The following is a 288358-nucleotide window of genomic DNA, read 5'->3' on the forward strand; positions in this document are numbered from 1 at the left end:
CTGTCTCCCACAGTATTCTTGTCAGCAAGTTAAAGAAGTACAGGCTGGATGAATGCACTATAAGGTGGGTAGAAAGTTGGCTAGATTGTCGGGCTCAACGGGTAGTGATCAATGGCTCCATGTCTACTTGGCAGCCGGTGTCAAGTGGAGTGCCCCAAGGGTCGGTTCTGGGGCCGGTTTTGTTCAATATCTTCATAAATGATCTGGAGGATGGTGTGGATTGCACTCTCAGCAAATTTGCGGATGATACTAAACTGGGAGAAGTGGTAGATACGCTGGAGGGCAGGGATAGGATACAGAGGGACCTAGACAAACTGGAGGATTGGGCCAAAAGAAATCTGATGAGGTTCAATAAGGATAAGTGCAGGGTCCTGCACTTAGGTCGGAAGAACCCAATGCACAGCTACAGACAAGGGACTGAATGGCTAGGCAGCAGTTCTGTGGAAAAGGACCTAGGGGTGACAGTGGACGAGAAGCTGGATATGAGTCAGCAGTGTGCCCTTGTTGCCAAGAAGGCCAATGGCATTTTGGGATGTATAAGTAGGGGCATAGCAAGCAGATCGAGGGACAGATCGTCCCCCTCTATTCGTCATTGGTGAGGCCTCATCTGGAGTACTGTGTCCAGTTTTGGGCCCCACACTACAAGAAGGATGTGGATAAATTGGAAAGAGTCCAGCAAGGGCAACAAAAATGATTAGGGGTCTGGAACACATGACTTATGAGGAGAGGCTGAGGGAACTGGAATTGTTTAGTCTGCAGAAGAGAAGAATGAGAGGGGATTTGATAGCTACTTTCAACTACCTGAGAGGTGGTTCCAGAGAGGATGGTTCTAGACTATTCTCAGTGGTAGAAGAGGACAGGACAAGGAGTAATGGTCTCAAGTTGCAGTGGGGGAGGTTTAGGTTGGATATTAGGAAAAACTTTTTCACTAAGAGGGTGGTGAAACACTGGAATGCATTGCCTAGGGAGGTGGTGGAATCTCCTTCCTTAGACGTTTTTAAGGTCAGGCTTGACAAAGCCCTGGCTGGGATGATTTAATTGGGGATTGGTCCTGCTTTTGAGCAGGGGGTTGGACTAGATAACCTCCTGAGGTCCCTTCCAACCCTGATATTCTATGATTCTATGATTCTATAAAGGGAAGGGTAAACCCCCCTTTAAAATCCCTCCTAGCCAGAGGAAAAATCCTCTCACCTGTAAAGGGTTAAGAAGCTAAAGGTAACCTCACTGGCACCTGACCAAAATGACCAATGAGGAGACAAGATACTTTCAAAAGCTGGGAGGAGGGAGAGAAACAAAGGGTCTGTGTCTGTTGGTATGCTGCTTTGCCAGGGATAGAACAGGAATGGAGTCTTAGAACTTTTAATAAGTAATCTAGCTAGGTATGCATTAGATTATGATTTCTTTAAATGGCTGAGAAAAGAATTGTGCTGAATAGAATGACTATTTCTGTCTGTGTGTCTTTTTTGTAACTTAAGGTTTTGCCTAGAGGGATTCTCTATGTTTTGAATCTAATTACCCTGTAAGGTACCTACCATCCTGATTTTACAGGGGTGATTCCTTTACTCCTATTTACTTCTATTTCTATTAAAAGTCTTCTTGTAAGAAAACTGAATGCTTTTTCATTGTTCTCAGATCCAAGGGTTTGGGTCTGTGGTCACCTATGCAAATTTGTGAGGATTTTTTACCAAACCTTTCCCAGGAAGTGGGGTGCAAGGGTTGGGAGGATTTTGGGGGGAAAGACGTGTCCAAACTACGTTTCCCAGTAAACCCAGTTAGAGTTTGGTGGTGGCAGTGGTTATTCCAAGGACAAAAATAAAATTAATTTGTACCTTGGGGAAGTTTTAACCTAAGCTGGTAAAAGTAGGCTTAGGAGGTTTTCATGCAGGTCCCCACATCTGTATCCTGGAGTTCAGAGTGGGGGAGGAACCTTGACAGCTCTGTACATGGCTCACAGAACAGCAAACTCCCTTGCCTGAGTTTCCCCATCCTTCCTCCTGTATTTTTGAAGTATAAACCCTCAGTTTATAATATAAGACCAAGAATTCTGGCTGTTCCAATGCAGGGGAAAGGGTCCACAGAGCAGCTTTCCCTCTTCTGCTCCTGAGCAGGAGGCAGCTACTGCTGCAGCTACTACTTCCAGAGTACCAGGTTCGGGGGAAGGAAGGCACATTGGAGTTACCATGAGTGCTGAACACCTCAGAATGGAGGAAGGAGAAGCGATTGTCATGGCCCTGAGCCCTCTACACCCCCTGGCAGGCTGCGCCAGGGTGAACCTTTCTAACAGCTTACCAGAGGTAAGTATGGTGAGTATGCTACAACTCCCAGTGTCCCCAGAGAGACATAGGCCGGTGCCTTCTCTGTGCAAACGTAATGATTTCAGCCACTGTTGCTCAGGTGGGGAACTTCCTCTCTCTTCCCCCACTGCCACCAGGCAGGTCTCCACAGTGTTCCACAGTCAGTGGGGACTGCCTGAAAGAAAGAGCCTTATCTCTTGAGAACATTTGGTCTTCATCCATTCAGAGGAACAAGAAATATTTTCAAATGAACAATGTAGAGTATGTCATTTAAAGGTAGATTTTTTAGATGGTACAAGGACTCTTCTCCTGTTTGTTTATACAGCAAGTACCTGACAAAATGGGGCCTTGGTCTTGATTGAGGACTTTCGGCATAATTGTAATACAAATAAACAATAATGAAAGATGTGACATTTTAGGAAAGATGGTCAGTGCCGTGGTTTTCAACCAGGGGTACACATACCCCTAGGTGTATGGAGAGGTCTTCATGGAGGTACTCAACTCATCTAGATAATTGCATAGTTTTACAACAGGCTACATAAAAAGCACTAGCAAAGTCAGTACAAACTAAAATTTCATGCAGACAGTGACTTGTTTATACTGTTTTACATACTACACACTGAAATATAAGTACAATATTTATATTCCAATTAACTAATTTTATAATTATATGGCAAAAATGAGAAAGTAAGCAATTTTTCAGTAATATTGTGCTATGACACTTTTGTATTTTTATGTCTGATTTTGTAAGCAAGTAGTTTTAAAGTGAGGTGAAACTTGGGATTACGCAAGACAAATTGGACTCCTGAAAGGGGTACAGTAGTCTGGAAAGGTTGAGAACCACTGGTCCAGTGGTTAGATTAGCCTAGGACTCTAGAGACCTAGCTTGAAGTCCCTTCCCTGCCATAGACCTTTATCTGACCTTGGGCAAGTCACTTAGCCTCTCTGGGTATGTCTACACTGCAATAAAACACCTGTGGCTGGCCCCTGTCAGCTGATTCAGGCTTACAGGGCTCAGGCAGCAAGGCTATAAAATTGCAATGTAGACATCTGGGCTTGGGCTGGAGGCTGGGCTCTAGAGCCCGTGAGGCGGGAAAGTCCCAGCGCCAGGGATCCAGCCCGAGCCCAGATATCAACAGTGCAATTTTATAGCTCAGCAGCCCAAGCCCTGTGAGCTTGAGTCTGCTGACACAGGCCAGCTGCGGATGTTTTGTTGCAGTGCGGACATACCCTCCGTGCCTCTTTTCTCCATCTGCAGAATGGGGATAATTTCCTCTCACAGGGGTGTTGTTAGGACAAATACGTTCTATACTGTAAGACACTGATAACAGAGTAATGGGAGCCATTTAAGTACCTTACATAGATTTTCATTCTTCTTTTTCCACAGCTTCCTCACCTCTGAACTTTTCCTCATGAAAACATATTCTCAGCAAAACTGAGGAGGCAAGGGGAGAATTAACAATGGTTTGTTCATTTTAAGGTATGTTACTGAAAACCACAAGTGGTAAGGACTAAAACCCCCTTACTTCACTAACGTTTTTCTCTAGCTTTTAGTGAATTTCAGAGTGGCCAGTTATTTGCAATAAACTTTTTTTGTAGTGTAGCACTGTACTATTTTCAGCAATTTTTGCATTTTATAGGAGAAGGAGGAGTACTTTTGCTGACTCCATTGCTAATCTTTATTTGGCCTGCTGCTCATAGACTAAGAACTGATATTGGTGTTCTTCCAGCAGTCCTCTTCCCAGTCTGGCAGTTATTATTAGTGTAACAGTCCAGGACCCCAGTCATGGATTAGGACCCCATTGTGCTAGGTGCTGTACAAATAAAGGAAAGACAATCCCTTCCCCAAAGAATCTATAGTGTTCTTTGTAGTAGAGAGAAGACAGGTGTGATGGATAGGACACCCCACGCCCCCCTGGATGTCACCTGATGTACCGGGGTTTCACTGAGCCCTCATGCTCCACTAGCCTGGGCTCCCTCTCCTTGTTTTACTGAATCAGACTCTCTGGCAGAACACACACACACAAGTAGGGACGCACCAGCTGTAGAATCACATGGAGTCTGAAAGCAGCTCTCTATGGGAAGATTCAGCTAGGAAGTTACCCAGCACACAGGTGCACACCTCCTTTGTCTTGCACTTGCAAGCTCATAAAAATGCGCCCTCTCCCTCAATGTGGAGAGAGATATGCACAGCTTCTTGCCCCCCACCAGCTATGAATTGCACAAACTGGGTTATGCTATAAACAAGAAATAAGTTGATTAACTATAAAAGGTAAATTTAAGTGATTGTAAGAGACAGCAAACAGAGCAAAGCAGATTTCTAAGCAGATAAAACAAAACACTCATATTAAGCTTAAGATCTTAAAGAGACTGGTTTCAAGAAGTAATTTCTCATCCTAAATGTTGATTTTGGGCAGGTTACATAAATTCTTGAAGTGCAGCTAAATCTTGCGTGCAGCTTAAATCTTCAGGTATCTTATTCACAGACCAGATCCCTTTTCCAGCCTGGGTTCACTACTCCTCCCCCTTTCCCTTTGTTCTTGTTCCTTTGGTGTTTCCAGCAGTCATCCTGAGTGGGGATTCAGTGAAGAGTGAACCAAGATCAGCTTACTCCCCAGCCTTAAATAGAATTTATATAAGGTGGGAACCTTTTGTTTCCCAGTCTTGACCTCCTTTTAGTGGAAAATCACTGGAAGTCCAGGATGGTGGTTAGTACCAGATGACCTGACCACCTGACCTTGTAGTGTCAAAGCAACATCCCAGGATGCTTCTCAGGAAGGAGAGAGATTAGTATTTTCAAAGTCTTATTGTTTCTTCCTAATGGCCCATCCAGGCTGATGGCCTGTTGTCTCGTGGGTGTTTCCCAAGTACACACCCCCAGTTATAATTGTTACATAGCCAATATTCCTAACTTTAGATATAGAAATGATACATGCTTACAAATTGGATAATCACATTTAGTAAATCAGAACCTTTCCAATGATATCTCACATGACCTGTCTTGCATAAAACATATCTTAGTTATGCCATATTCATATCATAACAATATTTCAATGAAGAATATGGAGTGCAATGCCACAACAGGATTCAGCTGGAATGTATATAAAGAGGATTCTTTATTAAACCCACTTGAGACAGACAAGAACTTGTAGTTCCCCCTGGCTGTCTGGCTGCCAGACTGGCTATACACGGTATGTGCTGCCTTGGGTCACACTAACACTACAAGAAAATCCCAGTTCCCATTGGCTGGGAAATTCTACAATTTCAAAATTTTGTTTCATTCTAAATCAGAATGAAAATGAAGAATTTCATAAATTTATGCGAAATGACATTTCTGAAAAAACAAATTGTTTTCAGTCAATTGAAACTTCTTGTTTCAATAAAATTTGAATATTTCATTTTGATTTTGACATTAAAAATATAACAAAGTCAAAGACATTTCAAAATGAAAATATTTTTAAAACAAGAGAAAATAAAATGTTCCATTCCAAAAATGTCAAACTGGAATGTTTCATCGACACACTTCTTTAGGATTTTTTTTTTTAAACAAAATTTAATCAAAGCAGTTTTAGTGATTCTGTATTTTCTGACAGAAAAATGTTCCATTGGAAAATTTTCAACTAGCTCTACTCATCACACGCTGTCCTAAGGTCGGGTTTAGACTAAGTAGTCATGAAAAGAGCTGCTGGCTCCACTACATCTTTTCTCACTTGTACCCTGATTTTCACATGTTGACTTCCCTCCATATTGTGCCATATGCTGAGAATTTAGGATCCTCAACTCCTTTTTGGGGGGCCTGTGGTTTTCCCCTGCAGCACCTTTTCCTTATTTTGGTGCCCTATTGTAGGCATCCCAGTTGTAAAATTCTATCCTAAGTACTCATAAATAAAAATATTTATTCTGAGTATAAATATAGGAATAAAACCAAACCAACATTTTAAGAGCTAATCAGGACTTAGCCTCCAAAAACTCTGGCATGTTTTACTATTTACTACATGAGGCTAATAGCAAGGTTAAAAATGAAAATATCCCATGTTGGTTCAGTCACATTGAAAAGAGAGTTTAAAAGTTACAAATCTGGGAGGTGATACAGAGGTTGAGCAGGTAGTTAAAATGCTGCTCCTGTCTCTAGCAAGAAGCCTGACTACATACAGGTACGAGCACTATTTTCTTCCCAGGCCTTACTAGAGCTGTGATGAATGCATATTCTGGAGATATTTCTGCTTATGTGAAAGGCCTGAATATCATTAAAATTATTAGTAATGCAATGTATTTACCACCACGCTTTATTTCAAAGAGGAGAGGAAAGACACAGGCTAGTGCTCTGATCCTGTTTTAAGTCAGAAAACCGACAAAATGTTCCTTACTCTTAGCATGAATTACACATTTCAGAAGCATTTTTCTTCTTTGCAAGAAAGTGGCCTTTGCACAGAATGTTAAAAATATATTGGGATATTATATTTGAGTTGTATTTGTATCCTTGTGTATTGACTCAAAGCAAAATGCATTTCTTCACTTCAGTGTATTGTGTTGTCTAAATAATGTGTTAGGGCACTCAAGGATACAGTATTTTTCATCTCAAGTGTTTTGAGATGATATTCATTCAAACAACATTCCGTAAAAAAATTGCCTAAGTCTGAACAGGCAAAATATATATCGCTGACCACATATTTATCATTTGTAGGTAAGGCCGGGACGTTGTAATCTTTTAGATTAGCTTCCTGTACCTATTATTTGGGAGCTTTTTTTGTTTTCAGCATCCAGATTTCATATCAGTAAGAGGTAATTACCTCGCACAGAAAATTCTCTCTGTTCCTGATTGAGGTCATGTCAGTGCAGCAGCAATGTTACTCAGCAACCACTAGGCATCCTCGGCGGTGACATCTGTTTAGTTGTCTGTTGAGGGCTCAAGTCCCATAGGTGTGGAGAAGTTTTGGCTTCCTGACAGAAGGTTGGAATAGCCAAAGCAATGGTTTAAAAATCGGCCTGTTTGTTTCTAGCACCAGTGAAAACATCCTGATGGCTGCAGCCCAACATTCTTGGCAGTAATGTACGAACTAGGAAAAATTCTTTGTGTGAAGAATATAAGTGCAGAAAAGAATCACACTCTGCAAAACAATTTACCTTTCCCACTTGTGACTCAGAAAATGACTAACTCACTGTGGCTTCATTATTATTGAGTTCTATCTCTTATCTTTTCTAGAGTTGCTAAATGGATTACAATATTGCCTAGGACTTAGAGAAAGATAAGACAGAGCCACAGTGCTTGAGATTCCATTGTTCTCAGATGGTATATAAAAGGTGAGGATCAAAATGCTAAAAAACAAGAGGAACAAGGATTCAGCAACACTAACTCATGGGAGCAATGCTATTGACATCCAGGAGACAACTCACATGAGTAAGGGAGGATGAGTCAAGCTTTAAGAAAATTTGGGTCAACCTAACTAGGCATATTAGGAAAACAAAAAGGCATGCTGCTGTCTCTTCTTCCACACACAACTTCTTTGCATAGAAACTCATGAGAAAATAATGCTTCCTAAAAATATAGGGGAACCATAATAACAGCAAAAAGAAAAGGAGGACTTGTGGCACCTTAGAGATTAACCGATTTATTTGAGCATAAGCTTTCGTGAGCTACAGCTCACTTCATCGGATGCATACAGCTCACTTCATCGGATGCAGTGAGCTGTAGTTCACAAAAGCTTATGCTCAAATAAATTGGTTAGTCTCTAAGGTGCCACAAGTCCTCCTTTTCTTTTTGCGGATACAGACTAACATGGCTGCTACTCTGAAACCTGTCATAACAACAGCATGTCAAAAAAGATCAGAATGTGACAGAGATCAGCCAAAAAGCAGATTCATATTTAATTCCACGTAACACTTGCAAGTGATTATGATGGGGATTAAAGAAAAGGCATAGCCGTTCACGTGAGGTATGTGTGATGTTTGCCCAAACACAAGTTGCAAAATAGATCATTCAACCTAAATGACTTCTATTTTAGGTTATGGAAAATAGCACAGAGAACCAACCTGGAGCCTGATTCTCCTTTTGCTCACATCAGTTTTACACCAGTGTAACTCCACTGACCTCTGTGGAGGTACCTATTGTTTACATCAGGGCAAGCAAGAGGAAAACTAGACGGAGAGAAGGCACAGTGATACCCTCTGCAACATTGTAATACTGAGCTGAAATCCAAAATGGCAGCTGCCCTACAGCTGTCCTTGCAGTACGTATGGAGGGATACTCCTCTACATGTAAAGGTGCAGGGCACAGAAGAGTGAATGACCACATTTACTATGGATTGCTTAGCTACACACACCATTGCAAGAAATATCTATAGGAAAATAAACCTTGTAGTATATTGCTCAATAGTCGATGATCAAAAACATGAACATTATTTAATAAAATATAAGTAGAGTAGCATTTTAGTAAAACTGTTTTGCTAAATTCTGCAGCACAATCTGCTTACGCAAATGGAAATTTGCTAGCAAATATCACAGTAACTGCAGAAAGTGTATATTTTGTCAACAGCAAGATACACCTACTTTGGGCCAAATTTTGTCAGTTCCACCTGTGCCCTTCTATTGATTTCAGTGGGAGTGAGTAAAGAATTGCCTAATGAGCGAGTAAAGAATTACTGTAGAAATGGCACTCATCTACTGTGGTGTCCAGCTATTATAGCGACTGGACCTGAGATACTACAGTGATATTCACCATAGAAATACCAAACCTAAGACAGACAGCAGAAATGGCATGTTTAGAGCTGAACACATTTAGGACCTATTAGGATCCCTTTGAAGATCTGGAATATTCAGAGGTCTGTAGGAATGGCTGATATTTTCTTACTTGCCTGTCTTTAGGAATAACATGCACACTACCTTGTCTTTTCATTCCATCTCTGGAAGCACAGCCCATAAAAATACTATCATACTTCAGGGAACCAGAAAGACTGATTAACTGGTCCTTTAATGCCATTTCTGGAGGTATTTCTGGCTAAGGCAGTATATATTATCAGATGGAAATATCATTGAATGGCCGTAGACATTACAGGAACTTTGAATTTGCGGTATGTCATTGTACACTGGTGTACCTGGCATGACAAGCAAGCTGATTTTTATGTGACACTATTAGGAGTTTGTATTTTGATGCCCTTTGGTTTTGTCCTTTCAGTGTTCATCTAAAAAATATTTCAGGGAAGCTGAGATTCATTATTTCCTTGGGCCTTTGTTTGTTAACTATTTACCAAGTCATTCCCCCTACTTGTAAGCCCTCTCCCACAATCAATCTTTGGTTCATTTATCATTTTGGCCTGTTAATTTTTGAAATAATGCAACTTCTCTGATGACATATTTCCTTAGTGTAGATTACTTCTTGGATTCCTTTCTCATTTTTTGTAGTGTTAATTCATGATCATGTTATCTCTGAGGTCTTTTGAGACTGTGATAGAAACCAGCTGCACTATGTTGCTTGAGACTATCTTTATTTTTCCTTTTGTTATGGGCATTTTCTATTTGCCTCTTTTTTTTCATGTACATTTTAGGATTGCTATTTTGGGTAGCATCAGAGTCAATTATACAGCAGGAGTATGATTATAAAAAATGACAGGTTCGCTAGCCCATACCTTACAAAGAGAATTTGCCAAGGTGAGAGATGAGTTAAGTGACGTTGGTAAATAAGATGTAAGTCACTGTACAGTGGGGTAACCCTCATACTGAAGAAATGAATCCAACAAGAGGAATTGAGAAGATATATGAAATATGTGAAATCGCCATTCTGAATAACTTGAGTATGTTTGGTTAAATGTCTTATTCTGCACATAACCAAGAGAGATCCTTTTTTGCATCCCAGGATGTCTGCCTGATGCACTTGGACTTATCTGATATGCACATTTCACTATAAATCTGGTCCTGTAGAGCTTCTACATATGGAAATACCCTTTGTTTGCTGCTGCTCTCTCCTTTCCAGCTTCAGAGAATTTTTGAAACCCTCTCTCCCTCCATGATTCTGGTGTAGATTATAGAATGAGAGGATTTGGTATTGCAAAAGCAAAGTCATTGCTTGCCTGTGCTATAGTGAACGTTGCTGTGTGAAACATGACTGCCATACCTGATGATAGCTTTATCTAAAGCACAGTGTTTTTATGTTGTTTAATTCTAGTGGCTTTATTGATTATAAAATTAGAAGCTAATACTAGCTAAATGGAGAGTGCTTAATAAACCAATGTCACTTGCTTCTACCTGGATGTTTATGAATCAAAAGGTACTTGAGTTATTGGGCGTGATTCTTCTCTCTCTGACATTTGTGCAGATCAGGAGTAACTCCAGTGAAGTCAGTGAAATTAATATACACCCAATCTCTCTCCATATATATTGTCAGTTCTTCCTGCCTCTTTGAATTCAGTTCATCACTACCAGTTTGAGGCAACCCTATTCTAGAATGACCACCACTAACAGGGAGAAGCGCGCTCTCTCTGTCTCTTTCAGACATTTCATCCTAGGAAAAATTCTGTGAAGTGCAGCGTAAACGAGAGAGGATGGTCTCAGGGCACACAATATTTGGGTTCTATTCCCAGCTCGGCCACAATCTTCCCATGTGACCTCGGGCAAGTTACTTTAATCATTCTGTTCTGTAGGGACTGAGTTTTGAGGATTAATGCCCTGGAGCTGCTTTCCTCAGCATTCTCTCCACCAAGGGTTCTCCAAAATTGCCTTGCTGTGAACAATATGATTTTAATAGAGTTTCTCTTTGGTCACTTCCTGTCCTCTTCGTGATCATATTCATAGTAACCGTCTCCTGTAGCATATCTTTAATGTCCCCCTATCATAGAATATCAGGGTTGGAAGGGACCTCAGGAGGTCAGCTAGTCCAATCCCCTGCTCAAAGAAGGACCCCTTGTCCTCTTGCCCCCTTCCCCCTGCTCCCCTTCACATGGTTCCATGTCTCCTGCTTTTCTGGACACTTCAACACCTGGAATCATGTGATTTATGTGAGAATCTCAACTTTTCCCTTTTTTTTTTTTTTTTAAATTTCTAGTCCTCATGGTTGCAGAAAAAAGCTGGAAAACATGACTCTAAAATTTCAAAAGCCAGAAGGCAAATAAAAAGAATCTAAAATTTATTATTTTAAAAAATCGCATAATTTTAAGCCAGTCTCATGATATTTTGGGCTTGATTCATGATTTTTGAATGGTTGGGGTTGGCAAAACTGTAATATATCCTCTGAACCCATCTCAACTGAGCGTCAACATTGAAGGATTTCTTAGTACAGTAGTCTTTTACTCCCCCTCAGTGGGACAATCTAACTCTAAATTTTCCCCATCTGTAAAGAGGGGTGAATATTTGTTTACTTCACAAGCATCTTCTGAGCTTTAATTCATCAATATTTGAACAGTGGTTTAAGATTCTAAGACTGAAAATGCCTTCATAAGTGCAAAGGTGATATTATCATGATTAGGTTTTGCTTTTTATCTTTCAGCTACAAAGCATAATATTTCTTTTTTTTTAAATATAGAAATCTGGAGAGCATTTCCACCAGATTAGCACAATGATAAAGTAGGTCAGGTTTGGGGTTTAAATGGTTTGCCACTGTCCCTTTTGGTTTCAGTAATAATTTGTCTGTGGGATTGCAGAGATGTTTATAGGTTGCTGTTATTTTTTCCATAGTGAGATAGCTTCCAAGATGCCATACAGTTTTCCATTTTAGTGATATGTTGGAAGAATGAGTTCTACAACTGCTAAAGCTATTGTTTTCCTGGATGTGGATTTACATTTCTTTTGCTGTCTGTAAGAAAGCAGGCACGTAAGGAGATATCATCACTCAATGCGTATGAGTGGCTAGTTTTAACCATGAAATCAGTGCTTATCACTAGAACAGTTTGTTATAGTTCTTAAGTAGATAAATACTTAATAGGATTGTCAGCTATCCTTTCAAATTCCACAAATGAAAAATATCTGCTTATTATCTCCTTTCATGAATCTGGCCCTTTGTATTACATTCTTGAACCAGCAACACAGTGTTCAAGAGAGGTAATTGTATACTTCTCAAGTTTAATAATGTTCTTCTCCTTGATTGTACAAGTGTTTTTATTTTGTTCCAGATTTCACCGAGACCAATATATGTATATAGAGAGAAAGGAAGTTGTCAGTCTGCAGAGAGGTATCTCCGCAGACGTAGGCAGGAGGGTATGCTATTTATATGGGTATTTGGAGCATGATATGAGATAATTGCTGGGTGATATTGAAATTTTATTTCTAGTCCTCTTTATTTCACAGTTTTGCTGAAGTGGTTTAATTAGCAGCTATTAGAGGTGATAATTCATGCATCAAATCTGAAGATCACTTATGGAAAAAAAAGAGTCTCAGTGTGCCATCAAGGCTAGAAAGAAATATTTTACTTGCTATTTGTATTTCTTAAACATGTTTTACCATGGCCAATAAGTCATTTTGTAATGCCACATCCTCCACCCCAACCCCGTTGTTATGCTATGTTATTTTCTGTGGCCTGGGCTGTGGTTACAATATATGGTGCTGCAAGTGGACCTGCAGTGGCAGACAGTGTCATGGCTGCTGGGGGCTTTGGTGACTCAGGTCTGTCACCTAGCCTGTGGGTGTGTGGGCACTAGAGCATTCCTCAGGGTACAAGGCAGCATGAGGATTGTGGTGTTGAGGCCTTTGATGAGGGAACATTGACAAGACTTTCAGAGACTCTGAGGCAACACACTACTGATTAAAAAAATGTAGACAGAGCAGCTGGAGGGTGTTGCCACTAGCATTGCCCTCAGACCCTGCCAAGGATGAAGTGCACCAGCATCTGAAGAAGTTCACATTGCTCCAAAGAGTTTCACCATGATCAGGAGCACGTAGGCTGTCCAGCTGCAGCTGTGGGGGTATTGCTGAGACTCATCCAAGGATCATTTGTCCCCTAGTGGACTGGGAAAACATTTTGGGGACAACAAGCCCTAGTGAAAGTCCCTTTCCCAGGCCATATGGGCAGGGGGAGGAAGAGCTGAGCTTTTGGGGTAGCTTTAACTTATTCTCCAAGTCCATTCAGCCACCATGGAGGTATACTACTTAGCTATGGAACCTGCTGCTTGTGATCCTTCATAACGGTATCATTCATGTGCTGTCAGATTGTGGGTTTGTAGATGTTCCTTCCAGTGTGCTGACCAGAGCTCTGATGTGGAAGCATGCGAAGACAGTTTTCATTGGCTTCTTGCAGCGTGTGGCGTGTCACTGTTCTCCCATGTGGTATGCACATCTCCATGTGTGACTATGCATTCTGCCATCAATGTGGTCTTGATCTCCTACTTTTTCTCTTGTTGGCTTGCATCTACGAGCATGGAGACATGTCCTGGGATTATGACCTGATTACATTCTGCTCCACCCTTGACTGTATGTCCTTTTCTATCTGTGCTTCTTAGCATTTTGTTTCCATGTTACCAAAGTGTTACAGGGTAGCTCGCGTCTTAAGAGCAAAAGGGCTAGGGCTAGCCAACCTTGATTATGGAAAGAAATCAGGGTGATTGCCCTATAAAGAGCAGCAGAAGGGAAGGAGAGGTAATATCTGGTGCTGTCAAGAAAGCTGAGGTGTTTAATACCTGTTTTGCTTCAGTATTCACTAAAAAGGTTAATGGTGACCAGTTGGAAGCGATAGAAGAGAAGAAAGACTTGGGTAAGTTGGTTGATCACAGGATGACTATGAGTCACCAATGTGATGTGGCCGTGAAAAAGGCTAATACAGTCCGAGGATGCATCAGGCGAGGTGTTTCCAGTAGAGATAGGGAAGTGTTAGTATCATTAAACAAGGTACTGGTGAGACCTCCTCTGGAATACTGTGTGCAATTCTGCCTTCCCACGTTTAAGAAAGATGAATTCAAGTGCAACAAGTGGAACAAGTGCAGAGAAGGTCTCCTAGACTGATCAGAGGAACGGAAAACCTACCTTATGAGAGGAGTCTCAAAGAGCTTGGCTTGTTTAGACTAACCGAATGAAGGCTGAGGGGAGATACAGTTGCTCTCTATGAACACATCAGAGGAATAAATAGCTGGGAAGGAGAGGAGTTATTTAAGTTAAGTACCCAGGTGGGCACAAGAACAGATGGATATAAACTGTCCATCAACAAGTGTAGGCTTGAAATTAGACAGAGGTTTCTAACCATCAGAGGAGTGAAGTCCTGGAACAGCCTTCCAAGGGGAGCAGTGGGGGTAAAAAACCTAACTGGTTTCAAGACTGAGCTTGATAAGTTTATGAAGGGGGTGGTATGATGAATATACCAACAATGGCATGTAGCTGATCTGCAACTGCCAGCAGCAAATATCTCCAATAGTCGATGATGGGACACTAGATGGGGAGGGCTCTGAGTTACTACAGAGAATTCTTTCCCGGGTATCTGCCTGGTGGATCTTGCCCACATGCTCAGGGTCTACCTACTAGCCATATTTGGGGTTGGGAAGGAATTTTCCCCCAAGTCAGATTGGCAGAGACTGGGGGGGGGCGAGGGGGTTTGCCTTCCTCTGCAGCATGGGACGTGGGTCACTTGCAGGTTTAAACTAGTGTAATTGGTGGAGTCTCTGTAATTTACAGTCTTTAAATCATGATGTGAGGACTTCAGTAACTCAGCCAGAGGTTAGGGGTCTATTACAGGAGTGGGTGGGTGAGGTTCTGTGACCTGCAATCTGCAGGAGGTCAGACTAGATGATCATGATGGTCCCTTCTGGCCTTAAAGTCTATGAAATGCTCTACAAAATTAATATTAACAACAAGGGAGAAGAAATACAAGCCAAAATAGGAAAAGAGCCGGTTAAAGACTATTTAGATAAGCTACATGTATTCAAGTCTGCAAGACCTGATGAAATCTATCCTAGGATACTTAAGGAACTAGCTGAAGCAATCTTGGAACCGTTAACATTATCTTTGAGAACTCTTGGACCAAGGTCCCAAAAAACTGGAGAAGGGCAGCACCAATCTTTAAAAAGGAGAACAAAGAGCACCCAATGAATTATAGACCAGTCAGCCTAATGTTGATACCTGGAAAGACACTGGAACAAATTATTGAACACTCAGTTTGTAAGCACCTGGAGGATAATAGGATTATAAGGAATAGCCAGCACGGATTTGTCAAGGACAAATCATATCAAACCAACCTAATTTCCTTCTTTGACAGGGTTACTGGCCTACTGGATAGAGGAGAAGCATTAAATGTGACATATCTTGATTATAATAAGGCTTTTGACACAGTCACACATAATATTCTCATAAGAAAATTAGGGAAATATGGTCTAGATGAAATAACAATAAGATGGGTGCAAATCTGGTTGAATGTCCGTACTTAGAGTACTTATCAGTGGTTTGCTGTCAAACTGGGAGGATGTATCTAGTGTCTCTCAGGAGTGGTGAGTGTATTTATAAAATTTTCAGATGACGCCAAGCTGGGCGGTGTTGCAGGCACTTTCAAGGACAGGTCAAAATGACCTTGACAAATTGGAGAATTGGTTTGAATTCAGCAAGATGAAATTTAAAAAGACAAGTGCAAAGTACTACACTTAGGAAGGAAAAATCAAATGTACAGCTACAAAATGGAGAAAAACTGTCTTGGTGGTAGTAAACTGAAAAGGATCTGGGATTATAGCGGATCATAAATTGCATATGAGTCAACAATGTGATGCAGCTGTGAAGAAGGCTAATATTATTGTGGGCATGTTTAGTGTTGAGAAAAGACGACTGATGGGGCACCTAATAACAGTTTTCAAAATATGTTAAGGGCCATTACAATGAGGACTGTGATCAATTGTTCTCCATGTCAACTAATGGTAGGACAAGTAGTAATGGTCTTAATCTGCGGCAAGGAAGATTTACATTAGAGATGAGTAAAACTTTCTAACTATAGGGGTAGTTAACCTCTGGAATAGGCTTCCAAGGGACATTGTGGAATCCTCATAGAATCAAAGAAGTCTAGGACTGTAAGGGACCTCGAGAGGTCATCTAGTCCAGTCCCCTGCCCTCAAGGCAGGACTATGTAATAGCTAGACCATCCTGATTGGTGTTTCTCTAACCTGTTGTTAAAAACCTCCCTAAGCAATTTGTCCCAGTGCTTAACTACCCTGACAGTTAGGAAGATTTTCCTAATATCCTGACTAAACCTACCTTGCTGCAATTTAGGCCCATTGCTTCTTGTCCTATCCTGGGAAGTTAACAAGAACAATTTTCTCCATCCTCCTTCTAACAACCTTTTATGTACTGGGAAACTGTTATCATGTCACCTCTCAGTCTTCTCTTCTCCAGACTAAACAAAGCCAGTTTTTTCAATCTTCCCTCGTAGGTCATGTTTTCTGGACCTTTAATAATTTTTGTTGTTCTCCTTTGGACTTTCTCCAGTTTGTCCACATCTTTCCTGAAATGTGGCTTCCAGAACTGGACACAATACTCCAGTTGAGGCCTTATCAGCATGGAGTAGAGTGGAAGAATTACTTCTCGTATCTTGCTTGCAACACTCATAGAATCATAGAATATCAGGGTTGGAAGGGACCTCAGGAGGTCATCTAGTCCAACCCCCTGCTCAAAGCAGGACCAATCCCCAACTAAATCATCTCAGCCAGGGCTTTGGCAAGCCTGACCTTAAAAACTTCTAAAAAAGGAGATTCCACCACCTCCCTAGGTAACGCATTCCAGTGTTTCACCACCCTCCTAGTGAAAAAGTTTTTCCTAATATCCAACCTAAACCTGCCCCACTGCAACTTGAGACCATTACTCCTCGTTCTGTCATCTGCTACCACTGAGAACAGTCTAGATCCATCCTCCTTGGAACCCCCTTTCAGGTAGTTGAAAGCAGCTATCAAATCCCCCCTCATTCTTCTCTTCTGCAGACTAAACAATCCCAGTTCCCCCAGCCTCTCCTCATAAGTCATGTGTTCCAGACCCCTAATCATTTTTGTTGCCCTTCGCTGGACTCTCTCCAATTTTTCCACATCCTTCTTATAGTGTGGGGCCCAAAACTGGACACAGTACTCCAGATGAGGCCTCACCAATGTTGAATAGAGGGGAACGAACACGTCCCTCGATCTGCTGGCTATGCCCCTACTTATACATCCCAAAATGCCATTGGCCTTCTTGGCAACAAGGGCACACTGTTGACTTATATCCAGCTTCTCATCCACTGTAACCCCTAGGTCCTTTTCTGCAGAAATACTGCTGAGCCATTCGGTCCCTAGTCTGTAGCAGTGCATGGGATTCTTCCTTCCTAAGTGCAGGACTCTGTACTTGTCCTTGTTGAACCTCATCAGATTTCTTTTGGCCCAATCCTCTAATTTGTCTAGGTCCCTCTGTATCCTATCCCTAACCTCCAGTGTATCTACCTCTCCTCCCAGTTCAGTGTCATCTGCAAACTTGCTGAGGGTGCAATCCACACCATCCTCCAGATCATTTATGAAGATATTGAACAAAACCGGCCCGAGGACCGACCCTTGGGGCACTCCACTTGATACCGGCTTCCAATTAGACATGGAGCCATTGATCACTACCCGTTGAGCCCAACAATCTAGCCAGCTTTCTATCCACCTTATAGTCCATTCATCCAGCCCATACTTCTTTAACTTGCTGGCAAGAATACTGTGGGAGACCGTGTCAAAAGCTTTGCTAAAGTCAAGGAACAACACGTCCACTGCTTTCCTCTCATCCACAAAGCCCGTTATCTTGTCATAGAAGGCAATTAGATTAGTCAGGCATGACTTTCCCTTGGTGAATCCATGCTGACTGTTCCTGATCACTTTCTTCTCCCCTAAGTGCTTCAGAATTGATTCCTTGAGGACCTGCTCCATGATTTTTCCAGGGACTGAGATGAGGCTAACTGGCCTGTAGTTCCCAGGATACTCCTTCTTCCCTTTTTTAAAGATGGGCACTACATTAGTCTCTTTCCAGTCATCCAGGACCTCCCCTGATCGCCATGAGTTTTCAGTGATAATGGCCAATGGCTGTGCAATCACATCCGCCAACTCCTTTAGCACTCTTGGATGCAGCGTATCCGGCCCCATGGACTTGTGCTCGTCCAGCTTTTCTAAATAGTCCTGAACCACTTCTTTCTCCACAGAAGGCTAGTCACCTCCTCCCCATGCTGTGCTGCCCAGTGCAGTAGTGTGGGAGCTGACCTTGTTTGTGAAGACTTTCTTCTTGTTGCTAACACACCTGCTAATATATCCTAGAACAGTGGTCTTTTTACACCCAAGATCACTTTTTGAATTTAAGGGCAACCCAGGATCTACCCCTTCCTCGAGGCCCTCACTCACTCACTCCATCCCCCTCCCACCCTCACTCACTTTCACCAGGCTGAGGCAGGGGTTTGGGAGGGGGTGAGGGGTACTGGCTCTGGGAGGGAATTTGGGTGCAGCAGGGAGCTCCACGCTGGGGCAGAGTGTTGGGGGGCAGGAGGGGGTATGGGGTGCTGGCTCTGGGAGCAAGTTTGGGTGCAGGAGAGGGCTCTAGGCTGGGGCAGAGTGTTGGGGTGCAGGAGGGGATATGGGGTGCTGGCTCTGGGATGGGGGTTGGGGTGCGGGCTCCCACTGGGCAGCACTTATCTTGGGTGGCTCCCGGTCAGGGGTGCAGCAGGGCTAAGGCAGGCTCCCTGGCTGCCCCAGCCCCACGTCACTCCCAGAAAGGGCCAACGCATCCCTGTGATCCCTGGCGGAGGGCAGGTGGCTCTGCATGCTGCCCCTCTCTGCAGGCACCGCCCCCACAGCTCCCAATGGCCACAGTTACCCGTTTCCATCCAGTGGCAGTGCTTGCAGGCAGGAGCAGTGCGCGGAGACCCCTGGGCCACTTCCAGGAGTGGTTTGGGCCCGGGGCAGGCAGGGAGCATGCCTTAGCGGCAGCCCTGCTGCACCACTGCAGATTATGATTGACTGGGAGGGTCTCCAGGATCGACCAGTCGATCGCAATCAACCGATTGGTGACCACTGTCCTAGAACGATTTTCCCTTCTTTTTGCAACAGTGTTACACTGACTCATATTTAGCTTGCAATCTGCTATAACCCCCAGATCTCCTTCCGCAGTTTTCCTTCCTAGTGAGTCATTTCCCATTTTTTATGTATGCAACTGATTTTATGTGTGCAACTTCCTAAGTGGAGTACTTTGCATTTGTCGTTATGGAATTTCATCCTGTTTACTTCAGACCATTTCTCCAGTTTGTCATTTTGAATTTTAATCCTATCCTCCAAAGCACCTGTAACTCCTCCCATCATTTCAGGTGTTAAAGAAGAGGTTGGACAACCATCTGTGAGAGATGGTCTAGGTTTACTTGGTCCTGCCCAGTACAGGAGGCTGGACTTGATGACTTCTCAAGGTCCCTTCCAGTCCTACAGTTATGTGATTCTGTGGAGGGGGGAAATGCTCAGGGATTAGAGACTGCTAGGAGTGAGAAGGCTCTGAAGAGTGTCCTGGAACTTAGAACCGAGACTCCAGCCAGATGTATCCTGCCAACACAGGAAAGGCCCCAGGCAGAAAGGTCTGGGAAGATGAAGAAAAACCTGTATTTGTGTGGACTTCTGGGAGGACTTAGAAACTTTATTTTGAATATTTGTTGATTTAATTAAGTTCAGCCTGAGAAGGGATGGCACAATAATGTTTTTTAAATTTCATGAACAGTCCACTAGAAGGAAACTGAGGCAAGCTGCTTATAGCATGACTCTAGGGCATGAGGGGGTACATGGATGCAGCCAGCCCAGCTACACAAAGGACGTAGGAATTTGGGCTTGGGAGTTAACACAGGGCACAGTCTTTGTGGATTTTAATTCTTATCATTGTCATAAATATAAAGGGAAGGGTAACAACCCTTATGTATGCAGTAACATAAAAATCCTCCTGGCCAGAGGTACAGAATCACTTGCCTGTAAGGGATTAATCAGTTCAATTAACCAAGTTGGCACCTGACCAGAAGGACCAATGGGAAAAGAAGATACTTTCAAATCTGGGGGTGGGAGAGGTTTTGTTTGTGCTCTTTTTGTTTGTTCCCTCTTGGGACAGAGAGAGAGACCAAGCAGGTAAACCAGCTCCTAAAAAGATACCTGAAATGTTATAGCTAAAATTACAAAAACTGTAAGTAAAGGCAAGGAAATGCGTTAGATTATCTTTTGTTTTAGCTTGTGAATTTTCCCTGCTGAGAGGTAGTTTTATTCCTGTTTTTTTTAACTGGGAAGTTGAATCCAGAGTGGAGTCCTCTGTGCTTTAAATCTTCTATTACTCTGTAAAGTTACCTTCCATCCTGATTTTGCAGGTGTGATTCTTTTACTTTTTTCTTTACAATAAAGTTCTTCTTTAAATAACCTGATTGATTTTTAGTGTCCTAAAATCCCAAGGGTTTGGTCTTTGCTCACTTTGTTAACCTATTGGTTAGTATATTATTCTCAAGCCTCCCCAGGAAAGGAGGTGAAGGGGCTTGGCGGATATTTTGGGGAAATAGGGACTCAAAGTGGTCTTTTTCCTGAATCTTTGTCTAAATCACTTGGTGGTGGCAGCAATACCGTCCAAGGACAAGGAAAGGAATTTGTGCCTTGGGGAAGTTTTTAACCTAAGCTGGTACTTATAAGATTAGGGGGTCTTTCATGTGGGTCCCCACATCTGTACCCCAGAGTTCAGAGTGGGGAGGAACCCTGACAATCATCAAAATATTTTCTTAGTTTTTTATGATTATATCATACTTAGGATACAATAGAGCACAGACACCTCAGTGAAGGTCTTGGACACATTGTACTTAGTGTTGTGCAAACATATGCAATAGTCCCTGCCCTAAAGAGAAGTCCAGGTATTGATATTGTTTTACTGTCTTAAAAATTCTTACTACAAGCTAAGACTTTAAAAAAAAAATCAATCCTCCCAAATAGAACTCATTTTAAGATGGCAGAAATAGAGGAAAAACAAAGCAAAGGGGAGACTAAAGAAGAGAGCTACAGATTTAATTATGGAAAAGTGTCAAATACTCAGAAAAATAAGAATTGAAATAGAAAAGAATGGTACAGGGAAAAAAATATATTGTGACTTTGTGGGGATCACCCAGATTGATAAGGGGTGCTGTCATCACCTGCCTTGTAATGTTGGGTACCTTACTGCTGTACTGTCATGGCTCAGAGCCCTGACACCAGTAGCTGGCCCACAAACATAAAGGTGTCAGCCTGGCTTCCACCAATCTAATTACTCCTTGCAGGGTGACCTCAATAACACTTCTATCCCAAATCTCCCCAAATCTGTCTACCCCAAGTTCTTAACTACCAGACACTCTGACTTTTCCCATCTGGTTCCTCACCCCCAAGGTGTGAAAACTGCTCCTGGTTATCAATTCACTTTGGCACACATACTCCACACAGTTTGTACACCAGAGACCTACTTGGGGTAAAATTAAACAAAATGTTTATTTAACAGAAAAACCACAGATTCAAAGATGAAATAGTAAGGAAAAGCAAACACATCCAAACTACACAGAAAATAAACATAAAGATTCCACCTCAGGCTTTACACTTCTATATTAGCTAAATTCCCTTTTCTAATACAAGTTACCTGTTGCCTTTGAATAATTTCCCAGAGTTCCCTGTGTCCTAGTGACTTCAAGACTGTCCCTAAATTCTGAATGCTCTCCAGTTCAAACTCCTTCAATTTTTAATGTTTTTCCCCCTCAAGCACTATAGATTCAAAGCGGAGAAATTCCCTTCTTTCTTAAAAAAAGGAGTACTTGTGGCACCTTAGAGACTAACAAATTTATTTGAGCATAAGCTTTCGTGAGCTACAGCTCACTTCATTGGATGCATGCAGTGGAAAATACAATAGGGGGATTTTATATACACAGAGAACATAAAACAATGGGTGTTACAATACACACTGTAACAAGAGTGATCAGGTAAGGTAAGCTATTACCAGAAGGAGATGAAAAAACCCAAACCCTTTTGTAGTGATAATCAAGGTGAGCCATTTCCAGCAGTTGACAAGAATGTGTGAGGAACAGTACCCGGAATGTACATGGTATGTACATGGTAGAGGGGCACTGCTGGCACATGATGGCATAGTTATCACATTGGTAGATGTGCAGGTGAACGAGCCTCTGATAGTGTGGCTGATGTGATTAGGCCCTGTGATGGTGTCCCCTGAATAGATATGTGGACACAGTTGGCAACGGGCTTTATTGCAAGGATATTCCAATGCCCCTCTGCCATGTACATTGGCCAAACCGGACAGTCTCTACATAAAACAATATATGGACACAACTCAGACGTCAAGAATCATAACATTCAAAAACCAGTCGGAGAACACTTCAATCTCTCTGGTCACTCGATTACAGACCTAAAAGTGGCAATATTGCAACAAAAAAACTTCAACGGCAGACTCCAACAAGAGACTGCTGAATTGGAATTAATTTGCAAACTGGACACCATTAAATTAGGCGTGAATAACGACTGGGAGTGGATGTGTCATTACACAAAGTAAAACTATTTCACCATGTTTATTTTTCCCCTCTACTGTTCCTTACACATTCTTGTCAACTACTGGAAATGGCCCACCTTGATTATCACTACAAAAGGTTGTTTTTTTTTCTCTCTCCTGCTGGCAAAATAGGTCACCTTACCTGATCACTCTCGTTACAGTGTGTATGGTAACACCCATTGTTTCATGTTCTCTGTGTATATAAAATCCCCTTACTGTATTTTCCACTGCATGTATCCGATGAAGTAAGCTGTAGCTCACGAAAGCTTATGCTCAAATATATGTGTTAGTTTCTAAAGTGCCACAAGTACTCCTTTTCTTTTTGCGGATATAGACTAACACGGCTGCTGCTCTGAATCCTTCTTTCTTAGTTTTCAGTGACTGGGCTTTCTTTTCAGTTTCAAGTTGTTTCAGTGTTTTTCCATTAAATTTAATGGTCCACCATTTATTTGTCTTTACCTGGGTTGTACAATGCTAGGTGGTTGGAGCTAGTCGGTCTGGATGGAGAGGCAATGCCTCCTTCCCCAGCTGCCCACTGCCCCGCTGCGAGGTGGAGCTGAATGTGGCAGCACAAATTATGAGCCCAGCTTTATTACTACACACATACATGAATCATAACCACAGTCTATATACTTGTCTCATAATGATCATCAAGTTCAGACCATCATAAGCTTTCAGAAAAGACCCTACTCAACGTATAAAGAAAAGGAGGACTCGTGGCACCTTAGAGACTAACCAATTTATTTGAGCATAAGCTTTCGTGAGCTACACCTCACTTCATCAGATGCATAAAGTGGAAAATGCAGTGAGGATGTTTTATACACACAGACCATGAAAAAATGGGTGTTTATCACTTCTAAAGGTTTTTTCTCCCCCCACCCCACTCTCCTGCTGGTAATAGCTTATCTAAAGTGATCACTCTCCTTACAATGTGTATGATAATCAAGGTGAGCCATTTCCAGCACAAATCCAGGGTTTAACAAGAACGTCTAAGGAACAGTGGGGGGGGGGGTAGGAAAAAACAAGGGGAAATAGGTTACCTTGCATAATGACTTAGCCACTCCAGTCTCTATTCAAGCCTAAGTTAATTGTATCCAATTTGCAAATGAATTCCAATTCAGCAGTATTTTTACAACACAGTAGCATTGCATAGAGTCAGTTGATCCAACTGCTTATTATTTGGGGTTCAACCTGTTTTCCCCTTGGGCTGTCTGGATCCTAATTATCACAGAGATCAAGAGATCTCAGAAAAAGTTACCTGATACAGAATGAAGAAAGTAAAAAAAGGAAGGATAAGAGAAAAAAGTAGACAATACAGAATCATTCCAAGGATACATAAAAAAGGAAGGATAAAAAATAAAAGTGAGGGGAGAAAGAGAGAGACTACTATGTATATAAAAATAGTATCAAGGAAGACATTACGAGTAGACAAGAAAGAAAGACCACATGACTTTAATTCCAGCCTTTCCAATGCTGCATGTCTAGAGTTACCATCTAGTTAGAAAATTATATGTTTTAAAAACTAAAGTCCTCGTTCCTGTTTTTTCTTTTACTTCTTCAATGGCAAAATTATTTTTTGAGGGGGGAAAGCCTCAGCACCTGTGGTTTTCATCTGGATCATTCACAAAATTAAATGTATGTTTAACCAGGGATGGCTGTTTTACTCGCATTTAAAGAAAAAGACCCTATTTCTTGGTTTCCAGGGACATGATGGATAGCGTTACTGTCATGTTTATGTACATACTGTTCACACACTATCCCTCAAAACAGAACGGGTCAAATTTATGTTGACCCTAGTGTCGTTCCATTGAGGTCATTTGGCTCAGTGGGTTGTGGAAACCACAACAATACTTTCCTCCTGTGGCCTGATATAGCAAAGCACTATGATTGACTTTAAACATGTGAGTAGTCCCCCTGAACCAATGAGACCATTTAAGTGCTGTGCTGGACTGGGACCTTCATTTGTATCTCTGAGTGTTGAATTGGTTTAAATTCCTGAGCCAATGAAGACTCCAGGGCTGTGCCAGATCAGGGCAGGCTTGAGCATTTCAGGGAGGGTTACTGAGGGCTAGTCTACACTGGCAACGCTAAAGCGCTGTCACGGCAGCTCTCCCAGCACTCTAAAAAATCCACCTCCACGAGGGGTGTAGCTCCCAGCGCTGGGTGCACTGTCTACACTGGCGTTTTACAGCGCTGAAACTTGCTTGTGCTCAGCAGAGTGTTTTTTCACACCCCTGAGTGAGAAAGTTACAGCTCTGTAAATTGCCAGTGTAGACAAGCCCTAAGATGGCTGTGTGAAAAACACTCAGCTTAGTTGACTCATTTTGTATCAAGAGGGTGCTTTGGGAGGAGCTTTAGATGCCTTGCTGCAACAAAAGTAGATCCCAGCTGCTTGGTCCTTTTAGCCCTAACTGGAGGCAGGGATAGCTCAGTGGTTTGAGCATTGGCCTTCTAAACTCAGGGTTGTGAGTTCAATCCTTGAGGGGACTGTTTAGGGATCTGGGTCAAAAATTGGGGATTGTTCCTGCTTTGAGCAGGGGGTTGGACTAGATGACCTCCTGAGGTCCCTTCCAACCCTGATATTCTATGATAATTCTAACAACCTGCTTCCATCATGTTAAAACGGTTTACATGCCCAAGGCTATCATCACAAGTAAAAAGGCTGATAACTTCCTTTCTTAAGAAATGAAAGCTGAGAATCTCCTTTACATGTTTAATTCCCCTCAAACTGGAACGTCTGTGAGGTTCATGGGGCTCACCAGCCAGCCCTGCTAATATAGAGGTGGCCAAAATGTGACCCTGGGCCACATCCATCTCATACAGTTTACAAAGTAGCCCAGAATCCCCCTCATACAGAGATGTGGTGCATGGGTTCTACAGGTCCCCACAAGCAGAAGTCCACTCAATTAAAAACGGAGGATAGGATCTGTGCATCTCTTTGGGCTGCACCTCTGTATTAAAGATGGAGTCAGTGGAAGCTATGTGTTGCATATATGAAGAGCTATTTAATGCTAAGTACTCTGAAAAATCAGGTCCTAGGGTCTGAAATTGGGCACACAAAATTAGTGGATTCTAGGAATTTTGTTGAGGTTGGGGCGTTTTTCATAGTTAATGAAATTTTTTTCATGGTTTTCATGGTGCTAAATGGCACCCTTAGTGCTTTCATGTGGGGAAGGAGATGTTTTATAAATAAGTTATTTTATTATTATTTTAAATTTGATCTCTTCCTGCCTCAGTTCCCATCTGTAAAATAGGGATAATACCACCCTTTCTCCTTACAAGGGTTTTGTGAAAAAAAGTTAATGTTTGTGAGATGAGAGGATACTTGTTAAGGAGCTAGAGCTGCAGCCAGAATAAAAACATTAGATTAGGTGGAGGTATTGGGAAGGAAAGGGATGTAAAGATGAGTGCATCTTGAATTCTGCATTTGGTGGGGGAGCATGCACCAGCCACTGGTGTCAGCTCAACACCTAATCAATGTAGGGTGTTAAATGATGAGGCAAGTGTGATGAGGAAGAAGAGGACAAGATGCAGGGGGCACCATTATCTTCCACAGGTGATCTGTGAACCAAAATCTTGAACTCACCAAGGTACAGAAAATCCAATGGTACAGTTTCACGATGGAAACCATCATGCACCTATGTGAGAAGCTGAGCCACACCCTCTCAGTCTCTGTCAGGGTCACTGTTGTTCTGGGTGTACTAACCACACTGTCCATCTAGAGGACCATTAGGAACAGCACAGGGAATAGGCAATCTGCTAACCCCTAGACCCTGGAAGACTTCCTAAACACCATGGTAAAGATTCCATAGTTCTCATCATGGACAGAAGCAGACAGCACTAGATAGTGTAGGAATTCTGTGAGACTGTCAACTTTCCTTCAGTGCTAGGTGTAGTAGAGAGTAATACAAAAGTGTCTTCTACTGTAGATGTAATTTATTATTTATTTCTGTTGCACCTAACAGCTTCTATCATGTACCAGGGCCTCATTAGGCTAGGCACTTTAAAGACACAGAACAAAAGGACAAAGCTGTCTACAGCAACAGGAAACACACACTGCTTAATGAGCATGGTGCGTTTGTGTGTGTGTGTATGTGTGTGTGAGATCATCAGTTGTAGCTTAGGGTGCAGGCATAATATAAGCAATATGATGGATTGTCCCTCCTCATCAGAGCAGTACTTGCATGTCTGATGTTTTGGGCATTTCCTGGATCTGTATGACTTCTCTGCAGCCCACTGGTAACCACACAGATGCTGCCCATTCAGTGCTTGAGCTGTAGAGCAGTGGAGAGGCACTTCCATTTAGCAACAGGTGGGCACAGCAGTAGCTGGATACCATTAATTACGGAGGTGGCTACTTTTTGAAAATTCCAGTGACTGAGTACTTAGTTGCGTCAGGGCAACGTAGGTGTCCATCTCAAGGGCCCACATTCACAACTCCTGCACCACACAACTGCAGCTTTGATAATTACCCTGAATTCCACAGCATCCAAAACTCAGGTTTCACATTCCTTATTGCACATACAAATAGCCCTGTTTGAAAGCTCCCCTGTGCGCATCATTGTTCTTCCATTTCTGCATCTGCACCTACCCTTGTCAAGTGCTTTGAGATCCATGACTGAAAAGTACTGTTCAAATGGTAAGTATTATTAATAGTGTGAATTACGAGAGGTTCTTTATTTTCATAGAAGGGAAAATGTGCAAAAAATGTGTTGTAAAAACATTACAGAAAATCGAAAAATGGGCAGAGTGGGAAAATGTATATTTCTAGAATTGTGCGACTGTGATTACTTAAAGCTGCGGCGCTGCAAAACAGAACTGAAATTGCCATAAATATGTATCTATTGGTGAGAGTGTACTGGTAGCATTTTAAAGCATAGAATAAGGTATCTATACTTGGAATCTTGGGGGATATTGTGGTTTGGGAGCTAAGTATTTTCTACCATACCTTTCATTTGATATGTTATTAAATTGACTTTAACATTTATTTGCTTGGAAGACACAAAAATTCTCCCCAGGGCAGCTGAGTTTAAACAAACAATTTTCTACAGGCCCCCAAAGTGGCAATCTGTGGAGCCAGGGAATGGCAATATAACATTTGCAGTTTCTACTTAAAATAGAAAATTACTGTTATCCTGAAGCACAGTTCTCTAAGGTTCTCATTGCTTATTATGCTTAAATAGTAAATTATTGTAACTCATCCCCTCCCTACAAAAGACAAAACCCACTGAAATATAAGCTCTGGGTGGAGTTCTGGGGGTAGAGTGTACAGTTTGGAAAAGCACATTGCTGGCCCTGAAATCTATCAATCTTTTGGATAAGAAATAAAGTGTCATCTTGCTCTAATTTAATCTTAATTTTCCTCAAATTTTTAACATTTATTATTTATTACAACTCCCTGTTGAAAAGACAAGGGTTGTTCCAATTGTGACAGGGCAGTGCCTCTAATCATTACACTCAACTGTCCCTGTGGATCTTCAACAGCCCTGACTGCTTCACCAGTTGACCACCTCAGTGGTGCGTATCATGATAGCTTTTTATGTTAATATGCTAGTCTTGAAAAGCAACATCAGTTTGCTATATAGAGGATAACTGAGACTTCAGTGTCTCTTAGACCCTCTTTGTATGGCTCTTACATTATTCCAGTGACTTCATCTGTCTTCAACCACTGGAGATCTCAGCTCTCTTGGGATTGCAAGAAGATACATTTGAAGGTTCAGTTTGTCCTTGCTTCCAATAGTAATAAAATATGGGGATTAGATCCTGCTTTGAGCAGGGGGTGGGACTAGATGACCTCCTGAGGTCCCTTCCAACCCTGATAGTGTATGATTCTATAGCACAGTAGACATAAAAGAAATACATATATTAAGAAACATTTCACATAATTTTCCCCTTGCAGAGAAAAGAGAGAACCACCTGGGGCAAATGCAGTGAAAGTCTTTTGTTTGTGTTAAAAAGGCCACTGGTTCATGTTCAATCTAGAACACATGGGTGGCTGATTGAATGTGAAGTCAAAATACATTTACTGGACTATAGGATCTAATGATTAAGGCTGTGTTTTAGTCATGGCTATTTTTAGTGAAAGTCATGGACAGGTCACAGGCAGTAAACAAAAATCCATGGCCAGTGACCTGTCCATGACTTTTACTATATATCTTGACTAAAACTAGGGTAAGGGCCATGGGTGCTCTGGGGGCACTACGGGTGCTGGGGGAGTTGGCCTGGGCAGCAGCATGTGGCCCAGGACCCTTGCTGGTGCTCTGGGTGGAGAGTTGGTGAGGCTGGCAGAGGCTCCCTACCCGGCTCCACGTGTCTCTGCAGCTCCTAGGCAGCAGAGGGGCCAGGGGGCTCTGCACACTGCTCCCGCCACAAGCCCCAGCTGTGCAGCTCCCATTGGCCAGGAACTGCAGCCAGTGGGAACTGTGGGGGTCAGCCCTGCGGTGCAGGCAACATGTGGAGCCCCTCGTCCCCTCCTCCACCTAGGAGCTGCAGGGCTATGCCAGTGGGAGCCGGGGAGCCCCCCACCCCGAGGTAAGCGCCCCCTGAACCCCCCAACCCCCTGCCCCTAGCCCTGAGCCCCCTCCCACACATGCAAACTGCTGCTGCTGGCCCAGCTGGGCAGCCCCTGAGCCAGCACCAGCCGCTGGAGAATTATGGAGGTCATGGAAATCATGGAATCCGTGACCTCCATGACAGACTTGCAGCCTTACTAATGATCATACATTTAAAGGAAAACATAACTTGAAGATATGTGATGATGCCTTAGTGCTCTCCCTGGAGATATTCGGACTCTGTGGTGTTTAGCTGCTGACAAAAACAACAAGAACCCACCAAAACCACAAGTGTTGACTATTTTACTTAAAACTCCTGGGGTTAAATTGATCCATGGACTGCACAAGGTTTACGTCAGGAATGAACATACTCCCAGAATAAAAAGCAAATTGTGCTATGGAAAGAATCATAGAATTATAGAACTGGAAGGGACCTTGAGAGGTCATCTAGTCCAGTCCCTTGTACTCATGGCAGGACTAAGCATTATTTAGGTGATCCCTGACAGGTGTTTGTCTAGCCCCCTCTTAAAAATCTCCAATGATGGAGATTCCACAACTGCCTAAGCAATTTATTCCAGTGCTTAACCACCCTGACAGTTAGGAAGTTTTTCCAAATGTCCAACCTGAACAGCCCTTGCTGCAATTTAAGTCTATTGCTGCTTGTCCTATCCTCAGAGATTAAGGAGAACAATTTACCTCCTCCTTCCTTGTAACAACCTTTTATGTACTGGAAAACTGTTATTATGTCCCCCCACACACCAGACTTCTCTTCTCCAAACTAAACAAACCCAATTTTTTCCATCTTCCCTCATAGGTCATGTTTTCTACACCTTCAGTCATTTTTGAAAGAAGTGATATTTAAACATTCTTAGGGCCTGATTTTGCTACCCTTATTCATGTAAGAGAGGTGGACTTAGTACCTAAAAAGAGAAGAGCTCATTTAAACACAGCGAGTTACATTACAGGCTCCTTGACTCGGAAAGCCTGCACCACCCCCTAGATGGAGGAACAGAACTCCTCTCTAACTGAATCTGAAGAGAGTCCTGGTTGGGCAAGTATCCAAGTTTAGCATCAGAGGGTGTCCCTGGCTCCTTGGTAGGAAATCACTAAGAGAGTGGTCAACATGCACTTGGTGTAGTTTCTGCTTCTTTAACCCCTGGAGCACTGGCCTGCTCTATTCTGCTGAATCATTGTATTCCATTTCCCTGCCAACCAGAGACTACTAAAATGGCACCGAAGCACTGGACAGCCCTGTTGAGGGAACAGAGACTTACTCTAGTGTTTTTCTGGATCATGAGACTAGGCGAATCTTGCAGATTCTTTCTGCATAACATCTCAAAGGGCTGGGCTACACTAAAGTTTTAAGTCAACCTAAGTTATACTAGTTCAGTTACGTAAGTTACGTAACTGAAGTTGACGTAACTTCGGTCGACTTACGCATTGTCTACACTGCGCTATGTCGATGGGAGATGCTCTCCAGCCAACTTATCTTCCACCTCTCGGGGTGGTGGAGTGTGCTCTGCCGTCAACTTAGCAGGTCTTCACCAGACCTGCTAAATCGACAGTGCTGCATCTATCTCAGCAGTGCTGATTTAGCTGGAAGGATAGACAAGCCCTAAGATACAGCCTTTTGTATCCATCCATACAGCTAAAACTCTCTTCCAAGCTCAGTTATTGCAACATCCTTTTCTCTTGCTTTGACAAATGCAGTCTTGCCCCATTCATATCCATTCAGAATGCTGCTGCAAAGTTCATTCTCCTAGCTCCCCACTTAGACTATGTCACCCTCTCTTTGCATCCCTTCACTGGCTCCACCTTCTCTATCACATTAAACATAAGCTGTTTGTCTTCTCTTTCAAGACCTTTCAGGGCCTATCCCCATCCTACCTATTATCTTGTATTCACTATTGTATTCCCATCCATGATCAGCCCATGATGCTACCCTCCATTGCAAACTTGTTACATTTTCAAACAAGCACCATTGTGCTTTCTTCCACGCTGCTCCTCACACTTCAGAGGAGGGCCCCATAAACATCTGCAAAGCTGCCTAATTATCCTCCATCTGTTTATTCTGGGTTTATAGAGCTCTTGGCACTATGTGGTTCTGGTTCACGTCTAGGACTCGTAGGTGCTACAGTCGTACAAATAATAAATATTATCATTTTTCTTTCTGCAGGGACACTGACCCTAAATGGGCCTTTCTTTATCCTTCAGCTGATGTAGCATTCAGCTGTTCTGAAGTAAGGCCAACTTAAATGCTGCCTAGTCTGGCATGCTTCTAGGTGCCTTTAATAAGCAATACATTTTTACACAAGTTTTAAAATAAAATAAAAAAATCTTGTGATAAATAGAAGAGGACAAAATTCACATAGGCGATTCTAGTCTGTGTAAAATTAAGCCCACAGCTTTTGCTGTGATTTCAAAGACATTTGGCATTTTCACCAAGACTAATTCTTTCTTTCCCCCAAAATTTACCATGGTAAAATTACATGCCTGGTTCTTTGAGTTGAAAACCATCCATAGCTAAACCTTTCACATATGCTGTCAGGCAGCTGCTTGTTTTTCATGTCAGAAAGGTCATGCCAGAATGGTCAGAATATAGAACAGAATAGATAGAAAAGAAATGCCATACAGCTATGCACAGGCCACCCTTTTCAGGTTTTGTGCATGAAATTACAATATCCATGGACATCCATGTATAAAACAGGATAAGACCATACGCAGACATTTTAACCTCACTTCCCTAGCAACCCAAAAGTGTATCACACACAGTAATTATCTTCTCTATGTAAGGCTTAAGGACTTTTTTTTTCACAATGCACAGTGCTTTTGCTGTTTCTCTGCTGGTTTTGTCACTCTCCCGCAGAGTGATTTAAGAGGAATCCCACATCAAGTTCGTGTCTAAATTTAACCTATCAAAGCTGGTAAACAACAAGAATAAGATTTAACCTCTTAAGTGTCCATGACGTAATGCCACCAATAATTAGTGTTCATACAAAGTTATTTGGCTCAACGAGCCTCTTTCTTATCCAAGCAAGATCAAAAGCATTTTTCTGGACATTTATATGACTATTCCATTTAGCATGTACTCCCAGTTCTTTTCGAGAAGGCTAATGTGTAGAAATAAATGAGTGTTCTCAGGCAGATTAGATCACCTTCTTTACTACACCCACTTCCAATCAGACCATGGAGCTAAGATTTGAGGAAGTTCTTTGTTTTACTTAGCAACAGGCTTAAACCAAAACTCCAGCTCCAACCACTCTTGAAAGGTGGAAAAGTTTGGATTCAAACTTCATGGTTCTTCATCCTTTTTAGCTTTTTATACTGATATTCTCTTGATTAGGTTAAATTGAAATGGTAAAAAGAGAATAAAAGAATCAGGCCCTAGTAATTGTGAAGTAAAGGTCAAATCCTGCCCTGGCTGGCACAGCAACAGAGATACAGCTGATGTGCCCTCTGCCATAGGGATTCTGCTGGTCCAGAACACAAATGTAGGCGAAGGGCTGGGACACCATATGGGATGCACTTTGCTCCACATTGAGGAAGAGCAGCATGCTCATGCATTCTCTGCTGACTAGTCATTGCTACTGATAGGGCATATGCATTAGCTTCCTTGGTATGTTGGCTACCCCGCATAACTGGGAAACCATGGCTCTTTCAGAACATGCTGCAGTGAATGATTCATTAGCCTGGCTCACCTGATCTTGTAATTTATGGAAGGATTCTGCCCTGTTTGTGTGGGAGGAAAGGAAATGTATGCTTCCTCTTCCCCCACCCCAACTCTCTTTCCATATCAGCACAACAGAAGTCATAACGGAGCCCAAGCACTTTCTAAACTCTCAGTAATATTTTACATATCTCCAGAAATAGGGCCAAATCTGGGTCCCTTTGCAGTTCATTGCAAAAGTCAATTTGACTTTAGTGGGACTTGAATTTTGTCTAAATTCCTTAATATATATTATTTCATTTGATAATCCCTAGTGCTTGACAAATAAACAACTCACACTGTTGGGACTGGATTTAGATAGTCCCAAAGCAGGTAAGGGAAGAAGCTTGGCGAGTAAAGAAAATACTGCTTTACCATAGTGCTGACAGCCCACACAAGAGCGAAACAGGAAAGCTGAACTGGGCACTTCTTTCAAAAGGAGGCGGTGGGGGAATCTTACCATCAAGTCTGGCAGGTTTCAGAACACTGCAAGGGAGGGTGGAGCATTCCCTCTGATATTGGTACGTATAGTAATTTAACCAACAAACTTGTAAACTTTGCTTCCTTCAGAGTAGGGCTGGCGAAAACACAATATTCCTTTTCACAAAAGGTGTCAAAATTTGTTTTCATTCTGCATCAATATGAAAATGAAACCTTTCAAAAATGTTCACGAAAAATGGGAGAGAGACCGACAGACAGAGCAGACTAATCGATAACCTGGTATTAGGGCATACACTTGAGATGTGGGAAGTCTCAAGGTTCAAGTCTCTGTCTGACCCTCCTTCACTGATCTTGGTTTTGACCAAAAATTCCATTCTGAACCTCAGAAACCTTTCCAGTGATTTTTTTTCCCCAAAACTGATACATTTCCATGAAACATTTCAGTTTTGATGGAAAAAAAAGTTTTATTGAAACATTTTATCAGATCAGTGAAAGCATTCAAGACCTTATGTTCAATTGGGCTTTACAGTGAAATATATATGTCATAGTTCAGTTTGCTTTGTTTTCTTTCCTGATTATCTGTTTCTAAATACTTAAATCTTTTTGTGTTGTGTTTAATTTGTTCCGCAGAACATGTAACTATTTATTTGGCCAAACCACTTAATCAAATTGACTAGCAGGTCTGTGTAGGTCCAATTCCACAGTCTGGCTTGCTTTTCCAAACAGGTCTGGGCCTGGTTAATATTTGAATGAAAGACTACCAAGAAAAACTCAGGAGCCTCAGGAAGTGGTATTGGTGTTTCAGAAGATGGAACTATGATTTCAGTATCTATCTGTGCATTTTTAATACACTAAGCACCATGATAGGTACCAAATGTAGACAAAGGCTCCTGCCTTCCTACACACTTTGATTCAATTACTGTAAATGAGAAGGTTTTGTTTTGTTGCTGCTCATCACAACTCTCTGGAATCTGTCAAAGGAATGAGTGATACCAGCTTATTGCTGTATCATCCCTCTTTTTCCATCCTGTATGTGATTCAGCAGCACCTTAGGATCAACAATGTTGAAGCAGATCAGTGAGAGCAGAGGTGATTGTCTTTTATCCAGGGCCATAGTGAGTTCACCCACCCATGCCATCTCCATGCTATACACCACTTAGAGACTAGACCCTTACAAAGGGTTTGGGATGTTGGCAGAAATCACGTATTGCTTTAGTTTGCTCACCACTTTCTATTCCACTATGAAAGGGAACTTGGAGATTGGGCAGTAGTGAGGTCACTGGATTCTAGAGAAGTGGTCAGACTATCATATGCTTTTGTGTGATTGGTAGAATGCTTTCTCTGAAGGAGTCATTAATGATCTTGTTCATTAGTGGGCCTAGGCACTCTTCACTTTCACCAACACAGAGAGACAGAGATTTATCTATTCTATGTTATATAGATTCTTGTACTGTACTCATCATTGAGCACCTTCCAGTGGTGCATTAAGTGACATGACTAATATCTGTCATGTGTTGTTTGTTCTTACAAACTGCTCATACAAAATGATGGGGTCTAAGTTAGTTGTTACCACTCAAGGAAGAGATCTTGGAGTTGTTGTGGATATTCTCTGAAAACATCTGCTCACTGTGTAGCAGCAGTCAAAAAAGCTAACAATGTTAGGAACAGGATAGATAATAACACAGTAAATGTCATAATGTCACTATATAAAGCCATGATATGCCCACATCTTGAATACTATGTGCAGTTCAGGTCATACCATCTAAAAAAAATTAAAATTGGAAAAGGTAAAGAGAAAGGCAAAAAATGATTAGGGGTATGGAACAGCTTCCATATGGGGAGAGATTAAAAAGAGGGGGACTGTTCATCTTAGAAAAGTGACAACTAAGGGGGGAATGACAGAGGTCTATAAAATCATGAATGGTGTGGAGAAAGTGAATAAGAAAGTGTCATTTACCCCCTTCACATAACACAAGAACCAGGGGCCACCCAATGAAACTAGTAGGCAGCAGGTTTAAAACAAAACTACTTCTTCACACAACACATAGGCAACCTGTGGAACTCGTTGCTAGGGGATTTTGTGAAGGCCAAAATTACAATTGGATTAAAAAAAGAATTAAGTTCCTGGAGGATAGGTCCATCAATGTCTATTTTCCAAGATGGTCAGGGATGCAACCCTATGTTCTGGGTGTCCCTAAGCCTCTGACTGCCAGATGCTGGGACTGGATGGCAAGGGATGGATCACTTGATAATTGCCCTGTTATGTTCATTCCTTCTGAAGCACCCAGCATTAGCCACTTCCTTCAGGGTACTGGGCTAGATGGACCATTCGTCTGACCCAGAATTGCCATTCTTATGTTATATTCTTATGAACTCTAATCCTCCCTCCAGAGAGAGAATTGTATGTGCAGTGGAGTGGAGTGGAGTGTTTTGCTAGAGGGTTTTTTGTTTGCTTTTAATGTGCAAACTCTTCTATATTTTCATGAGTCAAGACAAGGTCAAAGAAGTGTGCCTTGGACTTGGAGTAGAAGCTGGTGAGGTTTTTGATGGTTCATTCTTACCATGGGAGTTCATTCTAAATTTGGACCAGTCCCTGAGAAAACTCTAGTCCTGCATAGATGAGTTTTACTATTGTGAGAGAAAGTTCCATTGTGCCAAAGGAGCAGGGTTGTTGACCAGTTTTCATCCCAGAGCTTTAGGTGATAATATCCTGGGCCCATGTCATTGAGCATCTTGAAGATAAGGACTGAGACCTTGAACTTGACTTGCTATTCTATGTAAAGCCAGTGTAGAGAGAGAACAGGTGAACTCAGTATCCCCAGTAGTGATTCTGTGTGTGATTGAGCGACACTCCAAAAAGAAGATGGAATAATAGCTATTCTCTGCTCTGATATAGCTTACTCTGTCCCAGCAAGACCATCTCCCTTTGGTCTATCTTTTCATCAAGTAGGATGAGATGTCCTTGCAGCAGCTGTGTCTGTTGTTGAGTGAAGGCTGTCAGGGTTTATTAGCTATGTAAGCAGGGTGAGAATGAGCTCTCTTCTGCCCTCTATTGGTAATTTGGAGGGAAAGACCTCAGAAGCAGACCATATTTCCATAGACACACCTATTTTGTCTAGACAGCAGAGAGACCTGCTTTGTCAAAGTGATCAGCTTTGGCTGTTTTTGGTTAAAATTCACTTTAGTCTTGGATGCAGGGGTAATGAAACATTAGCCTTATTGTATGACCAAAGGGGAATAGAACTGAACTTAATATGCCCTAACTGAGGGTGTCACCCTAACTATAATCTAACTCACTGAGCGGGGGAGTGGTGATACCAAATCCAGTCACAATGGGTGGACGCAGGTATTCCTACCTAGTTGTGTAGATTCATTAAGGAGTCCTTGATTCTATTTGACTGTTGTTTTTAAAAACAGAGCTGATTAGACTCAACTGAGAGTCCTCATGTCTGCTCTGTGATCACTATATCAGGTCTAGGGGATCTGTTGTGGTGATAGTGGTGTGGTGAAAGACAATGCAAGCAGCCGTGAGGTTCCCTACTACCTAGTGAAACTGCTAAGAGCTGAAATCACTAAGAACTGGGCCAAGTGATGGAACCTCAGAGCATGGCAGCGGTAAGCATCAGCAAAGGTAGCAGAGACAATAGTGGCAGCAGCCAAGGATTATGGTTTGCATACTTTTGAGTCATTGCAGTGTTTTCACAAAGTGATGCTGAGTTCCCTCTCCCTTTAAATAGAAGTTTTCTTTGTTATATACAGACTTAGTGCCTGTGAGTGGGGAAGTATTGGCTCTTCAGGGCGTCCAGGGGTGGTATTTAGTTTTCCCAGTTTGCTGGGTGGGGCTCAAGCCAGTTCTGTTCTGTGATGGGAACTTCTTATTTTCCCATATTTATTTATTTATATTATAGATATTTATCCCAGCATTGGTGATGCTGACACCACCTGACAGAAGGGGTACAGCTATTTAGCTGTTCTGAATAATTCCAGGGTTTTAAAAATAAAATTATTACGTGGGGTGCAATGTAAGGAGCATCTCTCTAGGTGCTTTTTTGAATGAATTTTCAGTGGTGAGATGGGGAGATTTACTGGCAGTAGTAACGGATTAATGTAGTCCTGGTTATTTGAACACCCTATGAGCAAGTGTTTATGTTAGTATTTTTATTGAATTTGAGATGCCCAGAAATCATGGCAATAAAACAAAGGGCTGGATGTAATAGAATTTGGTTTATAGGGATATTACATTGTGAAGAGAACAATTAAAATGTCCCTATTAACAAAGCATTCCTAATCACATAACCGGGCTAAGGGATTTTTTTACTTTACATTGTTAATTTTATTCTGCATTGGTTTTGGACCTGCTCATAGTAATGTTACAACAAGTGTTTATCTTGCCTGTGGGACCAAGAGCGGTTAAAATGATATTATTGAACCATGCTGCAATTCTGTAAATTTGGTACCCCAAACTATGTAGTGCACTCAGGTCCTAATACAATCTAGTAGAAACATTAGAATAACTTATTCTAATGTTATCAAATGATCACATTCTTTCCATTCCACTGGTATTTCAGGAGGATGTTAAACAGCAGTTAGAGAAGTTAGACATTTTTAAATCAGCAGGTCCAATAACTTGGATCCAAGAGATTTTAAAGAGTTGGTGAGGAGCTCACTGAACTGTTAATGTTGATTTTCATTAAATCTTGGAGAACTGGGGAAGCTATAGAAGACTGGAAGAAAGCTAATGTGTCAATATTTAAAAAGTGTAAATAGAATTACCTGGGTCATCATAACCTTGTCAATGTCTCACTGATCCTGGGCAAGATAATCGAGCAGCTAATACAGGACTCAATTAATAAAGAAAGAAGGCTAATATAATTAAAGCCAATCACCATGGGTTTATGGAAAATAGATTCTGTCAAACTCACTTTCTTTGTTTGACGAGATTACAAGTTTGGTTCATAAAGGTAATAGTGTTGATGTAATGTACTTAGCCTTCTGTAAGGCATTTGACTTGGTATCACAAGACATTTTGATTAAAAAACAAGAGAGAGATCAAATTACCATAGCATACATTAAATGAATTAAAAGTTGGTTTTACTGATAGGTCTAAAAATGTAATTGTAAATGGGGAATTATCATTGAATGGGTGTGTTCTGCCGGAGTCCCGTGGGGATCCATTCTTTTTTTATTAATGACCTGGAAGAAAACATAAAATCTGATAACGTTTGCAGATGGCACAAAAACTGGGGGAGTGGTAAATAATAAAGAGGACATGTCACTGATACTGAGCAATCTGAATTGCTTGGTAAGCCTGGTGAAAACAGTATGAGTTTTAATAAAACATAAGCATCTAGGAACAAAGAACTTAGGCCATATTTACAGGATGGGAGACTTTATCCTGGGAAACAGTGACTCCGAAAAAGATGCGGGGGGTGAGTAACCAGTCGAACATGAGCTCCCAGTGCAACACTGTGGCCAAAAGGGTTAATGCAATCCTTGGATGCATAAAAAGTGGAATCTCAAGTAGGAACAGAGAGGTTAACGAACACTGCTGGAATACTGCGTCCAGATCTGTTGACCACAATTCAAGAAGAACATGAGAACGGCTATACTGGGTCAGACACATCTACCCCAGTATCCTGTCTTCCGACAGTGGCCAATGCCAGGTGCCCTAGAGGGAATGAACAGAACAGGTAATCATCAAGTGATCCATCCCGTCGCCCATTCCCAGCTTCTGGCAAACAGAGGCTATGGACACCATCCCTGCCCATCCTGGCTAATAGAAGGATGTTGATAAATTGGAGAGGGTTCAGAGAAGAGCCATAGGAATGATTAAAGCATTAGAAAACTTGCTAATAATGATTGAGCTCCTTGACTCTGTTTAGTTTAATAAAGGGAAGGTTAAGAGGTGAGTTAATTAGTCTATAAGCACCTACATGGGGAACAAATATTTGTTAATGTGCTCTTCACTCTAACAGAGAAATGTATTACTTTCGATTCGCTGGAAGTTGAAGTTAGACAAATCTGACTGGTAATAACTTGTAAATTTTTAACAGTGAGAGTAATTAACCACTGGACCAACTTACCAAGGGTCATGGTGGATTTTCCGTCACTGACCATTTAAAAAATTTAATGTATTTTTAAAATATATACTCTCGGAATTATTTTGGGGATGTTCTGTGGACTATGTTATACAGGAGGTCAGACTAGATGATCACAATGATCCCTTCTGGCCGAGGAATCTACGAAAAAAACCATTCCTTCCCCAGCTGTTTCGTACTTTTCTATGCAGCGAATATTGATTTTTGTTTGTTTGTCTTGTTTGCTCTGTTTCACAAGGAGCAGAGCCCTGAGAATATGCTTCGTTTACTTCCTCGTTTACGTTATTGGCGACATTCTTTACTAAACGCCCTCCCACATCCTACTTAGCAGGAACATTCAGCAGAAAAATCAGCACATGCCTCATTTTTTATTTATGTTTTGCTATTTACCTTCAACCTCAACAGGAGGAATCCAGCCCTCTCGGATGCTCAGCATCTCCTGAGAAGTGCTGAGTATGCTCTTCTCCCACTGAAGCCAAGATAGGACCCTAAATTAACATATTAATTTTTGTTCTATTTTGTGCACTGTAATTCATACAGTCGAGACATTTTAAATTCACACGTACAGTAGTCACACTGCTGAAGTGTGAATTAATACACAATTCACACCCATCTTGTCTTATATTGATTAAATAACACTGCACTCGTCAGATGCTTACTATTGCAATATTATTGCTTACTTCTCCAAGTTGAAGTCAATGGGACAATATGTGTGAATAACTGCTCACCATTGGGAGTAAGGAGTTCACAGTCCGGTCTTTGTTTTTTAAGATGGCTCGATCTGAGCGGACTGAGTATATTGCTGATGAGAGAAGGTCATTTTTTGGATCTTATGATTTAATAAACACTGTCCATTCTGTGGCCTTTGTAAAAATTTCAAGTTAGTGTGATTACACATCTCTGAATATAGGGATTTGTAGGGCAAAATGGCAGAGAATTGACAGTAATGGTGCTGATAATAAAGTAACTACTTTAAATGTGCAGTTCTCAGAAAGCTCCTGCAGCTCCCTGTTTGGGCTAAATCTCACACAATGAACAAGTTCCCTCCTCTTGTAGAGGAGAGGTTGTGCATCATGGGAATACCTGGCCATAGTGCATTGTGGGAGATGTAGTCTGGTTGGGGAGCATGGCTCACAGAGGAGAATGGGGACATCGCACAATTGAACTGCAAATCCAATGAGGCACCATGGCAACCTTTCCAAATTGAAATATTTTGGTATTTGGCCATTTAATGAAAAATTATATTGCTCCATGGAAAACAAACACTTTTTGCGAAAACTTTTTAGTTGAAAACCCAATTTTCCATTGAAAAACAGTTTTGTAGGAAAACTTTCAAACATCCCTACTGATTAGTATGAAAATTCCAAAGCCAACACTCAAAAAAGCCCAAACCCTTGTCAAATAACGTCCACTCCTAACTCCTCCCATAGAAATCCTGTTCAGAAGATGGGTTTAGACACTCAGTTATGTATCTCCCCAGACCAAAATTTGGCCAGGGCACTGTGACTAGCACCTTTACTTTTATGAACAATGCTATGAAATCTTTAATAGTCACAATATGGACTTCAGTTTTAAATCTCATCCAAAAGATGTCATTGGAAACAGCACATTTTGTCCTGTGTGGCACTGTCTCAGTGCTAACAGAGTGGGAAGATTATCTGCTACCCTTATCACCTAGGCTTTCTGCGTAGTTTCTTATTATCCAAGGACTAACCCTACTTAGGTTATCAAAGCTTATGAACTCAGACACAGCCTAACGTACTGCAGCATGGCTACAGAGTGAAAGGAGGGTTAATAAAGACTGTGGTGTGAGACTGATATATTTTAATAGCATAGCAGGTTCCAGTTTTAAAGCGTATTTCTACTTTATTTTTATACCTGTTATTTTCTATAGTATGAAATCACGGTCCTTGCAAGGACAATGTTAGATTGGCAATGTGTGGAATTGCCAGTAGAAGGAATTTTTGATGTAAAACCAGACATATTTGTGTGGTTCATCTGTATGAAACATCTCCAGGATTCCTCATTTTGTAATCTTCGGTTTCAGAGTAACAGCCGTGTTAGTCTGTGTTCACAAAAAAGAAAAGGAGTACTTGTGGCACCTTAGAGACTAACCAATTTATTTGAGCATGAGCTTTCGTGAGCTACAGCTCACTTCATCGGATGCATACCGTGGAAACTGCAGAAGACATTATATACACACAGAGACCATGAAACAATACCTCCTCCCACCCACTGTCCTGCTGGTAATAGCTTATCTAAAGTGATCATCAAGTTGGGCCATTTCCAGCACAAATCCAGGTTTTCCCACCCTCTGCCCCCCCCCCCCCCACACACACACACAAACTCACTCTCCTGCTGGTAATAGCCCATCCAAAGTGACCATTCTCTTCACAATGTGTATGATAATCAAGGTGGGCCATTTCCTGCACAAATCCAGGTTCTCTCACTCCCTCACCCCCCTCCAAAAACCACACACACAAACCCACTCTCCTGCTGGTAATAGCTTATCCAAAGTGACCACTCTCCCTACAATGTGCATGATAATCAAGGTGGGCCATTTCCGGCACAAATCCAGGTTTTCTCACCCCCTCACCCCCCTCCAAAAACCACACACACAAACCCACTCTCCTGCTGGTAATAGCTTATCCAAAGTGACCACTCTCCCTACAATGTGCATGATAATCAAGGTGGGCCATTTCCAGCACAAATCCAGGTTTTCTCACCCCCCCACCCCCATACACACACAAACTCACTCTCATGCTGGTAATAGTTCATCCAAAGTGACCACTCTCCCTACAATGTGCATGGTAATCAAGGTGGGCCATTTCCAGCACAAATCCAGGCTTTCTCACCGCCCCCACTCCCCGGAAACACACACACACACACAAACTCACTCTCCTGCTGGCAATAGCTCATCCAAACTGACCACTCTCCAAGTTTAAATCCAAGTTTAACCAGAACGTCTGGGGGGGGGTAGGAAAAAACAAGGGGAAATAGGCTACCTTGCATAATGACTTAGCCACTCCCAGTCTCTATTTAAGCCTAAATTAATAGTATCCAATTTGCAAATGAATTCCAATTCAGCAGTTTCTCGCTGGAGTCTGGATTTGAAGTTTTTTTGTTGTAAGATAGCGACCTTCATGTCTGTGATTGCGTGACCAGAGAGATTGAAGTGTTCTCCGACTGGTTTATGAATGTTATAATTCTTGACATCTGATTTGTGTCCATTTATTCTTTTACGTAGAGACTGTCCAGTTTGACCAATGTAAATGGCAGAGGGGCATTGCTGGCACATGATGGCATATATCACATTGGTGGATGTGCAGGTGAACGAGCCTCTGATAGTGTGGCTGATGTTTTTAGGCCCTTTGATGGTGTCCCCTGAATAGATATGTGGGCACAGTTGGCAACGGGCTTTGTTGCAAGGATAGGTTCCTGGGTTAGTGGTTCTGTTGTGTGGTATGTGGTTGTTGGTGAGTATTTGCTTCAGGTTGCGGGGCTGTCTGTAGGCAAGGACTGGCCTGAGAGTGAGTTTGTGGGGTGGGGGAGGGTGGGAAAACCTGGATTTGTGCTGGAAATGGCCCAACTTGATGATCACTTTAGATAAGCTATTACCAGCAGGACAGTGGGGTGGGAGGAGGTATTGTTTCATGGTCTCTGTGTGTATATAATGTCTTCTGCAGTTTCCACGGTATGCATCCGATGAAGTGAGCTGTAGCTCACGAAAGCTCATGCTCAAATAAATTGGTTAGTCTCTAAGGTGCCACAAGTACTCCTTTTCTTTTTGTAATCTTCATCGCACATGGTTATAATGTTTTGATGGCAATGTAACCAAGATGCCATGCAGACAATGAATGGTTGGATCTTAATTTCTGAAAGATATTCAGATACTCAGTGCCAGTTTTCTTATAGTTTGACTCCGTAATGAATCCTGATAACTGTGTAGGCAGTGCTTACTGCTAAGTATTGGTGAGATTTTATAATACGTTGATTAATGGTTTTGGACTTGAAATGGTTTTTACAATAGCTGTACCTTGCGGTTGCAGGTGATTCATCTGGAGCTGGTGCAAACCATTCAAAGAATTCACTGGCAGAGAATACAGACGTTGCAACTGAGCAGTATAATGAAAACTTAAGCCAGTGGTACTGGTGGAACTTAAGTTTCCTCGTTACAATAATCTGATTTAGCAGAGAACAAGACTCACTTTGTGATAGCCAGCCAGGTTAGCAGTCATATCAGACATCCAGGTTCTCAGGCTTTGCAGTGATGAGTGCCATAGAAATACTTAATCATAATAATAAAAAACTCACATTACAAATGGATAACTAGGCTTTGGATGAAAAATCAAGGTAATCTTTTCAATGATCTCATTCGTTTCCCCTTACAGCAGAGGTGCCCAAACTTTGCCCAACTGAGGGATGAACTGGCAATTTAACTGTATAAATATAATCAAACTTGGCAGAACCTTTGAGGACTACACCTAACTTCTGTAAAATGAATTAGATTGCTGCTGTCCTCACTCTTCATATGGTGATTTATCTCTTAGAGACTGTGGTCTCATCCAAAACCCATTGCTGTCAATGAGAGTCTTTCCATTAACTTCAGTTGGTTTTGCATTAGGTTCTATAAACTCAGTATGCAATGATCCACCTAGATCTGCAGCCTGAGCCTATGTATTAAAAATGGTGACAGTCACAGGACATATTGTAGAATTCCATGTACTGACTACTGTCCACATCTGCTATATTGATTCTCGTGAAGGACCGATATTATTACTGGTATTTGTTTCAGGAGCAGAAGAGAGTGATAAGGGAAGATGTGGTAAGATAGATAATATAGTATCTGATAGACTTGTAAATGATGAGTCAATGTCATAACAATCTCCCATATTAGATGTAGAAAGTTGCATAAAAGTCAGCCAGTGATTCTTCTCCATGTATACAACCTACACATAATGAAGGATACGTACAGAGCTGTGCAAAATACTTATATTCAACTTTGCATATAGCTTGGATTTAAGGTTTGGTATGTCTTGTGAACATTGTAATGGGTGAAGGATATTTGCATAGCTATAAAACATTCTGACCTTCCATGAACCACTCATTTTCCAAACAGCCTTCCTTTCGCCACGTCCCAACTGACTGAGCGTAGCTCTTAGAGTTTGAGTTCCAGTGCTAATACAGTACTTAGGTTTATAAATTTAGAATTTGCTTTCCATTAGTAGTCCCTTTGCTTACAATTAATTTTTCCTTGGAATTGTCTACTAATAACCTCGTTCACTAGAGTATTCATGGAAACCAAACACAAAAGAAGTGTGAACACAGAGGCAAATAACATTATTAAAAGTGACTATTTTTTTCATTGAAAACTTTTTTATTACATTCTCTAATCTGTACACATGCATAACTAATCAATTTCAAAGTTGTTCTGGCCTGAGATTTACTGGATCTTTCTCATTACTTGTTCCCAAGGAATATTAATCATGAAAAATGATTTTTGTTTTAATAAAAGCTACTGGACCAAATTCTGATCTTATTTACACTGGTACAAATCCAGAGTAACTCCATCCAGGCCAAATTGCACTACTATTCCTGAGATTGGAATCTGATTTATTTACTGATTATTTGAGAGCTTGACAGTGCTTATTTGGGAATTATTGGGATTTTTACTAACTTCAGTGGTAGCAGACTTAGATTCTTTATGTTGTTTAGATTAATTTTTCAAATGAAGAAATACCCCATTTTTTGTCTGCTTTATTATTATTTTAAAATATGCACCACCATTCCCTTTTCCTTTGACTTTCTTGGGTTATTCACAGTAACATCCACTGAAGATAACACTGGTTGTGGACTTCCTTCATGACACAAATCTATCAAATATTGCTAACTTGTTTCTAGAGCCTTTGTGCTGACTATATCTTTATTTGGCATGAACCTCATTTTACTTTCTGTCTTTCTTTTTTTCCTTTTAGCCTCATGGCCTTCACTTTTCATTTTCATGAGGACACAACCATACAGTTTTACATCAGCACATTAATTCCCAGATATTAGCCCTCTTTTCTTTCCAAAGGCGGATTATATAGCTCCTAAAAAAAAACACCTTTAATTTCTGCTCCTCTTCACCACATTTTAAAAGAATAGAACAAATAAATATATTTATCACAGGTTTAAAAGCCTACGTCTTTTACAGTAATAGGATAAGCAACAATTTTCTCCAAATACAAGACATGTGTGACTTGTATATTTAGATTTTAATGATATTTGGATTTGGTGAGGATGGGTGAAAATTGAGAACAGAATCTAGAGATGGAAAATATCTGTTGAGTCATGTAATCTATTACCAGCCTAGACAGGATTGTTTCTTTTGCACACTAACTAATATTTAATCCAGTCTAGCTTGAAATGTGTGATCTTAGTTTTTAAATAACTGAATTCATATTTTGATGTCTTTGTATCTAATAGGACTTACATATGAACTGTGATGGGCAAGATGCTGAGGTCACCATCATGCTAAGAGCTTCAGAAAAAAAGGGGGAGAACAGAGGTTTTTTTTTCATTTGTAAATATCATGAATGTCTATATCCTTTGTTTCAGAGTAGCAGCCGTGTTAGTCTGTATCCGCAAAAAGAAAAGGAGGACTTGTGGCACCTTAGAGACTAACACATTTATTTGAGCATAAGCTTTTGTGAACTACAGCTCACTTCATCAGATGCATACAGTGGAAAATACAGAGGGGAGATTTTATATACACAGAGAACATGAAACAATGGGTGTTACCACACACACTGTAACGAGAATGATCAGATAAGGTGAGCTATTACCAGCAGGAGAGAAAAAAACCTTTTGTAGTAATAATCAAGATGGGCCATTTCCAGCAGTTGAAAAGAACATGTGAGGAACAGTGGGGGGGAGTGAGGGGGGAATAAACATGGGGAAATAGTTTTACTTTGTGTAATGACACATCCACTCCCAGTCTTTATTCAAGCCTAATTTAAGTCCAGTTTGCAAATTAATTCCAATTCAGCAGTCTCTCGTTGGAGTCTGTTTTTGAAGTTTTTCTGTTGAAGAATTGCCACTTTTAGGTCCGTAATCGAGTGACCAGAGAGATTGAAGTGTTCTCCAACTTGTTTTTGAATGTTATAATTCTTGACATCTGATTTGTGTTTCATGTTCTCTGTGTATATAAAATCTCCCCTCTGTATTTTCCACTGCATGCATCCGATGAAGTGAGCTGTAGCTCATGAAAGCTTATACTCAGATAAATGAGTTAGTCTCTAAGGTGCCACGAGTACTCCTTTTCTTATATCCTTTGTGAGAGAGGGACAGAACACAGCAGCACAAGGTTGGCATTGGCTAGTACAATAGAAGCCCTTTTAAAAAAAAATCAACATTTGCCATTTGTGGCTATAGGTATATCTGGGGAGAATTCGTACTATCTCAGATATCACTGTATCATAACTGTGGGCAAATACTCTATATTTGGGCTGATCTGTATTGGTGGATTGGCAGCTGGAATTCCACATACAAGATAGCAGCAGCAATAGTGAGTTATTAAACTTCTGTTATTTGTTTAGGTTCTTACAATGGCACCCATCACTCCAGTATCTCAGCACCTGCTAGGCTGTTCATTTTGGGGGGATTCTGCTGCTGCTTTTCTCTTCAGGAAGTGAAGGGCTATTATGTCTTTGGCTCATGTGTGAGTGCACAGGGAAGAAGAGGGGAGAGCACAAGGAGGCTCCCTCATGCCCTTGTGCATTGTAGCTGTGTCCCTGGTGGGAGTTCAGGGGCTGCTCCTTCAGTGCAACTAGGGGTGAAAATCACCTGAAAAGGGACGGAGAGGAGCTAGGCCAAGCTCCTCCCCCTGCCTCAGGTCACAAACAGCACAATCTGCATGAACTTCCCCATACACCCAGGAGCTCAGGGAATTTCTGAGACGCAATTCCTGAGTTCTCCCTGAGGCTGTGTGGCTGCACACCATCCCCAATACAAGGTTGTAATTAAATGGCCCAACCTAGTTCTCAAGAAATTCTTAATGATGTAAAGAAAATAGTGCTCTGCTTAGCAAGTCATATCTTGCGGAGCCCTTTCCTTGTTGTGGGGAGGATCCAAACATGGGGAAAGACCATGTCTGAAAGATCCTAAAAAGCTATCAACTCGTCTCCGTTACCCTCAGGAAAACTCAGTTTAGGGGAATTTGGTCATCAGAGATCATGCAGGCACTGAGTCTGGTTAGGTTGTAGCTGTTCTTTGGCACTTTGTACTTCCCGCTGCTATGACTGAAATTTTTCAGATTATGAAAACCATAGCTCTCTGGAGCTAGATGTAATAATAGCCTCTCTAGATTTAGAGTACTCAAAATAAATTCAAAACTAAGCTTGCACAGCAGTCACTGTAGAGGCAGGAAGCTGAGTTTTGGGACTTTGACTGACTAAGAACATCCAGTGGTCAACACTGTCCAGACTGACATACTGAGTGCATTAAATAACCTTGTGGTTTTCCATTATCTCTATTTTTGCTTCTGCCTAAACCTGTCTGTTAGTCCTCATACTACAGTACTGCAAAGACAGACAGCCCTCGGCATGCTCTCCTACATCCCTGCACAACTCCCTATAATGAAACCAGATGTCTACTGAGGGAGTTTCCAGTTGTTATAATGAGTTAGGACTGTATTTAGGAGGACTGCACAGCTTTCCCCACAGACAGCAAGAGTGGTTTTCAGTGAAGGCAGCAACAGCAGACTGTTTCCACTTTCTGCTAGTATCTAAAACAGAGTTGGGAAATGAATACTGTAACAGGACGGTCTGCCCCTTTGTGAGCTGGGGAGCAGTTCACCAGGTTCTGGAGAGGAGTCCAGCAGGCAGGTGCCGGGAATCATCTGATCCAGCTGAACAGCATTTAGTGATTGTGTTGGATGATTCCCAGCTGGAGCATATAAAGGAGGCTCCAGCTCAGTGTGGTTGCTTGGGACCAGGAGGGGGTTGGGAGTTCACTCTTTTGTGGCTGCAGCAGAAGGCTGTGAGAGGGCAAGCTAGCCCTGCAGACCTCCCTAGGCTGGGGATGGTCCAGTCCATTAAACTGCTAGAGAGCCCCGCAATCTCAGTCAAGAGGAGGACTGTTGTTTTTTGTTATTATTCCACTAAAGAATAAACAGAGCTCTGAGGAATCATAGAATCATAGAATCATAGAATATCAGGGTTGGAAGGGACCTCAGGAGGTCATCTAGTCCAACCCCCTGCTCAAAGCAGGACTGATCCCCAATTAAATCATCCCAGCCAGGGCTTTGTCAAGCCTGACCTTAAAAACTTCTAAGGAAGGAGATTCCACCACCTCCCTAGGCAACACATTCCAGTGTTTCACCACCCTCTTAGTGAAAAAGTTTTTCCTAATATCCAACCTAAACCTCCCCCACTGCAACTTGAGACCATTACTCCTTGTCCTGTCATCTTCTACCACTGAGAATAGTCTAGAACCATCCTCTTTGGAACCACCTCTCAGGTAGTTGAAAGCAGCTATCAAATCCCGCCTCATTCTTCTCTTCTGTAGACTAAACAATCCCAGTTCCCTCAACCTCTCCTCATAAGTCATGTGTTCCAGACCCCTAATCATTTTTGTTGCCCTTCACTGGACTCTATCCAATTTTTCCATATCCGTCTTATAGTGTGGGGCCCAAAACTGGACACAGTACTCCAGATGAGGCCTCACCAATGTTGAATAGAGGGGAACGAACACGTCCCTTGATCTGCTGGCTATGCCCCTACTTATACATCCCAAAATGCCATTGGCCTTCTTGGCAACAAGGGCACACTGTTGACTCATATCCAGCTTCTCGTCCACTGTCACCCCTAGGTCCTTTTCTGCAGAACTGCTGCCTAGCCATTCGGTCCCTAGTCTGTAGCGGTGCATTGGATTCTTCCGTCCTAAGTGCAGGACCCTGCACTTATCCTTGTTGAACCTCATCAGATTTCTTTTGGCCCAATCCTCCAATTTATCTAGGTCCCTCTGTATCCTATCCCTACCTGCCACCGTATCTACCACTCCTCCTAGTTTAGTATCATCCGTAAATTTGCTGAGAGTGCAATCCACACCATCCTCCAGATCATTTATGAAGATATTGAACAAAACCGGCCCCAGGACCGACCCTTGGGGCACTCCACTTGATACCGGCTGCCATCTAGACATGGAGCCATTGATCACTACCCGTTGAGCCCGACAATCTAGCCAACTTTCTACCCACAGAAAGCGCTACCAACTGAACTGGGCATAACTGATTGTTTGTCCCAGATGGGTGACAACCCACAAGTACAAAATGGCTGACTCAGGTACAGGGGGTCACTAATTTTGTCTGGGATAACACCTTAGTGTTCATAGTATTCCCTATATTTAGGATAGGGTACATTGTGAATATTGTGAATGCTGTAATAACTGGAAGCCTTGCAGTTTTTTAATTAATAAGGCAATTGAAAGGTTTTTAGGGAGAGTACTGTGTAATAGGTCACGTAACTGAGAGACTGAATCCAGCCTGAGATTATTGGGGTGCTCTTCGCAGACTGACAGACCTTTCTGTAATCATGTGTGCTGTGTTCTTCAAGAGCATATAGGAAATCTAGCAGTCAATTTGCAAAAACTTAAAATCATCAGAGTATAGGACTTGACGTGCCAGTTCAGTTCATTTAGTCCAATATCCTGACTCTGACCAGTACTAGATGCTTCAGAGGAAGGTGCAAGAAACCCGGAAGGGCACAATCAAGGACTAATTTATCTAACAGTTGGCGGTTGCTTGTGTCCTGAAGCATAAGAGATTATAGCCAATCACTTTTCATATCGATCATGTTCACCACCAGTCTTTGGACTGCTTTTGTTTCTGCTATTCCTTGTAAGAAATAAGGTGACCAGACAGAACATAGTATTGTAGACAAGGGTATACAGCATTTTATACAGTGGAAGTATAACACTGTCAGTTTCTGTCCCATTCTTTATACAGCCCATCATTTTGGTTGTTCTTTTGTCTGCTGTTGTACACTGAGCTGAGGTTTTTGCTGTTCCCAGACAATGGGAGCTGCAGGGGTGCTGTGTCTGTGGACGGTCAATGTAAACCAAATGTCTTGTGGCCCGCCAGCAGATTACCCTGTTGGGCTGCATGCCCAAGGTTGCTGACCCCTCGTTTAAATTATCCAGTGTACCTTGCATTTGTATTTCAGCTGCCATATTGCTGTGCAATCACCTGGCTTTAAGTCCTTCTGAAGTTTGCTGATTATCTTCTCTTATTTTAACTAAATAATTTTGTCATCTGCAAATTTTGACATCTGATTGTTTGCCTCCTTTTCCAGATAAATATATTAAGCTCAGGTCCTAACACAAAATGGCACAGCTTCTCACTGTTAACCTGTTCTCATGTTAAAAATTGGCCATATTTTTTGTGTTTTAGCCAGTATCTGAACCATGACAGAACTTTAGTTCCCACCCCACGACTACTTAGTTTTTTCACAAGAGGCTGTTAAGAAAACTTTCTTAATGGCATTTTGAAAGCCTAAATACTTTTTATCTGCCAGGTCCTCCTTTATCCACTGATTGATTGACATTCTCACTGAATTACAATTGTCTAGAGAAGAACAATTTTCTTTTGCAGAAGTTGTGTGGATTTGTCCCTATCATATCTTGCTCAAGCTGATGTTTTATAATTCTAATGATTGTTTCAACCAATTTGCCTGGTACAGAAGTTAAAGATCCCCAGTGTGTAATTTTCAAGATCTTCCCTAGTATATATTTGTGATCCTGCAATCCTGTGGTATAGTAGCTGATTTTAATGAGTGCATGTTTCTGTAAGCAGTTGAGCTGCTATATTCTTTCAGAACTTTTGGATGAATGCCATCAGTCCAGTTGACTTAGTGCACTTTATCAGTTTATTGTAGCATTTCCTCTTTTGACAGCTCAGTCTGACAGTGCCTCAACTTTATTCCCTGGAAAGAGGAGGCCTTTTCTGTGGTCAAGACTGATGTGGAATCTTAGGCATACTATAATGCCATTTCCCAATGTCTACAACTTAATTTCTCTTTACAGGCTGTCTTTCCTGTACAATTTATGGCCAAGTATTATATTATCCCATTAACTTGTAATTCTTCCATGTGTCTGAAACAGAGCCTGCTCCATTGCTGCTGATTAATGATTAGGGTTCTAGAACACATGACTTATGAGGAGAGGCTGAGGGAGCTGGGATTGTTTAGTCTGCAGAAGAGAAGAATGAGGGGGGATTTGATAGCTGCTTTCAACTACCTGAAAGGGGGTTCCAAAGAGGATGGCTCTAGACTGTTCTCAATGGTAGCAGATGACAGAATGAGGAGTAATGGTCTCAAGTTGCAGTGGGGGAGGTTTAGATTGGATATTAGGAAAAACTTTTTCACTAAGAGGGTGGTGAAACACTGGAATGCGTTACCTAGGGAGGTGGTAGAATCTCCTTCCTTAGAGGTTTTTAAGGTCAGGCTTGACAAAGCCCTGGCTGGGATGATTTAACTGGGAATTGGTCCTGCTTCGAGCAGGGGGTTGGACTAGATGACCTTCAGGGGTCCCTTCCAACCCTGAGATTCTATGATTGCCAAACAGCCTAGTTCACCTGTTTCTGCTTTGATAGTTCTTGTATTGGTAAACAGACAATTATAGCTTTTATATTGGCAATGTACCTATTCTTATTTAACTCCTTTTTCTGGAAAGCTGAGTTCTGTGATATCATCCTGTTCCAGTGGAACGGTAGTTTCTGAGCTGTTCTTTACTAGATGAAGAGTTATCATTGTACTGCTGACATCCCTTGCAGATATCTGATTGACCCAAGTGTTCTTCTGTGTCTTTGGCATTTTCCCAGCTCCTTGTTTTCATAATCCTCCCCCCACAACTTATAAATGTTATCTACCAGCAGCCTGGCTCCATTTTGGTTAAGGTGGAGCCCTTTCCATTACTACAGGTTTTCTCCCCAAAGGAGAGAGGATTTCTCATTGTCTAGTAGGTGTAAACATTTCCTATTTACACCATCTTCTCATCTGTTCACTGAGATCCTGAAGTTCTCCTACATAACTGGTCTGTTAATACTGGAAGCATTTAGTAGAAAGCTGCTGAAGATGTTCTCAGTTTAAACCTTTTCCCTCGTAATCTGAATTTAACTTCCATGACTTCTCTCCTATACTTCCCTATGTCATTTTGATTAATATATACCATGATCATGTGATCCTCACTAGCACTCAAAATCCACATTTTTAAAGTGCTAGTTGCCTTTTCACATCAAATATAATATTTTCAGGCATTTAGGATTTAAAAATATTTTGTGGTAATAGAAAATATAATCTAAATTTTCAAATAATACTGCAAATAACAGTTTTTAATGGCAAAGTCAGCTGAATGCCAAAAATGTATGTGAGAACAAGATGGTATCATTTCCTGTAAAACCTATTACTACATAGAGAAAACTGTCACTTATCCCAACACAGGCTGTGCAAAGATCAATGTTTACACTTCTCTGAATCACATATGAAACAAACGATGAGAAGAGAAGATTCACCATCTATTTAAAAACACCGGTTTCTATTTTGGACATAACATGTAAAATTTCTGTTTAGCAATTTCAGTTAATTGTTGGATTAACATTTTTGGGAACAGATTGCAAACTTCAAAATGGAAAAGATCATTTTAGGGAGGGAACCAAGGCAGCTGTCAGTGAGCAAAAATTAACATAAATTTGCATAACAGATGTACAGTAAGGTGTCTATGACAGACAATCACTGAATATTAATGATACAGACCACGACATCATTTGCGTAAATGCTGTCTGCTGGGTATTGAAGCTGCTGCGCTATTTGCAGAAGACAAAGGAGCACAGAGCTGAACAGATGCACCAAATACATCGATGCATCTTAATTTATGACATCCTCATGAAAGACCTTGTGGTGCGATTTCAGGTTTTATTACAAATAATTCAGAGATAAAGGAACTCTGTAATTATCCTTTCCACTCCAGTCAGTTCTTTCAAAGGAGGAGGGGGCTCATTTGTGATGACTATTGTGATTTATTTTTGTGAAAATCATCCTTATTAAAAAAAAACATTACTGAAAGTCAAATATTCAGCATTTAATAAAAGGTCACCATATTAACAGGCTGCATGACACCTGCCTCCTGGAGAACCATCACCACCACCCCTGGAGTTCTACATCAGACAATTTTACCATGTGGCTCAACTGTTCTTGCAAAAGCAAAATTGGAAAAGAGGGTAGCGCTGATTTATGCAATCAACAAATTCTTCACATTGGTTTTTCAGTACACCTCAAAGGCTTTAACAGCTGGTTATGTGTGGCATTTGATCATATGTGTTCAATATGCAACTGCAACCCACAGCGCATTTAGAGGCATCAATTGCATGTACTGTACAATACACTGCACCCAATATCCTACCAGCTATACAAATTGAAGTAGTTTATTTATGTTCCAATAGCACCTTTATGTTCCAGGAGCACCTAGAGGCAAAGTTGTTGGGCCACTATTTATAATGCTATAAGGACAATGAGTGGGAAAGGAGAAAAGCAGCAGAAATGTAAGGCTAGGGTAGAAAAATGGAGAAAGGCAGAGAATGCTTCTGTACTATGCTGTTAATTCATTCTCTTTTTAATGGATTCCCCTCCAAGCCTGCGCTACCATCAGCAAATGAATTGCTGAAATGATGGATCAGCAGTAGCTCACATACAGTAATACGCACACGGTGTTCAATTTTGTCCTTGCTAGCTGATCAGTAGCAGCCATATTTTTTCTTTCAAGGGATTTCCTCTTCCCTATAGAACAACAGGGAAAATAGTCTAGCATTCACCTTGCTTATGCTCAGTATTTGATCCACTATTTTCACATGCATTTCACTCAGAATCCTGAGCTGATCCTTAATCCAGTTACCTGATAATGGCCTTTCAAGGCACCAAAGAGCTATAGGTTCCATTGTGAAACTGAATGGAATGTGAAAACCCATGAAGTTTATTATGCCTATAAGGGCCATGGGGGTATTATTTTATTGAACACCCAGTGTATGCCCATAGGGCAGTTAACACCGTATTTCACATTTTGTAAATGGGCAAGAGTGGAATAACTACAGTTTTATGTATTTCTGCTCAATTTTACACTTGATATTCCTTTTAAAAATGTCCTAAACCAATATAAGAGCATCTTAGTAAGAGGAGTATAGTCAACGCATAATACATTAAGCTGAGCAATAGCTAAAATAGAGTTTCTTCCTTTACTGCAAGTCTTACTAGATCTCTTCCCAAAAAACACTTCCACTCATGTCAATAAACAAACATTTCTGAAATCTCTCATAGTAAGCTTTCAAAATGAGGCCACGTTATAAGCTGAATCCTGAAACTTAAGCAAACTCAATGAGAGTTTTGCCTGAGAAAGGGCTGTCAGATTTGACTCTATATTTTGGATAGACATATACGCTGTTCAGTCTGGATGTCTGTACATTTCCAGCAAAACTGAATTCCACAGCTGAGAAACATAAAAACTGAAGCTCAGCTCAGTAACGCATGTGAGAAAACCTTAGGGCAGCCCAACAGCTTGACTCAGCAAATCTCCAAATGGAGCCAAGACCATGAGGAATTGAAAGGGATGTAAAACAGGTGAGGCTAAGGCCTTATAAGTAAGAAAACAACTTAAAAATAATATCACTAATAAGGAAGCCAGCGGTGCTGTTTTAAAGGAGGAAAATGTATTCGGGTACATGTACACTGCAATAAAAAACCCATGCCATCCCATCTCAGAGCCCAAGTCAACTGACTTGGGTTCGTGGGCTCAGACTGTGGGGCTAAAAATAGCAGTGTAGATGTTTGGGCTCTGGCTGGATCTCGGGCTGTGTCCCTCCTTGCACCCCCAACCCCATGTCTCAGAGCTCGGATTCCAGCCCGAGCCTGAATGTCTAAACTACAATTTTATAGGCCCTCAGCCCAAGCCCTGCAAGCCGGAGTCAGTTGACCCAGGCCAGCTAGGCCATGCTGTGGGTCTTTGATTGCAGTGTAGACTTCCCCTCAAACTCTTTTTTGAGACATTTGTCCATCTCAATTAAAGAAGAATTGAGTCCCACCTAGAAATGTCCTATAGGTGTTAAAAACAGATGGGGGAATAAGATGGAGCAACACGGAGACCTGCTATAAGTGAACAATTCTACTGAAGTCAATGGATTGTTGCCCTCTGACATCAGGTCTGAATTTGACCCAGGATATTTAAGCATCAGCTTGATATTTCTCATGGATGAATGTGGAAATGTTGCCTGACAGCCTTGCCAGTAAGCAAGAATGTAGTCATGGGATTGTGGCACATGTGTCAGAAATAATAAAGATATAAACCTAGGTGTTATCTGCTTAATAGCACTACATATAAATCATTTAGTGGTAATGGGAGATCATCACAAAGGTATCTTACAGATACCAAAAAAATCACAGGATGTACTAGCAAACCTCAGGCTCTTCTATGATCTTGGATATGATGGAAAGATGGCAGCTGAGACCAAATATTGACTTTTCCCTTTGAAATAAACAGAAAACTGCTGACATGGTATCTTTGAAGCATTGGGAGAAAGGCCAATTGATGCTCTAAGATGTTGTTGAGAAAGATCTCATCTGTATTTGTTTCCCACAATGATACTTAAAAGAAAGAGAAAGCCAGGGCTTTTCCAGTAATATGAAATATTTAAATATCAGAATTGATTTATGTAAAATACAAAGTCATTCCTGCATTATTCCAGTCTAGGACCTTTGAGATCACTTTCATTATACCACAGAGAGCAATGAGAATGGGTACAAATGTAATACTAATGTGGAACTATCCTACGAAGAAAGACAAGAAGGCAGCAATTATACTCAGAAACTATATAGCAAACTCTGTGTCCTTAGGATTGGTGAAATACCAAATTGAAATCTCTCATTAAAGGGGAAACATTACCAGCTTATTCCCCATTGCTTCCATAAAATAGGTTGGTGTGTTCAATGCAAGAAAGCACCAGAAGTACTCAGCATGCTGAATAGCAAGGAGAAGCAAGGTCCTTGAAATAGTTACATGATCAGCCATCGAACAAGATTTGGAAAGAAATTTTTCCTTGGTGTTAGACTGATAGAACTTGTCCCTTTGACGTTACAGAAAGGAGTTTTCACCTAGATGAACAAATAATTGAAAACCTTGAGAAAATGGTGGTGGGAAGGAAGGAAGCATAGCCCTGCCATGTACCATTAAACTAACCAGCAACAGCTTATTCTGAAGGGGTAAAACTAGAGATCTATTTGCCAAATTATTTTGAATAACGCACAAGTTAATAAAAAATGGATATCTCATGCAATTCATGAACATTATAAAGGGGCTAAATATATTGGCCAGACCTGTTCACAAAAATTAATCTGACCAGCTCAATTTGGGACTGTTCAGATCAAGGTTTTTATTTCAGTTCATAATACAGATAAGATATTTGCAATAGTCAAATTCCTGCCCAGACTTCAAACATGCCCAGAATTCCGTCATGTTCAGGTCTGAGGTCTTGATTTTATGGCTGATGTCTAACTATGTAGCAGCGAGCTGAAGAATGTATGGTCTCAGTTTATAGTACATGAACTTTGTCTTCAATGATTTTCCATTAGCTCCTTCTCATACTGCATGATCCTTAAGAGAATGTATAAACCTTAGATTTTGTCATTTACACAGTACTGCAAGAGGTCCAGGTCACATTGGCATTGTATGAGGTATTGTATGTGATGGTGCATGTGACAAATTTTTAAGATTTCAGTTTTTGTTGAAGGGTGAGGGAGAGGTGAAGAGGATGGTAGGAAAAGAATTATATAATTAACTGTCTCTTTTTTGCTTGAAGTTAAAATTTATTTTGCATGAGGCCTTCAGACTTCCATTTGTTTCTGTATCAAGAAATGTTTCCTTGAAGACACGTTCACTATCATATCAGGCCAGCAGTAATTTTGCTTTTGAAACATTAAGGGAAGCTAGTAAATGGCAATAAAGAAATATTGCATTACATACAGAATTTTACCAATAGATGATGGTCTGGTCATGCTCTCATTGATTTCAGTGGTACAAGATTAGGCCTATAGACAATTATCCAGAAAAAATCCATTCTCTTGAGCTTCATATACTTTATGAATTATAGAGAATGTATTCTAAAATAAAACTTCAAAGATCAAGATAGGTAGGCTTGGAAAGCTTAGATTCTTAGTGGTAAATGTCAGTAAACATCTATTTCACCATGCGCACACATGACAAAACTATCATCTATGGACTTTTTTTTTGAAATTTGCAGATAGGCAAAGTAAGAAAAATGTTGCTTGAGAACTTATTATAGTTTGATTTAAGGATATTTATCTGGTATACTTTGACATGTGATGTTGACAATATGTGTTTTAATGGTTATAAAGCTTTAACTTTTTGAATCTCAACCTCTATTGTCATTAAATAATAATTGTTTCACCCTCCCCGTGAAAATTTAAATGATGAATGTTATGTGTCACTTCATTACCAAGGAAAGATCCAGTAAGGGAAGGTCTAGTTTTTAGCCAGACCTGTCTTTATAGCTTAGGGGAAATTCTTTTTGAATTTATGAGTTCAAGATCTTGTATTCTACTCAATCTGGCCACAGGAGAATTTTCTTTTAGGTACCTTATAAAAATTGTTTCCTTCAGAACAGCTGCCCTGTCAGCAGTAGAGTCAGCAAGATTGCATATGCATACCTCTCTTGGTTCACCTCTGCTGCTACAGAACAGCTATGCACTCCATAAATCTGATACCTACAGTTCTGGAAAAGTAATTATTTTTAACAATTTTTGTTCAAATAGCACAAAATAAAATTCACAGGCAGAAAATATGGTAGCTTTCTACATACACCCGTTACCCCCACCCACGCTATGCAAGCATGCATGGCAACTATATTGACTGCCTAGCACAGAAAATATATCCCTTCCAAGATGTATTTCCTCTATCCATAGATTGTTCTTATTGGGCCTGACTCACCACTGCATAAGTCCATTTCAGTGGAGCTACACCAGTGTAAAACAGGCAGTAATGCAGTAGCGAATCAGGCCGCATTATATCTCTTTATTTTCTCTACCCAAAAGTTACCAGATTCTTTTCCGGATAAGACTAGTTTGATCCTCTGCTGTATTGAGTAACTTTAGGTGTTTTCTATGGATTATTATGATTGCATTGCCTAAATTAGAGATTGGATCAATGGTTTTGGTTCAGGCCAAACACTTCCAAACTTCAGAGCAGTCCAAGTGTTTGCAGCTCAGGCACATCTCTGACTGAAACAGAAGTACGTCAGGTGCAATTTTAGGTATAGCCTAATAAGATGATCTTTTCTGGCACTATGTCATAAGGGAGCACTGCTGGAATAATACAGTGACAGTGTAACTGTAACTTTTCTGCCAAGCACCAACAGCAACAAAAAGTGCCAGGTTCAAGCTGTCTTGGGATCTTTTTCTAAAATAAATAAAACTATGGCTTGAGCTCCCGCCCAGTACTGTACGCCTACTTCTGGCTCTATGAGATTAAAATAAAATCTCCTTGGTTACCTTTGGGGGTGATTTTTTTCCACTCCTAAGGACTCAGGAATCCTTGGGAACATCAAACCACAGCTACCTTTTATTTGGGGAAAGGGGAAAAACCTAACAACAGAAACATAGTAACCAATATATTATCAGCATACGTTTGTTGGCTTTTGCTCATTCTATTGTATCTGGACTACGGCCAACAGTTTAAATGTGTTAATAGGTCCAGAACATAGTTACAAACACTTCCCACCCACCTAATGCCTCACTCCCAGGCCAATTAGACTCAGTGGTAGTCACAGGATGGCTTTCTTCTCCTGGTCTGCTGCAGTCTAATGCAGGCCACACCATCAGGTTCCACCCAATGTGCATCTACCTGGTCTAGTTCTGTGACATCAGGTTTGCTACCACTGGTCCAGTCGACTCTTGCTGTGAAGTCAGCTCTGCATTTTTCCTGCCACTAGTTCAGTCTGGTCCTGGTCCAGTCCTGCAGAAACACTCACACAAGGTTTAGAATATCTGGGTGGGGAACCCACTGCAAAACAGGACCCTTAGATAGAATCTCTGCTCTCTGGGATAAGATTTCTGGTCTCTAGGACAGAGCTCCCTCCTCTTGTTCAACTCAAATCTGATTCTCACAGCAAGAGCTGCCTTTTCCTCTAACTAGGGAGCTGAGAGTTTCATCCTTTAAGCCTTCTAACTCTAGTGTTTACACCTGCCTTGCCATCTTACACCCTCAAGCTAGTCCCCAAATGCTCATTTTCAGCTGCGAATGAATCAAAAAAGGAGCCTCATTGTTGTTCAGTCACCTGCAGCGAAGCACACTTGGATCTCAGATGAGCTCGAGAACCTTTTGTCCGCTAGACACTGCAGTAGATCCTCAGAGCATCACTGCAGCCAGCTCAGAGCTCCTGAAGGAGAAATGATGGAGTTAGGGAACAGAGTGGATTGGTGCAATAAATGGTGCAGTGAATGAAAAGCTCTGGGAAAGAGCCAAACTCCATCTTCACCTAGGCCATTAAGGCACCAGTAACTGCAGCAGGTATTGTACACAAGGGAATATGGTTTGTTCAGCTACAGGTGTTAGGAGCAACCAGGATTCAAAGGCATGTAAAATATTATAGAACCGTGTTTTGGTTTCAAAATTGGCTCACCTTCTCTCTCTCTCTCTCTCTTTATATTACACTGTTGGTGTTCTTTCTTTCTTTCTTTCTTTCTTTCTTTCTTTCTTTCTTTCTTTCTTTCTTTCTTTCTTTCTTTCTTTTCTGCTTTGGGGATTTCCTCTGTCTCTAACCACGTGCATAACAATTTCCATTGAAGCTGAAATGTGTGCACACATTGCCACCTGTCATGGATTTGATTATAATTTTTTTCTGTTAGTATCTGCCAGTTCTATCTCTTTGCTTTCTCATGCACTAGTACAGTCTGTTCTCCTAGCCCCATACCTAAGCACACTCTTCATTTATTTTTAATTCTATGGTTTACTTGCTGCATCTGAAAGAGTGCCACTGTCAATTTTATAACAGAAGCTTTGAAGCCTACAGGCAAATTTTTGCTCTTTAGTTACTATCTCTCCTAAGGTTTTCTATAGTGCCCATCTTTGTAGTATCTAAATCAATGGAATTACTTTGGATTTACATATTCCCTTCAGTATTTCTGGCAGTGTAATATTTCAGTGTTGCTGAAATGTTACTATTTTTAAAAAAACTTTTGTCTTGCTAGTTAAGCTGCAATCACCCTTTCTGGTAAGTATCTATGCTCTGCTAGTGTTCCCTTACCAGCCTAAGTATCTTTCTTCATTTGCTATGCCTGTATTCACAGGTCAGTCTTCATTATTGCTCAGATATAACTGAGTCTACAGAGTCCCCAGCTTCTTATTAAAGCTCCCTTGTGAATCTGCTTCCTTTTACTTTAACTATACAAATCATTACCTTTCTTAAAATAGATAGATATGTAGGTATATACATATTCAAGTGATAATGCTCCTATCAGGAAACCAAATACCCTATCCATTGAACAGGTATAGTTTAGACAATAGCAAATTAAAGCTTCAATTGCCCCAGACTCTTTGACTAATGTGCTTCAATATGGATTTGCAGTGACCACCTCCGTGGACAAGACAGTAGTTAATGTTTATCCTGATTTAAAAACTGGGAGAACAATTTGCAACAGTTTGTTTTGGTGATTTCAGCCTTTTTTCTTTTCTTTTCAAGTTTGTTCACTAGCCAAAATTAGTCAAATGTTTTGTGTGAACAGATTTCAGACTAAGGCTTACGCATGGACTCCTCGCTGGGAGTATTTTTCAAGTATACATCATTTGATATTAAAACTTTGTGATTGGCCATGTAGGCCAGATGGTATTGCTTTCTATTTCCTATCTGGAATAAGTGATTTAACATTTATAAGCTATACTTGTCTATTTTGTTTTGCCACAAATTGAATTTAATTTCACAATTAAACAGATGTCAGTGACAGGCCTGAAATGGGCTCCTTGTGCAAGTTCATTCAAATGTAACTTCATTCACCCCCAAAATCATGGAAACCAGTAGAGAGTTATGAGAACTTGCTCTGAACAAAACTCTGTTTAGAACTCATCCACTATTTGTGAATAATTTTTCTCACTATTCACTCAGGTCGGATCCTGATACAAGGTGATTTGGTTTCAGGGCTAACCTTGGGACTTATCTTCCCCAGATTGTCAAAGTTTGGGCTCCCATTGACTTCAGTGGATATTGCATTTTGCCCTAAATGTCCTTCCTGACTGGATCTGTATAGAGCAGTGGTCCTAATGTACCTTCTGAGTAAGTCTCAGAGCAGGTCTTATGTTCAATCTTGCTGGAGCAAGGGAAAGTGTATCAGGGAAGATCAACAGCAGGAGGAGAGGATCAGGTAAAATATGAAGGAGGAAAATGGCAACCCCAGAGTAAGGTCATCAGAACCATGTGTAGTCAAATCATTGGAGGGTTTAACTCAGAACTCACACCACAGCCAGCTGTAAGCATGGGTGAGAGCTTGAAATGTAATGACTACCCCAAGCACCTTCTCGGGCAATAGGATCAGAGGGGGAAGCAATTCTCAGTGTCTCCTTTCAGCTGTGCCATTGTGAATCTGAACTGTAAGCATAATTCTCACCAAACACCACTGGGCCTTAAAGAGAGAGGGGAAAAAAGGAAGCTTACGAAACAGATGAAAATGACATTGTAACTGAGAGACAAGGTGGTTGAGGTAGTATCTTTTATTGGACCAACTTCTGTTGGTGAAAGAGACAAGCTTTGGAGATTACACAGAGCTCTTCTTCAGGTCAAGAAGAGCTGTGTGTAAGTTTGAAAGCCTGTCTCTTTCACTAACAGAAGTTAATCCAAAAAGAGTATTATCTCATCCACCTGGTCTCTCTAATATCCTGGTATTAACATGGCTATAACACTGCAAATCATAACTGAGAGTCAGTGTTGCCCATTGGATAAGGGACTCAGGAGATTTGGGATCTACTTCTGGCTCTACTACTGACCTATCGAATGACCTAAGGCAAGTCACCTCTCTGCCTTTTTTCCCTCTTACATCTTTTTCTGTCTTTGTCTGTTTAGATGATAAGCTCTTTGGGGACAGGACAGTCTCATACTATGTGTTTGTACAGTGTCTAGCACAGTGAGGTCCCAGTCTCATTTGGAGCATGTAGATGTTACTGTACTATAAAAATAACCAATACAAATCAATGAAAACGCTTGAAGTGGTTAGCAATTTATATGGCCCTTGTTCTGGGACTACCATTTTTCTCCCGGATGTTTTCTCAAACTAATAGATATGTTGTTTTTCCAGTTTAGCTGGAATTGTTCCAGTGAACTGCTGGTATTTGAATTATCCATGAGGGTCCTGACTATCATACAGTTTGTGCCATGGGGAAAACGTTTGCACATTGGAATGCAATAAGGTCAAACAGGGGAGACTGCAAATGCTACAACTGCTTTCTGGCTGGAACATTCTGTGCATCTCCATTTTCAGAAGCAATTCAAAGTTCTTCTTTGGGAACAGGCAGAAGAGAAAGCACTTTACTTACATCAAACACAGGTTCCTAAAAGGCATTCACAGTATGGAACAGCTACTGTAGCATTTGTTATAGTTGCAGCATAAATGGAGAATTATATTGAATACCAGGTGAGCAGCTTCCAGATATAAAGTAGATGAGCTTTCAAGAGGGACTCTTTCTTCCCTTGGAATGGAGATGAGATTACATAGCTCTACCCACGTATAGCATAGATTATAGAACTCCCCCCTGTGTTGCTACTATAGTACATCTATGAATGGCAAACAAGGAGAAAAAGGCTTGGACCCCCAAAGACACAAAGCCTCACTTTTAGGACAGGTCTATAATTGTTCCCACAAAATTAGAGCAGAGTCCTTTTCAAGACTCAATCCCTAAATGTCCAACAGCATTTCCCATCGTAATCTGAGCAAATCTGAGGCTTGATCCAAAATCCATTGAAGTCAACAGAAAGACTCTCATTGATGTCAATGGACTTTGGATTTGGTCCGTGCTGAATAGAGGGTGGGTTTTCCAAAAGCATTCAACAGTGGCCTGACTCTGTTGGCAGCGTAGAAAGTGATAAGATTGACTTCAGAGGGAGCAGAGTGAGGGCAATGCAGAGTGCTTTTGAAAACCCCACCTGAAGTTTCGTTTTCACAAAGGTGGAAAGTGGCTTTACCATACATTTGTAAACATTGCCTCACTGAAACAGGGCCAAGCTGTTTAATTTCCTTTAGGCAATCAATTTATTTAAAATGCACGTTTAATAAAAATAATATATTTTAGAATGTTAAAGAAGTGAACGTACAGTAAACCTGGGTTAAAAATTAACTTTGTTTTTCTTTAGCATAACTTAAATTTCTGACAACTGGAAGGCAATTAGATGTCAAGCTAATTAAAGTAGCATATTTTATCCTTATATTAAAGTGAACCTTATGTTCTGAAGTGGTTTCCTATTCATTCAAAGCACTGAAATTGGGCCTGAAAGAAAGGCCTCACATCTGCCTCTTCAAGGTCTACTCCCCCTCTAAACTCATGAATAATCATTGTCACCAGCTTATCACTGTCAGATTAGGGGCTTAGTATTACATTTTATTTAAACCTGATCCAGATGGTTGCCAAGAGATTTTCAGGCAAATGAACTGTGAGGCAGACTATCATCAAGAAGCGTTTTATTGTTCATGCATATGAGTGCATTCCAGGTCTCCAAAGTGCTTTACTGTACTGCTGACAAACACTTTTTTTTTCACCTTGACACCTATCAACTTGATCTTCATCAGCAGTTTGTCGATATCATTTTTTACAAAGCTAAATAAGCAGTCTATGACCCATCCTTCATCAGCTATTTAATTCAGAGTTGAATTTACGGAGCCATTCAATTAGCAAACTAAATAATAGAAGCAGGAGTTATGAAGCTGCTTACAAGCAGGAAGTTTTAGGGAAGCAGGAAGTGACTTAGTGCGACCTGACATTGTCCAAAAATTGACCACCCAGTAGACACAGTGAGGCAAATATTTCAATATTTTTTTCTGTTACTCTGCAGTATTATCATCACCTATAGTGGTCCCACAGTAAATGCCTCTCCCATTGCAAGAAAACTGGAAGTTATGTCCTCTAATGATTGGCACAAAATAATGTTAACATCTTTATTTGCAAGTCTTTAACTCTGATACAGAACAATATAATAGTATACAGAACTGAGTGTTTGAACAGTTCATCACATTCCATTTGAACTTGGCTTTCATTTACTTTATGAGAACAGCAGTTGGGTTTCACCTACCTTTTTGGTTTAACCAATATGCTATCTTGGAATTCCTATGATTTTGCCTTTCATTGTGGGAAGTGGTTCACTTCCAGTTCCATGAGTCCTGCATTAATTGTTTCAGATTTTTATTTGATATATTACTATGGTAAGGCTGACATGTTACTATGATAAAGGCTCCTTGTGTTATCTTGTATCATGTATCTTTCAGGCCATCTTGTACTGAATCACTTTATTTCTGTAGGGAATGGATGGCTAGCTCTACAAGGGTTAACTGGAGCTAGAGAGCTCAATTAAGGCACCTGGTTGTGCCTGTAAGGTGGGCCAGCTCCAAATGAAGATGAAGCTTAGCTGGAGGAAGAGCTGGGTGGTGAATATAAAGGGAGGAAGCCAAAGGAATATAAAGGGAGGAAGCCAAAGTTAATGGGAATTTTACTGGTGAAAGCACCAAACAAATATATGAGGGAATTTGATAGCAGACTTATAACATGTGATGTTAGAACTCCACATGCCATTCAAGTTAAAGTGTGGATGCAGAAGCTGAAAGACAAGGAAGAGCTAAATGATGTCTAAACTTTTAGTCATGGGAAAATTAGTTATGGATGGAAAGTTGCGGATTTAGATATTAACTTAAGAGTAAAAAAGCCGAAGTTTACCAATATATAGATGAAAAGTAGAGTCGGTTGTGTGTCATATATAAAGATGGGTCCCAAAAAGAAAAAAATAGAGGAAAAGTAGGGATGGCATATTGTGTACTAAAGTTGGGAATAAGTACATCTAAAACAATATCCGATTTTGTAGCTGTCATGACAGCTGTAGTCGTAGCAATTATGTTAGCACTAAATTGAATCTGGGAAGTACGCCCAGCAGCAGCGGTCATTTTTTCAGATTCAGTCTCAGACCTTATGGCAATAAAAAAGGCTGTCTTAGTATGCAAAAGTGATTCAATCAATGAAATTCTATTTCTAATAACAGAGTGAGTACAGGTGGGGATACATGTAGCATTAGCTTGGATTCCAGCACATTTTGGGATAACAGGGAATGAAATGGCAGACAAAGCAGCTAATAATGCTGTAAGAAATGGAAAGATTGATATAGAAATACCCTTGAGTAAACAGGAATTCAAATGCCTACTACAGAAAAATTTAGAAAAGGAATGGCAAAAAAAAAATTGGAGTAATGGGAAAAAAGGAAGAAGATTTTTTGAACTGTGCCTGAGAGTTGAGGATAACGACATACAGGGCCTGGATAAGAAAAATGAAGTGATTTTGACTAGAATACTAATTGGCCATTGTGGCTTTGTGATGGGGTGTCCACCCCAGACAGGAGTGGAAGGAGTTAATGGAGGCCATATGGGCCTATTAACCTAGTAGATTGGAGGCTAAGAAGAAAGCCTTAATTAGAGGAATAGGCTCACCTGTGCAGGAACAGGAGGGGCCTGTATAAAGCTAGGTAAGCTGGCTGTATACAGTGGGGCTGTTGTTGGGAAAAGCTATAGGGAAGCAGGCTGAAGTCACTGTGGAGTGGAGTGGAGTGGAGTGGAGTGCTGGCTGGCGTGCTGGCTGGCTGGCTGGCAAACCAACCAACCAACCAACCAACCCAGAGAAGGTGGGAGCTAGTGATGTAGGAAGAAGCCCAGGGAAACAGAAACAAAGGATAGGACTGCACAGGGAAAGTGGCTGCTTGTTTTAGGGTCCCTGGGCTGGAACCCAGCATAGAGGGAAGGCCTGCGTTCCCCTACCAGCGACTGGAGAGTGGCAAAGGGTGTTAGAGATGCCAGCCAGCTAGCAGGTCTGGAAAGACTGTGAATTACCTGGAAGGGGAGAACTTTAGTGACCTGGCCAGAGAGCTGAGCTGCAGAAAGGAAGCTATAGACCTGGGAGTGAGCAGGGCAGTGGAGTGAGACAAGACAGGAGAAGACAACACTGGAGGGAGAGCACAAGCTGGTAGAGCTAATCTCCAAGATTGTCAGCAGGAGGTGCCGCTCGCAGTAAGTAGACCTTGTGACAAGCTTAAACAAAGCTATTTTAAAAAGAAATAGACAGATGGACTGTGTGTGTTCCGTAAGGTGGAAAAAACAATTGATCACCTTTTATGGGTATGTAAGTGCTCTGATAAAGAAAGAGAAAAGCTTTCTGAGGAATTCAGATGTCTTAAAACAACAAAAGTTAGGTTATGTTATTTAGTAAAAAAATCAGGGAAGTGGGATAGTATTAGAAAGGCCTTGTTACGTTTCCTGAAGGACACAGGGCAGAGTGAGAGAATATAAATGGCTAAGTATTTAGGAATTATAGTTGGTGATGGCTATACACTATTCAGTTAAGTCTGCTTTGCTATCAAAAAAAGAAGAGTGCTATAGACAGAGGGGGGGGGAGAGCTTTGCAGTCCTTTAGTGGTTGCTACAGAGTGAAGAGCATCTTAGAGAGAGGCAGATGGACAATATGGCCAGGGAGGGTCTGTGGGAAAAGGCCTGAAGGAAGGCCATGATAGGAAGAATTCCAGGGAGGCATCAATGAATCTGAGGGAGCAGATCTTAGCTTTTTGCTACGGGTCCCTAGCCTGTAACCCAGAGAAGAGGTAGGGGTTCCTCTGCTCATTCACTAGGAAAGGTGGTGCAATGATGCCCTGACGCAAGTGAGAGAAGGACTATTCAATTTGTTACTGGGCCTATATGGAGGAAGCCCTGGGAGGCAACCTGGCAGAGCCTGGGAAGGGGTGACGAGTTTGTGGAGGAGAGAGCCTGGGTAGGGGTGAAGCTATGTTTGTTAGTATTTAGTTTATTAAACTTCAGGTCTACCCAGTGATGAGCTGCCAAAATTTTAACAGGTTCCCTCCTCACCCCACGAGGGGGTCGTTGCCCACCCCAGCTCCCTAGGACTCTTGCCCCATCCAATGCCTCCTGATTGCCCCCCCAGGACCCCTGCCCCATCCACCCCCCTCCCTTGTGCCCTGACTGCCTCCAGAACCGGGCAGGAGGGTCTCGTGGGCCACCGTAGTGGGTGCCCACCCCACCCCTAAGAGCCAGAGGCCCCTGCCGGGGGACGAGGTGGGGAGTCCCGGCGGTGCTTACCTGGGGCAGTTCCCAGGAAGCATCTGGCAGGTCCCTCCGGCTCCTAGGGGCGGGGGAGCGTAGCTAGTGGGGAGCAGGGGGAGTGGCTGCTCCCCCCACTGATCACATCAAAAGTGGCGCCTTAGGCGCTGACTCCCTGGGTGCTCTGGGGCTGGAGCACCCACGGGGAAAAATTGATGGGTGCAGAGCCCTCCCCGGCAGCTCCCCGCCTGGCCCCAGCTCTCCTCACCTCCGCTCCGCCGCCTCCCCTGAATGCACTGCTGTGCTTCTCTGCCCCCACCCCCGGTTTCCCATGAATCAGCTGTTCGGCAGGAAGCCAGGGAGGGCTGAGAAGCAGGCCGCGGCTTCCCACACAGGCCGAGGGTGGCGGAGGTGAGCTCGAGCGGGGAGCGGTTCCCCTGCATGTGCGCCCCTCCCCCGGGGTTACCTTCCACCTGGGGGGGCGGAGAAGCAGAGGGGGGTGGCGCATTCAGGGGAGGAGGCAGAGCGGAGGTGAGCTGGGGCCAGTGGCGGGGTGGGGGAGCTGCCGGTGGGTGCTCTGCACCCACCAAATTTTCCCCTTGGGTGCTCCAGGGCTGGAGAACCCATGGAGGTCCCTAAGGCACCACTTTTGGCTGGTTAAATTTAGAAGCCCTTTTAGAACCGGTTGTCCCTCGTGGAACAACCGGTTCTAAAAGGGCTTCTAAATTTAACAACCGGTTCTGGCAAACCAGGTCCAGCTCACCACTGGGCCTACCCCGGAAGGGGTGGGACTGAATGAGACACAAGAAGAGAGACCACCTCCGTGCTGGAGTGGCTGTTGGCAGGGGATGCTAGATGAGGAAAGAACTGTTATGCCATATCCAGCCATGAGTTAACCATTCCACAGGAATGCAGGTTAAGATTTTTCAAAGCAATGTAGGGGGTTTAGACACATTAACAGTAATGGAAGATATGTGTCTAAATCCCCAGGCAGCTTTGAAAATCTCAACCATAGACTCTAGCAATGCTAGCATATTGTGAAATAGAGTAATGACATATTCACAATAATAATTGAGCCATTATCTCATTGTACTGTGCTTCACACTCTTCATGAACTAGAGATCTTCTGCATAATCATTGAATTGTTAAAATCTATTTGAGGTAGTGTATGGGGTCTGTGGGCACTTTGTCCATTATGAAGGCTACAAAGGTCCCAGTACAGCTCCAGAATATAAAGTGCCTGGTGCTACATTAGCTGACATCAGAGGTTCAGCTGGTTGAGACTTAAAGTATAATATACATAGTTTCTGGGGTGGAGAAATCTTCTGGAATATTAAAAAATAACAAAACCCACACATACCATTGCTAGCTAGCATGCCACCCAACTATTTTAATTAATATTCTATGGTGAGTGCCCATTTTAATTAGTCATTCAGGAAGTCAGTGGCGCAAAGGTGAGCGCAGTACAATAGTAATCAAAATAATACTTATATTTGTGTAGGGAATCTTATCCAAAAGCAGCACAAGACTAAACATTCAAAAGTTATTCAAAGAATCATACAATCATAGAAGATTAGGGTTGGAAGAAACCTCAGGACCTCCAACCCCCTGCTCAAAGCAGGACCAACCCCAACTAATTCATCACAGCCAGGGCTTTGTCAAGCTGGGCCTTAACAACCTCTAAGGATGGAGATTCCACCACCTCGCTAGGTAACCCATTACAGTGCTTCACCACGCTCCTAGTGAAAGTGTTTCCTAATATCCAACCTAGACCTCCCCCACTGCAATTTGTGATGTGAATCGAGTGGTTTGTGGGTGCAAATGCAAGTACTTAAAAAAAAAAAAAAAAAAAAAAAAAAACTTGGCTCTAAGTGTTTGACCAGGGCCACAAAGGGAGTCAGTGTCAAAATCAGTATTTGGATTCCCAATATTCATCATACTTCTAGATAGGGTGACCAGAGGTAGAGGTCTGTCTCTGCAGAGGCAGTTTCAGGATGGGGTCCTACTTGTAGGAGTTACATAACTGTTGAATTCAGAACCATTTACTTTCCCTGGTTGAGATCAGTTTTAAAGACTGGCTAAATGGAGGCTTATGGTATATCTGAAATACAGCAAACTCTTTACCCTCTACTTCTTCCTCCACCCCCAAATAAGGCAGTCTAGCACAAGCAAGGGCCTGTGCACCGTGTATACTCACTGTATCTCTTTTTGAATTCCATGTTTTCTCCCTCCTCCTTTAGTCTTGCCTGAGTGGATTAAGAACCTCAGAATAATATTAGGGTTCAGACCAAATTCTCAATCTCATGACCAAGAGGATTCACAGTTCACTTCTGTGAAGATGGAACTGTGAGCATTATGCCCATTTTACAGATACTTACGTTCAGGAGAATGCAGGTCTTGCCTGATGTTGCTCAGCAAAATGGTGGCAGAGATGAGAATAGGACCTAGGAATCTTGACTCAGTCTGTTGCTATGACCTGTAAAAACACTCATCTCTGTTACTCATTAGTCATGTTTTTAGTCTGTGCCCCATTGCTAGCTGCAAGTACAGTGCAGGATCTGCTTTGTCACTCTGTTAAAGACACACTTTTTCTAAAAATGCTCACAAGAAGTGAGTCAAGCAATGTGACAGCTACTCACTCGTATGTGCCTCCCAGTTTGTCCTGTCTGGGTCTGTCCCATTTAGACTAAACTCTTCAGGGCTGGTCCTGGACAATGTCAAGTGTTTTGGCAGTACTTAGCAAAATACTATGGTGATGCTGAACAAATAATAATGAAACCTAAATGTTGAATCTGCCCATTTATTCACAGCAAACTTAAAACTAATAGACTACAGACAATGGTTAAAACGTAAAAATTATGTTTTCCTGTTTGAAATAAACCATGTCTTCAGGCAATTGTTTAGAGACCGTACTAAGACACTGCAGATGTGGTGTTCTCTGCTGCTAATGGTATGAGAAATTACTGAGCTGAAGTTTTACTGGGAGGCTATTTTACTATCTAGTGTCTTATGTGTAAGTGGAGAAGGCGCTACAGTTGCCAAGCAACTATCTTGGTGGTGGTCATGTACATGAATAGTCTAGCAGCAGTGTGCCTTATTGCTAAGGTCAATGTAATGATAGGCAACATTTAATAGTGTGTGCGTTTATGCTTATCTAACAGGTCACAGCCAGCAGCACAACTAAACTAACTGGCTCACACTGCATAGCCAGCTCCTTTTTGGTCATGGGAATTAAGAGACAGAAAACTTAGATGCCTTTATGTTGTCATTAAAGTTGAAACACACATATGCCAGGGGCCGTTATGGTAACAAACAAACCAATCCAACAACAACAATCCTAAGCATTTAAAAGCATGGAAGCAAACGGTTAAGGGAAGGTAGGTAAAGGAAGTTTCAGTTATCTTTACCATTCATCATGTATTTTAAATAAAGGAATGCATGAAAAATACCCTGGTACACATTCCAAAAACACACCCAGGGGCTCCTCTAGGTTACCTGCTGTGCTCCATTCAAGAGGGAGGCCCTAGCATTGCATTGCACCCTGAAGCCACTTTTGAAGTCGCGGGGGAGGGGGGGAGAGAAGAAGGGATGGTGGTAGCTAGAAATCTGATGTACCCAAATTTGTTTGTTAATTTTCAGTGTATTTTCCTTTCCTCGTGATCCACTTCTCAGTTTCCCTCTCCTCACTTGCATGGTTGTAGATGCATGTATTTTTCTTTCACCTGAAGGTTGAAGGCTGACTACACAGATGGAGTTAGGCATTGTGACAGTCCGCATCACCAGGTAGGGTTGCAAACTTTCTACTCACACAAAACCAAACATGTTTGCCCCGCCCACCACCCCTGCTCACTACCTCACCCCCTTCCCTCTGTCACTCACTCATTTTCACTGGGCTGGCTCACAGGTTTGGGGTGTGGGAGGGGGTGAGAGCTCTGGCCTGGGGTGTGGGCTCTGGAGTGGGGCCAGGGATGAGGGGTTTGGGGTGGTAGAGGAGGCTGCAGGGTGGAGCTGAGGGGTTTGGAATATGGGAGAGGGCTCCAGGCTGAGGCAGGGGGTTGGCACATAGGAGGAGGTCAGGTATGCAGTCTCTGGGCAGCACTCACCTCAAGCGGCTTCCGGAAGCAGTGGCATGACCCCCCTCTGGCTCCATGCAGAGGTGCAGCCAGGTGGCTGTGCCTGCTGCCCCCACAGCTCCCATTGGCCATGGTTCCCGGCCAATGGGAGCTGTGGAGTTGGAGCTTGGGGCAGGGCCAGCGTGGGGAGCCCCTGGCTGCCCCTAAGTGTGGGAGCCAGAGTGGGGACATGCCACTGCTTCTGGGAGCTGCGCAGAGCCACATCAGGCGAGAGCCTGCCTTAGCTCCACTGCACCACCGACAGGACTTCTAACTTCAGTGATGCTGACCGGAGCTGCCAGGATCCCTTTTCAGCCAGGCATTCCAGTCGAAAAACAGACACCTGGGAACCCTATCACCAGGTCTAGCTTGTAGGCACCTAGAAAATCAGTGATTCACAAAGCCTGAGTTAGGCACCTAATCTCCTGTACCAGAGTGTCTTGAGCAGGGGGTTCATGGGTTCAGTTGCATTCACAGAAATCATGAAACCAAGGGTGCAAAAACACCTCCGCAGAGGGGAGGAGGAGAATGGGGTGGGGGAGGGGCGCAGGAATGCAGCTCCATAGGCCAGGCCCCTTCTCATGGTCATGTCGCCACTCTCAGCCTTGTTGCTACGTGATGTCTGAGTCGTGTGCCTCTATGGAGGCCCAAAGAGCAATATCTGCAAGTGGGTGCATGGGGGGAGGGAAGACCGACAGCAGCAATGTCCCTGCATAGCCTAGTCTTTAGTGACATGGGCGGGGAAGGGGCCTTTCTTTGCTCAGAGCCACATCTCCCACCATGTCCCAGGCGGAGGGGTCTCATGCCACCATGGGTATGCACCCATTGAATTGGGAGGCTACATCCGCCCCTGTCCTATTCAATGAATGGGAAGAGATAGGTGCCTTAGACTGTGATTCACAAAAATCAGCATGCTAGGAGGGAGCTACCAACAGCAGGGGTGTGCATTAAGCCTTGCATCATTCAGAGAGATTGGTTCCCACAGCCAGGCTGCAGGGGGGTGCCTAGGTCTTCTTGGGATTCTCCGTTGCAAACCCTCTCGGCATTTGGTGCCGATGGTGTTTTAGCAAAAAGCTGAGGAATGGGCCAGCTTCCCTCATAATTTTTAGCCCAGTAGTTAGGAAATTCAGCTGGGATGTTGAGACCTCCTACCCCCACCCCCTGGTTAAGTCCCTGCTCTGTCTCGGTGGGAGAAGGGAGGTCCCTGTTCAAATCCTTACTTCCTAGGTGAGTGCTCTAACCATCGGATTAGTCATCCACATGCCTTTTTTCCTCTCTCTCCCACTCTTAGAGTCATTGCAGCAGCAGGGAGGTGAGAAACAGGGAGCAAAACCATGAGAGTGACTCTGTATCCTGGTGGTTAGAGCACTTACCAGTGAGTCTTTAATTATTTATCCAGAGTGTAACAACTTCAACAGAAGACTGAGGAAACCTCATGTCAGAATATCCCATAGCCCAATAGAGTATTCATCTGGGCATTGGTAGACTCCTGTTCAAGTCCCTCTGCCTGAGGGGGGAAAATGGATTTGAAGTGGAGGGGTCTCACATCCCAGGTGTGTACCCTAATCACTGAGCTCACAAATGTGAGGGAAATTGTCCTTGTCCTCCTCCCACCAAGCTGTTTTGCGTGAACCTACCTGTGGGTCCCGATCCAGTAGGTGGCCTCTGCATACGTGCCTATTGGATTGGGCCCCTGCATGCAACATAGGTGGCCAAATGCCTGTCTTCCCCTGGTTTGCAAATCACTCTGGGGCTGAGGTGGGAAATTGCCACCTGGAAAGTGGCAGCAGTGCACATCTCAGAGACTGAAACAATGATGCCTAGGGAACTTTTACTGCAAAAACTTAAGCACCAAGTGAGTTTTGGTGCTTACCAGGTTTGGTGGAAGTTTGTGCATCATAGCAGTCCCCAAACTGTGACTTAAGCCTGAATGCACAAAAGGAGTTAGGTGCCTGAGTCCTTTAAATTGGATGTACAAATCTCATACATCAAAATTAATTAGCCCAGAAAATCTCACTGTACTACCTTTGAGCATTGCAAAGGTTCCCCTCCTCTGCTTTTGTATCTGAGCACACATCCTTCTTGGCACAATTTCTGTTAGCAAGTTAATAGTGCTAGGGGTTCTCTTTTTGTTTTTCTGGCTGAATTCAGCCAGTAAAATTCAAATGTATAGAAAATATACATAATCTAAATCCACAATGCTATGGCATATACAGTTTATTTCTGATAGCAAGACTCTGACCATCAAAATGATGTTGAAAACAGTGACTAGGACTGTCTGGCTCAACAATATATGAAAAGTTCTCATTATGTTCTAGTATGCTCTGATTTTCAAAAAGTGTCACATGCAATTTCCTCTCTAACACCGTGAGCCCAGTTTTAAAATGTGAACAATATTGTGGAGGCCAATTCCAAATACAACAAATGTGTTCAGAGGCTGTATCCCACTAATCTCACCTCTGAGATGAATTCTATTTTATTGCTTTCTGTAGAGTTCCTGTCTTTGGTAATCATTAGAGGCTCCATTCAAGCTTCCCAGGAAGATGGTGCCTATTAGATAAACCTCAGAAAGCTTGCAAGACTTCAGGAATTGTTGGTGTGGAGCAATGGCCTCAACACAGGATTGGATGCTGGAAGTCTTTACCTCTAAAGAAGTCTGGCTTTAACACTAACTAGTTCTGTGGCCTTAGGAAAGTCATTTAACCTCTCTGCTTAGTTTCTTCATCCAAATACTGACACTGGTAAGATAAACATGCCACACAGGGATGTTTTGAGATTAATTTATTAAGGGATATTATGTATTTGTATTACAGTAGCACTTAGAGCCCCCAGTTGAGAGGCAATATACAAACACATTAGTAGAGAGACAAACTCTGCCCTAAAGAGGTTACAATCTAAATAGACAATAGGCCAAGAGAGATAAAGTGACTTGCCCCAGATCACACAGCAGGTCAGTGGCAGAACTGTGCCTACACCCTATATCTCCTGACTCACAGTCCAGTGCTCTGTCCACCAGACCTTGTTGTCTTCCATATATACAGAATAGACTTTCAAGTTGAAAACTGCTATGCAAATGTTGAGGAGTAGTATGACTGAGAACATTGATGGACTAAGATTTGCTGCACAGAAAATAGAATTAAAGTATCAATGAAAGGTGGATGTGGATGCAAAATTCTAAACAATTCACATTTCCTTTTGAGGCCAACTTCATAAAAAATAAAGGTGTGGATGCAATGGGGTATACAGACCCCACAGTGACTGAGAGGGGTTAATGAGAGCCTGTGGGCCCAATCCACTCCACCCTGCTACACCTGTGCAAGGTGTCAAACCTGGAAAGAGGAGGTAAAAGAGGAAAGGCCTGGCTAAGTGCTGGCTGCCTGGGAGAGGGAATGGATCTCTTGAGCTAGTGCAGTGAAGGAAAGCCTGGCTGGGGCTAGAGCCTAGCTAGAGACTGCTTTTTCAGCCACCTCAGAAGAAGAACCAGCATGGGCTGGAGTCTCACTAGAGACTCCTAAATGTCCGAGCCTCCTTGGGGCAGGCAGGCCTGGGGTAGGATGGTCTTTCTCTCTTCTCGTAACTACTTCGGTTTTTCTTTCTTTTGGGACCTGCAGAACAGTCAGCCTGGGAAGAGGTTGTGAGAAAAGCCTAATTTCAGGTCACGGTAGGAAACAGTACAGTGATACAGCTGAGGGTCTGAACAAACAGAACTCATCTGCTTCGTACAGCTTCCCTGGGCTGGAGCCCAGAGATAGACAGGCCTGGGTTCTCCATATTAGCCCACCTAGTGTGCGGGGTGAAGATCCTGGAGCCAAGGAGTGGCAGACCAAAAAAGCCCTAAATTTTGGGCCCAACATCTAGCAAGAAGCTGCCACCCATTGGTGTGTTGTACTCGGGTTTCCCCAGAAGGGGCAGGACTAAAATTGATGTGGCCTGGAGGCCCAGTCCCAGGAAGAGGCAAACCACTGCAGGGCCAGAGTGGCTGCCAGCACAGGTGCCAAAGGAGGAGGAGCTCTGCTCTACACCGCTTTAGCAAACTTTTGAGTATCAACCACAATTGTATCAGTAGCCCTCAATCCATATGTGGCCATTTGCAGACATTTAAGCCCCTATTTAGGAAAATGCTTATGTCTCACTAAAGTCAATGGGCACACGCTTCAGTGTGTGCCTGAATCCCCATGTCATGTTAAGTCTTTCTGCAATATACTGTTTATTTCTGAAAAGCTTCTTGCAGATTTGGATCCTAGATACAAGAACAGGCTTGGGTAGAAGATATGCATATGGGAGTTAGTGCACACATTATAAAACCAAGAATAAAATATAGCAAAAGTGACTTAAGCCCACAAATGTTTCCATCTTCTTTTAGAAGGTTTATGGATCTATTCTCTCCTCAGTTCCTTGTGAACGTACACAGGTAACTCCTGGTAATGTCAATGGGAGTTACACACACTCAGGAGATTTAACTCAGCTCCTCAGTCATGTTGCAGAGTAACAGCCGTGTTAGTCTGTATTCGCGAAAAGAAAAGGAGTACTTGTGGCACCTTAGACTAACCAATTTATTTGAGCATAAGCTTTCGTGAGCTACAGCTCACTTCATTGGATGCATACTGTGGAAAATACAGAAGATGTTTTTATACACACAAACCATGAAAAAATGAGTGTTTATCACTACAAAAGGTTTTCTCTCCCCCCCACCCTATTCTCCTGCTGGTAATAGTTTATCTAAAGTGATCACTCTCCTTACAATGTGTATGATGATCAAGGTGGGCCATTTCCAGCACAAATCCAGGGTTTAACAAGAATGTCTGAGGAAGGGGGGGGGGAATAATAAACAAGAGGAAATAGGTTACTTTTTATAATGACTCAACTGTTCCCAGTCTCTATTCAAGCCTAAGTTAATTGTATCCAATTTGCAAATGAATTCCAATTCAGCAGTCTCTCGTTGGAGTCTGTTTTAGAAGTTTTTTTTGTTAAGGATAGTCACTTTGAGATCAGAAATCAAGTGACCAGAGAGATTGAAGTGTTCTCCGACTGGTTTATGAGTGTTATAATTCTTGACATCTGATTTGTGTCCATTTATTCTTTTACGTAGAGACTGTCCAGTTTGACCAATGTAAATGGCAGAGGGGCATTGCTGGCACATGATGGCATATATCACATTGGTGGATGTGCAGGTGAACGAGCCTCTGATAGTGTGGCTGATGTTATTAGGCCCTGTGATGGTGTCCCCTGAATAGATATGTGGACACAGTTGGCAATGGGCTTTGTTGCAAGGATAGGTTCCTGGGTTAGTGGTTCTGTTGTGTGATATGTGGTTGCTGGTGAGTATTCGCTTCAGGTTGGGGGGCTGTCTGAAGGCAAGGACCGGCCTGTCTCCCAAGATTTGTGAGAGTGTTGGGTCATCCTTCAGGATAGGTTGTAGATCCTTGATAATGCGTTGGAGGGGTTTTAGTTGGGGGCTGAAGGTGACTGCTAGTGGCGTTCTGTTATTTTCTTTGTTGGGCCTGTCCTGTAGTAGGTGACTTCTGGGTCATGTTCGACTCTCATTGTTTGTCCTCCCTTCTCATGGCCGTGAGATCATATTTTTGAACCTTTGGCATGTCGTTGGATTCACAGTGGACCCTGGTGCCCTGATCCAAAGTCCACTGATGCCAACTGGAGCCTTCCTATTAACTTCAGTGGATTTTGGCTCAGGCTCTGCTACATGGGCAGCATTGTAGGTGCACTTTGACAAATGCAACTAGAACATGAGGCAGCCATGAAGTTGTTAATCAAACCACAAAATCTTGGCTGATGGCAAACTTTTATCCTTTTGGTTAAAAAGTCCCCCAAAGTTTATAAACTGGCATCAGCTCATCTGGCAGGCAAGATTTTTTTTTTTTTGGCAGAAGCCTGATTGTGCCCATTAGGCTGGTGATCGGGGGGCGGAGGGAAGCCCACAAAAAGTAACAATGTCACTCAGCCAGCAAGGAATGAAATGTTTATAAATGTGAGAATCTGCAAAGCTGTTGAACCTCAGGATAATGCTGCATTATAGCCTTTTATTAATTCATTAACTGTCACATTATTTTTGAGTGCCCAAACACATACTAAGTAGCTTAGAAAAATAAGCAATGGCACAAACCTTGCCCCAAAGAGCTTGCAATCTAAGGTCTTGATCCAACAAACATTTACACACATTTAACTTTACATTCATGAGTTGTCCTATTGCCTCTAATAGGGCTATTTGCATAAGCATTTAGAGGACAGACAAGGGGTCAGAGGAGAAACAGAAGTAAAGTGTTTTGTCCAAGGTCATAGGCAGAGCTGGGATTAGAACCCAGACTGACTCCCACTGCAACGCCCCATCCATTAGATCATGCTATCTCCTGCTGTTGATATGGTTCGTTGTAGATGACAGGTCCATATACCCTGATCAGGAAACAGTATAGGGGCATATGTTCGATATGACACAACATCTAAGGGTCTTAGAATAAAAACAGAGAATTAGGAGAAGGGCAAAGATTACAGCAACTCAATAAGCCCTACTATTATCTTAGTGGTTCTGTGACATCAGTTTCTTTGTTCATTTCTATGATGTCACATTGCATAGGAAACATGGCAGAAGTTGATTTTAGGAAGGATTTGTATCAGCAGAAGGAATTGAGTGAGAACACAGAATGAGGGAAGCTGTTCCATGCATAGGGGTCAGCATGGAAGATGGCATGGAGGATAGAATGGTGCTCAAACACCCTTTTCATAAGAATTTAATAGAGTGGAACAGAAGGGGCATTAAGAATGGGGAAACTCTAAAGAAGATTGTGATCGGGCCTTCCATGGGCAGGTGGCCTAGTGGCTAGATTAGATGAGAGGGGATGTTAGGGGGACCCAGGCAGCCCTCCTCCACTGGGTCCCAGCCCAGGGCCCTGTGTAGTTCTACCACTAAACAGCGGACATGGGGCTCCCTCCTGGCAGGGTGGTCAAGACCAGTTTCTCTGGGCTACTTCCTACAAGTATCGTTAGTTTGGGGCATGGCCCTGCTAGTCCAGTTGCCCTAAAGTTGGGACTTATCTGAAGGCTCCCCTTGGCAGGGGAAGGCTCACTTGCCTCAAGTGTCTGTGCTGGTTAGTAGGTCACTGATCCATTCCTTCAGGCAGGCAAACAGAGAGCTCCTGCCTCTTTGTCAGTCAGTCCCCAATTGAGCCAGGCTCCCTTCTTTTTTCCCCACACCAGGCCTGGCATTTGCTGCAGGTATAGCAGGGCGGGGCTAGCTGAACCCAATGGTTTTCTTTATCCCCTGCTGTGCCAGATTGCCATGTCTCCATTCCCTCACAAAGATATTAGGATTATTAAGTTTCATATATTAGTTTATTTACAACTCTCTATAGTTATGGTGTTTCACAGATCAAAATAAACTAAACCTAATATCACATACACGTACTCATTGAATTCAATGGGACTAGATGGGGTAGGAGTACATGTTCTACTCCTGCAGGAATTCTGCACCACTGCATGTGCACATAATTCATGTGCTGCACATTTTTCCTGCAGAAAATAACCTACTGGAGGATTGTCACAGTTCCACCTTTTGCCCACCAGAGGGTGCTGAAACACTAGAGCAGAGCAGGTTTCAGAGTAGCAGCCGTGTTAGTCTGTATTCGCAAAAAGAAAAGGAGGACTTGTGGCACCTTAGAGACTAACAAATGTATTTGAGCATAAGCTTTTGTGAGATACAGCTCACTTCATCGGATGCATTCCTGGCCAGCCCCAGCTACCATAGAGAAGAGAAAGAGCCTGCAGTGCCTTCTTCACAGTATCTGTTGGGGCAGGTCAGGAGACGGGGCTATGGGGTGACAGCGTGGGGCACATGGGGCTGCTTGCAGGGGTCACAGACAGGGGTTCATAAGGGCTAGTAGGGGAGTACAGACTGATGCATGGACTGAATAAGAGTGGAGGTGCAGGACCACATGGGGAAAGGGGGGTGGCTGAGTTGGGGCACAGACAAGGGAGGGGTGCAGGGACACATAGGGATGAGGGAAGGGGGCTGGTTCAGGGATACATGGGGAGGGGGTGCAGAACCACATTGGGATAAGGGGAGTGGGTGTCTGAGTGGGGTGGAGGGACACATGGGGGTGCAGGGACACATGGGGACAGGGACAGATGTGCCTGGCTGAATGGGAGAAGCTAGGGGTCAGCCAGGGTCTACATGGGGGAAGCTTCCTAACAATCTCTCCATGCCCCCCACAAAAACCTATTCCATACTTTTCCTACCCATATCCAACAACCCTCCAAGTTTACACCCAGGCTCCTTCCCAGCAATTACTTCCTTCTCCCTCAGCTTCTCCATAATCCCTGACTCCCCCAAACCTTTGCTCTGCTTCTGAGGGGTGCAGGAAATATGGTTCTATATTGTAGTTTAAATGAATTATTACACAGTTCTGTATTAATATGCCTAGTAAGGAATCTATTTGTCAAAAACATTTCCTGAATCTTTTTTGTTGTCTGTACTGTTACAGACCTACTTGCTGACAGGTATTTTGAAATAAATTACCAAAATAATTGAAACTGGTGTGATTATATTGTGTTATTTTGACAAATAAAATATGCAGAATTTTAAAATATTGTGCACAGAATTTTTTTTTGGTGCAGAATTCCACCAGGAGTAATGCAGCAGTAGAATATTGCTCTGCTTCTCTAGCACTAGTCTCACACAGTCTGTCCTCTCTTGGTGTAGAGCCTTTTCCATTGTGACCCCTACAATCTAGAACAGCTTCATCAATCCACTTCATCAATGTGCCATGATTTCTGAAATAAAATATAAAAACATGGCTTTCTTCCCTTGCTTGTACTTTTGAAACTGTAAAGTAAGAGTGGAGGGAGAGAGAAAATAGCTACATATCTGTATTATTTAACTATGTAAAGTGTTTTCAGATGCAGTATTACACACTTTCTTTATATTTTAACCAAATTTGCCACCTGTACTTTCACTGTTTCAGTGTGCTGGGGTAGCACCAATAGAAATTTTAATATAAACTTTGTGGCTGGTTGCAAATTGTCCATATTGTTTTTGATGGAAAAATGGGTTTTCAACAGAAGTAAATTTTTCATGGAAAAAAATCTCTCCACAGAAAAATTTGCTTTTTTTCATCAAAAAAAGTAAATGCCTGAAAATGGAAATATTTTGATTTGGAGAGTTTGACTCATGAGAGTTGTAGTTTGGTTTGCCTCTTGTCCCCATTCCTCTCTATGGGCTAGGGCCACACCTGGATTACACATTACATAATGTAGTACAACCAGGAACCCCCACAATGATCCTGTTGAAGAGGGAAAGCCAATGGTACGTTGGGGACGTGTAGTCCAACCAGGGAGCCCAGCTTGTACAGCAGAATGTCAGGTAGATACCCTTGAACTGCCCCCAGGATGCAAAGCAGCTTCATTTCCAAATGAAAAGATTTTGGTTTTCAGCCACAAGGTTCTGGTATTCCAATTTCTGCTGAAAATTTAATGGTGGGGATTTTTTTTTGACCAGCTCTAATAGACATGATTCTGTTGACTTCCTGCATTTTTAGCACTGAGACAACTAAACCCGCTATAGCTCCCACTGATGCCAGTGAACCAGCAGTAGCTTAGTTAGGAATCTTTTGCTAAAATTCCCTAGTTTGAAAAGGGCATAGATATGCTCAGAATCAAATATCAGATCTTCATGCTCCCTGACTCAAAATTCATACCTAGAATCAGATCTGAATTGTTCTTCAAAACCTAGATCCAGCTTGAGCCCAATTCCAGTTTAACATTCATTTTCTTGTTAGTATTTTTAATGTATCAAATGGGTTGCACTGCATTATGGGTTGGGAGAATATTTAAAGCCACAGAGATTGAGAGAAAGGGAAGCTGGATTGAGCAATAAATTGCTGCTGAAGTCATTTACTCCTTTTATTGTTTAAGATATCCCTGGCCTTTAGAATTTTGACAACCTGTGTGTTCTATAACAAAGGTTACATGGTGGCTGGCTGTGCTAAACTTTGTTTAACAGTAGAATACATGTGCCCTTAATTTTTTTTCTTTAACCATCTTGTGTTCCTGATTATTCTGAGGATCCAATAGTTTGAGAATGAATGTAGCCTAAAAAGGTTTTTGGGAAAATGTCTGCACAGAGCACTCAACATTGGAACAATTTTGGGGGGAGCACAAACGGAAGAATGTGTATATGTTGGCACAAAAATATTGTGCTGGAGAAAAGAAAAGTGACTTGTCTTAAATTTAAGATTAACTTTATCCCCTTAGCATGAGCCTTTAATCTGAAGAAAAGCCTGGGGATTTATGAGTGTTAACAGACCTGATTTTTTTATTTCTCTTTCTTTCCTTTCACTTGTTCATTTTCCATCACTGTGTCCCTTAAGAACTTGAGAGCAATGAATGAAATGATAAACAGTGATTTATATGTTACAGCGCCATTCTACCACGTAGGCAACAGTACAGTTAAAAACCAAGGTGATTACTAATGAAAGTAAAGTTCTGAAATTCAGTGGTATTGAGTTGCACCTGTTGATGTGTCCACAGTATACAACCAAAAACAATGAGGAGTCCTTGTGGCACCTTAGAGACTAACAAATTTATCTGGGCATAAGCTTTTGTGGGCTAAAACCCAAATGCCCAAATAAATTTGTTAGTCTCTAAGGTGCCATAAGCACTCCTCGTTGTTTTTGCTGATACAGACTAACACAACTCCCCCTCTGAAACCAGTATACAAACAGGTTATCTTACGACTGTGTTAACTGCACAGCTGGGTTAATTTACAAGCCTGAGAGACCATGCATGCCATCTAGGTGTTCGATAATAGTAATGAATTTTGCCTATTACAAATAAATGCACTAAAAGTCATTATTATAAATATGCTGGGTTTTTTTCAGGTACATACACTGAAAAATAATAGTCAGCTTATTGGTCTCCTTGCTCGTTCAGAGTTCTTTATTTAAAAATAAACAGACAACTTGCTGTCAAAGTGGGAGGACGTATCCAGTGGGGTCTTGTACTAGTCAATATTTTCATTAATGACATGGAGAATGGAGTAGAGAGTATGCTTATAAAATTTCCAGATGACACCAAGCAGGGAGGGGTTGTAAGCCCATTGGACACATGAGGTTTAAAATTCAAAATGACCTTAAACACTTGGAAAATTGGTCTGAATTCAACAAAACGAAATTAAATAAAGACAAGTGCAAATTACTTCACTGAGGAAGGAAGAAACAAATGCACAACTACACAATGGGGAATAACTGTCTAGCGCCATGTCTACACTAGCACTCATGTTGGCCAAACTTTTGTTGCTCAGGGGTGTGAAAAAACATAACATGAGCAACATAAGTTTTTTTTGGCATAAGCATTTGTGTGCATAGAAAAAAAGACAAAGGGGCAACCTGATAAGTTTTCCAATATCTTAAGGTCTGTTATAAAAAAAGGATAGGGATCAGTTGTTCTCCATGTCTGCTGAAGGGAGGACAAGAAGTAATGGACTTAACCAAAATCTCCCTTTCTGCAGATTAAGTATTAGGAAAAACTTTCAGCTATAAGGGTAGTTAAGCTCTGGAAGGGAGCTTCCAAGGGAGGTAATGGAGTCCCCATCATTGGAAGCTTTTAAAAACAAGTTGGACAAACACCTGTCAGGTATAGTCTAGGTTTATGTGGTCCTGCCATGTGGACTGGACTTGATATCTTAATGTCCCTTTCAACCCTACAGTTCTGTGAAAAGAACCTGGGCCCAATTATCCTCCCAAGTTTATGTGTAAAATGATAGTAATTCCATTGAAGTCAATGGACTGGTGTAAAACCGTTATCTGACAGAGCCAGATCAGGCCTCTTACAGTAAGAGCAATTAGTAGCTAATTGGTTTAGAAAAGTGAATTAGTGAAGGCACTATAAGAAGTAAATGCACCAAACATTTATTTGCTTAAAACCTGGAAAATATAAATTAATGTAAAAGCGATTAAAAATATATTGGGAAAAAAGATAGTAATGAGGAAGCATGTGTCAAATTTAAATATTGCTGCTTTGGTTTCCTGAAATATATTTCCTGGTAATTCCCAACAATCATGCACAGTACCTTCTGTAACATCTGCTAATTTAGGTTGTGCTGATCAATTTGCAGGCTTCCTGCACTCAGATCTCATCTAAACAAGCAACTTTTTAGGGTCCAGTTTGTGTTCTTATGATGATAATCCAATAGGGATATGGGCAAACAGCTATATTCTTTTTTCAGAAGAAACCAAACACTTGCTGGATAGCTCTCCAAAATATAGAAGGGATAAAGATGTGTAAATCCCACAGAAAAATAAAAGAAAAACATAAATTCCCCTTCACTCAACACACTGGCTTTTTCTTTTACACAACGTTTGATTACGTATCCTGTGGAAGAACAGAAAGTTAAGCTGTGTCTTTGGATGAAGTGAATGTCTGTCTGTAAAATGGAAAGGAAGCCTGTGTGAGAACTGCATTCAACTACACTATGAGGCATGCCCATAAAGTGAGTGATTTGGTCTGTTTTAAACTGTATAGATTTTTTTTAATTGTATGTAGTAAACCACACCATAAACTTACAATAAGCATGTAAAGCAAACCAGAAAGAAAGAAAACACAGATGCCAAATCAAACCAGAATAAAAACTCTTAAGAAGTTTTCTGTTATAGCCACAGTGAATTACTCATGTAATTCCTTCTAGCACAGAGAAGGATAACTGCATTTTCAACTTTGAACTCTTGCCATTCATTTCTGTACTGTGGCCTCAATAGTCTGTTTGATTGCCAGCCTGTTTGAGGTACAAAAAGCAAAGCAGTGGGAAGTGACACAACAGAAATCAAATGGCATGAGTCATCTCCCATTTTTTTTACTCTCCTTTATGTTCCTAATATAATTCTGACGATAGTAGAGCTGAAGTTAATGAACAGTCGTAAAAGGTTCCACTGAAGCTATGTCAGTAGATTCACATCCCTGTTTGCAGCTGCAGCTCTGCAGAATTTAGCCAAGGTGTCTTTGAACAGTTTTTACATGAGGTGATGCAGTAGGAAAATTACACGGCTCATGAATGGAGGCTATAGGGCCATGATACCATATATAAATACCAACGTTTAATTTTAATTTCCTCATTAATAATTACAATGGTAGGGTCGAACACATTTGGAGAGTCAGTCGTTCTCCCCCCCTCCCCCCCCCCACACACTTAGTCCAATATCAAATATTTACAAGGTTAGGCATAGTGAACAAACGGAACACTGTGAAATTTCCCTCTGATTTGTCCATGGTTCCTTTCACCCTGATTGCTAAGAGCAACCATCCCCTTCTTCCCCTCAAGGGTGCACAGACTTTCAAAAGCAGAAGAGAAAAAAACAGTCAGATTAGTTTCTAGGCTCTGCAGCAGGAGGCATTTCTTGTATGTAGTTGTTCAGTTTCATTATTCATGGGCCAACAGCAAAGTGGTTAGACAAAATAAATAAATAAATAAATAAAGTGACAAGGGTGGGGGCACTACAGGGAAGGTATCCAAGAGTCCACTCAGTAAAATACTTGGTAATAACTTATGAAAATTTAATTTCCTGAAAGAGGAAATACTGAGCATCTATTTAATTTGTGTGTGTTTGTACTGACCTATGCAATACATGTAAGAAAAACAATAGGGGATCAATTCCTTTCTCATGAGAATCACATAAGAAAGTGTAGCTTTTGGTTTTGGAGGCCACTGCTGGAAATTAAATAGTGTAGACATGTTCATACCCACTTTAATGACCCACTTGACTCTAAATCCTCCCCCCCAAACCATCTACTGGGGTGATCTTGATTATCTATGACTTAAATGCACCCCAGAGTTGTCCAGCAGATGGGACATGGGCATGGGAGTTAGGAGTCCCTGGTTCTATTGCCAGCTTTGTTATTGACTTGCTAGTCATAGGAAATGTGCGTACCTACTCTGTGCCTCAGTTTCCCAGTCTGTAAAACAGAGATAGAGAAACTTACCCTCTTTTGTCAAATATTTCTGGGCTAACTAGGGCTGGGATTTTCAAAGGAAACTAAGGTATGTGGGTGTCTAACTCCCTTATTTGCCTTTGGAAATCCCAGCCTAGACTCTTTTAAACATACATCACCAGGTAATTGAATGCCCAGCACTATGTACTGTAAGTGCTAAATATTATCACCCAGTCCTTAAGGGAAGGTTATCAAATAGTCAGCCAAAGAAGTGAAATAGCAGATGCATCTGCATGGCCCCTAGCACACTACTGCTCTCTCTCAATCTGCATAGCAGCGCTCTGCTCCCAAGTGTAAGAGAGAACTGGTGTTGGTCACGGGGATGTAATGTGATGATACATTCAGTAGTAGACCATGTTCGAAATTACTGGCTAGACTCCTAGGTGTACCAGTGCAGCACTCCTCACAGTCAGGGTGGCAGTGTAGGTTACCCCACCTTTCTATCAGGCTGCTGGGAGCCAAACTGGCTCCAACCCACATTAGAGTAGCCTCAAGGCTGCTCTAACTTGCAGTGGGGGCTCATGGCCTGCTGTGGAAAAGGGTGCCACCGATGAGTGTAAAGGCTCAAATGCATGGACTTCTGTCCTTCAAGTTAACCTGCTCCTAGCCTGTGCACACGGAAACTGCAGGGTTACATTTTGTGAACCAAACCGTACAGTGTCTTAAGAGTCATAATGTTGACAACATTTTTTTCTGAAGGTCAGAAACGGTTTGGATTTGGTTCAAAGTTTTAGCAAAGTTTCAAGCCTTTTCTTATTGTAACTGAACCAATGTTGCCTACTTTAACTGGAAGCCATTGCCATATAATACATAAATAAAGCTTTGTGCTTTTACAACACCTCTCCTCTAAGGATACCAATATGCTGTATAACCATTCATTCATTTAAGCCTTGTGACACACCTTTTAGGTAGGTATTGTTATAACTATTTTACAGATGGGGAAACTCAAGTACTAAATGGTTAAGCGACTTGCCTAAATTCATACAGTGAATTAATGCAGTACCAGGAAAAGAAGCCAGGAATTTTGACACTGTGTGCCTTGTTCTAACCACTATAACCTGATACATCACCATTTGGAGGTCACGGATAAATATTTGTCTTGTAGAACATTGAACAACACTCCTCTTTCTAAAAACAAGCTGACATTATCCTCTCTTTAATAACTGAATGACACCGTGGAATTGCATAGAACTTTAGGGGCTTTGGGAAAATGAGAGAATTTCACAGCAAATTTGCCAAAAGCCTCTGCTCTTGTAGTTCTGCAACTTAGCCTGTGATTGTGGACCCTTAGAACACACACTTCCATAAACCTAATGATTTCTGGTGGCTGCTTGGGTTTAATGCCCTTTTACAAAATGTTGAGACTTCTATCACCGCTATTTTTATTGCAATAAGGTTTCTAAAATATTAAAAATTCCTGTTAGTGGTTTTGAAAGGTCTCTCGCAGAATAAAGATGTCAGATGTGGAATGCAAACAACTCACATTGTGCTAGCATTTTAATGTTATATTAGAGACTCTGTAAATCACTAATACAATATGAATGTCACTAATATGATAGAGATTATCCAAAACTGCTGACACCGGCAGTCTCCAAGGGAACATTTCTCTGTGATCAGCTTTAGTTAGGCCTTTCCTAAAGCTTTTATGTAGCCTTCAGCTCATACAGGTCAGGGCATCTGCCAAAAGAGTGTTTTTCTTGCTGTTTATGTAGTGCAGCAAGCAACCATTTAGCTCGGGGGCAAGAAAGTAAATCCTAATGTATTTGATTTGCGATGCTATGGTGGCACCTTTTCCATCAGGAACAAAGCCCTCTTCTAGTTCAGCTTACTCAGCAGGAGTCAGAAAGCTGGGTAATCCCATCAGTTTCAGCTGCTAAACCTGTTGCAGATATTTAATATCAAATGACAGTGCCACCATTTTTAAACTATTTTCTTGGCAGTTCTTAAAAAAAAAGTCTGAGGTCACTGACCCAGAATGAAACAACACATACATTAACAAACAATGAACCATGGTTTTGGCCCAAACCTTCACAATTTACATTCATGGGCATTGGGAGTGTTTGGCTTTTTTAATTCGGTGAGTAAAACATTTTAAATAAGGCTTCCATAAAAGTAAAAGTAACTATAACAATGCTATGGTCCTTAAAATGCCTTCAATATATGAAATGACAAAGTTCAGAAAAGTTTTTTGATTTGTTAACCTGTAATAATGTATTTTTTTAAAGATTTCATGTATCGTGCATCTTTTTTCAGTAACTTTTCTAAACCTGATTGTAAATTGGAGCCATTGTTTGCATCCGAGATTCCATTTTGAAGGACAAACTAAGGTTTGTTTGTTTTTTTAAATAACCCCTGAAGGAAACAATCAACCTTCATCTCTTATTGTAGGTTCTTACACCACCCTTATCAAGGGTGAGCACCTTCCAGTAGCGCATTTTGCGACATCTCAACATCTAACCCATGTGGATCACTTTCTCTCACATACTCTCCCAAGGGAATAGTTCCTTTAAAGTGTCTGTGCATGTGTATCTCACACTGTTAATTTTTGAGATCACAAATTCAAGGAAGTGTGTTCTGCACTTAGAGGAGAAGATGGTGAGATCTGTGGGAGTTCATTCCATAATCTGAGACCAGCCCTCAAGAAAGATCTGTCTCATATGCAGATGGTAAAAAGGTCCCTTATGATAACTGCACCTCTGGGAATTCTTTACTGGCCCTGTTCCTCACCCCAGAGCGTTAGGTGATCTTTTAGATATCTTGGCAGATAAAGCTGGCTGAAATGTAACATTTCTAGCTCATGGGCAATTCTGCCTTTCAAAATTAGGTTTTGGTCCGATTTGGAATTCTAAGAATTCTTTTGAACTTTCACACAAATCAGAAATTTAAAAAAAAAATGTTTTGGAAACAATAACACATGATGCTTCCAAACAGAAATCTGCTGATGGAAATTGACATGATTTTTTTCAGTTTCCTGACTATTAATAGCAGCAGCGAAAGTGAGGGTAAGGTGGATTTTAGTCAGCAGTGTCCAGGGCTTCTGGGGTCTGTGGCTCTGGGGCAGCCCTGTCATGCACACTATCCCAGGTCCCAGGACGCCAGTGCTTCTAGACCCCTGGGCTGACCACACCCTGCTGTCCCAGAGTCATAGACCTGGGAAGTTTGCCCAGGACTTCCAGGGTCTTGGTTTTGTGGCAGGGGGCCTGAGAGCCCTGGCTTGAGCTGGGGCTTCCAGGACTGATGGTCTCTGCTTCAATAAACCTAGAAGCCATGAGAGTCTCCAGAGTTGTCAGGCTTCCAGCTTCATGACTGGAAGCCCTGCATGGCAAGGCTGCCTCAGTTCCATGGACCATGGAATTCCTGGGGTCCCCAGCCCCATGGTAATCTGCTTAGTGAGGTCAGCCTGCATGGTGGGACTGCCCTACACCCATAGATCCTGGAAACTCAGGGTTCCAGCAGCCCACCAGGCTAGCTGGCAGGAAACCATGCCTGTGATTCAACAAGAGTTCATCTAACCTGAAACAGTTCTATAAAATATTTTGGGTTTGACAAACTGGTGTTTTCTAATGAAACTGTTTCATCAAAAAACTTCTGATCAACTCTTCTTTCAGATGCTGGAATCTAGATAGGTGAAATGACCATGCGGAGAGACATATCACGGCCCAAATACAGAACTGATGTATGTGGGTGTACATCCATTTCTTCAGTATAGCTGTACTTGCTTTTTCGAGGGCAAAATTTGATCTCACATGTAAGCATGAAATGTAGTAATAGGTGCATGTAGGGCCAAACTAAGCCCTGGTGAAACTCCACCGAAGTCAGAAAAATTACACCAGGGCTGAATTTGTCCAATAGCGCATTTAATGCTCTCCATAAGTACTTCCAATTATAGTCCAAGTAATGCCTGTTGGAGTACAATATCCAGATCTTTAACAGCAAATTAGGTGTGTGTGTTTAGAGAGGGTAAAAATAAAGCATGTGCAATTGTTAACAGCAAACCTCAAAGCCTATGTCTTGCTTTGTCAAAAAATAAAAAACCCCTCACATGTTCATAGTATACCACAAGGCACACACGTGCCATTATGCCACAGAGCATAATTTTTCATTTCTTGCTTTCAGCACTTCTTATGGCAAAGAAGCTGGCTTATTTAGTTCTTCATCAGGCCTGTTATTAATACATTGACAGATCTCTCTGTGCACCTTTGTAGTGGTAGAGACCAAACTGCATGGAATGACTTGGTTCTAGGGGAAAATGGATATGCTGCCAGTGAGGGGCAGTGCCCTCAGCTAGGATGAGCAAGTGTGCGCCTTTCAAAGTGCTCGCTATAACCTCAAGTGGGTTTGTGTACAGCACAAAATGCATACATTTATGCAAATAAATATGCTAATGAAAGGAAAGAGAGGGGGAATCCCTAAATAGCACTATTCAATACTTAAAAAAGGGGACTGAAGGGAATAAAGGCCCAGATACACATCCTTTTTCTCTCAGTAGCATTCTCCACTTCCTAGTTATTTACATTCCCACTATCTTCCCCCCCCCCTTTTTTTAAGACTGTGTTTTTCAAGGGCCAGTTAGACTGAGTCAGCATTCTTTTGCTGCTTAGCTATGCCATGAGTAACTTAGGCAGTAGGTATTGTGAGAGACTCACCCTCTTCCAAAGAGTAAGCCACCTCTACATTATTCGCAAAAAAAAAAGGGGTACTTGTGGCACCTTAGAGACTAACCAATTTATTTGAGCATTATTGCCTCTCAGGGGAAATGAGAGACCAAGTCCAGGAGCAATCACGCCCAGGTCTGTTGCAATATACCTAAACCACTTTAAATTCTTGATTCCTCTCCTAGTTCCCTCAAGGATCAGTCAGTGAGAAAGTGAGTGCAGCAAAGCTGTCTTAGGGTAGTTGTTGTTATACATGTATTTAGTCAGTGAGAGCAAAAGGTTTTGTCAGTTTAAAACAAAAGTGAGAAATTTAGATTGTATGATGGCAGTGAAAAATAATTTAGGAAAGAGCTGAGAAGAATAAGTTTGATTGTGAGTCTAGAATCAAGTGCAAGGACTTGATAATAGATATAAGGGGAAATGGGGAAACTATACAAAAACACAGGCTAGCCATTGCCTTCTGCTCTGACAAACTCCAGTTCTACCAGCTTAGTCTGATCTTTTTATTTTGCCCTTTGTGATTAATAACTTAATATTGGTGGGCCAAATTCAGAGGTGAATAACTTATCCCTTCTTCCAGCCTTTTTAGTATGTGTCACACCAGCTTAGACTCACTTCTGAACTCGGCCCATTGAATTAAAGAACACTAGCACCCACTGCCACAGTCCCTGAAGAGTCAACATCAGATGTGTGTGGAAGTATTGCAACCTTGATATGCCAGAGATATAACCAAGGATATTTATTAATACAGCTGCACAGAGGCTTCAGGCTGATGGAGCAATAAGCAGGAGCAATAATGCTGAACATTACTACTGGTTCATTAACTTCTGCCATCTCCCACCAGATAAAATTTTAAAAGGCCAAGGATTCTTATACAGCCAACAATAGCTAAACTTGCAGTATACGTGACCACATGAAATTAATCTCTGCCAAAGCTGTGTCCACTCAGAGTCCTCAGTTGTGAAGATGGGTGGTGTATCTAAGAGGACCTCAGAGCAAAAAGGCTAGATCAAGACAATCACTTTCCTATCTACTGAACCTGCTGTGGATGACTATTATTATTACAATGGGTCAGAAAAAGGGCTTGCTTTCCGCCTGCTTACTATTTCAATAAAAATGAGAAAAAATTACTTCGATTAAAAAAAATATATATATATTTTCATTTGCAAATAGTGCTGTGGTACTTCATGGCAATTGTGGTTGAGGCACCTCATTATCCCTTCTCCTCTGTAAGGCTGGGTTTCCTGGCTGGACTACATTTCCCATGACTCACCACAGTGTCTATTCATGGTGAGGGGAGGTGGTTGCATCATGGGAAAGGTAGTCTGGCTGGAGAGCCCAGCCTACAGGGAAGAATGGAGCCATCAGGAAACCAAACTGCAGCTCTCATAAGGTACTGCATCAGGATATCTGAGTAGAGATATTTTGGTTTTGGGGCCTCTGTTTTTTCAATGAAAAATTAATGTTTTCCAGGGGAAACTGACACTTTTCATGGGAAAAATTGTTTCATTGAAAGCCAAACTTTTGGACAAAAAACAGTTTTGACAGAAAAATTTCAATCAGCCCTAATTATTTTGGTTTTGGGAGTCATTTTCAGCACAGGTGTAAGAGGATGAAACTCCATTGATGTCTGGATAATTATCCTTCCTATATTCCAAAAGCCTTTTTGTTTCTGGCTAGTTATTCTGCCAGTGACAAATTTGGATGTCCCAGATGTAACCCTTCTGCCCATCAGAGTTGGCAGCAACAAGGGCCAGGTTCAGTATCTAGGGGATCCATTCCAATAACATAAAGCAAAACCGGCTCGAGCCTCCACCCAGTGACCTGGGACAAATATATACCACCCCCGCTGGGCGCCTCCAAGAGGCAGTACTTCCCCTCTCGCAAGCACAGAGTCTGAGTGTAGCAAAAGCCTTTTAATAACAGAGAGAAACAATGTGGCATTATGTTGGGGAAACACCACCAACCGGATTCATAACACAACCCATGAGCAAAAAACCCACCCCAAGCAAATTGGGGCATGTCCTTTCCCTTTGGTTCTTGAGTCCAGCAACCCCAAATCACCCAAAGTCCAACACCCCAAAAGTCTCTGTCCCTGGTCAGTGCAGCCCCAGAGTTCAAAAGTTTATCTGCAGAGTTTTACCTCCCAACCTGGGTGGAGATGGGGGGGTTAAGGGGCACCCTATGTGGTCCAAAGCCAATTGCCCCACCTCTCCATGGGGCTCTGCTCTGCTCCCCCAGCCGTCCCACGAATCGCTTCGCTCTGCCGGCCGCCCCCAAGAGCTGCTCCAGGCATCCCACAAACTGCTCCGCTCTGCTCTGCCAGCCGTCCCATGAGCCGCTCCAGCCATCCTGCAACCTGCTCTGCTCCAAGAGCTGCTCTGCCAGCCGTCCCGCAAACTGCCCTGCAATATATCTTCAGGTTCCTCCGCTACTTAACACAACACTCAGTGATTTCAGCTCGCAATAGGGGAGGCTCAGTGCTAGTACACCATTAGCCCAAGGTGAATTCAACTCAGCAACCTGTAACTAGACTCCTAATAGAATCAAAATTAGGTCTGATATTCCATAGTGGAGAGAGAAGAAAGTTCAATTAGCATGTAAGACCCTCACTATAGGACCCATACCACCAAGTATTAATACCTATCCCCAATCTTTCTCTATTGACTGGGTTTTGGAACCCATGACCCTTGCCTAGCAAGTGCTGCTTAGTTGATGGTGAGTCCCTCTATCAGAACAAAAGGCCAAGTACAGTTCCACTGTCCTTGATTCACATAATCAGGATAATAACAGTTTATTCCTGCCCCAATAACAGAGAAACTGGGCCTCCTACAGCAGCCAAAGTGACCATCTAGGCAGGGTGGGTGTGCCTATGCAAATGAGATCAGCACCTGAAGTTCTTTTCCACAACCCACCATGACTCGCCACCAGATGTCAGGGCAGAGCTCATCCTGACTCTACTTACACAGAAGTAAACTTTCCTTTGATTTATGCCCTATACAAACTCACTAAAGACTGCAGTGGGGTTGCAAAGAGTCTAAAACAGAGGAGAATTTGGCCCCCGGTGTTCTGAATTTGAATAGCTGTAAGGGAGACAAGGTGGGTGAGGTAATCTTTTATTGTCTCTCTATTATCCTGGGACTGACAGCTTCAGCTACATCATATAGGGTCAGTCCTGATCCAGCTGAAGAACATAACTCATGACAGTGGAGTAAGATGGGAGCCGTGGATAGCAAAAGTCTAGATTAGGAAAACCAGTTTGGCAAAATGAACACCTCATTCTTCCTTTTAACCTTTGCCATTCTGAGATCCAATTTTGAATCAAACCTTTTTGAGGTTCTGAAATGTTTGGATAATTTTTGCCTATCCTGTCTGGGACAGGAACAAAATGTTCCAAAATACTGTAAGAAAGACTTTCCATAGTATTTATGACTGGGATGGGGATGCGCTGGGAGGCTCCTACAGAAGCCTGTTCTCACTAGAATTCCAGTCCAAATTTCAGAATCAGGAGGTCCAGATAAGCTTTGAATAAAGCCTCCAAAGCGAAGCAGAATTTCAATCCTTTTAGGTTCATCCATCCATAACCCATGGCATAATTAGAAAGCAACATTTTTTTTTGCTGCCATAGTTTTCCTTCACTAAGCTTGCAATTTGCTATTGACTTTTTTGATATGTTGTTGTTTTGAAAAGCGAGCTGGTTCACTAAACTCTAACTTCCCCCAGCTCTGGGATTTGTGTACTGTGATTAGAGTAAGCCTAAAAATGTTTCCACTTTTCAAGATATTTTATAGCCCTTGCAATTCTGTGCAAAACGTTCAGGTGGAATTGTGGGCAGTTGAATATTGATTCATATTTAGTTGAAAGCAATAGAGCATAGAGGAAAGCTTCAGTATAATATGGTTCATGCTAGGGAATTCTGCATCATCTTGGTTTGTAATCACCCATTTTGTGAATCATACCTCATGTTAGATGTGCATTGTGTTAAAACTATACTCCTCTCAGGAATCCATCATCCCAAAATTCACTCTGAACATCTTTTAGGTTGAAAAGCAAGGATCTTTGGCAATGAGAAAAGGCATTATAGCATATAGCAACATTTACTGTTGCAATGAAGGGATATTTAGAATAGATCTGTTTGGAAGATTTTAGTCAAAACAGTTTTCCATCAGGAGATGCTGTTTTGACAAAATGGAATTTTTTTGTGAATTATATCTATTTCAATGGAATTTCATTTTGAAAAAAATTAGAAAATGTTGAAATATCCTGTTTTGACATTTTTAAATGAAAAGTTTTGATTGTTTATATCAAAATGACTTTCCCTTTCAAAATGTACTTTATTTTATATAAATGTATTTTTAAGGGTCAAAATCTAAACAAAACAATCTGAATGTATCAAAATAAAGTGTTAAAATGACCTGAAACAATTCTTTTTCACAAAACAAAATCCAGAAAAAGTTTTGGCTTTTTGTCCTGATGTGGGACCAATCATGTCAAAATCTCAAAATTGTTCACAGGATGAACCCATTTTCTGACCAGCTCTAGTGCAGCGTAGAGTCCAGTCTGCATTTCAGATGAAATCCCATACTGTATGACCACTTCCTTCTTGTCTGTAAAATCAGAAGATGCTCTGTACTCCACTTTTTAACACCAATCTCAAAATGAATTTGTAGTGACATTCAGTTTTTATTACAACGTTGATAATTTGTAAATACAAGCAATGCACCGTGTGGTTTCTTAAACGGTGGCGCTGCTGTTATTCAAGGTATAATTAGACTTATTTTAAATCTATGATAAAGAGAAGATGTTTTAACATTTCCTTTAATTTAAGATAAGATGTTGTAACCTGTTTCCTTTAATTCAACCAAAGCAAAGAACTGCTTCATTTGAATCATATTCATCACATCTATGGGTAATATCCATTGAATTCACAATAAATTGTGGAGCCCTGTGAAATTGCATGCACCTTTGATAAATTTGCACCTTTGCCCACCTCACCCGCACTCTGCCCTCTGTTCATTGATCCATTTCCACTGGGACCGCTGCTCACATTCCAAACGGCTGAGCAGCTTCAATCAGCTACCATTAATCCCCCCAAAAACTGCACCAGAGAAATGTTTTCTTTTTTCCCCCACTAATGTGCAACTTCTCCCATCGCCATTTAGATTCATGGTAACAAAGGGAGCTGGGATTTATAGGTGAAGGGATATATTAGACAGGAAAAAAAGGAGCAAGAACACTTTACAAATACTAAACATTTCTAAAATATTTTTCTGTAAAATACATGCCATGTACAAAATAATGACAACCCAAACTCTTCCTGATAAACTCTTTACACCATACAACACCATCATGTGCTCTCATTCTCTCTCAGGTTCATATTATTTCATGTACAGGTTCTGCTGAGAAAGCACATAGTAACTTTAGATAACGAGAAAGTGTTGGAACCTTGGCTAACAGTAAAACTAAATCTTTGCAAACTCCTGAATGTAATAGTTACATCAGTGATCAGTGACATTTCTGCTGTGCATTTTATACCTCAGTTGTTTCTATGTGTTCAAAATCAGTTTCTCTAGTGTAACATATCTGTAAAATACAAATATTCTACAGAACGGTGCCGTGTGCTGTAGCGTGCATATAATTTCTTTACTGTTTCAATAAATATCACATAATACAGTAAAAAATATGAACAGCTGCAATTTTAATTTGAACATTTAAAAAACATTCTCAGCTGCATAATAAAGTCCTTTAAAGCTGCAATATTGTGGTTTGTGTTACATGTCAGTAAGCAGAGTACTGAAGTGCTAACTTCTACTACATCTTGTAATGATAATTTGTTTAGTAGTCAAAAAGGTCGGCCTGAAGAGATCTCGATAAGAAATCCACTGTGACAAAACTGGAATGTGCCTGGATTTTTTCACCTTGGTTGTTTCTGTTCAATGCATAATGATTAGCGTATGCTCCCTTTAGAGCCTAGAAGATGTATTGTATGACAGGTATGTACTTTTCCTCTAGCCTTGTCATTTCTTTCCGTGAGATTTTGTTGCTGAGCCACTAAAGTGAGCAGGTTTCTCTCTGGCATTTAACTTCTGTGTGCACTTTTTTAGGCAGATGGGAAGTGTTGTTTTATTATTATAACCAGGAATGTCAAGCGATTAAAAAAATTAATCACGATTAATTGTGCAATTAAACAAATAAATTTTACGATTAATTGTGCTGTTAATAATAGAATATCATTTATTTAAATATTTTTGTTTTTTTCTACATTTTCAAATATATTTATTTCAATTACAACACAGAATACAAAGTGTACAGTGCTCACTTTATAATATTTTTATGACAAATATTTGCACTGTAAAAATCAAATAGTATTTTTCAATTCACCTAATACGAGTACATTTATCGTGAAAGTTGAACCTACAAATATAGAATTATGCACAAAAAAACCCTGCATTCAAAAATAAAACAATATAAAACTTTTGAGCCTACAAGTCCAATCAGTCCTACTTCTTGTTCAGCCAATCATTCAGACAAACAAGTTCGTTTGCAGAAGATAATGATGCCTGCTTCTTGTTTACAGTGTCACCTGAGAGTGAGAACAGGCATTTGCATGGCACTGTTGTGGCCGGCGTTGCAAGATATTTACATGCCAGATGCACTAAAGATTCGTATGTCTCTTGATGCTTCAACCACCATTCCAGAGGACATGTGTCAATGCTGATGATGGGTTCTGCTCAATAACAATCCAAAGCAGTACGGATCGACACATGTTCATTTTCATCATGTAAGTCAGATGCCACAGCAGAAGGTTGATTATCTTGGTTCTGTAGTTTCGGCATCAGAGTGTTGGTCTTTTAAGACTTCTGAAAACATACTCCACATACTCATCTCTCTCAGATTTTGGAAGGCACTTCAGCTTCTTAAATCTTGGTTCAAGTGCTGTAGCTATCTTTAGAAATTTCACATTGGTATCTTTGCATTTTGTGAAATTTGCAGTGAAAGTGTTCTTAAAACAAAAACATGTCATCATCTGAGACTCCTGGGTCATCATCCAAGACTGCTATAACATGAAATATATGGCAGAATGTGGGTAAAACAGAGCAGGAGACCTACAATTCTCCCCCAAGGAGTTCAGTCAGAAATTTAATTAACGCATTATTTTTTTAACAAGCATCATCAGCATGGAAGCATATCCTCTGGAATGATGGCCAAAGCACGAAGAGGCATATGAATCTTTAGCGCATCTGGCATGTAAATATCTTGTGATGCCAGCTACCACAGTGCCATGTGAAAGCCTGTTCTTACTTTCAGGTGACATTGTAATTAAGAAGTGCACAGCATTATCTCCCGTAAATGTAAACAAACTTGTTTCTCTTTGTGATTGGCTGAGCAAGAAGTATGACTGAGTGGACTTGTAGGCTCTAAACTTTTACATTGTTTTATTTTTGAGTGCAGTTATGTAACAAAAAACCCTACATTTGTAAGTTGCACTTTCATGAGAAAGAGATTTCACTACAGTACTTGTAAGTGGTGAATTGAAGAATACTGTTTCTTTTGTTTATCATTTTTATAGTGCAAATATTTGTAATTAAAAATAATAAAGTGAGGCTGTACACTTTGTAACTGAAATCAATATATTTGAAAATGTAGAAAAACTTCCAAAAATATTTAATAAATTTCAATTGGTATCCTATTGTTTAACCGTGCGATTAATCACGATTAACTTTTTAATAGCAATTAATTTTTGAGTTAATTGCGTGAGTTAACTGTGATTAATCAACAGCCTTCATTTTAACTTTTTTAATTTTGAGATACATGTGAATCACAAACAGCCTGGAAGGAGGAAATGATGAGGTGCACAAAAATGAAAAACAGTATTTCTTCAGCAGCAGCAACAACAAGAACCAGTTGCTTTCAGAACTCAACAAACTTTGGTTTAACTTTAGGTCAGGTTGAGTTCAATCTCTGTTATTTCAAGCAGTTCACCCTACCGTGTGAAGCTCAAGAAAAATAAATCTGGTTTTCTAACTTTTAACCAGAAGATGCAAATAGCGTGTTAGTTTGAGAAGCCAAGCTGGACAGATGATCTGTTGGTAGTACAACATGTTATCACCAAGGTAACAGAGTTTGTAATTCAATCTTAGTCCTTTGCACCTTGGGAATTCTGAAGAAGAACCACTTTAGCCAGGGGTGGGACAGAAGCACTTGTGCTGCTTTCTAGCAATGCCTTTGGCGGCTAAGTCAGTAAAGATGTTGGTGGGCTGCAGAAGAAAACATGTTAGGCGCGGAAAGTTGGTCATCCTGAAACCTGGGTGAGAATGGAAGGAAAAATAGCAGGCAGCCTCTCTGTTCAGACAAGTGTTCAGAGGACCTAAGAAATGTGGAGATTGGTGTCTTATAAATAGACAGACCTCCAGAAAAAAAAATAACATGATCATCTCACTATGATAATAATCATATGTGCTACTCTGCTGTATGAAGGCAGATAGTGTTTATGCAGTGATTGTGTAATGTATACTCGCACAGTGTAGTTCATATTAACATCAGTACTAGACTCTTATCAGTCTGAGCACTCTGCAAATGAATGCTGCTAGGCTACTGGAATTATCTGCACAGTGAGATACTGGCTTTTAGCTTTTTCATCATGGCTGAAGACAGCTTCACTTGATCTCAGCAAAATTATTTTAAAATCCAAGCGTTTGCTAAGGTTTCTTTTTAAAGGATCACGTCTAGTGTGACTCATTACCCCTGGATTTCATTTTTCAGAGCAGCCAAGTTCCCTGGCTTTTACAACATTCCCAAATGCCATTATCTCTGTTTGTTAATAGCTAAATGGCTGATGCGTGGATACATATTATTTCAGACCTTTCCTGCAAGGCGTGCTGTCCTAGGAAACAAAGCCTTTTTAAAAAACAGTGTATATTATTTTACATGTTTCAAAGAAAAAATGACACTGACTAGAAATTCTTACGGGTTTCTACGTATCTGCTCCCGAAGTTAGATTTGGTTGCTATCTTTCCTCTTAGGTTATTTGCTTTAAGTGCTGAAGTTTGATCTTGTCTATTCAGTGAAAAGGTATTTCTGACAGGGGTCAATACTTTAGTTCTGAATGTGGTAAACAGCGGTGCCTGCAGCTGTGCATACATTTACGCATGATACAAACCACAGGCCCTACGGCCTCTCTGTCATGACGGGGGCAGCAGGGCTAAGCCTGAGAGGCGTGGCAGCCCCTGTGCATCCAGTCACAATGCCACTCACTCAATTTTGGCCCCACTGCCCCACTGTCATGACGGAGGGGCCACAGGGCCAAACCTGAGTGGGCAGCCAGCACTGCTCCACCTTGCCACTTCTCTGGGGCTGGTTCCTGCATGCTGGTTCCTTCCCTCACTTCCAGCAGCCTGTGTTCCCTCTGTCTGCTGGTCTCACTCAGCAACTACAAGAACGGGGAGCGGCAGTCAGTGCCCGCATGGAAGTGCTGGCTGGGGGCTGGGAGAGGGGTGGCAAGAGCAAAGCATTTAAACATGTCAGTAGTCCCATTGGCTAGTCATGTGCTAATGTTAAGCAAGTGCTGAAGTGCTTTGCTAGCTAGGGCTTGAAACAGCACAAAATTGGAGTGAAGGAGCACTTTGATTAGTTGATGTGGCTCCTGAGCCATGTAATTACAAGATCATGTGCTCTCAGGTTGAAGTCATTAGGCAAATCATTAAAATAGCCATTCAATAAGTGCAGTATACTCCAGGGAGAATTATTATTGTGCCATACAATATGTGTCATTTGTGTCAATATGTGTCTATTTCTTCTCTGGAATATGGAACAATAGCAACTTAGTCTTTGATTAGTAGTGATCATTACACTGATCATACACATTTGCTCAAAACAGTTTCCCTTCATACTCAGCCTCATTATAAAGTTTCCTACTACTAGTAATTACTGTTTTGATTTGTTAAAGCAAGCTTATTCAAATATTTCTGACATAATCAAAATTTCACCTGTATGTGATTTCTTCCCGCCCCCATGCCAAACCGCACCTGACCTGCTGCATGAACAATGCAATCATTGGATGTATGTGGTCAATATAAAAATGCAAATGGTTAATGTTGGCTTTAGGCCTTTAAGTCAAATTTTCATGTAATTAACATAATTCTAATTCTCACTGATACTAGAATCTGTAATTCTAATTCGTTGTGGTATTAGATCTACAAATGTGAACTCATTTTCAGTTGATATAGCTGTAACAAGGCAAGATCCAATTTTTAAAAAGTATGAGCATCTTTTGTGGTATAGAAGCCCAGCCAATGCTTCAGAACCTCAAATTTAGATGCATGTGCAACCCTGTGACTACATCTGCCGCACAGATGTTGGGTGCAATTTTTAATGAATCAGGCAAATAGGAGTTCCATTGTAATATGGCAGTGAATCAAGCTAATGGTATTATTTATACAGCATCACAAATGTTCATGGTCCAGATAGATAAAAACATGGCTCTTACCCTGAAGCGGTTACAGTCTGAAATGAGGAATAATCTGGACTGGGGATAAGGGAGGGGAAATGTTACAGCAGTAAGATCAGGTGGTCGTTTCAATTTGGAATATTCAGTCTGCATATGTTTGAAATAGCAATACATAGTTTTACCAGCTTTGATACCATCATTTGAAAATATTTCCTGTATTAAAGAAATTTTAAAAATACCTCTTTGCACTATAGGCAATTAAAGACCTTTCTCAACTGACTGTATGAACTAGTGTGTACTTATACCTTTCAGCCCTTGAAAGCTAAAATCCTTACTCCTACTGGCAGCTAAAGAAGTTTTTCCTTTAATCCAAATGGTAGAAGCGTAGATTACCTGGTAGAGCCAAAGGTTACCTGGTTTCTGTCCTTGGCGTACCATGTGTACAATATAGCTATGGTCAGACCAAATTAGTGAACAATCTTTCACCAATTCATTTTGAATGGTTTTGGAGTCTCCAAAACTATTGCAAAGAGCAAAATTTCAAGGCCCTAAAAGATTCATGCATACTGACATGCTAAACCTACTTCTCTGTGCATGTCACAGTTGGTTACCATGGTACTTCAGCATATAACTTCTAGAGAGAACAGCATGTATTCATGGACACATGCATTTCTAATACTTTACAAAGAGACATGCAGCAAGTCAGATGTGGAGTTGTAGAAGCCAGGTACATATACATTTGAATTGCAACTCCAGAAGTTCCAGAGAGGCAGTGTGGCCTATTGGATAGGGCACTGGCTTGGGATTCAAGAGACCTACGTTCAATTTCTGGCTCTCCCAGTTGTTTGCTGGGTAACCTTAGGTAAGTCATTTCCCCTCCCTTTGCCTCAGTTTGCCCATCTATACAATGAAGGAAATGATACAGACCTTATTTATAAAGTGCTTTGAGAGCTATAGAGGAAAAGTGCTACTTGAGAACTAGATATTAATAAGTGGCATTGGAATCTGTACTGGGTCCTCTATTCCAACTCCCATCATCTTCTATCTTCACTGCTTTTCCTCCCACAAACTCATTATGACAGAGTGAACTGTCACATAGGGGAGGAGAAAAAATCCCCAAGTATCCGACTCCAATTAACCAATCCTCCCAAAGGCTGCTAGGAATGGGCAGAGTCTGGGCCTATATAAACTGACCCCAGCTCAGTACAAGGGGGAGAGGCAACACTCAAGGGGGGAGGGGCAGAAAGAGTACCTAGGAAAACACAGCTCCAGAAAGGGGCAGGAGAAGAGACAATAACCTTGGGATAAAGATACTGAGCTTGCGGATAGTGGGGCACCAACTGGGGTCTGCATCCCTAGAAACCTTTACACTTGCATGAGAGGTAAGAGAGTTTATGGGGAAATTGGATTAAAGACTTTGGGTGCAGATAATGGTAAACTAAATACTGATAAATCCTTTCTAGTCTTACTTCAGTCTTTTTGGTTCCTTTTCCCTCCCCCTTTTTTTCTTTTCTCCTGCAGTGATCAAGTCATCCTGGCTCACCAGGCTATAGCTTGGTGACACCCCCACAATATCTCCGTGAGACCACACACAAAACAAAACCCTTCAATAACCCTAAGGGATTCCTTTAACTTACCACCTCTAAAATAACTTAGAAGAGAGTTAGAAAATGAGACCATTAAGGTTTGGCTGAACCCAAAGCAATCACACAGTCATATTGTTGCACTCTTTGTTCTACCTGATCGCTAGCCAAACATTCCTCTTCTCTCCGCATGTCATTACTATTGTTGTTGGGTTCGATCTACTGTAGGTCATAAGCTGTTCAGGCCAGAGACTGCCTTTTAATTGTCTTTATGATCACTTACAAATAAAGAACCAAATGTTATATTTTAATATACAAATTTGGTCTCTCTAAAGTAAAACATTTTCAAAAGACCACTTTGATTTCCTCCTTGGCAACTTTCTCAACACTGTGTCCTCTCCATCTTCCCTTTCAGGGACTCTGCCTTTTGGGGGGTTCTTTTGTCACTGATTCTTTCTTAGTGTCAACTGATTTCTATGTTACAAAAAGGAGATGGGTGCTTTTACAAGAAGTCTCTTCATACTCAGTCATTTCTTGCTAAGTCATAGTACCACAGGGCTGATTCTCAGAGCTGCTTTGAAACAGCTTCATCTTCGACATAGTGCTATTGTCAGTGGTTTCCCTGCTCTACTTTTTGGGGAAAGTACTTTTCATTTTAAAAGTTTGGTTGATTTCTGAAGTATTCAGTGGACTGTGTGTACACACGGGTACACACGGGTAGTCCAAGAGTTCAGAAATATGAAACGGTGTATTTTACATCCGGTTTTGCTGTTGTCTGATGCAGTCTCTCTTCTGGTTGCTCTTGCTGTTGCATGGGAATCTCCTGATTCTGCAGAATGAAGTGTTTAAAACACAATTTCTGATACAAGTAGTAAATGGAACAGGCTGGCCATATAGGTCTTTATATTGCGTTTATCTATAAGAATGAGAGTTACATGGAAAACAAACCCTGAAAAGAATGGGCAATTGGTTACCTGTCCAACAGAATTATGGTATTCAGTACAGATATATAAAACTTATCAGAGTCTGTTCATGGGCTTTATAGAAATCTGTTTTACCCTCATTTTGGTCCATATGGGTCCCCTGCTTCCACACACCTTCCCCCATGTTTTGCTTGGAGTGTTGGTTTCAAGCACAACTAAAAGATTAAAGCAAAATTTAACCCAAATAGCCAACTTTCTGGTCAAAATCACACAAAACCTCTGCTAGACTGAACCAATCTGAACTTCTCTGCAGTGACCTACCATAGGTTCTCTTGGCTCATCTGATTTCTTTATTAAATCAAAACTACAAATCATAATTGAAGACTTTTATAGCAAGATAAAGCTGCACATCTGTATTGTAGCTTGCTGCAAATGACAAAATTGCTTTAGATTTTTTTTCTGCCTGTATTGTTAAGGATGCATGCTTCAGAAAGCTGTTGGAAGAATGAAGACTCAAAATGAGCATTCCATCTAGGTTAACCTTTTTCCCCAGATGTCATCCTCTGTGAAATGTTTTATGTATGTATTCTTTGGAAATCAACTGGCAGAAGCAGCTGTGCGTGCTGCCCACCTGCTAAAGCCCACAATCTTGTGTTATTTCAATTAGATTTGATTGCAAGAAAAGTTTATGAAACAGTTCTCTGTGATTTCATGCCGTCTGGCTTCCGCTAGCCTCCTATTTAGAGAAACCCTATGTTTACATTGATTAGCCTTCTATATGTGCAACTGTGACTATTATTCTTTTTATGTGTAAGATGACAGTGTGCTTGGTGCTGTATAAACATAGAGTGAGGCCACAGTCTCTGCTCTTGATGGGCTCACAGCTGAATTTAGAAGTTGGCAGTACAGTTCAGACATACAAGATGCACAGGTTGAGAATATAAACTCAGAATGGTAATTTTTTTTTCAAATTTTCAGTTTCAGCCACTCCAAATTAGGGCAAACACTAAGGATAGTCCCCAATGAATGCACAAATCTTTGTCCCAAAAATCCTTATGAAATGTTATCCTACAAACTGTTACCACTTTGCGACCATTCCAAGGCCACTTCTCCTCCCAGGCAGCATTTAAGCAGACCTCCCTTTTTGGATGCAGATTTTAATATATTAACTTCTAGGGAGGCAGGATTTTTCTTTGTTTCCCTGGCTGAATTGTCAGGGGGCATTTAGTATATAGACTCAATATGAAACTTGCTGTAGAATTCTTATGCTGATTTGAACCTGAAACGAGGTGCAACTTGGTAGTTGTGGTTGACTTTCACAGTGAGTTTAGGGACTTGTTGGAGCCTAGAATGACACATGTGACAGCACTTGAAAGGAAGACCAGGCTTGAATGAACCAACCCAATGAATGTTAGTTCAGACTTTCAAACAAGCTTCTTGTGCATTTTGTTCCTGTTGACACGAAACCGGATTTGGGTGCACTGGAATTAATACTGCCTGCTCATGCTATCTTTGCTTCAGATTCACATCTTACATCACCCACCTTCCCCCACCCACCCACCCTCCATCCATCCAGGAATGAAGAATGTCTATGTGGTGACTGTAATCTGTTTGGAGGCAAATTGGGTTGTCAAACTGCAGTCTGGAGGAATCCTGCCTTTGGAAATAATATCACTTTCTGAAACTCTGTTTGGGACTAAGCAGCTATTCCTCCATCAGGAAGCCCAGAGCTCTTCTCATCTGAGATTTCATTTTAATTTTCCAACTTCTATTCCGCAGTTTTGCTAATTACTGTTTATCTGCGTGAAATGCTGGTTATATACAGAGGGAGGGATTTAAAAAAAATCACTTAGCGTGTAAGCTCTTTGGGGCAGGGTCCCCCTTTTTTGTTCTGTTTGTACAACAGCAGCACAGTGGGGTCCTGGTCTCTGTTTGGGGTCTCTGCGTACTAGCACAATACAAATAATAAATGATATAAAAGTGCCCAGTGTTGGCCTAAGTCTGATCCCACTGAAGTCAATGATAAAAACAGGTCCCAATAACTTCAATTGGAATTCAGGGGACTTAATGCCTTGCAGAAGGCACTCAGGGTCAAATTTTTAACTCCCCTTGAGATCAAGAGGAGTCAGATGCCTAAATACCTTCAAAAATATGGCCCTCAGCCCCTTGCAGGTTGAGACCATGATGTTTTTCTCATCTCAATTTCTTTTGAGTGTTGATTAAAGCTCTGTCTACACGACAGAGCCTAGGCAGGGATAATTCCATAGTGTAGGTGCAGCATGCATCAACAGAAGTTTTTCTGCCAGTGTAGGAACACCATCTCCCTAAATGACGTTACCTATGCCAGTAAAGCTGATGTGTCTACGCTGGGGTTTTTGTTGGCATAGCTATATCACTCAGGCTTATGGCTTTTTCGCACACCTGATTGACATAACTGCACAATTATAAGTTGTTAAATGTAGACCAAGCCTTGGAATATCAGCTTTTCCCCAGATTGTTCTTACTTTCATCACTGCACTTAGTTTCCAAACACTTTACTTAGAAAAAGGAAAACACACCTTTACAGTTAAAGTGGAAAACAATATACTGTACCTGCATTTTTAAATAAAAATATTTGAAGAAAGTTAACAAACCTATTTGCTTTTGCATATTTCCTGAGGAATTATTTACCACATCCCTAAAACAACTTATGCTAATAATACTGTAATAAGCAGCACACTTCAGTCTATGAGTCATTTTTCACACAAGAGGTAATTATGATCCACCCTATTTTATGTTGGGGTATCCTATGTCTTCAGACACAACCAACGGCGGGACACAGGAACACACAGAGACTGGAGTCTTCGGTTATGGCTCGGATTATTGTAGAAGAAGCTCAACGACACCCTGCGGAAGCATAGCTGTACCACCCGTTCACCTCCCCAACATCTCAAGGAGTGAGCACCGAGATCCTTTTGTGTTCCCCTTTATTGTAATCACCAGCCCTCCCCCTCCCAGGTGGGCAATTCTAGTCTCGGCCCAATAATTGCCCTCTAATTTTCCTGCTAAATTCCTCGCCCCTGTTTATGTTTACCCTTGCTCATGACCATTGTTGCCATGTAAGGGGTTATTATTGAGCACTTGGCTGTCTCTGTCAGTGAACACCTGCAAGCTTGTGGTTTTGGGGTTTTCCGTATGCCCGCACTTATCTCTGCCGGCACTTACCATGCAGACTCAATGTAACTCCCCACATTTTAGTTCTCCAGAATATAAATGATGTAATTAGTTTGGAGCCATAAAATATGTTGAGTTCAGAGGTGTAATCCTTTAGCGGCTGGCCACTCTGAAGGGGAGTGTATGAAGAAATAAACACTGATTTGTCATCATTCTTATTATTATTCAGTTACATTATGGTAGCACCTAGAGGCCAGTTTAGAGCTGAGCTCAGGGCTACACATAGTAAGATAGTTCCTGCCACAAAGAGTTTACAATATAAATACAGAGTGAGGGGGGGAAAAGGTGAGAGAAGGGAAGGGAAGTATTATCCCCATTTTACAGATGAGCTGAGCCGCAGAGAGGTTAAGGAGCTTAAGGTGACTTGCTGTACCCACAACAGAGCTCGGCATGGGTGTAATAGTCTGCCTGGGTGCAATCATTTGCAGGATCAGGACCTAAGGGTATGTCTACATAGCCTGCAGCAGTGAGCTTCCCAGCCTGGCTTGACAGACTCAGGATTGTGCTACTGCACCAAAAATAGCTGTAGGCTTCAGAAGCCAAGATCCAGCCCAAGCTGCAACCTCAATGTGCTGTCTACACACTTATTTTTGGAATGGTAGTGCAAGCCCAAGTCTGTTGAGCCAGACAGAGAGGCTTGCTGCTATGAGCTGTGTAGATATAGCCTATGTGACTTGGTCCTTCAGGGAGTCTATGGCAGAGCAGGAACCCAGCTCTCCCAGGTTGTATCTCAGTGCCTCGAGCACAGGGCCAGCTGTCTTTTGATCTAAAGTGCAGTGGGGAACTAAATGTTCAGCCCTATTCCTTTGGATGCAGAAACATATAAGAACAAATACCATTTAGGTCTTGATCCCACATGCTTAGCTGCAATGCTTTGGGGTCAACAGGATGATGCATATGCTTGGGCACATGTGTAAATCATTGTAGGATTGGGGGCCTGGTCATCAAAATTAAAAATCTTTCAAATATCTGCCAGTTCTCCCTCTCAGTGAACATAGTCTTCTGGAACAAAAAACTGCAGACAAAGAGTATGAATCTGAAATTGCTGGGGATATTACTGTAACAAGAAAATCAGCAATACAATTGGCAATTTAAGGAACAGAAAATATCATTGTACATGAGGCTGCTGTTATTGCCAAAAATAGACCTGCAGAATATGGACGTGATTAAACTGTTTCATTTGAGAGCCTTTTCAGAGTGTTGGGCTCTTCTGATCTTAGACGTGTATGGTGAATCACACTGTGTTTCTTCCACAGTCAGGGGTGTGCACAAAGGAGGGTCTATGAAAGTGGATGCGAATCGATGAAGCTAATCACATCTCAGACCGTTATCTACTCAGCAGGAGACTTGTGCAAAACGTCCGTTACAAAACTTCAACCCACACAAAACTATCAGGGTTTTGTGACAAACATGAAACTCCTCTCATGTTTGAGAGGTTCAATAATGCTCATATAATGTCTTGAGTGTATGTGTATTTATAATTCCCTGTTGGAGCGAAGCAAAACTTGTTCTTCTGCATGGTATAGGGTGTCATAAGGTGGTGTTTGGTGGTTTCAGGCTTTCAGCTAAATTTCACCTTCAGAGTTGCAGTGACTTGGGTGAGCTCCTCAGATGGTGCAGGGCTGTGTTCAAATGGCTATTAATTATTTTGGGTTTTTTTACTCTTCCGTTGTGGGGCCCTAGCCTTCATTTAGTGCCCCAAATGGTGTGTTTGGGGTCCCATTTAGTGCTTTGTAGATGTCATTAATATCCATACCAGAACAGCTGAGGGTTTTTCCAGGGATAGGGGTGCAGTGAGATTCACTGAGATTGGGGGGTCTCTAAGTTTTGGGGGGTCTCAGTGGGGATACAGGACAGGTGGGGCTGTGAGATTCAGTGGGGTGTGCAGTATCTCTGGAGTTGGGGTTGCAGTGATAGTGGAAATTGGGGGGTTTCTGAGTCTCTGGGACCTGTGCTCTGGTTGCTGCCTCTGCTCTCCCATCCTCACTGCTCCCACCCCATCTCATCCCTCTCTGCTGGCCCTGCTCAGAGCCTAAGGTGCTGGGCAACCAGTGTGGGTGGGTCTGTGCCCCCCGTAGCTTCTTCCAGCCCCTAACCGGCTTCTAGGCTGCGCTTCCCCCCACCCACTCCCCACCTCAAGAACTGATACCTCTACCACTCCTTGGATTGTTGCAACTCCTAGCCCTAGGCTCTGCTTTGCTCCCCCTTGGACACAGGCACCAACCACTTCCTCTTTACTGAAGGACAGGCCAATGAGTGGATGGTGCAGGGTGGGAGCCCAGGGTGCTGTCTGAGGAAACAGCCTGGGGAGCTATATGGGGCAGCAGCTCTGGAAGAAGCTTTTGATGGCCATAGTGACTCCTCTCAAGCTTCAAAAAAATACTTGAAGGTTTGATGTGGGGGGGAAGGTTGCAGCCTCCTCCACTTTAAGCACTGGATATAGTGCTGAGTTGCAGAGAAAATGACCTTATATCTGATTTCTTTCAGAGTTTCGCAGACATATTATTTATCTTTCGTCTGCTACCGCAGTGATTCCAGACCTAGCAATTCACTTATGAAGAGCCTCGTGGGTGAACTTTGATGTTCCGCCATGATTTCCAACATGAGTACTTACAAGCACAAGAGCGGCGCTCAACAGTGCAAGCTGCCGCAGGTCTGTGAAAAAGATCAAAAGAGTGCAAGTGGTCCACAGAGCTTCTTGAGATGTGAAGTCTGACCATGTTCCTCATGAACAATCTGCAAACAGTTCTATTCACACTTCTGTGCCTTCCTTAGCGAGTGAGGATGTTGATTTGGATTTGTCAGGCTTGTTGGGTGCCAGAATCTCTGATTCTGGCACAGAGGTTAGTGTTGACTCGTTGGGTCCTAGAGTCTCTGATTCTAGGACAGAAAGTTCGCCATTGGTTGCTAGTGTGATTGTAATGGACATGAATACTGAAAACGGTTCTATTATTGAAAACATGGGGGCAGAATTTTGACTTTGACAAGGCAGATCTGAGTACTTGGCCACAGTTGACGGGTTCTGTTTGCTGTTTTTGATAGAATGCTGTCCCATTGTTAATTTAGACCAAGACTTTTTGCCTAGAAAATGCAAAGAAAACAGTGGTTCTTTGTCAGCTCCTAATGGGGAGTTATGCTAGTGATCTTGGTTGATGTACAGTTTGACTCTTGCTTCCTTGTTCTCTTTTGCTTTGTTTGCTTTTTTCCAGCCAAATTCCTCCTCATCTACTGCAAACTGTAAAACTGGGTTTGTGAACTTTTTCCACTTTAGCATGCAAGTATGCCAGTATGAACATTCAAAAGAACATGTAGAGGGATTCACTCACTGGATGGAAATTGCAGAACAATTAGAAAAGGGTCACACAATTGAAAAACGTGCACATACCTTCTATCAGCCGCGGAAGGACATGAGGCACAATATTGTGCCTTTTCTCTTGGATATGTTGCTGTACTTAGGTGACAGCTTTGAGAGGTTCAGATGAGCAATTAGTCCTCAAAATGGCAGTTTTGGGGTTTACCTGAATTACTTACAAGGTGCAAGATCATATAGAAATTTTGGTGCTGCAAAGGTGATGTAACTATCCAAAAGGAGTCATTGGTAGGATTGCAAGAAAAGTCTGGCAGGCTATTTTTGACAAGGTTAGAAAAGCTAAATTCTTCGTTCGATTGCACTCCAAAGCTCTCCTGAATTGAAGAAGTGTTCTGTTCTTATGGAATTGTTCGAAGATTCGTTTCATGCTTCTGCTAGTTGTTGGGATGTGTTGAAAAAGCATATTAACATTACCTTAAAATGCTAAAGCATGGCAAGATGGTCACCCAGAGTAGAGGCAATCCACCCACTATGAGATCATGCGGATGGTATTTTTGACTTTGTATGAAGCCTTGATCTCGTTTAATCTTGTGCCAGAACTTAAGTCAGAAGCTGTTAACTTGCAAATGAACATTTCAGAGTGTTTGTTTCTTGTTTTGGCTGAGATAGTATATTATATCTTATATTTTTTAATTAACATTTTGATTAAAAAACTGCCCAGTCTGGATCTTGACATTCAAATAGCTCATTTACTTGGTGGCCTTTGAGATGCTTTATCAGAACTATGGTCTTCTGTGTTCAGTGAATGCAAGAAAGCTGGTGCTTCACAGGTTGAAATTTTAGGAATATCCATGCAGTTCAAATAGAAATGATCTCAAAGGAGGAAAGTAATGCCAGGGGAACTTAAAAAGGACACAAAGTCATCAGATCCCAAAAAAGGATTTTGAATGTGAGGTTTTCAACTGTCTTAGACACAATATTGACACAATTGGATGGTAGGCTGCATAAATATATGATGGAGTCAGAGAAAAGTTTGCTTTTTTTGATGGGTGAGAAACTGGAAAGTCTCAGCAGCATTGGTGTAAAGAGGTACGCTTGAAACTTAGCAAGCAATTACCCTGAGGATTTAAACTCTGTTTTGAGAATGAGATTGAACTCTTCACCAATTCTTATAAACAAATCTTTAAGGATGACTTGGAAACAAAGGTGCCCATTAATCTCCTTAGCTACATTCACAAAGGGTCTTTAGATGCAGGTTTCCCTAAAACAAACAGCACTTCCTTTTTATTTTTGCTCTCTTCCTGTAACGGTGGCTGCTGATTTAATTTTAGCTTCCTGAAACACCTTTCATTATGACCTACCTAAGAACATCAAAGGGTCAGGAAAGTTAAACAATCTGGCAATTATTTCTACAGTGAACTCAGAAGCAAGGTGGATAGACTTGGATGAGCTAATTAAGGAGATTACTTCAGAGAAGGCTAGGAAGGTCCCTTTCCAAGAGTACTTAGTGGTAAGTGCAGGGTTTTGTTTTTTTTTTGGCCAGGGTGGTGAGGGCGCAGATTTTCAAGCTAGGCTCTTTGGCATTGTTTTCAAGGATTGTTTTCAAGCTAGGCACTTTGGCATTGCACTGGCTGGTGTAAATTTTACACCAGCTGAGGATTTGGTCTTTTTATTGGTTTCAGATTAGTGGTAAATGAAGTAAAAAGTTATTGAAAAAACCAGAACCCTGCAGATAAATTTGTGAAAGAAATAATACATCTTATGTACAACATATTGCATAAGAACAAGTATTTCAAAGTAGATGCTGGATTATGCATATGGGGGAGATTTTCATAAAATCCTAAGAGATTTGGAACAGGCAAACAACACGACAGTGTGCTGCTTTCCCGGAGCCAAGGCACGAGAGGTCACTCTGAGATTGGATCGGCTTCTGAAGTCAATGGGCAAGGAGCCATTGGTAATGATTCATATAGGCAGTAATGATACTGCATTGCAGGGTTTCTCACAGATAATAAATGACTTCAGGGAACTCGGAAGCCTGGGCAGTACGTGACTCCTGCATTTGGGAAGGCTGGGCATGAGCGCCGGAAGCTCTCTAGAGTTGGGGGGGGCACTGGCAGCCGAACAGTGGCCCCGCCCTCTGCTCCACCCCAAGGCCCGTCCTCACTTGGCCCCCTCGCCTGAGGACTCCCACTGCCTGCTGCTTGCTCCTCTCTGCCCCCTCTCCACCTGTCACATTAAGTGGTGGGGACCTGGGGAAAAGGGCAGAGAGGAGTGAGTGGCAGGCAGTAGAAGCCTCATGGGAAGAGGCAGAGTGAGGATATGAAGAGGCGGAGTGAGGGCAAGGCCTTGGGGGGAAGAGGTGGAGTGGGGTGGGAAGAGGAGCCGCATGGGCAGGGCCATGGGGGAAGAGGATGAGCAGGAGTGGGACCTTGGGGTGGAGCATGGGCAGGACCACAGCCTGGGAGCCCTTTAGGTAGCAGCGCTCCAAAAGGAGGTGTGCCGCATCCTGTTTGGGGAGGCTGAGCCTCCCCTAAACTCCTATACCTGCCACCCATGCTCAGAAGCATGCTGAAGAGGAAGAACATCCCAGTGATCTTCGAGATCCTTCATGTCCCAAGAGCACAGAAAGACAGAAGGTTCTGGAGATGAACCACTGGCTAGGTTAGCGGTGTAGGGTGGAGGATATTGTTCTTATGAAACACTGATCCTCCTTTTATAGGGAGAGGGGGCTGCATAGTTTGGATGGCCTCCACCTCAATAGAAAGGGAACCATTAAACCATTTAAGGGAACCATTAAAGGGCATTAAACTAATAACAAAAGGGGGCATGGGGTAAAAGAGTGAAGCTATGAGAACTCATTTAGTGCAAAGTCGAAATATTGAGAACAAAATTAACCAAAGAACATGAAGAGAAGAAATGTTTGAATTGCCTATACACCTGTGCTAGGAGGCCAGGTAACAAACAAGAGGAAGAGTAATTGCTCATTTATGAGCATCAATTTGACCTATTTGCTATTTCTGAAATCAGGTGGGATGATTCCTATGACCGGAATGTTAAAACCAATGGTTATAATCTCGTTAGGAAGGATCGAGTGGGCAAACGAGGAGGAGAAGTGGCACTCTGTCAAAAATGGCATTACGTGATTCTGAGTCATTGATAACGGAAGAAAAAGATCTTGAATTGCTTATGGATCAATATTCTAACAGATAAAGCACAAGATGGAGTATTAGTTGGTGTCTGCTACAGACTATCAAATCACACTAGTGAACAGGATAACTGTCTAATTACACACCTATTTATAATGTGTAGGGGGAAAAGTTATGTGACCATAAAGACTTCAATATGTGTGACACGCTGGAGGTCTCATGCTGCCAGTTCTAAAACATCCTTGGAATTTCTAAATATTAAAGATGAGAATTTTCTAACTCAACATGGGGGAATTCTGTATTAGACCTCATCTTGACAGAGAAAGAGGAATTTATCGCAGAAATAAAAATAAATTATGGCTTAGATATAAGTGATTGTGATTTGATCAGATTTATAATATGCAAACAAATTAAAGTCCAAACCCAAACCAGTAATCTATAAATACTGAAAACACTTCTGAATCAAATCATCTGAAGGAAGAATTTAATCGGAAAAATGTGGGTGATAATTGGGAATTGTTTAAGAACACTTTAATAGAAGGCCAAAAAGCTACAATTAAGGAAGAAGGCTATATTGGTTTTAAAAATTGCCCGGTTTAGAGGGGAATGAAGGGAGCTATATATTATATAAAACAAATGGAAGAAAGGGGAAGTTGATAGTAATGAATATAAACCAGAAGCTAGGAATTGTAGAAAATTGATACAGCAAGGAAAGGGACACAAGGATAAATCTATGGCCAGCAGAGTTAAGGACAATAAGAAGGAGTTTAAGTATATTAGGAACAAAAAGCATCCTACCAATGGCATTGTTCCATTACTAGATGTAAATGATAGAATTATCAGTAATATTGCAGAAAACATGGACGTGTTGAATGAATATTTCTGTTCTGTGTTTGAGGGAGAAAACAGATGACATAGTCATATCATATACCACTTTTTCCCCTTCCATTAGTAATTCAGGAGGACATTAAACAGCAGATACTAAAGTCAGACATTTTTAAATCTGCAGATCTGGATAACTTGGATCCAATAGTTTTTAAAAAGAGCTCCAAGGAAGTTCCAGAAGACTGGAAGAAAGCTAATGTTTTGCCAATAGTTAAAAAAATGTAAATGGGATGATCCAGATAATAAAAGGCCTGTCAGTCTGATATCAATCTTGGGCAAGATAATGGATGGACTGATACAGGATTTGATTAAGAAACAATTAAAGGAGGGTAATATAATTAATGCCAATCAACGTGGGTTTACGGAAAACAGATCTTGTCAAAGTCACTTGATATCTTGATAAAGATAATAGTGTTGCTATAATATACTTGAACTTCTTTAAGGCATTTGACTTGGTACTGTAAGGCATTTTTATTTTAAAAAAAGGAATTACATAAAACTAACATGGCACATTAAATGAATTAAAAGCTGGATAACTGATAGGTCTTATAATATAATTGTAAAGGGGGATTGGTTGTTGGCCCTACATTCTTTAACATTTTTTTAATGACCTGAAAGAGACAGGATGGGGGACTCTACCTCGGGTAGCAATGACTCTGAAAAAGATTTGCGGATCATGCTGGATAATCAGCTGAACATGAGCTCCCAGTGCAATGCTGTGGGTAATGCAATCCTTGTATTAAATAGGGGAATCTTGAGTAGAAGTAGAGATGTTATTTTACCTCTGTGTTTGACACTGGTGTGACCACTGCTGGAATACTGTGCCCAGTTCTGGTGCCCACAAATCAAGAAGGATGTTGATAAATTGGAGAGGATTCAGAAAAGAGCCATGAGAATGACTAAAGGACTGGAAAACATGCCTCATGGTAATATACTCAGAGCTCCATCTATTTTGCTTAATAAGAACATTAAGGGATGACTTGATTAGTCTAATATCTATGGGCAACAAATTTGCTAATGGGCTCTTCTATCTAATGGAAAAAAGTATAATACAATTCCATGGATGGAAGTCGAAGCTAGATAAATTCTTACTGGAAATAAAGTATACATTTTTAACAGTGAGGGTAATTAATCATTGGAACAGTTTACCAAGGGTCATGATGGATTCTCCATCACTGTCAATTTTTAAATCAAGATTGGATGTGTTTTTAAAAAGAGATGCTGTAGGAACTTTTTCAGGGAAGTTCTATGGTCTATGTAATAATGGAGGTTCGATGAGATGATCACAGTGGCCTTGAAATCTACGAATCTGACTTTTAAAAAATCTTCTATAATGTTAAGGTAGACACAGAAAAATTAATGAGAGCATAAACAAATGGTGAAATTCATGCGATACAAGTCATGTGGACTGAAACTAAGAAAGATTGTCAAAAATTCCTGGAAACTTAACTGTCTGAGTGTCATTCAGTTCTACTCAACTGTTTTCCAGCTCAGCTTCTCTAAAATATGTCTGTACTCTGATTCCCCCTTGTGTTAACGACTAACAAAACAGAGCTGAAGAAGCGTGGTAGATGATTTCACAAGATAGATGGTGTTCCAATCTGAGTTGGAGTCAAGTTATTTGATACTCAGACAGAAAGAAGACAATCTTTTTATTACATTTCCTGGAACACAGTGTCATGATAGGGGAAAAGTGATTGGGAAATTCTTAAAAATTACTAGAGAAAAAACTGTTTATGAGTGACCAACAAGGTATTTGGAATGACTTGGCTAAGAGGTCAGCTTTCACTGTAACACAAGCCTTAACCTAAAATAACATCATTTTCTAACTGAGAACCAAATACGTGTACGTGTGTGTGTATGTATGTAATAATCTTTTTAAGCAATTAGGGCTCTTCTATGGAACATTCTTTCACTACAGTCCAGTTGTGCAAACTTAATTGCAACTAGTTTTCTGTGGAAAAACATATCAAACATTAATAATGATGTATTTTTATCCAGAGTCTATGTGAGTGAGTGACTATTTTTAGATGTTCCACACATCTTCCCAAAACACATGCGCACCACTAAGAATGCCAGACATTTCTGCTGTGATATCATGGCCCATAATTATTTATATATAGTAGTACTTACAAAATTGTCCCAGCATCATCAAAACAGTGCATTTGTAGGATGCCCAAATAAGATACATGTGGGGAATTGTGCCTTAACCCTGTCAGATGAAAAGTGGGTATTATAGACCCAAACCTACTAAGTGTGGAGCCCTCCTAAGACATGCTAAGTGCCTATTACTCCCACTGGTATCAATGGAAGTTTCAGGCACTCAGCACCAGGGACGATTGGGCTCTATATGCATGTTACCACATTACTCCTGTGTTCACTAATGAATTATTAATTATGAATTATTTTACGTGGCATGTCAGAGTACTAAACAGAATACATACACAGCCCTTGAGCTACTCTGGAAATGATATACAGCATCAGCCAAGCTGTGCACACAATTTTAGAGCGTTTGGTCACCAATCAGTCACACTAACTTCTGAACTGATTTCTTAGCTAGATAATCAATGTTTTGTAACATTTTTTATAGAATTTTTTTTTGTTCAGATAATTTTGGGCTATAACAAAAATCAACAGGAGAAATGACACTCTGTTGTTAGCTCATATCATTGGGTCTTTCTTTGTCAATGGTGAGAATTAAAAAAACAGACCATCAAAGCCTTCACTATCAATTACTTATTTGGGCAGTTGGTGTTATACCATTAGTGGTCTGTGAATACCTTGGTGCAGGGAATAATTGGTGGGAGTTTGTGACGTTCCTCTTTGGTGTTATCTGGACTGGTGATCTGCTAGGCCACTCCAATCCTTGACTCTGGGAGCCAGCCTTACCCTGCTCTGCTGTGAGAACCCCCACTTCTGGGCTGTTCATGCACAGCCTCTGGCATGTAAGCTGCTCCCAGCTACTTACAAGCAAATGACACTAGCCAATATCTCTGGGCCCGGACACAACCATAGGAACCTCCGTCTTGCAGTGTCTAGTGGACACTGCAAGCGTATACGAATTCATCAGTTTAACAAATAAATTGATATGTACCAGGCTTGTTATCCCAAGGGGAGACTCTGACATGCTTCAAACCAAACACACTGCTTCAGGTAGAATAAACAAACAAATTTATTAACTATAAAGATAGATTCTAAGTGATTATCAGTCAAAGCATAACAAGTCAGATTTGGTTAAATGAAATACAAGCAAAACACATTCTAAGCTGATCTTAACACTTTCAATGTCCTTACAAACTTAGATGCTTCTCACCACAGGCTGGCTGGTTGCTTTTCAGCCAGGCTCTCCCCTTTGATCAGCGCTTCAGTCGCTTGGTGGTGGTGGTGTCTGTAGATGTAGGTGGAAGAGAGAGCGAGAGAGCATGACAAATGTGTCTCCCTTTTATCATGTCCTTTCTTCTCCCCCACTTCAGAGTCAGGTGAGCATTACCTCATTGCAGTTCCAGACTGACCAAAGGAATGGGGGTGACTCCCTCGAGAGTCTAACAGATTCTTTTGTTGCTGCCTAGGCCAGCGTCTTTTGTTCCTGTGGGGCTGGGCTGGGTTTGTCCCATACCTGCCCAGATGAGGTGTGAACTGCCTCTTTGCTCTTGGAGAGTTTTTATCTGGGGTTGCTTTAAGCCATGAGGATACATTTTCAGCCTCATAACTATACACATGAAAATATAACCTATAACAACAATGCTCAGTACATCATGAGCCTTCCGAAGACACCCGACATGACAAACTTTGCATTGGATACCACACAATCATTTTACAAGGATGAACATGGGGATGCTGGGTGTTCCCCCGAGGTACAGAGTGTCACAGAGTTATAGGCATAGTTGGAGTGAAGATATGTGTGATATGTTCTGGAAGGTGCCTAGCACACCTTCCAGCAACATGAACATACTACATACAATAAATATTATGTATAATAGCCTGATGAATAGACCTAAACTCCACCTAGGGATACATTCTTAATACACCAAACTACTTGGGAAGGAAAGGTCTTAAGAAATGACCATAGGGAGCTAGGAGTGGGCAATCAAGGAATACCATGTGCTGCAGAGACCAGATACAACAGCAAGTCAACCCCAGATCATTTTCAGTAAAGTTACTTTACTTAAACATTGATAATGGCTGACATTTATACTAGCAATGTGCCTGAGTTGCCACTTCCAGATCCAAACTCATGGAATAGACTATTAGGGTTGGAAGAGACCTCAGGAGGTCATCTAGTCCAATCCCCTACTCAAAGCAGGATCAACCCCAACTAAATCATCCCAGCCAAGGCTTTGTCAAGCTGGGCCTTAAAAATCTCTAAGGATGGAGATTCCACCACCTCCCTAAGTAACCCAACCCAACACACTGCAGTGAAAACTCCCTTGAAACTGAGGGGTACTGATATACAGGATTTTGGTTCAGGCCCATCTTCAGTTTATATAGGTATAGACTGTGCAGTCCTTACTCACTAGGGCAGGCACTTACTCCAGAAATAGTCCCAGCAACACTTAAGCACATTAATGCTCAGCTGGTTGAGTAATGGCTTCACGATTTGCCCCGTAGTTATTTTCATCCCTGTGGATCCCAAGTCCCTTTAGAAACAGACTGGAGTCAATGAAGTTGCACAGGTATAACAAAGAGGAGAATTATGGACCTATGACTTACATAAATTGATGTGCTATGTTTAAGGAATCTTTCAAAGTTCATATATTTGGGATAGATCAGCCTGAAAAGCTTGCCCAGGAGGAGTACGGAAAGCTGGGCTGAAGTGGCTGCACCTGTGACTTGAGCTCCCTACCCAACTTGGCTCTACCTCACCCTCGTCTGAATATACCCTCGCTCTCTGCATACTCCTAGTGAGAATTCTCTGGAGATTTGCTCCTTGGAAAATATTTCCTTTTATTATTGACTCAGAGCTGTAGAAGAAGGGGTCCCACAGGTTTTTTTAAAAGAGGGGGGAAACGCCACTGATCCCATTAAAAAGCAGTTAGCAAGTGAATTCAAACACCAGTTACTTACATTGTGTGGGAGCTATATAAATAGCTCGATGGATTATATAGCTTATAGCATCTACTGCTCTGCACTTTTTTCCCAGCACTGAGTCAGCAAAGCAAAGAGGGACTGAGGAAAGAATCCATGCTAGAGTGCTTCAGGCTGCTTTCTTCCTTCAACAGAAACAGAAATGCTCAAGCCACTTCCTTTTCACGCCTCCTCCACCAGCTAGCTTTGCAAGTGTACCCTAAAGAATCTGACAGTCTGAAGTAATTGAAGAATGTTGAACAGCATTTGAGATCACACATCCTAATATGTAAAGTGCTTCCTTTCGTTAAAAACAAGTAAGACTGTCTTTTGATGAAACTACCGGATGCTATGTCATTCTTCCTTAAATCTGAGCTGAAGAAATCAATTCGCAATGTAAAGCTCGTAACTCTAAGATATATGCTGCAACAAGAGGACTGGCAGAGAGAGAGGAATTTAGAATGATAGCTACGTCAACTACAGTAGACTTAATTAAAAATTTAGCAGTTCAGAATGCCCCAGTTCAGATTTAGAAAACATCTGTGAACTTTATTTTCCGCTGATTCAATAATCCATTTTATAAACTGTGTATAACTCACATAATAACTTTGCAATCTTATTAAATATGACAGTTGCTTTACTAAATATGACAGTTGCTAAATAGTTAACACATGACCAGTGAACTGGGACTTGGAGAACATAAGAATGGCCATACTGGATCAAACCAATGGTTCATCTAGCCCGGTATCCTGTTTTCTGACATTGGGCAATACCAATTGCTACTACTTATCATGATTTAGTGTATACATGGGAACAGAATAAAAGCTTTTATCTTAACTACCTGATTCTTTGGAATTTTCTACCAAACATATAGGCTGCACCTGGTGCTGATCTCCCATGTAAGGTATCCAACAACAAAAAACAAACCCCATCAAAATATTATGGAGAAAAAATTTCAAATTTTGATCCCTAAAGTTGGGTACCTAAATGCATAGTTAGGCATCTCCATAATGGGCCTGCTGCTGAGCATCCATTGCTCTTATTAAAGTAAATGGGAGTTCAACTTTGACTCCTTGGAAGCAAAGTTAAGCCAAAGTGCAAAAAGCTGGGCAACCCAGAAATGAAGCCTCACAGCTGGACTTCAGCTCATGGAATTGTGCTAGGGAGCTATAGCATACACCTGAGAATAACTCAACATTACTCCACAAAAGAGTTGAAATTGAAGTGCTGACACATTACATACACTGTAGCGTGCCACATATACCTGCCTAGCCATCTGAGGGCAGTGATTTTATTGAAACGTTAGCCCATAGCTGCAAATTACAAGACTAATAACAGTGTACTGCCTTTGTCAAAAGCAGGAATAAGGGCCTGATCCAATGTTCATTTAAGTTAATGAAAGAACTCAATGGGGATTGGATCAGGCCCTAAGTAAGGAGAAGTAAAATAAAGTGCTAATCTAATATTGTTCTTAATTTAATGACAGAAGAGTAGTAGAAGTAAAGATATACCTAGGTAATGTCAACAGGGCTAGTGAAATATCAGAAGATCAGGAATATTGGAGCAAGCTGGGTGACCTAATGTTTTATAGTTTCAGATGTAATCTGAGCATTTCCTTAGTCCTTTATGTCTAGGCAATAGGCATTTTTCATGCTATAATCTATGCTGGGCAGCTTGGCCCCTTTCTAAAGAGTGGTGAAAATGGGTGGAAATTAATATCGTGTAGCAGGCAAAATATTATCAATGACAACTCAGACAAAAACAGGCCAAGATGCTTTCAAGCTTTGACACAAGCTTGAAATTTGGTCCAGGTTTATTGTATACATTCACTAAGGTTCATAAACATAAAGGTTCATAAAACTGGTTCAATTTTTTATTTTGCATTTTAAAACATTTTTCATTGTTTTTTAAATAAATCCAGGTGAAACACAGCAGTTTTAGCTGGGTTTCACTGAGGCTTTTTTGGCTCATTGACTCCTCAAGAGTTTCAAGCCTGTTCAGATTGAAACCTGGGAGAACTTTAACATGGGTGCTTGTGATGTGTACTCAGTGAGCTTCACATATCTCTAATGCTACTGTCCAGATCAGTTAGATAACCACTGTGAGGGCTAAGGATTAGAGGCATAACAGAAACAGATAAGATATAAAGGAAAGACAAGGTAAGTGTAGCACAATAAGACTTATTTGGAGAATGTCACAATTGCAGTAGCAATGAGTGGGACTTGCAGCTGAAGATGCTTTCATCTACTCACTTTCCATTCATTATATGTTTATTATTTCTATTATCATAGTGCAATGCTGACAGACCCCAGTTGTTGGTGGGATTGAACCTGGGCCCTCTGGAGCTTAGTGCATGAGCTAAAAGCCAACTGGCTCTCAGCTAAGTCCGTAGAGCAGACGCATTAATCTCAAAGTGGTCTTGGTGTCACTAGAGGGGACAGAGCACCACACTCAGGAGGTATGTGAGTTACAGTCGCACCTGAAGTCCTGGTCCATGAATGGGGGTCCCATTGTGCTCGTGCTGGACAAACACACAGCAAAAAAGTCAGTCTCTGCCCACAAGAGCTTACAACTTAAGTGATTCTAGTCCAAATTTTCATCTTGGAATTTGTTGTTTAGCAATTTCTTTGAGCACGTGCTCTAGTTTTTCTCTTCCTCTGGGATTCTGATTGTGCTTGAAGGGTCTGCTCCAGAGTCCACTGAAGTCAATGGGAGTCTTTGCACTGACTCCAGCATGCCTTGGATCAGATCCAAAATAGCAACACAATGCACTGACAATACAGTGTTTCAAACATAGGACTTAAAAGAAAGTTCTAAAAAAAGTCACTGCTGCTCAGATAAAAAGCACAAGCCAGCAGTTAAAGCCTCCAGAAAAAAATGTGTGAATATCTAAATATAGTGACACATCACCCATTGTATGCTAGATGGTAGTTAAGTTGTGTTAGTATTTCTGTGCTGAGTCCCTGACAGGCTGCCATGCAGTTTATCTATGAATCACACTAGCTGTCCTATCTGCAGAGCAAGACTAAGAGGTACTTAGTTTCTCAGTTGTCATTAAGGCCTATGCTGGCTGATAATTTTTCACCCTCATAATACTCACCCTTCCCAATAACAAATGTTTTCTTGCTTGTGTAATTTAAACCCTGCCCAGTGTCCAGCCATGAAATGTGAAAGTGATTTCTCCCACCTGTGAAGGTGAGAAAAATGTTTAGATTACCAATGTTCTATTAACCAGCTGGGCCCTGGCTGTTAAAATGACATTTTTGCTTATAGAGCGAAACAACACAGTTTCAGTGATATGCTACAGTAGTTGCTGTATCACTCAGTGACATAATGTTTCCAAGTCCATGCTTGGCAGCATTTCATAGAGGATTTCTGCTTTTCAGATAATGGAATTTAAAAGGGTTTGAATCTGAACTTGTCAGGGTGATTCTGAAACAGAAGATCTTATCCTTTATCTGCTTTAATGAAGGAGAAAACTGAAGCAATACTGTATTAGGCAGATCAGGTTAGCTTGCTTAGAACTTCAGAGTAACTGACCTTGAAGTGACACTCCAGACCCCATCTCATTTATCGCTTTACTTAAACCTGGGCTAGTCTGATGTTTGACTTTTCACTTATAAGCGTATGCATTAAAGCATACACATTCCTCTGAAATTAATCGCTATCATCTGTCATATAAACTGGTGTTTGAAATATACGTTGCTTGAATTCTACCAGAAGGTTTCCTCATCACCAGTAGTCATTCTCAGGAGAACCAGGAAATACTTTGAAAAATTGATGGCTCCTTTTGAATGATGAGAATGTATGACTTTGTATGAGAATGTATGTATAATTTCATCAGGTTGTCTCTCACATACCCACTGTTTATACTCCATTAAATACCAAAGAAATGTATTTAAAATAATGCTCAGGTCAGGACACAAACTGGTGAAATAACACCCCCTGGAAATGCCAAGTTAAAGGCTGACACAATTCAACCTGAACTCATATTGTAGTGGGAAGTTCAAATTGTCTCCTTCAAATAATAGAAAAATTAGCACCCAATATTCAAATGTTGAATACACTCATAACTTTACATACACATTCTACATAGGTCAGTTTCAGGTGAGAATGAAATAATGTTTGATGTGCATGCATGTTGCCCAGGAAAGGTACATATTTAAAATGATTTCCCTAGGAATGAACTACTGTGTTCTTACATCTTGGTTGCAAGAGAGTCTTGAGACAGAATAGGATGCAGCAAAAATACACCTGCGTAGCTATTATTGGCATGCAAAAGGAGATACATAATAATCAATATTCAAATTAATGAGAGTTGTGGAAGTTAGGTAACTGGAATTCAGCTTTTGTCTCATTTTTGCCAGTGCTGGAAACAGCAAGGGAGAACTTGAATAGGATTACAAGTGTATCTAAACTTTGTAATGGTTTGGGCAAGTGTTTGTTGTAGCAGTTTGCAGGAAATGGCACTAAATATGTTTTATCTGCCACAAAAAAAAAGTTGCAAGCAATCATTTTAATGAACACACACACACACACACACACACACACACACATACAGACATTAATGTAAATTCTTATGTATTTATTAAATAATTATATATTTTCCCATACATTGTTGGACTAAAGCTGGTGACTCTTTCAATACTAAAAGCATCTCCTGTACATTATTTCAGAACTGCAAGTAAACATGGGGAAACTGCAAGGCACTTTCCTGTTAACTTATAGTAGTTATAGTTTAAATAACCCCATTAATGTGTGGTATTATGAAGTTTATTATGTAGAGCCATGATGAGTGTTACGAGCGAGCAAATGGGAGTACTGTAGAATAAATAACACTCCTTTGCTTACAAACATCCCCATAAATTACAATAATAAAGTATATAAAGTGACAACCTGTGAAGAAGCACATTTCACTTGACTGCACTAAACTTTCCTTCCTAGGCAGTAAAAGAAGCTACAATCAATTTTTTATGTGTAAAGTTAATTTTTCATTATACCAACCAACATAAATGTAATCAAAATGTCGGCAGAGGTTTTGGTTTGATTTAGCCTATTACATAAAAGATGTCACTCATCTCAAAGGCGGTTTCAGACATTCTTAATGTGTTTTTTTTTTTTATGTTTTATTGTCTCCAGCTAAGACATCCTGAAAGTTGCCACCTTTGTAAACCTACGGGTTTTTTAGTGCAGTTTTATAGGTTTGTTTTGCCAAATAGAGATTTACAGTTAAAACGTCACTGAAACCTGCTTTTATTGGGATGATTAGCTTTTGCAAGAGAGAATCTTTTTCACTTATTTGTACTCTAATAGTATTGCACTCAGGCTTGGGTTATGTTCCTGATCCCACTGCCCTCACTCAGATGACTAGTTAATTAAAGTCAGTGGAATCTGTTGCCTGAACAAGATGAGTGGGATTTGACCCCTAATAAAAATGAAATTCATAGATTCATAGATTCATAGATATTAAGGTCAGAAGGGACCATTATGATCATCTAGTCTGGCCTCCTGCACAATGCAGGCCACAGAATCTCACCCACCCACTCCTGCAATAAACCTCTCACCTATGTCTGAGCTATTGAAGTCCTCAAATCATGGTTTAAAGACTTCAAGGAGCAGAGAATCCTCCAGCAAGTGACCTGTGCCCCATTCTACAGAGGAAGGCAAAAAACCCGCAGGGTCTCTTCCAATCTGCCCTGGAGGAAAATTCCTTCCCAACCCCAAATATGGCTTCTATGTAACATGTGACTAGATTCAAAAGAACTGTGGGTATATGGAGTGTGAGGCCCTGATCCAGCAAAAACTTACACTTGCTTAAAGTTAAGCATGTGCAAAATTTTTGCAGGATTGGGCTGTGATTAGCAATTATTCCTACCTACCTTATGTTCAGCTGCGTCACTTAGTTGTCTCCAGCCTACAGGATTGCAATTTAAAACATCTTGAATAGACTCGATTGAAATTCAGAACTTTGGTTCTGCAGGAAATTCTGATGTTTTGAAGTTTCCTTTCATTGCAAATTGGAATGAAAGGTCAACATTTTGACACTTCTAACTATAAAATTTCCATAAAAAATTGTTTTGGAAATATTAAATGACGTTATTGAAAAGCATTTTGGAAGGCTTCCTTTGGACTCTAGTGTTTCAGTCATATTTTATCTGTTTAAATGATAATGTCAAAACAGAGCACCTTATGGGGGGAAAAGCACTTCGATTTCATAGAAACAAAACATTTTGATGTTTTTTGTCAAATTTTGATGAAAATGATACATTTCCACAAAATATTTTGATTTTGTTGAATCAGCATTTTCCAAGTAAAAACTGTTCTGTTGGAAACTTTTTGACTAGTTCTGAACTTGAGCAAGGTGGTGCAATGGGTTAGGACATTGCTCTTCGCCATTACAGTTCATGCTGCCACTCACCACTGCCCATGTTAACGCACCTGCAGTAGTGTGTTGAAAATAGCAGCTTGATGAAGTAACATCCTCTTTTCAAACATTGCTCTGCAGCACTGCTGTTGTATGGAAAACTCCTTCTGATGCCTCTAGAAGAAGATAAAAGGAAACAGGCCTCTACTAAGAACCAGTCTGTGGAAATGGGGAAACTGTTGCTGTTTTTTCTTCTCCGGCTCTAGTGTGGATGGAAGATGGATTCCTTCCTACTGGGAACTCTGTTCTTAATAGAAATGTATATACTAGTGTACTTATCGGCAACTGTATGCTTGTGTGTTCACTTTGCAATATGTAGAGTTGGGGGAAAGGCGTATTCAGGCACAAGTCAATATGTTAGGTATGCTAGTGACGCGGGAAGAGTGGGTTGGAGGAATGGGGGAGGGGCAAGAACCAGTACTACCTTGTTTTCTACTCCATCTGTGCCTCTTTGGAGAAGGCCAGCTTGTCATTGTAATCTGGCAGTGCTTTTCCTGAACACAATCTTCAAGTTGCCTCCACCATTGCTGTAGGCCCTGGTCTCGTTGTCCCGTGAGTGGAACTAATAAATATGTTGCTGTTAAACTAGAAACAAAGATCATGACCTGCATTAAGAACTCAAAGCATTTTGAAAACGAGATGGCATTGAATGCTCGGTTTCTCATTGCAGATCTTTGGTTCTGGCTGTTTTAAAATTCAGCTGAGGTACAAACTAAGAGAAATTTTTTTTGATTCTTTTGAGTATTAAATAGTTTGTTTTTTTTCGCCACAGGCATTTCTATAGAACTAATCTCCATACTTTCTCAGTAGCTCTGTTCATTTGTTGATCTTTGATAAATTGTCTATCTTAGGGTTTTATACTGCTGGCCGTGGTAATATCTGAGTGCATTCCATGTAAAATTGATAGCATTAGCAAAGTCCCTCATGGATTTTGTGGAGTCTGGCGCATCTCCTTTTTTGGGGGTAATAACTCTACTTTGTCGGGGGGGAGGGTATTAATTTTTCTGAGTGTGATTCTTATGGTGGAATGGCTTTTTTTTTTTTTTTTTTGAGAGTAAGGTTTTGCAGCGTTTCCTTAAGACAGTTAGATTCTGGACTCACCTCATCTCTCAAAATTTTGTTTCACAGCCAAATTATGTAGACTGAGAATGCTTTATCTCTAGCCCTTACACACTTTATCCTGGGCTTTGTGATCTGTGTTGTCCCACAGGAACACAGCCTTCAGTGTTGTTCATATTTTGAAATTAAGTTTTTAATGTTGGGACATGATCAATTAATTGCTTTAAAAATTAGGACCAAAGCCTTCTACTGACATCCCAAAGTGACTGGGAGCCTGATTGGCTCATGGCAGCTTAGCCATGAAGAAAGGGGACCGCCACTTTCTGCAGCAGCTAGAGCCTGTGCATGGATTACTGTGGCTAGATCCTTGTCCAGGAGAAAGAGACAAAGGTTCCTAGCAAGAGGTAGATAACAATGTCTTTTTAGATACTGATGCTACCTGATCATCCAAGTTTAATGAAGAGTCAAATAGAACCTAGAGGAAGTCACATCACTTTGAATGGGGACTGTATGCTTGGAAGGTGGAGACATCTTGGCTAATTTCTTCTGTGTTACCCTTCTTGATCAGCATCATTGTAGCTTGCCTTGGTTCAGGCTGAGTTGGGGATTGGTCCTGCTTTGAGCAGGGGGTTGGACTAGATGACCTCCTGAGGTCCCTTCCAACCCTGATATTCTATGATTCTATGATGAGAGCTAGCCTAAGTGTGTCTGCTTGAGCTCTGAATCCCACCCTCAGCTCCAAATGTAGACATAGGGTACGTCTACGCTGCAAAGCAAAAACAAAAACAAACAAACCAAGAAAAACCTGCCGCAGCAAGACTCAGGGAGTGTCTCCACTGCAATCAAATACCTACGCTGGCCCGTGTCAGCTGACTTGGGCACGTGCTACAGGGCTAAAAAGAGTACTGTAGATGTTCCTGCTTAGGCTGGAGCCTGAGCTCTTAGACCCTCTCCTCTTGCCAGGTTTCAGAGCCTGGGCTCCAGCCCAGGTGGGAACATCTACACTGCTGTTTCAATGTGAGCCCCCTGAACCTGGGTCAGTTAACCTGGGCTTTGAGACTTGGTACTGCGATGTTGGTTGTTGAGGGGTTTTTTGTTTGTTGGGTTTTTGTGCAGTGTAGCTGTACCCATAGTCTTAAAGCCTTGCTTTAGCCACTAGACTGCCTTTGACTTTTCTTGTGAGTAAGGAAGCAGCAGTCCATAAGATAAGCATGAAAATATATTATCAAATTGCAGACCACTACAACTTGGATTGATCACACTGACTTCCACTGTCCTGCATAAATGGAGTATATTCTCATAATGCATGAGAATTTGTGCCCATGCATAGCTCAGGGAGCGCAGATGAGATGATGCTCTGTAAAGCTCAGGACCTCTAATTGTTCTGGTATGTGATGCCGGGTGAGTCACTGCCATATTGTTGGCATAGTCTTCTTAGAACTAGTCTACATTAGAAGCGCTACATCCACTCAACTGCACTGCAGTAGCGCATCTGGGGAAGACGCTCTATGCTGACAGGAGGGGTCTCTCCCTTCGACAATGAATCCATCTCTGTGAGAGGCAGTAGCTGTATCAGCGGGAAAAGCTGTTCCACTGACATAGTACTTATTCATACACCCTAAGTGATGGAAGCTGTACCATATGCATTAGGAGTACTGAGGAAAATAAGAAGAGGAAGAGAGCAGCCGTGAAGCATGAAAAATTGATGGGATTCCATTCATGAAGTCACACATGGGAAGAGGGGCAGCCCAAGGCCGGTGCACCATTTAATTCTCCTGGTGGCCCTCAGGGACTAGTCACATTCTCAGTGAGAGTTAAGCAGTGCATAGGAATTGTGGTGGCCTTCTGCACAGGCGTGAATTTTAAAATCAGGGGAGTGAAACGAGTGTGTGAGTAGCATAGAGGAGAAAAAAGAAAAGCAGTACTTGTGGCACCTTAGAGACTAACCAATTTATTCGAGCATAAGCTTTCATGAAGTGAGCTGTAGCTCACAAAAGCTTATGCTCAAATAAATTGGTTAGTCTCTAAGGTGCCACAAGTACTCCTTTTCTTTTTGCGAATACAGACTAACACGGCTGTTACTCTGAAACCTGTCATAGAGGAGAAACTGACCTTGTGAGGCAGTTGAAGGGGAAGCTAAGATTAACACAAATAAAGAAACCCAATATTTTTGAAAGGAAATTGATAAGGAATCTCTCCAATAAAAAGCACAGGATATCCTTCTCAGCAAGATCCACAGTGCATTCTAGAAGGAAGGGATGAGGAAAGTATTTCAAAATCATGCACAACTAAAAATATTCAAGTTAATTGTTAAGTTTGCCTGACATTTCCCATTATAGGTGGAAGGCTGGGACTAGTGGGGCAATGAGAGTGGGAGCCACGGCTGTGGGAGATAAGGACTAGGGGCTAGTGTGGGAAGCGGGGAATTGGGAGCCAGTTGGCTGTATGAGGGCAACACTGAGATTGGTCAAGGAACTGGGGAGGAGACTAGGAACCAGCTGGGAGTGGGGAGAGGAGAGAGAGATCTGATAAGGTGTGGGGGAGAAGTAGGACTGGTTGGGCAAAGAGACCGGCACAAGGAGCCGGGGAAAGGGATAGGGGAGACTGAGATTCGATGAAGAGCCCCTTGGAGGAGCCTGGGAGCCAGTAGGATTGAGGAGACAAATATTGGATAAAGACCAGGGAGTGGGGGAACTGGGCTGGCTAGGCAAAAAGGCTGGGACTGGGATGAGAAACCTGGAGACTAGAGATTGGGGCTGGGATGGCAAGAAGAATGGGACAAAATGCATCAAGCTCAGGTGAAACAGGTAGAAGGGTCTGTGCCCACCACAGTACACTCCCCTTCTGAGCCTGGGATGGAATCCAAGATTCCTGAGCCTCGCCATTCGTCTGCTATCAGCGAATATCTATGAAATCCCCTGGCAAAGTGTACGTCTCTTTCAGTTCCAGTGCCAGTCCCCCTAGAGGATGATAACCTATTATTGCTATCAGTTACTCCAAAAGGTCAACTGACAGACATCTGTGCAGTGGATCTAAATGTTCCAGTCCTGCTTATTAGGGGTATTCCTTCACCCGCTTACTTCCCTGGTCCTTCCCGCATGAACAGAGAGCAACAATATCCGAAGTCCAAAGGTGCAAACAATTTGATGTTTATTGGGATGAACTTCCAGCAAGCATGATTCCAGTTTCCTTCCTTAGTGTCCCCCTTCCCAGCTCTGACACCATGGAGCGTTACCTGTGTCCCTGTTCCCATTCCTGCCTTCAGCAAAACATGATTCCAATTTCCCCATCCCCATTCCCTGTTCCCATTTCCACCCCTTAGCAAAACATGATTCCAATTCCCCACACCCATTCCCTTTTCCCACTCCCCCCCCAACACACACTTCCTGAATGACTGCAGACTATATAGTAAAACTTGAGTTTTGCTTAGCTATACCTTAACCAATAATTTTACTGAAATTTAACTAACCAATCCTAACTTTGTAACATGATTATTTAACCAATTATATCCCACCACCTTAATTAGTTTACACCCAGCAAAAGTAATTATACAGCAGACAGAAACAATAACAGAACCAGACAGAGACCATGCAAATAAACAATAGCAAAGTGGGAACTATAATGACAAAACAATACAGAAGTGAGGATTTCACATCCCAGATAAGTGAGTTCTTGCCAGACAGGATGCTATCAAACTAAGTTTACTTTTACATTTTCTAGGCATTTCCCTTTCTCTGGAGGTGATAGGCATTATCAGGACAGGATTATGTTCCTAACAGCTCAGTAGCACCTTATTTCAATGAGACTAGTTTGGAATGTGAGGATGTGACCATTCACTTCCCAGCTTATGGCTGTCTCTGCTGCTTAGTCAAAGGCCTTAGCCTAAGAACAGGGCCTCAGACTGTCACAGTAAGAGAAGGCCCTTACACCAGCAGATAGTGATTTTGATTCTTTCGTTTATACCTCTATAACTAGCTAAGTGATAAGAATACTCTTAAATTCTTAGAGTATAGGCCTTTACAGACAGGCCTGAATATCTATATTCTAACACTGCTGATGAACCATGTTGGCTTCAATATTATACCACATGATGGGATTTCTGTTTTTTTCATGGCTTTTTTAAATTGGAAATCAAACAAAACTACTTTGGACATTATTAAAGTTGCAAAATCAAGTACTCTGAAGTTAGGAAATGCCAGAATTAAGGTTGTCTGTGCAATGTTATGGACCCCTTGTGTGTATGAATTATGATAGTGTGTAATTATATAATTACATACTATATTTTCCGTAAAATCTCTACCTCATTCAGTCCATGGGATGGTTGTACTCTTGGGATGTATCAGGAATGTAGTGAAGGAGACTGTCAGCTGCAGAACCCTGCCTCATTTGTTGCAGAAGTTGGAAGGTATGTAGTAAATGAGGAAGGGGTCTACAGGAAAAGAAAGGAAGGTCTCATGGTTAAGGAAGTTAAATGCTGCCCAGGAAAATGAATTCTATCCCTGTGTCTCTCAGAGTTCCTATGTGGTGCTGTGCAAGTCACATAAGCCAAACTTTTCAGAGGTGGTTACTAATGAGGTGTTCCTCATCTCTGGGTGCTCAACTTAAGGGTTTTGGGGACTGATTTGCAGAAGTGTTGACTACTCACAGCTGCAACTGAAGTCAGTGGGAGTTGTGCTATGAACATAGATTGCTATATAATGCTACCTGCTCTGAAAAATCAGGTCCTAGGTGTCTCAAATTGCACACCCAAAATGAATGGATATTTATGACTTAATCTCTCTGTGCCTCTGTTTTCCATAAGTGCAATGAAGGTAAAACCACTGACGTTCTGCTCAGGACACCCAGAACCATAAGCCACTGTGTTACCCCTCTGCCTTAGCAAGAGTGAGAGCTTTGCTGCTGCTAAGCTGTGCCAGCTCACTGACACACCAGCTTGTCTGCCTGGCCAACAAACTCTTTGAGACTCTGCCAGTCTAAGCCTTGCCTTGCAGGTACAAATCAGTAAACTCCAGTTCCCAAATTCCCTACAGGCATCTCCTTGCAGTGTCCAGTCGCTCTCACTGGACACTCTTAAATGTTAAGTTCACTGCCTCCAAAGAGACAGAGCACACATCAGCCTGTTAGGTGAATCGACAACTCACTTTTCACTTTAATACACAGCACTGGGAAGGCTTTGTAATAAAGCAAGTTTATTAACAAAGACCAGAGGTTTAAGTGATACTAACCAATAGAAAAAAGCGACAGGTATGGTTACAAACAAACAAAATAAAATACTACATGCTTTCTAGTGACTGACTAAAACTGAATCTTAGCAAGTCACAATCTTTGCCCAAGCAGTTTTCTTACTCACATCAAGATACCAGCATCTCCAAGCCAGGGGACCCAACGTTCACAGAATCAAAGGGTGCTGTGCCCTTTATTCTATAAGTGATGGATAACCAGAGTTCTGTTTGCTCCTCTCATATTACCCATTGTCTGTATGACAACAGTGCGCTGGGGGTAATGAATGCATCAGGTCTGATGAGTTACAGTATGGTGGGTCCTCTGCCAGCTAGCACTGAGGGGCTATTTTTTTATATTTATATCATTGTGAAGATAAAATAATTGTTTGTTTGTGAAGCACTCACATGCTATCGTGAGGCATGCCATAGAAAAGTCATGAGGAAATTAATAATTTTGTTTTCAGGGTTTAACTAGTGTGCCGTACATAAGGCCTGGGGCTAAACCATGAACAACAAGGAGAAAAAGTATTGAACAGTTGCTCAGTAAATAAGCATTTTCCATCCTGTGCACTGAATGAGGCAGGGGTTCTGTGGAAAAAATTGTATGTGATTGTGTAATTATAGACTGTCAATTTATAAGCACTAGGGGGCTGAATTAAGGTTCCAGAGGCAACCTTAATTCTGGCATTTCCTAACTTTTAACTGCTTGACTTTGCAACCATAATTATGTTCTTTTAATATATTTTTTGTGTGTAATAATTATTAGTGTGGTGGCTGCCATCTTGGCTGACACACTGGGATTGAACCATGGACTCCCAGAGCTAAAGCACAAGCTGATACAGTTTGAGCTAAAGCTCTCTAGCTGTTGCTTTAACACTCGTATCTTCTGTGGATTAGACATAGTGGGGAAGCTATAACACAAACTCACTTCTTGGTGATATGAGCATTTTGGCATACATGAATAGGCATGTTACACAGATGGCCCTGATTCTGCAAGCATATAAGTAGTCCCATTACTCACATATAAGTGTTTGTAGAATCATGCCCTATATTTTCACATATGATCCATTTATGAAGTTGTGTACAAGGAAAACATTAATATTTAGGTAACAATGAACTATCCCAAATGCCATCTTCAAGATTGTCTTCAGTTTGAATTTTAAAATTTTATATTTACTTTGTTGGGTCTGTTTAAAAAAAAAAGTGAGCAACATCAAAATTACAGCAGAAAAATATTTTCTTCCCTGTTTTGGGTAGAATGTGAAGTATCTTGCTAAAGATACTTCAAATATTAGGAAATTGTATATTATCATTCTTTCCCAAATTACATTCATAGTAGACCATCAAAAGGGAGAGGCTAACGTTTAGAGAAATAAAAGAGAAAAATGGAGAAAGTTTTACATTGAAAGATTTTTTCAAATGGGTCTAAAACTTTCAGATGGTAAGTGGAGGATTACATTCAGCAAGAGCTTAAAACCCAAGAATACTGTTGCCTGAAGGGTCAGGTGTGCCCTACAGTAATATGGTATCTGATTAATAACATTTTCCATTATTTCCAATTTTCAGTGTACCAGAACATTATCCTTTATTAAGGACCCCATTTAGAGAGTTGGTACTGTCATTTTGTGTCTGTGTCTCATTAATTTTCTCTTTAAGGCCTCCCTTTTTATTTTCCCCATAGACATACTATCGTGCTTCGTATCTTTAACATTTTAGTAGAAATTGAATCCAACTTCTGCCCAAAAGAAATAAATTCAGAATGCTCAGATCTGAATGGCCAAAAGGATCATTGCCAGAGGAAATTTAGAAATGTCAGATACTGTTTAATATCAAATTAAGAGGAAAGAAAGGATGGTCTGGTGGCTAAGGCACTAGAAGGAGATCTGGGTTCAATTATTAGCTCTCTCACAGATTTCATTTGTGAATTTAGGTAAATCTCTCTGCTTCAGTTCCCCATCTGTGAAATGGGGATAATACAAAAAAACTTCAAATCCAGACTCCAGCGAGAAACTGCTGAATTGGAATTCATTTGCAAATTGGATACTATTAATTTAGGCTTAAATAGAGACTGGGAGTGGCTAAGTCATTATGCAAGGTAGCCTGTTTCCTCTTGTTTTTTCCTACCCCCCCCCCCAGATGTTCTGGTTTAACTTGGATTTAAAGTTGAAGAGTGGTCAGTTTGGATGAGCTATTACCAGCAGGAGAGTGAGTTTGTGTGTGTATGGGGGTGGGGGGGATGTGAGAAAACCTGGATTTGTGCAGGAAATAGCCCAACTTGATTGTCATGCACATTGTGTAAAGAGTTGTCACTTTGGATGGGCTATCACCAGCAGGAGAGTGAATTTGTGTGGGGGGGTGGAGGGTGAGAAAACCTGGATTTGTGCTAGAAATGGCCCAACCTGATGATCCCTTTAGATAAGCTATTACCAGCAGGACAGTGGGGTGGGAGTAGGTATTGTTTCATATTCTCTGTGTATATATAAAGCCTGCTGCAGTTTCCACGATATGCATCTGAGGAAGTGAGCTGTAGCTCACGAAAGCTTATGCTCTAATAAATTGGTTAGTCTCTAAGGTGCCGCAAGTCCTCCTTTTCTTTTTGCGAATACAGACTAACACGGCTGTTACTCTGAAATTTGTCTGCCTTGTCCATTGGGGTCCCTCAGTAGGGAACAGCTTGCAAAATCAAAGCCTTGGATTGTAAGCGCTTCAGGGCAGGCTTGGCTCTTATAGTGTACTTGAATGTGTATCACGCAAGTGGGCCCTGATTTTGCTTATGGCCTCTGTGCTGCAGTAATACAGATAATAATGTTATTAGCTTCTTTTACCTGAGATGGGCTTGTAAACCAATCCTGCCTGTTCACTCTGGATTAAGCAACTCACCACTACCTGTTTTAGTATTGCTAAATACCACTGTTGCTGCTGCTGCTAGTAATTTATTTAGACAGCATCCTAAAATTAAAAAAAGCTGGTTTCTGCACCTTGGGGCTTATAATCTACCTGAGACACAGCAAGGGATAAAAACAAAAGGGAGCCATAGGAAGTCAATGCTTGTGACAGAAGAAACCAAATAACAGGCTTTTTTACAATTGTGTTGGCTCCTTGTAGCCTTTGCTCCCACTTCTCCTAACCTTTGAGAGCCTAATCATGCAACCTTTACATTCTCTTAACATTGGATGCAATATATTTAGCCTAATATTTTCAAGATATTAGGCTAAATACAAAGATAATATAAAGATATGTAGGAGATTTGGTTTTAAATTATCGGGGCTTGTGGCGGGGGAGTGATGAACAAATACCTCCAGTAACTGTGACAATCTCAGCCTGATAGTCTGAGGGAACAATATAATCAAGAAGGGTGAAGTGGTAAAAAACTCAGCACTTGAAAGAAAACCAAAGCTTCTTACTTCAAAACCTGTGGGAATCTACCCTAGAGCTCAGATTGGGATAATTCTTAGAATCCCAGGGTATGTCCAAACTGCAATAAAACACCCACGGCTTGGCTGTGTCAGCTGACTCAAGTTTGTGGGGCTTGGGCTGCAGGGCTATAAAATTACAGTGTACATGTTTGCGTTCAGATGGGAGGCTGTGATGGAGCGAGATCCCAGAGCCTGGACTCCAGCCCGAGGGCCTATACTTCAGTTTCATAGCGCTGCAGCTTGAGCCCCGCAAGGCCAAGTCAGCTGATGCAGGCCAGTTGCAGGTATTTGACTGCAATGTAGACATACCCCTGTGGCCTCCCATTCCAGTGCAGGTCACGCACCTTATGTAGAGGTGGGGGACCTGTTGCCTGAGGAAATGCTGGGGATAACTTGTTTGTTTTTTTGTTTTTTAAAGGGGAATTTATAGTCCCAAGTAGGGGAGCACTTGGGTATAGATTATGTGGAAGGGGAAAAAGTAAAGTGCATGATGCATTAGATTAAACAGACAGTAGCAGGCAATCAGCTGGGGGTATCTCTTTTTGAGGGACATGGCACATGTTAAGGGAGCACAGGGTAGGTGGCTGTAGTTTGATGGGGAATTTTTTAAATGAGATTTAAGTAAGTTAACATGATCCAGTTGTGCACACTGGGCTTGATCCAAAGTCCACTGAAGTTAGTGGGAAAACTTCCATTGAGTTCAGTGGGCTTTGGATAAGGCCCACTTGTCAGCCTGTGTAGCCAAGTGAACTATTTTTCCTCCTTTGGTTTGTTACATTCTCTTGTTGAATCTTATCTTAAATGAGATTGTAATCTCTTCCAGGCAAGGATCACATCTACCTGTGTTTGTACAGTGTCTGGAATTAACAGGGCCCCATTCCTGATTAGGTCTTATGGACATTACTGTGGTACAAATAATAAAGAGTCATAGAGATTAAAGTCAGAAAAGAACATCAGATCTAGTCTGACCTCCTGTGTACCACAGGCTACCAGCACCTCCAAGTCACCTTCACATCACATCCAACAACCAGAATTAGACCAAAGTATTACAGCCCTCAGGAGATTAAACTATTGCGTGCCACAGGGAGAGAACAGGAAGGGGTGAGGTGTACCAATGCTCAAGGCCCCACCAATGGCAGGAAATTGGTTAAGTGAGGTATACCCAACAAGTAACCCACACCCCATGGTAAGGAGAGAGGCAGAAAACCCCCCAGGATGAACTAGGGGCAAATTCCTTTCCTACTCCAGATATGATGATCAGTCAGACTCTGAGCAGGTGAACAAGGTCCCACTAACCAAACACCCGAGGAAGAGAATTCTCAATACCATTGGCTCACCCTATGCAGTGTTCCATCTCCACTTTTGGCCATCTCTGATGCTTCAGAGGAAGAAGACCCAAAAAACCCAACCCAGAATACATTAGGGGAAAAAATCCCCTTCCTGGTCCAGAGGTGTCCGCCTGAAGCATGATACGGTTAGGAACATAAGACACGAACCAGAAGAGACCCCCCAGACCAAACCACCACAGGTAATTCTGGTTTCAGAGTAGCAGCCGTGTTAGTCTGTATCTGCAAAAAGAACAAGAATACTTGTGGCACCTTAAAGACTAAAAAATTTATTAGAGCAGAAGTTTTCGTGGGCTACAGCCCACTTCATTGGATGCATAGAATGGAACATATAGAAAGAAGATATATATATATAGATAGATAGATAGATAGATAGATACATACATACAGAGAAGGTGGAAGTTGCCATAGAAACTGTAAGAGGCTAATTAATTAAGATGAGCTATTATCAGCAGGAGAAAAAAACTTTTGTAGTGATAATTAGGATGGCCCATTTAGACAGTTGACAAGAAGGTGTGAGGATACTTAACATGGGGAAATAGATTCAATATGTGTAATGATCCAGCCACTCCCAGTCTCTATTCAAACCCAAGTTAATGGTATCTAGTTTGCATATTAATTCAAGCTCAACAGTTTCTCATTGGAGTCTGGTTTTGAAGCTTTTCTGTTGCAAAATTGCTACCCTTAAGTCTTTTACTGAGTGGCCAGAGAGATTGAAGTGTTCTCCTACCAGTTTTTGAATGTTATCCCTCTGATGGTTAGAAATCTTCTAGTTTCCAGTCCTAAGTTTATTCATTGCCAGTTTATACCATGTACCAACATTCTTCTTTAACTTAAATAGCTCTCCACCCTCCATAGCACACAAGGTCAAGGAGGAGATTCCAGGCCCAAGGGGTGATGTGACAAAAGTTATGGTGTCTCCACGGGAGCAGGAGACCCAGAGAGGGACACGGGGCATTGATTTTCCTTCATTACAAGATATTACTGTATGTTGAGAATGAAAATGTCAGCCCAGAGCTAAGTGTTAGATTATTTGTCTACAGACAACACAGGAATGAAAAAGAGAGAATGTAAAGAGGACAGCAAAGCAATTAATGTCATCTGATGCCAAGGTTAAAGGCTGTTCGGGACTGAGCCAATGCCCACTGAGGTCAGTAGAAAGACCCCCATTGACATCAATAGGCTTTGGATCAAACCTTTAATTTCCCTCCATTCTCTGTATTCCAGAATGCAAATAACAAAGAGCAAAACTTACTGTATATGAAAGAACTCACACTTGTGGGAGGCAGAATTTGGGCCTTAGTGCCAGGTGGTCAGCTGGCAGCACGCTGCTCTGTAAAGCTGGCATGATCGCTGTTCTTTCCTTATCGAAATGTCAATACATTCTCGTTGCCTTTTGAGTGTTCCCTAGGAAAGTACACACTGGTGACTGGGATGGAGTGAGAGTCATGAGTTCCACAGTGCTAAGATATGGTCATTCAGGAAAGGTCCTGAGGAGAAGTCAGGAACACTGGCAAACGTACCCACTATTTTTCTGTGGTTACCTTTGTCATTGGAGAAGACTTTTTTTAAACCTACAAATGGCAGTTAGGTGCTTAATTCCCACTGGAAGCTGTAGAATCAATGGGAGTTAGGCATTTAAGGCCCAAACTAAACTGGGAAGAAAGGTAAGCAGCAGGATACGGACCCTGGACTTCAGGAAAGCAGACTTCGACTCCATCAGGGAATGGATGGCCAGGATCCCCTGGGGGACTAACTTGAAGGGGAAAGGAGTCCAGGAGAGCTGGCTGTATTTCAAGGAATCCCTGTTGAGGTTACAGGGACAAACCATCCCGATGAGTCGAAAGAATAGTAAATATGGCAGGCGACCAGCTTGGCTTAATAGTGAAATCCTAGCGGATCTTAAACATAAAAAAGAAGTTTACAAGAAGTGTAAGGTTGGACATATGACCAGGGAAGAGTATAAAAATATTGCTCGGGCATGTAGGAATGAAATCAGGAGGGCCAAATCTCACCTGGAGCTGCAGCTAGCGAGAGATGTCAAGAGTAACAAGAAGGGTTTCTTCAGGTATGTTGGCAACAAGAAGAAAGCCTAGGAAAGTGTGGGCCCCTTACTGAATGAGGGAGGCAACCTAGTGACAGAGGATGTGGAAAAAGCTAATGTACTCAATGCTTTTTTTTGCCTCTGTCTTCACTAACAAGGTCAGCTCCCAGACTGCTGCGCTGGGCATCACAAAATGGGGAAGAGATGGCCAGCCCTCTGTGGAGATAGAGGTGGTTAGGGACTATTTAGAAAAGCTGGACGTGCACAAGTCCATGGGGCCGGATGAGTTGCATCCGAGAGTGCTGAAGGAATTGGCGGCTGTGATTGCAGAGCCATTGGCCATTATCTTTGAAAACTCGTGGCGAACCGGGGAAGTCCCGGATGACTGGAAAAAGGCTAATGTAGTGCCAATCTTTAAAAAAGGGAAGAAGGAGGATCCTGGGAACTACAGGTCAGTCAGCCTCACCTCAGTCCCTGGAAAAATCATGGAGCAGGTCCTCAAAGAATCAATCCTGAAGCACTTGCATGAGAGGAAGGTGATCAGGAACAGCCAGCATGGATTCACCAAGGAAAGGTCATGCCTGACTAATCTAATCGCCTTTTATGATGAGATTATTGGTTCTGTGGATGAAGGGAAAGCAGTGGATGTATTGTTTCTTGACTTTAGCAAAGCTTTTGATACGGTCTCCCACAGTATTCTTGTCAACAAGTTAAAGAAGTATGGGCTGGATGAATGCACTATAAGGTGGGTAGAAGTCTGGCTAGATTGTCGGGCTCAACGGGTAGTGATCAATGGCTCCATGTCTAGTTGGCAGCCGGTGTCAAGTGGAGTGCCCCAGGGGTCGGTCCTGGGGCCGGTTTTGTTCAATATCTTCATAAATGATCTGGAGGATGGTGTGGATTGCACTCTCAGCAAATTTGCGGATGATACTAAACTGGGAGGAGTGGTAGATACGCTGGAGGGGAGGGATAGGATACAGAAGGACGTAGACAAATTGGAGGATTGGGCCAAAAGAAATCTGATGAGGTTCAATAAGGATAAGTGCAGGGTCCTGCACTTAGGATGGAAGAATCCAATGCACCGCTACAGACTAGGGACCGAATGGCTAGGCAGCAGATCTGCGGAAAAGGACCTAGGGGTGACAGTGGATGAGAAGCTGGATATGAGTCAGCAGTGTGCCCTTGTTGCCAAGAAGGCCAATGGCATTTTGGGATGTATAAGTAGGGGCATAGCGAGCAGATCGAGGGACGTGATCGTTCCCCTCTATTCGACATTGGTGAGGCCTCATCTGGAGTACTGTGTCCAGTTTTGGGCCCCACACTACAAGAAGGATGTGGATAAATTGGAGAGAGTCCAGCGAAGGGCAACAAAAATGATTAGGGGTCTAGAACACATGACTTATGAGGAGAGGCTGAGGGAGCTGGGATTGTTTAGCCTGCAGAAGAGAAGAATGAGGGGGGATTTGATAGCTGCTTTCAACTACCTGAAAGGGGGCTCCAAAGAGGATGATTCTAGACTGTTCTCAATGGTAGCAGATGACAGAACGAAGAGTAATGGTCTCAAGTTGCAGTGGGGGAGGTTTAGATTGGATATTAGGAAAAACTTTTTCACTAAGAGGGTGGTGAAACACTGGAATGCGTTACCTAGGGAAGTGGTAGAATCTCCTTCCTTAGAGGTTTTTAAGGTCAGGCTTGCCAAAGCCCTGGCTGGGATGATTTAACTGGGAATTGGTCCTGCTTCGAGCAGGGGGTTGGACTAGATGACCTTCAGGGGTCCCTTCCAACCCTGATATTCTATGATTCTATGCCATCTCCCCCGTTGTCACCATCAGGGACATTCTCTCTCTTCATGCCATCTGTCACTGTTGCTTCTGTACTGGGGTTAGTTAAATGACCCCTATTGTCAGCAGGAGAGTGGTGGGAAACACATGCACATTTCTCATATGCTTTCCCCTTAGTCTGATTTGAGTGTCTCATTTTTCACACTTACAGAAGGAACCAGATCTCTGAGGTGAAATCCTGGCCCCACTGAAGTCAATAGGGGTTTTGCCATTGTCTTTACTCGGGCCTGGATTTCATTGTGGTTTTTAACTCTCTCCCACCATGATTTCTGTCTTGTGGGGTGCACAATTCTGAACAACTCAAAATGTACAAATTTGAAACAGAACAAGGAGACTTGGCTACCAAAACCTCCCACATGGGTTCCTGCCCTGTCCAAACTTGTGTCCTCCATGTAACTGTCAGCTGTACCACAGCCGTTGTCAGTACAACTCTTCTGCGATAATGTTTGCTTAAGCAGAGTTAACAATGATGTGCCATGCCCAACACAAACACATGATAACATCCTATCTCTGTGTGTAAAGACCAATAGCTACAGAGGAGGGAATATTTTGAAACAAAAATAGAATATCTCAAATGCTGAGGTTATTTCATTTGATTAAGAATTTCCCAAATTGGTCCAAATTCAGGCAGGGGAAAGTGGAAATTATTTGCATGTGCCTAAGCATTGCTTCTGGAATCCAGCACTGCCAACTGTCTGATACCCTTGGCTGCAGCTTTCCCTGGAAGGGAGGTTCCCTCATGTGGTGGGGCTCTATGGAAAAGGTTGCCTTTTGTAAGCAATCTCCATGGAGCCAGTGGGTTTATGTGGGTACCCCAGGAGAGCAATGGAGACTGCATTGCATTATACTAGCTTGTTTATACAAAATGCAGAATGAACTATGACTTCAAAGGAAAGAAGTATCCTGCCAAAGAGGCTGGTTGTTTATGTAGAATGAGCTCTCTCATGTAGTAGCCAAAATGTAAGAAGTGCAACAGCAACAGAGAGCATGTTATTGCCCTTCTAGCACTAACTACTAATGGATTGGGATTTAGTAGTTTCAAGGTAAATTTCTATTCACATAGAAGCCAGGGAATGGAATTTATATGAGCAAATAAATGGAAACAAAAATCAAACCTGAGCATACAGATTTCCTTGCTTTTCTGCCATATTTGAATTTCATGTACATGTTTGGTGGCTGATGATCACTTGGATAGAGACAAATTTGTTTTATTTCTCTCCCTGCAGCTTGTTCACTAAAATTCTGTTTTTACTGTAGGAGCCAGCATTGTGCTGCATTCTGACAACAGCACAGAAAAAAAGTACCACATCAGACACATACCAGCTGTCCCTTACAGTCCCTGTTCCCCTGCATCAAAACCTGGCACTTACCCTTTTTTCTTGGGAGATAATTGTTATGTAAAGCCTCTGCTCAATCCAGCAGAATGCGATTGTAAGATTTGTAACATTTCAGTCATTGCTAGTATGATCATTAAGTTCTGTAACCTTTTGCAAACTTTGTAACTTTAGTTATTGTTAGCATAGCCTTTTAAGCTTTGTTACTCTTGCAAGCTTTGTAACCTTTTCAGTTACCACTTGTACAAACCTCCAAGCTTTGCAATACCCCATCACGCAATCAGAGACAGTGTGAACAAGGGAGTGTGTAAGGGAGATAAGGGAGTGTGAACAAGGGAGTGTATGTGGGAGTGGGCAGAGAGGAACTGCAAGGAGACTAGAGCCCGGAGACAGGAGACAGTAATGTAATCTGCCCTGAGAAGGCAATCATGGGGTGCTGTAAAGAAAAGAAGAACCTGGTATGTGTGAAAGGAACGAGGCCTGGGAATGCTTCTCGGTGACGGATACAAAAGGGAAACTCAGTGCACGTGACAGGAGCCACCCAGTTCCAGCACAAGGAAGAAGGCATACACACAAGCCCCCTGTTTCTTGACCTGCTGGCCGGCCCAGATCCGTGACCTCAGGCGGACACACCAGATCTACTATGCTTCAGCTTCTCGGCTTCCTCTGCTGTCTCCGGTAACTCTCCCGCTGTGTGAGTGTGTGGGTGCATGAGGGGATGAATATGATGAATGTGTGCATGCATGAATAAGCCCCATCCCTTTTCTGTTTGATTCACCAGCGGCATTTAATAAAAACAATATAAGTGTAACCCTGGGTTAGTTTCTAGGGAAACTGAGGTAACAATAATGTATTTTCAACAAGACAGTATATTCCAGCTTGATCATATATGTTTAAACTACACACATGGTAAATACAATGGCCAGATCCACCTCTGCATGTAACTCCACTGATTTCCTGGTAGGGTATAGCACTTATCTCCTGTAGGCTTCCTCTACATAATTGAAAAATCCCGGTAATGTGTCTAACACCTTGGTTCATGCCCACAATGCCCAGAAGCTGTATCATCCTACAAATCTACATGACTGCCTTACACTCAAATCAGGCATGTGTTTGCAAATCCCATGGGCACACACCCTGAAAATGTTAGCGCTATGTCTAAATTCTAGAGTGCCTACTTTTAGCCACGCAAGTTCATAATTAGGCGTCTGAATAGGAGACCTAAAATTCAGCCGTGCTGATTACCCACAGCATGGAAGTTGCAGGTGCTCAGCACCTCTGCAAATAAGGGCATTCGTCTGAGTTCCTAGTTATGCATTGAGCTGTACAACTCTAGGCAACAAAGTTTGAAAAGTCTGCCCTTTGTCTTTAAAGCTGACAAATCACCTTTGGAATTTAAACAAATATATTTTTAAAACAGTGAGTTTTTTGGTTTAAGAATGGAGTTGATGTGCCTGTACCTTCGCTTTCTTGCCAGCTGCTTTCAGGAAGTGGTTAGGTTATTTTCTGTAATAGATGTGTGGGGATTTATGTACAGAAATACCATTAGCAATAAAGTGTGCCTGCATGGCTTTCACATTGACCTGAAAGACCTAACTGCTCATTCAGCATTAGAAAGCTATTCAGGCCCAGACTTAAATAGGTTAAGGATCAAAAGAAGAGGAGATGTGCGTCAGTGTGTGGGCTGTGAATGCAACAAGGTTATTAAATGGACACTGGTAGCAGAAGACAAAGTTAGCAATTATCTTTGAGCCATGAGGCCTTTTCCAGGAACAATCTGCACAGAGTAAAAGCTGTTATGCTTAAAAGCAGCAGATAAAGCTAAACTTCTGTTCCATGGTTGTCTGCATTTGCTGCAAGATGACTTATCCCCTTCCTTTAGAGCTGGCAACTAAATGATGAGAGAGAGTCCCCCTGTTTTCACAACTACACACATGTTGGTCAATTCTATTTAGTAGTGTTTCTCGTTATTTTAAAGCTAACAATATCTCCTGTCCTTTGCTTAGCTGGTGATATAAGCTCACCACATTTTCATATTGCACACAGCTTGTTTACACGTAGCTACTGAATCTGCACTTGTGGATGGTAAGAACACCTTAGGTATAAAAATAGTTTTGTTATGAAACACCAGTACATGTGCTGTTGCAAAGAAAATGGTTGTTCTGAAAAAGCATTGTAAGTCAAGCCCATATTTAGCTGAAAGCTGAGCCAAGGAAATGGTTTTCAGATCCAGTTCTCACTTAAATTTAGGGTCAAGGTTGAATTAGGGCTCAGGTTTAGGCTTACATTTCATAGAACCCAACTTTTGTGAGACATGTCATGAGATTTGAGATGAAAAGACTAGATAAATATTATCAGTCTGCAAGCCCCTCACCTTGAAAGATTGGTTTTAAATTGTAGGAAATACTTGAACAGTTGTTCTCAAAGTTGCCACCATCTTGGGCTGCAATCCCATACAAGTAGATGTTCCTCTGAGACTTGGCCTGCACCCAAACCAGTACCTGAAAATAGATCCTTTTTAGTCTGTGATCAAATTCAGAAACAAAGCAATATAGGAGAAGGTGCAGATCCTGGGAGTTGAATGCAAACCCCTTGTCAAGGTTCCTCCCCCACTCTGAACTCTAGGGTACAGATGTGGGGACCTGTATGAAAAACCTCCTAAGCTTATCTTTACCAGCTTAGGTCAAAACTTCCCCAAGGTACAAAATATTCCACCCGTTGTCCTTGGACTGGCCGCTACCACCACCAAACTAATACTGGTTACTGGGGAAGAGCTGTTTGGATGCGTCCTTCCCCCCAAAATACTTCCCAAAACCTTGCACCCCACTTCCTGGACAAGGTTTGGTAAAAAGCCTCACCAATTTGCCGAGGTGACTACAGACCCAGACCCTTGGATCTTAAGAACAATGAACAATCCTCCCAACACTTGCACCCCCCCTTTCCTGGGAAATGTTGGATAAAAAGCCTCACCAATTTGCATAGGTGACCACAGACCCAAACCCTTGGATCTGAGAACAATGAAAAAGCATTCAGTTTCTTACAAGAAGACTTTTAATAAAAATAGAAGTAAATAGAAATAAAGAAATCCCCCCTGTAAAATCAGGATGGTAGATATCTTACAGGGTAATTAGATTCAAAAACATAGAGAACCCCTCTAGGCAAAACCTTAAGTTACAAAAAAGGTACACAGACAGAAATAGTTATTCTATTCAGCACAATTCTTTTCTCAGCCATTTAAAGAAATCATAATCTAACACGTACCTAGCTAGATTACTTACTAAAAGTTCTAAGACTCCATTCCTGGTCTATCCCCGGCCAAGACAGACTATAGACAGACACACAGACCCTTTGTTTCTCTCCCTCCTCCCAGCTTTTGAAAGTATCTTGTCTCCTCATTGGTCATTTTGGTCAGGTGCCAGCGAGGCTACCTTTAGCTTCTTAACCCTTTACAGGTGAGAGGAGCTTTCCCCTGGCCAGGAGAGATTTCAAAGGGGTTTACCCTTCCCTTTATATTTATGACACGCCCCCCAAATCTCAGCTAGGGTGAAACACTGGCTGGGATTTCTTCCTGGAGCTCTAGGAAAAACAGAGTTAATAAGACACATGCATCTCTAAATATACTACCAAGTACATAAAGACTAACAATATTTTCCACATCTCAAGGACGATTTTAACCAGTTGATTCTGGGAAACTTTCACGGGAGAGTGCATCAGCCACTTTGTTAGAAGCTCCTGAGATGTGTTGGATGTCGAAATCAAAATCTTGGAGAGTTAAACTCCACCGAAGAAGTTTTTTGTTAGTTTCCTTGACGGTGTGAAGCCACTTCAGTGCAGCATGGTCGGTTTGCAGGTGGAAACGCTGTCCCCAAACATATGGGCGTAGCTTTTCCAGAGCGTAGACAATGGCGTAACATTCTTTTTCAGTGACTGACCAGTTGCTTTCCCTCTCAGACAGTTTTTTGCTGAGAAACACTACAGGGTGGAATTCTTGATCAGGTCCTTTCTGCATTAAAACTGCTCCCACACCACGCTCGGACGCATCTGTGGTTACTAGGAACAGTTTATCAAAGTCTGGGGCCCTTAGTACAGGGTCAGACATGAGTGTCGCTTTAAGCTTGTTAAAGGCCTTCTGACACTTTTCGGTCCACTGAACAGCATTTGGCTGTTTCTTTTTGGTTAGGTCTGTCAGTGGGGCAGCGATTTGGCTGTAGTGCGGTACAAATCGTCTGTAATATGGGAAGTGGTACTTGGAGAAGGATTACTAGGGTTTGTTGGGATATTCTGCTGAGCCTTTATCTTCTCCATCTCCTCCACATACTTCCTCTCTTTTTCCTTCTCCTCCAGTTCTTTGTCCCTTGCTTCCATAGCTCTCCTGTGAGCAGCCGCTTGGTGTTGTTCTGCTTCTCTCGCTGCCTCCCTTTCTTGTTCCTTCTTCAGCCGCATGAGTTCTATCTGTCTTTCATGTTCCCTTTGTCTTTCCTCAGCCTGAAATTTGGCTAATTCGAGCTGTAGTCGAGCCGCGGATTTTGTCATTCTAACCTCTCTGTTTTTAACTAACTTTACACCCGAGGTTTAGAAATAAACAAACAAAACTTGGCTGTAAAATTTTGCTGTGCTGGAATAGAATATCTATTCTCTGATAGTGATTGTCAGTCTACAGAAAAAGACAATTCCCTTGTCTCTGCTCTGGGCCCAAATTAAAGCAAAAAACCTCCAACTACTTGGAAACCAATCATTTTGGTCAGGTGCCAGCGAGGCTACCTTTAGCTTCTTAACCCTTTACAGGTGAGAGGAGCTTTCCCCTGGCCAGGAGGGATTTCAAAGGGGTTTACCCTTCCCTTTATATTTATGACACCCCTACTAAATACAAAGAGGTTTCACAGATATAAAGTTAGATGATTTAGTCTTCTCTGTTTCCTACTTAACACAGACCATGAAATTTCTGCATCTAGACCAACAAATTGTGGTTAAACCAGAGCACCTCAGTTTCAGATTTTATGTTCCAGTTTTGCCCCATCACTACAGTTAATACAAGTAGAGTTATGTCATTAGAATTTTTCTACAGAAGATTGAAATGAAACTAGATATAGTATCACCTCAGTGTTTTGAACTGAAGAAACAAAACTTTACTGCTGGGCCTTGAAACACCATTTCATAGAGTGATGGCACCAACAAAGTTAGCTTAGAGACATGCAGTACCTGTAATCAGCTGAGTCATGGAAGTACAAGATATTGTTCATTATGGAAAATAGAGTGCATCTGGGCTCCACAGTGTGTGCCTTTCTGTACAGGTAAGCCGTGTGCAGGAAACTTGACCCCAGGGCAGTGGAATGCAGGAAGGTAAACCAAATACTACCTAATCACTGACTGGGGCACTGCTTGATGGTTGTGAGAGGATTGTTTTCACCATTTGGGCTATTAAGCCAGCAATATTCACCTACACTGGCATCGTAATAGTGGAGATTGGCATGGTGGTAAGCATTGCCTGAAGCAAGAGTAATCCAACAGGCTATAATAATGCCTATGCACCATTTAGAGTACTTTTGTGTGTGGGTGGGAGGTGTTACAATTATGCTAAGTAGACAACACATTGATTGCCGTGCCAGATTTCTCAAGTGTGAACAAGGCCATAGATATTTAATACAGGCTTTTTCTGACAAACCATACAAAAGAGCAAACTACTCAATCTTTGTACTAATAAATACAGCTTGAGGTATATAATTAGCAATCTAGAGAAGATGATTGCAAGTGAACTGCCATAAAAGCTACATTGCTACTATGAATAATGCTGTCATTTTTATTATTTTCATAATACGTGACATTTGTTCATGAAGGTATTTTTGAAAGGGAGTGCTTTTTATGATAATTATATACATATTTCAATCTGGGAAGTTAGTAAACTCCTTTAGATACTATATAATATGTGTCAGACCTTCAAAGATGAGCACAATCATTTGTGTATGCAAAATACTGCAGTTGTGTGCAATTTTTTTTCACATGTACATAACACCAGTGGCTATGTGCATATGCAAAGATATTATTTATGTGCACAGACTAGGCACATGCAGTTGTGCACATGCAAATATGTACATACATCTTTAGAAAAAGTACTCTTCTATATACAGAGGAATTGCTTTACTCATTACTGAAATGAAATCACCTCTGAAATTAAATGCTACAGAAGTTTGTTCTCTATGAGGATCATGTGGCTGGGCTTTTGGGCCCTGAAGAGCCCAGGTGATACATATCTGTGTGTCTCTGAAGATCATCTGGGCTAAGCCCCAATGTTTGAATGGTTAATCCCTCCCATTAGCAAGGGAGAGGAGCTATACAAGATATACCTGAAAATGGAAGCTCAGCCCAATCTGCAAAACTATCCAGTTTGAATATCTCCAACCATCTGAAGAAGACAGAACTAAATTGGTGGTTGCTCCAGCAAAAGTGAGCATGACTTAGAATCATAGAATCATAGAATATCAGGATTGGAAGGGACCTCAGGAGGTCATCTAGTCCAACCCCCTGCTCAAAGCAGGACCAGTCCCCAACTAAATCATCCCAGCCAGGGCTTTGTCAAGCCTGACCTTAAAAACTTCTAAGGAAGGAGATTCCACCACCTCCCTAGGTAACGAATTCCAGTGTTTCACCACCCTCCTAGTGAAAAGGTTTTTCCTAATATCTAACCTAAACCTCCCCCACTGCAACTTGAGACCGTTACTCCTTGTTCTGTCATCAGCTACCACTGAGAACAGCCTAGATCCATCCTCTTTGGAACCCCCTTTCAGGTAGTTGAAAGCAGCTATCAAATCCCCCCTCATTCTTCTCTTCCACAGACTAAACAATCCCAGTTCCCTCAGCCTCTCCTCATAAGTCATGTGTTCCAGTCCCCTAATCATTTTTGTTGCCCTCCGCTGGACTCTTTCCAATTTTTCCACATCCTTCTTGTAGTGTGGGGCCCAAAACTGGACACAGTACTCCAGATGAGGCCTCACCAATATCGAATAAAGGGGAATGATCACGTCCCTCGATCTGCTGGCAATGCCCCTACATATACATCCCAAAATGCCATTGGCCGTCTTGGCAACAAGGGCACACTGTTGACTCATATCCAGCTTCTCTTCCACTGTAACCCCTAGGTCCTTTTCTGCAGAACTGCTGCTGAGCCATTCGGTCCCTAGTCTGTAGCGGTGCATGGGATTCTTCTGTCCAAAGTACAGGACTCTGCATTTGTCCTTGTTGAACCTCATCAGATTTCTTTTGGCCCAATCCTCCAATTTGTCTAGGGCCCTCTGTATTCTATCCCTACCCTCCAGTGTATCTACCTCTCCTCCCAGTTTAGTGTTATCTGCAAACTTGCTGAGGGTGCAAACCACACCATCCTCCAGATCATTTATGAAGATTTTGAGCAAAACCGGTCCGAGGACCGACCCTTGGGGCACTCCACTTGATACCGGCTGCCAACTAGACATGGAGCCATTGATCACTACCCATTGAGCCCGATGATCTAGCCAGCTTTCTATCCACCTTATAGTCCATTCATCCAGCCCATACTTCTTTAACTTGCTGGCAAGAATACTGTGGGAAACGGTGTCAAAAGCTTTACAAAAGTCAAGGAACAACACGTCCACCGCTTTCCCCTCATCCACAGAGCCAGTTATCTCATCATAGAAGGCAATTAGATTAGTCAGGCATGACTTGCCCTTGGTGAATCCATGCTGACTGTTCCTGATCACTTTCCTCTCCTCTAAGTGCTTCACAATTGATTCCTTAAGGACCTGCTCCATGATTTTTCCAGGGACTGAGGTGAGGCTGACTGGCCTGTAGTTCCCAGGATCTTACTTCTTCCCTTTTTTAAAGATGGGCACTACATTAGCCCTTTTCCAGTCGTCCGGGACCTCCCCCGATCGCCATGAGTTTTCAGAGATAATGGCCAATGGCTTGGCAATCACATCCGCCAACTCCTTTAGCACTCTTGGACGCTAGCACATCCGGCCCCATGGACTTGTGCTCGTCCAGCTTTTCTAAATAGTCCCTAACCACTTCTTTCTCCACAGAGGGCTGGTCACCTCCTCCCCATGCTGTGCTGCCCAGTGCAGTAGTCTGGGAGCTGACCTTGTTCGTGAAGACAGAGGCAAAAAAAGCATTGAGTACATTAGCTTTTTCCACATCCTCTGTCACTAGGTTGCCTCCCTCATTCACTAAGGGGCCCACACTTTCCTTGGCTTTCTTCTTGTTGCCAACATACCTGAAGAAACCCTTCTTGTTACTCTTAACATCTCTTGCTAGCTGCAACTCCAGGTGTGATTTGGCCTTCCTGATTTCACTCCTGCATGATCGAGTAATATTTTTATACTCTTCCCTGGTCATTTGTCCAATCTTCCACTTCTTGTAAGCTTCTTTTTTGTGTTTAAGATCAGCAAGGATTTCACTGTTAAGCCAAGCTGGTTGCCTGCCATATTTACTATTCTTTCTACACATCGGGATGGCATTTGACATTTGTTATGTGGAGACAGAAGTTTCACCTAGTAATATATCCTCTTGAGCCTAGATCCACAAAGGTACTTAAGCACTGCAATGCTGGGCATTGTGTTGCCTAACTCTAGATGCCTAGAAAATTACAGGCACAATATTGTGATCCACCAAGACTGAGTTAAGCACATAGGTTCCTTATGCGATGAATGGGGAGAGATAGGAACCTTACAATGTGATCCACAAAGCCAGCATGCTAGACAGGGAGCCATCTATAATGGTGACCAAAGAGGTGTGGTGCTAAGCCCCACCCTGAGGTGGGTGCCTATTTCTGCTTAGAGAGCCACAAACTCGGGGAAGATAGGCATTCATGCAGAGCTTAAAATATAGGAGGCGCTCCCTTAGATCCTTGAGCCTAGTGGTTAGGACACTCACCTGGGGTGTGGAGATCACTGATTCAAAGCCCCCCGACACCTGATGAGGAGAAGGGATTTGAACAGGAATCTGTCACCTCTCAGCTGAGTACCTCAACCACTAGGCTAAAGGTTATAAAGGAGCACTTCCTCCCTTCCCCTCCCAACAGCAAGTCTGTGTGAACTCTCAGGAGGTGCCAAATCTGGTAGGTTTCCTTAGAGGCTGCCTACCTTGTCAGGCCCCACATGTGACTTAGGCAGCTGAATGTCTAGCATCCCTAGTTTGTGAATGGCTCTGGAGCTTAGGTGGGAGATAGGCATCTGGACGTCTAACATGAGGCTGCAGTGCGCATGCTCAGAGGCAGAAACATAGAGGCAGAGGGAACTTTTACTGCAAAAACTTAGGTGCAGTGAGTTTAGGCACCTACAGCATTCAACAGGAGTTTTTCGGGTTACAGTGGAGCCTAAAACTGGAACTTAGGCATCTCAGCCTGAGACTTAGGCCTGGTCTACACTGGGGAGAGGGGAGGCGAGCTAAGATAGTCTAAGTTACACAACTTCAGCTACAAAAATAGCATAGCTGAAATCTACATACTTAGAGCTACTTACCGCAGTGTCTTCACTCCAGTAGGTCTACTGCTGATGCTCCCAAATTAACTCCACCTGCACTTCTAGCTCCGGGGGAGTGTCGGAGTCGACGGGAGAGCGCACGGTGGTCAATTTATTGCATCTTCCCTAGATGCAATAAATCGACCCCTGCTGGATCGATCGCTCTGGAGGTAAGTGTAGATATGCCCTTAGATACCCAAGTCTGGATTTAGGCACCAGAGTAGCTTTGTGGATCCCACCCTTGGTGCTTTCAAAGGACCAGTTTCACAAAGCTAAGTATAAGTATGCTCCAGATCAGCAGGGAGACACAGAAAAATGTATCTCATAACTGGAAACTGTTTAAGAAGATTTTACTAGATGCCACAATTGATAAAAGAAGGCTGCACTGGTTAAAAAACCAGTCTGGCTTAGAATGAAAACAGCAATAAAAATAAAATATATAACAAGGGGAAGTAGATACCCATGACTAAAAATTAGAAGCTAGAAATTGTAGAAAATTAATTAAAATTAAAAAGGAAACAAAAGGACACAAGGAGAAATCTATAGCCAGAAGAGTTAAAGACATTAGGAAGATGTTTTGTTTTGTTTTGTATTGTTTTTTTAAACTATATCGAGGAACAAAAGGAACCCTAAAAAAGGTATAGGTCCATTAATAGATGGAAATGGTAGAATTGTCAACAGAGAAGAAAAAGGGAAAAGTGTTTAATAAATATTTGCTATGTATATGGGGAAAAGCCAGATGATGCAGTCATATCCGATGATGATGAAATACTTTCCATTACAACAATAACTCAGGAGGATGCTAAGCAGCAGCTACTAAAATTAGTCATCTATACATTAGTAGATCTGGATGACTTTTATCCGAGTTTTAAAAGACCTGACTGAGGAACCCTCTGGACTTATTAATGTTGATTTTTTAAAATAAGTTTGGGAGCACTAGGGAGTTTCCAGAGGACTGGAAGAAAGCTAATATTGTGCCAGTATTTAAAGAGGGTAAACGGGATGACCAGAGAAAGTATAGGCCTGCCAGCCTGACTTTAATCCTGGGAAAAATAATGAAACAGCTGATACGGGACTCTATTAGTAACGAATTAACAGAGGATAGAATAATTAAAATAACATGGGTTTATAGAAAATAGATACCATCAAACTAGGTTGATATCTTTTTTTTTTTAATGAGATTACAAGTTTGGTTGATAAAAGTAATGTTATTGACATAATGTACTTAGACTTCTGTAAGGCATTTGACAATATTTTTATTAAGAAATTAGAATAATACAAAATCAACATTGCACATATAAAATGAATTAAAATCTGAATAAGTTATAGGGCTCAAACTGTAATTGTAAATAGAGAATCATTACTGAGCGATGTGTTTCTAGTAAGATCCCATAGGGATTGATTCTTGGCCTATGTTTAGTGGGTTTTTTATCAATGACCTGGAAGAAAACATAAAATGATTACTCACAGAGTTTGCAGATGACCCAAAAATTGGGAGAATGCTAAATAATGAAGAGAGCAAGGCATTGATACTGAGCCATCTGGATTGCGTGGTAAGCTGGAAGCAAACAATGTACATTTCAGGTCACACATCTAGGAACAAAGAATATAGGCCATAATTACAGGATAAGGGATGCTATCCTAGGAATCATAGAATAGAATCATAGAATATCAGGGTTGGAAGGGACCTCAGGAGATCATCTAGTCCAACCCCCTGCTCAAAAGCAGGACCCATACCCAATTAAATCATCCCAGCCAGGGCTTTGTCAAGCCTGACCTTAAAAACTTCTAAGGAAGGAATGACTCCGAAAAGGACTTAGGAGTCACGTGGCATAATCAACTGAACACAGGCTCTGAGTATAATGCTGTGACCAAAGGGGCCAATGTGATCCTTGGATGCATAAACAGGGAATTGTCAAGTAGATGTAGAAAGATTATATTACCTCTGTATCTGGCACTGGTGTTACCTCAACTGGCATACTGTGTCCAGTTCCAGTGTCTACAATTCAAGAGGGATGTTTATATGTTGAAAAGGGTTCAGAGAAGAGCCACGAGAATGATTAAATGACTGGGAAACATTCCTCATAGTTGTAAACTGAATTGTGCTCTTGAGTCTATCAAAAAGAAGGTTATTGGGTGATTTGATCATAGTCTCTATAAGTAACTACATAGGGAACAGAAATTGATAACATAAGGCTCTTCAGTTTGTCAGACAAAGATATAACAAGATCCAATTGCTGGAAGTTGAAGCTAGGCACATTCATATTACAAATTAGGTACAAATTATTAACAGTGTGGGTAATAGACCATTGGAAGAATATATCAAACATCATGGTAGAATCTCCATCACTGGCAATTTTTAAATGAAGATTAAATAAAGAGAGATGCTCTAGTTCAGAAATTAATTCAGGGAAGTCCTGTGTCTTGTGTTTAGCAAGATGATCACAGTCGTCCCTTCCAGCCTTAAAATCTATGGAGTTATGTAAACAATAGGGGAAAAGAAATGAAAGCTGGCTTACCCTGCTGGAGCAAAGAATGAATTATAGTCATGGTGATTATAATAGTTCAACTGAAAGCTGTCCAGGACATTGAGATTAAAACCCCTCTTTCTGCAGTAGATTCCAAGGAGTCTTTTTAAGATTGGGAGTGGCCAGGGCCTCAGGTTTATGTACAGATTTATTGTTGGTTTGTTTTAATTACAGTTTGTGTTTGAACTTTTGTGCATTTCCCCCCTTTGATTCTGTGATTACGCATTACTGGGGGGAAATGGAAAGGTTTTTAATGAAGACTTTTTTTCAAAAAGAAAGTTTTACAAAGGGTCACTTTGTTGTTTCACATCTTACTTCATACTTGTTTCTATGTTAATTAAAATAACAAGGTGTGAGTACCGTTCTGTGTGGCAGAGTAGATGTCAGTCATTATTAGTTTGTGGCCCCAGGTGTTAATTTTCTGTTAACAGAGGCTTGTGGTTAAAGCAAAGTACTTTGGTGGTGGTGATTTTAATCTTCCTTGTAAGCAAGAGGTGTTTGTTGCTGAGACCTTTGCTCACAAGCTTCACATAGGACAACTACTAATGAGTGATAATGAATATTCTCCTTCAGCTTAAGTGGCAGAACTGCTGCTTTGGGATCTACCAGGCCTCACTTTTGTGCCACTGACTCACTGTGTGCAAGGAAAGGTTCTGATCCTACACTTACTTCAGTTGAACTAGTCATGTGAGTGAAGGCTACTAGAAAGGGTCCAAACTGACCTGTGAATAAACAGTTTGCCCAACCAGGGGATTGGGGGCATTGTGGAAGTGACTTGCCCCAATGGGAGGAAAACAAGGCTCAATGCCTTACAAGGCTCCCCAACATGCCTCTGTGCTAGTCAATATTAGGGTGGGGGTAGGGGACTAGGACCATGTCCCTGCCTTCGCCAGGTTCCTTTGGGGATGGCGTGCACCTCCCTCAGAGGTCCTAGCAGGGACTGCAATTCTGGCAGGCCCTCATGCAGTATAAAAGAGGGGAAGGATTTTTGCACCCTACCCCACCCACAAGTTTATCTGCACATGAGCCAGACATTCCCTGCCCCTTGGCTGTATTTATTTACCGTAACATTAACGTTACGAGATTAACACTGGTGCAAATTCCACACTAAACCCTCAGTGCAGAGATTACATTTGTAAAGAGCTAAATAGTTTAGTCTGGAAACACTCAATGGGGTTTCTTATAAGTTATATACTTAAATTATATACAATAAATTGTATAAATGTGATAAATAGTCTAGTGTTAAAGAAAATCTTGCAAGCAAATAACATTAAACCATCAGATTTATCTCTGCCTCTGAGAAACTCCCATCTACTTTGCTAAGGTAACTTGAATTCTGCTTGGTACTATAACAGATCCATTAGATGACTTGCATTAGATGATTTGTAATTAAAAGCTTCCATCTAAGTTTACAAAAAGAAAAGGAGTACTTGTGGCACCTTAGAGACTAACCAATTTATTTGAGCATGAGCTTTCGTGAGCTACAGCTCACTTCATCAGATGCATCCGATGAAGTGAGCTGTAGCTCACGAAAGCTCATGCTCAAATAAATTGGTTAGTCTCTAAGGTACCACAAGTACTCCTTTTCTTTTTGCGAATACAGACTAACATGGCTGTTACTCTGAAACCCATCTAAGTTTAAAAAGTCACTTTCATATTCAAGGGAGATGCACATCTGGGGCCTGAACCTGCTTCCAAATGGGGCGAAACTCCCATTGATTTTAGCAGTATAGGATTGGGATATTGAAGACCAGTACTGTTCCCTTTCAATCAATGGCAGAACTATTAGAGACTTCAACTGGAGCAAGATCAGATGGTTAGAATTGTGACACAGGTGGGAATGTGTGTGTGTGTGTGTAACAAATGGGTGTGTGTGTGTATATCGAATGGTGCAATGGTTTTATATTCTGTTCAGGTTAGCTCTAAAAGTTTTGATGCATTTCTACACCAGTTCTGGACATTCTGGCTGTCAAATATGGGGCTGGAAACCTCACAAGATCTAATTTTTTTTTCTTATGAGGTCTTTGGTATTCCTAGCTTCTATTGAGATGAAAATATATCAAGTCTCTGGGGAGGTATTTTGACACTTCTGTTTCCAGCACCAGTCAGGAGCTGGAAGAACATAGAAATGTGGGAGAAGAAGGAGAAGGAGAAGATGTTGTTGTTGTTGTCGTCCTCAAGCCAGTCCTCCCATTCCTAATGTGGATCTTCAGCGTGAATTGTGATGTGGCATGCTGGTTACACTATATGTTAAGGATAAAGTATACATCTCAACGTTCATGCATTGAATCCATGGCTTCAGCAAAGCCTATGCTGTTTGTACAGCATGCATTGAAAATTCTTGCTTAATGAAGTTTTTGCTTCCGTTGCTATGGTCCCCATCATCATAGTTAATTCATTGCCGGAAAAGAGAAAAGCAGAGAAATTAGAGGCCTGTTGTCATGGCGTAGGTAACACAAAGCTAATGAGAATATGAGACTGACACAAAGGAGGAACAAATATAAACCTATCACTCTTGGTCTCAGGTTACTTAGTACTTCAGGAAAAACAAGAAAGTTCCTGAGAAAAGGGAAATAAAGCAATATCCTAAATAATGTACTCTGATAAATGGTGGAAAAAGATGAACATTAACTTAACTCAATTATTTCTATAAACCCTGTGTTTAATAAGTATGTGGAAGTCAGTTTTAACTATTAGGTAACTTATAAGCAGCAATCAGTTATTTGCAACCATACTTTAGAAAGGCTTCAGTTCCTCTGTAGGATCTCAAGTTATGGATTACCAACAAGCCTTCCCCTGTTTAAGATGTTTTGGTTTTACACAAGGCTTTTCACACGCAGGGCCGGTGCAACCACTAGGCGAACTAGGCAGTCACCTAGGGCGCCAAGTGGTTGGGGGCGGCCAAAAGCGTGCTCCGGGGAGGCGGTGGAGTGGAGGTGAGCTGGGGCAGAGGACCACCGGGAGGGCCGCCTGCAGCAAGTAATGGGGCAGGGGTGGCGCACAGGGGAGCTGCTCCCCGCCCCAGCTCACCTTTGCTCTGCCTCCTCCTCTGAGCACGCCGCCTCGCTCTCCTTCTCTTCCTCCCAGTCTTGCGTGCCAAACAGTTGATTGGTGCTGCAAGCCTGGGAGGCGGGAGAAGCAGCGGCGTCGGCAGCATGCTCGGGGAGGGGGCGGAGCAGAGGTGAGCTGGGGAGGGGAGTTGCCGCACGGCTCCCCGAGGGGAGAGAGGGTGGCAGGAAGCCTCAGGGGGTGGGGAGCTGCTGTAGGGGGGGTGCTTCAGGGTGGAGGGGCGGTGGCGGGGAGCCGCCGCAGGGTGGGCGCCTCAGGGCGGAGGGTGGGTGCAAGGTGGAAGTTTCGCCTAGGGCACAAAACATCCTTTCACTGGCCCGGTTCACACGGGTAGCTTACAATGCACTCTAAAGCAGTAAGTTAATTATCTTAATAGGAAGGACACATATTAACAGGATCTTCATATTGTTTGTTATTTATTTATTTATTTATTTGTATTACAGAAACCTCAGCCAAGATTGGGGCTCCATTGTGCTGAGTGTTGTGCAAACACATAATGAGAGAGTCCCTCACAAAGAGTTTACAATCTACAGACAAAGAGTGGGAAGAGAACCGGAGGCAGAGAGGTGAAGTGAATTATCCAAGGTCACACAGCAAGTCTGTGAGAGAACCAGGAATAGAAACCAGTTCTCCTGGCTCCCTGTTCAGTGCCCTGTCTACTACTTATGGTGAAAAGTGTTGCAGACAATACCAAAGAAACCCTACTCAAGAGAACCTTATTCGGTGACAGCTGTGCATCCCCATTGACTCTCTTCAGTATACAGTTGTGCTGTTATAGAAACTCTTTCCTCATATGCGTTTTTGGTGCTGGCCCTTTAAATATGACAGACATGCAACAGCCACCCAAAAATGGCCATTTAAGCAACGGGCAATTTGCTTCTTTTTCTGGCTGAAATAATCAATACATTTGGCCCAGCTGAATTTTAGTGAGTATTCTTCCTTATTTTTCGTGAGACAATCTCATTTCCACAGCTCATGCATTGGGCTGCAAGTGTTTAAAGTTCCTCTTCCCCTCAGAATTATGTGAGTTTACATGTCTGCACACAGAGGTGCTCAAACAGTTTTTATAGCGAAGGTGCTGAGAGCCATTGAACCAAACTGTACACCCTGTATATAATGGAAATCTTTTCAAGCCAAGGGTTGCAGCAGCACCCCTAGCACCTGCAGTTCCAGCCCCTATGCACATTAATATTCTATTGATAAAAGCTGTTGTATTCATTATTTTCTCTTTAGAAATGTACATTGATGGCCAATGCTTACAGCACCTGAGCACCTTGCATCAGGTATCCACAAGATTACACAACATGGCAGCTCCTAGACATTCTCAGTATATTATTTGCTGCTGCTGCTGCTGCTTGTTGGAAATGTGACCCCAGCCGTATAATGTTCGTGTCTTCAGTTATTATTTTGAGGTGCTACCAGAATTTTCCTGAGAAATGCAAGCCAGAGGGAAAAAATGGTGATTTTTAATAGTTAAATACCAGCAAAAGATTAACAGAATTTAATGGGATAGGGAAAAAAGGCACTTCTGTAGCCTCAGGGTGTTCCCCCTGCCAAGTATCAAGGGCTTGCTACAAACAATGGAGGTGAGAGAGCTTCTCAAAGAAAAGGTCACAATAATCCTTTAATAATGGAACATGTTAAGCAACCTAAATACAGAGATTGCTTTCAGCTCCCCCTATTATAAATTAATAAGTAACTGCCTAGAAATGTTTCTTGCCTAGAAAAGTCTAGGGTGTCTTACCATGTGGATAATATATATATCATGGGAGTAAATTACTATGTAACAGCCTAAATTTCATGTTTTTACATGGATAAGGCTTTTGCAATCACACGTGATAGCTGGAATTTAGTATTAATAGCTGCAGCTGTAAATCCACTGATGCAAAATTGTCAGCAAGCTGTTCAGTCAGCTCTATTGATAGGGATGTAAAATAAACCGTTTACGGTTGTTATGTAGTGCAAGCTATTTCAGGCTGGTAAAATGCTGAATTTGCTTTTTTTTGAGATCCAGAATATACTGCAAGTCTTGGGAAATACTGACATTTAATGGATGGATCTTTAATATTCGTATTACTGTCATGAAATATTTGATTACCGTCACTCAAGAAGCTGCATTTGATTCTCTCTTGCTTGCCATTTGGCTTGCCATCAGTGAACTGCTATTTATATTTGAAAAACATTCCAATTGGTATGTCAGGTGGGATAATACATTTAGCAAGAGCCAAAGCCTATCACAGTGAGACTGTGTCCACACTGGGGGCAGAACCATGGTAACTGTAAATATGTTTGAAGACTGTTATTGTTAACAGCACCAATAAAGCTGTTCCAGAGTTTAAGTACTCAGTGTGGGCAGGGAATTTTATTTTTCCCCCTACAACTGTGTTAGCCAGCCTATGATATAGACTGCTATAACTCTCTACTAGGTGGGCTAGATTATACCGTTATAACTAGAGCTCGGTGAAATTTTTTGGACAAAACATTTTGCTGAAAAATGCAAATTTGGATACACTGAAACATTTATCTAATTAGCATCATTTTGGAGAATTGTTGTAGTTGAATCAAAGAATTTTTTGGGAAATGTCAAAACGAAATGTTTTGATATGTGCAACTAGAGTCACAAGGGGATTTATTCACTATTCACAAAATCAGAGGTCATGCCTCTCCACTCCTTATACCAAAAATCCCATTGGCTAGGGCACGTGTCTGGGATGTGGAAGACCCAGGTTAAAATCCCTACTCTGGAGCAGGCAGTTGACCTGGGTCTCTTCTCTGCCAGTGAACACCCTAACCACCAAGCTAGGAGGGGTGACAGTTGGGTTTTATTCCCTGCTCCAGTGAATAATTGTACAAAGTGGAACAGCTTCTAAAGGAGGAGAGATTGAGGGAGAACGCCCCCATCCCCGAATATTCTATAGTCTGCTATTAGGGAACTCACACTGGATGAGGAAGATCTAGGTTCAAATTACTGCTCCAAAGCAACGATTTGAACCTGGGTCTCCCACATCCTAGGTGGGTGCCCTGACAACCAAGCTATTGGGTATGGGGGTAACAGCACAGTAATGGTTGGTTTGGAATCTGAACACTGGAAAATTGTGGCGATCAGTTAGATATGGAATAGATACTGCAAATCTCTTAATGACAAAAGGAAATGCCGAGGTTACAGGGAGAAAACTGGATGATTGAAGCATGCAGATTGATAGCTGGAGAGTGGCCATTGTGGCTGAGGAACTCCATATAATAGCCAGAAATAGTAATTTCTTTGTTCACCACAAGTTGCTGTTCACTTCAGTGCCTGGGAGTAGGAGGGAAATTAAGTATCATGAGAAAATAATGACCCTGGTACAATGAATCATTTAAAGTGATTGTAAAAGACCTCTTGGGCCAGGTTCATTCTTAGTGTAATTCCACTGAAGTCAGTGGAGATAAATCTGGCATCAATCTGGCATACTTTGCTTTCTAGATTGTTTTGGAACTATTTTTTACAAAGAGGTACATGTTATTCACAAAGCATGTAAATAAGTTTTAATCCATTTAATAGATGCTGCATGGATTTTGATGACTACAGGCTAATTATTTTATTGTAAGAGCTGGGCAAATACTGAGTATTCATTTGCATTTTTAAATGAATTCACTTTGGCCATGCTTACATCCATTTAGGGCTTGCTTTTCATTGATTGTTCATACATCCTATTTTAGGCTTTATGCTGCCATCCGACACCATAGTATCTGAGCACCTTCCATGTAAAAATCAAGAGCAATAGCGGAGTCCCCAGCATGCAGAAGTAATTACAGAAATCAGATTTTAGTGTGTGCACACAGTTATGCCTGAAAGGAATGAGGCAGGGACTGGCCCTGTCTCTCTGCTCCACATTTTACTATTTTCTTGTTTTGCTTTTTGCAAGTTCCTCCATTTCTAGGCCTTCATTTCTTTAGACCTCCTTTTCTTAGTTTCCTATTCTAGCCAGTTAGATGAATTGCATTTGTTTTATAGGGGAGGGAAAGAGATCTTTATGGGGGGGGGGAAGAGATCTCACCCTGTAGGATATAAGTAACTCAATTATTTAAATGAGTTATTCATACCCTAAAGAAGAAAAATAAAGCCTTGTACCCCATTGTGTTTGTTTGGGGAGTGCTATAGCATTTTTCTGCATGGTTTGTCCTGTTGTCCCTATAATTTCTCTTCCCTGCTCCACCCAATATTCTTATCTTCTCTGCATTCCTTACCATCTCACCTCTGCTTACTCTTTCATTCCTTGGTTACTCTTGCTGTTCTTCCTGCTGGCAGACTGCAATGAGAGTCGTGGAAGTACCACAAGAATGGAAGGTGTTTATGATTTTGTTACTTTCAGGGTATTTCACTGACAAACTATAATGTTTGGATCTGGTTCCTTTTTAATGGCCCTTATAGTATCTGGGAAGAGAGGGGGACATGGGGAGAGCTTCCTGCTGGTTTTAAAATTGAATGTTCACCCAGCCCTAGTCACTAATAACTTCCTTGCGCTCTTTATTTCATTAATGAATATAGGGCCTGATTCGGCAAGTGGCCGAGCTTCCCTTTTGATTCTGCTGCAGACAACTAAAAGAGGAACATTCTTCGTGAAATGGAACAAGTCTTCCAAGACTGACTCATGCACATCATTCATCTCAATTAGGTTTGATGTAAAATTATCAGTGCTCTATCTTAAGAATTGACTCTTCTTTCTCAATTACGTGGTCCCATAACGTCTTACAATCATGAACTCTCGTGGAAATCATTTAAAATAGGAACAATGAGAATCAACTACCATTAGCAGGACATTTTACAAGAAATTCAAACTGTTTGTTCATCTCTTCTTGCTCAGCTTTGCTTTTACCCACTTGAAAAATATTCCTGACCAGTCTAAAATGAACACATTTGATTATGAAGCACTCGCAACCTATCGAGAAAAGTGAAAGGAATTATTTTGGTCTAATATGAGTGTCTGATCATTACTGACTGGAAATCTCTTTACTAACATAAGGCATTAATACACGTTACCAAAATTAAAAGTTAGAGCTGGGTGAAAAGAGGAAAAATGTGTTTGCAGGAATGTTTGTGAATTCTGAATTGCATTTTGAATCAGTTATTTTCACATCTTTTTTGTTCTCTTTTGCTAGAGAATAGAGTGACCAAAATTTCTCATGAGTCGGAAGTGAATTTCAGGTCTGCAGGGGAGTGTGTTTAATCAAGAAACAGAAGTCAATTAATGAGAAAACAATTGCTTTATTGCAAAAGCAGTTGTAGTTTATAAAGATGAGGCCAGCCAATCAGGGAACAGGAACAATACCATGTAACTTAAGTAATCAGTCATACAGCTCAGACAGTAAATTCTGAATAGCAAATGCCTTTATTTGTGAATGACCTGTATGCTGGAGTTTTTTTCACAAGCCTATTTTTTGAACACTTTTTTGAATAATGAATACTTGGTAAAAATTGTGAACTTCATGGACAATTAGTAGAAATAGCAGCTAACGTCAAATAAGTTGTTTGACATTACAGATTCAACCAGATTCAACAATATTCTGGTTTTCTAAAGTTGGTTCTAATATTAAAATTATATTTTTTTTACTTTTAACTCTTTCTTGCATGTACTGCATTCAGCAGTGAAGGTAAAAATGTGTAGTAAAGAAATACAAGATATACAATACATTTGATAATTTCAAACATTCTGTCATGTTCTCTCAGACAAAAGCACTTAAGCAAATGCCATTCAATCCATGGTAATAGGAAGAAGTATTCTGAACTTTGTATGTTTCAGTTATTGCTTATGTGCTGCAGCAAACAGTGAATTACTGGGTAGCTCTTGTAAACTCTACAATCTGGGAAATATCTTATTTTCAGATTGCAGATCTATTCATTACCATTTGAATTAAGCATTCAGGAAAGCATTTGTGCCTTCAGTAGGGCTTGGGCACATGCTTAGAGGTGTTGCTGAAGAGGAATGGACCCAAGCACATGCTTAAGTGCTTTCCTAAAGGCCCAAACCAAGTCTCATTAAAATCAGAGGCAAAATTCCTTTAGACATCAATAGGACCAGTATTTAACCCTTACAGAATTTACATCAGTGTATTCACTTTAAACGGTAGCTGACAACAAACAAAATTTGATCTCCTTTATTCTTGGTATAGTAAAGGTACTCCATAGCATACTGTGATGATGATATTCTATAGTTGGAAACACTAAGAAATATTATGCAAAACAGGGATTTAAGATTAAAATATGAAGTGTTTTTGTCTGAAGATAGCTTTGTTTTAGCCTTTGACATAAATCCACCAACATTCTTTTTCCAAGATGGAATCAAAACCAGATAGCTCCATTTCTAATTTCTTGGTCCACCTGCCATTTTTTTGCCCCAGACTTTTAGAAATTATGAGGCTTGTGATCATGGTTCACATTTATGCATTTGAGAAGTACATTGGGGAAACTATTGTAGTCCCATTCACACTGCACAGGAATGGGAATCTGGTGACTTGGGTTTTATTCTTGGCTCTGCCATTGATGCACTGTGTGACTTTGGACAAGTTACTTTATCTTGATGTAGATGCATGCATGTAAATGATGTAGATGCATGCTCACCTGTGTAAGGTTGTTTGATCATCCTTGGATCTCAAAGTGTTATAAACCTGGAAATACTTAAGGGCCAAATTCCATTTTCATAGGTACACAAGGTTCCAGTTGAATTCAATGGGGTTGCTATGGAATAAGAGTCAGAGTAGAATTTATCCTGATATGTATGCTTATAGAATCATAGGGTTAGAAGGGACCTCAAAAGTCATTTAGTCTATCCCCTGCCAAGTTGCAGGATTTATTATGGTTAAACCATCCAAGACAGATGGCTATCCAGCTTCCTTTAGAAAACCTCCAGTTAAGCAGCTTCCACAACCTCCTTAGGCAGTCGGTTCCATTGTCCTACTTCTTCTTGATTTTTCTAATGGAGCACTGTTGTACCAGGAAAGCTTATGTGAATGTATATTTTCAAAAAGAGTAGTTGGTAAAAGGATAGTTTTAAGAATTGCATAATGAAAGTTTGATATCGGAATATACATCCAACTGGATCTCATTTATTTTAATTCTGTAATGTTTTGACAGTGACGGTCATCAAAATAAGGCTCCAATCCTGCAAACACTCATTCAGTTTAACGAGACTACTACTCATTTGCATACAATACTCACAGACAGATATTTGCAGGATTGGGACCTGAAGTTGCATTGTACTTGGAGTAAATAAATATTTTTTTTTCTTTACAGCAGTGATATCTTTCTCGTGTTGACAGGGAATCTTCAAGAAATCAAGTGCATTGTATCTTTAAATGTACATTAAGGTTACACAAGGTTTTAATCAAGGCTGAAACTAGCTCAATGTTTTTTCTATTTGTACTGATATTTCTAATAGTGTCCAGCCCATATGTGGCGATCCTGCAGCTCCCATCCAATTAAGAAAACCATTAATATAAAAAGCAAACTGTATAGCAGAATTCCAGGGAATTTGACTGCAGTGTTTAAATAGATGTTTTTCCTTTCTACAGTATTCAGAATGCTAGTAGCGTAGCTGTATTTAGGTTTTTATTTGATGTAAACTCCCAGTCAGACACGTTTCAAGTTGGGGGGGGGGGCGGAGAGAACCTGGCACGAAAGTTCTGTTTCTTTGAAAACTCTCCAACAGCATGAGTCCAGAGAGGGCTTAATTAAAATGAAGAGAAATATGGAAGGGGAAAAACAAACAAACAAACAAAAAAAACAAAACCACCCCCTTAAATGGCCTGTTTTTGTTCTGGGTTCACAAAATCACCATTTTCAACTGGTCTTCCCAAATCATAAATATTGGCAACTTTCAGGTTTCCATTTTATCCCTCCTGGGCAAATAGCAAGTTCAAAAGCTTTTTGCAATCTAGCTCTGTTCACCAGTGTTTGGGTTTCTGATACAACTGGTACATCTCTAGCAATAAACATTACCATGAAATTAAATTTCAAGGGAACCACATTCAGGCTACACGATTAAACACTGCATAGAATCGGCACCCAGATTCTATGCAGTGTCAGCCAACCAGAGTCAATATTTCTTTAACTTGTATTATACCAAAATGTCCTGGTCACCAGAATGCTCTTCAATACCTATTCTTTTATTTTCTCTTTAGTCCTTTGCCTCCTGGTTTTCATCTGTCATCATCTCTTTAATAGTGGTAACTGGATGGTTGTATTGGCCCAGAGTTAATGCTATCATAATGACCAGGGGATAGAGCAATTAGATAGAATGCCAGGGTTAGTCCGTTAGTTGATAGGCAAGGTGGAGAAGCCATGTAAAATAGATGAATTATACTGAGTTTATCATTCTTAACTGAGGTCTGGTCTACACTGGTGCGGGGGGAATCAATCTAAGTTATGCAACTTCAACTATGTGAATAATGTAGCTGACGTCGACATACTTAGATCTACTCACCATGGTGTCTTCACTGCGGTAAGTTGAAAGCTGACGCTGTCCCATCAACTCTGCCTGCGCCTTGAGCCCTGGTGGAGTACATGAGTCAACAGCAGAGCGCACGGTGGTCGATTTATCGTGTCTAGACTAGATGCAATAAATCGACCCTCACTGGATCGATTGCTGCCCGTCGATCCAGCAGGTAATGTAGACAAGCCCTAAGTAACATACATGTACTATTAAGTCTTCCTGGAGCTGAGTGTCTTCTCATATCAGTGACATGGTGTTATTCCATTGGCTAATAGAGAGTTGCTTTTGATTTACAGTGGTGTAAAAGACAGGAGAATCAGGCACTCTGAATTTGCTCTGTCAGTTGTTCTCTTGTGGTACTGTTGATTAGACATGACAAAACTTACCTGACTACCTACAGGTACTGTACAAACACCCATAAGTAGGGCAAACAGAAAGCTGTGCCCCAGCCATTTCCGCAGACTTTGCTGTTTTAATGGGAAATGAATTTCTGGTGTCTCTATGCCTCTTATTCCACTGCCTTCGTGCATAGCACTTTTGGCAGTTTCTCAGTTCAGTGTCTCCCCAATCATAAACAAATTGGGGTGGAAATGTACTATGGAATAGGCACTCAAAATGAGGATGAAATTGTACAAAAGCCAGACAAAGGAGCAAGCTAGGACATCCCTGCTTCTCCAATGACCTTTCCTCACTGCGTGAGTTGCTTCCCACTCCTTGCCTTCTTACACCCAGTACCATCCACAGTAAAATCTCCTATGGGAGAAGTTTAAGGCAAATGGATATGAATAGCCAATAGTGGATGAAAACTACCTCTGCCTCCCAGTCTTCTTTCATGAGGAAACACAATCTCATACCCAGAAGCTGGATTCAGGAACTGGCATTTACAATGGGCATGTGCATATAACTAAGGGAAGGAAGATATAGTATGATAGACCCCTACACGTTAACTATTAATACAAATATTTTAGAGACATGGTTGCAAAGTTCCCTGATTCCCTGATTCTGGAAATATAAATCAGTGGACTCTTGCAGTTACTTCTGTGGCTTTTCAGAGGCTCTGCCTGTACATATTACCTTCCTCTTCATCCAAAAACGCTCCTACTGACATGTTTGGTATGGCAAGACCTTCCCTCAGGGAGCTTTTAAATCAATTAATTTCCCCTTTGCAGAGCTTGCCACTCCAGACTTTGGTGAGCACGCTTTCCATCCCACTTTGAGAGGAAGGATGATCCATTGGTTAGGGCGCTAACTTAGGAGTTGGGAAACCTGGATCAATTTCCTGCTCTGATACAGGCTTCCTTTGTGACCTAGGTCAAGTTTCCCATGTGTAAAATGGGGATAGTAATACTTCCCTACCCCAAAACATGGAAGGTTGTGAGGTGATTGGATACTGTAGTCATGCTGGCCATATAAGTGCCTAAGACTTGTAGATTTTCTTCTTTTGTGGCATGAAGTAGAGCTGGCTAATGATAGTGTTGTTATTTCTGAGTAAATTATTCACTGATGGACAGTGCAAGTTTGAATATTTGATTAATAATATTCAGCCACCTACACTGCTGGTTGATTAGAAATATTTGACTAATGTATTGAATAACTTAGAGAAAAAAGATCAAATAAGCTATTTGCATGTATTATTCAGCCAGCTTCAGTAAACAATTCTAAAATTAATGCATAATTTAAAAAATACAGTGTCTGTGTTAGAGATGAGTTAAAGTAACTAAATTTAAACCCAGCCCAAATGGCAGATACTCCAAAATTCAGGTCTTGGGGATGGCCAAGTCTGGAGTTTTGGCTTGGGCTGTTATAACTATAGGAGCCACTAAAGTATTCAGATCACATATATGCTTTCATACAAAAGTACATTAAAAGACTATTAAGGTTGACAAGTAAGGCATTCAAAAGCTAGGAAGTGCCAGAATTAAGGTTTTCTGTGCAACTTTCTATTCTGCCCTCTTGTTCATGTGGATTAATGATATAATCCTTAATTTACATAATGACATGCTCTTTTTGCCACAAGAACAGAACTAGGATTGTGGCTCAGGGGTACGTAGTTCCCAATCCTGTGTGCTCAGACCACTAGATTGCCCCCTTGTCTGTGCAGTAGCTTTGTACTATTAGTAATAGAGCAGCAAAATGCCTACAGACAGACAACTACACAGCTCTTCCACCAACAAACACATGTACATAAACTTCTCAGATCAAGTGCATTCAAACTTTGCAAAAGGCCCACTGTTTTGAGTTCTCTTATTTCCCTCTGAGGTTACTTATGGGGCAGATCAGAACCTTCCATTCTGGAAGTGCAGGATTTGAAGCTAAAAATGTGGTTTGTGCTAGGCTTATTTTAAATATTGATGCTAAAAGTTACCCAAGGTTGTTTGAGGTTAATCATAGATTATGTAACTAGGCAGCACTAAGTGACTCGCTGATTGATTTCTCTGCTTCAAAGGAAACCTGCTTTGTCACTGGTGAAAGGACTGATCCATTTTTCCTCTGCTCATTTGTAATGTAACCTGGGAGATTGGTGATTTAGAAAAGTAGAGAGAAATTAGCCCATCAGCCATAAGCAAAATTCATTTCTAATTAAAGACTATGAATATGGGTCACACTTTGCAAGGAGGAAGCGTAAGTCAAGCACCATTCTTCTTGATTTGTTCCAGGTCATTGTTTTTCTCTGTCTGGCTGCAGAACACTAATGGACCATCTTGATAAAAATTCACTTTTGCGTCCATCTGTTATGTTGCACTTTTAATGTCAGTTTTACCTAATGTATCTTGATATTCTCCCCCAGTCCAGCTGCAAGCACAACATTTTATTAGACTGAAATCTCATCCCTTTTGATCCTCTAAATGAGAGAAGAGCCTGCAGATAATTTTCTTTGCAGCACTGGCAGTTTTAAGTTTTAGCATATGTTAGCATAATATATTCATTCAATGCAGTTTTCAAGCGCAGATGCCATTCTGAAACAGTTTTCTAGACACCGCAGTGGGTCCCCATAACCTAAGTTGTTTATACTGGCATTAGTAGGGATATTCTATAGCAAGAAACATCAAAATCAGTAAGGAAGATCTTTCATGCTTGAAGAAATATTGGTGGCATATGATGGGATCCCCAGGGTATCACCTGGAAGTGGGATACCGCTGTGTCCCCTTAACTCTACACCCTGTGCTGTCTCTCACAATGCTTTGCTAGTGACAAGCAGCAAACCCCTCTAGGCGCTGATATCACTCAGCATATGTGGAGCCACACAGTCAGCTAGACTGCATGAATGCTTCCAGAGCCACTTACAAATCAAACCAAGAAAGGCACCAGTAAATCTCTCAAGCCCCCAGCCTTGTACCCCAGAGGCCTGACCAGTGTAAGTTTATTACCCAGTCCGCTCCTCCCTCAATGTGGAGAGGACATACACAAGTCTTTGTAAACTGAGCTGAGATTTCCCAAGAACTTCAACCAAAATACACTGTTTTAGGTAAAATATAAAACAGATTTATTAACTACAGTAAGATAGATTTTAAGTGATTATAAGTAGCAAGCACAAAAGGTTAGAGATAGTAAAAGGTAAGCACACAGGCTAAATCTTAAACCTTATTATACTAGGCAGTATTTAGATCAAGCAGTTTTCTCACTCCACTGGAAGTTACAGTTCTTAATAGACAGGGTTCCTCTTTTAAGCCTCGGACCAGTCTCCTCAATTGACGTCTTTGTCTTCCCAGCATTCTTGTTGCTTCCAGCATAGGTGGGGGAGAAGAAAGGCCAAAGCATGATTCCACTGTCCCCTGTTTTATATCCTCAGTCCATGTGTCTGGAAGACTCTAGTCCAGGCCTGACTGGTGAGCCTTGCTGAGCCACAGAGTGGCTGGTGTGGTCTTGTGCAATAAAGTCACAGAGTTGAGCAGTCCCATGGTGCGGTGCTTGCACAATTGTCCTTGAATTGTAAATCCCTTGTTTACTCTTCTCCAGCTAGTCAATGGCTGGTGATAAGCCATGTTGTTTTCACAGGAGAACTAGCATTAGAGACTCTCAAACTTACAACATACTTACAATATACAACATATTTCAGTAACAACCAAAGAGCAAAATCTCATAACTTCATACATACTAATGATATACATATTTCAACAGAACAATGGGCTTCAGCAGACCATTACCTTTCATATGATATCTTACATGGCATGCTTTGTATGAAATATATCATATTTATATGACATGGTGAATATAGGAGTTTGAGGGTGCTGTTTTGAGGTACAAAGTGCCATATGGGCACATGAAGAGGATACTAAAAATGTTCTCCCTTCCTTTTTTCAAATGAGTGCAGATGGACCTCCACTAGCTTAAGAGTCTTACAGTGCCTCAAAATAAGGACAAGATTTTGACCATACTGACATGTTGTTATTGAAAATAACTAAGTATGTAAAATATACTGGTAACAATGAAGATTTTGATGAGAATGGCCCTTAAATGAGAATGATCCCCAAAAGGTATTTAGGCACCTCGCTCCCATTGAAATCAATGGGCTTTAGGGCATGGATCCACATAGGGACTTAGGCATTGTGACACTGAAAATCACAAGAACAACACTGCGATCCACAAAGCCTGGTTTACGTGCCTTCCAGCAGGCACTGCACCCTGGGCCTCCCAGTGTATCCCCTAGCCCCCAGACTGTAGACTCATTCTCACACTCTATCTCTCTGGCCTAATGACTCTTTAATTATTTAATCCAAAGTGGAACAGCTTCAACAGGAAAGACTGAGGGAGGCCCACACCAGACTACCCCATAGCTCAGTGGCTGGAGCACTCTCCCCAGAGGTAGGAGATCTCTGTTCAAATCTTCTCCCCCCATCAGACAGAGGGAGAGAATTGAACTTGTGTCTCCTATGTGCCAGATGAGTGCTGTAACTACTGGTCTGAAAGTTAGAAGGTGGGCAAGGGCACCACTGCCAACAGCCACATTTTGATATGTAGGCACCGCCTACAGCATAGGCCCCACAGGTAAGATAAGTGGCTGAACACCTATTTCCCCCCAGTTTGTGGATCACTTGCTAGGGCGTAGGTGGGAGACAGTTGTCTGATTGCCTAGAATGAGGCAGCAGAGCACATACCCAGATGTAGAAACTTAGGCACCTAGGCAACTTTTAGAGCCGAAATTTGGTCACAGAGTTTAGGTGTCTGCAGGTTGATGCAAGAGTTTTGTGGATCACACTGGAGTCCAAAACTGGGATTTAGGCATCTAGGTGCCAAAGCATCTTTGTAGATCTGGCCCTAGGTACCTAAATATCTTAGAAGATCTGGGCCCTTCTGTCTATAGAGGAGAAGTGTGGTCTAGGTTCGGGCTTTTTATTGTGGTAGCACCTCAAGGCTCCAGCTGGTGCTTAGAGGTCCCCACTATGCTAGGCAATGTACAAATATAATGAAAAGACGGTCCCTGCCCCAAAGAGCTTGCAGTGTAAGGATCAGATGAGAGACAGCAGGTGGATGCAACCAGAAGAGAGAAGCACAAGGTGACAGTAAGATGATTATCAGTGTAATCAGCAGAGGTCACAGCATGCCAGTTGCCTCGCCATTGTCAACTGTTTTATAGGCTTTATGGTATTTGTGTTCTATTCCTGGCTTTGACACTGTCTTGCTTTGGGCGAGTCACTTAACATTTCCGTGCCTGTTTTAGTATTTCCAAAGTGAGTCATGCTCCTATATAGCTCACTGGAAAGCTTTGAGGGTTAGTTTATTATCTATCGAGTGTATCTTGAGTTTTTCCATAGCACCCAACACCATCATAGTGGACATTAGTATATATGTAAATTGCTTTAAGATACTGAGGAGAAAGGTGCTGTGTACTTATGGTTTAGTTTTTTATGTAGTTGGTTGTGTTATTTGTATGAGTTATGCCTTCTCTGCAAAAGTCACCCCAACTCTGTGTGTGGGAGTGGCATTCTTGAAGTGCCATTATTCTACTGCCCATACCAGCTGCCCATACCAGGCATGTACCTTTTTCATCCCATACAGTTCTGCTATACTTAGAGCACATTTCACATAAGGTTGTGTCTTTCTGTGTAGATTTTAAATCTTAGTGGGGCTGATGTATCTTGGTCCCCTTACTTGGCAACAGTCCTATTCTTTGCTCAATTTGGTTTTCCCCCTGGAATTAATCATCAGGAATATGGAACTTTGGATAAAATTTTCAAAAGCACCCTGACTTTCAGTGGGCATAAGTGCCTTAGAAATCAAAGTGCTTTGGAAAATGTTACCCTTTGGAACTAGAGGAAGGTGGAGATGACTGAATATCTTACTTCTCCTCTAGAGTGACTCTTAGCATTGTGGAAGGAGGAAAGGAAACAGAAGTAGCCACAGCAGCTTGATCAAGCCCACTGAGCACAGAAAGTAAGCACAGGTAGACAGGCTCATGCTCACTGTGCTCAAGCAAGCATGCTTAAAATAGAAGTATGGCTGTTGTGGCGGGGGGGGGGGGTGGCTCCAGCTAGCCACCTGAATCCAAGCCTGCTGCTCCTGCTGCAATGTCTATGTTGCTATTTTAGTGAGTTAGCTCAAACAGAGCTAGCACAAGCCTCTCTACCTGGGCTGCAGTGTAGATATACCCTAGATATGGACATCAGAATAGATACTAGTCAGGAAAAGTCTTCATTGCCCTCTAGCTCATGACACTAAAGATTACACACTGTTGCTACTAGAGTAATAGTGCTATTCCAGACGAATTGAATAATTACCTTCAGCTTCTGTAGTTCATTCCCTCTAGTTCCAGTTTGAGAAGGTTTTCACTTTCTTTTCCTGTACCACTGATTATGTGTTGTTTAAAGATTTTGACTATTGTAGCCTGAAGGAATGACAGTGAGAGAAACTTCAGTTTCCCCTACCTTTTCCCTCTGCTACCCTGCTCCTGAGCCATGAGAATTTCCTCACCATCCCTTTGTTTTTACCAGCTCATCAATTCCACAGCTAAGTTTTGCCATCAACCTTGGTGTACAAGAATGTTACCTTTGCAGACCTTACTCCCTTCTGAATCTCTCTAGAGCAAATATTCCCTTGCATTCAGTCATGGATAGTATATTTTATGTATTACTGGGACTGGAGAGTCTGCAGCAGAGTTTAAGACCAATAAAATAATTGCCAATATTTGTAAAAAGCACCTGTGCTGAAAGGCCAGATTTCAGTCTCAAGGGCATGGTGTGTATATTACCAGAGAGTTTGAAAATTCCTCTGTTGTAATTGCACACAAATACCCAGTAGTGGATTTTTCAATTTATGCAACTATACACATTGCACGTCTGAGATCAGGATCTGGCCCTGAATTGAAAAGGGATTAGACAAGTCAATTTCAATTTCTCCATAAAAGCTCAGGTTCCTTGTGACGCTAATAGATTCTCTGAGTCATATCTTTTTAGTTATAAACTGCCGCTAGTGTTCTCAGACATTTCAGAATAAAAATAAATCAGTTTTAAAGCCATTTGTAAAAGGAAATGCACCATCTCTAAAGCACAGCTATCTGTTGTTTCGGTTTCTTTATTAAATGAAGGGTACAACAAAAGGCTGAAAGGAAATCCTTTTACAGAAAGTTGGAATGTAGCATAATATGCAAAAAAGGTTGCCTTTAAGGTCACTTTTATCAGGTAAGGGCTGACAATCTCTGTTCAGCAATTTAAATGTAAGGCAACTTTTCCGGGATGTTATGTAACATTCCAATCTTACGTTGTGTGCTTTTTAAAAAGGAGTCCTGTCAGTTTGTTGTTGCAACTTTCATTTTGAGAGGTCTCTAGAACACCATAAACCTGTGCTTTGGAGATGCTATGTTTCCTTTTGAAAAATGGCTTTAAAACTGATTTGTTTATGCCAAAATGTACTGGGACACAAGTGATGGTTTATAAATATGAAGGTATGACTCAGCCAATCTATTTGCATCAGAGGAGCCAGAGGCGCTGAATTAATGTTTGTTTAGTGCTTTGGAGATGTAAAGAATGGTGCAAATTATTATTAATTCTTAGTTGCTGTTAATAACCACACTCATCTGGGTGGGAAAGAATATTATGGTTAGACCAAAAGAATCCAGAGGCAACTTAGAAATCTAACAACTGTGTTTCTTGAGAGAATAATTCAAACTTCATAATCAAAAAACGAAAAGAAGGAGGAAATAGAAAGTGCTAGCCTATTCCTATTTTCCTTGGACACATTGCACCAATTAGCTGGAGGAGTGACATCACAATCAGTGGAATACAGCATGCCGCACTACATTGCTCAATACCTCCATTAGCTGAGCATACCCAGGAGGCTGGCCAATGAAACCAAACAACTACCGAGAGATAGTTGACATTCAAGGGACTGATGATACATAGTGACTTTTGCATGTGACACCAGGAAAGAGTTGACTATTTCTCTGTAGTTGTTTGGTTTCATTGGCCAGCCTGATGAGTATGTTCAGCTAATGGAGATATTGAGCAATGTAGTGCGGCATGTGGTAGGGATTTCCACCCTGGGTGATGCTTGAAATCCTCTATAGTTCTATTTTTAACCCCCTGCCATCTGAAACTTTTCAAGTTTCTGTAGTGGTAATTGAAGTTTAGGGATACAATTGATGATCCCCTTGGTAGCTCAGCCGTAGGTAGTGTCAACACACATTCCAATTCCTGACAAACATAAAAAAAGACAAATGTGAGAGGATGCAATTTTCAAAAGTGTCTAAGCCCTGGTCTACACGAGGACGTTAGGTCGAATTTAGCAGCGTTAAATCGATGTAAACCTGCACCCGTCCACACAATGAAGCCCTTTATTTCGACTTAAAGGGCTCTTAAAATGGATTTCCTTACTCCACCCCTGACAAGTGGATTAGCGCTTAAATCGACGTTGCTGGCTCGAATTTGGGGTACTGTGGACACAATTCGATGGTATTGGCCTCCGGGAGCTATCCCAGAGTGCTCCATTATGACCGCTCTGGACAGCACTCTCAACTCAGATGCACTGGCCAGGTAGACAGGAAAAGAACCGCGAACTTTTGAATCTCATTTCCTGTTTGGCCAGCGTGGCAAGCTGCAGGTGACCATGCAGAGCTCATCAGCACAGGTGACCATGATGGAGTCCCAGAATCGCAAAAGAGCCCCAGCATGGACCGAACAGGAGGTACGGGATCTGATCGCTGTTTGGGGAGAGGAATCTGTGCTATCAGAACTCCGTTCCAGTTTTCGAAATGCCAAAACCTTTGTGAAAATCTCCCAGGGCATGAAGGACAGAGGCCATAACAGGGACCCGAAGCAGTGCCGCGTGAAACTGAAGGAGCTGAGGCAAGCCTACCAGAAAACCAGAGAGGCGAACAGCCGCTGTGGGTCAGAGCCCCAAACATGCCGCTTCTATGATGAGCTGCATGCCATTTTAGGGGGTTCAGCCACCACTACCCCAGCCGTGTTGTTTGACTCCTTCAATGGAGATGGAGGCAATACGGAAGCAGGTTTTGGGGACGAAGAAGATGATGATGAAGAGGAGGAGGTTGTAGATAGCTCACAGCAAGCAAGCGGAGAAACCGGTTTTCCCGACAGCCAGGAACTGTTTCTCACCCTAGACCTGGAGCCAGTACCCCCCGAACCCACCCAAGGCTGCCTCCTGGACCCAGCAGGCAGAGAAGGGACCTCTGGTGAGTGTACCTTTTAAAATACTATACATGGTTTAAAAGCAAGCATGTGAAAGGATTACTTTGCCCTGGCATTTGCGGTTCTCCTAGATGTAGTCCTAAAGCCTTTGCAAAAGGTTTCTGGGGAGGGCAGCCTTATTGCGTCCTTCATGGTAGGACACTTTACCACTCCAGGCCAGTAACACGTACTCGGGAATCATTGTAGAACAAAGCATTGCAGTGTATGTTTGCTGGCGTTCAAACAACATCCGTTCTTTATCTCTCTGTGTTATCCTCAGGAGAGTGAGATATAATTCATGGTCACCTGGTTGAAATAGAGTGCTTTTCTTCAGGGGACACTCAGAGGAGCCCATTCCTGCTGGGCTGTTTGCCTGTGGCTAAACAGAAATGTTCCCCGCTGTTAGCCACAGGGAGGGGGGAAGGTTGAGGGGGTAGTCACGCGGTGGGAGGAGGCAAAATGCGACCTTGTAACGAAAGCACATGTGCTATGTATGTAATGTTAACAGCAAGGTTTACCCTGAAAGAGTGTAGCCACTGTTTTATAAAATGTGTCTTTTTAAATACCGCTGTCCCTTTTTTTTTCTCCACCAGCTGGATGTGTTTCAATGATCACAGGATCTTCTCCTTCCCAGAGGCTAGTGAAGCTTAGAAAGAAAAAAAAACGCACTCGCAATGAAATGTTCTCCGAGCTCATGCTGTCCTCCCACACTGACAGAGCACAGACGAATGTGTGGAGGCAAATAATGTCAGAGTGCAGGAAAGCACAAAATGACCGGGAGGAGAGGTGGCGGGCTGAAGAGAGTAAGTGGCGGGCTGAAGACAGGGCTGAAGCTCAAATGTGGCGGCAGCGTGATGAGAGGAGGCAGGATTCAATGCTGAGGCTGCTGCAGGACCAAACCAGTATGCTCCAGTGTATGGTTGAGCTGCAGCAAAGGCAGCTGGAGCACAGACTGCCACTAAAGCCCCTGTGTAACCAACCGCCCTCCTCCCCAAGTTCCATAGCCTCCACAGCCAGACGCCCAAGAATGCGGTGGGGGGGCCTCCGGCCAACCAGCCACTCCACCACAGAGGATTGCCCAAAAAAAAGAAGGCTGTCATTCAATAAATTTTAAAGTTGTAAACTTTTAAAGTGCTGTGCTTAAAGTGCTGTGTAGCATTTTCCTTCCCTCCTCCACCACCCCTCCTGGGCTACCTTGGTAGTCATCCCCCTATTTGTGTGATGAATGAATAAAGAATGCATGAATGTGAAGCAACAATGACTTTATTGCCTCTGCAAGCGGTGATTGAAGGGAGGAGGGGTGGGTGGTTAGCTTACAGGGAAGTAGAGTGAACCAAGGGGCGGGGGGTTTCATCAAGGAGAAACAAACAGAACTTTCACACCGTAGCCTGGCCAGTCATGAAACTGGTTTTCAAAGCTTCTCTGATGCGTACCGTGCCCTCCTGTGCTCTTCTAACCACCCTAGTGTCTGGCTGCGCGTAACCAGCAGCCAGGCGGTTTGCCTCAACCTCCCACCCCGCCATAAACGTCTCCCCCTTACTCTCACAGATATTGTGGAGCACACAGCAAGCAGTAATAACAGTGGGAATATTGGTTTCGCTGAGGTCTAAGCGAGTCAGTAAACTGCGCCAGCGCGCCTTTAAACGTCCAAATGCACATTCTACCACCATTCTGCACTTGCTCAGCCTGTAGTTGAACAGCTCCTGACTACTGTCCAGGCTGCCTGTGTACGGCTTCATGAGCCATGGCATTAAGGGGTAGGCTGGGTCCCCAAGGATACATATAGGCATTTCAACATTCCCAACAGTTATTTTCTGGTCTGGGAATAAAGTCCCTTCCTGCAGCTTTTGAAACAGACCAGAGTTCCTGAAGATGCGAGCATCATGCACCTTTCCCGGCCATCCCACGTTGACATTGGTGAAACATCCCTTGTGATCCACCAGATCTTGCAGCACTATCGAAAAGTACCCCTTGCGGTTTATGTACTCGGCGGCTTGGTGCTCCGGTGCCAAGATAGGGATATGGGTTCCGTCTATAGCCCCACCACAGTTAGGGAATCCCATTGCAGCAAAGCCATCCACTATGACCTGCACATTTCCCAGGGTCACTACCCTTGATATCAGCAGATCTTTGATTGCGTGGGCTACTTGCATCACAGCAGCCCCCACAGTAGATTTGCCCACTCCAAATTGATTCCCAACTGACCGGTGGCTGTCTGGCGTTGCAAGCTTCCACAGGGCTATCGCCACTCGCTTCTCAACTGTGAGGGCTGCTCTCATCTTGGTATTCATGCGCCTCAGGGCAGGGGAAAGCAAGTCACAAAATTCCATGAAAGTGCCCTTACGCATGCGAAAGTTTCGCAGCCACTGGGAATCGTCCCAGACCTGCAACACTATGCGGTCCCACCAGTCTGTGCTTGTTTCCCGAGCCCAGAATCCGCATTCCACAGCATGAACCTGCCCCATTAGCACCATGATGCATGCATTGGCAGGGCCCATGCTTTCAGAGAAATCTGTGTCCATGTCCTGATCACTCACGGGACCGCACTGACGTCGCCTCCTCTCCCGGTATCGCGTTGCCAGGTTCTGGTGCTGCATATACTGCTGGATAATGCGTGTGGTGGTTAATGTGCTCCTAATTGCCAAAATGAGCTCAGCGGCCTCCATGCTTGCCTTGGTATGGCGTCCGCACAGAAAAAAGGCGCAGAAAGGATTGTCTGCCGTTGCTCTGACAGAGGGAGGGGCGACTGACGACACGGCTTACAGGGTTGGCTTCAGGGAGCTAAAATCAACAAAGGGTGTGCCTGTACATCAAGGAGTATTTCAGGCAGGACTGCACGGAGGGTTCCAATAAGAAATGGTGCACCTAAGTTATTGTCCTTATTGGAACAAGAAGGTTAGCCTGGCCTCTGATTGATACATGGCTAGATTTACCTCGCTGCACCTTCTCTGTAAGTGACTGCAGTGTGATCTAGAAGAATGAGTCCCCTAGACAGGGGAGGAGGGGAAGCAAATGAGTACAAAACAAATCTGGTCTATTTCTTGTTTTGACCCACTCCATCTATCTTTTACATCTTTGGCTGGCAGCAGACGGTGCAGAAGGACTGCATGCCATCCACATCTCATGGCTGCTCGGCAGAAGATGGTACAGTACGACTGCTAGCAGTCCATATCGCCTGCCCGCTCACCATAAGACGGTTCAATAGGACTGACTGCAGGACTAAAGAGAATGACCTGGTCAAGTCACTCCAAATTTAGTCCCTGCGCCCATGTCTGCCCAGGCGCTCCTGATCGACCTCACAGAGGCGACCAGGAGCACCTCAGACATGATGATGACGGCTACCAGTCGTACTGTACCGTCTGCTGCCACAAGGCAAGGGGTTGCTGCTACTGTGTAGCAATGCCGTACCGCGTCTGCCAGCACCCAGGAGACATAGGGTGACAGTTACCTGAGCGGGCTCCATGCTTGCAGTGGTATGGCGTCTGCACAGGTAACTCAGGAAAAAAGGCGCGAAATGATTGTCTGCCCTTGCTTTCACGGAGGGAGGGAGGGAATGGGGGCCTGATGATATGTACCCAGAACCACCCGCGATAATGTTTAGCCCCATCAGGCATTGGGATCTCAACCCAGAATTCCAATGGGCAGCGGAGACTGCGGGAACTGTGGGATAGCTACCCACAGTGCAACGCTCCGGAAGTCGACTCTAGCCTCGGTACTGTGGAAGCGCTCCGCCGAGTTAATGCACTTAATGCACTTAGAGCATTTTCTGTGGGGACACACACACTCGAATATATAAAACCGATTTCTAAAAAACCGACTTCTATAAATTCGACCTTATTCCGTAGTGTAGACATACCCTAAGTACTATTGACTTTCAACGGAACATAGGCTACTAAATCACATAGGCGCTGTTGAAAATGTTACCCTGAATAATTACCAATTACGTTTCTGACGCAGGAAAATATTCCTTCTTGAGAAGGGAACTTACCCACATGCTTATTTCTAATTATGTGCTTAAATTCCGTGTTTACTGAATAGGGATTAGCTTAGATGCTTTCCTGAGTCATGGTTTAATATGATCCAAAAATTCAACAGCTCATTTGTTTGACTTTTACTTGCTCTTATTTCAATGATTATCCTGTTCCATTACATTGATAAGTACCATGTGTTTGAGACACTACTATAAAATTCACAGCTAGGAAGTTTTACTGACATCAGATATAAAGCCTACTTATACTGGTTATATAGTATATCAAGTATGGATTTGATGTGTGTCAAATGCCACAAATGTATTAATTTTAATAAATCATGAGACTCATACATCTTTCCAAATTTTTGCCATGTTACTACAGGTCACCAACATATGGGACCTTGTTCACTAAGGCAGACATTCACTTCTAACAATATATTTTCTTTATTTACTGAAAGCCTTTAAAGACTTTTGGCTACACAACACCTACACCACCGCTACCAAGGTGTAAACAACTGACATCACCCCCAACTTTATGCAACCTATCTGGTTGCAAATGTACTTGTTCTATTCTGTCGCCCTTTTGTTAATATCAGTGCAAACCTTATAAGACCTCCTAACTTACCTAAAAATTTCTGATGCTGTTTCATAAATAGAGCCTTCTTTTAAAACAGATATCAGCTGGGTACAAAAACAATCCTTGGCAATCCTTGTTTAGAGCTAAGCACGTACTTTGGGATGTACAACAGTATTAATTCCATTAGCACCTTCTTTTGATGATCAACAAGGCCCACATGTGGAAATATATCTGTCTAGTAGTTCACACCATCTGTTGGCGCTAATTCAAGAAAATATCTCAGTTCAGGAAAGCATTTCAGTGGGACTTACACAAGCTAGAAGTTAAGCACATGCATAAATGCTTACATGCCAGATATTTTAGAAGTCTTTAGGCACCCAAAGATGCAGATTGGCCCCAAGTGGGATTTTTCAAAAGCATGTAGGCATCAGTTTCAATGAAAGTTAGGTACCTGGGCCCTTTTGAAAATCCCACTAGATACCCATCTGTAGCTCTGGGCACTTAAACACCTTTAAAATCTGGCCCTTTCTGAATAGGGAAGGACTTCACCACATGCTTCTATGTTTTCCTGAATTATGAACTAAGGTTGTTAACCAAATAATTTGCCTTAATTCATTTTTCTGTCTGAACTGATAACACATAAGAGAAAGGAATTGTGGTCTAAGGATTGGGAGCTAACAACTCCTGAATTCTAAGCCCAGCTCTGAAATTGTAGGCTACTATGGCTTTAGGCACGCCACTTCATTTCTCTGCCTCAGTACCCACGGCTGTCAAATTGTTGGGTGTCTTTCCACCAACTTCAGTGGGAGTTGGATCAGGCCCTTAGTTACAGTGAAATTTTCAAAAACTGAAGTTTTATCGTTGATTTCAATGGGAGCAGAGTTAGGCCAATGCTGAGCACTTTTGAAATCCCACCCTTAATGTCTGTAAAGTGCTTTGAAAATCTACATATATGTAAATACTAATTATTGTTAGAGCATACATCTGCCAAGAAAAAACAAAAAAAACAAACCCCCCCTCTCCTTAAAGACAAAGGAAGGTGAATAGGTAGTTTAGGATCCAACCGTAAGTTTGATATTGAACAGTTCTGTGTGAGATATTACCATTATCGTAGACGACCCACTGTGGTTTCCCAATCCCTACCTTTTTACCATTGTCAGAAAAAAAAAGTGGGAAAAAATCAGATATTAAGGGGAATTTTATCAGCTTTACTCAGACTTTTGATTTAATAAATCTTCAGTTACTTGGCGCTAATGAGCAGTGGCCTTCAATTAACTTTGGATCAGTCTTGCAGCCAGTGGCTTTCAGATTACCTGAAAAGAGATGTATAATACAAGACATGTTTTCTTTTACTATTAATTGCAGAAAAAGTATATCAGGGTTCTGGTTTAGGGTTTTATTTGTATTCCAATGTCAGTTATGCTTGCTTTGCCAGGATTATTGCTCTTACATTTATATCCTTGTATCATACTGGTATATAATGTCACAGAAATCTATCCATGCCTAATATATACTGTACTATCCACAAATTGTTTTAGGAGATTTTTAGAAGAAATTGGTTTTTATTGCCTATCATTGTTTGTGTTATTGCAAAAAATTATAATGTACATTTCTATAAAGGACAGAATTAAACTGCTTTTGGTACATTAGATCAACTGTACAAGTTTTGCAGTTTCATGCTGGGTTGTGACCAAACGATTTATTCCTGTAAAATGCATGTAACAATATTAAGCTATTTTCAATAGTGACAATAAGAGGTGTTTTCTACTCATGATTGTTATTTAAAAGTCATAAAGTTCTAAAGAAAATTTTGGGGGGATGGGGGATATGGCTTGGAAAACAGATCTGCCCATGATCACAACTTTATCTTTGTCTGTGTGCACAAATGCAGGTTTTGACACATTGCACCTGTAGTGGAGGATTCTAATTCAACAGCTAGTTAATCCCTGAGACATGGCAGGGCTTTTGGTGTTTTGGGAGATCACTTTACCTCAAGTGGAAGGCAGAGATGGTCCTGAACCAAAACCCTGGGTATAAACACACCTTAACTATGGGAAATTTCAGGAGTAGACCCAAATTTGGCAACTGACAATAGGCTGAACCAGAACCCCTGGCTCCAGACTCTCACCCTAATTTTAGAGGAGTTTGGAGCTGAACTTTGTAACTCTGGCCCAGTCTAGCAACAGGCCAGCTAAGGTGAGAGGGCCTACTGTATGCTTACACAGGCTTCTTCACCCACCCCACACAACACCTTTTATAACTTCCTCCCAAACCCTGTTTTATGACCTTATTACTGCTGGGTTGGTGGATTCACTTTTCCTTAGACTTTTTTCCCTGAGTGCAGAGCCTCATTTGTTCCAAAGGATGTTCAAAAAGCTAGCTGTGCCCCTCAAAACAGTTCAATCCCAATTATAGCGGAATTTATATTTAACATTGCTTATTTGAGGAGACAGGAGAGAAATACATTTTAAAAATTTGCTATCCATATCTAAGGGTTGATATTGCTGCCAATCATCACAATATTTGAGTACCTTACACATAATTCCTTGACATTAGACTGTCCCTAGTGGACTTCATGGAGCTATGTTCCTTTTTCAGCTTGTTGCACATTAATGATGGGATTTCAAAGGGCCCAAAGGGACTTAGGTGCCCCACTCCCAATGAAATTGAATAGTATTTAGGCACTTACCTCCTTTTAGAGATTCCATCCTCTTTCTTGTGAAGAGGAAAGCTGAGTAACTGCTACTCTGGCTTAGGAAACGTAAGTGGTAGTGGTATTCTTATGTGCTTTTAGCCGTCTTTGTACATAGCTTCCCCTCCTCTCCCTATGGCTCTCTCTAAAGCAGTGGTTCTCAACCTATTTACCATTGTGGACTGCATATGTAGCTCTCTATGTGTTACGTGGGTCGCATCCACACAATATATATCACCTGTATGGCCCTGAGGCTGTCAAATAGGCTGCAGCTAATTGTCAAATTGGGCCTCAAGAGGCCCGCCGGCCGCAGGTTGAGAACCACTCCTCTAAAGTCTGTGTGGAATATGTAACTTGAAATTGTTACACCTTTGTTTTCTGCTATATCCCATCTTTACTTTTCTGAGCACTCCGCCTGTGCTAAGAGACAGCTGCCATTTTTTTCTCAGAGCTGCTGAAGCTTATTGCATGAAAGAAACACCCACCGCCCCACATGCTCTTTTAGAGGCTTAGTTTTTGTTTCTTAGTCTTGTTTTCATCAATCTATCATGAAAGTCATTTTCAAATGAAAAGAGATTCCCTGCCTTGTGTGAAAATGTCAGTGGATTCAAAGATTTCAAGGCCAGAAGGGATCATTGTGAGCATAACCTCCTGTATAACACAAGCTGTAAAACTTCCCCCAAAATAATTTCTTTTGAACTAGAGTATATCTTTTAAAAAAATCCAATCTTGATTTAAAAATTGCCAGGGATGGAGAATTCACCACAGCTCTTGGTAAGTTGTCACAATGATTATTAACGGTCACTGTTACAAATGTGTGCCTTATCCCAGTCTGAATTTGTCTAGTTTCAACTTCCAGCCATTGGATCATGTTATATCTTTCTCTCCAAGGTCACATCAGGGACCTGATTGCGTACATCCTTACCGACAATACCACTGTGATGTACTCTGTGAACAGATGGGGGAGCACACTTCAGCATGCATTGTCAGGAGGCAGTCAGGTTCTGGCAGTTTTATGTCAGGGAAAATGTTACTCTCATGGCTGATCATTTACTGGATGCATCCAGAATCACCTGGCACATCACCTCAGCAGAAATTTCTCCCTTTATCATGAGTGGTCTTCTGCAGTCCATATTTACGGTTTGGGGCATCCCAACAGTCAACCTGTTTGCCATGAGAGTCAACAAAAAATGCCATCAGGTTTGCTCTTGAGGGGGTCTGAGTCTGGGCCCTCTGACCAATGCTTTTCACTTGAGCTGGGAATCAGCACTCCTGTATCATTTTCCTCCAGGTCATACTCAAGCAGAAACTGTATGGTACCAAGCTCATTCTCATTGCTCCAGAGTGACAGAGACAATGTTTACAACAAGGATGGAGCAGGTTTATGCAATGTTGCCAGCATTGGAAGCTATCCTGGGCCACAGATCTGTGCATTCCTTAGCCACAGGGCCTGTGATTGCTGAGCCTTTCATTTCCCCTTTGTTATTTACTATCACTCCTGCACTGTCTTCAAAATAGAGGAACACCCCATCTTTTCTCCGGTACGATTTCCGTTGCCGAATTACCACGGCCAGGTGCACCTTCTTCCTGAGCTCAGGCTTGCCCTTCTTGACAGTAGCCATGACCATGTTGCCTACACCAGGAACTGGCAGCCCGTTAAGGCGCCCCTTGCTTCTTTGACCACCTCATATTACCTGTTCAGCCTCACTTTCCTTTTCACCCTGACCTCCTCACTCAGCAACACGGTCACCTTTTTGCATCCAATGCTCAACTATGTGCATCTCATGGCATGGGTGCTGCATGGTTAGATGAGGAAGAGGAATGATGTACAGAATGATCTGGCAAATTTTGCTTCGTATTAGAAAGCTATCCACCAGAGCACCCTATGTGGCCAAGTGGAAGCAGTTATTGATGAGTGTGTTATCCTAGGGAGTTCAACCAAAGATGGCTTGTATCCAGGACATCTTTAAGTATCTATTACACCTTCAGTCTTCTGGTCTTGCACTTATTTCATTGACAGAGCATCTGGTGGCAATTTCAGCCTTTCATCTACCCATATGTGGGAAGTTGGTGTTTTCAAACTCCGTGACCATGAGGTTCTTGAAAGGAGTCACTTGTCTCCACTCACTTAAAGAACTGGGTTTTTTGTGGGGACTCTAATACTGTCTTAGTGGCTCTCATGGGACCTCTGTTCAAGTCTTTAACAACTTCTTCTTTCTCCCTTCTGGTGTCAGAAAACTGCTTTCCTTGTGCCGATAACATCTGCAAGGAGAGTGAGAGTTGCAGACTTTCATGGCAGATCCTTCTTACACAAAATTTTCCAAGACAAAGTAACCCTGCAGATGCACCCTAAGTTTGTATCTAAAGTGGTTCAAATGAAACTGAGAAACCAAGTTATACACTACTAGTGTTCTTCCCTAAGCCACATTTAGCCCCAGATGAGCAGCATCTTCATACATTGGATGTCAGGCAATGTTTAGCTTTTTACCTGGATAGGACTAAACCTTTCCATTCTTCACCTCATCTGTTTGTTTCATATGCAGACTGAATGAAGAGGCAAGCCATCTCTTCACAGACTATCTCCAGGTGGATAATTTCCTGTATCATGACAGTATATGAAGTAGCTCAGGCTGTGCCATCTCAAAGGGTGTGAGCTCTGTGATGTTATTGACATGAACTGTGACTGTATAGATCATTGTTGCAACCAAGGTCCTGTAGTGGCATCAAATCTTGTACAAAGAAGGTCAAGGAAGGTGTCTATGAAAAGGTTATGATTTGCTGGTTATGATTATGCTGTCTGTATGCATGTATCATTTCTGTATTTAAAGTTATAAGTATTGGCTCTATACTGTCTGTATTTCAAACTTGTGCTACGCTTGGGGGTGACACCCCAGATAGTTTGGCCCTGGAAACCCCTCCATTTTGTCTTCAATCCTGCTTCTTACCTCTGGAGGAACTTTGCTACACTGAAGCTCTGAACAAAGGACTGACTGACTCCATCCAAGCTGTGGATGTACTTGATTTGAACCTGAGGTTTATTCCATCACTGCTACAAGCCTGAACTAAGAACTTTGCCATTGCTATATGTAATTGATTACTTTGACCAATTTTAGCTCTCATCTATATTTCTTTCTTTTTATGACTAAACCTTTAGCTTTTAGATTCTAAAGAATTGGCAACAGTGTGATTTGTGGGCAAGATCTGACTTGTATAGTGACCTGGGTCTGGGGCTTGGTCCTTTGGGATCGGGAGAACCTTTTTTCTTTTACTGGGGTATTGGTTTTCATAACCATTCATCCCCATAAGGAGAGGTGCTGGTGGTGATACAAGGGAACTGAGGTGTCTGAGGGAATTGTTTATATGACTTCTGGGTAGCCAGTGGGGTAAAACCAAGGTTCTCTCTGTTTGGCTGGTTAGGTGTGCCTTAATAATAAAGGACCCCCAGCCTGGGGCTGTGACTGCCCTGCTCCAAGCAATTTGTCCTGAATTGATACTCTCAGTTGTGTCCCACCAAAGGCAGCATCACTATAAGCTCATTCCAGGAGGACCCACGCAACATCGATGATGTTTCTAAGTGACATTCCTATACTGGACACTTGCAGGGCTGCCACATGGTCCTCTGTTCATGTTTACAAACCATTATGCCATTACTACTGCATCTAGATCAGATACAGACTTTGGGAAGGTAATCCTGCAGTTCTTGTTTAAATAGACTCCAAGCCCCACCTCTTGCAAATACTGCTCGTGAGTCACCTACATGGAATACATGGCTGAATCTACTCGAAGAAGAAATACAGTTACTTACTTGTACTGCAATGGTTTTTCTTCGAGATGTGATGCAGACATGTATTCTGCAACCCATCCCCTCTGCATCAGAGTCTGTACTCTTGACATTTGGTATGAAGGAACTGAGGGGGTCGGGGCAGGATAGCCAGGGAAGGAGCTAGGGCCCCAGGGTGTGAGCACCAACCCTATGGGCACAACTAGGCAAAGTTATCTGGCTTTGCTGTGCTGGGTACTCACACACCTACATGGAATACATGTCTGCATCACAACTCAAAAAACAACAGTTACAGAGTAGGTAAGCGACTGTTTTTTTCCCTACATTGGTTCTTAGACTGTGATCAGGTCACTCCTTAACCTTCTCTTTATTAAGATAAATACATTCAGTCTATCACTATAAGGAAGGTTTTCTAATCCCTTAATCATTCTTTTGGCTCTTCTCTGAACCATCTCTAATTTATCAACAGCCTTCTTGAACTGTGGACCGCAGAACTCAACACAGTATTCCAGCAGCCATTGCACCAGTGCCAAATACAGAGGTAAAATAATCTTTCTACTCCTACTTGATGTTCCCTGTTGATGCATCCAAGGATCACACTATAGCCCTTTTGGCCACGTATCACACTGGGAGCTCATGTTCATATGGTTACCCAGCATAGCCCCCAAATCTTTTTCATACTCAGTGCTTCCCAGGAAGTCCCCCATCATGTAAGGATGGCCTATAATCTTTGTTCCTAGATGCATACATTTACATTTAACCATATTAAAACACACATATTGTTTGCTTGCACCCAACTTACCACGTGATCCAGCCTGCTCTGTACCAATGACCTGTCCTCTTCATTATTCACCACTCCCCCAATCTTTGGGCCATCCGTAATCATTATCTGTAGTGATTTTATGTTCACTTCCAGGGCATTGATAACAAAGTTAAATAGCATTGGGCCAAGAACCAATCCCTGAGGAACCCCACTAGAAACACACCCGCTTGATGATGATTCCCACTTTACAATCACATTGAGACCAGTTTTAAATCTATTTAACATGTGCCATGGAAAACCTGTATCATTCCAGATTTTGAATCAAAATGTTGCGGACAACCAAGTCAAATGTCTTACAAAAGTCAAAGGTAATAGCGTTGATGTAATATACTTAATACATCAAACTTGTATATCTCATCAAAAAAAATTGGTGTCATTTGGTAGCATCTCTGAGGTGTTTCTCAAAAGGACCCATCTGCCTTTTTGAGACACAAAATTTGCTCCCTCTGAACAATGTGCACCCCAGAACAACATTTGCTCCTGAGGCTTCTGCTGGTGTTTAAACTATGGCTATCCCTGGGATTTGTGCTGAATCAGCATATCCTCTGTATGGCCTAGCCAGCACTGCCCTCTTTCAGGCTGTGCCAGCTGGCTCCAGAAACCTTTGTGGAGCAGGGATAATGGATGCCTGGTCACTGCAGATAAATTTTCTGTTGCCAGTAGTCTGCAGTCCTGTGTCATGTTGGTGAAGGCCATTTAAACAATGCACAACAAAACTACACAAGAAATTAGGAGAGGAACTAACCATATTCTGTGGAAGTTGCAGAGGGGCATGTAGATAGGCAAAATATGACTACCTGCATAGAGATTCAGTCCACATAGTAATACCCCCTAATCTTACGCACACACAAAAGTCTCAAGGGATATCAATGAACAGAAGTGGTCAGAACCAGTTTTGTCTTGTCTGAAAGATCAACATAGTTATTCTGGACTAGACAGTATTAAACTTTCTATAAAATAAAATGACAAACAAGTCATTATTTGATTTTATGTCCACCAGGAGCAATAAACACAGTGGTCTCACAGCTCCTTCAGTGGCTTAGTAATTCTAAAAATTTCAGGACTCTAGCGTATAAGTGGTAAAACATCTGTTCCATATAAAGGGTTGTATATATTCTTTGGAGTCATTTTTGTCATCACTGGCTGATAAATTGTTTTGGGGCTCCCATTGTATAGAAATGGCTAAATGCAGAGTTTACTTTTTTGATGTCTGTTTGACCTTTAAATGTGCAAGTACCATGTCTTCAGAAGGAAACTTCTACTTCTCAATTTTTGTTATAGTCTTCTGCAAACCTTTTTATGTTAAAATGTTCAAAGCAGTTTTATGAGACTTTTTTTTTACAATTCCCAGCTATTAGGTGTCAACATACTGTACATGTACCGTATTCATCAGACTTTCAAAAGGATATAACTTTAAAAAGTATTATTATTTAGATATGCAAAATTTGGAAATGTATCAGAATTTTGATCATGCCACAGTTTGGAGCAGAATTTTGAATCCAGGGTCTTGATTCAAAACATTCAGAATACAGGAATAGTGGATGGGAAAAATTAGATCTGGATGTGGGATTGGTATGTGAGCTCTGCTAAAGTTTGGGGCTGCTTGGATTTGGGATTGTGGTTTGGACCTTTCTTTAGTGTAAGCTAAGTAGTTGCAAATCATAGAAATAATTGTTACTTGATGATTATAGAATTTGAGTATTTGCTGTTTCTGTATGGTGGGAAATGCAGTCATTTAGCCTCACAAATTGAGGTTTGCCAGGAAAGTGTCTCCACCGGACTAATCTAAACCCATTTGTATTCTGGGCCCTTTGCTCTATAGATGAAGCAGTTTACACAGTCAGTCTCCATGCTGTTATAACTGCTCTAATAAAGAAGAATAGTCTGCACAAAGATGCCTAAATGTAGTCTGATCTCTGGGAACACCTCAGCATTTCTATGAAGCAACAATGGGTTTCCCGTACGTTCATCCTTCTGGCCTTTACTGAGCCTGGCTTGTGTTAACAACAAATGGAAAAAAGGAGGGGGAAAGTTGCCTCTTGTTAGTCTAGAAAAGGGCATTTTTAAAAATAAAGGAGGATTGCAGCAAATAATAATTTCATTGTGCACAAGTCTGCATTTTCCCACCAGTTCTCTGTCAGAAAACAATTTAACAATCTGCAGAAGGAAAAAAAATGCCAAAGGGGTTTGCCAGACATATTTGCCTGCACACACTTCAAGATGCTTCCGTGGTAACTACACAGTTTGCACAGCTATAAAGCATAGCACTCCAGTAGATAGTATACTTCCTTGTGGTTAGCAACTGGGCACTTGTGACATATGTTATGTCACTTGAAACAGATGAATTAAATTTATGCTGCCATTTAGATGTAGTTCACGTCTATCGGAATTGTTTACAGAGGAAAAAGTCTCCTTACCATAAATTTGTAAAGCAATCGATAGCTCCGGGGGTATGGGCGGGAGGGAATCTATCTTGTTTTTTATTCTATACAGATGATGTGGCAGTGTAATATGTTGGGGTTGTAGAATCTGAATATATTCATCTTTTCACAGAGTCCCATACTTTCTCCTCCCAGGATATGCATCCTCTTGCACATATTACATTGTGTCATTTATTAACTGCAATTTAGTAGCAAGGGCATTACCCAAATGTGTGGGAGCAACTTTTCAATATGGAATTGACCTGTGACTTCCAGGGATGAAGAGTTAATGAAGTCTACAGTGCAGTGTTGGACACGGGGGCAGCCTCTCTTGCTTTCTAAATTCACAGACTAAAATTAATTAGCTGCCTCTTTCACCTCTGAAAGTCACAGCAATGGCTAATAGGGGTTGAATGAGAGGAGGAGAACATTGCCCCCAGACTCCAAAATGCTTTGTATACAGCTGGTGTCTGTTTATCCTATCTAGTATAAGCAGGATATATTGCAAACATAAAGTTTCAGTATATCTAACACACCACCCTTTTCTAAAAGAAAACTTGAAGTTGTCAGATAACTCCATCTGACACCACTGCAGACAGACAGAGCTGTAATCTGAAGTGTGCAATATTTGATTCTTACTTTGTTCTTATCGAATTCAAGGACAAAACTCCCACTGACTTCACTGCACACAAGACTAGGCCCTTAATCCTGCAGCAAACTTTAGGCTTGATCCCACAGTACTGCAGCCAATGGGAGCTTTGCCATTGACTTCAGCGAGAGCAGGATTGAAACTGTGTTTATTCTTTGTTATATTCTGAGATCTGGATTCACTGGTAGTAGTAGGACTAAGGCTGTAGGTAGATCCTGATAAAAGTCTGCCCTGTTCTGATGGCAGGGGGAAGGGACAGAACTAGCTAGCACTGTCCCCATAATGTACAGCTGTGGTTGGGGTGCAGGAGTGTAATCAAGATGCACTGAATTCAGTGCATCCCCTACAGCAGCTTCTATGAGCAAGGCTCCTGTACAGCTAAGGTCAGTAATTGAAGTTTTTCCCTTAAGGTGAATGCCCCCAGACCCTCCTCTATGTGATTCTGTCCTCACTGACAGAGAGGCTGCAAATTGTATTGCCCCCATCAGGCCCCACAAGGGGTGAATCAAGACTTGACTTATTAAACACTTACTTTGAAAACAAATCCTTAGACATGACTGGAACCAAAAGCCACAGATTTCTGATTACTAATTGTTCTGCTTTTTCACTGAGGGTTACACAGCTCTAGTACTGAATACAGAGCACTAGAAAGGAAAGAGGTAAACCAGGACCAAAATGTGATGGAGGGACATTCTTTTTGAAAACCAAACCAAAAACAGTAGTCCCATTTTCAGCTCTCAGTGTAATCTACAGAAACCAATCAACCTTCAGTGCACCTGCTGACAGCTACAAATAAGAGAGATTTCCACACAGTCCACTTTCTTCTGAGCCACGGCAAATATTGAAAACCAAGATAGAAAAAGAAATGTAAGTCCTGTTTGACAATATTTTCATAAACATTTCAGTCAACTGTTAATTATTTCCCATCAGTGTATAGTGTCTTGTTAATTGTTACCACTTTTCTAAATTAAAAGAGAGAAATTACTTTGCATCTACAAAATCCCAGATTAGACAGGTCCTGATTCCACAAGGCACTTAAAAGTCACGCTTAAAATTAAGCATGTGCTTATGCACTTTACTGACTACAGATGGGATTGCATATATTTAAAATTTAAGGCCCAGATTTTAGTATTTAAGGGTTGTGGCACTCAGCATGGAAATGCCTAAGTCTCATTTTTCAGAAGGGATTTAGGCACTAAGGAGCCAAAATCCCATTGGCTGTCAGTGGGATTTTGGCTCCGAAGTGCCTAAATCAATTTTGAAAGTGACACTTAAGCATTGCAATGCTCAGTGCAGTAATGCCTAAATACCTTAAAAAGCTGGGCCTAAATCAATTGAACTCAGCGATTAAATAGGCTTGATTCAGCAAAGCATAAGAAGAGTTCAGCCCTTCGTAGATGTGATAGAAAAGAGATGTTAGAAAAAGGGGGTTTGCTGTTTAAAGGCCAAGTTAAACAATATGTAACTAGAACTAACTTGATTCTTTTACTCCAGTTCAAAGCTTCCATTTATAGGATGAGGCTGGGCAAATGAGAGTTAGTGTTGGTGTCTCAATTAACTTGACCTTTTCAATGACACCCTCTTCTAATGTGTTTAATTCTTTGAGATACCACAGGCCAAATTCTGCTGTCACTTCAAATGTGCTACTATGGATTGACACTGGTATAATTTGGCCCTACATCTTTATATGGATGAGCTGTTCTTTTTCTAATGCAGTCAGATGACAACTTCTAAAACCTGGATTTGTGCTGGAAATGGCCCAACTTGATTATCATACACATTGTAAGGAGAGTGATCACTTTAGATAAGCTATTACCAGCAGGAGAGTGGGGTGGGAGGAGGTATTTTTTCATGCTTTGTGTGTATATAAAAAGATCTTCTACACTTTCCATAGTATGCATCCGATGAAGTGAGCTGTAGCTTATGAAAGCTTATGCTCAAATAAATTGGTTAGTCTCTAAGGTGCCACAAGTACTCCTTTTCTTTTTGCGAATACAGACTAACATAGCTGTTACTCTGAAACTTTTAACTGAACGCACTGGTAGAAAAGAAAAGGCCCAGCACCATGTACACTCTGATTCCCCTATACTAATGCCTAAGAATAAACCCACAAGTAATAACATGGCCTGTGAAACCTTCTAGCTTGGTGCTTTATTAAAAAGCAGAATCAAAGGTCACTGTTTCATTTATAATACAATTATCTTTCTTTGCAACTGTGAGGAAGGGAGGCATTATTCAAAAGCCTGAAATACAACCCTTTAGTTCCTCAGTCATACTTTACTCTTGCTGCAAGGTAGTCATCATCAGTGAAATTTACCAAGCACTAACAGTGCACCCAGTCTAAAAATGTTGTTTTGAATTCATACACTGTGAGCCCGATCCAGCAGCTCTTATGCTAATGTGGTAGCTAACTTGAGTAAAGGCTGCAGGATCAAGCCAAATATGATTGGAGTCAAAGTTTGACCCATGGAATCAATGGAACTGTGTGATCACTCTAGAGATAGACAAGCATGGTACCTGTGAGAAATTATTTCTATTGCCTACTATAACAAATATTCTGTTTCTTAGGGTCTTCTAAATTCAGTATAAATGGAAAATAGGCCATGACTTCACTGAAAATATTGAGCTTCTTTTTAAGGCTACATCTGGACTGTGAGCTAGGGGTATGATTTTCTTGCCTGTGTACATGTACTCATGCTAGCTCTGATCGAGTTAGAGTGAGTATAAAAGCAGTGTAATTGTGATAACATGGAGAGTGGCAATAGTGGCATGGCTGAGCTATGTCCCGCCACCGGTTTCAGGTGGGTTTGTACTTAGCACAGCTCAGCTGTTACGCCACTGCTGATATCACAGCTACACTGCAATTTATAGTCTCACAAGCTAGATGAGAGCTGGTGCAAGTATGTGTTTACTAGCCGGGGAATTACACCTCTAGCTTGTAGTGTGATCATAGCCTAAAATGGGTGACAAAGCAAAGTCTAGCCCTGGACAAGACTATATAAGTTACGGGTGAAGAATAAAGTTGGGATTTTAAAAAGCGTGCAGCATGGGAATAATTCTGCTTCCATTTAAGTCAAAGGTAAAACTCTTACTGACTTCAGTGTAGCAGAGCTAGGTCAACCCCAAGCACCTTTGAAAATCCCTCCCTGTGAATGTACTCAATATTTTATAAGCCAAAATCAGTAAGGTTCAATACTCTTATTTAAATTATACTGAAAAACAAGAGCTGAACTACAATAAGATTGTAACCATAGAACTAAAACAAGTACATGTTCTATTCTATTATTCTGTAACAGCAGTCTTTTCTGCCTCATGCTTGTCTCCCAAACCATTGTTTTAAGAGATCTGCTAATTCCATTTTTTGACTTTCCTTCAGAAAGCACAATTAGTGCATAAGATTTACTAATGGTTATGATTTATTGTTTTATTTATTTGGTTTTAATAAAATAATAGGTGCCTGTCTAAACCTGAAGGTGCCCCTGCCACAGAATGCAGGAACCAACCAAAGCAAAATGATATAGTGTGATATTAAGTGCTGATGATATCCTATAGCAAGGGTAGATCTCCAAGGAAGTAGAATTGGGCCTAAGAATTCATTTGCAACAAATTTGCAGAGCTTGCATCGGAAACAAGCATCATGGTATGTAGTCAAAATTGAAGGTTTGTCGCCAGTGGAAAAACTCCCATTGGTTTCTTGGAGTGGACCTATTTTTTTAAGATGAGATTTTTCAAAACAGCCTAAGGGATTTGGATATCAAATTCCCATTGTATTGGGTGCCAAATCCTTAAATCATCTAAAAATCTGAGCCCTAAACTTTATTGGTAATAACCTCTTAGATTGAATGTAATATTTCTCCTTGCTATTATTGGCACTATTAGAGGTCAACGTTTACCAATAGTTATCATACTGTGGTGTTTGACATACAGCAGTTCAACTTTTATTAGAACGTGGACTATATGCAGCATCTCAGGTACCAGTTCAGTGACAATTGTTGACTGTTGGCTGTGTATGGGTGACAACCGTAGTTTTGACATTTTCCATTTGGCATTTCCATTTTCACCCTGGTCCTCATCCAGTGACTACTGAAGGTAATGAGAATGCATCCATTAATTTCAGCAAGCACTGGATCACACACTTTGTTATTATATACGCAAGTTAACGTGACAAAGGATTGTTAATATTTTTATTTGCCCTACGTGCCATGGAAGGTGTTTTGCCCTGTTCTGGGAATAAAAACAGAGGGAGGTGAGTAGAACTGGCTGTCAAATATTTTATTTTAAATAATCATGACACTCATTGAATAAATTTTGTGACTAATACATTTGTGAATTATTCCACCAGCACTAAGTTGGTGAATAATGGGAAAAAAAATTAATAATTTATCTGAAAGATATCACAAGAATCATACAGTAAATTATTCAGTAAATATGATTCACCGATCTCTGAAGTGTTTTTTTTAGTTAACTGGTACGCCCTCTGCTGGAGGAATAGCAACCTCAATAGGAGCAGAAGAAAAATACTTGAGTCATGAATTAAGGATTAATAATTTTAAAATTCTTTGTGTACAGAACTGTTGGTTTTTAAAATTGATACTTAAAATCATGGAGACATTTCTCACCAGATTACAACAGTTTCAATCGAGGCCAAATTTTGCACCTAAATACTTGGCAATATCCCCTGAAGTTACAAAATCAAAAAAAGTTTTCTAGTTTAAACACTTTGGGTCAGATTTTCAGGAATGCTCAGAAACAGAAGCTCCCCTTGAGAACAACTGCATTTGAAGTTAATCACATGCTTAAATGTTTTGCTGAAGCATTTGCTGGAGCCTGAGCAGGGTAGAGATGGGCACAATAAAACCTTAACTACACTTACAGAGCCACTGGATCCTATTATTTGTTGACGGGATAGAGAGAGACATCAGTCCTGCTTGTTTGTGTGGCACCTAGCACTGTGAGGTCTTGATCCAGATCAGAGCCTTTGTGTACTGCAATACAAATCATACATAAAAATAATACTGCTATTTCATGTCACTACTCTGCCGGCAGGACCAGCCCTAGCTGGAAAACATTTTTGTCCCTGCTGCCCCCTCCCCATCTCCCTGAGCAGCTGAGCCAAAATAATAATTTTAAAAAAACAGGCAATTAGAGGGGTTGGGGGCAGGGCGGGGAGCAAAGTCATAGAGGGGATGGTGCCTCCTGGAAGTTGGTACCCAAGGTGATTGGCCTCCTTGCCGCACCGAGAACCGTCCCTGTTTGCAGGCCGCTGATTCTTCTTGCTCAGTAGATAATGTTCATTGTGTTTCACTAGTCCTGTAATGTCTAACCACCACTCCACCAGATCTGTGTAGCTTTTCAACCAATCAGTCCATACCAAAGTCTCTCTCAAGGCTATCTAAAGAATGGTGATGGAAAAAAAGTTGCAAGGTTCACTATGTGCCTGACATTGAAGAGTCTTTCCCTCTGAGTTCAGTGAGCCTTTGTTCAGGCCCCATCTGAGCAACTTATTCCAGAAAAAGAAAATTGGGCCTGTTTCTGAACTCACGTGCAGATCGGGAACAACTCCACTGAAGTCAATGAAGTTAAACTAGAGTGAAACTAATGTAAATGAGAGAAAAAATGAGGTCCAATTTGTAGAAGAGCAAAGCAGAAAAGTTATAATTGGCTACTGGAAGTGGCAGAGAGCAGCCAATTAAGTCCATTTAAAATTTCTTCACCTAAAAAACCTTGTATGTTAATAAAATTGCATTGTGCTGCCAGTCCCTTTGCTATCAGCAGTCTATAGACTACAGCTTTTATTGTGTAAGAATGGATGGCATCACTTAGGAGAAATATGAAGACCAGGAAACATTCATTGTTGGATACACTAAAATTCAGAGTGGAAATCTTGAATTAATTTACTTAGTTCACATATAGGTCATTTGTTCTAGTGAGGAAAGAATCATAAGGAAATGTTGGTAGAATACTAATGATACAGCCAGTATCTTGAAAAGTGATGTGGGATCCATTATATACAAAAGAGAGAGTGATTAGCTAAATCATTTCACTACATTTATACCAAGATTTGAGAAATATACTAGTATAATGCCAGCCTGGTATAAATTTTGGTTTTTTAAACATAGTAAAAATGGTGCTGCAGGAACTTTTTTGCCAAAATAAAATAGCGGGCAAATTTTTTAGTGGCAAAAAAGCTTTAGGTGTATTACTAATAACAGTATTCTTAATATTAAGATGCAGGGAGCCAGACATTGCTGAGCAGCCATTTGTGAAATCTGTTTTATCATCCTCCCTAGCCCTGCAGTGCCGGGACTGGGCGGGACGGGGGCATGGCCCCAGCCTGAGCTGGGGCCACCGCGCAGGGAGACTAGAGCTGCACAGAGCGGGAAACGGGGAGGGCGGTCTGGGAGCAGAGTGTGGCCAGGGCCACACCTGGCTGTTTGGAGAGGCACAGCCTTCCTCAGCCTACGATACCTGCCGCCCATAGGAATAAGTGTGTGTAAATACACAATCTTTATCCCCCTTTTAAAATAATCTGTCCCTGAAATCTATGAAGGCCTCCAAGACTGGAAGAGATCACCATCATTTTGAATATTAGTTTGTGTTATAGTGGCACTTAGAGGCATCAGCTGAGATTGGGAGCTCCACTGTTCTAGGCACTATACAAACAGGTAGTAAGAGCCAGTCCTTGCTACAAAGAGTATGAAAAAGGAAATACCATCTTCTGTATTTTATGGATGGGAAAATGAAACACAGAGACAGCAAATCCATCACATAGAATTTTGGGAAATGAATCCAGATCTACTGAGTCACAGCCTAGTTCCTTAACCCAATGACCATCCTACTATTCAAGAGAAGAGATTGTGTAGTGGAAGCAGGGTAATGAAAATTCAAGGATATAGGATACTGTATTGTTTTTGTTCTTCATAGCAAAAGATAACCTTTGTCCTAAACTCAAACCAAACTTTTGGGTTAGAAAAGGTTTAGTCGGTCTTTCTTCACACCTGTGAGCGATAAAAGTTTCTGAAACCTCTCAAGAAAGCCTTTTTCTACAAGATGTCCAGCCCAGTTCTGCAGACCCCCAGAATTTAGAGAGTTCAAATAAACTTCAGAAAAAGCATTTGTTACAAGAGTGCTCTGTGTCTGGTAGCACTGCCTATTATTAAGGTTGACTGACTCATCCCATAAGCCCTTGTTTTTCAATTGCTTATAACTTTGCCAAAATTTTACTTTCTAGGCCAAGTGTCTGACCCAGGCTGAATTTTGGGGAAAATTTCTACCAAATGGTTCAGCTGTTTCTGTGAACGAGGCTACGGAAAACATATTGTTTTGTCCACGTTAAAAAATGCTGGTGATCTTTTCTTTGAAGACCACTTGCATCCACATAGTTTAGAGCAGGCATTTGAAATTTATCATGGATGTGTCTTTTGCTATTTCTGTGAAAATCCACCCAATTTTTGCCAAGTTATAAGCCTTTGACAAATTGCAGTTACCACATTCTCAGTAAAGACTTAGATTTTAGTAGGTAGATTCCCTCCTCAATGGGCATGCTCCAGCCTGGGGCTCAGCATGACTTTCCCTGAAATTGCAGCTCTGGACTGCTGCAGTTCCAAGCAGGGATCAGACACTAGAACTGAAAACAGAGAACCTGTCTCTCATGTGTTCTGTGACTCTTCTGCTGGGTCCAGGCCGTGAAGGAGGAAACTGTCTGTTTCAAATGCAGAGGGGAAAAGATCCAGACCAGGGCGGGTGCAGTAGTTTGGGGCAAGGAACCTAGAGGAGGAGGAGACTGGGACTGGAGGCTAGCAAAGGTTCAGGGAGAAGGAAACTGGAATTGGGTCAGGAGGAGCTTGTGACTGGCTATGCAAGAAGGAGACCATATGACCCCTTCCTCATTTGTTGCAGAAGCTGGAAGGTTTGTAGTGAATGAGGTGGGGATGGCAGGAAGAGAAAGGAGAGTCTCGTGGTTAAGGCAGTTGAATGCTGCCCCGGAGGATTGGATTCTATCCCAGCCTTTGCCACAAAGTTCCTCTGTCATGCTGGGCAAGTCACTGAAAGCAAACTTTTCACAGCTGGCCACTAGTTGTGTATTTCTCATTTTCTGGGTGCCCAGCCTGAGACCCTGGAGTCTGATTTGCTGAGCTCTCACAGCTGCAGCTAAAGTCTTGGGAGCTGTGCTTTGAACAAATAAATTGCTCTATAATGCTAACTACTCTGAAAAATTGCTTCCTAGGTGTCTCAAATTGGGCACCAAAATTACTTGATACTTTTTACTTTAATCTCTGTGCCTCAGTTCCCCACCTATAAAATGGGGATAATACTACCCCTTCACTTCACAGGGGTGTTGTGAAACCAAATGAATGTTTGCAAAGCACTCAGTTACTATAGTGATGAGCACCATACAAAGCCCATGCAGTTATTAAGAATTCTGTCTTCAGAGCAGGATTTGAATAGCATACAGTAAGTTAGGCATAGGCCATACACTGAGCAATGAGAAGAAAACAAAATATTGAACGACTGCTCGTTAGGTAAGCACTGTCCATCCTGTGCACTGAAAGAGGTAGGGACCCTGTAGCAAAATAGTATGTGTTCGTGTCATACACACAAAAGGGCCAAATTAAAACTGCACAAGCTGCAGCAACTCTGAGAACAAAGTGGCTACTTTCTTGAGACAGGCAGATGTCTTAGATGTGCAAAGGTGCAGAAAACAAAAACTTTAAGCTACATAAACCGCAAGCACCTACCAAAACCCCAGGTCCAAACCCTACCAATCTGGGGGGAGATGCGGATTCAGATCTATCAACTTTGCACCTGACCCCTCTTAAGTAATGGTTCAATCAAAATCCACAGCTCCAAACACCCCTGAAACTTTGGAGGAGTTTGTATTGTAATCTGAACTTCGTACGTCAGGCCCGTCTCTAACTTCAGATCTTACAATCCTTCCTCAAAGCTCACCTTTTCTGTAATGTCCACAGTTAGTGAGAATATGATAAATAATTACACTGGTCCTTCTCTGTCACTCTTTTAAACTAAGTTCCTAGGGGCAAGGAATGTCTTTTTCTTTGTTTTGGACAGAGACGAGCACAGCTGACCCAAATAAATAACATAGATATTATCCTAGTCTGTGCAGCAGGCACTTTCTATACAATCTGCACATGAAGTAATCTCTAAATATAAGAAGGAAAACACAAGAACAAACGGACATATGTTGTTTTATTTTAGCCTTTTTGATGCTCTTTTGACATCACACAATGATTTTTATGTATCATTCATGCTGCTATTTACCAAATAAACATCTAAAGCATTTTTAGTTCAAGGATAAAATATATCAATTTCTCTCCCTTCTCCTGTGAGGCTGTTTATATTAAGAGGCCATAAGGCTCAGTTAATCTTTGCAATGGAACTGTTATATTGGTAATAAAATGGGAAATGAGGATGCCACAAACACCGTATCTATACGGGGAGTCTAGAGATGCAAAACAATTTCAGAGAAGTGAAGCCATTAGCAAAAATAACAGATTGCCTATGGCAGCTAACCAGATATATGCACAAAATATTTGCTAGAGCTTTCAGGATCTTTGATAGAATTAACACAAAGAACATCTAGCTCTGTGTTAAAACCCTGTCGCATACATTACTTTAAAGGAAATGCAAACAGGCTAAAACTCTGGGTGTGGGGGCGGGTGCATAGTCACATCTCAAGCAACACAAAAGATGCAGGCACCAGCAACCCCCAGTAGGCATAAGTGCAGAGCCAGTGCAGGAAGCTGCGACGCCTCCTTCCCCACAACACCTGTTACAGGATGCATGTCAGGAGTGGTGGGGCAAGAGAAAGGAATGAGGAGGGGTTGAGAGGAGGATATGCAAAGTGCATTGTGCTCTAGCTATCCCCAGGTGGCATATGGGCGTGTGGGGGACCATAAGCAGCTGGCAAAAGTTACAGCAGACTCCAGGCTGCTTTAATCTGCACCATGGTTACATTTGACTCAAGGGCTGCATTTGACACATCCCTGTTTTAAATAGTTATAACAGACAATATATACAGATAATCTTTAGACTACAGTTTGAAAGTGTGTTCTGTATAGAGTTGGTGTTTGCAGTAAGCACCTTAACATGCCTGTTTTTAAAAAAATATAATTAGAAACAAATATTAAAACTACCAAGGTGCATAAATTAAGAAATTCAACTGTTCACAGTAATTCTACAAACCACATTTACCCTGTATTAAGGCTGAATGCTGCATATGACATTATTTATGCCAGATTATTTCCTTCCAAAGACTACATCTGATGCATCTGATGAAGTGAGCTGTAGCTCACGAAAGCTTATGCTCAAATAAATTTGTTAGTCTCTAAGGTGCCTCAAGTCCTCCTTTTCTTTTTGCGGATACAGACGAACACGGCTGCTACTCTGAAATCTGAAGTTTTGTTTTTTCCTTATTTGTACATGTATCATAGGATATTTCTAACAATACTTGGAACTTGTCTCTGAGGCCCTCAAAGGACTTCAAAACCATCGAGAGACTCCATGGGGTAGGATAGTATTTTGCTGATTTTACTGGTTGGCTATGTAAGACCTAGACCTTGATCTAGCAAAGCCTTTACATACATGGGACTACTCAGGCACTCAAAATGACACACATGCTTTCGTAGTTTGGGGCCATAGAGAGGCTAAAGTGATGCCAATCACAGAGCAGCCAATGGCACTCAGGTGTTTGAGTTTTGCTTGCACAGATACTCATGTAAAACACATTTTAAGATTGAGTGCGCAAATATTCACTAACAATGAAGTTCAGATGGTCTATTTGATTGTAATATTGAGCTGCAATAGTCCTGTGGTACTGCTTGAGCCAAACCAGGCAAAACTGTGCGGCGCTTTTGTGGTAGATGAGCATCCATTAGGGTGGAATCACCAATCTCATTCTGAGATGAGTTATAAAAGACATGTTTTAAAAACTCCCTGCTCCAAATATAGCAGTTTAGTGCATTAATCCAGTGTACCTAAAGCTTATGTGGCTTATCACCATAAAATATGCCTTTGCTGGAGCTTCTGCACAGTGTCAAAATGTGACAGCTCACAAAACCCACAATGCAAGGGTATTAGAGTGTTTTTAAGCCTGTGTCTATGGGAGAGAATACATTGCCAATTCAGAATGAATCAGAAAGTCTCTTCTCAGTAAAAGGCCTCAAAGCTTTGATGATAAACTGATGCAACTTCCTTTGCATATTACATTGCAATTTTTTGTGGGAGGCCTGTTTTCTGGATATACTAAAGTTTGAAGCAAGTAAAAGCAAGGGAATGGAGAGGAGAAAGAGAGGAAATAGAGACCTTGAGTGTAGGTTTACGTGAATGTAATTTTATGTTTTTTTAAAAAATTCAGCCCCAGGTTGTGAAAGACGGTTATATGATATAGGCAAACCAAAATATTACATGTTTAATTGCTTTTATTTTGAGGCAATTCCAGTTGGTGCTGGGTGTATAATGCAAAAGAATTGGTCACAATCACTTGTTTAAACTTTTGAATGATTTTTCACTCTGATGAATCAAGTTTCAGGATCAAAGATATACATCATCCAATCAGGAACAGAAATGATATCATGTGACCTATGTATCCAATAAAAACAGCTTGAATTTCAACCATTGGATATCTGAAGTACAACAAGGTAATAGTGTACCTTCTAAGAGCAAATTAGAGGCTGAAATACCTTAATATTTAAATATGTTAATATAAACATTCCATGAAATATTTGCAAGCAATGAACAAATTAATAGAATTTGAGATTTATTTGCGAACAGAAAAGAGGACCAAATTCTATGAACAAATTAGAAAATAATTCTCCCCCTAGTTCCAATTCCATAATTTATACTTTTGAAACATCTTTTGATAAGAAATCTTTCTCCAGGTAATCTAACCACTTTACATTATGGGTGGGTTTTTCAAAAACACTTAGGCCTGGTCTACACTGGCGGGGAGGAGCGATCTAAGTTACGCAACTTCAGCTACGTGAATAACGTAGCTGAAGTCGACTTACTTAGATCTACTCACCGCAGTGTCTTCATTACAGTGAGTTGACTGCTGACGCTCCCCTGTCGACTCTGCCTGTGCCTCTCACTCTGGTGGAGTACAGGAGTCGACGGGAGAGTGCTTGGGCATCGATTTATCGTGTCTAGACTAGACACGATAAATCGACCCTTTCTGGATCAATCGCTGCCTGCCGACCCAGCGGGTAGTATAGACATACCCTTAGTGTTGGCCTAACTCTTCTCCATTGAAGTTAATGGTAAAAACTCACATAACTTCAATGGGAGCAGAGTTTGCCAATCCCAAGCGCTTTTGAAATCCCTGCCCTATCATTTTTAATATGATAAAAAAAAAAAACTATGCCAAAAGAGTTGTGTGTTTTTTAAGGTGCTCTCCCACTTCTTCAATGTATTCTTGATTTCTCCTCTTGTATATGTGCCATTTTCTGATCCCTGGGCCAAATACTGTCCTTGGCTTTGCACAAATGACACTCATTGAGATGAAGTTGAGAATTCTTTATCAGTGATGGTAGGGGCACACAGCCAACAGAAGAAAGTGGTTCAGTATAGTTGTGCCTTTTTCTTTAGAAGTCAAACTCAAGTAGTCGAACACAAGCTATTGGGCTGAATACAGACAAGGATAACTGTCTGATATTCCATGACCTGTGTTATACAGGAGGTGAGACTAGATGAGCTCATGGTCCCTTCAGGCCTTAAAATCTGTGAATGTATTCACTGTATCAAACTCTGTTTCTGTTTTCTTTACTGTTTAGGATATCCTCCCAATTCTTGTGCATAGTTAGTTCTTTAAGCTTCTTTATTCTTCTCTGACCATTTTCTTAAGTATTTTTTCAAATTTGGTCTGTTTATACCTCTAGCTCGCTCTTTTCTCTCTATCTTTTCTTTCAGTGTCTTGCCTTCATTTTCATTCCAACCATTTTAGCCTGTGCTTATTTGGTTGACTACTCTGCTTAGTTCCTTTTTTTGTTTTGTTTTTGGCTTATTCTTTTTATTACTCAGGCTATATTTTTTTCCTTTGGAGTGTATTCCCTCCTTCCCAATTATCTCTTTTTTTCATGTTGTTTTTCTTTACTCTTGCTTTTCCCTTGGTTCCATTGCTAGTACGTTTGTTTTTCAGTTTGTGCAGCTTCTTTAGGCTATAACTTCTATCAGCTGCCAGTAGTGAGAGGAACAGTATACAATGAACTAGTCCTCAGGGACCACTGTTTCAATGCACAGAAGGTTTATGGAGACCTATTCACACAGCACAGTTTGTTTGCAGTGTGATCAGCACTGGAAGGGAGTTTTTTTCGCAATAGAAATGCAGATAGTCAGCAGTGGATAAGAGAAAGTTTGAATGGCATGAGACAATTGGAATATACTTTCTATAAAATGGAGATCCATTTTGAGCACAGTAACTGAGAACCTAATCCTACTCCTTTTGAACTCGAGGGGAGCTAGATTGGGCCTGTAGAGAGGGACTTTCACATCAGAGCAAACTAGAAAAAAAAAACATTTAAAGACATTAACTTGGCTGATTTTTTCCCAGTGTTCTTATAATATTGTTTTATATCTATACAGAGACTAGACCTAAAATTATAGCATACGGACCCATACCACAGTAACTCAAAAAAATTGGCCATGTAAATATTTAGTAGGACAGATCAATTGAAACAAAGTTATGTTTTATCTGTATTTTAACCAGGCCCAGATTAACCAATGTGCACTCAGTGCGCTTGCACAGGGCCTCCATCTCAGGGGGATCATTGACCACTGGAAAACAGACAAAACTGAGTGGTGCTGTGACCCTGTGCAACAAGTCACAATGTCATGCTCCGAAATTTGGTCTGGCTGCCGCTCCATCACCATGGTCAAATCTGAGCAGCCTGGGACTCTCTGAGGGTGGGGTGGGTGATGGCAAAGAGTGGTGCCAGAAAGCCAGGGCCTGGAAGAACCACCCTAGCTTGGGATGGGCCCCTCCTAGGATGGACACTGGTGAGTGGCCAGTAAGGTCCTGGTGCTGTGGATGAGGGTGATGGCGTATAGGCTGTGTGCAGAGGGTTTGAGGGTGAGTGGGGGATATTGGGGGCATTGAGGGGAATGAGTTGGGGTAGTTGAGGGAGATATTAGGGGGATGAGGGAAGTGGGGGATGTTTGGGTGAGTGGGGGATGTTGGGGACAGTGAGAGGAATGAGGGAGATGTTGGGGATGAGTGGGGGATATTGGATGCATTGAGGGGAATGAGTTGGGGTAGATGAGGGAGATATTAGGGGGATGAGGGAAGTGAGGGATTTTGGGGACAGTGAGAGGAATGAGGGGTGAGGGGAATGGGAGATGTTGGGGGTGAATGGGGGATGTTGGAGGCAGTGAGGGGAATGGAGGATGTGGGGGCGAAGAGGGGAATATGGGGGATGTTGTGGCTGAGTGGGGGATGTTGAGGCCTGTGGCCGGTGGGACAGAGGTGTTGGAGCTGCACTGAGCAGGACGTATGTCAGGGCTGCTGGGATGTGTGTGGAGTCTGTCAGAATAAGTTGCGGGGGCAGGACTGGTGGACAGTTGTTGAGGTATATGTCGGGGGAGAGAGGCATTCTGGGGTCTTTGTCGGGTAAAGTATGTGTGGGGCAGGAGTGCTTTAAGGAAGGTGTGTGTGGCGGGGAGAGACATTTCCATAGTGCTCTGGGCCTCAACGTTCTTTAATCTGGGCCTGATTTTAACAAGGGCCAGCCTGACTGCCTGGGTTCTCCCAGGGACGATAGAAGGCAGAGAGAGAAGAGACTACTGATTTCCATTGCAAAGGCTCCAATTAGGATGGGTGTCAACTTGTAATAGCCACTGTGTTAACACATGAGAAGATATGGTCTCTGCCTTGAAGAGCTAAAGCTCCCATGGAGGGAAGTAGGAAGGTGCAAGGCACCCCTTTATTGCCCTGTGACACCTTCCTGCATCTCAGGTATCAGCACGGAGGGTGGAGGCAGCTACTGCAGAGCTGCTACTCCCCCTCTGTGAGGGGGCAAGGAATGCACCAGCCAGTGCAGCTACACGAGCTTTCCAAGGGATGTAAACTGAGTCAGGTGTAGGGCTGACAGGATATGTATCTTCCCCTGTGGAAAACAGAGAACGTGGAAGGCACATTGTGACTCTTTGGCTCCCACTCTGCTTCCTGGTCTGTTCCTAGAGCAGCACAGCATGCTTCCTCAGACCTGGGGCTAGTGACAAAACCATAATGTAGTCCAAACTCATTTGAAACAAGATTCACCACTGAGTGTATCAATAGGAGGAAAGGAAGAGGAGGTTAATGGTGATAAGATCATGTCATTACAAAGAGTAGAAGGATGGCCAGTGGTTAAGGCACTAGCATTGGGCTTCAGAGACCTGGGTTCAATTTTCTGTTCTACAACAGTCTCTGTGACCTTAAGCAAGTCACTTAGTCTTCCTGTGACTCAGTTTTCCGTCTGTAAACTAAAGATGGCACTTCCCTACCTCACAGGGGTGCCATGAGGATAAACACATTAAAGATTGTGAGGCACTCATGACAATGGCAGGCATATAACTGCCTTAGATAAAATGGTACACAGTATATGGCCAGCTCAGTAGTTCTAAATCACATGGATATTTTTGTTATTTATACATAAATAATATCGGCTGTCCCGAACTAATCCTAACCCTAGCTATCATTGTTTGGCTGATATCTCACAGGTGCAAGAGCAAAGGTGGCTAGCTGAAGAGGGATTTGAAAGTGGGGGGAAAAGTTGTGGCCTTGCAGATTTCTTTCAGAGAAGGAATTCCATGCATAAAGGAAGCAGAGAGGCTTCTGGCATTTGTTGAAGAAGATTGCAAATGGGCACACAAGGATGGCAATGTTAGTGGAGTGGATGGGGTGATGCAATAAGAGAGAAGAGTAGATAAGTATGGAGGGGGAAGAGTTATGAAGGGCATTGAAGGTGAAGACAAGAACATTGAACTTGATGTGCTAGAGGGAGAGATGCCAGTGGAGGGATTTATGGGGAGAGGGAGGTCAAAGTGACAGGCTAAGAAGATAATCTTGGCAGCTGTGTTTTGAATGGAGTGGAGGAGGGTGAGGTAGGAGTCAGGGAAGTCAGAGAGGAAGAAGTTCAAGTAATAGAGATGGGAGATAAGGCTCTGTGAAAGAATTTCATCTAGTCCATTGCCCTGCCAATGACCTCTTTTTCTGATCCCATAGGAAAGACATAGTCCTGGGTTTATAAGAAAATACGGAAGTCTTTATGCTGTCACAAATAGAGCATTGTGACTCCATTGTGAATTTGGCAATAGCAAGTGGGAGAAGGTGGGTTGTGAGGAAACAAACGCTTCTTTAAATGCAAATTCCTTGGCATAGTTAGAAGCAGAGTAAGAAACACATGAAGGGTAAATGTAAACAGAACGTGAACATTGTAAACAGAAACCTAAACCTGAGGTGGCCCTACCTGGGATCAGCCTCTTAAAACAGCATTAAGCCAAATATATATCTCAATTAAAATATTCCTGGTAAAAGTATGTCCATGTATTTCATGACCTTTCATAATCATTATAAGCAATAAACAACTGAGATTTCACATATTTTCAAGATATTCACATTACTTTTTGGCTAGAATACCTGACCCATTTCCTGTAGCTCTTTCAGCATAAGACATTTCACCCCTCTCATGTAATCTGAAAATTATATCTGATTGTATTTGGATTTATTTATCATGTGTTGTATTTCAATCTGACAGAGACAGGGGCTGTGAATTAAATATATGTTTTAATGAGACCCAGTGGTCAAATATATTGGGCTACACTACTGAATTCAAAATTAAATTACAATTTAAAATATTACAAAGGATTTACTCACCGCTTGTTCATATGTATCTACTGCAGAATGATTCTTACTGGTGGTGTGGTAATCAGAGTGATAATTTTACACACTTTTTGGCACTGTCCCAATATTAGACATTTTGATCAAATATTTGGGAAAGAGTCTAGTACCATAAGCTACCAGGCAGTCAGAGCGATATTTGCTACATCATTTGTCTTCAGTACCTGTGACTATGCAGTATTCTAAAAAAAATGGATTGTGGTTGTCTCTGGTGGTGCAAAGAGATTGATCTTTGTGAAGTGGGAAAGCTTCCAAAGACTGATCTGTTGACATGACAGAAATGCTTCCTATGAGCATCTTATTTATAAGATTAAGGAGAAAAGTGAAAAATGTCATGTGCTATGGGAAGAATTTATCTCCTGTTTAAAGAGCACAGAGATGTGCAGGTGAGTGGTATGAGATCCCTGAGGAAGTGTTGTGAAGATAATGTATTATTGCAATCCAGGAGTTTTTTTCCCTTGTATAGAGGTTGTTTGCCCATAGTTTCTTATTCTCACACCTCTTTGCGTGATTGTTTTAAAATCAGTGCAGAGATCTGAAATGAAAACACCTTGTAATAGGATTGGCCTCCATAGCACCCCTTGCAGTCCAGTGTGGCACTACTCATCCTGCCTTAAGATCTCCACCAGTGAGCCACCACCTCTAACAGAGACTGATGTTGTGGAGCCTTGATCCTCCAGCTAAGACCCTTTCCAGTTCCACACTTTCCAGAAAGTCTCCAAATAAGGACAAACAAGGAACTCAAGAGCGTCCTCCAGCAAGTCTTTGGCAGGACCCTGCCCTTCACTTCAGGACCTGACTTCAAGCAAATGGCCATCTAGTCAGGCTCTCTGGACCTGGACTCCCTGTCCTCAAGGAGGCTTGTACAGAGGTCTGTTCCCCTTCCTGATAAGCCCGCAAATGACCTAAGTCATCTTCTTTTAACTCCCTTCGCCATTCTTGACACCTACTACAGGTGTAATCATTAACCCCCTCCTGGCCATAGTGGGGTTTGTAGAGCCTATCACCTCTAAATATAACTAGTAATGTGTTGTACATGGCAACAAAGACTTCCTTTCAGCTGCATGCCTTAGCTGACGCTTCCATTATTTATTTACCTCACAATGAACTGCAACACATGCCCTGATGACCATGAGACTCCTTTATTATTATCCCCCCTTATAAAGCTTCCACCAGGCTTTCTCTGCAGTTTACAGATTGTGCAAAGGGCTTCCAAGGGGGGATAAATAATGGAGACTCATGGCTACAAAGACATGTCGGAGTTCTGAGTTCATTGTGAAGTAATAGTGGCAGAGCCTACTGAGGAACACAGCTGAAAGGACCACTTTGGTACCATGTATGACAATATTGATGGTTTCTTCCTTGAGCCTCATCTCTGCTCCTGCACCATCCACCTTTAAGTGTTTCCATCATTGTGTCTTAAATGGGTAGGTGACTGAATCTTTGTTGTGGTGACTCCAACAGAATCAAACTCATCCCTGCCTCCACCCTTGAATAAATAGCCCTGGGAGGTGTGAATGAGAGTCATTCACAACATTGCTCCTTGCCTTTCTTTGCGTGTATTTATTTGTCAGTATCTGCTGAATAATCTGGATGACAAAATTTTCATGCAATTATAGATTGTTTGCTTCCGCTTTGTTATCATTAGTCATGTTGTGTGATTTGGCCCCTAAGTCACATGATACTGATTCTGCTCTCTGAATAAATAAATTAACATTTTAATGAGGAGAACAACAAATAGGAAATAATGCTGTGAATATTCAAATGAAGAATCATTTCTGCTAAAATTCGTCAGACTTTCAAGATCTGCAAATATTTTCAGGATACCTGGAGAGGGTCTGAACATTTACATATAATTAATTATGTTTCCCTGCAGCTAAGTGTTCAAGATCCACCACTGTCTGCAAGGCCCATTGAGAATTCTACTCACTGCAAAGCTTATCACTCACTGTAGGACTTTGCTCCCAGCAAGAATGAAGCCGCTTCTTGATATTAAACAGCTAAGAAAATATTATTTTCAATATGATAACATTTGAAGTGGAGAACTCTGCAGCCACTTGGACTAGGCCTTTGTTTACGGAGACCAGTGGAGTAGATGGAAGTGGGAACATTTGTTTGCCACTGCCAATGAAATTGAACAGGCTGGATGTGGATTTTGGTGGCACTTACCAGAGAGGTGGAGGTCTGGAGGAGAGCAGGGGCTTTTACAGTTATCCCTGGAGCAGGGAGTAGATGAATAAAGGAGCCAAGATATTTGTTTGCAGTTGCTAAGAGAGACGAGGGCATCAGAAGTCCTTGTGTGAGTCTGAGTCAAAACCCACGGGAGGGTGAACTTGAGCATTCTTTTTGGGAAAAGGTAAACTACAGAGGGTGCAATGTTTGTGTTTGTACTTGTGGGGGACTAGTTTTTTGATGGAACAGGTTATTATAGGTAACAATGGGGATGTTGGTGGAAGTGTTACTGAAAAGTAAAGTTGGCACAATGAGACCCTTCTCCATAAAACTGTGTCAAACATATGCTGAAAGGGTTAAGAAGAAAGTGCTTTTGATCCAGTCAAGTAGGACAAGTAGAGTATTAAAAGAGTGGCCCAGAAGTGGATCCTTGAGAGGTGAAATTGATTTGTTTTGAAAATTTATTTTTCCTGGAGATGTGTCAGGATTTTGCAGAACTAGAAAAACAGAAGTTAGATGAAAATTGAATGTTTCAATGGGTGTGGATGGAAACTACCATGCTATGAAAAACAAGGGCTCTATTATTTGTTTGTTGTGCAAAGCAACAGTTGCAGTGCCCAGACAATAGAACGTGAAGTGACCCCATGCTATGAAACACAGCCAGTTCATGAAGTGTCAAGCTGAACACTACAAACAGAAAATTGCTTCTGTTGCTCATGGATTCCTTTTCTTAGTCTGGCCAACACAAACTGTTCAAAAAGGCCACTGATTGCACTGCAATTTCTGCACAGATCAGTTATGAAATTGCTTCTTTGACAGCAGAAAACACTGATATCCTTTATCTTTGTGGATTGTGAAACAATGTGTGTTTGTTGCAAATAAAAAAGTATGCCTTGAATCAATTCAGAAGTGTATATGTTTAGTTTTAGGTGACTGATTACCCAATGAAGAGTAAAAGATTCATGTGATGATATTGCAATAAAGGAGGCAGTAAAGAGATAAATGCAGATGGCATAGCCACAGCTCAAATGTTTATTTTTCTTGTGGAATAATGGGATCTTAAGTGAGCTTATGGGTCACTTCAAATTCAAGGCCCTTTCAAGGATCTGCATATGCTTGAACATGTAGAATCTCTGGGTGTGTATTTGTCTAAACTCACTGGCTTCTCACAGATGGCTTTCCTGAAATAGAGCAAAGTATACTTTGGTATCACTTCTTATCACCATCTTAAGTTATCATGAACGAAAATTATTTTGATATCTCTCTATCATACCTGAGCCAAATCTTTGAGGTAAAGATTTATGGCAAGTCTCAATGGTGTTGCATCACTACAATGAACTTCAGTAAATCATGTGGTTTAAATCAGTTTTGAAGCTGATTAGAATACTCCACTCTAAGATCTGATGGCTCTGAAGAGGGAAGGTCTGTTGCCCTCTGGAAGGGATCATGCCATTTTTAATTGAGAACAAATGATATGTTGCTTAGCTTGAGGATTGTAAGTGCCTCTGGCAAGCAAGTGGGCCATTCTATCACATCTAAATGACTCAAATCTCTAAGTGACTTGAATCTCCAACGTCAAGATGATAATCAAGTAGTGTCAGAATTTGTTTGCAGGGTAATAGTCTCCCACACAAATCTGAAACTTTTTCATGGAGAGCTCCAGTGGAACTGTCTTTCTCATTTTCAGTCTTGCCAATGAATGCTTAAGAAATGAATGTGAGAGCTGTCACTATGCTGATTGGGTCAATAAGCTTCAAGATTAATTTGAGCAACTGTTTAGAGATTTTAAATAGAAAAAAGAATGTACACATTGTTTAGCAATCTTGTGTCAGATAAATGTGGAAAAGCAGGATCAGATGCAAGAAAGAACTGTCTGACTTGCAGTTATTGCTGTGCTGAGGATGGAAGTTCTATTTGACAAAGTATTTTGAGATTTAGCTTCATTACAAATCAGAATAAAAACAGAAAATTGCAAAATTCTCCATGAAGGAAAATTCTGCAAAATTTTTCATTTTGGGGTGATCAAAACATTTCATTTTGATATTGACTTTTAAAAACTTTGTATTGGATCTCCCATACTCATCATGGGTGACTTCAGCTTCTGTGTTGGTGATCTATCCACCCTTAGTTGCACGTTTCCTCATCTCACATCTTCATTTGACCTGCATTTCTGGTTTAACTCCCACTTACCAAAAGGGCTATTCACTTAACTTGGCTTTCACCAGCCACTGCTTTCTCACTAATCTCTTTGTTGATGGCTTCCCCCTCTCTGAATATTACCTGGTCTTTTTCACATCACTCGTCAGCCCCCACACATTCCTTGTCATTTGGGCCGTCTGTGACTTTCAGTCCATCAGCTTTGATGATTTCTTGTCTGCTCTTGGCCCTCTCCTCCCTGTCCTCTCTTCCCCTTTTTTTACCATTGATGACTCACAAATCTAGCTCTTTAATTACTCCAGTCCTGACTCCTTCTGTTCAAACCAAAATCTGGGTCCGTCTCTCTGACATCGCCTCATGGATGTCTTGCTGCAAGCTCAATATGCTAAAGCTGAGCTCTGAATCTTTCCCCCTAACTCTCCCCTACACCTCCTTTCTCAAACACTGCAGACAGCACCACCCTCATGCCTTCTCACACCTTTGTCTAGGTCCTCGCATTCAGGCTATACATAAAACTTGCAGATTCTTTCTGCATAACATTTTTAAGTTATGCCCTTCCTATCCATCTATACAGCTAAAACGCTCGTCCAGGCTCTCATCCCTGTGTCCAGTTACTGCAATATGTTTTCCTCTAGCCTTGGCAAATGCAGTCTTCCCTGCGCTCATCGATTCAGAATGCTGCTGCAAAGATCATTCTCCCAGCCTGTCACTTAGGGCTTGTCTACTCTGGCACTTCACAGCGCTGCAACTTTCTCATTCAGGGGTGTGAAAAAACACACCCCTGAGCACCGCAAGTTTCAGCGCTGTAAAGTGCCAATGTAGACAGTGCACCAGTTCCAGTGTAGACAGCTGGTAGCTACGTCCCTCGTGGGGGTGGTTTTTCTAGAGAGCTCTCTCCCAGCGCTATGCCGTGACTACAGAAGCCACGTTAAAGTGCTGCCATGGCAGCTCTTTAATGTTGCCAGTGAAGATGTGCAAGGCCTTAGACAGTGTCAGCCCTCTGTTTGCATTCCTCCACTGGCTCTCCGTGCCTATCATATCAAACAGAAGCTGCATGCCTTCACTTTCAAAGCCCTTCTTTGCCTATCCTCACTCTACCTATCGTATCTCATTCACTACTAAAAAGTTGACTTCTGCCTCCAATTGGCCAGTAATGCCAGCCTCCATCTCCCACTGATTACATTTTCAAACAGGCACCTTTGTGCTTTTTTCCCTGCTAGCCCTTACACTCGGAAGGAGCTTCCTGTAAACATCCACAAAACTAAATCTTTGTACTGCCTTCAAAACCCTCCTTAAAACTCCTTTGCCATGATGCCTACAAAAAACTCGACAACTGTTAGACCATTGGTGTGTTGAGACCACGGCCTATCAGATTGACCAATATTATCTCATTGCTTTCTTGCGCTCACCCATCTGTCTGTCTGCATCCGTGTGTTGTCTCTTGGCCTTAACTTAGATTGTAAGCTCTCTGGGGTAGGGACTGTTTTTCTTTTCTGCATTTGTACAGTGCCTAGCACAATAGGGTCCCAGTCAGTGAATGGGGTTCCTGGGCACTATACTATTATTGTATTAAAAAATAAAAATAAATGAGGCGTAGCCCTCAGATGTCTAAATTGCTCAGTGCTACAGAGGCTGCGCTCCACCTTACTAAATAATACTTTTGGCTGGATTCTGATCTCAGTTACAAATTATAAATCCAGGGTTACTCCTTTGAATTCAGCGGATCTACTCCAGATTTTCCCTTGTGTACAGAATCTGACCTTTTCTCAGCCACAGAGATAAAGCCATTTTCTTTCTTGCTATTGATGATATTCTACTTGTTGTTCAAGGTGTTTTGCAGATTTAGAAATGCACATCTTGTATTTCTGCAACTAGGAAATGTTAACTTGGTTAAGAGATACTGCAGAAGGGGGGAAAGCCACAGTAAATATTATCTTTGGGACTACTTGCTAAGTCGTATTCCTTGTTGAGCAAGAGCTAGATCAATCCCTCCCATGTATGAGTGCCAGTTTTACACAAGAAATCTCACAAATATTAGACTATCCATGCAAAAGTCTGGCTCTGTTTGCTACTTCTCTGACCTCCTTGCCCCATGACAGCATAGCTTCCATGGCCTCCCCATTTACCCTGGGCCAAACCCTCTTACTCACTGAGTCTGTGGAATGGAGAGCCCAGGGTCATCACTGATTTCTGAGGGCATACCTGGACTGCAATCACTGAGTGTGATTGCAGTTTGAGTTCACATACTTGAGCTAGCTTTAATCTCACCAGCTCAGGTCCCAGAACACTGAAGTCCTGGCAGTCGCCTTGAGCTGCAGTCAGTCTAGACAAACCCTGTGTGTCCTTCTGTGTATTTGCCAGAATGTAATACTCAGTTCTAAATCAGATGATGGAAACTGGCCCGTAATGATGTTTTTTCAATCTCTTGATTTCAGTATATTTTACTGTAAAATTAGCCAGGAAGCAAATCAATGTTCAGTAAACAGGATGGGTAAGGGCCAGATTTTCAAAAGTGTTTAACTCCCATTTTGACACATACATGACACTGACAGATTTTCCAAAAAATACTTAGAATCCAGCAGCTTGCATTTTTCTGAAACTAATCTTATTCTATCTGTGGGTAATCTGGAATAGTTTAATATGTTATTATATATGATGGACATTGTGGGTCAGATCCTCAGCTGGTGACTTCAGTACAGCTACTTCAGTTCAGGATCTGGTCCTGATCTTGAAGATTTGATAATCTAAGGTACATGTATGACCCCTATTACCATAGTATCTGAATGCCTCACAATATTTGTAATGTGCTTATTCTCATAATACCCCTGTGAGATTGGAAAATACTGTTAGTTCCATTTGACAGATGGGGAGTGAGGCACATAAATGCTAAACTACAGATTTTTAAAGGCAATTAACCATTGCTCCAGTCATTGCAAGATCTAAGTGATTTTGGAGCAAAAATCTCATTTTCAGCAGTGATTTAGTAGTCTAGGGACCAGATTTTCAAAGGTATTTAGGTGCCTACAGAAGTAGATAGGCTCATAGTAGAATTTTCAAAAGCATGTCTAAAACCCATGGAAATCAATAGGTACTAATGCCTAAAATCTGGCCCTTAGGCTCCTAAATCTAAATCAATGGGATTTAGGCTAAGTGCCTAAATCCATGTTGAAAATTAGATTTATGCTCCAAAGTCACTTAAGCAGTGTGAAACAATGCCTAAATACCTTAAAAAATCTGGGTGAAGTGATCTGCCCAGGGTCATACAGGAAGCCTGTGATACTTGAACTCAGGCCTCCTAACTTGTGCCTAGTGTCCTAAACACTGGACTGTCCTATACAGTGAAATCAGGTCAATCAAAGGTGAAATCTGAGCTGGTAATTTCATTACAGATTAGGCTGATGGTTTATTTTAGTACATATCTGCTCTGTAAGTATTGCTATTATTGATTCCTTTGTCATTTTTTTTTCCTGAGTGGAGTTCATAAATTAATAGATTCTATCTTCTAGCCACTGGATCATGTTATACTTTTCTCTGCTAGACCGAAGAGTCCATTATTAAATATTTGGTTCCCATGTAGATACTTACAGACTCTAATCAGGTAACCCATTAACTTTCTGTTTGTTATGCTATAGAGATTGAGCTCACTATAAGGCAGGTTTTCTAACCCTTTCATCATTCTCAGTGGCTCTTCTCTGAATCCTCTTCAAGTCATCAACATCCTTTTTGAATTGTGGACACGAGAACCGGACACAGTATTTCAGCAGCAGTCACACCAGTTCCAAATACAGAGGAAAAATAACCTATCTACTACCTGCTTGAGATTCCCCTGTTGATGCACTTAGGGCTAACGTAGTACTTAAATTGTACCAGAGCAGAGCCACAGCAGGAAATCACCATAAAATAACTGGTCAGTAAAGTATCCCTTTCTTCCAGAAAATCAGTTTCCTTTCAGTTTTCATGCCCATATTGTCCCCTAATGTAGGTTGTTTTGATATAGCAAGATGATATTAGTGAAGGAGGATTTTCACAATATAATCCAAGTTTCCCTTTCACGTTCAATCATTTTCAAAGGAAACATTTCACTGTAACGTTGGCAATTAAGAGCTGCCAACAAAGGGATAGAACTGACAGATTCCTCCCCCAGTAATGTGCAATCAGGTGTCTCATCAGGTTTATTTGGGAAATTATTATTACTAGTGGTAGTGGTCATATTATACAAGCACTGAGAGGCTACAAATGAGATCAGTGTCCCATTGTGCTACGGGCTGTACAAATATATAATAAGAGACAGTTCCTCCCCCAGGAGCTTTACAAACTAAAGAGATGAGACAGAAAGGGTGGGGGAGCACAGAAGTGAACTGACTTGCCCAACATCACACAGCAGGTCAATGACAGAGCTAGGAAAAGAAGCCAGATTATCTGACTCCTAGGGAGATGCCTGGTCTACTGAACCACACACTCATACAAGGCATATGGACCATGTGTAGCAGGTAGAATATACCTCTTGTTTCATATTAAATATCCCAGTGTGGCAAATTAGGGAATTTAAAGCCTCCACAATCTGCAGGTGATGGGATCCTTGGAGGTGAAAATGTTGTTTTAAATTTCTGCTGCATAAGAAGTCCTGGTGGATCAGATTTTTAAAGGTAAATGAAATTTTTCTCTACCCAAGATGCAGATAGGTGCCTAGTGGGATTTCCCATAGCACTTAGATGTACATCCCACTAGGTGCCTAGCTGCATCTTTAGGCCCCTAAATACCTTTTAAAATCTGGCTCTGATTGTCTTATTGATTTTTGCAATAAGTTAGACTTGATGCTGAGTGATGCAGAGTACCTGTGACACTTACTGAAGTCAGTGGCAGCTGCAGAGTCTAAGCACCTCTCGGGATCAGCAAGTTCTACGCCGTAGTCTTTAGCATTGACTGTGGCCTCAACATTAGTAGGAAGAAATCTGACCCAACTACGATAACTCTGGTGAGTATCAATGAAGTTTGAAGTGACGGGGGTAGCCGTGTTAGTCTGTATCCTCAAAAACAACGAGGAGTCCGCTGGCACCTTAAAAGCTAACAGATTTATTTGAGTATAAGCTTTTGTGGGTAAAAACCTCACTTCTTCAGATGCATGGAGTGAAAGTTACAGATGTAGACATAAATATACTGACACATGAAGAGAAGGGAGTTACCTCACAAGTGGAGAACCAGTGTTGACAGGGCCAATTTGATCAGGGTGGATGTAGTCCACTCCCAACAATAGGTGAGGAGGTGTCAATTCCAGGAGAGGCAAAGCTGCTTCTGTAATGAGCTAGCCACTCCCAGTCCCTATTCAAGTCCAAATTAATGGTGTTAAATTTTCAAATTAATTTTAGTTCTACTGTTTCTCTTTGAAGTCTGTTTCTGGATTTTTTTTGTTCAAGTATAGCTACTTTTAAATCTGTTATAGAATGTCCAGGAAGATTGAAGTGTTCTCCCACTGGCTTTTGTGTGTTACCATTCCTGATGTCCGATTTGTGTCCATTTATTCTTTTACATAGGGACTGTCTGGTTTGTCCAGTGTACTGGCAGAGGGGCATTGCTGGCACATGATGGCATATATCACATTAGTAGACATGCAGGTGAATAAGCCTCTGATGGTGTGGCTGATATGGTTGGGTCCTCTGATGGTGTCACTAGAGTAGATATGGGGACAGAGTAGGCAACTAAGTTTGCTACAGGGATTGGTTCCTGGGTTAGTGTTTCTGTGGTGTGGTGTATAGTTGCTGGTGAGCATTTGCTTCAGGTTGGGGGCTATCTGTAAGCAAGGACTGGCCTGTCTCCAAGGTCTGTGAGAGTGAGAGTGGGGGAGGTTTAGATTGGATATTAGGAAAAACTTTTTCACTAAGAGGGTGGTGAAACACTGGAATGCGTTAGCTAGGGAGGTGGTAGAATCTCCTTCCTTAGAGGTTTTTAAGGTCAGGCTTGACAAAGCCCTGGCTGGGATGATTTAACTGGGAATTGGTCCTGCTTTGAGCAGGGGGTTGGACTAGATGACCTTCTGGGGTCCCTTCCAACCCTGATATTCTATGATTCTATGATTCTATGATTTTCCAGGATAGGTTGTAGATCATTGATAATGTGCTGGAGAGGTTTTAGCTGGGGGCTGTATGTGATGGCCAGTAGTGTTCTGTTATTTTCCTTGTGGGGCCTGTCCTGTAGTAGGTGACTTCTGGGTACCTGTCTCGCTCTGTCAATCTGTTTCCTCGCTTCCCCAGGTGAGTATTGTAGTTTTAAGAATGCTTGATAAAGATCTTGTAGATGTTTGTCTCTGTGAGGGAATGAAGTTTGAGTCTCTATGGGTGAAATTCATCCCTGCACAGAATGGCATTGGAACACTTACATCCATAAAATATGACTTAAGTGGGACTTGGGCCTTGAACTGGCCCATTGCACAGGGAGAATTTCAATCAATATAAAGTTTTCTATTATTTCATATTCTGAGCATTTGCGCTGGCTTTGTAAACAGAGAAAGTTAGGCCACATGGTATCAAATTCACTGTGATATTAAGCAGGCAATAGAGTCATGCCAGAAGTAGATATTTCACTAGTAAATAGGGATCACATTTTTCAAACTTGGGTACCAAAAGTTAAATATGTAAATGAAAGAGGCCTGACTTTCAAAGTTGTTGAGCCCCTACAGCCTGCACTGTCTTCATCTGAAAACTGAAAATTTAATCCTGGTTCTGATATAGCTCCCACTGAGGAATTAGGCAAGTCTCAGAATCTGCCTAGTTTTCCCCCATCTGTAAAACTAGAAATAGTAACATTTACCTACCCTCATCACAGAGGTGTTGGAAAGCTTATGTATAGTGTACAATGTCAGACTATTGCATAGAGCTTTGAAACCCACAGATGAAAGGCACTATAGGAGTACAAAGAATGATTATTATTTACAGAAGAAAAAAAATAGCATCCCATGATGCCTTTAGTGGTGTATGTGGAAGAGCAGCAACTCCATCTTCTCTCTACATGCTGACATCCTCGGAGTTTTAGATGCAGATAATGGCAGGGGAGGGCCCATAATGGAGCTATGTCTGACTCTGGTAGGGCTAGGTGGGTGCCCAAAATAACTGGCTCTTCTGTTTCCTGGGAAGAAGAGAAAAAGGAAAGGCTACTGAATCTAAGCAAGAGCCAGTATCATTACCTTAACAGCAGCAGTCTTGGCAGCATATCTATACCCTCTTAAAAGGTAGCAGCAGCAGTCTCACTCCTGTTAGGGGGGCATGTCCTGGGTCCATTCTTTAATTGTTAGGATTGGATTAAGCAGTTTTGTAGAAGCACTGCTGCCCACAGCCCCTGATGGCTTTGATGTAAGTGGAACAGGAAGCTGGAGCTCCCCATATGAGCTGATGTGCAGAGAAAAGCTGGACCAGTAAAGACAGGATTTCTATTGTTAGAACTTTGTGGGTGTTAAATGAACCTGCTTTGGAGGCATGCCAAGTGAGGAGACACAGGAAAGTCTGATGAGAGATACCAGGCATAGAAGTTAATTGTGTTTGGATGGAGGAGAAACTAAAATTAAACCATTATCAAAGAAAAGCCTTAGACAGTTTGTTTTAAAACAGAGTTAATGGTTGGAGCTTGAAGAAAACCTAATTAAAAGGGAAAAGAAAACAAATCAGGACTGTAGCTGTATATACAGGACTGTTTTATATATGGATTTTCTGTTGTTCCAAACTCTACTATTGTGACTAAGTAAGCCATTATTGCTTGGTATATTAAAAGTTTGCGTACTAGTTAAGAACACAGCACTTTAAATGGGATTGCATTTCTAAACAGTGTTGTTTATTTTACTAACTGAAATCACTTGTGGAAAATAGCTTTTTCTGTGTTGTGGATCTAATTTAAAGGACCCAAGTGCTTTTAATTGAGTTTAAAAAACAAGGTGTCAATATGGGTAAATCATCCCTGTAAAGTACCAGGCACTGTCTTTTTGGTATGGTTTAATTCTTTTGAAAGAAAATTATACCAATGCAACTAAAATGCTTTCTCCTCCCCTCTTCGGAATTCTGCAAATTTCTTTGACCTATATTTTTAGATGCATTTTGTCCCTGTGACTTTGCTTGTATGGGTGAAAATAAATGTGATGCAGTCAAAATCCATTTGCAAATTCTTACCGGTCTAAAGGACATAGATTACATCCACATTGATTGGAAGTTGGGTGGAGGCCCCCTTCAAAATTGACTCCTTTAAGTTTAAAGTTTTAAAAAATGAAAATTTTACCTCCTCAATGAATTTTCGACCTCCATGTTCCATGGTTGAGGAATCCTTATATGCATTCTAAGCAGTCTCCGTCGCCATCTCCAACTCAAGGAATATTTTCAACACACCACTGAACAGAGCACTGACCTACAGGAACCCTCCTACTAACACTTCAAGAAGAATTATTCTGCGTGGACACGTCCTGATGGTCGAAATGACAGACTGGACTTCTACACAGAGTGCTTCCGCAGACGTGCACAGGCTGAAACTGTGAAGAAACAGCATCACTTGTCCCATAACCTCAGCTGTACAGAACACAACAACATCCACAGCCTCAGAAACAACTCTGACATTATAATCAAAAGGGCTGACAAAGGAGGTGCTGCAGTCATCATGAACAGGTTGGATTATGAACAGGAGGCTGCCAGACAACGCTCCAACCCCACATTCTACAGGTCACTATCCTCTGATCTCACTGAGGAGTACCAAAAGAAACTACATCATCTGCTCAAAAAACTCCCTGCTACAGCATGGGAACAAATCTACACAGACACACCCCTAGAGCCCCGACCATGGGTATTTTATCTGCTACCCAAGATCCATAAACCTGGAAACCCTGGATGCCCCATCATCTCAGGCATTGGCACTCTTACAGTAGGATTATCTGGCTATTTGGACTCTCTCCTCAGACCCTGCGCTACCAGCACGCTTAGCTATCTTCGAGACACCACTGACTTCCTGAGGAAACTACAGTGCATTGGTGATCTTCCTGAAAACACCCTCCTTGCCACCATGGATGTAGAAGCTCTTTACATCTTTCCACATGAGGCTGGTCTACAAACTGTCAGGAACAATATCCCTGATGAGGTCACAGCAAACCTGGTGGCTGAGCTTTGTGACTTTGTCCTCACCCACAATCATTTCAGATTTGGGGACAACTTATACCTTCATGTCAGCAGCACTGCTATGGGTACCCGCATGGCCCCACAGTATGCCAACATTTTAATAGCTGATTTAGAACACTTCCTCAGCTCTCGTCCCCTAGCGCCCCTCCTCTACTTATGCTACATTGATGATGTCTTCATCATATGGACCCACAGGAAGAATTCCACCTGGATTTCAACAATTTCCACCCCACCATCAACCTCAGCCTGGACCAGTCCGCACAAGAGATCCACTTCCTGGATACTACAGTGCAAATAAGTCACATAAACACCACCCTATACCGGAAACCTACTGACTGCTGTACTTACCTACATGCCTCCAGTTTCCATCTAGGACACATCACATGATCCATTGTCTACAGCCGAGCTGTAAGATAAAACCGCATTTGCTCCAATCCCTCAGACAGAGACAAACACCTACAAGATTTTTATCAAGCATTCTTAAAACTACAATACTCGCCTGGGGAAGTGAGGAAACAGATTGAAAGAGCGAGATGGGTACCCAGAAGTCACCTACTACAGGACAGGCCCCATAAGGAAAAAACAGAACACCATTGGCCATCACGTACAACCCCCAGCTAAAACCTCTCTAGCGCATCATCAATGATCTACAACCTATCCTGGAAAACCATTCCCCACTCTCACAGGCCTTGGGAGGCAGGCCAATCCTCGCTTACAGACGACCTCCCAACCTGAAGCAAATACTCACCAGCAACTACACACCACACCACAGGAACAAACTCCGTTGCTTCCTCTGTCCCCATACCTACTCATAGGACCCAACCACACCAGCCACACCGTCAGAGGCTCATTCACCTGCACATCTACTAATGTGATATATGCCATCATGTACCAGCAATGCCCCTCTGTCATGTACGTTGGCCAAACTGGACAGTCTCTATGTAAAAGGATAAATGGACACAAATCAGACATCAGGAATGGTAACATACAAAAGCCAGTAGGAGAACACTTCAATCTTCCTGGACACTCAATAATAGATTTAAAGTAGCCATTCTTCAACAAAAAAACTTCAAAAACAGACTTCAGCGAGAAACTGCTGTGCTACAATTCATTTGCAAATTTAACACCATCAATCTGGGCTTGAATAGGGACTGGGAGTGGTTGGCTCACTACAAAAGCAATTTTCCCTCTCTTGGTATTGACACCGCCTCATCAATTATTGGGAGTGGACCACATCCACCCTGACCTAATTGGCCTTCAACATTGGTTCTCCACTTGTAAGGTAACTCCCTTCTCTTCATGTGCCAATATATATTTATGCCCATTTCTGTAATTTTCACACCATGCATCTGAAGAAGTGGGTTTTTTACCCATGAGAGCTTATGCCCAAATAAATCTGTTAGTCTTTAAGGTGCCACCGGACTCCTTGTTGTTTTTATTCTAAGCAGAGTCTCCTATAACTAGGGAAAGTAGAAGAGGAGGTGGCTCTGAAGTCCACTAGAGACCCTGTGAAGCACATCTGATTTATGTGGATTGTGCTTGGATACTATGGTGATGGGTGCTATTCAGAATCCTGAGGCAGGTGGATAGAAAAGTCTGACTGAGGTATTTTTGCCCATGCCTTGGGCATTTGGAGAGCAGACATGTTAGCATAGAGTTAGGTTTATTAACAATGATAAGTAATGAGGCTTTGGACATTCTTTAATGTGCAAAATTCAGATTGTTTGTATGGTCTGTATGTTTACATGATGTTCAATAAATCTGTTCCCTTTTTATGGGTGAGAAGACTTATGGGAATTCTGAAAAGTTAAAGTTCAAGCTCCATATCAGACTGGATGATCAGAAGAGTGTGCTGTCTGTAGGGTCACTGGTCAGGACTCTTGCACTAAACAAGGAGTCAGATTCTGCAAAATGTTGAGCTTCTCCTTGCAGATGCTTCACAGTGAATTGAGTGCACACAGCAGCTCACAGAATTGGGTCCATGGACTCTGTTTCAGTTTCTAATCTCTTCCAAATTATCCACAAAAGCCCTGGTGTTGATAGGATTCTGACCTGGTGATCTAAAACAGCACAGAATCTAGGCTTTTTCAAAAAATACACCTACAAGTGATTTGAAAAGAACATTTTGGTTTTATGTTTCAGAAAGGGACTGTACCCAATGGAGACTTTCCTGTCTTATTCAGACAGGCAGTTGATGAGGAAGCCATTGTTCTAAAAAGGAGGAGAGTTGAAGACCAAGTTATATTTAGTTTGTTTAGAGTTTATTAGGAAAATTGTATTTACGGTAGTTTTCTAAATATCTCTTAACAATGCAAAGTATCACATTACACATTTTGTTACTCAGTATCTAGCAATATTTCTGCTTCTCCTATAATAATGTAACCCTTCTGCCAGGTGTTCCCGGCAGCAACGGGGGCTGGGTTCAAAGAGCTAGGGGTGCCTCTTAAAACTAACAAACACCACCAGCTCAAGCCCCCATCCATAATTTCTGGGCTCACTGAATACCTTCCCTGGGCACCCTTAATAAGTAATATTTCCTGAATCACAACCACTGAGCCTGTGTATGAAACAAAGAAAGCTTTACTGAGGGAAAGGGAAAACACAGTATATATATATAAACACCCCTCCCCCAACAGTAACTGTGGCAGGAGTCCATTAACTCAGTTCCCTGCATATTGGTGGAAATGTCCAACAGGTAAATGTCTCCATACCACAGCACTTTCCACATCCACTAAATGCTATTCATGATTAGGTGTCAATGGTAGAGCGGTCCCAGAGTCCTGAGGTGTCCTCGGGTAGTCCTGTCTCCAGTCCTTTGGCAAGTGCTGCCTGGTCCTGGCCTGAGGCGCCACAACCTGTAATGAATGCTAAACTGTGTTATATTGTTCAGCCACTAGGAAGCACTGTGTGTAAAATACCTTATTTAAGCTAACCTCAGCCATACCTGGAAGAGCATTAAATGATCTTATGATGAACACTTCTGGTATGTACCTGGCTAAGAAGGAAGCTCTGTTGTCAGTGCATATCTGGTACAGGAACATGACATGGTGTCAGAAGTAAATTAGAGCTAGAGGAGAACAGAAACAGAAGGAACAAAGCAATAAAGGTTGTAGACAGACAGAACTGCAACAAAGGTTGCAGGATTTCATCAACAGATCACTTTTCAGTGCCCCAGAAAATTCAGCTTTGACAAACTTTCACAATGGACAGACTGGAAGCAATATTTTGCAGGATTTTGAATTGCAAACAAGCTCCACAAAGAAACTGGAGATATATGGTGTCTTCTTTAATTTATGTGATGGGGAAGCAGAAAGAGTATATCTTTATATCCTTTGATTTACTGAAGATAGTCTTTCCCCAAATAACTCTCATAAATCTCTACAACATCATCGCCCATGAATCCACCCCAGATACACAAACAAAGGAACCCAGGCAGACCCATCATATTTGGCATGGCACTGTCACAGAAGGAATATCAGGACTCATAGAAACCATCCTCAAACCATTCACCACACAAAGGGCCAGTTTCCTCCAAGACACTACTGGCTTCCTTCAGAAACTCTGCAGCATCAACAACCTCCCTTAGAACACCATCCTTGACCCCATTGATGCCAGCTCCCTAAACATCAACATCCCTAACCATTACAGTATCACTGTCTGCCTAAAATACCTACAATATAATGAATAAGACTCAGAAATCCATCCAAACACAATGTCAAATTCATCCATTTCATTTCCCCCCCGTCCCAACTTTGCATTTAACAACAAACACTTTGCCTAAACCATGGGACTAGCCAGGGGTACTAGGATGGCTCCCCAGTATGCCAACTTGTTCATGGGCTACCTTGAGAAAGAATGGCTGGAAAAATGCACAACAAAACCAATGATATACCTAAGGTACATTGATGATATTTTCATCCTCTGGATAGACAACCTAAACTCTCTCATAGATATCCACCACAACTTCAACAACCACTACCCATTCATCAAACTATCTCTAGAACACTCCCACACCAGCATCATCTTTCTGGACACCACAATCTGCTTCAATAATGGAACCCTACAAAGATGTATATGCAAGAAACTCATGAATAACCACACTTACCTCCACAGATACAGCAACCACCACAGACACAACAAGAAATCTGTTATCTACAGCGAGGTACTCAGATACCACAGAATTTGCTTGGAAAAGAACTTCCAGGATTCACACCTAAACATACTTAAAATCACCTTCACTAAACAGGAACATTCCACCAGAGAAGTAGATCACATCAGGGAATGGACCACCCAAATACCTCAAAAGAACTTACTTCCATATAGGAAAAAAAACCACCCACTGACCACATACCCCTAATTGTCACCTCACTCCACACTGGAACCCATATGGGAGATCATCAAACAATTACAATCCATATTTGCTGGGAACCACATCCTAAAAAGAAATCTTTCCCAAAGGCCCCTCTCATGGCCTTCAAACAACCCCAATCTTGCCAAGCTCATCATGAGAAGCAAGCTCCCCAGAGACCAGGACACACCAACTCAAAGTGGCACCAGACCTTGCCAGAACAACAAATGTGAAACCTAAAGACATATCGCCATTGCTATGATGATCAATACCCACCTACTACACACCTTACTATCCGCTAACACTTAATTGCCCACTTCATTTTAAGTGGTCTCCTGCAGCATGTGAGAAACCCGTATGCTTCACAGTTTGTCCCACCTTGTATTTAGCTCAGACACTCTGGTTACTTTCTCCAGACCTGAGAAAGAAAGAGCACTGCGAAACTTGAAAGCTTTTCCCTTCTGCCAACAGAAGTTGGTCCACTAAAAGATATTACTTCACTTATCTTGTGTCTCTCTAAATTAAACAGTCTTATTCTTTTCAATGTCCCCTCATATGGAAATCTTTCTGTACCCCTAATCATTTTTGTTGCCTGTCTCTGGTCCCCTTTAATTTCTTCTGCATCTTGAGCTCAGTATATTATTCAAAAGTGAATATGTTTAGATAATGCTATAAATACTGGCATTATCTTATTTTCAGTATTAGTTTCTCTTCCATGCTTTTTGCATCCTAACATTTTATTTGCTTGTTTGACTGCCACTGCATACTGAGTAGAGTTTTTCATCAAATGATGCGCAATGATGCTCTGTCCTGGGAAGTTACAAATTTTGAATCCAACAATGTGTATCAGTAGTTCAAATGATTCCCTTCAGTGTTGTCCGTGACAACTCTTAGTGCTTCATCTGAGAACATTTCAGGGTGTTTCTGTTGATCCCTGCAGCCTCTTGGAGGTAAGCCAATAGTATTTGGTGATCAACAATTATATCAGATGTCACGGAAAGGTCCAGCAGGATGAGTATGGATGTCCTTTCCTCCTTTCCTAAAGAGAGGAAGGCATTCTCCAGAGCAATATGTGCTGTATCTGTAGCATGCCCTAGCTTGAAGCCTGTCTAAGGGGGAACCAGAATATTGGCAGCTGAAAGCTGCCACTGAATGGACTTCTCTATTAGCCTACTTGGAAAAGGGAAGCTAAACACTGAGCTGCAGTTTGATAGGTCTTTAACAATGAGCAGTAACTTCTTTAGTACTAGTGGGACTGTTACATGTTTTGGGGTAGGTGCATGGTAGATTCCCATCATCAAAAGAGGTGCTGATAATCTCTGTTAGTAGGAGTCCCAGGTGGTACACGAAGGTCAGGCTCAGAGTCACAGGTGGTGGCTTTCATCATGACTTCTTGTGTGAATGCGTCAAATTCCTGGAAGAAGGGCATTGGGTTTTGGTCCTTTTCTCAGTGGCCAGTGGGATTTAGACTCCAAAGTGCCGAAATCCCTTTTAAAATGAAATTTAGGCTCCTAAATCAGTTAGGCATTGCCACTCTGAGTGCAGTGATCTAAAAAGCTTTAAAAATCTGGGCCTTAGTCTTTCTGTGCCCCATCAATAAAATGGGAATAATACTGCCCTACCTCAGAAGGGTGATGTGAGCTCTTTATGCCCTCCCTTGACTGAACATTTTTATATGGATCAAGCACAATCTGACCCTCAGGCAGGGAACTCCTATTGACTTCAATAGGATTTGAACCTGAGTAGGGAGTGGACTGCAGGATTTGGCCCTAGGAAGATTAAAGCTTGATCTTTAATCCCATGCACTGCTACAGACTAGGGACCGAATGGCTAGACAGCAGTTCTGCAGAAAAGGACCTAGAGGTTACGGTGGAAGAGAAGCTGGATACGAGTCAAGAAGGCTAACGGCATTTTCGGCTGTATAAGTAGGGGCATTGCCAGCAGATCGAGGGATGTGATCGTTCCTCTCTATTTGGCATTGGTGAGGCCTCATCTGGAGTACTGTGTCCAGTTTTGGGCCCCACACTACAAGAAGGATGTGGAAAAATTGGGAAGAGTCCAGTGGAGGGCAACAAAAATGATTAGGCGACTGGAACACATGACTTATGAGGAGAGGCTAGGGAAACTGGGATTGCTTAGTCTGCAGAAGAGAAGAAGGAGGGTGCATTTAATAGCTGCTTTCAACTACCTGAAAGGGGGTTCCAAAGAGGATGGATCTAGACTGTTCTCAGTGGTAGCTGATGACAGAACAAGGAGTAATGGTCTCAAGTTGCAGTGGGGGAGATTTAGGTTGGATATTAGGAAAAACTTTTTCACTAGGAGGGTGGTGAAACACTGGAATGTGTTATCTAGGGAGGTGGTGGAATCTCCTTCCTTAGAGGTTTTCAAGGTCAGGCTTGCCAAAGCCCTGGCTGGGATGATTTGGTTGGGGATTGGTCCTGCTTTGAGCAAGGGGTGGGACTAGATGACCTCCTGAGGTCCCTTCCAACCCTGATATTCGAGGATTCTGTGATTCTCAATGAAGTCAAAGAAAGCTTTGCCAGTGATTTAAATGGGAGCAGGAGCAGGCTGTCTGTGCAGCATAGCTTTCATTAGAATACTGAGGTGTGAATAGTCCAAAGAGTTAACACATGTGAGTTCTCACTCTGTGTAAGGGCTACAAACCCCCAAAGTTTACTTTCATTTATGTTATTTGATGTGAAAAATTAAGCCACCTAGAATAATGATCTCACAAAGGCTACCTGTGCAGGCAAGGCATGATGGGCTGAGGAAACTCCTTTATATAAGAAAGGAGACAACCCTGTTTGTTTGTAAATTTGAGTAAAGGTAGATACAAAAAGGAGACAGTGTGTCGTGCTCTGGAAAATGGAAATGTTTACAATAGAGTTGGGCATGGAATCTGTAGAGAATAATTTATCTGCCAAATTTTGTTGTTGTGTTCATGAATTATCCATGAACATCTTAGTGTTTTTCTCATTTTTATTTGTCCTTCAAAATGATGTTTCATATACATTCAGCAAGTACTTCTTGGTTTGTAGATTGGTTGTGAGTAGTTGGCTCCAAGAATTTGAGAAACATTAGCTTTGATCAGCCACCTACTAGAACTGGTTGGAAAATAGGGGGTGGCGGGAGTTAAGAAGTTTCTTTGGAAAAGTTTTTTTGTGTTGTTGAAAAACTGAAAACCATTTTCATTTTTGCCTGAAGACTGAAACATTTCAGCCAAAAACTGCTCTCCCCCCCTCAAAAAAAATTAAATTAAATTAAAAAACAGGTTTTCTCATGAAAACCCAAATTGTTGAGGAAAACAGAGACTTTCCATGAAAATTAGCATTTCGTCGAAAACCTAGTTTTCCACTGGAGAAAGTTTTAACAGAAATGTTTCAACCATGCCATCTCTCTGCTTTGCCAGCTGTTCTCTCTTCACTCTCAAAAAGAAATTTCCTTTCCAAACAGACAAATGCTGATTCTTATTCTTCTCGCACCTCTCTTACCTGATCCTTATACTTCTCTTTCACTGCTCTGATGGCTCTCCACTAATATTGTCTCTGCCTGGAATGCTTGCACAGTGCTTTGTGCATACACAGAGATCTCTGACTGTCCCTAGATACATACAGAATGAACGCCTGAAGGGTTCTGAATGGAGGAAGCAGCATGGAAAGCTGAACAGGAGCGTAGAAGCTCAGGCCAGCAGACTAGAGCAGGTGGTACTGGGGTGACAGGATTGTATTATAGACAGAGGAAGCAAAGTTCTAGGGACAGGAATATAGCTGATAGAAGGGAAAGGGAGAAAGGCAAGGGGAGAGAGATTCCTTCCACACTGTTGTCTTGATGAAATAGGTTACTCATGGGGACAAGAGAACAGCTCTGCAGGCAGGTAGGAATTAGATTGAACCTGGAATAATATCATTGCTATTATGGTGGGTGGATGGGAAGAAGGGTAAGAAAAAAAGCTCAATGTTCACTTACGGGGAGTTGCCTGAACTTCTTGGGATCTCGGAGCTTTCTGAGGTTCATTCACCAAATGGATGAGGGCACTGCTGCCATAACTCCCTTTTCTTACAAAGAGTACGTGCTGCGGGCTGCTCTGATCATTTTTATTTTCTCTGCAGGTTCATTTTCCCCCTTGCTCCTGCTTGGCCTCTTTCATTTTCTTTCTTTCCTTTTGTACACCTGAAACTCTTCACCCTCCCATATGAGCCACATAGGTGTTACTGGATTGCTGATGTATTGTGCCAGCAGCCAGATTGTCATATCTCCCCAAAGTGTTTATGAGAACATCCTTCCAATGAGCTTCATTCCCTCATTGTGAAAATACGGTTTCAAATTTGCCCTTGAAATGTGAAACAATCAGTGTTGGCAGCACTTATTCTTTCCTGTCAAATACGTTATTTATTCTGGAGTCTGTAAATAGCTTAACAGTAACTTCTTGTGACAGCGACAATACAATACAGTAGGGTCTCCTTTGCTTTCTAATTTATTTTGCATTTGTTCAAAGCAAGGGGTAAAGAATGGTACCAGATACCAGTAGCAGCATTTGTCTTAATCATCCCATCACTAATTTCTCCAGTGATCAGTGCAGACAAGCAATAGCGAAGGTAGCTACAATATTCTAATGACTCTGTGAAGGCAACATCCCCTCTGCCTGTTATCCTCTCTTGCCACTGACATGCTCTGCTTCCTGCTGCCCAAGGAGTCCTCACTACAGGTGGGTTATTTTAATCAAGGGTGAACAAACATTGCAGTCTTCAGTTCCTGTGATTAAAGTGTACTAGACTCAAGAGAACCCACTCACAGGAGCTGACACTGAACCAACACTTACTGGTTTGCTTGGAGGTTCGTGTTCTACAGAATGTGAGCTAGCAAAAGGACCTCCCCAGGCTCTTCCCTAACAAGTTCCCATCCAAAGTATTTTAGTGCACATAGAAGATAGCAGATTAACAGCCCCAGAGACTGTAATCCTCTATTTATGCTCAGAACGGGTACAGCAATCTTGCAGTGGGAGTGCAATCTTCCCATAGTGCTTTATGTATATGCCTCAAACCTGACCTGGAGAGATTAACTCTAAGGGTGCGAGGGTAGCTCAGTTTCCATGTCCATTTAGTTTTTGACCTCTCTGCCAGCACGTATGATGTTGAATTTGGATCGCTCAAGTCCATACGGGTGACAATTATTATAGTGGTACATATTATAAGTATTCTTTATTATTTATCTGACGTTAAATTTAGTGCTCATGCCCAATGAAATTAATAGCATTAGCTAGAACCAGATATATCAAGAACTGTGCAAGCTCCCCCATGTAGTCTGCCAAGATATCATTGTCCCCACATGCAATTCCACTGCTATTCTGTATCTGAGCATCTCTTGAGCAAAGGTTGCCAGCAAATTGTGCCAGATCCTATGCTGGTTCAGTGAAATGGACAAATGAGCAATATGAACACTAACCAGATTTATTGCTTCTGTGTCTGAATAGTACATCTGGGGGATTTTCACCACAATTTTTGCAGTCAAGATACTATTTTCTCAAATTTTGCAATAGTACCAAGAGCATAGCGGGTCCAATTCTGCAAACTCTTACTCATGAATGAATTAAGCATTATTCAAATGAGTAAGAGATGCAGGATCAGGCTCCAAATCTGCTGCTTGTTAGCAGCAAGCAGACATGTAGGAACAATTGTTCTGTTCCATCCTCTTTTAAAAGTTCTTTGGCCCAACATACACGTAGGTAGTTTGTTGGGTTTTGGTGGTGATGGTGGTTGATTTACTTAACTCAGAGTACAATACAAAACATGTTGACCTAATTCATCACTGCCACAAGCATGTGTTATTCCAGTGAAGACAGTGATGTCTCTTTTGCTTACATTGGGCACTGAATGACTACAAGTCACATACTACAAGACCTGAAGTCCCATGTAATCCATTTGATCAGCTATGACAAATAATGGCACATCGTGATGGTTTTTTGTCTCTCACAGGTAGTGCCAGAGGCTTTCATAACAAAGATAATGAACTTTTAAAAGGGCAAGTAGAGAAATCCAGTAGGTGCTTAACTCAATTTGCATTTTAGCTCTGCAGTTTCTCTTGACAGCCCCATCCAGAAGATTCTTCCCCCTCTTCCCCATTATTTATTTTCTTCATAAGGGCACAGTGCTGAATTGACCCTATTGGGATTTGAACCTACACTTTCAGTAACTCTAGACATACCAAATGTTATGCATAAGCCTCTAAATTGATGTTGAGAGAATTGTGGATGGTTAGGTCAGTCTGCTGCTAGTTCTAATGTATTCAGCTGCCATTTGGAACACTTTTCTGGCCTATCTGAGTAAGCCTAAATGTAATTTTCAATAGATTAGACCTTTTTGGACAGCTGCTCTCCCTTATTGACTTGCCTACTGTACCTTCTGTCCTACAGTCTATAGTGGGGAAGTTAAATACAGCAATCTGTGATGTAGCAATACTGAACAATGTGGACCGTTTGGTGGGTTCATTATGTGTTTTTTCTCTATGAATACCTCTTGCTTGTATATGGTGTATAAACTTTTGTGAATGGGTCCATGTGTACAAAAAGTTGGAGCTACTTTTTGTTGCTTATGACATTGTTACTAATTACCAGGATCCATAATCTTGCTGGGTTTTATAAAGTGTGCTGAGCATTATTTTCCTTTGTTGGACTGTATTGGTCCCAGGATATTAGAGAGACAGGGTAGGTGAGGTAATATCTTTTATTGGATCAACTTCTGTTGGTGAGAGAGACACGCTTTCCAGCTACACAGAGCTCTTCTTCAGGGCAACGAGAGCCCTGTGTAGCTTGAAAGCGTGTCTCTCTCACCAGCAGAAGGTGATCCAATAAAAGATATTACCTCACCCACCTGGTCTCTCTCTACTGGATTTTGACATTGATAATGATTATTAGCATTTGACTAAAGAGGTGTCTATTGTCTTTGTTCCCAACACATCCAAACTGTGACTTTAGTAATTAAAAAAAGTTCTGGCTAATGAAAAGGATCTCGGCATTGTCTTGTTTTCAGATTCACACAAACCTGACTATATACTAGTTTAAAGTTTGTTTGACATCTTAGATCAGCTGAAGGTTGTAAGTGAGATGAAGTCATTCATCTAAGTCAGTAGCTAAAATGAAGCAGAAATGGCTTATTAATTGCAAGCTGCTAAAAGTGTGTAATAGTCTTTTGCCAGTGCAAGGCTGAGCTCAGTAGAAAGTAGATGAAAACTTATATAAGGTTTAAAGGATATCAGTGGGCATTCATTTTACCCAGACATTCAGTACTGTGGCCACTTGTCTTTTCATCAACAGTATCTGATAACATGAAGAAATTAATAATTTACAGAGGGCAGGCAGTACTTTTCCATTAGAAGCTGTGTGCAAAGGAAAAAAGAACTGCTGGCACATGCCAGACTGTTCCCTACAAGGTCATTCTGCCTCACTTAGTAAATGTGTTTCTCTTTAACCCTTTTAGAATCATGAAAAAAAATACGCAATTCAGAAATATCTCTCTATTTAGTTCTGTTAAATGCAAAAACCAAACCAAGCCATATCTGAATGCAACATTAAGGTTGCACATGTAAAATAAAAAGTAGAGATGTCAAGCAATTAAAAAAATTAACTGTGATTAATCACGCAATTAATCACACTGTAAAACAATAATCTAATACCATTTATTTAAATATTTTTAGATATTTTCTACATTTTTAAATATATTGATTTCAATTACAACACAGGATATAAAGTATACAGTGCTCATTTTATATTTATTTTTATTACAAATATTTGCAATGTAAAAAACAAGAGAAATAGTATTTTTCAGTTCACCTAATACAAGTACTGTAGTGCAATCTCTTTATCATGAAAGTTAAACTTACAAGTGTAGAATTGTGTACAAAAAACCCTGCATTCAAAAATAAAACAATGTAAAACTTTAGAGCCTATAAATCCAATCAGCCCTATCTCTTGTTCAGCCAATCGCTCAGGCAAACAAGTTTGTTTACATTTGCAGACAATAATGATGCCCGCTTCTTGTTTGAAAGTGAGAACAGGCATTCGCATAGCACTATTGTAGCCGGTGATGCAAGATATTTACATGTCAAATGCACTAAAGATTCATTTGTCCCTTGATGCGTCAACCACCATTCCAGAGTACATGCTGATGTCAGGTTCTACTCGATAACAATCCAAAGCAGTGCATACTGACGCATAGAATCATAGAACTGGAAGGGACCTCGAGAGGTCATCTAGTCCAGTCCCCTGCACTCAAACCAGGACTATTATCTAGACCATCCCTGACAGGTGTTTGTCCAACCTGCTCTTAAAAATCCCAAATGATGGAGATTCCACAACCTCCCTAGGCAATTTATTCCAGTGCTTAACCACTCTGACAGTTAGGAAGTTTTTTCTTATGTCCAACCTAAACCACCCTTGTACTCAAACTTTATAAGTGTACTCTCTATGTCATTATCTAAATCATTGATGAAGATATTGAACAGAACCTGACCCAGAACCAATCCCTGCGGAACCCCACTTGTTATGCTCTTCCAGCATGACTGTGAACCACTGATAACTACTCTTTGGGAAAAAATTTCGAATCAGTTATGCACCCACCTTATAGTAGCTCCATCTAGGTTATATTTCCCTAGCTTGTTTATGAGAAGGTCATGCAAGACAGTATCAAAAGCCTTACTAAAGTTAAGATATACCACATCTACTGCTTCTCCCCATCCACAAGTCTTGTTACCCTGTCAAAGCTATCAGGTTGGTTTGACATGATTTGTTCTTGACAAATCCATGCTGACTGTTATTTATCACCTTATTATCTTCTAGGTGTTTGCAAATTGATTGCTTAATTATTTGCTCCATTATCTTTCCGGGTACAGAAGTTAAGATGCAGAATGTTTTCTTGTTTCCTTTTATGTCCCTAGTTAGTCTGATCTTGTTTTGTTCATTTTCATCATCTGAGTCAGATGCCACCAGGAGAAGGTTGATTTTCTTTTTTGATGGTTTGGGTTCTGTAGTTTCCGATCAGAGCATTGCTCTTTTAAGACTCCTGAAAGCATGCGCCACACCTCATCCCTCTCAGATTTTGGAAGGCACTTCAGATTCTTAAATCTTGGTTCAAGTGCTGTAGCTATCTTTAGAAATTTCACATTGGTATCTTCTTTGCATTTTGTCAAATTTGCGGTGCAAGTGTTCTTAAAACGAACAACATGTGCTGGGTCATCATCTGAGACTGATATAACATGAAATATATGACAGAATGTGAGTAAAACAGAGCAGAAGACATACAATTCACCCCCAAGGAGTTCACTCACAAATTTAATTAACACTTTTTTTTTTAACAAGCATCATCAGCATGAAAGCATGTCCCCTGGAACGATGGCCAAAGCATGAAGAGGCATATGAATCTTTAGTGCACCTGGCATGTAAATATCTTGAGATGCTGGTTACAGCAGTGCCATGTGAACACCTGTTCTCACTTTCAGGTGACATTGTAATAAAGAAGTGTGCAGCATTATCTCCAGTAAATGTAAACGAACTTGGTTCTCTTAGCGATTGGCTGAACAAGAGGTAGGACTGAGTGGACCTGTAGGCTCTAAAGTTTTACATTGTTTTGTTTTTGAATGCAGTTATGTCAAAAAAAAACTACATTTGTAAGTTGCACTTTCATGATAAAGAGATTGCTCTACAGTACTTGTATGAGTTGAACTGAATATTACTATTTCTTTTGTTTATCATTTTTACAGTGCAAATATTTGTAATCTAAGATAATATGACAGATAGGGGAACATCCTGCAGATGTGGGATAGCTGCATATATACTGAGGGAATTCTGCACCAAAAAAATTAAAATTATGCACACCATATTTTAAAATTCTGCAAATTTTATTTGTCAGGAAATAAATGTGGCTCCAGCACAGCAGTGGGAAGCACAGGCCACTGGCTGCATTGAGGTGGGAGATCACCCTGAAGCCCCCACCTCCACTCGGCAGTGAGGCTGCACCTGACACAGTGCAAGGGCTGGGCCTACCCCAGAAACACCCTGGGACCCTGCCCCTCTGCGCCAGGTGCACCAGATGTGGGTGGGCAGGCTCAGCCCAGCAGGATCCAAGTGTGGAGGGGCTGAGTGTCGGGGGATCCAGGTGGGGAGTGAGAGGTTTCTGTGTGGGGCAATCTGGGTGCAAAGGGCTCAGTGGGAGATCTAGATGCACAGGGACTCAATGGGGGGTTCCAGGTGCAGGGGTAATGGGACTCTGCCGGGGATCCAGGTGAAGGTGGTTGGGGTTCAGGAGGGGGGGTCTGGGTGTGCAGAGATGGGGATTTTCAGGGGGGTCTGGGTGTGGGGGGCTTAATGGGGGGGCTCCGGGTGCCGGGGGGAGTGGGGCTTGATGGGATGGGGGCCCAGTTGCAGCTGGTTAGGGATTAGTGGAGGTCTGGGTGTGGGGGGCTCGTCGGAGGGGTCCAAGTGTAGGGGGGTAGAGCTTGTCAGGGTGAGGGTTCGATGGGCCTGCTTAACAGGAGAGCCCCAGCTGCTGCTGAGGGGATGCCGCATGCTGGAATCCCGCTTCTCCCCATGATTCCCCTATCTCCTTTTCTTATCCATCCCCCTCCCCAACTCTCACATTCCCCTCCCCTATTCCAGCCCCCTTCCTTCCCCACTGCCTCTTCCTCCTCCCCCTCCCCCTCCCCCCACGGGCTCTCATTGTTGCACAGAAAACAGGAAGGCTCCCAGCACACAGAAGGGGAACACGACTGGCACTAGGACCCAGGAGGCAATGTTCAGCTGCATAGTGGGCAGAGCTAAGACACAGCCTCCTTCAGCTGGGCAGCTCTGTGCTTGCAGAATGAGGGAGGGCGGTGGCATGTAACCCCAAGTGTCCCCCATGCCTTCCCTCTGTACAGAGGGGGGAAATTCCGCCCCCCACAAAAAACTGCACCCATGGTCCATCCCCGCAGTGCAGCTGCCCTTTGCTTCCCTGCCATTTTCTGCAGGGAAACTCACCCAGACCCTGCTGTTTTCTGCAGGGAAACAGGAAATCTGGGGCCAGGGGCTGTTTTCTGTGGGCACACAGTCCTGCAGAATCCCCCCAGGCATAATATATCCAATAAGTAGTTGCAGACCAACTGGTACCACCTCTCAGCAGAGCATGGTGGAGTAGTTGGTGGCACAGGCACCTCTATAAAATGCCATATATAGGCCCTATGATGAGGTGAATAAAGACCGCTTTAACAGAAGTCTTGCCAGGGCCAAGGAGATTTGGTAACTGTGGTAGGCAGCTCATGTAGGAGAAAGGAAACTGATTTCAAACCCAGGCTGTTGGACTTCGACAGCCAACCTGTAAAGATTTTGTTCCGTAGATATGCTCATGTGAACTGACATCCATGTCAAGTGTATCTCAGCGGTCTAGGGCATTCCCCACAAGCAATGTACAACAGCCTTGCCTGACTGTTGTAACTGGATAAGGGCCACTAAAGTTAAAGAAGTAAGTGGAGTAAGCTGAGCTACACAAGTTGGAACACGCTGACTGGATATGTTGGTGCGGATATGTACAGCGAAGATCTGAGAGTTATATTGGTAGGATGGCTCTTGCAATGATCATGGATGTGAGGCGACCAAGTGGAAGACCAAAGACATGGTAGAGGACTGGACATCAGTGCACATTACAAAGATCAGTTTGCACAGCAGCCAGGTATACAATCATGGGTTTTGGAAGAAGGTTATAAAGGTTGCAGAAGAAGAGCTTGAAACCATCTAAACCGTTCAATATTATGCAAATCCTAATACATTCCCACTAAGCATAAAACATATTCAGAAAGCATCTACTGTCAGCATGTTACATAGTTTATAATGCACTTCTGCATCAGTAGCTACTATTTATTCATTTTCATTAGGTACCAGCGTCAAGCTGTCTGGAGTGGCTCATGGCATACATGCCAACCTCAGAGCAAATTGTTAAGAAGCAGCACACAAACTCCAAATTGGTTGTGTGTTCTATACTTAGATTTCACTAAACAAAGTATTAAGTGAGAACTCCAACGGCCTTAACATGGAGTCACAGACAGTCCCCTTGGGTACTCTGGTCTATCTTGCCACCTAGGCAAGGTTGCCTTTGTGATAGATGGTCCCTTACATCACAAATCACAACAATATTCAGATTACTCCCAGTCTCCAAGGACCAGTCACTTAGCCCAGGTCAGTTGTAGCTCAGATCTCACACCAAAGACAATGCTTATACCCAATCCTAAAATAAACATGTTTTAACTAGGAAAAAGAAATGAAAGTTATTTACAAGGTTAAAGCAGGTAAACATATACACACACAAATCAGTTACAGTCTTAGGTTTCAAAAAGTAAGAGAAGCTGTTGTAATATGCAAGCTCTATATATCCTTTAGGACTAACCCAAGCTAAATAGCTGGGGATCCCTTGCTTATGCTTAGACCTTGTCTACACTACAAAGTTTTGTCAGAAAAAGTTATGCTGCTTTAATTAAAGTGCTTTAATTAAAACCACTGTTGCATGTCCACACGAGCTCCTCGTGTCAACAGAGTGCATCCACACTAACAGCTCTTGCATTGACATAGAGAGCTGTGCACTGTGGTAGCTATCCCACCATGCAACTGGCCTCAGGCTGCTTTGGGAAGGGTTTGCAATGCCTCATGGGGCAGGTACAGAGTCACATGATGCAGGTTTCTCAATCCCATCATTCCAGGAACAACCTAGTAGATTGTCACCTGCTTTTTTAACTGAATTGTGGTGGGGGAGGAAGAGGAGAGTGGTGTGTCTGGGACGCGGGAGACAGAAGGCTGACTGACCTATCCTGAGGCATGGGGAGGGGGACTCCCACCCCCACATCAGCCCCCAGCTCTGCTCGGCACAGCAGGCTCTCCTGAAGCAGCCCGCTCTGCCTACCTGCCTATGGTTCATGATTCCCTCCGTTCTCCCACAACCTCCTCAGCTGCTGGGAGTGGCATCTTGAGCAGCTCTGTGAGCTCTCTAGTGCTGGTTAATGTCAAAGCAGCACAGCAGCACGCCTCTCCCTCCCTTTCCCCACCCCACGCCCTGCTTCCGGCCTGCTGCTGTTTTCCTAGTGCACGCTCAGCTGTCAGATACTTCCCGGAGCTCTAAAAGAGAAGGGGCACATGCCTGTCGGGCAGCAGAGATCAAAACAGTGAGCAGAGCGGTCACAGCAGGCATTGTGGGATACTGGTGGAAGCCAGTTATGCTAATAAACAAATAGCAGTCTACACTGACGCTTTGTCTCTTTAACTTTGCCGCAAAAAGCATTATGCCGCTCGTTGAGGTGCTTTTATTTTGTTGGCAAAACAGCAGAGTTTCTCTTTGTAGCTTTGTAGTGTATACATCTTCCCTGTTTTGTCAGCAAAAGGCAGCTTTTGCTGACAAAATTTTATAGGATAGACAAGGCCTTAGAATTCTTGCCCTCTCCCTGAGGTCCAAGCTGCATAGGGATAACAGTTTCCATAGAATAGAATATTAGGGTTGGAAGGGACCTCAGGAGATCATCTAGTCTAATCCCCTGCTCAAAGCAGGACCAATCCCCAATTTTTGCCCCACATCCCTAAATGGCCCCTTCAAGGATTGAACTCACAATGGAGGGTTTAGCAGGCCAATGCTCAAACCACTGAGCTATCCCTCCCCAGCAGAGATTTTCATTCCCTTTCGCCAGAGCTGAAGTTGATGGGAAGAATGTTTGTGCACGTCTCTTCTTCAAGAGTGTGGGGAGAGCAATCAACAAAATATTTGTCCACTGATGTTCCACAATGGCTTGTCTGGTGTCTACGGGCCTTCTTTTGTCGGAGAGATGACACCTCTTGTGGTAAAGTAGCATTTCATACTTGGTAATGCTTCTCTCCTGACTGGTGGCAGGGTTTACAGTTGTAGAGCAAATACTTTTTAGTTATAGAGCAAACATTTCAATATTACCTTATAATACATGGTTCAGAGATTATGAATGAGATTAATGCATGCAGCAATGCACAAGCATTTCATAAAGTCTAAACATATTTTTATAAATCTAATACCTATTTTAACAAACCTAACACACAGGTGACACAGACTGGTTTCCAGCTGTGCATTTGTCAGTGTTCAGTGAGGCCTAGGGGCTTCAGCTAGCACCTGGTCTGCCAGCATCACAACCAGAAACATAAAGTTGTACTGTGTCTTAATGTCTATGGCAGTATCTAGCTCAGTCAAGGACATTACTTTTATAGAGGACAACCTGAATCATCTTCTCTGTGCAAAGGAGACTATATATGATTGCTGCTGATTAAAAACAGATCATTGCCTACAGTGGTAACTGCAAAGTTTAAAATATGATTTTAAATGCCAGTATAGCACAGCAATCCTTTTAGAAAATTCTCATGTATAAGGGGCGTATGGTGGGTAATACTGGTGAGGAAGCAGTACTATAGGGAATAACTTTGACTAAATAAGCACTGGTGTTCACAAAATCCCCACTCTGTCACTGGGACAGAGAGCGCAAGCATGAAAATGACCCTGTAGCCAAGGGATTAAAGCACTAACCTATGCTGTGGGAGCACCAGGTTCCACTCCCCCTGCTCCAGTGACTAATTATTTATCCAAATTGGAGCAGTTCCAGCAGGAGAGATTGGGGGAGACCTACATCAGCATGTCATATTGCCCAGTGGTTAGGATACTCAGCTGAGAGGTGGCACATCCCTGTTCACATCCTTTCTCCTTGTGAGGCAGAGGGGGGATTGAACTTGGGGTCTCCCACATCCTGGGTAAGTACCCTAACCACTGGGCTGAAAGTTACAAGGAAGGGCCTCCTCTCACTTCTTGCAAGAAATCCCTCATGCACCTGACTCCAGGAGAAGCTTCACAATGGAGGCTCCAAGCAGAGATAGTGCCAAACTACCTGAGAGAGGCAAGGCTTAATTCACACCCCTCTCCCTGGCATCTCCCAGTGACTAGCTTTTGTGGCTCCCCACCAGTGTTCTGATGTTTGTGACTCTCATTCTTAGGCACCTATCTCTCCCCATGCATTGTATAGGAAGCTGGAGCACCTAACTCAGGCTTTGTGGATTGCAGTGTTGTTCCTGAGATTTTCCAGGTGCATAAAGTTAGATGTGGTGATGCTCAGCATAACAATGCCTATGTCCCTTTGTGAATTTAGGCCTACATGACTTCTCCAAGGTCACACTCGGGTGTCAGTGGAATAACTTTCTTGATTTTGAACAAAAAAACCTGTTATGTTTCTTACCCTGCACCATAGCTCTATATTTTGAATTGCCCTTCTATTTTAAGGTACCTGAAACTCCAAAGGATACTTCTGTACTTCCTAACTGAGCCATCATCAAGCAGTATTTAGTGAGCTGCTTTATCATGTCTAGTATTGGGCTGAAAAACTTAGGCTGGAGGTGTTGCTCTTGAGTACTTTCAGAAATCACTGTTCAGTCCAGTAGGTCCCAGGGTAATGGGGAGGTATCCTACATAGCCAGTTGCTTTTAAAGGGGTATTCTTGCATAGAAGGTACTATTATGAGTACATTTTTACTATTTACAGGTTGCTTGCATTTCTCATATATAATGCTAAACACCTATAAGCCATACAACAAACTTTTTGCTGTAGACATTGTTTTTAGACATGATAAATGTCCTTTCATCTGTATAACTGAGATGAAATAATAACATACATTAGTTAGGTAGGATAACCCTGCTGTGCTTAATGATAGCCTAATGTCTCCTAATGATGAACTAAAGATATACTTCAGGCCCACAGCTTCTTTTTTAAGGTGGATATTAGATGGGTGTGAAGCAAAGATCAAGTAATATCTGCCAGTTTGGTACATGTGTGAAATACTAATGTGTTGCATTCATTTACATATTGCTTCCGAAGGGTATTTTCCCTTTTACCACCCACACCAGAGTTTCATCCTCTTGCTGGAGTTAGGCTCAACTCTTGGCTAACATTTCAAGCCTTCTGGGTAGTACTTTATCCAGATCCAATTATAAAGATCCTATACGTTTAGATTTTTCTTCTCTTCAAAGAACACATCTAATTCACAGTGAAAGTAGCTGAATTGCAACTTAAAGGCTGACTGCGCAGGCCCCAACAAAGAAAATGAAATCTTGAAATTGCAGATGTCATCAGAACACTAATTAGTATTTCAGATGCTGCCTCTCCAATATAAACCTTCACTTCAATTGCACAGTGGAAAAAAGATAATCTAACGGCCATATTTTGCCTGGCCCTGTTGTGGGTGCAGAGGAGAGGGAGGCCATAGGGATAGGTGGATCCTCATTGTCTCAGAGAAAGCATCATGAGACATTCTGCCTTGCAGAAGGAGAATACCTGCCTGGAACTCCCAGACATGCAGAGGTTGCATAACTACGGCTACACACCTCTGTGGGGTTCAGTATGCTCCCCCATCAACTTGTGTGGCCAGCCAGAGCACAGAGGATGGAATCATGGCCATGTCTCCTCACTGCCCCTGTTAGGCCACTATGCACCCTCTGAGGGATGAAGCAGCTTCTGCACTCCACAGAGCATGGGGGTGGAAGTTCTGGCTTGTATAAGTGTAGCATCAGCCATCCAACTTCTGCATGTGTACAAGTTCCTGCAGAGCAGCTTTTCTGCCCTCTTGGGGAAGAAGGGCTCCTGGTGCTGCCCTGGACTAGCATGATCATCACTGCCCCTTACTGTGATGTGTGTCTAACTGGCACAGTCTAAGCCTGAATGAGGAGGGTACTCAAGGAACAAAATTTCTTTTTTAAACCATGAGTGAACAAAGCAGTGGAAACTGCATGAGAGAGAAAGCTGTGTATGACTCCACCGTGCTGACTCCCCTGCAGATAAGGACTCTTTGTTTGGAAGTGGGAAAAAATTGCTTCTGTCACACATTGCCGTTTCATTCCTCCTCCTCATCACAGGCAAGAGCTGCTCTCATTATTTTTCATTGTCATCATTTATTTTTTTTTGAAAACTTAACAACACTTTGAAAGGACGATTGCGCTGGGTCTTTTAAAAATGATGACATCGAGCTTCATGAGACTTGTTCTGAGACTGCCACTTATTGAGTTGGGAGCGGTGAGCATTTAGCACTGGGACTACATTTTCCATCATGAACTGCCTCCTCCCCATGGGGATCATAGTGCTGGAATACGGTTAGCCTAAGGACCTGTCCCTAGCTCTGCTCTGAGTTCAGTAGCTTTCCTTACCCTTTTTGGCTATTACCCTTATTCCAGCATGAGAGATCAACTGCCTTTCAGCTCTATAGAATAAAACATAGGAGTACTGAAGCCTTTTTCAGCTGAGGATTTGGGGTCAAATTAAGTGCAAAATTATTTTAACAGTTCCACAATTACATCAAAAACCAGGTGATGTGTTTGGGGCATTTGGGCCGAGTGGCATAACTTCACTACTTCTGAGTAACTTACTCATCTCAAACTCACCTTGATAAAACCTTTAAACCACCCCTCACCAGCATGTATTCCTTATGCTTGTATGTTAGGCAGGCATCTGTGCTGCACCCCCATAAAAGAAGGCTGACATTTGCACATAAAGCCTGTATCAGTAATACAACTAATATGGTATTGTATATTATTTTTTGCTAAAAAGATTTTTTTAAATAATTAGACATTAAAGAATTCTGAAAGAGTCCATTCTAAAATACTCATCACTGGAATGAAGTAAGAGGCTGGCTTACCTGAAAATATTCATTTGTGCTCAAGAAGTATAAACCTTGTTGCCAACCCTCATTATTTTATCATGAGTCTGATGATAGTTGGAGGCGGGTTTTAAAGTACCACTTGCTGGAGTCATGGTATTACATGAGAATCTAAGCTTTCCTATTAAAAAATTTAAAAAGGAGTTTCTAGCTCTGAGAGTTGCAAAGTAAAGATTGAAAGCATGACCCATGGGGTCAGAAATCCCCAAGGCCCAAATAGATTATAAAAATCTTGATTTTAAAGACTCTCTCATGGTTTGGCAGGGTGGCTAGTTCATAATTTTTGAATATGTGAGGTTGGTGATACTGAGTGAGTGCTGTAAATTTGAGGTTACTCTACATTATGTATCCAAACCAAAGAATAAATCCCTGCCTTTTGCATCCTTAATGGCACCTCCATAATTCAACGGCTCTGGGTCTGATTTCTACCAAGACCCCTTTACACCATGCTAACAGTGTAAAAGAATCTGAAAGAATGGTGTGAAGGGGCCTTAGCGAAAATGAAAATCAGACATGGAGAAGTTAAATTATGGATGTGTAAAGGGACCTCTCAGTAAAGGAGAATCAGGCACTCCGCGTTTTGAAGACTGCAAAATACATTTCTGTTAAGGCACAGCAAGGAGGAAACAGAAAAGGAAGAAAGGTTTCAGAGTAACAGCCGTGTTAGTCTGTATTCGCAAAAAGAAACACGAGTCATATCAGCTCTGTTAATTAACCATAAAAATGCAGATTAAGGACTCCTTAGACAGCATTAAATTCTCCTCAGACACAACTCATGTTCACAAAATCCCAGCGCATCAATACATGTGAGAATTTTCTTCCCAGTCTATCTGAACATATTTTACCTTCCCAGAAAGATACACATTGTGGCCCTACATCTATATATGTCTGAAGAGTGTTTTTTTCTAACTTAGCTTTCTTTGCATGTGCAAATATTTGGGATCAGATATAGACATACAGCGGTCACACACACACTCTATACATATGAGATCAATATTTCATTTTTACAAAATGATTTTTCCACCAGACTGCCACTTCCGTCATCCTCGTTGTCAAATCCCTAATGCAGAAAAGTCATTTTTAAATTAAGAAGTCATTTCTCCCTCCATTTAGATACAGTAATAGGTTTGTAGTTGCTGTGTGTTACAAATGGCATGGTTCAATATGTAACTGGCTATAGCAATTGGCAAACAAGTGCATCTTGCTTTGCTGTTGTGCTGTGACATTTCCTAGTCTGCTCTGCCCAAGAGCCCTACAACTCTTCTGATCTTAGAATCTGAACTTGTGGTCAACCCCCAGGGGAAACATACTAGGAAAAAATAATGGAAACCTCGGTATTTCATATCTTGGAAAAAAACTACTACAGACAGCAAGGGATATAAACTCAAATTATTGTTTGGTAAGAGAAAATAAGTTTCCTACCAATCACCCTGTAAGATCAAGTGTAAAATCTTTATCTAGAGTTTAAAGTTTAAATTTACCATGGTGGAAGGGAAATTTATAAATTCAGTGAAGATTTAACAAGGTATCTATGATGGGGTGTCCACCCCACACAGGACTGGAAGGCGTTAAGGGGCCAGGTAGGCCTATTAACTCCACAGGCTGTACCTGGAGGGAGAGCAAGGGGCAGGGCATTGATTGCAAGCAGGTTCAGCTGGGCAGGAATGGGCAGGGCCTATAAAGCCAGGAAGCTGGCAACAGACAGGGGCTGCTGCTGGGAAAGGACACTTACTCCTGGGAAGAGGTAGGAGGGAGTAAAGACCCAGAGGAGTGGGGAAGTCCAGGAAGTATGGAAGAGGCTCAAGGACAGCCAGCAAGGTGCAGGGAATGGACCTTGGCTGCTATGTAGAAGGTCCCTGCGCTGGAATCCAGAGTAGAGGGTGACCCTGGGTTCCCCTGCTGGCCACTGCAGGAGTGGCATAGACCAGTGGGGCAGTGAATGGGAAGACTGCTTGGGGTCACTGTGGAAGTGACAGAGAATTGAAGGACTGTGGGGAGGACGCTGAATGACCTAGCCAGTGGGCTGAGTCATGAAGAGGATGCAGCAGTTCCTGGGATGAGAAAGGAGCTGCAGACTGGAGAGAGACATGGTGTGTGACCACGGGAAGGGGGGGTCAACCTCAAGAGCTAATCCCCTAAGTGACCAGGAGGAGGCACCAGACAAGTGGTGAGTGGAGCACCCGTGACAGCATCTGAGATATTTGTACTGACTGACGTATTTTTGGAGTGGAGAGAAACTCAGAGGGCTAGAATGACTACATGCTTTGGGTGGGGTGAGAGAGGGTGCAAGGAGCTTTCACAGATCTCCCTGCCCGTAGTCCAAGCACAATCTCACGTCAGAATGAGAGAATTCTAGGGTTGACAGGAGCACTAGATTCCTTATAGGGGTAGAGGAGTAAAGAGTGAGGATGGGGCCATATGCTCCCCATCTACACCATTCAAGAGAGGGGGCTGGTACTGTAGTGTATTGGCTTTGGTGTGCTTGAGGGAGTGAGGATGCACTCTAGTAACTGGCCTACAATGCAAATAAGGGACCTCTGTTACTAAGAGTTTCCCTTCAACTTAAGTAACAAATGCCTGTGGATTGGTCACAGTGCCTCAAGTGTGTGTGGTTATTCTCATAGCTGTGCTAGTTGTCCTCAAAGATGGATTTAGTACAACACTACACCCTATCAAAGAGCTGATGAGGCAGATTCTGTTATGGGAGATTCATCATTGCCAGCCTGATTCTGCTGTCACTTAAAATGGCGTTACACCAGTGTAACTTCAACAGAGTAATTCCTGACATAAAGCAAATCAGAATCATGTCTATTTTGTCTGCCTGAGGCCTCCAAATGTGGTATGCAGTGTGTTGTAGCCGTGTCAGTCCCTGCATATTAAAGAGACAAAGTGGTGAGGTGATATCTTTTATTGGACCAGCTTTTGCTGGTGAGAGAGACAAGCTTTTGAGCTTACACCGGCCCTGAAGAAGAGCTCTGAGTAAGATCAAAAGCTTCTCTCTCTCACCAACAGAGCTGGGTCCAACAAAAGATATTACCTCACCCGCCTTGTCTTTCAGAGGCCTCTGTACACCTTTCTGCCATGGACTGTGGCTTTAAGCCACAATCTAGCCCAACATTTTCAGGGTTTCGTTTGGATAAGCAATGAAAAGTCTGAATTCCTAGCAACTACCAGAATCATTTATATCTGGAAATCCCACTTTCCCTTCCCCTCTTTCCCCAAATTTCTAGTACTTCCTTGTTTCTGGCTTTGATGAAAATCTTGCAAGAAAAAAACTCTTCTAAGGTCTGCTGGCACTTCATGTTCTGATGTTTGGTTAATGCAGAGATTAGTAGTGGGATGAATCCTTAGTGGGCAATAAATCAGCAGAGCTCTGACTCCACTGAAGCTAAGCTGATTTACACCAGCTTTGGATTTGGCCTACAAAATGAAAAATAATGAGGGGGGGAAAGGTGAACTGATGCAAAAAGGTTAAATTCAGATTCAGTTAAAGAAATGGGGAATGGGTTGGGAGTTTTTTGATGTGTGGCTTTCCAGTTTCTTTCGGAACGGGCTTACCCATTCCTAATTTCAGTGGGTTGATATGGTGGAAAATGTTACATATTTACCTGCAGAAGCAATACCTTCTGCTAAACTAATACTACAGAAACAGGAAATGACAGGGAAGGGGACTGAAGTCAGAACTTCAGAAATGTGGTCAGTTGTCATAAAATGGGAGTTGGGTTTTTTTCTTTTAAAAAAAAAGTGAATAATATCACCATTATCTACAGCCAGTGACAAGTGAGAGATGGCAAACACTGAAGCCTCCAGACTTCCATTAATTCCATAACAGGGATGTTTGCAGGCAGCTCTTTCTTACTTGGATACACTTATCTTTGTCATTGCTCAGCAATGATGGACTCATATCTGGAAAGGCAAGTAAGTATTTTATTTTGGCATGTCTCCGTGATTAATTCTACTCCCTGATGTTATGATCATGTCAGATATCATAATAAGAACAATACTTTGCTCTTATATAGCATCTGATCATCTAATGTTCAAAGACTTAGAGGCACAATTAGATCAAATTCCCCCCACTTTTAGATTCTCTAAAAACAAGCTTTTACAAAGCCCAAGTCAAATATGTTTTCATATTTTTTTTAAAAAATTCCAATGGCAAGAGTTATTTTTTAAATCTAAGACCATTCCCTTGCATTAATGTTTGCAATTTAAACAATGCAACATTATGTTAGTGCATGCCAACCTGAAACTGAAATTAACTAGAAACAAAAGGCAAACTGACAGCTCTTTCAGTTTCACACTGGAGAGAGATGAAGGTATTAGTAAATTGTTTAAAAATGAAAATTAAATTAATTTTAAAATTCTAATTTATTACAAAAGACTTTTTCTGTAAATACGATTTCTTTAAGCTCATTTGAAATGAGCACATTAAACCTAATACATCATAAAATCATCTGATCAGAATAATCTGATTCTATAGAGTTAGCCCCCCTAATACAAAGCCAGAGCGGGGAAAAAGTAGATTAAACTCAGTCATTAATTCACTGCGTCATCACTCTCAGCAGCCAAACACTATCTGGGTGGTACAAGTTTATTTTGCTTATTTTGTTTGACCCAAAGGACACAAAGTTCAGTAAAAGCTTTTATCCGGCATGTTGGAGAAATGGGGGGTGCCGGTTAGTCAGAAATTCGGGTTAACTGAGAGTTATACTTACCAATGGAGGGGAGGTAGTTTGGATGCGGGAGGGGGCTCAGGGCTGGAGGTTGAGTCATGGGAGGAGGTGTGAGGCGTGGGTTCTGGCAGGGAGTTTGGGTGTAGGAGAGGGCTTAGGGCAGGGAGTTGGGGTATCGGAGGGGTATCCAGGAGGCTCACCTTGGGTGGCTCCCCACAAGTGGTGACATGTCCCTGCTGCTCCTAGGCAGAGGCACAGCCAGGCAGCTCTGCAGGCTACCTCTGCCCACAGGCGCCACCCCTACAGCTCCCATTGGCTGCCATTCCTGGTTAATGGAAACTGCGGAGCCAGTGCTCAGGGTGGGGCAGAGGCAGCACACAGAGGCCCTGAGGCTGTTCCTTTGCCTAGGAGCAACAGGGACATGTCACTGCTTCCTGGGAGCTACAGAGAGCCAGGTAGTGAGCCTGCCGGCTCTGCGCCAACCAGACTTTTAATGGATATCAAAAATGCCATTTTCTAGAGCTTTCTTGTTGGCAAAGTGCAAACTCAAAGTGCAAACTCAAAGGCACACACCAGCCAATCAGTTTACCTGCAGCACAGAGATTTTTTTTTAATCAAACAAACAAAAAAAATCAGCTTTGTGTTCTTCTTGGAACAGATGCCAAACTTTCTCCCCATGTTCCCTTCAGCCTTTTTTGGCTTTCCCTGACTCCGAAACAGTCAGCTTCTCACCACTGACAGAGGATGGGGAAAACTGGCACTGTCAAAAAAGAGGTCATTTGAACTGGTTCAGAGAGCTATGCCCTGCCTTCCTGCAAATGTCTGTCGTTGCTCACCCAATATGAGATATTAGGTTGTCAAACTAGCTGAATAACTAAACTCTTTTATTTAGCATGATATTAAAGCTATTCCATAACTGGAGTCTGGGGTCTGAGAGCCTGGGTTCCAGCCTGAGCCCAAAGGCTTATATACTGCAATTTTATAGCCCCACAGCCCGAGCCCCACAAGCCCAAGTTAGCTGACATAGGCCAGCCGTGGGTGTTTATTGCAGAGTAGACATACCCTTTGAGTACATTACCTTTTGACTGTAGCTCATCACTGTGTTAAATACTATGGTTGTGCATTGTAGCCCAGGAAGGAAAATTGATTTGTATCTAAGGCAGCAGACTGGGATTTAGGAGATTTTGGTTCAGTTCTCAGTTCTGCAACAGACCCATGTAATGCTGGGCAAATCGCTTAGGTCCAGGGACTCAAGCTGGGCTGTTGCTATCAGACAAAATCAATCCTAGCAGTATGTAATGCTGGCCTCTGTGTATTCAGTACAGAGCACTCTTTCCTACAACGCTGCCTTCTGACTGTATCACTTACTGCTAATGAAACACCTCTGTAAAGCAGCTCAACTCTTTCTCTGTACTTCAGCCCTCAGCCCATAAAATGGGAATAATACTTGTCTATTTCCCTGGAGGGCAGGGGGATTGTGAGAATAAATCCAAACAATCTGGCAGTCACTTAAATACTACAGTAATGAGGGCTATATACCTACCTAGAAAGATAAGGCTGCCTGTGGACTACTGAAAGTATTATTGCATTTTGTGTGATGTAAGAACCCAGATATCATGGTGATGGGCATACAAAAATCATAGAATCATAGAATATCAGGGTTGGAAGGGACCTCAGGAGGTCATCTAGTCCAACCCCCTGCTCAAAGCAGGACTGATCCCCAATTAAATCATCCCAGCCAGGGCTTTGTCAAGCCTGACCTTAAAAACTTCTAAGGAAGGAGATTCCACCACCTCCCTAGGTAATGCATTCCAGTGTTTCACCACCCTCCTAGTGAAAGTTTTTCCTAATATCCAACCTAAATCTCCCCCACTGCAACTTGAGGCCATTACTCCTTGTTCTGTCATCTGCTACCACTGAGAACAGTCTAGAGCCATCCTCTTTGGAACCCCCTTTCAGGTAGTTGAAAGCAGCTATCAAATCCACCCTCATTCTTCTCTTCCATAGACTAAACATCCGCAGTTCCCTCAGCCTCTCCTCATAACTCATGTGTTCCAGTCCCCTAATCACTTTTGTTGCCCTCTGCTGGACTCTTTCCAATTTTTCCACATCCTTCTTGTAGTGTGGGGCCCAAAACTGGACACAGTACTCCAGATGAGGCCTCACCAGTGTCGAATAGAGGGGAATGATCACGTCCCTCGATCTGCTGGCAATGCCCCTACTTATACATCCCAAAATGCCATTGGCCTTCTTGGCAACAAGGGCACACAGTTGACTCATATCCAGCTTCTCGTCCACTGTAACCCCTAGGTCCTTTTCCGCAGAACTGCTGTCTAGCCATTCGGTCCCTAGTCTGTAGCGGTGCATTGGATTCTTCCATCCTAAGTGCAGGACTCTGCACTTGTCCTTGTTGAACCTCATCAGATTTCTTTTGGCCCAATCCTCCAATTTGTCTAGGTCCCTCTGTATCCTATCCCTACCCTCCAGGGTATCTACCTCTCCTCCCAGTTTAGTGTAATCTGCAAACTTGCTGAGGGTTCAATCCACACCATCCTCCAGATCATTTATGAAGATATTGAACAAAACCGGCCCGAGGACCGACCCTTGGGGCACTCCACTTGATACCGGCTGCCAACTAGACATGGAGCCATTGATCACTACCCGTTGAGCCCGACAATCTAGCCAGCTTTCTACCCACCTTATAGTCATCATTAACTAAATACGTGCAAAAATTAGAGAAACAACATGGGTGAGGTAATATATTTTACTGAACCAATTTCTGTTGGTGAGACAAGCTTTAGAGCCACACAGAGCTCTGAAAAACATACTCAGTGTGTCAGAGCTGAATACAAGGGGGAACCAATAATTTAGGTTAAGTAGTTAACACATATTTCTAGAGACTATTTGAGATCAAGTAGTCCATTAACACCCCTCCAGTCATGGGGGTGGGGGAAAGGCAGCAGAGGTGTGGGGTGGGGGGTGGGGAGTGTTAGTGAGTTCTAGATTGTTGTAATAAGCCATAGTGTCCAGTGTCTCTGTTTGGCCCATTATATTTAGTGTCTAGCAAAGTTATGAATTTAGGCTCCCAGGCTCAGCTTTTGAAAGTGTTGTGCAGGTTTCCTGTGAGGATGGGGACTGATAGGTTAGATATAGTGATTGCTTTGTGAAAAGCGTTCACCCCCGGGTGATACGGTGTTTTTGTCTTCTATCACTTTCCTGTGTGAGTTCATTCAAGAGCATAGTGATTGTCTGGTTTCACCCACCGCATAATTATTGTTGGGGCATTTACCACTGGATGAGATACACCATGTTTTGATAGGCATGTGTAGGATGCATGGATCTTGAAAGGTGTATTGTGGTGGGTATTAATCATTACAGATGTGGAGATATAGCTGCAGGTTTTTCATCAGTTGTCCTGGTAGGGTCCGGTGCCGCTTTGAGTTGGTGTGTTTTAGCCTGTGGGGAGCTTGCTTCTGATGAGCTTGGCAAGGTTGGGGGGTTGTTTGAAGGCCAGAAGGGGGGGTTTCAGGAAAGATTTCTTTCAGTTTGGGGTCCCCATTGAGCATTGGTTGTAGTTGTTTGTTACCCCATATGGTAGATGACAAGTAAGGGTGTGTGGTCAGGAGGAGTTTTCTTGCTATATTGAAGCAGGTTCTCTCAGAGTATCTGTGTGGCCCATTCCATGATGTGATCTACTTATCTGGTGGAGTGTCCTTGTTTGGTAAAGGCGGTTAAGAATGTGTTACAGTGTATATCCTGGACTTTCTCCTCAGAGCATAAACAGATTTCTTGGTGTGTTTGAGGAGGTAACTTAATCTATGAGGGTAAGTGTGGTGATCCGTGGTTTCTTGTATATAGTTGTCCGTAGCGTTCCAACGTTGAAGCTGATTGTGGTGCCCAGGACACTGATGGTAGTGTGGGAGTATTCCAGAGAGAGTTTGATGGATGAATGGTGATTATTGAAGTTGTGGTAGAGTTTAAGGGAGAGTGTTTAAGTGTCCATGTGATGGGTGCTGGTGCCATGCTTTCTCCTGGAGGTGGTGTTCTCTGGGTTGTGGAGTAGTTGTAGTTGGTTCCACTTTTTGTTTTTGTGTTGAATGGCTGTCATCAGGTTTTTTATAGTTTTGGATTTCTTGCATGATTTATGTGGGAGCACGTGATTTCTTGTTTGAGGTCGTCCCTTCTGGAGTATGTAAGTGGTTCCTTGGTTTTTCTGAAGTCTGTCTGCAGAGCTTTTCAGCATATTGGCAGTTTTATGTCACAACAACCCTGTGATGGGGTGGTCACCCCATATCACCCCTAAAGAGGTTAGGGTGGCTCAGAAGGGGAAAATTAACATAGTAGTCTGCACCTGGGGGAAGATTTAGGCTTGAGTCAGAAGATTGCCTGGAATGGCACCTGGACAGCTGGTCTGGTGAGACTTTGTTACCCCAGAAGGGAAAAAATCTGTATAGTGACCTGGCTGGAGGACCAAGCTGCAAAGAGGAAGACCATGACACAAAGAGGAAGCACTGCGACTCCTAGAGAACAGGAGGGGCTGTGGTGTGAGCCAGAAATGGAAGGGGGCATCAAACAATCAAGAGCTAATCCCCAGATGCAGCCTAAAGGGGATGCCCCATTGAGTGTACCCTGAAAACCCTCTCACGTGCCTCTTGAGGGTGGAGGGGATTGGTGCCTTGATGGCAGGTTGTATTTTGTTTGCGATATTTTACTGCTAAAGATTTTTAAAAAAGATGAGCATCTGCACTTCAAATGGCCATGAAAGAGGAAGGTCAATGGGACGCTGTGAGCCAGTACCAGACAACTGGCAAGGAACATCCACTGCAAGCATGACTGATGAGCAGCAAGGGTTCTTTCTGAACTAATCTGGCCCATCTTTTCTGTTCTCCCGCTGACAATACTAGCTTCAGGAGTCTTCATCAAATCTGACTTCAGACAAGGAACATCAGCAGGAAACTGAGCAAATAATTAGCTACTAGAATTTACTGTGAAATCAGGTTGTGTGTAGAGTTGGGGGGGGTTCTCCTTTTTTCTTTTTGGCATCTCAAGGTAGAAGCTTAGTAATGAGTGTTTTTAATCTGACGCAAACCTCTCTGCTTTCTTCATAGTACCTCTTTTTATTAATCTGAAGGATAAAACTTTTTATGAAAACTTTCATGCTTCTGGATTTGGGTTTTGTTTCTTCATTTTGATGAGGGCACACAGCATGGCGAGGCTAATTATTTTCTCCCCACTGTCTCTGTGCAAACCTCATTCTTTATGGGCAGAGCACTGAAGGTCGGGATAATAGGTTTAACTTTGTAATGAGCCATACAAACCGTTCCTCTTAGCCCTGCTCCAGTGGAGAGTCTAGAGGATCAGTCCTGCAAGGCACTAATCACCCTTAACTCTCATTAAGCTCTTGGGGAATTGAGGGGGATCAGAACTACCTAGGACTGAACCCTCTATGTGGATTTCAATGCTCGATTCCTACAGTCTACCAAGCAGGGCATCTGTAGTGAGGTGGTGTGGCCTCCCTCCGAGCCAGAGGGAGAGGAACTATCCTCCACGCCCAGGTGGGCGGAGCCAGGTCTGCCTCACCCCTCCCATTGGAAGTACGCAATCAGAACAGGAAGTAGAAAGGGCAGGGCCTCCCGCTCAGCTGGGGCTGAGAGAGGCAGACAGATCCTGCTCTCTCCTGCCCACTGACCCTGCCTGCCAGGGAGCTTTGCTTCTGCCACGGACCTGCAGGGACTGCTGTGGGCCACTTACCCAGAAGAGCCAGAGGATGCCCCACTGACCCAGGTACACCCCAAGGGGAGGGAGGAGGTGGCCCAGGGATAGCTGACCTTAGTCTGGCTACAGCTCTGCCTGAGGCACAATCAGCCTATTGTGGTTGGGATCCCTGCTGGCCCAGCGGCAGACCACTCTGCCACTATTAGGGCCCTGGGTCAGGGTCTGGTGGAATAGGGTGGGCCCAGACCCCACCTGCCATCCCACTGCTGGGTTGTCAGCCTCCACACCAGGCCCATTGGCCTGTGTTCATTGGGCATCCACCAGAAGTAGGACACCCTATCCCTGGTTCTGGTAATATTGCTCAGGCTCTGCAATAAGGGTCCTGAACTGATTGACTGCTGGGTTTGCCCTGTCTCTGCAACCAGAGGCCAGAGCTCATTGACTGCTGGGTTTGTCCTGTCTTTGCAACCAGAAACCAGAGCTAATTGACCATGGTGTTTGCACTGTCACTGCTTAAAGGGCCCAAGGGCTATAGACTCTTGACTGTTCAGCCCCCGCCTCGGGGTGATGAGGGCATACAGGACCCTGGGAGAACCTGTTTCTGCCTACAGGCTGAAGCTAATTGCCCATCGAGGAATTCAACCCCGTTAGGCCAGTTGGGATACTAATGCCTAATTCCCACCACCAACACTAGGCCGAGGTCCCCACGGCAGAGTGAAGTGGTGTGGCCTCCCTCTAACCCAGTGGGGGAAGGATGACCACCACCTGACTACAGCATCCCTACAATTAAACATCATTACAAGCCTCCGCTCTTTTGTCCCCACCTCTGCGCTCTCATTGGGAGAATGAAGAGTGAAATTGCAGCTAAGTACAAACTTTAGTGGTCTATTTTTTAGAATGTGTTTGAAACCACAGCAGGATGGTGATACCAGTGCTAACTGTTGTACTACCTAGTAATCCTACTTCTCTAGAGGATCTAAGTGGGAAGGACAAACCAGTGTTTCTGCTGGTATCCATAGTATTAGTATCTAGGCCTAGAACCAACAGATGAAAATCTGGCCTTGTTGAATTCAATGACAAAACTCCCGCTGATTACAGTAAGGCCAGGATTTCACCCAATATGTCCAGCCACCATATATCTGCCCATGCATGTTTGCATGAATATGCACCTGAACTAGGATACCAGCAACAGCACTGCTATAATAGTCACAGTTTACCCCCATAATAGACCATCCCCACTGATGTCAATGGACTATTTCTGGAGTAAAGTACTATTCAGTGTGAGTAAAGGGTTCCCATTATGGCGCACAGTGATTTGTTACAACTTTGGTTTGGAGGAAGGGATTGGCTGAATTAGGACAAAGGATTCTGTCACTGAGGTCAACTGGGGCAAATCATTCATAGGCTTAGGAGTGGTGTTGGGATGGTGGAGAAAAATGTGTTTGCAATTCAAGTGTTTCTCTTCGTATAGGTTACGATAGATCTCAGTACAAGGTAAACCAATACTTTAACCTCACATTACCATTAGCCTAAAACTTGATAATGAGATAAAGTAACATGATTAAATTATTTAAACAGAAGTTCATATACATGATTGTGATAAATTATACCAATAATATTCAAAGGTGCCTTTCAGTTTGTTTTTTTCTTTTAATAAAAAATACCATTATTCATTATCTTATGTCAGTTTCATATTGTATTTTTCAAAACCCAGAATATTACCCAAAGGAAAAAAATTGTCAACTTCAGCAGAGCTACACTGACTTACACCAGCTGAGGATATGGACCAAAACACTGATTCATGTCATCGTTGACAGTTATGGTACTCACAATGTTCAACATTTGTTTTCAGGATTCTTTGCACTCACATGATACCATTCACCAGGGGATCTCAAATGAACTACATAAGAACAGCCATACTGAGTCAGACCAGTGGGCCATCTACCTCAGTGTCCTGACTTCTGACAGTGGCTGGTCAATGCCAGGTGCTTCAGAGGGAATGAACAGAACAGGGCAATTATTGCGTGATCCATCCCGTCATCCACTCCCAGTGTCTGGCAGTTAGACGCTTAGGACACCCAGAACATGGGGTTGCATCCCTGGCCATCTTGGCTCATAGCTATTGATAGGCCTATCCTCCATGAATCTTACCTAATTCTTTTTTTAACCCAGTTATACTTCTGAACTTCACAGCCTCCCCCTGGCAATGAGCTCCACAAGTTGACTGTGTGTTGTGTGAAGAAGTACTTCCTTTTGCTTCTTTTTAAACCTGCTGCCTGTTAATTTCATTGGGTGACCCCTCGTATTCTGTGAAGAAGTAAATAGCACTTTCTTATTCACTTTCTCCACACCCGTCATGATTTTAGAGACCTCTGTCGTATACCCCCTTAGCTGTCTCTTTTCTAAGCTGAACAGTCCCAGTCATTTAGTTGCTCATTATATAGAAGTTGTTCCATAACCCTAATCATTTTTATCGCCTTTCTCCATATTTTTTCCTATTCTAATAGATCTCTTTTGAGATGGGGTGACCAGAACTGCATGCAGTATTCAATGTGTGGCAATGCCAAGGATTTATATAGTGGCATTATGATATTTTTTTTTATTTCCTATTATTTTCCTAATGGATCTAACCTTCTGTTTGCTTTTTTTGACTGCTGCACATTGAGCGGATGTTTTCAGAGAATTACCCACAGTGACTTCAAGATCTCTTCTTTGAGTGGTAACAGCTAATTTAGACCCCATCATTTTGTATGTAAGGTTGGGATTATGTTTTCCAATGTGCATTACTTGCACATACCAATATTGAATTTCACCTCCCATTTTGTTGCCCAGTCACCCAGTTTTGTCAGATCCCTTTGTAACTCTTTGTGCTTAAGTCCAAACAGACTATCTTGAGCAATTTTCTATCATCTGCAAACTCTGCCACCTCACTGTTTATCCCCTTTTCCAAATCATTTATCAGTATCTTGAACACCACTGGTCCCAATACAGATCCTTTGTGGATCCTGCTATCTACCTCTCTCCACTGTGAAAACTGACCGTTTATTTCTACCCATGCCTACAGATAGTAGCAGGGCAGAGTGAAGGTAGCCAGCTTCAGGACTGTTACTGAGCATGCTCAGTCCATGTGAGTATGCTCAGTACAAGCCAAGAAGCAAATCTGGGGGGCGAGGGGGGTTGACCTCGCATGTCCCTCCCCCATGTGTTACCTCTGCTCTTAATCCTCCCCTGACTGGTGATTAAAAAGTGCTGGTGGAATGAGCGGATGATTAAGAAAGCACTTAAAGAGGACAGACTGCTGTTTCCTAAAGTGACAGCATAAATAGATCTGCAGCTCAGGATAGAGGGAAGAACAGTCTACACAGCAGGGGAAAATGCCTGAATCTTCAGCCTAAGGCATATGTGAGTTTACGAAGGGACCGAGATGACCAATCACACAGTCTCTCTGTCATTCTCTATGGAGAGGAGCCAGGGAGTCCACTCCAAAGAGGTCTATCTGTTTGGGGAATGAGGGCAAAGACAAACATCCCTTGCCTCCAGAAACCCCAAAGGGAGCCATTGGGAAGGGGAGCAGGAAATGCAGCCAAGATAAAAATCATCTGATTTTTTTGAGTGCCCCCATCTCCTTTCTTCCTATAAAGCTGCTACTGAGGCTCACTATCTGGCACATAAATCTCTGTGAGCTGCAATCACCTATTTGTTCCAAAATAACATCCCACATTCCTTAAAAAGACACCAGAACAGGACTTCAGAGGCATGACAGCAGAGACGCTTTTCAGCACAATGGAGTGGCAGGAAGAGCCAAGAGTTTGGAATTGCTACTTTTGGAGCAGAGATATAGAAGAGCATGCAAAGGAGATTAAAAAGGGAGAAAGATATGAGCAGAAACAGATTTAAAGTTACATGACAGACAAGACTACTATTCAGCAAAAACATCTGAAGGGAGATGATTTATAATGAATACAGTGTGTATGGGGAAGAGGAGCAGCAAGGAAATAGGAAGTAGCAAAGTAAAATTGCACATAAACCAGTTTAGGATGATACTGTATGGCAGGGATTGCACTAGAAAGGTGTTACAACACTGCAGTATAGAAGGCAGGCACGAAGGCAGGATGGGGAAGAGAGGAATGGAAAGACATTCAACAATGTTGTACTGGAAGAAAGTGAGTCAGTTTCGGTAACACAAAATTACCTAACCCCATAAGGAGCTGCTGTAAGGATACTATGAACAATAGTCTTCTAATACAATGATAGAGCCAAATGCAGACTCCTGGCATGACATGGGTGTGGATGTCTGCCAAACAGGCACAAATTAGTGCTCTTCTGGCCACCCTTGGCTTATGCACAATGCTACAGGCAAGTTATTCCTGCCAGTAGCAAGTGCAAAGTGCTCAAGAGGGGGTGCATAGGGATGTGCTAAAATGGGTTAACTATGTAACTGACTTCCTAAGACATGTCCCACAAGCCATCCATGGATTTGCTATCAGAGGGTGTACAGAACAGCTTTTCCATGGGTTCTGAGGGAAAGAAAAATCTGGGCAGACAGTTTCTATTCCATGATCCCCTTCTGGCAGGTTTGGCTCAAAAGGGGCAACATACTGTATTGAGCATTAAAGGATCTGTTACTGCTCCCGCTGAAGTCAATGTTAAAACTCCCATTGACTTCAGTGGGAACATTACCAAGCTCTGAACAAGTGAATGAATGTGGTGAAAAGAAAAAGTCCAAGTCTTAAGAAAGAGAAGCTATCAAAATGTGTGACCAACACCACTGCCAACTCTCACCTCCTGTTTGGTGGTCCTTTGGTCTCTCCCCTGTCTTCACCTGCTACAGCCTGATGCCAAAACAACTCCCTGCATAGGACACATTTTTGTCCAGGTATCCTGACCAATACTGAGCGGCAGATAAAGGTTCCACAAACTCTAACATTTAGCATCTCTTCCTGGAGGTTGCAGGTTTCTTGTCTCTTTGGGGACCTCTGTGTGACGTTGTGCACACAACTGCAATTGTAATAAAAACAAGATGTATTAAACCCGAGAGAATGAATTAAACCAAAAGAAAATATTTAATTTGCATTTCAAGATTTATGCTCCTCACACTGATCTAGATATGGTATCTCAGTTTAGGGCATGCCTACACTACAACCTCTTACTGCTGCAAGGTACATCAACATTAAGCCACTGCAGTTAGCATATCAGTTGTTTGCATGCATACTTGGCTCCTTGCATCAGTATTGCACATACTGAGAGTGCTTGTGTCAATGCACAGTGCGATACACCATGGGTAAGTATCCCATTGTGCAACTCACAGACTGTCCAGTACACTGTTATTTGGGAAGTTTGGGCAATGAATGGTTGGGCAGCAATGAGTTACGCAGGGGCGAGTGGACTGCGGGGTCAAATGCCCATCATACAACCTTCTCTATAATGCCATCTCTCCCCCATAATTTTCTTGCCTATTTTTAAAATCCCACAAACCCATGCAGGACTTGTCACTGTCCACCATCTCTGACAGAAGCATGGAGCCTACACGCTCTATATTATTGCCATGAGTGTTTGCAAGCACAGAATGCATGATCCTCTGGTATTTACAGAGCCGCAAGAAGAGCTGTAGGGAACATGATGATTTCTTGGAGGGCACATTGCTGTAGGACATAGTGAGAACCAAGTCAAGGGTGTACGTGGTGTTTGCAGAGTAGCTGCAAATGGTGGAGCGCCACTTCTGGGCCCGAGGAACAAGCAATGACTGGTGGGATCGTATCGTAATGCAGGCTTGGTGGATTGCTGTGGATGCTTCCCTGACATCAATGTTCACTGGTCAGGGAAGTTGCATTAATCTTGCATCTTTAAGATGAAAGTTCAAGAAAGCTACAAGCAGATTCTTTCTTTCTTGACCGGTGGATAACCGTCAGTGATGTGGAAAGACATCAGACAGTGTTGATTAACAGAGTGCCAGTAGTGATCCGAGGGGACCCAGCCTCCCTCTTACTCCCGTGGCTCATGAATCATAGAATCATAGAATATCAGGGTTGGAAGGGACCTCCATACATTAGCCACCTCGATAGCACTAAGGAATAAATTCAACTATAGCTCTGCAGGTGCAGAATGATGATTGAAAGTGCTTTTGGTAGAGTGAAGGGACACTGGTACTGTTTACTCACAAGATTGGATCTCAGTGAGAAAAATATCCCAGGGGTTATAGCTGCCTGCTGTGTCCTGCCGAGTATTTGTGAAGCAAAGGGGGGAAAGTTGCCACCAGAGTGGAAGGTGGAGTAGCTGTCTGTTGAGTTGATACAGACACAAGGGCTATCAGAAGAACTCACTGTGGAGCTATGCAGCTCGGGGAGGCTTAGAAAGAGCATTCTAACAATGAGTCACAGTAATGCTTTGTGGTGTACTGTATCCTACCTGGAATTGTGTGGTGCTTGGTGTACGTCTATGAATATAACACTGACAATGAATCAATTGATTTTGTGGTGCTTTCTGTATGTCTGTGATTATTACACTGTGTGTCACCGCTCCTATTAGTTGTGTGTCAGTGTGCAATCACAAGTAAGGGGATGATTTCATTACCACCAGGCATTCTACAGCATATGTTGGAAACTAGCAAAGATGAATTATTTTCTGAAGAAAATAATTTTATTGAGTAACAATAACACTTCAAAAGAAAAAAAAATCTGTGCAAGTTAAAAGCAAATACATTAAAACCTTAATACATTTATGGAACAAAGCTTAAAGAAGGGGAAGGAACATTTGTGTCCATTTTAGTTATACATACACTGGCCTGAGAGAGCCACAGTTGATGAATGTGAAGCTGTGGTTGTCCTTAATGTCCCGCAGTGTGGAGTGGAGGGGTAGAGATGCAGCCTCCCAATGGAACGTGGAGGGAGTGGGTTAGGGAGGTGAACTACAGAGGGAGGTGAGCCCAGGACTGTTGAAACTATAGGTCCACAAACATCTGCAGCATCTGCGTTTTGCTGCCAGAGAAGCCACATTGTGTCCTGGTTTATATCCCTCTACTTTTCCTGCTGGGCCTTTCTCCTGTCCACTTTTTCCTTCTCCAGACAGTCTACAGTATTCATCCTCCAGGCCCTCTGTTCGCAGTCTGATGCAGCACTGGCTTGCAGGATCTCACTGAACGTATCCTCCCAAGTCCTTTTCTTTCTCCCCCTTTTCTGGCTCAGGCGTTCCATGCATGTGGAGAGGGAACCCCTCAAGGCCACAATGGCAGCAGCTGCAGATAAAACATACCGATACCATTGTCAGTATAGTCACAAAGCAAAGCAACATATTAAGATTCAAAATGCCCCTCCCTTGCTCCCCTGAAATATTAAACAAGAGATGCTTAGTGACACATCTGCTTTGGAGTACCTGTGCACAGTTCCACTCTTATGGCCCATCAGGGATGAGGAAATGAGGAGGGAATTGCTCAGCTGCATGAAATACTGGCACCATTTTCCACTGGGTGGGGGATGGTTTTAGCGGATATCTCACTCCTGACAGTAGAAAAGGCACAGAGAGCCCTGCTGCTGCTGGCAAAGCCACCCAAGCCTTTGAGCTGTGAGCTTGTTTACTGCAATGGTTCCTGGTGAAGTTATGACCAACTGGTGTGGGAAAGTGCCCTACTGCAGAGGAAGAAATAAGGCTGCCAACCCTAGAAACCTTCAGCAATGGATTGCAGAGTACCTCCATGGACGTTTCATCAAGATCTCTCAGGATTCAAGGGACATCTCTGTGTACCTAAACAAACTGCTCCGCATGGCCACCCCCTGCTAACTCTAGAGGGGACTGAAAGGGAGATAATGCTACCTATCTTTGTTGTACCTCTACCTTTTCTGCTAAGAGTAATTAATGAAAAGTCAATAACTGTGTCCTGCTAAGTTTACACACTTATCTGAGGACCCATCCACTACTTCGGGCTCACCCATGATTGACTGCTGGGACTGACTAGACTGCAGTGGAGTCTCAAACAGGTCCTGACTTGTGGCAAAGCTGCAACCTCCCCCGGCCTCCCTCCGATCACATATTCCCCCATCCTCCTGCTTTTCCTTCTCCACCACCTTCTCCTCGCTGTTCACGCCTGGGACCTGTGACTCAGGCTCCTTGGCGGCATCCATCGTCATGTGCAGGGCAATGGTGGGGTCTCCACCATATATGGCATTCAGCTCTTTGTAAAAACGACAGGTCTTCAGCTTGGCACCAGATCGACTGTTGGCCTTCCTGGTCTTCTGATATGCCTGCCACATTTCCTTTGCTTACATGCAGCACTCCTGCTGATCTCTATTATATCCCTTCTCCTGCATCCTCTATGCAATCTGCTTGTGGATGTCTACATTTCCACAGCTGATCCATAGCTGTGATTGCACAGCCTCTTCTCCCCATAGGCCCAAGAGATCCAATATGTCCTGTCTATTCCAGGCCAGAGCACGTCTGCAGTATTGTAGCTGGCATGCAACAAGGGAAAGCTGCTAGGTGTGCTTGCCAAGAGGGACAAACAGGAAAAGGCGTTTCCAAAATTTATTGGGTTCTGGGGAGGGAGGGGGCATGTCTTTTGGTCTCTGTGACCTTTGGGTAGTGGAGTTCACAATTGTGACCAGAGCGGTCAGTGTCAGGCATTTTGGAATAGCTGCTGGGGGACAATTAGTGTCAACACAGGTAATGCAGTGGCTACATTCGTGCTGCGTCAACCTAAGAACAGCCATACTGGGTGTCATAAACATACAGCTAAGGGTAGCATAAAATCCCTCCTTTACCTGTAAGGGGTTAAGAAGCTCAAATAACCTGGTTGGCACCTGACCAAAAGGACCAATAAGAAAAGAAGATACTTTCAAATCTTCTGGGGGCAGGGGAGACGTTTTGTTGTTCCCTCTTAGGACAAAGAGAGAGACCAAGCAGGTAACCCAGCTCCTACTGAAATGATACATCTAAAATTACAGAAATTGTAAGTAATAGCAAGGAAATGCAATAGATTATCTTTTGTTTTAGCTTGTGAATTTTCCCTATGCTAAGAGGGAGGTTTATTCCTGTTCTGTAACTTTGAAGTTGAGCCTAGAGGGGAATCCTCTGTGTTTTAAATCTTTTTATTACCCTGTAAAATTACCTTCCATCCTGATGTTACAGAGGTGATTCTTTTACTTTTTTCTTTATAATAAAGTTCTTCTTTTAAGAACCTGATTGATTTTTAGGGTCCTAAAAACCCAAGGGTCTGGTCTGTGCTCACCTTGTTAACCTATTGGTTGGTATATTATTCTCAAGCCTCCCCAGAAAAGGGGGTGAAGAGGCTTGGGGGGATATTTGAGGAGGGGGTGATAGGGCTCCAAGTGGCCCCTCCCTGAATGTTTGTTTAAATCACTTGGTGGTGGCAGCAATACCGTCCAAGGACAAGGAAAGGAATTTATGCCTTGGGGAAGTTTTTAACCTAAGCTGGTGCAATATAAGTTTAGGTGGTCTTTCATGCGGGTCCCCACATCTGTACCCCAGAGTTCAGAGTGGGGAGGGAGCCCTGACACTGGGTCAGATCAAAGGTTCATCTACCCAATATCCTGTCTTCCAACAGTGACCAATGCCAGATGTCCCAGAGGGAATGAACAGAACAGGTGATCATCCAGTGATCCATCCTGTCGCCCATTCCCAGCTTCTGGCAAACAGAGGCTAGGGACACCATAGCTTGTACCTTCACCATGGCTCAGTGCCAACACTGCTCAGTGGGAGACAAATTTGAGCCTAGACACATACACAAGTGGGTCAACACACTGCAGCTACGTCAACCTAACTTTGTAGTATAGACCAGGCCTTAGTTACCAGATCCTACATGTCTGAAAAGCAAAGCTCTTCTCCAGTATTGTCATGTCAGAGTCAGCCCCTGCTGCTGTATCCAGAGAAAGATGAATGATTCCCTCCCTGACTCAGATAATTAAATTTTGCATATGGGTTTAGCTTATATGTCCAGAAAAACCTCTCCTTGATCCAGGGCAGCAACCCCTGCTTTCCAAACCAGTTTTCTCCAGTTACCAATTGACAGGCTCAATACTTTCTCTGAGGCCACGCCTACACTACCCGCCGGATCAGTGGGTAGTGATCAATCTATCGGGGATCGATTTATCGCATCTAGCGTAGAAGTGATAAATTGATCCCCAATCGCTCTGCTGTCGACTCTGGAACTCCACCAGGGCGAGAGGCGGAAGCAGAGCCGACAGGGGAGTGGCCGCCGTCGATCCCATGCCGCGAGGACGCAAAGTAAGTGATTCTAATTCGATCTAAGATACGTCGACTTCAGCTACGCTATTCTCGTAGCTGAAGTTGCGTATCTTAGATCGATTCCCCCCCTCAGTGTAGACCAGGCCTAAGAGAAGGGCCATTGAGGATACAAATGCTCTTTAATGATGATTAGTTGGCACCTTTCAGAGGCTTAACAACCTACTTTAGATTCCGCACCTCGCAGACTAAACTGCATATGTGCCCCAGCTAGTTTCTGTATTGTCCTTCAAAACAGGCAGATTGACATTTTCCTCCAAAACTCCCAATCATTTTTTTTTATGAATGACGAATTAGGGACCGAGGTATAGTCTCTGTCACCGAAGGCAAATGCAGGAGGAAGGAAAAGATCCTGGAGCAAATGAAGAATGTGGCACCAAATCAGAGAAGGAGCAGAGTGTTACAAGACTTCTTTAAATATACACAAGGCACTGTGAAAAGTCAACAATCCAAATCAATAGTTACACCCCGGGATGAATTTGGCCCATTGTCTAATTAAGACATCTGTTGGTAGTTACCACCTCACTATGGCTGTTAATCAACTCTGTGTGATGTCTTTCTACATTAACTTCTCAGGCGATAGGCGTTACTCTTAATAGAAATATTACTTAAATGAGAAGCTAGTTGTAAATGGGAATTTCATGGTGTTAACACGCTAGCATAACCTCTGCACCATTTAAGTACATTTCTATTTTTCTGATGAATCTTAATAGACATTGAGGGACAACATGAATGCTTTGCTAGCTAGGCAACATCCATTTTTTCCCAAGTGACTTAGGGCCTGATTTAAACCTCCACTGAAGTCAATGGGAGTTTTTCCACTCACTCCAGTGGGTTTTGCATCCCAGTGATAGATGCCTTAGAAATATCATTTTATGTTTTATGATAAACATAAAATTGGCATGCATCCAGAGGGTCATTGGCTTCTCTTTCCTATAGAGATAGAGAGATTTTCTGAACACGAGTATGATACCCTTCTGAATGTTAAAATTGACCGTTACACACTATCTGATTTATCACTTATACTCAGCTTTAGCTATACCATGTTATTCGAGTACCCTAGTAGATTGTGAAATTAAGTAGCCAATAAGGGAGCTAAGGGTCTGAATTTCCACTGCCTTACACCTGCTAGAATCATTTACATCTCTGCAAAGCCAGTGCAAAGCTGGTATAAAACTATCAGTTGGATTTTTTTACACCAACTTTATACTGCTGCAAATGACTTCACACATTGCAAGGCAGCGGAGAAATAGGCCCCAAAGGGGATGTCAGCACAGCCCACAAAAGCAAGCCTCCCAGCCTGGGTCCGCAGACATGGGCGAAAGAGGCTTGTGATAGCACTCTAAACATACATGTGTGGACAGCGCTTTGAAGTTGTGGCTCAGGTTGGCGCTCGGGCTCAAAAGCCTAGAGAGGCGGGTAGGTGCCCTGTCAAGAGTGTCCAGGCATCTGGATTCTATTCCCAACTCTCTCACTGATCCATTGTGCGCTCTTATGCAAGTTATTTATTTCTTTTTGTTTCTGTTTACCCATCAGTAAATCAGCACAACAATAACTTACATCAAAGGAATGTTGTGAGGGTTCATTGTAATGATAATCACCCAGGAATTCTGAAGGAACTCAAATATGAAATTGCAGAACTACTCACTGTAGTGTGTAACCTGTCACTTAAATCAGCTTCTGTGCCAGATGACTGGAGGATAGCTAATATGATGTCCATTTTTTTAAAAAGGCTCCAGAGATGATCCTGGCAATTACAGGCTGGTAAGCCTAACTTCAGTGCCAGGCAAATTGGTTGAAACTACAGTAAAGAACAGAATTAGCAGAAACGTAAGTGAACATGATTTATTGGGGAAGAGTCAACATGCCTCACCAATCTATTAGAATTATTCGAGAGTATCAGCATACTGGTGATCCAGTGGATATACTGTACTTGGACTTTCAGAATGCCTTTGACTAAGTCCCTCTCCAAAGGCTCTTAAGCAAAGAGGGCAGTCATGGGATAAGAGGGAAGATTCTGTTACAGATCAGTAACTGGTTAAAAGGCAGGAAACAAAGGGTAGGAATAAGTGAAGTGCACAGGTAAATAGCGGGATGCCCCAATGATCTGTACTGGGACCAGTGGTGTTCAACATATTGATAAATGATCTGGAAAAAGGAGTAAACAGTGAGGTGCCAGAGTTTGCAGATGGTACAAAATTACTCAAGATAGTTAAGTCCAAAGCAGACTACAAAAAGTTACAAAGGGATCTCACAAAACTAGGTGACTGGGCAACAAAATGGGAGATGAAATTCAGTATTGATAAGTGCAAAGTAATGCACATTGGAAAACATAATCCCAACTATACATACAAAATGATGGGGTCTAATTTAGCTGTTACCACTCAAGGAAGAGATCTTAGAATCATGGTGGATAGTTCTCTGAAAACATCCACTCAATGTTTAGCAGTACTCAAAAAAACGAACAGAACAGGAAAGGGCTGGGTAATAAAACAGAAAATATCATAATGCCGCTATATAAATCCATGGCATGCCCACACCTTGAATACTGCATGTAGTTCTGGTCATCCCATTTCAAAAAATATCTATTAGAACTGGAAAAAGTACAGAGAAAGGCAACAAAAATGATGAGGGGTCTGGAATAACGTCCATAACAGGAAAGATTAAAATGACTGGGACTGCTCAGCTTAGAAAAGAGACAACTAAGGGGGAATATGACAGAGGTCTCTAAAATCATGACTGGTGTGGAGAACGTGACTATGGAAGTGTTATTTACCCCTTCATATCACACAAGAACCAGGGTTATCTGATGAAATTAATAGGCAGCAAGTTTAAAACAAATGTAAGGAAGTACTTCAGCACACAATGCACAACCAACCTGTGGCACTTGTTGCCAGGGAATGGTGTGAAAGCCAAAAGTGTAACTGGGTTCAAAAAGAACTAGATAAGTTCATGGAGACTAGGTCCATCAACAGCTATTAGCCAGGATGGTCAGGGATACAACCCCATGCTCTGGGTGTCCCTAAACCTCCAAATGCCAGAAAGTGAGACTGGATGACAGAGGTTGGACCACTTGATAATTGCTCTGTTCTGTTCATCTGTTTATTTCCTCTGCAGCATCTGACCTGGGCCACTTTTGGAAGACAGGATACTGTGCTAGATAGACTATTGTTCTGACCTAGAATGGCCGTTCTTATGAAGAAAACAACTAAACAAGAAAAAACAAAAATAAGTTCTCCCTGAAAAAGCACAGTGTTTGGCTTCTGTGTCACACTGCATTGACTCTGCTTCACAAAATGGTAGCTGCCTTAACAGACAGGGAGACTCCTCGAAAGTTTAAAAGTCTTGTACAAAGAAAACAAAGTCATAACCATCACTCAGGTACATACTCAACTTGGGTAACAAGAAATTTAGGTATGTCAGCTCAGACGATGTGGAAAACTGGATTTCCTTTGTAAATTTCTGTATTGGTTTGTTACTTTGAGCTGTGGGTGAAAAATCAGGCCACTTATTCAGATGCCTAACTATAGTCACCTATATTTTCGCTTACGTAAATATTTACAACGGCATCTTGAGGGGTGCTGAGCACTGCAACTCCCACTGTTATTGTCTCCCATCTACTGAATGTTAGCAAATGTAACCCTTCTTCCAGGTGTTGTAGGCAGCACCAAGGACTGGGTTCAGATAGCTTAAATGAAATCAGATAGCTTCAGCTTCAAATGAACACACACCTCCAGCTCGAGCTCCTACCCAGAACTTCTGGAATCATTAAATACCTTTTCTGGGCTCTGTGAATAGGCAATACTGCCCCACTCTCAGGCACTGTGTCTATGAGGAAAACTTTATTGGGGGGAAGGGAATGCGGCATCAATCTGAGAAGACACAGCAATGGTTAGTCTCTAAGGTGCCACAAGTACTCCTTTTCTTTTTGCGAATACAGACTAACACGGCTGTTCCTCTGAAACAAAATGAATGATGATCAAAACACTCCCCTGCAGTAACTTTGGCAGGAGTCCATTAACTCATTTCTCTGCCTGCTGGTGTGAACATCCAATAGGCAAATATCCCTTCCCCACCCACTAAACCCAACTCCCAGTTTGGTGTCAGTGGGTACTGCACTCCCAGGTCCTGCGGTGCACTCAGGCAAGCCTATCTCCAATCCCTTGAGAAGTGCTTCCTGGTCCTGACCCAAGACTCTGCCCTTCTCTAGTGATTCCAGCTTTATTTAGTGGTGGGGTGGAAGGGCTCTGCTGCTATCCTCTGTGTTGCATCCTGTGGAGAAGCCATCTCTGCATCCTCACCCATTGATGAGGCTCACAATTGCACAGCATCGTCAGAGGAGGGGAAGCAACAGAATAGGAAAACCTTGAGCAGAGTCCTTGCTACTAGGGATGCACTTCAGGGCACGGCTCCCCCTTCCCGTTTTGTGAAAACTGTGTCAGTCTTCTCTCTGCTCCTAACCCCCCAACATACATCTCTACCACACCAGCTCTGGGAAGGGGGTGAGGGGACCCTGCTGTAGCTGCCCCTCCCAGGACTGGGATGGGGGCGGGTAGGGTGAAGACCCACTGTAGCTGCAGGAATAGCAGACATACTGAAGGTGGCAGAACTGATGTGGGGCTGCTAAGGTTCATAATTAATTGCTGGGATGGGGCGGGGTTGGGCAGATGCAGAGCACAGAATGAATTAATTCAAAGTTTTGGGAGGGGCTGGAAGTGCTACATCATCAGACAGCCCTTGAGAGCTCCTGCAGCAGGGGCCAAAATCACCTTACACACTAAATGTGGAGAGCTGGCAACATTAACTGTCACACACTCCCTGGGGGCAGGCAAGGGGAGATTGTAAAATCGAAGACCAGAGCAAAAATCACAATGTAAATGCTTTAAAAAAATTGCATGATTTGGGGGCCAATCACATGATATTTGATCTGTTGGAGTTGGCATTACTGTGTTCATTCTCCCTCATCCAGCCCCACTTTTCCTTCTTGATGCCTGACTCTGCCTTGCAATCTTAATCCGGTACTTTATGACATACCCCGTAACTGCTGGAATGGCGTGGATGCCTGCACTCTGGTGTCACTGCAGGTTCAAATGTAAGTGGCACACAGCCTCTGAAGGCATAGTCCTTTGTTTAAGTGAACAACTTATTTGGACAACTCTTTCAGGGTGAGCATTTACTCACATTAAGTGACCTGCCACTCAAAGATTTTTGGTAATTAACAAACATAAAAGGTAAAGAAAAAATTGTGAAAGGCAAATAAAGTTGGGTTTTAATTTAACAAATGTTCCCCTTTATTTGAAAGTTCTACAATACTATGGTGTGTTTTTTCCTAATCTGATTTGGCCCAGAGTGCACAAATGCAGTAATGCTATTTCCTGATCCCTGCAGGTGCTCAGCTTTTACCCTGCTGTCTGGGACATGAATGATTACCCTTATCCTTCACTTACTTAGTTTCAAATGCTCCAACGGTCACAAAATCGTCCTGCAGCCAACACCTAGTGGGCAAGCCAGCAATGAAGAACACACAGTAGAGGGAATGTGACTGAGAACAAAATGGGTGAGAAGTTACATACATTTAAGGAAGATAGGGTAACCAATATCCTGCTAGAATAAGCTGTGGTTAATGTTTTAACACATTGCTAACTAATGATTGATTACTTTGTCACTATTAGTACATGTTAATTAAAATCATGGTAGCTAACATGTTTTAAAACACAACCAATTTTCCTAGTCTAGACAGGGCACACTGTAAACTACATGGTAGCTGAATGCCAGCATTGTCCTTGCTGCAACAGAAATCTGCCGTTCCATGGTATTTAAGGTATTTCACACTGGGCCAGTAGGCCATTTCTTCCAGGTTCTTTTGTATACAGTATAAACAGGCTTAACCAGAAAGAACTCATACATTCCACTCCGAAAAGGGACTGGAGAAATTGCTGATGCTTGTCTATGGTCCTTTTTTTTCTTTTAAGGTATTGAAAATGTGAACTGTGGCCCAGACAGATTTAAACTTGCCTTGTTAATAAAATGTAAATGCATAAATCAAACAGTTTGTCTGAAGCAATAAGTACTACAAGATGCAGCTCAGACTGGCAATGTAAGAGAAATTACACAAATAGTTGCCCATAGAAAACATGAATAAAATCTGCCTTGAATTATTTATTTTTAGTGCTTTATTTTATCTCCTCTATCTTGGAAGGCTGAAAATTATTCCTGATGAGAGCTTTTGAGTGCCTGAGTCTCAGATTAAAACAACACATTAATGTCTTCCATACAACCCGGTGGTAGCAAGATTAGAGTGGAGTGCTTACAAATGTACAGGCTTCACCACTTTTCACTAATGGGACTACTAGTGTGCACCACTTTAATTTACTGCCTTAAAATATATCCATGAAACACAACGTTCTTGGATGTAAGGCAACTGAATAAAATTTAATATATACAAAAGTGGCAGAAGCAGAACTAATCCTTTCCACGGTACTGGCCCTTGCATCAACTGTATTTATTTTGGAATCTGATGAAAACCATGTCTTGCTGCATTAGCGAGATCTCATAGGGAGGCAAATCAAATGTAGTGTGGGTCATAAGAGATTTCAAATATCCAGATCATCTATAATTAGGTCTTTTTTCCCCTCCTTATTGAAGGAGTTTTCTTTATCAGAGCCTGTGTGTCTTTAAAGCTATTTTCTGAGCCAAGCTTCATGGCCTGGCATTGCGTTCTTCTAACCAAGGAGAGGAATTCCTTCTGAGCATATCTGGGCTGTTCCTTACCTTGCCAAAGGAGTGTTTGAAGAGTGATGTCAAGCATTAATACATGGCCTGACTGGTTTACAGCCTCTGGTTCAGGCCTCAGGTCTTTCACCAGATCCAGTGCTCCAGGCTCTCTCTCTACTACATTCCCTGCTTTTTTATGGGGAGGATGTTTATCCATCGTCCTGGAAAAGCATAATGTCTGGACTGCAGATGACCCAGTGGGCCAAACACTGTTTGTTGGCCATTTTGCTTTACCAGTCCATACATTCATGCCCCATGCTCATGTGAACCCTAAGATGGGGGCGTTTTCTGTTTACTTCTGCCCGTGTTAACTTGTATTTTGCTTTCTTGTTATAAACACCTCCTGAGCAAAAGATCTTGCTGACAGTAACTGTTTTTTTTTCTTCTGCTTACCAAGGAGAAAGTGTGAAATATGAATTAACCAATAAATCTTCCTGCACAATATCTCCAATTTCTTGGGCATATTATAATACTAAGCATATTTAGGGTCCAATCTGAAGACCAGTCCTTGGCTGGAGTACTTAGGCTTTGTGCTGAGCTGATGGAGGTGCAGAGACTATAAGGACTCCACTGCATGAAGGCTACTAAGTAGCTTCCACAGGTCTTCACACAAGTCCCCCACAGGATGGGAAGACAGGAGGGTTAAACCAGCAGCAGATCCTCTAGCCCTCTCCTCAGTCATCAGTGCCAAAGCCACTCATGTCCCCAGGGGCTACCACACAGGGAGTTCTCCTGGAGCAAGCCACACAATGGGTACACACCTCTTGTGCTGCTCTCTCTGCATCCAAGTCTACCCTTGCTCAATAGAACTGCACAAATTCTGCTGAAAGTCCAAGGAACAGCAGACTGACTTTGTCCCTTTTGCCACCTTTCATCTGAGTGAAAGTACTTTACAATCATTAATTCACTGAGGTTCATGGCATTTCTATGAAGTTAGTAACTCTTATTAACTCCATTGCCCAGATGTGAAAACTGAAGCTTGGTAAAGTAATTACTTGCTCAGCATCACACACTGATTTAATGGCGTTTAAAAAGAGAACTCAAGATTCTAGATTCTCCTTCCCTTGCTCTAACACTCCCTCACGTGCATATCAATCTCTTATTTTCCTAAGCAAACCTACTTACAATAAATGTAAATAAAATCCCACTTCCTGTGTCCATTATGTTAAAATAAGTCCCTCCATCCTCCACCATTCTTCCCCATATGTCCTATAACATCTTAGGTTAGAGCAGAAATAGAGGATCTTGTTCCATCTGTTTTTCTTCTGGATTCCTGCTCAAGATTTCAGTGCCTTGGAGTGACCAGTAGTGTTTAGTGACTTTCTGCTTGTGTCTCTTGGGCACTGAAATAGCTTATCCTCATGCTGACATCTGGAGATCTGGGTCTGCCTTGTCTCATCTCCCTGAAGCCAATGGAGGCAACAGAGGATCCTGTGGTGACAATGGTTTTTCACATCATAAATGCCAAAATCAGAATGAGAAGACCTCATTCTCTCATCAGATGTTAGAAAACTAATCAGAGTCTCTGCATGATACCTTGATAGAGGCTGCCTCTCTGTTACTTAAAATACCGTGTGTATTTGACAGGTCGTCCTAATTTCATCTTCTCCTGACATGGTAGAAAACAAGAGCAATCATTGTGCCTTGTGATGAGGTGTGTCAGCTCTGCACTCGTTCAGCAGGGGTTAATCCCACTCTGTGGGCTAAAGAGGCTCTGTTGAGCATGCTCCAGCTGGAACCCGGATATAAAAGGGAGCAACACAGTTCAGTTGGGGTAGACTGTCAAAGGGAAAAGAGGCTCCTTGTAGGGACTGCTGATACTCCAGGACTCAGAGGCCAGCCAGACTGTAAGACCAATGACCCCCGCCCTCCCCCAACATCACAGAGGGAGGAGAGGCTGTGGGACCCACAAGATGACTAGCTGCATAAGTTTCAGAGTAACAGCCGTGTTAGTCTGTATTCGCAAAAAGAAAAGGAGTACTTGTGGCACCTTAGAGACTAACCAATTTATTTGAGCATAAGCTTTCATGAGCTACAGCTCACTTCATCGGATGCATACTGTGGAAAGTGTAGAAGATCTTATTATATACACACAAAGCATGAAAAAATACCTCCTCCCACCCCACTCTCCTGCTGGTAATAGCTTATCTAAAGTGATCACTCGCCATACAATGTGTATGATAATCAAGTTGGGGCATTTCCAGCACAGATCCAGGTTTTCTCACCCCCCCACCCCCCCGCACACACACACAAACTCACTCTCCTGCTGGTAATAGCTTATCCAAAGTGACCACTCTCCTTACATTGTGTATGATAATCAAGGTGGGCCATTTCCAGCACAAATCCAGGGTTTAACAAGAACGTCTGAGGGGGGGGGGGTTTGTAGGAAAAAACAAGGGGAAATAGGCTACCTTGCATAATGACTAAGCCACTCCCAGTCTCTATTCAAGCCTAAGTTAATTGTATCCAATTTGCAAATGAATTCCAATTCAGCAGTTTCTCGCTGGAGTCTGGATTTGAAGTTTTTTTGTTGTAAAATAGCAACTTTCATGTCTGTAATCGTGTGACCAGAAAGATTGAAGTGTTCTCCAACTAGTTTATGAATGTTATAATTCTTGACATCTGATTTGTGTCCATTTTCTCTTTTACGTAGAGACTGTCCAGTTTGACCAATGTACATGGCAGAGGGGCATTGCTGGCACATGATGGCATATATCACATTGGTGGATGTGCAGGTGAATGAGCCTCTGATAGTGTGGCTGATGTTATTAGGCCCTGTGATGGTGTCCCCTGAATAGATATGTGGGCACAGTTGGCAACGGGCTTTGTTGCAAGGATAGGTTCCTGGGTTAGAGGTTCTGTTTTGTGGTATGCGGTTGCTGGTGAGTATTTGCTTCAGGTTGGGGGGCTGTCTGTAGGCAAGGACTGGCCTGTCTCCCAAGATTTGTGAGAGTGTTGGGTCATCCTTCAGGATAGGTTGTAGATCCTTAATAATGCATTGGAGGGGTTTTAGTTGGGGGCTGAAGGTGACGGCTAGTGGCGTTCTGTTATTTTCTTTGTTAGGCCTGTTCTGTAGTAGGTGACTTCTGGGAACTCTTCTGGCTCTATCAATCTGTTTCTTCACTTCCGCAGGTGGGTATTGTAGTTGTAAGAATGCTTGATAGAGATCTTGTAGGTGTCTGTCTCTGTCTGAGGGGTTGGAGCAAATGCGGTTGTATCGCAGAGCTTGGCTGTAGACGATGGATCGTGTGGTGTGTCAGGGTGAAAGCTGGAGGCATGTAGATAGGAATAGGGGTCAGTAGGTTTCCGGTATAGGGTGGTGTTTATGTGACCATTGTTTATTAGCACTGTAGTGTCCAGGAAGTGGATCTCTTGTGTGGACTGGACCAGGCTGAGGTTGATGGTGGGATGGAAATTGTTGAAATCATGGTGGAATTCCTCAAGGGCTTCTTTTCCATGGGTCCAGAGGATGAAGATGTCACCAATATAGCGCAAGTAGAGTAGGGGCGTTAGGGGACGAGAGCTGAAGAAGCGTTGTTCTAAATCAGCCATAAAAATGTTGGCATACTGTGGGGCCATGCAGGTATCCATAGCAATGCCGCTGATCTGAAGGTATACATTGTCCCCAAATGTAAAATAGTTATGGGTAAGGACAAAGTCACAAAGTTCAGCCACCAGGATTGCCGTGACATTATCGGGGATACTGTTCCTGACAGCTTGTAGTCCATCTTTGTGTGGAATGTTGGTGTAGAGGGCCTATTTCCCCTTGTTTTTTCCTTCTCCCCCCCCCCCCCAGACGTTCTTGTTAAACACTGGATTTGTGCTGGAAATGGCCCACCTTGATTATCATACACAATGTAAGGAGAGTGGTCACTTTGGATAAGCTATTACCAGCAGGAGAGTGAGTTTGTGTGTGGGGGGGTGAGAAAACCTGGATCTGTGTTGGAAATGGCCCACCTTGATTATCATACACATTGTAAGGAGAATGATCACTTTAGATAAGCTATTACCAGCAGGAGAGTGGGGGTGGGAGGAGGTATTTTTTCATGCTTTGTGTGTATATTATAAGATCTTCTACGCTTTCCACAGTATGCATCCGATGAAGTGAGCTGTAGCTCACGAAAGCTTATGCTCAAATAAATTGGTTAGTCTCTAAGGTGCCACAAGTATTCCTTTTCTTCTAGCTGCATAAGAACAGGTAGAAAGTAACCCAGGGGAACTTAGCGAATAACCAGTCATATAAGTGAGGCTTGGCTCAGCGTGTTTCAGCAGAATCCCCACTGAGCAAGTGACGGGCAACCCCGCCACTGCCAGGGCCCTGGGTTGAGACCAGGTGGAGTAGCGAGGGGCCAGGTCCCCCTAGCCTGGCTGCCACCTGCCCTGAGGCAGCGACCCACCTCCCCAGATGTCGCCACAAGGCCACAGAGCCCTGCGAGGAAGGGCAGCCATATTGACTCTGCCACTAGGCCATACAGCCCTGTGAGGGAAGGCATCTACATCAACTCTGACCATGGAGCCACACAATCCTGCGAGTGAGAGCAGCCATGTGGACTCTGGTCACATGACCACACTGCCCTGCTGCTCAAGCAAGGGTAGTCTAGTCAACTCTGACCATTGAGGAATGCATCCGATGAAGTGGGCTGTAGCTCACGAAAGCTTATGCTCAAATAAATTGGTTAGTCTCTAAGGTGCCACAAGTACTCCTTTTCTTTTTGCGAATACAGACTAACACGGCTGCTACTCTAAAACCAGCCCTGATAAGGGAGGCAGCTATATTGACTCTGGCCACTAGACCATGTACCCCTACAATAGAGGGCAACCACATGGACTCTGGCCACTATATTAGGTAGCCCTGCTAAGGAGGACAGCCATATTGACTCTGGCTACTTGGCCATGCAGCCCTCTGAGGAAGAGCAGCCATATTGACTCTGGCCCCTATGCCGTACCGCCATGAGACTGAGGACGGCCAAGGAGATGCAGCCAAGGGGGCTATAACGTCCCCTTGGGGTGTACCAGCCCTGCAACATACCTCTATATAAAAACCATACTCAATTGCTTTCTAGAACTTGTAGAGGGAAATTAGTCAGGCTGCAAGACACAATAATAATAAGTTTTCCTTGAAATAGATCTGATTACATAACAGATTGCTCAATTAAAAATTAAATACACAATAATTTGCAGGCACTAGGGAACTGAGCCTAACAAAAGGGAATGCATTAGCTGCGCCTACTTTTTAAAATCCAGTCTATAAATACTGTACCACCTTCCTATTTGCTTCAAATGTGGGAGGACCAGACTTTGTGAACCTGCTTGTTAAAAATCAGTGCTGAGTTAATTTTGACTGATTGCTTTTAGATATGCTGTAGTCTTAATATTTCTCTAATTGACATAGATTCATAGATTCCCAAGCAAGACGGGACCATTGTGACCAACTAGTCTGACTTCCTGTATTACACAGGCCATAGAACTTCCTCAAAATAATTCACAGAGCATCTCTTTTAGAAAAGCATCCAATCTTGATTTTAAAATAGCCAGCGATAGAGAATCCACCATGCCCCTTGGCAAACTCTTCCAATGATTAATTACCCTTATTGTTAAAAGTATGTCTCATTTCCAGTCTGACAATTCCAGATCTGCATGTGACCATTGCTATTCAGCTCCCAGGGTATGCTCTCCTAAGTGCCTTTTCTGTTTGTGTTGTGAGTTTAGGACCTAATCCTGACAGGAAAGTGATGGGAATTGAAAGGGCCCCCATCCCTCACCAGAGGCTCTCAGCATTTCACAGGACAGGGTAATGTACTTGTTTGGTAGTGGTTATTCTCAGTGTCCCCCTCTCTAAAATGGCAATAATAATCAGAGGTGAAAGTAAGCCAGTACACCCCGGTACAGCGTACCGGCAAGAGCTGGTGCACCATACTGGGGCAGCCCGCCTTCCCCAGGCAGGGCCAGCTCTAGGCACCAGCAACACAAGCAGGTGCTTGGGGCGGTACCTTCCTAGAGGCGGCATTCCCGTGCTGGCCATGCCGCCCCGAGAGATATGCCCCCGCCGCCCCAGCTTGCCTCCACTCCGCCTCTGCCTGCTCCCCTGAGCACAACACCGCAGCTCCGCTTCTCCCCCTTCCCGCCCAGGCTTGCCGCTGTTTGGCACGGCAAGCCTGCCAGGGAGGGAGGAGAAGCCGAGCGGCGGCGAGCTCGGGGGAACAGGGAGAGGCGGAGTGGAGGTGAGCTGGGGCAGGGAGCAGTTCCTTTACCCCCCATGTTACTTCCTGTGGCTCTCCCCCCCCGCGCCCTAGCTCACCTCCACTCCGCCTGCTCCCCTGAATGCGCTGCCTCTCCCTCGCCTGAGAGGGAGCAGGGAGAAGCGGAGCGGCGGCGTGTTCAGGGGAGCAGGCTAGCTAGGGCGCGAGGGGGGGGAGCTGCAGGAAGCAATGTGGGGGGGGAATCCTGCACGCCCTGGGGGAGGAGGTGGGGCTGGGGATTTGGAGAAGGGGCGGAGTTGTGGCAGAGCCAGGGGCACGAAAAAATTGCTGGGGCGGCCAAAAATTTTTTTGCTTGAGGCAGCAAAAATCCTAAAGCCGGCCCTGTCCCCAGGGGGCAATTTAAAGTGTCTGGGGCTCCCACCAGTGGCTGGAGCCCCAGGCCCTTTAAATTGCTTCCAGAGCCCCGCTACTCCATGGCTCTGGGGGCTATTTAAAGGACTGGGGCGCTAGAAGCAGGGAAGCCGCAGGCCCTTTAAATAGCCCCTAGAGCCCTGGGGTAGCGGGGGCTTCAGGGGCTATTTAAAAGGCTGGGGCTCCAGCTGCCTCTGCTGCCCCAGTCCTTTAAATAGCCACTGGAGCCCCGCCACTTCCCCAGGGCTCTGGCGACCAATTAAAGGACGGGGCAGTAGAAGCAGGGGAGCCCTGGGCCCTTTAAATAGCCTCCGGAGCCCCAGGCTGCTGCTGCTGCCCTGGTGCGGGGGGGAAGGAGGAGAAGGAGGGGTGGCACTTACCTTACAGGGTGGGCTGGGGCTGGCTCTGACCACCCTAGGCCCCTCCCCTTTGGGGGGCCAGAGCTGGCCCCAGCATACCGGTAAGTCACTCGACTTACTTTCATCCCTGATAATAATACTTACCAAACATAGATGTCATGAAGCTTAATTAATTAATGTTTACAAAGTGTTTTGAGATGCTCAAATGCCAGGCTGTCATAGGGTGAGTGGCCCCTTCAAGAGGTACTGGGTCTAGCCCCACCTAGGTTTCACTCAGCTTTCCTCTCTACATGGGAAGAATTATCAGTCACATGACTGGGAGATTAGGAGACTAATTTAGGCCAGAGTAGCGATAGAGGAGAAGCCTTTAGAGAGCCAGAGGACATATAGGCAGTTTGTAGAGGAGAATGCCAGTTTGCCAGCACACCCCAAGAAGGAGGGCTGTGGGACTCCTGAACCAAGGAGAGGAAGGGTTAGTATAGGCATAGTCAATAGGCAAATTATGGACCAAATTCAGACCTCCAGACAATTTTTAATAGACCCTGAAATCTTTCTATTTACTTATTGTTATCATAATTGTTATTTTTTATTTTCTCTGGAGTCTTGGTCTTGACTATACCTTGACCAAGAAATCCGGATCTTGACAAAAAAAATAATTGACTACCCCTGCATTAGGGAGAGGATGCAATGAGTCAGTGTTCTGAAATGACTTAATAAATAAGACCCTACAAGGGGGAATCTTACTTTAAGTATTCTGGCTTGTGTGTAAATTATTGGAAGAACCATTAGGAAGCTGAAGGCAGACTGCCTGCAGGAGCATACCGTGCGACAAGGGGGCATGCTCTGGGACAGCACCCTTCCACACAGTGACTACAGAAGTCCAGAGTATTTCATTGTTTTTTTTAGCTTACTCCATAGCTTAAAGTGGAGAGGCCCTTGAAAACAACTAATAAGGTTACCTTATTGTTCAGTGCTGATTAAGTATTATTGTTATTATTTGTATTGCTGTAGTGCCTAGGAGCCCCACTCCTGGACCAGGATCCCACTGTGCTAGGTGCTGTACAAACACAGAACAAAAAGACAGTCATGGGAGATCATTCTTAAAACTGGTGATGCCTGTGTTTTGCATCTTATACTGACTATTGTCCAGGAAGTGAGCATCAGTGTTTTACTCTTAGTATTAGACTAATCCCATATTATGTATATCTATTGTACTATTATAGTTAGAATAGGTAGGACTTGGAGAACCACCTGTTATTGAGATTGCTCAACACTTCCCATTATGAGCTAGGGGTGCTGTGGAAAAAATAGTATTTTATCAAGTAACTAAAAATTACTAAGTTTCAGAGGAACAGCCGTGTTAGTCTGTATTCGCAAAAAGAAAAGGAGTACTTGTGGCACCTTAGAGACTAACCAATTTATTTGAGCATGAGCTTTCGTGAGCTACAGCTAGTACGCTGAAAGATTAAGCCCCAAATGTCTTAAGCTGGGTATTGATAATTAGTGGCCATCTGACAGTTTTGTCCCTAATCTCTCTCTAGCTCAGTCTCCTATCTGTTAAATGCTTAATAATCATACCACTTATTCTACAGGTGTGTTGTGAAAAATAAATTCATTCGTGTTTGTGAAGCACTCATGATGAGAGCACCCCAAGGAAATTAATAATTTTATATTTAGTGCATGGTTTAAATGTTGTGTGCTAAATAAGACCCAGGGCCACATATTCCATTTTTGAGAATAAAAAGACATTTGACTGACTGCCCAGTCACTGAAAAAAAAAATTGTATCATAATTCATACGCACAGGGGACTCAGATTCAGACTGCCTGGGCAACCTTAATTCTGATATTTCCTAACTTTTGAGTGCTTGACTTTGCAACCTTAATGTTCCTGTAATTTATTTTTGTGTGTAATTAGTATTATTGTTTGTATATTATTATTTATTTGTAATTATTAATATCACACACCTTTTCAGAGTACTGTACAAACATTAACTAATGCATCCTACCCAAGAGGCTCCTTTATTTTCCTTTGGGATAACAAAGATCTGCGGGGCTGGTCCTGCTGAGCATCTGCCAGTGTAATTCTGAGAGGCTGGGAAGCTGAAATTTTTCTACTGATGACTCATGGAAGTTCCTTCATAGAGCTGTAACATCCAATTGAAGCTTAAGACATTTTGAGGCCTGATTCTCATCTCATGCATATTGGTGTAAATCAGGAGTAATCCCATTGAGATCAATGAAATTACACTGGGGGGCAAGAGCAGAATCAGGATATTTTATCTACAGTTTTTGGTGGGTAGGTGTTTTATTTATGGGCTGTTGGAAAGTGAATTATTGGAGGTTTCTGTTCACTGACTTACAAATTTATTAGGCTATTTTCCTTTTTTTATTATATTTTAGTTAATTTTGTTAGTTTAGACACACGGGGCATATTAATAAAAATATTATTATTCTTTTCCAATTTTAATCAAAATCCAAGATAGAACCTTCTTGTGCTTTCCCCGCATCCCCCAAGCTATGGCTGCCTTAGCCCCATTCTTGGTATTTTTGTTCTTGTTCCCTCCCAGCCAAGTCTATCAGTATTTCAAATGTTACTTTGTAATTACCCAGTCCCCAACTTTGTCTTACTTAAACTGTCTTCTGAGGCTATTGTTATATTAAAACTAAATAAATATGTTAAACTAAAACTATGGAAAATGTTCTTTCTTCTCAACCAGTGGAAATAATGTGTCCTGCTCTTGAAAACAGATGCATAAATTTAGCTGCTGCAGTTTAAAGAGAGTTGGAACCTAGTACGCCCCTGAGGGGGAGATTGCAGTAATCAAGATGGAAGAAGGCTAGGATAAAGACAGTGTTTTAACCATGGGATAGAAAAGAGGAATTGAACTTTGGTAAGTTATGGAGGAAGAAGTGGCATGACTTGGTATCATTCTGGATGTCAAAGGAATCAAAGATGATACCCAGGTGAGTGATGAGGAAAATGGAGGAGCCATCCACCATAATGGATAAAGGAAGAAATGCAGAGGACTTGGGAGACAAAATAAGGAGAAAGATTTCAGCCATATTTAGTTTGAGTTGTTGGCAAGTCATGAAGGATGTTAGGACAGAGAAATGGATGCACATGCACCTGAAGAAGTGGGTTTTTTACCGATGAAAGCTTATGCCCAAATAAATCTGTTAGTCTTTAAAGTGCCACAAGACTCCTCGTTGTTTTTGTGGATACAGACTAACATGGCTACCCCTCTCATAAATGGAGATAGGTCAAGTGTGGAAAGGCATGTGAGTCATCAGCTAGAGAGGTAACAGTGGATGAAGAGGTCATTAGAAATCTTGATGAGCACTCTTTCAATGTAGTGGAGGGGTGGAAAGGCAGTTTGGAAGGGATTCAGGAGGGAGTTTAGAGGACAAAAATTCCTGGTAGTGGCTGTAAGAGGCTTAATCAAAGAGATTAGAAGTGATTTTGAGTGTCTACTTTTCAGTCCCATGCTTTAGTTTTGGTAATATATTTTATTTCTCATAAATGTTTTGAGTATTTTTTTAAATCGGCATTCAAAAACTAAATCCTTGGGGTTTGGGCAAATAACCACAGTTGTTGTATTATACTAATTTGCCACACTTACATTTGATCTCCAACATACAGCAGATCCCTGCCTCCATGGTACATGATAATATATTGTGAATTAACAATATGGCTGCTGTTATATTTGCCATATAGCAGCATTTTTTGGTAGTAATGCTATAGTTAAGGATGATGAGGCACTTTTCATATGCAGCTGCATTAGGCAAGGGATAAACTATCTTAAATTAAAACTTTGTTTTGTTTTGATTTCAAATTTATTTAAAAAATAAACTTTCTGCTTTCTCTAATTCAAGACTATTCCAGAGAACAGGGTAACGTTTGTAACAACAAGAGGTGGAGCTGGCCATTAGCTCTTTCTTATGGGAAATGTATTTAGAACAATAAAAAAGCTGTGCAGAAATGAATTCTTGTTATACATTCCCCATGTGAGAGGTGAAGGGCACAATGAGTCTATGAAAGCTTTCAAAAGTATAAAGTAGGAGGCAATCTGGAAGGCCAAGGGGGTTGTTGATTGGAATATGGAACCTTTCACCAGTACATTTCTGATTTCAGTCAAGCCTCAGCTGATAGTAAGCAAGAATCATCATTGTATGATGACCATTCATTGACCTATGTAAAATGAGTTGATGGTTTCAATCAAGTTCCTAGTGGACAGATGCCCATAATCACAGCTGGTAACTTTAAGTCTCAGCAGAGCTACCAAGTACTGAATGGCATGGAGACTGAACTAACCACCCATGCCTAGAGACTGTATGGTCCCTTCAGAAACGTGAAGCACATTGTTGGGGTATTGCGGGTATGAATGAACCTCTCTTGCTCAGATTACCCACAGGATAGGCACAATCTCTGGCCATCTATTAAGAAGTTGCCAATCTGCCACCTTGGAAGTCCTTCATTATTATTTTTCTTTTCCTAAGGCTAAATGTGAAGTGTTAGGTAAAATAGCTGCACGTTACACAATTTATATAAAATAACTGTAGATCAAGTTTCTTCAGCATCCTTTCTGACACATTCAGGGCAGCAGCAACCCAGTTTGAGTGCACATTGGGACAGGTTAGTTGGCTCATCAGATATTCTATACTTGCCTTCCAACTTCTCCTTGAAAAATAAAAACAGGGACCCTAATGAGCATTAATTAAGGATGATTTTCCCCCCCCCCATCATGTTTTTGTTTGTATTGTTTGTTTTCTGTAAATCCATTGAGGGGGGAAAAATCATATTACTTCTCCTTCCAATATAGCAAACATAATAAAAAATGAACACATGGTAATTAGGTTCCCCATTAAGTATACCAAGCATAGACAATAGCAGTTGTACAGTGCTGATTACAGACAATATCCTAGCCTATTTTTTTATTTTATTTTTTTACTATTCAATCAACACTGCTAAATAGAAACCTCGGTGCTCTATATTATAAGACAGTAGCTGGCAGTTATACAAAGATGCCTTACACAATGTCATCTGGCTTCATGCCTGATTCTCATATTACCTTCCTCTCTTGCCTTCAACAGCAATATGCATGGCTGATTAGAGAAAAAATGCTAAAGCTATTTCCTCCTTTCCTTGCTTTTTTTCTCCATCTTCATGCCTTGAGGAGAAAATTGAATCGCATTTGTTAATTTTACCATCAGAGCCTAACCTGAGAATGGGAAGAAATTCTCTTTCAACCCAATGTATGTTACGTATAAATTCATATATGAACACTGTTCTGTGTTAGATTAATTGATTAGTGTTTGATTTCAATTTGAGGGATATATTGCTTACAATTGTTCTATAGAAGTGCGGTAGTAGCCTCAAAAGGATAAGTCTGGCTTTCCCTTTTCATTCAAAATAGAGATTCAGGGTTTTATACTGCATCCAAGCTATGAGTGAGATCTCTGAAAACAGCATTTCAGGCTGACAATGGAGAGAACTGTATTTCCACAGTCATTGTAGCTAAGCACTTCTGATGTGACTACATTTGCAAAGACTGTAGAAGCCTGTAAATACAGGCCAAGATCCTGATCTTGCCAGGAACTGCTGTTGGAAGAGATTGTGGCCCCTATCCTGAAAAGAGAACTATGAAGGCGTAGACCTAGTCTGTGTGGAGTCCTGCCAAGACCATTAGGGTACTGCATGAGTACAGGGGTCTGCCCACGCAGTTCTTTTTGCGAGATTGGGGCTTCTGTGGGGACCAGGGGCACAGAATCCCACAGCCAGAGTTAGTGTTTCACGGAGGGCCAGCAAAACAAATATTTGCCATTCCCTGCTTTGTTTCTGTCCACCATATTCATCAGTAGGCACAGAGCCAACCTAAGGATTTGAGGACCCCAAAATTAACTGATTCACATTACATAAAATGAAGGGGAGAAAGGGGCATGGGGCAGGAGTATCTTCAGGTCTCCCTCTGCCCCTTGCTATAGAAGGGTAGCCCAGCTCTTTGTTCCTTTCCACCACAGCAACAACTTTACATCAGTTGATTTTGTTGGGGCCATATACATAAGGGAAAGCGCTAGATGCTAAATGGAAGCTGAGATTCTCTTTTAAATTTCTGGTTTCAGAATAACAACCGTGTTAGTCTGTATTCGCAAAAAGAAAAGGAGTACTTGTGACACCTTAGAGACTAACCAATTTATTTGAGCATAAGCTTTCGTGAGCTACAGCTCACTTCATCGGATGCATACTGTGGAAAGTGTAGAAGATCTTTTTATATACACACAAAGCATGAAAAAATACCTCCTCCCACCCCACTCTCCTGCTGGTAATAGCTTATCTAAAGTGATCACTCTCCTTACAATGTGTATGATAATCAAGTTGGGGCATTTCCAGCACAAATCCAGGTTTTCTCACCCCACCCCCCACACACAAACCCACTCTCCTGCGGGTTTGTGGGGGTGGGGGGTAAGAAAACCTGGATTTGTGCTGGAAATGCCCCAACTTGATTATCATACACATTGTAAGGAGAGTGATCACTTTAGATAAGCTATTACCAGCAGGAGAGTGGGGTGGGAGGAGGTATTTTTTCATGCTTTGTGTGTATATAAAAAGATCTTCTACACTTTCCACAGTATGCATCCGATGAAGTGAGCTGTAGCTCACGAAAGCTTATGCTCAAATAAATTGGTTAGTCTCTAAGGTGTCACAAGTACTCCTTTTCTTTTTAAATTTCTATTTCTTCAAAATCAGAGAGGACCACAACTTAAAGGCCAGCTCTGCAGATTTCCAGTCACCAGGGCAGACAGGTTGCAGCCTCTGGGCAGAGTAGGAATTGCACCCGGGTGGTGCCCCAAATTTACTTGAACTGTTCCTGAGCACCTCAAGTGATAACTGTCCAACTTCTGCCTGATATAGGAGTTGTGAATAGCAGCAGTTATATGCTGTAATCTAAAGCAACAGCAGCCCCAATTCGGGCAGTATCATGTAGGCATGATGAACTAGTTTCAAACATCAGGGAAGTCCCTGTCATGTATTTATGATTAAAAAGTTAGTGAAGCAAATTTGTTTTGGCAAAAGAACTTGTTCCCTAGATACATTGCCCACCATGCAAAGTGCACTCAGACAATATCTTCACTGCTGCGGGAGTTATTATAAAAGGGTGAAAAACCACAGTGCTGGCAGAAATGAGCACTTCATTTTCTCAGAATTTAATTTATACCCTTCACAAATTATGTGTCTGTCCCTCTAACTTACTTACACTCCAGAGGACGTGACACTGAGCAGGGAGACCTTGGGAATATTTCTTGTTTCTGTGATAAAGTACAATAAATAGGCGTGATTCCTCCATAAAATTAGGCTGCCTGTGGCTATTAAAAGTCAGACACCTGTGTGCAAGCTATATAAAGCGTTGCACATCTCTGATCTTCATGTAGCACTAATGAAAGTCCCTTGATTTCTTCAAAAAAGACTGGAGGTGAGGTTGGGAGAGTAAATGTTCATTAGAAAAAGTGAAGGTCACAGCACGGTTATGAAAATGTTTTTTTTTAGAAATCTTCCACCACTTCTTGCAATGACTGTGGTTCTGCATATTGATTGAGTCCAATCCCTATGAGTATTTTCTGAAATTGGAGAATATACAGCCAACTTTTCTGAAGTTGAAGATCTCATAATTCAACCAGTGAATAACTACTAGTATTTTGAAAGAATGGGTCAGAGTTCAAATGTGACTTTACTGTACTAGAAAATATAATAATCTGCATACCTTTGATTATGATGATTTGATTTCTTCTCAGGGAGAAAATACTAGATACTAAGTGTTCTTAGTAACAAGCAGAGAAAGACATAACAAGAACCAATGGCTGGAAGTTCAAGCCAGACAAATTCAAACTAGAAATAATGCACACATTTTTAATAGTACGGGCGATCAGAGGCAAGGCATGCAGGGACATGTGGGGTCACATGCTCTCCCTCCCCCACAGATTTCTGACAGGGTTTATATGCCCTGCCCTGAAACCTATTGTATACTACCAGAACCTTTAAATTGTCTGTCCCCCCACCACCACTGTCATCAGTTATGTGTCATCTGTGACAGGGATTAACCACTGGAACAAACTACGAAGGGGCATGGTGGATTATCCATTTCTTGAAGTCTTCAGATCAAGACTGGATGCCCTTCTGGAAGAAATGCTGTAGCCAAACACAAGTTATTGATCTCAATACAAGGTTATCTGGGTGAACTTCTGTCATGTGATACACAGGAGGTCAGACTAGATGATCTAATGGTCCTTTCAGGCCTTGAAACCTATCAATCTATGAAGGTCTTGCATATAAGCAGTCACAGAGGCAGGAATCAATGTAACCATATTTCCACAAAAATAATAAAAAGACAAAGATAAAAAGTATGCAGCCATTTAAGAACATAAGAACTCACATACTGGCACAGACCCATGGTCCACCTAGCTCAGTATCCTGTCCCACACAGTGGTCCATATCAGAGTTTCAGGGGGAATGTACAGAACAAGGCAGTTGGAGTGATCCACCTGTGTTTTTCTCTTCTGGCAGTCAGATGTTTAGAGTTCTTCCAGCTTGGGGTTGCATCCATGACAATCTTGGCTAATAATTATTGATGGACCTATCCTCCATGAAATTATCTAGTTCTTCTTTGAACGCAGTTATACTTTTGGTCTTTACAACATCCAATATTAATGAGTTCCACAGGTTAACTGTACATTGTGCAAAACATTCCTCTTGTTTTTATTAAACCTGCTGCCTAATAACTTCATCAAGTGACCCCTAGCTTTTCCATTCAAGCTAAAGGTGCACCATAGATTTATAAAGTAGCATTATGATATTTCCTGTCTTATTTTCTATCCCTTTCCCAATAGTTCCTAGTTACATCTTTGTAAGTCCATAACAACTCACTGAAGGCCATTTAGCCCATTCATCCCACCTTCTCATAAACAAACTAGGGAAATACAACCTAGATGGAGCTACGATAAGGTGGGTGCATTACTGGTTGGAAAATCATTCCCAGAGAGTAGTTATCAGTCATTTACAGTCATGCTAGAAGGGCATAACGAGTGGAGTCCTGCAGGGATCAGTTCTGGATCTGGTTCTGTTCAATATCTTCATCAATGTTTTAAATAAGGGCATAGAGAGTATACTTATAAAATTTGTGGACAATACCAACCTGGAAGGGGTTGCAAGTGCTTTGGAGGATAGGATTAAAATTCACAATGATCTGGACAAACTGGAGAAATGGTCTGAAGTAAATAGGATGACATTCAATAAGGACAAATGCAAAGTACTCCACTTAGGAAGGAACAATCAGTTGCACACATACAAAATGGGAAATGACTGCCTAGGAAGGAGTACTGCGGAAAGGGATCTGAGGGTAATAGTGGATCACAAGCTAAATATGAGTCAACAGTGTAATGCTGTTGTAAAAAAAGCAAACATCATTCTGGGATGTATTAGCAGGAGTATTGTAAGCAAAACACAAGAAGTAATTCTTCCCCTCTACTCCACGCTGATTAAGCCTCAACTAGAGTATTGTGTCCAGTTCTGGGCACCACATTTCAAGAAAGATGTGGACAAATTGGAGAAAGTCCAGAGAAGAGCAACAAAAATTATTAAAGGTCTAGAAAACATGACCTATGAGGGAAGATTGAAAAAAAAAAGGGTTTATTTAGTCTGGAGAAGAGAAGACTGAGAGGGGACATAACAGTTTTCAAATACATAAATGGTTGTTACAAGGAGGAGGGAGAAAAATTGTTCTTCTTACCTTCTGAGGATAGGACAAGAAGCAATGGGCTTAAAGTGCAGCAAGGGTGGTTTAGGTTGGACATTAGGAAAAACTTCCTAACTGTCAGAGTGGTTAAGCACTGGAATAAATTGCCTAGGGAAGTTGTGGAATCTCTGTCATTGTGGATTTTTAAGAGCAGGTTGGACAAACACTTGTCAGGGATGGTCTAGATAATACTTAGTCCTGCCTTGAGTGCACGGGACTGGACTAAATGACCTCTCAAGGTCCCTTCCAGTTCTATGATTCTCACACACCTCAGACTCATTACAGGTTCAGGCATTTGCAGAGGACGAGAGAGAACGTTATATAAAAATGTCACTCATACATCAATGGCTCTTCCGAACAGTAGCATAGAGAAGGTCTATAAATGTTATCTTCTAGAAGCACTCATTCCAAATGCCTTGACCTCTAGAGGTAGTCTGGATTAACCCAAATCAAAGGACAGAGGTCTCTGCCTTTCAATTTACAGGGCTCCTGTTACAGGTGTCCACACTGCATATTGTGGCTCAGACTTGCTACAGGTGCTTAGATCGAAGTGCATATTTCAATCTATTAGTGAAGAGAAGATGGAATTTCATACTAATTCCATCTTTGCTGGATTCCAAACAATTTCTAAATTCATTCTCCTGATTTGATGGTTAATACTTCAGTCTTTCTTCTTTTGTATTGTCTACCATTTCAACAATACTATTTCAGAATAGATCCAGTAGCTATATTTTACTTAGATTTGAGTCAACATTGCATAAATATTTATATATATTTATTAATAAATATTAGCTTTGAAGATTTCCTGTAGTCATTTAGTGATGTACTATGCTGTGATCTTAGATGTTGTATACTACCTTTTGTAGTAACCTGTACACCTTATTTTCAAATAGCTATGTGGTTCAAAGTGGAACATGATGTTGAATTACATCTGATTTGTCTGTTCCCTTAATAAGACATTGCAGTAACAGAGAAAATGTAAATTTTACAGGGGTTATTTGTTGCTTTAAAAATGGACACAGAGAGCTAAAGGCATTCAATATCTATATTATCTGTACAGCATTTGATAAGTGAATTGATACTATCCAAATTGTTACAGGCAATTCTGCATCTCCTTATTTCAAGCTAAAATAATGTTATAGTTTATAAACTACAGAAAAAAGTAATGAACTCATAATGCTCACAGGGAATTATGGATTTGATGTCTTGGCACAAATCAAGCGCAGTATTTTAAGATCTGTAATAAAATCTGCCATCTTGCCATTTAGTCAGCCATTAAATTAAGGGTCATTTAAGATACCATTAAGACTTTCTTTTTAAAAGAAATAGAGAATATACTTTGAGTATCTGAGTTTAAAGCATTAAAAGACACCATAAACTGTTTAAGGGATATCTTTGTATCAAGCTGCTGTGGATACATTATCCTGACAGCCTGTTTTCACAATTTTGATGTAAAAACAGCACAAGGCTGCTAATGTATCAAGCAGAGATTTAAAAAAAATACCATGAGACAATGCCAAGGGATAACACTGGAAATATTAGTGAAAAGAATTATTAAATACTGGCTAACTTGATAACCCACCCGATGGCTACTGAGCTCTCATAACTCCCAGTGAAACCATGGGAGTATTGGGTGGAGGTAAGGCGTTTTGAGGATTGGATCCAGAGTATACACTTTAGCATCTATAGTAGTTGCCCATAGTGCCAAGTAAATTTTGAGGAAAAGGAAAATGATTCATGATTTCCCAATGCCA

The 288358-nt window shown here is 42.0% G+C and overlaps 2 long non-coding RNA genes across 2 annotated transcripts; both read left to right on the forward strand.

Annotated features, from left to right (window-relative positions):
- Window positions 1-2209: 2209 nt before the first annotated feature.
- LOC140910740 (uncharacterized) lies at window positions 2210-186705 on the forward strand. The gene is made up of 3 exons (XR_012158710.1): window positions 2210-2294; window positions 3682-3774; window positions 186593-186705. It is a non-coding gene; the product is annotated as an uncharacterized lncRNA (long non-coding RNA).
- LOC140910737 (uncharacterized) lies at window positions 109240-162419 on the forward strand. The gene is made up of 4 exons (XR_012158708.1): window positions 109240-109489; window positions 141854-142608; window positions 157459-157941; window positions 161544-162419. It is a non-coding gene; the product is annotated as an uncharacterized lncRNA (long non-coding RNA).
- Window positions 186706-288358: the final 101653 nt, after the last annotated feature.

This window comes from Lepidochelys kempii, chromosome 4, assembly GCF_965140265.1.
Source record: "Lepidochelys kempii isolate rLepKem1 chromosome 4, rLepKem1.hap2, whole genome shotgun sequence".
In the NCBI taxonomy this organism is placed as follows: Eukaryota; Metazoa; Chordata; order Testudines; family Cheloniidae; genus Lepidochelys; species Lepidochelys kempii.